We start from the raw sequence: 288,358 nt of genomic DNA, 5'->3' as shown, positions 1-288,358 counted from the left end.
TTGTTTTGTGTTATACTACTGCTTCTAGTCATGTTTCATAAAAATCTGTTAAGCCGTTACGATATTTATCACAGCTAAGAGATAGTTAGGTACTAAACGTTTACTACGTACGTATCTACCTTGATACTGGATAGTAAGTTCAGCGATAAGTCCGGAGTTCGATGCCCGATACAGACCACTCGGCGATACGAGTGACACTGAAAACTGAACGCCATTTCAAGAAGTTTCACTTTGACTGATTATTGAAGTTAATATTAATTTATCATAACTGAAATCTACGAATAGTACTTTTAGGTTAGTTTTTTTCATATTCATGCAAATAATTACTATAAAATCTACTATGTGGTATGATTTGTGTACCTTGCAAAAACAACTAATTTTTATTATCTGTCTAAGCATTTCTCTGAAGATTGATGTCCATTTTGAGGACATAGAAGTTAATTTTAGCTACGTCTAACTATTTTTCCACAGGAAATCTAATTTACGGCAAAACAATCGATTTTTGAACGACGTTTATAAATATTATTACTGGCCAGCCATTTCATAATCATTTCATTCCAAATTTAAAAATCTGTTTAAGCCAATGAGTCGCGGCAGGTTTGATGTCGAAACCTCGCGACCTCCGTGCTGGGTTTAATGGAAAATCGACATATTTTGTGCGTTTTCCTTGAAGCGTACACTTGATTATTTGTTCAGCTGACCGCGAGCCGCTCACGAATGATTTCCAAAATGAGTATCGCCGATATTGAGTGTAGAGCCAGCAGAAGCAGGCAGTATTTATTTATATTTTTGTTTAATAATAATAATTAAAGCCTTTATTCAATAACTGAATTTAAGCATGCATTCCATAACGTCTAATACAAATTTTAAATATTTAAAACAAAGATAATTAATACTTATTAATACAATTAATTCATACTTATTAAATAATTAATTAATCATGCATCAACATTACAATAATTATATTTTTGTTTATTTACTTACAAATGTTTTATGTTGGTATCAAAAACATTGTGAATTATAAGAAATAAGTTTTTAATTCCTCTTCATAGTTAAAATACTATAATATAAGTGGTGTTGTACTCGGCTTATTTGACTTTATTTCAAGCGGGTGGCCTACTAGCTTCTAGATACTATTTTTAATGTTCAATGAAGACCCGACATTAAAAATATAAGTATGCATCATTGATTATCTCGACCGGGATTGGATCACGAGACTTCCAGTACTTTAGTACGCCGACTTTAGTCGGCGTTTCATATCGGCAGCTACGCCACCACTCAGCGGCTCCATAACAAAGATTAAAGTACTTAACTTGTTACTTGTTTTGCAGTCGATACTTTGTAAGGTTGACAAGATAGCTGATGGGTGAGACCTCATATTAGCGTGACCAAAAACAAACCAAGCGTTGACGAACCTACCAACTTTGCGATTGAATAACGTTGATAACTCTATAGCTGCTATAACTTACAATTTTCTACAGTCCCGACGGTCGATATGTCAGTATGTGACAGCGAATTCATTTTATTTGTATGTGGATATGCTAAAAAGGTGAAATAAGTTATTGATTTGAACGTTATTTATGGTAACTTAAAGCTGCCGTCATGTCCGTTATCTTATTTATTTGCTCGGCCCGGCCACGATACCGCCGCCGTCTAGACGTAACCTGCTTAAATTTTAAATAAGTAAAATGAAATTTAAGCGTAGGTATGTAATTTACATGACGTGGCATGTGCAATTTGCATGGTATAGAGCTCTACCATTTTCTAGCATATTACTTTATCGGTGACTTTGAATTACCTTACCATAATAGAGTCTGAACCGGTTAATCAACAGTCTATTAGTCCATGAACTGATAGCTTTCAGAATGTTTCATCCACAGTCCTTGGGTCAATTATCTGTTTGATGAACCTTTAGATCTCCACTCTCTTTCAATAAGCGGCGTTAGTTAACCCTAGTAATGCCCTTAAGCGCAGGTAAGTATTGGGTGCGCAGGCGCAGGCCCCGGGAGATAAGCCGCGGCGGTGCCCATCCGGGATGCCCTTATCTGGAGACCTGATAACGACGTGAGGTTCTCATTATGTTATGTATAACAGGAAGATAATTAAATTATGCTTTTATGTACATGGATAAATAACACCTTAGCTTTAATAGGTAGAACGTATACTATGGTAGAAAGACCAGCGGTACTTTCAGTAGAATACATATTTCAGAATATTCCTATAAAATTGTTAGGATATATTATTATTATATTATTGTTACTAACGTCTTTCCAAATCTTATTGTGTGAAATCTTGCATTGATATCATTTTTTTCATTGAAAGGTTGTCTGGTAGACATTGCTATAAGCAAGAAGGCCGCCTCTTTGTGCTGTTTTATTTTTAAGGTTTGGTTTTGTCATTTATGTTTTTTGTCCAAATGAAATGTATTGTATTGTGTTGTGTATTGTATTTCGTACTACCTACAACTGTGGGTGATCTTCACCCGCTTATCAGCCAACATGTGGCGGTCGTGATTAGCACAGTCAATATTGATCTAGCCTCACTCATTAATAGACAACAAACACTTAATGGCTCGGCCCTGGCGAGACCACTGTTGTGGAATATTTAAATAGATTGGTGTCCCCGGCAAAAACTTACTAGAGAGTAAGTTTACCAATCTTTAGGGACCTTATTTTTTTCTTAGTGAATGTGTTATGTGCGTGATAACGATAAGAACCCGTAACTTTGTACCTAATAATATTTTTGTTACTCTTTAACGCAAGAACATTAAAATAAAAGTTAGCATTAGTACCTACTTAGGTTCAGCTTTCTCATAGGTACTTAGACTTTTTATCACGGGATTCCCATCCATTCATATTCCATCTATTTATGAAGCACAGGGTACCTATTTAAGAAGACTTTAATAATTCAAAGGTTACATTAAGCATACAGTAAATATCTATTTGCGTTTGGTAATATAATTTGCTAGGGTTATACTCACGAAGTCCATTAGACGGACTCGGCGCGGGTTCAGTTTCTGAACTGATGCTGATGGTTTTTTTAATTTCCGCGAGCAGCAAGCGGCGGCACTTCTCATTTCCTGGAGAGGTCTGTGTTATCTCTTGTTATGTATACATGAGTAGGTGTACGTATACATAAAGGGATTTATCCATGGACTACCCAAAGTCAGGTTACTGAAACGTCTGCTAATATGCAATTTAATTATTTATTGGAATTACGTCATCAGGGACTAAATATTTTAAGTACAGTACCTGCAAAGGCCGAAGGAAGCACATGATCGAGAACGGTGGTCAGTTCATAAGGAGGCCTTTGCCCAGCAGTGGGACACTACACGGGCTGCATAAAAAAACCTGCATATAATGCATATTAAGCTAAAAATTTAACGTTCTATAATATAATATAAAGGTTTTATTACATGCTAGTAGAGTAGTTTCATATAAATGGAAAGACGAGGGGAAGCCCCGGGGCAGCGGCCCTTCCGCCGAGATCAAAGCCTCTCTGCCGGCCGATAGCCCGTATGTACTTACTCGCATCGAGCAACAAGCCTGAAAATGCACTTTTTACATGTAAGTTGTAGGTAAGTAGTTATTACAATGCAACGTCTTATGATTTTTGACATAAAATAAGGCAAACTTGATGCCAAATCTACCAGTTTTGATAACTACTTACATATTTGTGCAAATATGATTATTTGTCATACGATTTAAAAGAATAGCTTCCTGTTTTGCATTAAACTTATCCGTAGTGAAAACTTAAGGACTTTGTACCTATCTAAATTTAAAATTTACATTGTTAATGTCTCAGTTCTACACAATATGGGACATGTGCATAATAATACTTAGTAGAAATACACAATAGACAGACAATGTAAAACACTTGGAAAGTTCAAATAATGTTTCGTCACTTCTGTTACATTTTATTAGAATAGTTTCGGCTGAGTAAACACATGCAACAATATAGAGACAGACATTTTTAGAGAGCGTTGCATATTCTTTATTGGCTTACAAACTGCTTGTATAAAAACAAGAATTGCAGCTTGCTAACTTTTAAAACACACTCTCGCGAACATAATAGAATGCTGTTTGCTTTTCGTGAAAACGGAATAATCCTGAAAGGATTTGTTTTGTCTGTAAAATTCACAGATGTCGGGGAAAACCACCCAGTCATGTACTCGTACAGTGGACGCCACTGAATTTTTTTAGCACAAACACTTCAAATGTAACTCTTACGGCCCTCGAATTAAGAAGATACAGTATAACTGGATTTCTTTTGAGTTTCAGACTGTATGTGCACAAATGAATATGGTTTAAAAAAAAAAACATTATGATAATTAAGTCTCATAGGAAGTTTGGGCTGCAAGAAAGAAATCTTCTTTTCTTCTCGAGTGACCTATCCTATAGGTACTACACAGTATCCTTGTATACGTCCGGCGCACCCTACGCACTTCAGCTGACGACTGACTCTGACTGTCTCATCTAATCCTTTCCTTTTCGACGTTTAATACCACAAACAGAAAACTTCACCAGGCTAAGAAAAGAAACATCGGTATCAGGGCCGAGTTCACATTGCTCTATGAATTTCAAAGTAAACTTGTACGGTCGCCCATCATTTGAAAACCATTTTCACATACCTGCAACATCTTGAACGTATTTGTGTAACCTATGCCCTAGAACAAATGTCGCAGTGCATTCCTAGTTAAAGTTGCGTGTAGGTCCTACAGTCGGGTTTTCTTCGAAACGCCTTGGAAATGTGTGTGTCACGTAAACAAACTAGGCGATTCGTGGATTGCCGAGGTAAGGCCGGGTTCACACCGACACGTTAACTCGGACACAGTTCCACGAAACGCGGATTATGGCTTCAAGATGGCGAATGAGGCGGTTTATGTGAACCGCATTTATGTACTGGGTTTTACGTATACCTACTTGCGTATCATAATGCATAAAATATGCAGAGTGAATTTTTTTTTATGACGTTGGCAGATTAATATACCAGACATACTGTGACTTTCATACATTTCGTATTAAGTACTTTCATGCACCCAAAATTTGTTTAGTAAAGAAAAAACAACCTAACCCAAACTTAACAACATTCAACACTAAAAGTCGTATAACTCTTGAACAGCTAAGGCGATTTTGATAAAATATTAAGATTAAACATTAGCTATCTTTAAACCAAAAATAAATAAATTGGAATCAGTTCTGCCGTTTGGAATCACATAGATACACAGACAGACTCTACACAGGCAGATACACGTACACGTTAAACTTATAATAACCCTCTTTTTTGTTGGTGGTTAAATATAGCAAGTGTAGCATAGTAAACCTGTAACCGAACAGCAGAGCAATAATCGCTGGGTTCCCCCACGACCGTACACTGAGGGCCAAATTCTGTAAATTTATCGTTTTTCAGTTAAATGCCAAGAAATTCTTCTCCAAATATTTGACTAGAACATGTACTTACACAAATAAATAATATGTAATACATACATACATCCATCCTGACGTCCCTCAGCAGGGACAAAGGGCCTTGAGTAGATTTCTCCATCTGGCTCGATCTTGGGCAGCGGCTGCGAGATCCTCCCACTTCATTCCCACAGCTTTTGCCTCATTCTCCACATATGTAATACGTTACGTTACTCTCCAGAATATGTAATACGTTATTAAAAAACCGATGTAAAGACCCATCACCATGAATATGTCTTATTTTTTTATAAGCGATTTTATACAATGACCTATCTTAAATAAAAATAAATTTTGATTGTGTTTTAGCAGAAACAGCCCCGTGACCAATAGCTAGCCAGGGTCAATATTTGTGTAGCGACACACAAGGGACGTTTTTTGAGAATTCCGCACAGAGATGCACGTGTTTGTGAGTCCTATCTCCGCTGTACGTAACTAGATGAGAGCTACACGGGATAAAAAAGAAAGCAGTTTGTAAACTCTTTGCGAATGTATGTGTAAGTATATGTGAGATGTGAGAAAGGGTACAATTAGGCCAGTTGCCGCTACACGGGTTCGTTATCGACGTAAATAAACGTCACTGTAGCGCGATTCATTGTAAATACGGCGCTGTGATTGGTGGAACCGTGTTACATGAGAAGATAAAATCTAGAGGAAAAGTCTTAGAACACAATTTTTAATTTTGTATCTTTGTTTGGACTAGTGATTCTGTTGTTGATAGACTTATGGTTTACAACAAATGACATAAAATTTGTTCTACGTTGCTTATTACGTTGCTACGTTATTTGCTTCTCCATAAGCAATTTGTTTCATAACTTTTGATTATGGCTAGTGGGGAACATCAGTTTAGTAGTTTCGAACCATCATTTTACTCTTTTTCGGCATACTCTACAATTTTTGGAACACTCTGTATAACTATTATGCCTTAATATCAGAAAACTTTCAGTGAAAAAATATATAAATGAGTATGGTGGTGTACCTACTATAATAATAATTTTATTTTACCATCAACGTTCTATTAAGCACACAATGTAGCGACGGGGCACTAATCCACTTATTAATTAAGGAGGTGATGCTAATTACAGCTCAAAGGTTCTTCGCAGGTTCTCTTGTAGCTAGGAGCTACTTCAGTCCGCATGCCCTAGACTCTAGACTCTACGGGCTAGTATAGACTCTTCTCGAAGGCTTTGAAGTCGATGGACGAGTCTTTATTGCCTTGATCCGGATTTTAAAAGACTATGATCAGATGGAAATTTCAAAGTACTATGCTATCTTAAATTTAAGGTAACTTTAAACTGTTTTGAAACAAATTTGGTTTGCAATGTTATTTTCGTAATTGAAAGGTTGGTTGGTAGGTAACTGGCAACATTCTGTCGAAACGAAAAATTCTCAAGAATCTCAAAATAATTACGACCTCGCTCTTAATTCCCGAGTTTAATCATCCAACCCCACCACAACTTGAAAAGTCCTAATTTAAAATTCACAAAAAAAACTACTTCGCAAATGTAGGTACCTCTGAAGCTGAAACATGCTTAGACCGAGACTGTCCTGTATCAAAGACGAGAGGGGGAGCAAACATGGCGGCGGCGGCGCCTTTGATCTCGCTTTGATGTCGCCGCCTGACGCTGCACGGCGCAGGCCGTGTCGTGTATGCTCACGTAAAGAGGTTACCGTGTATACCTGCGGGTGACGTCACTACATGGTTATAGGTGATGCGAGACTCAAAGGGTTGCTAGAATTGACGGGTACTTGGTGTTCCTGAAGACATTGAGTCTGTGTCTGGGAGGGTCGATAATATGTTTAAGTTTATTTATAACGAAGGCCTCCAAAGCCTTAAAAACCTCTTAGTATGTTCTAAATGTTTCCAACATGGCATTGCCGATGCCACTATTTTGTAACAAAGGGATTAAAATCTAAATATGTAGTATGTAGAGTTGAAATTTGCTGCAAAAACTAAATAATTAATGTCCCTTATGAATATGATGAACTGGTTACCAGAATCAATTACCGTCGCAGCCAGATCGAAGATCCCCAGAACTTATTTAAAGCAATTATTTTGTTCGTTGTGTTTGAGGTTATGTTGCACCGTAGCCGCGTAGCAAAGTTGCTACGAGCGTCGTAGCAACGCCGATGTAGCAATATGTTACATAGCAACGTACAATTCGGTTCAAATAAGCTAAGCTTGCTAAGTTGATAGCTCTAATTTGGCAGCGAACCCACTTTTGTACCTTGTCAAAGTAACTAACCAATATCATTCTTTCAAAGATTGCCAGTTGGTTAGTTTGTCAAAGCACAAATTACATGAATAGTGGTGCTGCACACTATAGTCAATGAAAGGATTCGGTAGGTAGTATTCTTAGGGGCCACTTGCACCAACATATCTAATCTAGATTTAGTGTTAAATCTCGATTTAGTGTCAAATTTTATATGGACTGACGTTTCTTAAATCGAGATTAGACACTAAGTCTAGATTTAATATTTTTCTGCAAGTGGCCCTAAGATTGTTTTTATTTGTTGATTATTATGTAAATAACTAATTAATGCAGTAAAAAAATATTAAAAGCGAATAATTAAAATTAAATACAAAAAGCGATATCGATTAAATGACCTTGTTTCGGTGCAATTACTGTCAAAAATTCATCCATACACGAATTTCACATTACCAACAACAATACAAATCAATTAACCCGAAAACAATAGTTGCAATTGAGACAGAACAATAACGTGGATATTTAATGAAAGGCAAGTGTTCAGCGGACGCTGAAAACTGAAAACAACTGGAGGTAAAAGGTAAATAGGCCTTTATTACTCGGTGATTATTTGGAAATTTATTAAAGGGCACACAGCGCTGGGGCGGATCGAGATTTCATATTTTATTTTTAATATTAAGCCCTCGGGCGCTGCGTGCTGCAGACTTGTGTTACGATAGACACGGCACCAAATAATAATGAAAAAACCAAACTTGAAGTGTTCTGTTTCTATATTGTTTGGAATTTGATAGGTTATTTATTGTTTTACTATTATAGGCAGAGAAAAGCAGGGGACTTAATAATGAATATTCTAACCACCTTGTTCATAGGACGTTTCAGCTATTGAACTGTTATAGGACTTTTTGCTATTGAACTGTTTTATCCCTCTCTGTCATAAAATAGTTTATTCTTTGACAGATATCGGAAAACTTTGACAAAACAGTGCAATAGCTTAAACTTCCTACAACTTTTCTATGAAAATGGCAACTCTACGAGATACATAAGCTGATACCCCCGAGTACGCTCTCGTCTCGGCCTCGAGAGTCCGATATTGAGCCTCCACCACCGCCGCCGCCGCCGCGACACGCCACTTCATCAGCTTTCATCCTCCACCGACTTATCTGCCAGTCCCACTGTCCCTGTTGCCTAGGGAAGAAAGAAATGAGCACGTAGGAGACGAGTTTTGCATCGTGTTCGTGTCTATTGAATCCGCTACACGAGTTCGTTATCGACGTCGGTAAACTCGCGTTCCACCAATCACAACGCTGTCTTTATGGCAAATTGCATTATAGTAAAGTTATCAACTTCGATTAAGATCCCGTGTAGCGGCAGCTGGTAGTGCATTAAATACACATGAAGGGGAAATACACACTTCTCCTTCACGTGGTATCGCCAGCATGGGACACCCATAGAAGTAGATTTTATTCATGGCAAGCTCTAGATTATTGTTTAATTTTTCATATCGTAGCCTTTAACTTAATGTAGCTTAAAAAAACGAAGTGTGACAAACTGAAGAGTTAAATATTAATTTCCTGATTATCAAACCCATGTGAAGTACAATTCTAAAACCATACTCAATGTCACATCAGCGGGTCTCCCCTAAAAAGCTCTTCAGATCGACCCACTAGACCCGAGTCCGCGTTGTTCTATGCACTAGCCATATGACATGACTTCACATGACAGTGACAGTACCACTACAATAATTGTGGTACACTTGTGAAGAGAGTGAGTGTAAGGGCTCTACAGATTTCCGCAAAAGGGTTCTAGGGACTAGTTCCTAGTGCAATGGGCTAGGTATAGGTACTAGACCTCTTTACTTGCAAGCAAGAACCATTTTAAAAGCTTACTCCTGTAAGTAACTCAAAAGTTATGTTTCCACGATTGTAACTAAAAGACCTCAGCATTTTTTATTTGTAGTCTAAACGTTTTTATTAATAGTCATTTACCCGTCGTCCACTGCTGGGTATACATGTTCTGCTGAAATGTTTGTTCTTACCTACTTATTGAAATCATAAAAAAACTATAGGTACAAAACTTTATCCACCAGCGATACGACCTTATTTCACCATTTCCCGCATGTTTTATTTATGTAGACCTTCTTACATATAAGTGTTGCCCTGTATAACGTGTGCGCGGTGTGCGTCTGTATACATGTGTGTTTGTGTGACGTCACAGTCGGCCATGTTGTAGTATTTTTGCAGTAGTGCTCGAGCTGTCAATTACGCGCGCCCTCAAGACGTCACCGCGACGGGTTGAGTTTGGGCACCCCCTGGCTGTCGTAGGGTTGCATACTTGTAATCTGTAAAAAGTAAGTATTTTCTTATGAAATTACCAGATGTTTTTACCTCAGATGAGTAAAAACTAGTAAGTACTTAATGTAAAATATACAGCTATAGAATCTATGTTTTTTGTGTATTAAAAATTAAAAGGTTCTCCTTTACAACGTCTGCTACTCTGCTACCTAAATCTAACCTAACCCATGAATTTTCACAATTACTTATTGTCTTTTCAAAGATACAGTACTATGAAACAGGTACAGGCACCTTATACCTAAGTATAAGTATCTGTCAGTCAATACCCCAAAACCATATCAAAATCCTCAAACACAATCCCTTGCCTATCGTGCTATAACCCGGCGAACAGCAGGACGCTGCCGCCAGATGGCCAAGTGTTTGCGCGGATCTGTTTGCGCTCAACTCTGAGTTTTCATCTATTGCCCCCCGATCACGCACCTGCCACGTCACTAGGGGTCACTCTTTACATCCACGAGTAAAAATCGCTGTATTAAACGTGCCGATTGCGTGACAGTGAGTCTAGTCGATATGGAAAGTGCCCCCCTGGTACTCTGTGGTACTGCGTCGGACGGCGTTTGTTGTTTCAAGTTGCAATGGACATTTGGGCTAATTAATGTTGGTTGTACCGTATGCTTTTGAGTAAACTTTAGCGTTTGTTTTGGTGAATATTTTTTTGCGACTAAGGTGTTTTCTTTAAAAAAAACTCGTGATCGTAATAGGTATTTAGCAAACAAATGGAATGAAATTCTAAATAAACTGAAAAAGTTTTATTTAAGAATGTTTCACGGTTTTCTCCTTCGACATCTTACACGAGCCAACAGTTACTTTGTAGTATCATAATGTGACCAGGTAATTATATACTATTAATTCCCTCCATATTATATTCAATTGCTTGCTCCACCCCTAACCACATACATACCCCTACACACATAGCAGCTAGACCTATCCAGGTCAAACACTGCCTTGCATGCTTACCGACACCAAGTTATATTGTAAAAGGCCGGCTGTATACACTGTGTGTGGTGTAATCAAAGCATCAACTTGCAATTATTCGATGAAGACACACTGTAGCCAAATATATAAATACTAGCGCGGAGTCGTGTTCCTCAATGATCACTTTTACTTGGTATTTATATAAATATGTAGCGTAGCAAGGATATTATTAGATACCTGCAAAATTATATCAATAATAGTACGTAAATAATAATATGTACCTAAAATGTATTATCTTGTGAAGGAATGTTGGTGGTGGCAATCATGCGAGATACCCAATAAAATTAAAGGTAAGTAAAGTTTAAAAAAAAATGTATTTAACACATAGTTATCCTGCATTTCAATCAATTGCAGTTCCACTTTCACGCTAAGTATCGTTTTCTATTGTACTTTAATCTGTCCCAAGCTGCATAGTAGCCAACCTTATTAAATACTCACTGTGTCTCAGGTAACGCTTAAATATGTATTAATAGCTCCGAAAGGAATAGACCATGTATCGCAATTACCCACTTTGTAGGAGTTACCCCGCGATGTTATCAGACAGGCAGGTCGCGTGCTGAAGTAACAACTACTGGTACTTACCTCCTGGCTAGCTTTGTTGCCCTGGTACCTTGCTGTGTAGCTGCTTGATTTAACTTATGCCTTATTAGCACAAATAAGTTTAAACCAGGTTATATAACACGGTATTTGTCAGATGCGTAATGTTTTTTTAATTTGTCTTAAATAGATGCGTGTAAAGTTTACGGACGGTTTATCCTCCGTTTAAAATTAACTTTCAGGTCCACGTAACCTGCAGGTAAGTCTAGGTATACGCGGGGGCGAGGGGTTAAGTCACTGGGAATCGTTACTGAAACATCTCAAATCACTAAAAACTATGAAAATCATGGAAAATGAAGTAAAATATCGTGATTGGTATCAAGATTGTAATCAATATAATATGGATTGGATACGTTTATTTGTGTGATTTATAAGTGAGTAATCTTTCTAACCCTAACATTTGACGTAGCAAATTCACAGTCGCAATACTAAATTAAAGCATAGTAAACAGTGGTGCATGCCCTGTGCTCAAGTGGTCCCGGCGGACGGTCGCGTGCGCGGGCCCGGGTTCGACTCCCGGGAGGACCGCCTGTTTGCTCGGGGGCGCTTTTCTCCGACAAATTGAATATTTTATTAATACCGCTGTGTGTTTTTGATGTAGTTGTTGTTTTTAATTGTCTCGGTCTATTTTGGGGTTATAATGAAGTTTTTTTATTGCCTAGGTCATGCCGATTAGAATGTGGTTGCGTGGTTTAGATTAATTATAATTACATATTTTTTTAAGAAAGTAGGTAATGAATTATTATGTTGGTTTTATCTTAGGTTTTGATAAAGGTATCAATATCTCAGATAGTAGTATAAATTCAGTAGCTGTCTTACCAGTTTACCTGAAAAAAAAACTGAACAAATAAAATTATTGTTTAGCCTATTATATATTTAGGTTAAAACACGTTTCAGCTCACTCTACAATCTACCATCGCATAGTTTTTTGTCTCCTACTTCGACATAGGTTCATGCCGTAGCCATACGGATCATAGCCAACCTGTTTCAACTACCCTCAGCAGTACTTCCATCAACAATGCTTAGTTTTAATAAATTTTAATATTAAATTGTTTAGCACGCGAGGCTGTCAGAGGGTTGAATCACATATGGCCGACATTACTAGTTTTATTAACTCACTGGCTGTCACTCAATGTGCAGCGATTAGCGATGTGGCCTACAGCTATAGCTTTATCTACAGGGTGTGTAGCTTTAGCTACAGGGTGCGCCGAGATTGGGTTCTAGTTCTACGCCTACTTGTAAATAAATATGTAAGTTTGAATTGCTCCGGTAGAGTCCTGCGCCTTTGAAGGCAAGAAAAAGGTATTATTGTTATAGATTTTTATGTTGGCATAAATGCATTTATTTCATAATATAATATAGGTGTATGTTTTGTTACACCAATTTACTGCACCACCCGGTAAATTCCTGTCTTTCATTTAAAAACTAGGCACTTTTTGAGTGTGACCGAAGTGATAATTTGACAGTGCTAGATTGTCAAAAATATATAAGCGCAAGAGTAGCACAGCCAAAAACAATTATTCCAACCCCTAAATAAAACGATCTACAAAATAACAAGCACCCTGTATCGCCGTCAATAAGCCGCGGTACCGCAGGCGTTTAGCTGCTGACAAGCATTGTGCTCCCCCTGTACACAATATCTCGGGAGCGCATTATTTTCGGTCCAGCCGTGCTGCGCGGGAGTCGCTGTGAAACATAGTATAATTGAGTTACTTTACCGTGAAATTCCTTTAAGGGAAATGTTTTCGTTTAGTTTTTCGCTTCATGTAATTACTATGGAATGGTTTTGGTTCGAGTGAAGGGTGAGGTTATGATATCCGTATTTGGTTATTTATTTGTAAATTTGGTAATGTAGGGAATTTACAGCAAATTAAAATAGTAGAGGCTGATGCTCTGTCTACTGTAGTGTTTATTGCAGATAATAATTATGGCGATTGAATATTCATCATCATCATCAGCCTTCTGTCGTCAACTGTTAGGTATTAGGCCATCTTTTTTGTATGCCAATTGTTCCGCTCCTGTGCTGCTCTGGTCCACTGCTTCCCTGCAACCTTGCAGATGTCATCGGGCCATCTAGCAGGTGGTCTGCCAACAGCTCTTCGTCCGTCTCCATGCCACCATTCTGTGAACATTCATAATCATAACAGACATAAAATAAGCATTTCTAAAAAAAACTGACGTACTCAGAGACGCCATTTAACAAAATGTTCACAAAAAAATTACCCGGCCATCTTTATTTGTATTGACATTTATGTATTTTAAATTTCTTAACCATTAATTTTAATGAATGTCTCTTACGTTGAAACTGAGTTCTATGATAAAGGCTAAAATATACACCATTTATTTCTTCCAATCAAACTCTACAAATTCATAGACATCACACTAGTGCTACTAAGCTCTGATTCAATTACAACGCTAAATCTAAATCAATACGAGAGTAAATAAAAAACAAAAGAACGTATAAACGCACAACTGCACAAGTGCAGGCGAGAGAGCAATAATCGCACGACAATAGAACAGTTTAGAGATATAAATACAAATCGTGTTGTTTTCGGTAAGACCCCTGCTGATGAGGGGGGCGACCGACTCGACATGTGTTTTGATGTTTAGGATTGTAAACAATAAAAAAAAAAATGTAAGTGTTTGAATTTATTTTTTGATGCTGAGTTACAAAAAGTGGTAGTTACTTATAGTGATCTGAAAGATAGAACTAAGAGATTCATTCTGAACAACTTTTGGGCATCGACTTTTGAAAATTCGCAAATTGCTGAATTTCTGTGTTTTTGCTTCTTTACAGTAACTTTTTTGATCACGTGACTATGGGTTTTTTTCCTGAAATTCCAATAGTTGTAAAGTACCTATGAGTGGTGTTGACTCCACGAGTCACCAATTTTCATAACACTTTTACACCCTGTATATTTCGATTCAGGCTTTCGTTATGATGCACTTGGTCTTGGTTTAGTTCAAAGATGTTTCAAAATCTTATATATTACTAATAATGTCTCTGCAGAATAGACCATCATTTTATTCAACATAATATTTATTATATTTTTTTATATATTTGTTACAGAGTGGAAGTGAGTCGGACCCGCCCGGCCCCTGCTATATAGCCGCCCCGGCCGCGGGCACGAGTGTCGTGATTTCTATTGTGCGCCGTTTGATCCGACGCATGTGGGCAGCGCCGCGCCGGGGATTATACTGCGCATGCCAATCAATTGTTTGTAGCCTTTTATTTTGAAGCGAAAACGCTGAAATTATTGCGTTTGATGATAGAGTATTGTTTTTTAATAGTTAAATGTTTAATTGATCTAAGAATAAGATAAACTTACACACAAATGGCTTGTCTACGTGGGTAACTTAGGTAGCTGAAATTTTACATTTAAATATTCTAAAATATTTCCTTAGATAAATTATTCTATAAGTACTTAATTCCTATATACTTAATGCCTTTAATTTAAAAGGAACGAAAAATATTTAGAAATCTAAATTATAGGGCTGCAAAAATATGCTAGGCTAAACAGGCTCAAAAACTGAATTTCGAGTAACTGTAATACGACACTTATATTATATTACGACACTACTGAACTTCTAATATAAACTTAACTCCAACAAGTTTTAACAAAACGTTTTGTTGGCGAATTTTTGGTAGAGTTATTATTTTGTTTTAATTTAATATAACCTTTTTTGATGGAGTAGTATGCTGACATGAATAAAATTACCCACATAACTACTAAAATGTGCCGTATCTTGCAAGTCCCTGCAGCCCGCTACAGTCCCCGGGACAAATCTGCGATCACACGCACGGACGCCCCGGCCGGCTCCGAACTGCTAATGAGCGATAATCCACCCCTGCACTCCTACACCATCAACCCCCACAAACAACAACCTACTTTAACAACCAACATTTAGAGGTCAAAACTATGAATACCGCATTTTTTGGACCCAATGCGAATGCATCTCACACCAAAGTGAACGCAACAGAATTTGACATAGAACTCAAATTGTTTAGGGTCCAGTCGTAGTTGTGATTTTGCACAAGAGCTGTGAGCTTTACTGCCCTAGTAATAAGGGTGTGGGATGAGTGCTGGGGTGTATCTGATTTATATTTTGTGATTCAGTGATTTGCGTTGTGTAAACAAGGCGGATGTGTTGCGATTTTAGATATTGCTAATGAAATGTTGTGATGCTCGTGCGAACTGGTGCGAGCAAGCTTTGTAAGGGAAATATAGTAGGTACGTAAAATGAAACTATTTTTGGGACTATTAAAAGGCCTAAACTTGTATAAGTACTCTTTAAAATGTACTTACTCTTTAAAGATAAAAAAGTGCGTTGTTATTAGCACAATAAAACTCTTATAAAAGGGCAAAAGTTTCAAAACGCATCATATTATTATAAAAATCTAAATTCTATTGAATAAACTAACATTAAAATCACGTATAAAACAACATTTGCCCGGCACAAAGAGCTCGGCGTCTTGTAATCCTGAAATATGAAAATGTATCTTTTTCACAAAGTAAGTGAATTTAATATTTGAAAGTTAATTTCGCGCTGCAGCTCAGTGGAGAGAACCTTCCAGAAAGTTAATAACTTCTATTGAGACGCTGTGTACCGACAGACAAAGTGATTAAAATTTATAACAAGATTTTCTCATAAAGTGGAAATTTTATGCACGGATGGAGCCTCCCCGACTGATGTAAATATATCAATTATACCTGATATACTCCCGGCACCCTGGTATGTCAGCTACTGACTTATCTGACTGGCTAATCCTTTCTCCACTGAGACAAAAGCTTGTCCGAGCCCTAATAGTTGTTAGCAACAAGGTTTGTTTAAAACTGGCCAATCTATTGTAGCACAAGAAAAAGGTTTGGTTTGGTTAAGGCTCCATGATCCGTCGGTGTTCTGTAAGGAGCCTTCCACTACTTTATTTCCTTATCTAAAGTCCTAAATGAATGAAATAATAATAAGTCGTATGGATCAATAAGTCACAGCCAAAAAATTACAATGAATAATAATGGCTGCCCCAATAAACTTTCTTTCATATTGACACATTTTTCTATGGTAAAATTATCGTTGCAACTCTACTACCCCTGGTCATCAAGATCCAGGGGTCACGCCGGGTACGCCAAAGCTAGTTAATATGACCTCTAGTTTTTGTCAATCAGGTGCACAGTTAATTCCCACGAGTAGCAACGTTTAACTAGTTTCCCCATAATGTCTCATTACCGTGGCCGGGTTTCCAACGAGGCCACCAAAACAACATTTTATTTGGCGAGAGTCACCACTCACCACATGGTCGTCAGCAAACACGCAATGTATGACCAGTGTTGTGAATACTGGCGGGCACACGATACATTGCCGGGTCAGTACTAAATGTTGGCGCAAGCGTCTAGCTCGTGCTATACAGATAGAATTATCAGCAAACTGTTATGGAGCAAGAAATATAAAAGCAGTTCTAATGTGAAGCGAATTATAGCGTGTTGTTACTTTATTTAGGGCCTGCTTCGCAATTTCTAAATAATGGCTACCTGTAGGATAAAAAATATGCTGTCACTTTCTGTAATGATGTTTCTGTATGTTTTAGACAGTGACAGCATGATTTTTTATCCTACAAGTAGGTACCCATTATTCAGGCATTGTGAAACAAACCCTTGTATGGAGACTTTAGGCTACCAACACTATAAACAAATGTTTTAGACATACCTTTATTGATCTTGCGGGTGATATATTCTAACCATAAGTTCAGCATTATACTTACGTGCCTTAGTACCTTAGTTTATTTAATTTAATGGTTGTAACGGACATCTGTTGCTGTCGTAAATTTAATCAAGGTTAGTTATTTTATCACAAATTATTATTAAACGTGTCTTGTAATCATAACCAAACTTTAAACTTAGTTACTAAATACTTACTAAAATAACCTCGGCCTCTCCAATACGAGACTCTTGGACTTAGAGAGATTTACCTGTAACTTCACTTTTATATATTATGTATGTTAATATTTAATACTTTACACATTATCAGATCATTCATAAATAGTTGCATCACAACATCCCGCCTAGAACAAGGAGCGCCATTAGCTGCGATTGTTTAGCGGAAGACAGCGACACCCGCCCGCACCTGCGCACACACGCTCTCAATGAATAATTAAATTTCACTTACGTACTGATGCGTGACACCCGTGTGCTTTTAGGGTCTACCTGAGATCGGCGTCTCGCGATGGCCGGCTGAGGATAAGTTAATTGTTTGATAATTTATATCTCACTGATGTGTATTTTGAGTAGACATAGCACTGGCACGTTGCATTGTGCCCTCTGTACTCTTTGGTCACACCTTTATACTCTATGGTCAAACTCTATGGTTTGGTTTTTACTAATAAAATGGCGGCTAACAAGAAAATACGTATTTGTATTTATGATTATCATAGCTAACCCGCAAATACTTCACTTACGCTGAAGGAAAACATCGTGAGGAATCCTCCACATTTAGATTCTAGATGTGTACCCTAAGTGCGCTGTACTCATTTAAAAACGGCGATACGGCTCGCGACCTATCACGCGGGTACAAATGTACAGCAAAAGGCGGGTGATTCGCTTGCGAGTCACCTCAGACTACCCCTTTGGAGATAGCAGTCGTGATACTCGTGAGCATATGTATGTTTAATACTAGAAGCATGGCTCACAGAGACTTACAGAGTCTTAAATTTTAAGCTTCAACTACGGGGACTAGGAAATTTCTTCACAGTTTCTCTGGTTTTTTACAGAAGGGGTACTTTTATATATTTATATAAAAAAGTAAGATTTATATTGTCAAATAGTCGTTTAACCTGTAACAATGGCCTACTTTACAACAGTTGCATTCAAAGTTTAAACGTTAAGTACAACATTAATTGGCTTGTCAGACAAACGCACGCATATGCCAGACATTTGTCCACCCACGACTGTTATCACAAGGGATGTTAACTGTTAAATTTACACCATAAAATTTGAACCAGAAGCGAAAAGGTGTATAACTTTTTGAAACGTAAGCTTGAAAAATCACTTACGTCATTTTGCAGTTGCCCTGCATAGCTTTGGAGCTGGATGCGAAATGTCATCTCGATAGTACAGTGGGGTAGACCGTTATTCCCTTTTGGTGTTGAAGAAGGGAGATAGATTTAGTTAGGGGTGTTGTAGTCCCGATTTTAATCTTTATTTGGGGGAATTATAATGTCCGATTCATTAATTGTGACAGATTCGTCGCGGGGGCCCAATGTTGGGATTTATGAGCGAAGGGCATTTATCGCCTATGAATTTATTGTTACGTGCTTATTCTTTGTTTGTGTCACGAATTGTTTCTTTAATCTTTGCTCTTATTAGGGTAATCAGAACTATGATTTATACGCGAAAAAAATATATACAGGAAACGTGCAGGCAAGTTTTTTAGTATAGCCTTTTTCGCAAATTTCCAAATTCTGATTTCAGTTTCGGGCTTAGATATACCATGCTGCACATGTAGTTTTCGGCTTAGTATACCAATTTTGCAACACCCTGTATAGTAAAAAGTTCAAATTTAATATATACCATAAAAGATATAAACACCAAACCCACACAGCATCTCAAATCCCCTTCTATTTACTCCCAAAATCATATACCGTTATCTGAAAATTTTACACAGACGCAACAACCGCCCGCCCCGCCCCGCCTAATTATTTATGTATCACCCCCACTAAAACGGGTTAATTTCCGTAATAAAACAGACCCGGACGAAATTAAAAGCTATCTAACCCTCCGCCGGCGCCGCACACTCGCTGGTTATAATTGCGCGACGTAACTGGTAAATACTACAATTTTAATGATATTTTTTTCAGCGTCTCCATTTTGTTTTATTTTTTGTTTGCGCCCTTTCAGGGTTGTCTTTCTGGATGTTTTTAAACCCTTCTTGGTATGCTTGCCAATTTGTTAGATGTAATGTATAGTACCGAGGTAATTATTAATTATGTTTTTGAAATGTTTATGAAGGACTATGTATATTGCCAACCTATTTCCCCAAAAATCTCAATAATTATGTAAAAATCCATGATGAGTAATCATGAAGCATCTATTTCAAGCATGCTGGAGAAAAACACTTTATATTTATAACAAAAAATATATATAATTTTTGGAAATCACAAAAAACTATTCCCGACACATACAACAAGAGAAATCACAAATTAGGGAGGGGAACTTCGCAATCAACGCGTCGATGATGTGAAGTGTTTCAATCTGGCGACACAAAGCGACACGTCCACAACACTAGCCACGCCACGTGTGGTGGCGTTGTCGCCACAGTATTACAAATACAAAACCGCGAAATTAGTCCTTTTTTAGCATCGTTGTCGTTGGTTAGTATAATGATATCAGTGGTATAATGATAAACTATCAGTGAATAAAATAAATGACTAACTGTATGTAAATGATAAAGTCCTGAAAATACATAATAATATATGTACACACACTCACCATCACAACCCAACATATCATGGGGCTTGGGTCTCCTTCCAATAAAGGAATGGTTTAGGCCTTAGGCCTGGTCCACCACGCTGGCTTGGTGCGAGTTGGTGGACAATAAAAACACAACTTACTGTAAAATATTTTTTTTAAATGGTACAGAGTTTATTGAAAAGTGGTTTTCCAGTGATGATTTTACATTGAACATGAATAAACGTTTTTTGTGATTTGGTTTCTGGACACCGTCTTACATTATGCTCCCTGAACCTCCTCCAGGTTGACTGGCAAAAAAATATTTTAGCATTGAGTCCACCTGGTTGTAGAATAATTACTAAAGTACATTGCGCATTGTGCAGTAAAGTAAAAATAAATGTAGAGAGTATACGTACTCCGTAGTGTAACAGGGTGAACAGGTAACTACTATACTACCCACAAAACCCAACTTGAATCAAAGTCATCAAATATCTCTCTATCCAAGATTAAAAATTTTACTCACATGTCTAAGCCATAGGGTGAGTGTCCCTACAATGGTCCGTGCGTATAATATGCGAGCGTATTGCACGATCATGCGCTGGTGTTTGCGCCACGCGGCCCACACGCGTATCTTCAAGTGCCAACCACCTACGTTGCCATTTCAGAACGAAACCCCGCACAAATCTACCCGCCCCTATTAAGGTAGAAATAGAGGCCAGTGTTGTAAATCCTAAATTAAAGGCCTCGTTCAAATAGTAATTTCAAATTTAGAATGATAATGAGGGTGAATACGAAAGTTTTGTGAAATCGTTTGTTCATTTCGATCTGGTCGCGTATTATTGGATACGGCTTTATTAATTAGTGTCAAAGGGCTATTGTTGTGGTTTATTAATGAAGTAGGGTTAATCAATAGTAATTTGTATGGTTTATTGCGGTATGAGCACAAGAAGGTTAAGTCTAAGGGGTAAATTGTTGTTAACCTTTGATATTTTTGTAAGTGTAACGAATTTCTTTACAGAGTGCTACGTGATCCTTGCAATAACTCTTTATAAAGTTACTTAAGAAAGCACTCTTATTATCTACCTACATGACTAAGGAGCACAATAACAGATGTTAAATCGTGGGGAGGCATGGTTGTAGTAAGTAATTACCTATATGAATCCTCAAATTCATAGACGGTATTGTAAATTTACAACAATGTTAAAATTGACTTTGATACACACCAGTTTAGACTCTCTACGTCAGTAAAAAAAAATTGAAATTCGTATATCACACGTTAATTTTAAATCTATTTTAAAGCGTCAGCTCTATGAATTCTGGGGATAGTATTTTGGAACTGAAGATATACATCAAACTTACAACACCCCAAATTTGGGGGTTACCAAATAAACGCACATTGAAGAGTGAGGTCGAAGTGCGTAAGCCGCGACTGTAGGCGGCAGATAGCGGCGGCGTGCCGTCGCGACGGCGAACAGGATTACCGGACTCGGCCCCGCAGATACGCTATCACGGCATTCAGATGTGTCGTGGAGACGCCGCTTCACTTTTGAAGGAAGATTTACAAGGAAAATAGTTTTTGATGCAATTATTAACCACCCGGGCTGCCTATCGCGAACTTATTTTGACAACGGACGAATAGGGAATTATGCACGTATTTTTTTTATTCTTATTCGAAAGTTTTACATCTCTTTATTGTAGTAAAAAAAAAATTGAACGCCAAAAAAAGTAATTTAAGGTAGGTATTTTAAAGAAAATTAAAAATTTATAACCGACTCTTCCACTATAAACACCCAAAACTTTGTGTGAAGAGGTGGGACGTCATCAACTTCGTTTCACGGCTCAGAATAATGACTCTCGCTAGTCGCACCGACACTCAGTTCTATGGGCATAGATTATTCTGAGATTGACACATCGTCACATCCGCTCGAAGAAAATCCGTCACGTTTCAAATGCGTTTCAAAGATTTATAGTTACCGAAGTTTTTTTGTATTTTTCAACAATTATTTATACGATCAAAATTTTATCATAATCAAAAATATGATTGTTGGAGGCATAATTCTGAATAACTAAAACACACACAGTGGGTGCATTGCTGCACCCACTTTTCGCTAGAGTAACATAACACTCTGGCGAAATGTGGGTGCAGCAATGCACCTCTGCCTACCCCGCAAGTGAGTACATTAGTACAAGGCGTGAGTGCGTGTTTTTTGTTTTTTTTTGTTATGTTAGTCCCAATGTAATAGGGGGCGGGCCTATTGCCATTTTACGGGCACATCCAAGACCCGAGAACAAATATCTGTGTTTAAACAAATATTTGCCTCAGCCAGGAATCGAACCCGGGACCTTCGGCTCAGTAGTCAGGGTCACTAACCACTACGCCATTTGAATAACTAAGTTTAATAAAAATGATATTTGAATCACGTGCATATTCCCTACTTCGATAGCGCCCCAGTTAGGTACTTTGATGCTTTAATTATAAAGGCGGAAGGACAAAAACAACCGGCTTCAGTCTAACTTACGATTCGTTTTAATTCAGACAGAAACTACTGTAATAATTTGAATGTACTTAATTGTAAACTTCTCAAACGTTGAGGACGATTGTCCAACTTCAAAAACCCATAGAATTAAAAGACCATACATTCTATATTATACATATTATGTACCATCTAATTCTATGCACTATTCCCACTTCCATGAAAAAAACATAAAATACCTGGTGAATACTCTCTGTAGTCCGAGTTTTATTTAATCTGGCAACACACGCTTCGCTACGGTTCTACTCTCAGCAAACGATTTCCACATTTTATTTGCTTTTCTTAATATTAATTAGGTTTAATTGCTGGTTTTGGTTTCAGTTAGCGAGCTTCGGTCTGTGTTGGTTCTAATAATAGAATAGTTTTTTCAGTAGATTGTAGCTGATATTGTAATAGTTTTAATTGAATCATTTTGTATTCCTGAATTTTATTGTTCATACCGTTATACATAGTTATTAAATGTGCGCTTTGTGAACATAATACAATCTTACAAAAATGTTGTAGTTTTACCTGCAATCCTTTTATACCCTAAAAAGCTTTTCAGTAGGTACTTAATGTACTTATGTAAAATGAATTATCAGTACAAAACGTTGGAACCTTCCCGGGCACAATAATTAAAGCAAGCAGAACAAAGCACGAGGGTTACTCTATAGATACTGACGAAAAACAAACGAGCTGTCGTGCTATCAGACACATCCTCCGAAAAATATAAATAAATAAATATCACACAAGGCCATCCAAATTCAAATTCAAATTCATACCATTTATTCACACTAATTCACAAACGTACACAATACAAAACAAAACATAAAAATTAAATTTGTACTGGACTAACTACTTAAATACATAACATGAACACAGTTAATAAATTGTAACATTATTAAAATAGAAAAACATATAATTATTTTTCACAATTGTGTGGGTAGATATATAATAAATTACATCCGACCCCAAACCAGGCAGAACCTGTGATATGGGTGTCGGACAGCTGATATGTCTACACAAATATATAGATAGATACATATTTAATATATAAACGACAACCAGACACAAGGCAAACACAAATGCTCAAATCACACAGATGTTTGCCTGGGATTCGAACCCGCGGGCCCAAGCTTGAAGCAGCTTCAGTATTGCCTTAGCTATGATACCGTCTTATTTTTTACTTAGTTTTTCGTGGTATAAAATTTGCCCTGGGCGAGATTCGAACCCGGCCGCGGCCCCCAGTTTCGGAAGCAGCTTCACTATCACCTTAGCTATGGTGCCGTCTTAGATTTTACTTAGTTTTTCGTGATATAGAGTGACCCCCGGTCGTGCAGGAGCAGCGTCCGGCGCAACCCCATCTAGCTCCTTATTTGAAACACAAATATTTGAGCGCCATGAAACTTTCCACCGTCTCCCGCCCGTTATTGATATTTTATTATTTTGTCTTCCACTCTCTGAAAACTCCCAACTTCCCTTGTTAGCGGGCCTCACTCTAAAGCGATTATATTTCAAATTATTTTAATTAAAACACTGCTCAAACTCCTATATAGAGTACAGAACTCGTTCCAAAACTTTTACGGGTGAAATTTTAAATTCAAACACTATGTAACAATTTTCGAGTCTGTACATAATTACATAATACCTAATATTGGAATTTCGTCGGGTTGTCAGCTGTGCCATATTACTTAGGTATTTAATTCAGTATGCTCAATAAAATTATGTGAAAGAACTTCTTACCTTAAACTTATGTTTGGATACCTACCTTTAATTTTGATTTACTTCACTCACCTGCAACTATATACTTTTAAAGCAGCAAGTATGTTCAGTATACCTACTTACTCATTTTATAATTATCGTTGTTTTCCTTCATAGCAACATCGTTTGCGAAGTCGATTAAAAACTAAAAGCACTCAGCAAGGAGTATCTGTTTAAAACGTTTAAAAACATCACGAGTGCCAGAAGAAAAATATAGTCAATATTGACAGCGTTTCTTATAACCAAAGAGGTATAATTTTATGAAGTTTATAAATAGAGTTTTTATTGAATAATGTTCCAAAATCACACTCTAACACAGCAGAACTTACGTTGCCATTTATACGTGTCCTTTTAAGCCTGATATAATTCCTCTTGAGTGGTAAAAAAAAATGCAATATTTATCCATCCCTCGTTCATTGTTAGAATATTGCACAAACAGACACAGAACTTTTGCTTTTGACCACAAAAGGCGTAGCTGTCAGATTTCCCTCCTTAAATGACACTCGATGTTGCCAGCCTGTGACAGAACTATTCGAGTGGCGGGAAACAACTTGAAGCAATAGCAACCCTCTTTTCGTATTAATTTGATAAGTTAGGAAGTATTTATAATGATTTGAGTTTGTACTCTTTTACATATTAGGTAATTATTGAACGTCGGTAAATAAAGTATTTAACTTTATTGGTATTTAACTACTTTACTTCATAGCTAGAGATATATAGGTACACACACATTATTAAATTTGAGAAATAGAAGCAAATACAGAAGTATAACTAAAGGACGACACAACAGTTGTTCCAGAGCCGTCGTACATTATATTATGTTTGATACATTACTCACGTTAGCACGACAAGGTAATGATAACGCGGCTCTAATCCCCATATAAATCAGAGCCACGGAAAATTTATGACGCCACATCGCACATGCGTACATTACGTGACCTAACCTGAAAAGCGTTATGAATGTTTCAGTGGAAATTTGAAAAACCTTCCGCAAATGGAGTGTCTGTCCCTTCCCAACCTGTACACTGTAAAGGATCGTTACTCTAGTTTCACAGAATGTTTAAATAAAATACAGCGAGAAAATTTTGCGTAATCACCAAGGGGGTCACTCTCTGAATTGACGAACGAACAAAACTGCAGCGCCAATCATGACTATCTCGTTGTATAAGGTGCGTGCCGATTGCGTGATAATTCTCGTTTGTTCATTGTTTGCAACTACGGGGTAACCAAGGCTCTATATTATATTTAACTTAAATTGTTCTTTCTCAATCCTTACTTCTTCCTATTCTAGATTATGCCGACTCTTGTTACACCGATCTTACCGAGGAGCAACTTAACAAACTTGAGCGCCTCCAAAATGTCTGTATAAGGTTCATATTTGGTTTACGCAAATATGACCATGTTTCTGAATTTCGCACCAAGCTCAAGTGGCTCCCTATTCGCCTCCGCCGGAATACCCACATCCTTTCACTATTGCATTCAATACTGTTTAACCCAGCATACCCTGCGTACCTTAAACAGCGCTTTAACTTTCGGTACGAATCTCATACTCGGACACTTCGCTCATCACATAATCTTCGCCTCAATATCCCTCCCCATTCAACAAAATTTTACGGTGATTCCTTTACCATACAAGCCATCACCTTATGGAATGATCTCCCACTACACATACGTAAAGCGCCGTCATTGGCTTCTTTTAAAAGAATGGTAAAGGATCATTTTCTTAGTGTATAGGTAATTTTTTTTTTTCCGTTGTCTTATTATCGGAGCTCAGACAAGAATTAATATAATCCTATAAAATCTGATAATTATATTTATGTAGGTATATGTAGTTTATTATATGATATATATGATTGTTATGGGTATATAAGTATAATTTCACGTAAGTATATTGTTTAGTTTGTAGGTATTTATAGTTAATTAATAAATTCTTTAGTACACTTGACCCTATCTGAACATAAATATTCTTCCACCTAAAGGTTGTCTTGAAAAAATCGCTTTTAGTGATAAGACCGCCTTTTTTGTACCTATGTGTTTATATTTAAGCTTTGTATAATCTATTCTTGTGTACAAATAAAGAATATTCTATTCTATTCTATTCTAAACTTAGGTACCTACAAAGACTATATATATAACCTATGAACCGGTTGGCGATGATTTTTCTCTAATTTCTTATTCATTTAACGTCAAATGTTTGAAACGAACCTCTTGTATTTCCAAGCTTGAGTTAATGCGGTCTTCAGCATAGGTAAGGTAAAATAATATTGTATGTTGATATAAATTACTTAAATTAATAACTTACAGAAGTTATATTTTTCTTAATAAAATTAAAAATACGGTGTGTGCTGTAATAAATTAGCGCTAAATATGTGCCACTTGTGTGTCAGTGCGAGCCATAAATTGTTAATTAAAATCATAATTTATATACACACACTTCATAAATTTCAGGTTCACCATTGTGAATTTATTGAGTTAATAATATAAAATAATCGTGCGTGTATGAGTAGTGAGAGCTAGGTATATTATATCTAGCAGTGGTGGAAGATGGTTATAAAATTTATCAACAAATTTAACTAAAATACAGGCATTAAATTATTAATGACATTACACCAAAAAGACAAAGCACCTGTAAAAAAACAAATGGATGCAACTTACAAAAGGTTCCAATTTCAAATCCTATTGTACCGCCAACACGTGGCGGTGTTGTCATATCACAAAAACTTTTTTCATTTTAATATTTGGAATTCTTACCGGCCAGACATATGTTATTATTATTCCTTTCTTCATTCATGTTCGTTCTATTCTGACAAAGAGCCGTCCACGGAACCATGGCCAGTATTATACTGTATTATACACTTTGTGTCAAAAGAATAAGGAGATTCTTGTATGAAATATGTTACGCACTTATTCAATGCGTATTTCGGATGTAAAACAAACTGACATCGAATGTAAATACTATTGTTGAGATAAGAATAACATTCCTAATGGTCGTTTAATATGCTTTTTGATAAATTGAATGTATGTAGGTAGCTACTGTTGCCTAGACAAACACTTCCGTGCTCGTCAAATGATTCCGGGCAATGGTGGCGTGACAGCATGATCGTTAATTGTGGAGCAGATAGTGAAGTATACCTATAAGGGTAGGAAGGTAAGTACACCAAAATGTATAGCTAATTACATTTAGTACTTACCATTTTCTGGGTCTAAATTAAACACGACCTCAATAATTAAATTTGTCTATAGACAGCCTTTGACTTTTTTGACATATTATTATTTTAAATCAATGCGTTGTCCCATTCCAAAAAAATACCCATAACAACCGCGTTTTAGGATTATTCTAACTGCTAACGTTTGTTGCGAATGGAATGGCTGACATGTGAAAGCCTTCCATCGACCGTGTTCCCGCCATTCATCCATAGACACGGCATGTTCACTTCCGGTTGCCCCCTCATTGTGCAATTGGACAAGGCAGATCCGCCGCCCTAGGGCCAGGCGCACAAAGGCACAATTAAAAAATCGAATTCGAAATTCAAAAGCGCATCGTTGAGGTTTATTGGCTTATCGCTTGATTGATTGTGCGAATGTTGCTGATGCCATTTTTTTTTTGAAATGTTGCCAGTAGCAATTTATTGGTCGATAATTTATTTTGATTTGGGCGTGTCGAATTCGCAAGCCTTCTTTGTCGGTACAGGATGTTGCAGTAAGTTTTCGGATATCTGTTAACAGGTATGTCTTTTATTTGTGTATTGGTTAAATATGAATAAGTGGCTTTCGTGCTTGGAATGCAAGGATGATGTTTGGTGCACTTGTATTTGCGATACGGTTATTACGTGGCTCAATTGTCAGATCTAGTGTAACAACATAGGTAGGTACTTAAACTTCCTCTTTTTTTTTGTCTTCATATTCTGGGGCTTTTATGCTTGTATATAAAAATATATATATGTAACTTACATATATCTATACATTACACTCACAGACTATTGAACTAATGATTTAGGTACAAATACATAAGTGTTTATTTGTTATACTCTATCATCAGATTCTGAGATTGTAGTTGTAGAGTGTAATATATGCATAAAATATTGTATATCTACATATTTTCTTATTTGTAGATATACTTAGGTACCGTCACGTGTACAACTCAATAAAATACACTCTCGGGCAATGAAAAAGTTCCATTGAGAATATCACCAATCTATTTCTAAACGAAAAAAACCAACTTACTGGATTCTGCAATATTTAAGTACATTTAACGGCGCATCAGAATATTAACAACAAACATATTTTTTTTCCTTCAGATTAAACCTTTTTTAATGTTTAAAAAATTGGGGCGATTAGGTGTCTGTATTTTTAAAGTGAAACTCTTTCTTTGCAGCACGTGAGTGTGTAATTATATTAGATTATTCCTACGTTTATTTCTTTATTAAGTCAATGTTGCTGTCGGTGTCAAATAAAGTTTATTTTTCTTCTTCTTCTTATTTATAAAATGACCAACAAAACGCTGTTGAGAAACGATTGCGACCCCGATACTGACACGACACGGGTTTTACCGTCAAAACTAAATATGTATTTATTGTATCAACCAGTGACAAATGCGTATTAGCATAGCCACATGCGAGTCAAAACAGTTTCCACACTCAAAATAATAAGTAAGTATATTTAGGGCGTCTTGCACAACAAAGTTAAATAAAATTAAATAGTTTGTCTCTTGCTCTGACAGTATAATGTCAGAGCAAGAGGTCATAGATTTAATTTTATTTAACTTTGTTGTGCAAGACGCCCTTAATATAATAATATTTTATAAGTATATTTTTTCTATTATTAAAAACTATTAACCAATCAAAATTGTACCTTAAATGTCTTGGATAATATTTTATAATTGGATTTTAGTGTTAAAAAGCAATGCAGTAGTAGGTAGTAGTTCCTTCTAAATTTTGCGTTTCTAGATTACATTAACTAACTTTACTACACAGGTACGAACAAGATGGAGTGGAGACAATCAGACAAATAACACCCCACTTTTTCTGCTGCGCCCTTATTTTTGGACGACCGAATGGCGTAGTGGTTAGTGACCCTGACTACTGAGCCGATGGTCCCGGGTTCGATTCCCGGCTGGGGCAGATATTTGTTTAAACACAGATATTTGTTCTCAGGTCTTGGATGTGCCCGTAAAATGGCAATAGGCCCGCCCCCTATTACATTGGGACTAACATAACGCTCTGGCGAAAAGTGGGTGCAGCAATGCACCTCTGCCTACCCCGCAAGTGAGTACATTAGTACAAGGCGTGAGTGTGTGTGTGTGTGTGTGTGCTCTTATTTTTTTGAATTAGTTTGAATAGAAGATTTTGTGACCTTGTTCATTGGTACAGTGGTTATCATTCAGTTGAACTTAAAACGCTGAAACAGTAACCAAATGCGGACAGTTTTTTGCTTTGTTTTTGTTTCTGACGCACCATCTGGTTCGTGTATTGTTAGTCTATGGTTTGTTGTGACATAACTCCCGTGATATGTCACTGTCTCAGACACCGTGGTCAAACGGACAGACACACGGACAAACGGGACACTATATCTATAGCTCATTATGAATACGTGAAGAGGTTTTGTAATGTTTTTGTAAGGAAAACAATAGGCTGTAGCTATGTTTTCATGGGTGAATGAAAATGCGTAGGTACCTAAATATAGTACAATAATATGCTAAAATTGTAGGTACTGATGCTAGAAATTAATTACAGAAGTAGGTATGTGCTATTATTCATATACATACATTTTTATTATTTTCCTTCGGATTACTATTAAGATTATTATTATTATTATTCGGATTAAGTACATTTTGACAAGGGACCAGAATTTCAGGATTTTGACCAGCAAACTTCGGAATATTCAACATTTCTACATCACCAATTAGCGATCTTCCAACAGTCCACTGGCTGCGCGCGACAGTCGCTCGTACAAGTTCCGAGTAAAAGGGGACACTGTTTGATTAACACTAATTAGCAGAACCGGCCCCGTCTTCAAGAAAGTCGACGCGATTGCTCGCGGAGAAATCAAAACTTTCTGATCTCTAATTGCATGGAAATGTGTCTTTTTACGCGACGTGAATTGCACTTTTTGTTTCAGGTCTCATTAAATTTTACAAATTCTTGACTAAAAGTGTCTAAATCTAGGGGGAAAAACACTAATGCTAGGTACAAAAAGGCACCTATCAGTGTCAAACACAGCTCCCCTCACATTTCTCACACATCCCCGGCAATTAGTAAAACCATCAACCGTTTAGTCCCTCACAATAGTTTCCTACCGGTGAATAAATCTATCACAGGACTCGACCGATTTCACGGACAATTCGACACAAAAGCGCAAAGTCAAACGCGCCATCAGAGAGCCCATTCACTCGCTAAACGCGCCTAACAACATTATACACGTGTAATATATATTTCATTATTACTTTCCACCTTTTATGGGATGTTTAAGGGAGCTACTAGACTCGTCCGCCACTATTACATCGCGACTTTACCCAAATCAAATAACTAGCTATTGTAGTAGCTCGTCTATAAATTCTGTAAGTGCTTTCTTAGCGGATACCGAGATACTAATTTTATTATTTAATTAATCATTTATTATTTTAAACACAGAACGCTCTAAACTTTAACACAGGAATTTTAATAGTTTAATCTCGCATGTAATGGGAGGTTTTATGACAGCTCATTAAAAATGAACTAAAATAAATCAGAAATGGTGCTAGTAAAAACTTCATACAAGAGCAGTGAATTTTTTTAAATGAGCATTACGGCTTAGTCTAGTCTCACCCTAATTTTATAGCGTGGCAACCCCGGATATATTTTTTTGGGAGGCAAAGGAGCGTCTGATACAATGCCCACTGTCTTCTGAATGGGGGGCGTTGTATTGTTGAACAATATTTTTTGTTGAACTTTGCGGATAGTTTTATATTGTCATTGATAAGGATGCAGCGGCGGATGATAAAATGTTATTCTTCTACCTTTCTTGCAATATTAAAGAGATATTTTCATAAATTATAACAGACACAATTTTTATATCACCATAAGCCCTGATATTCAAGTTAAACCAATAAAATAAAGGTGTAAATGCTCGGCATTCGCATATATGATCGACTTTAACGGTAAGTTTTGATAATTATTGTTTAATATCCAGTAGGTATCTACTACAAAAAACAGTCATGACTGCAATTATTAAATTAAAATATGCATTTAGATATGCACTACTTAGATTACTAGAAAATCTGTAGCATCTTGACTCTAAATTTAATGAGTAATTTCGTTTACACAGTTACTACTCTAATTCTTATTCTAACACAGCATCACGAGTTGACGCATAATAAATGATAACAACAGAAATAGGTATCTTGTCACTTGATGTGAGTGAGTGACGAAATATCTCCGAAGGAAATTATTGTCAAGATAAAAACAAATGAGACAGCTTACTTGTCATTAAGTACTTAAGACGATAAGACACGTGATAAGGAATTTCTTATAAGTATTTTTTCTTTTAGTGAAAAACATGTACCTACTAGATCATACTCTACAGAACTTTGTACCTATGGCGAACTTGTTCTGCCAACGATAAAAATGTATTGAATTTGTCACTTATTACTTCGTAAAAGTTATTCGTTATAACTAAGTGATACTGTACCCTTATTAGGTTTTTACAGGCAAACGTTTAACACATAATTATGTATAGTTAAGACGATACTGGCAACAAAGAAGACCGAGCGATAGTAAGATAATTTGCATAAGTAGCTGAACAATCTTGTACCTTATCAAAGAAATATTTTTTTTTATCAATTTATAATTAATTAAAAGCTACTTTTATGAATCTGCATGTACACTTGACCATAAATATCTCCGAAGGAAAAGCCAACTTTCAAGAGGTCTTACCAAAGAAAATGTTGGAAATGAGACCTGCAGTAAAGCTGCGTGAAAGGAAATATGATAGAGTGTGGAGTGAATAATAAGGATATGACAGAAGATACATGGTAAAATGGCGTGACATGACGCACAAAGCCGACCCTCAATAAGGAAAAGGCTAGGGAGAAGAAGAAGACTAAAAATAAAACTTAGATATCCTAACTTATGGGCATTTTCAGCATTCCATACTTGTATCAAGTTTCGCAATTACATGTGTATCGCTAAACAAACACGCGTTAGCTATCGGGATCTCCGAAGTATCAATTGAAAACTCAAATAAAACCGAAGTTCGTGCTTCGTTCTGACTACCTCTGACCAGTCGGCGAGCGGGGCTACTGGATTAACAAGTGGACTTATTTGAATAACATTTAGGGTTAAAAAGTGTCGCAATAAATATTTACCTACGTAATGGTAAGAAAGAAGGCCTTTAGAGGAATTATGCACTTATTTCGTAATGTGCCGTAGATTTAAAACGTTCTAAATAGATATTATTAGTCTAAAATTTAACGATGAAGAGAACAGTGTGTGCAGTGCAAAATGCTATTCCACAAAGTGTGAGTAGTGTAGGGTCAAAACTACATACTACTGCCTCCTAAATGTAAAACCATTATTTAATAATTATGAACAGACAAAACGTTATTATTTAGACTTTTTTTAATGATAAATTAGGCAAAAATAAATATTGGCCTTACCATTTAGGTAATATCATTACGGTAACACATTTAATATCATAAATAAATCTGTAGATTAAATTTTCTAAAAAATTGTGGCTTAAAGTCTTTCAGATCCTATGCACATATTTCTATGGACTCTCATCCGCTATTAATAAACACTTGCCGTTAAGCTTCGTTTGTTGGCCATAGGTCTTTAAACGAGGCACACCGTAGCTCCATGCCGGTCGCACATTACACCCAGCTCGATAATGCCAACCTCCGTGCTTAGATCTCGTTCATCTCATTAGCACCACAGCAGCCACATCCTCACTCACGGGCAATGAATAAGTTCCAGTGACAGTAGCACCAAATTCAGTATGCCTAAAAAAAGCCTAATGACGCTGCCGCTGTCTGCAATATTGAAATATATTTAACAGTGCATCTAACACAATATTAACAACCAAAAACGTTTTATTTTGTTAAAATTAAATGATTGAAAAATCGGGGACATTTAGTATCGGCATTTTCTAAGTGGAACTGTTTCATTGAGAACCAATCTTAAGGAACCCGCGAAAAATATGTAAGGCCCGGTTAAAATAAGTAGATGAAAGCAGGCAATCGTAATCAGCAGTTCTGTAATCAAAGCAATTAATAACCGTAATTACAACATAGGTTCCAGTTAAATCTATACCAAACATTACTCAACCTACATTATGTAATAAGAAAACAGACTAATCTAACTCCGGTGAGCCAACAAGTTCCGTTCAAATAAGCACCCAGATTATTATGTACAATGAAAATATACACAGATTATCATTTTCAGCGTCAATATACACAACTGCCAAGTGTCGGTTCGGTGCTACGAAAGTGGTTTAAATATAAATATTATGTTTATATATTGATAGAGCGGCGCTCCTCAAACAGTTGGCTGTGCCAAATATTAACTCTGGTTATCTGTGGGGCCTCCTGGCTTCTAGTGTCAAGTTCTTGGGGCTAGGTCAAGGTTATGTGGTTAGGTATTGCTGAGTTCGACCTTTGTGCTAATAAGTATTTTGAATACAGGGTTACTTTTATGCCAACCCTAGATATTATGATGTGTATGAAGACTGATAGACAACGATGCACCTTCAAATAGTAGTTAATTTGTAGGTAACTGTGTATTTGTATACCTAACTTACAAAAGCTTTGTATTGTTAGGTTTTTAAAACGACGCAGTATACATTTTTTTTTAATTCAATGTTCCGAGTTTCTTTACTTTATTTCAAACAACACGAATACAAACCTTTTGTATGACACTGTACATTTTAATTTGATACAAGTACCTATGAATAGATATTAAGTAACATAAATAAATTTACCTACCTACTTTGAAAATAAATATGTGGGTAACTACTGATTGTGGTTCTACATAATATTTGTAGTAGGTACTCTACCAAATATGTGTATTGCGTAGTGACAACAAGTCTGATAAACAAATTATAATAACTGTGTCTACACGCGTAGCGTTTATAGTCAACTCACAGCCTAAATACCCCATTCTTTTTCTTCTTATCGTGTCGGTGAGACAAAATTGAGTATTCCAGATTTTTTACCTTAATTGAATCATTGGCCAGTCATATAACGTCAGTCGTTGTCTCTTTGTCCCGGGTGTGAATCTCTTTCAGCTTGCAATAAGTACTATTATTGCAAGTATTGCAACTACTACTACTACAACTTATACTAGCTTAATACTATTGTTGCAACACCATGTGTTGTGTTATTATATCCGAGCTTTATCATCACTCAGAGATCTGAAGTTACCTACATATACCATCTTCTCTACCTAATAAAATACTTTCGTAGGTAGGTAGGAATATGGATATCATTTTGAATACATATTATATTATTATACCTACCTAGGCAGTAGATAATTTTCATCTTAAACGTAGGTATACATACACGTGTTAACTAAAAATATCTTATCATCACTTTTATACAAACTGAAATCCTATAGGACTCGCAATGTTTGTCCAAGTAGGTATACAAATAAAAACTTGCTATTGACGCAAGCTTAAAAATAAAAATACTATTTTCACGATAAAAACACCTTACGCTTGAAAGAACCTGCTTTAACCAAATATTGTTTTTTCCGTCACCTGTTTTAGCTTAAAATATTCAAAAAGGTAAATGGAAAAGACCACTACAGAACAGGTCCTAAGCAACAAGGCCTTGCGCGTGCGCAGTTGCGCGCGACGTCTCGCTCGGTAAACAAAATGGCCGCGATAACGACGCCATCTTGAACCGCCGGATCGAGGTTAGCGAGCCAGACTGTAAACTCAAATTATGACTTTATGGATCTTTGTTTAAGTAGGTTAAGTCATTATATAGGTATTTACGACACGGCAAACACTGATTATGCATGTTAGGAGGGTAGATACGTCGTCTTTAGCAACATGTATACTTACCTACTTAGGTAGCTATAATTTGTTACAAATTATAGACGAGAGATCTATTTTATTCCAGAGTAGGAATAACTGATTGGATACCTGCACGTTGATGGCACCATTACTCAAATGCATAGGAAGAAACTGGGATTGAAAAGCTAAACACGATTAACAGTAGTCAGCATTGCACATTGCACAACCTGGAAAACCCCTGCAACTAGGTCAGCACAAAGCCCAACTCACACCGAGCCGTCCTTATCACAGAGTAGAAAAACACGTTGATCTCGACAAAGAGAGTCGGTTAGAGTAAATTTGCTCGATCAACAATCAGCGAACAAAAAGAAAGGGCACCGACCGACACGGAGCCAGGCGCTTACACGACAAATATGGCTGTGACGTGCACTCGGAAATTTGCGTCTTTTTTCAGTTTTGGCAGCCCTCCGTGGGCTAGTGGGGAAATCAATTGAGGCTGTGTCCAATGGTTTCTCTGTTCTCTATATTACATAGAAGTGAATAATATTCATTCATTCATGTAAATGTATGACAGTAGATGGGAGCTTTTTTACATGTGCCCAATCTTCTGACTCTTAGATTAGTATGTCATATTGGCATGTTTATAGGACCTATTATATGTAGTGATCCACAGAAAGATAATTATGTATACATGTCGGCGCGCCCTGGCCTGGGTAATCTGCGACCAACAAATCAGGTGTGACCACGGTGACAAACCCTTATTCAGTCTTGGTGTTGGTTTATAACATTAATTTTCAATAATAAAAAAACAGTCTTCAAAAAACGATACCATTTATAGTACGGAAAAATGGCACTAAATCCAAATGTTTGTGCTATAAATGGAGCCCCTCATTCCCCGTCAGACGGTGTCAACACCGCACGCTTTGTACAGGATTACTGTAGATAATAATAAATGTTTGAGAGCATATATTGACACTTTTGCCGCCTAATCAAACTTAAATTTAACCTCCTGTATACACGACGCTATGTGCACATGCCTTTATTGAATAAACTTGCTAGTTTAACTTAACCAAATTAATTGAGGAAGCTAAATAAATATGTATGTGGCAGAATAAATACAAACAATTTCAATTTTAATGGTGGTGGATTGCTTATCAAATTCGAAATACTTCGCAACCTATTTGTAGTTTTTCAACGGATGTTTTAGCTGTGTGTTATTGGAAAGTTTTTGAGTGCCGTCTATCAGTTTGTAATAACATGTTTCGCATCTTAAAAAATAATTTAGTATTTATTTTATAATTACGGTTTTTTCCTCGAAAAATTACATCCTACGGTTCTCACAAGTAGGCAAAAACTCTTAAACAATACTTAATAAAATATTTTGAACTCCTGAGTTAGTACGACTAGATTAATTAAAGTTATGTAGAATGTACATCTGTAATCTACAAGTAGTACATACTTAGATATTATACTATGTACATAGTACCTCTTAGATAGTCATTAAATAAATTATAATGGTAATAAATCATGCCAACTTGTTTGTCATTTCAAAATTATGCTAATAATATAAATTATGTACTAAGTATGTATCATATCATAACAGCTGCTGAACTACCAACAGTTTACAATACCTATACATAATTTAATGCATAATTATTTTTTATTCTAAAGGACAGAACGAGGTTTTATTACAAACTGCAAGTGTGTAAGTAAATTATTATTTTATTGAAGTAGGTAATAAAATATAAATATATGTCACAAATATTTGCGCGCATACTCCGTAAGATATAGCCATGTGTGTGTCAACAGATCTTGTGCTTTATAACAATGTCTTAGTGTTTAAATTATTGGTAAAGTTTGCTATTTATGTAAATACTTTAAAACTATTAATTACGCTAAGTAGAGAGTTATGTATTTTTAAATTAAATTACCTTTTAGACGTGTTTTTGAAAAGCGTGACTCATAATTAAGGGTATTGGCCTAGTGACCTCAGACAATTCAACAAAATGTAAAAGTATTCAAAAGCTCAACCAAATACAAGTAAAACAATAATTTAACATAATATTGTTTATCAGTACACTACTACTACTGTAGTCAGTATACTATTACAGTAGTAGTTTTATAAAAACATCGGATGAGCTGATAAGTATACCATAATTATATTACATCACAATCTTATGCCAGAGCTGTATTGTATCTATAGGTGCAACAATAAGACGTACTTAATTTGGATATGGTTTAACCATACTTATCTGTAACGACATCAACGCTGAAAAGGGTTAACATAATTCCTGTGTATTTATCAACAAATAGCAAATATACATTAGTTGATAGTAGGCCTGTTTGTTCTGCAAAGTTTTATTCAATAGACAACCTGTAAACCTTAATCGTATGGCGGAACCCTTCACTCTGTACCACGGTACTCCAAAACATTCCTTTACATGAAATGAAAGCGAGATATAAAATGGTGAACAGTATAAAGCTGTCTCGTTCCCTCATCGCTTGGAGGGTACGCCTGAAATTTCATAGTACAGGGGGACAGTTTTCAAATATTAGTGTTTGCCAAAGAAATCCAGTGTATAGACACTTCGTGTGGCCGACTGTTTGTTTGTTTGTCACAACCCCAATGATTAAGAGATGTTAATCATATCTGTACACATTTGGCTTTGCTATCGACTGGGGCATGTGCGAAAATAAATATATTTTAAAAGATCGTATTAGGTTTGCGGTGTCATTTTGTGTTTACTTTCTGATGATGATCATCATCATCAACAGCCCGTGATAGTCAGACAGACATAACCTCTGGTAGGTCATGTAATAACCTCCACGTATTGCATACGTGTAAAGATATACCTATTGGAGGTACCTATACAGCAGATATGCTTACAGAAACCTGACTGTAAATATATTATAGTGCTCTGTTCTATTCTACTTCTTTTAGATACTTACATAAACGCACTATTAATTTCATAGGTAAGTAACTGGTATTCATTAGAAGATATTCGAATAAATTAACCTATTTTTAAATTAGAAAAGAGTTTTCCTCAACCACAGAGTTTGCATACCATCCTACTAAAGAGACTGAAGGCTCGCGACCTGGCTGGCAAGACAGCATTCAAAAATCGAATTCCGGGTAAGCTCGGCCGCGTTCACGTCGTCGCTCCCAATTAATCTGTTTAGCGGTAAGTTAAAAATCGTTTAAACGCTACCTGAACGCAGCGAGCAAGCAATTGAATTATTAATGCAGCCTCCACAAGCGGCGCGGGTACATATTTACTCGCCGCGTAAATAGATGCGCACACACCCAACACGCGTTTTCTACACAGTACTCTGTGGAAATTGAGATAAATCATAATTAGCTGAATATTTGTACGTATCGATTACAATATATTATGATTAATAAAATTATTATTGGCTGTTTGTACCGGTGAGTAAAGACTACCTTGTGATTTGAATGACTACGAGTCTTGTGATTTTTAGAACGTTTATAAAATTCGATAGATACTAATACAAAAATTATTTGTATAAAATGTTCTCTACATTATTCTGTGGTTTACTTCCAATTAATCTATAAATAAATAAAAAACTGGTTAAACAATACAGAATGCTACGAAACCGCTACACTGTTGTTGCTACGAATGCTACGGTGGCTACGAGCTACGACTATTCGTAGCACTTTCGCAAAATTGATTTGTTTCACTATAATATTAGTTATTTGATATTTTTTTTTGAGGTTAAAATTGAACTAAGTTTAAATAAAACATTTAGGCAATTATTAGTTTATAAATTCTAATTAAATGGTGTACATTATGATATACGGTATGATTGTCTTTTCGCAATAAGTATTAACTAGGTATGTATAAATTTCGATTCCAATAAAATTTATTTAAGCAAATACAGTAAATGCAGTATAAGTTTCATCTGCAAACAGCACATATACTGCCCCGCGTGCCTGTACACAAAAGCCCGTAGTTTTCCCGCTTGCGCGCGCCAACTGTGTGTGTGTGCGTGGCTGTGTGTGTGTGTGCGTGAGCTGGCCTTTTCAGGGAGGGGCGGAGGAGGGCCTTCGGAACCTGAGACGTACAGTCCTATTGTGCAATTTACTATACGTATTTATACACGTGTCGGCTCCAAGCTTGGCAAGTGACGAAACCAAACCAGTTTTCTTGGGGAAGATTTTTGACAGGCCTATTTCGATTGTTTGCGTTTCGCGTTAAGTTTGTTTTTTTTTATTTTCGGCAAACTTATATTACTACACTTTTAAATAAATTGAAAAAAACATTATGTTAAGAATATCAAAGTACCTAAACGAAACATCCACTTTGATTCAATTTGCCAGACCTAATAAACAGCATCGCGAAAGAGACAACATTGTGTTTAAAGAGAAAGCTATATTTGGGGGTGAGTTTCCTTCTGCCGGCATCAAAACGTCTTAACTGCCACATTTCTGCGCACTGGAAAGTCAACCGTTCAGCAGTACACATGAAGGTGTAAAATTAGAGCGAGATACCCTATGTGTGGATAGAGCTTGTTGTAATAAGGCAGAAGAGTACGGACAACAAATATTGATTTGGACCGGCGGTACACGACTCAGGCTGGGAGGGGTTTGGGGGGATGGAGTATAATTTGAACTAATTCGTTCGTTGTTGACACAAGCCTGCGATCGAATGTGTAGACTGATGAACTTCGCTGAGGATGGACAAGTTCGCGACAACAGGTTGCTTGCTTTTTTGAGGTTACGGTTGTTCAAATGAAGGATGTTCAAACTGTTAAAGGTAACTTGGGTTTACGATATTTCGTGGTTTTCGTTTCGTTTATTATTTATTTATTTGAACACTTTATTGCATACACATAGAAACATACAAAATAGGTACAGATCATTACAGTTGACAGTCTATGTACACAAAGGCGGACTTATAGAATTTCCATCACAGGAAGCTAACTAACATTTTAGGTATTATGTTTCCAAGGTGGAACATAACACAAACACACACACTCCTTTTACTCCCTTGTAAGGTAGGCGCGTAATTTTTTTTTTCTATGGTTGTACGCAATAAACCTATTGCCTTCCTTCGCGTACACCAAGACCCGAGATGTTGAAGCAAATAGAGACCCGGCCGGAGATCGAATGCAAGACATTCAGGACCACTGTCAGAGAATAAATAAATATTTTAAGAATTACATTTACATCTTTTCACTGATTAAAGGCCACCCTATAAAGATGGTCACCACAGAGAGAAAATACTTACTTGGATTTTAGGTATGGTCTTCGTATGCGTTGAAATAACTAACTAAAATATCATGATAATAAGATAAATAAATTTACAGTGCGCAGATGAATGGTTGTGTCGGTAGGGGACGTCCTAGGCGAAAGTATGTGAACCAAATAGGCGACATAGGTACTTACTTTAAAAAAAACACATTATTAGGAGTTTCCAAAACCTACGTATGAAAAGACTTTTGAATGTAGAGGAAGCGAAAGTAGTATGTTAGGATCAGGATCGTGGGACGTGGAGGTCCATAGTCTCTGCCTGTGCCTACCCTTCTGGGAGGCAGGAGTGAGTATATGTATGTATGTAAGAAGATAAAGATACTATGGGAGGATACATACAACCAACAGTAGCGGGTATCGTGTGTTCATGCACACATCGGCGTTAACATTATTCATTGTATATTTCAATAGGTTACATAGCTGATATTACTTATAAGGAGTGTAAAGAGGAAAAGGGAGAGATACACAAATAATATATAGTTACTTACTTAATAGAAAAAAAAAACTAATATTCATAATGTGTAACTTTGTCAATTTCAAAATAATTAGATCACTACTCCACTGAGCTAGCTTATTATAAATAATAATGCATCATAATATTAAACAAGTTTAATTGGCTGAATAACAATATTACGATGATGAAATTCGCAACCAGTCCAAAGTAGTTATCTTTTTTATGATTTAACGTTTATACACACAGATCCATCATAACAACCAATGATTCCGTGATTCTCATCGCGCCTCGCAAGTATCTAAGCTGCACACACACAAACCACACACACACACACACACACACAAACACATAACACTCAGTGTACAAACAGGCACATCCGCCGCCTTATCTGCCTGAGCAAACGCCGCGTATCTGAAATATTTCTACAGACGACGCGCGGCTGTACGTTCCGAGAAAACGATAGCTCGTAGACTTTACTAAAGTGTAGAAGGGTAAACGCTTTGAACGTTTTTAGGCGTTTCAAAAACGACTTTATTTGGTATTTGGCTATACATTTTTGGACATTTCTGATTATCGTGTCCATCAAACAATTCCTTCCATTTGTAAAGTTTTTACCCGACTGCCGAAGGAGGAGGGTAATGTTTTACAAATTACTTAACTAGTTCATCACTGCCTGTAGTTAATCTTTCTCTAGAAAAACCTTTTTGGCGAAAAGATTTTAGATTTTTTTCATTATAGGTAATATTTTTAGTAATATTATAAGTTCCTCCTCGATAAGTTTCCTGACTCTATGGTCGTACGAGACAAGGCCTGGAGAACGCGAGCTTCAAGGATAGTGGAATAAAATAAAAAATACCCGTATCTGTGACTTGAGTACGACCTTTCTTTATCATTTTATGCTACAAATCGTGAGAATTCTGAGGAAAAAATATTATAAATGGAAGAAACGTACGTGAAAAATCATAACTACCTCGTTATTCGTTAGATACATGCATGATTAGTAAAAAAAGGATGGACGTAGTACAGACTTACCTATAACATCTTTGAAAATTATAAGGGCTAGAGGTTACGTAAAATACGTTTTTTTTAGTTTTCATGTAATCTGTAAGTTTAATACGACAGGTAGGTAGAATATAGAGCTATATACAAAACATATATTGTGAAGATTGACCCTTCAAATTCTGACTAACTAAATATTTGTTAATTTGTTTCTTTAATTTCTATCCTTATATTTTCTTACATACACACTTACTTCTCAACACGTCTTAGATACGATATCGCCGAGTAAATAAGCGGTATCAGTCAGAAGGCAGTCGCGGTGACCGTGGGGTGACCTGCGTTGTAGGTCACAGGCAGAGTAAATAAATAACGCTAAATAAAATTATATATTAAGTTTTATATATTTTTCAAGTGCTAATTTTAGTGGACTAGATTGGGTGCGTTAGTTTTTGTTTCTATTTTATGTTGCAAGAATGTATAATTCTCTCTGTCATGAATCCTATTCCAAGAGGTTATATATAAACTTTACATATAAGTACTTAAAATGTAAAATATATATAAATTTCGCCGTCCATTCCAAACTGTATGCGGTTAAAGTGATTTCAATTATTTACCTACTCCAAATGAAGTACTTATTAGTCATGTATGAATTGCATGCATGCATGAATTTCACTTCAGAGTAACAAAGTTGCCCCTAAACTAAACACCGGCGTTTTACGATTCAAGATGGCGCGGGTCACGTGACCGCGATGCGTTTATAATTACTATCATTCGTGTTTTACGTTGTTTGCGCACTTCCAGTGTTTGCCGGTGCCTTTATTTACGGCCGACGGGGCCGCGGCCACAGGGTATAAAGATACAGATACTTCGGCCCGTAGTGGAGATCGGAGATATACGGCTCTGTTTTTAAATCTCAGATTCTAAATTGACAAATTCTGAACGGTTCATCAACAGTCGATTGTTCCGCGATTAAGTGACGTATCGCTCTATTGGCGGGACAACTGACTGAGGCGCGAGCATAGGATTCGATACTATTTTCGAATCTACACGAAGGGTCGCTTTTACCAAACGCTAAACGTATTTAAATCAAATTTTAAATACATTTTGTACTAACTGACAGACGTATGACAGGCTACTAAATACGTTTAGCGTTTGGTGAAATTCCACCTAACATGGAAAAAACAAATGCCACTTTTGGAACTAACAAATTTGCCTTACATTTTGACAGTGACATTTGACGATACGCAACCAATACGCAACGTAAACGGAGGTTTCGAATCCTGTGCTCGGGCAACTGTTGAGGAACCGTTCAACCGTTCAGGTCTAAAACCTATCATGTGAGTTAAAAAATGTAGAGTGAAAAGCGGGTGGCTTGCTTCCTCTAACTACCCTTTACAGGGAATTACAGTTGTGAGCAGATGTATGTATGTATGTAATAGAATGTATGTACCTAAATAAACAAAATAAAACTACGACATTACTATGCCGTTGCTGCTCTGTACCGCCATATTATCAATCATGATTAATGAAGTTTTAGTTGCTTTGTTTTTGCTGAACGATTTTCTATTGAATTACATACCCACCTAGGTATACCGTGGATATACCAAACCCATTCCTTTGTGGCTTGATTGTTGCAGGAATTACGATAGTTTTGGAAGGATAGGCGAAGCTGGATGGAGCATGCACCGTCATCAATAGAGGTAAAGCTCAGTTTAGTAGGATGGTAGGGATGGTCGTACCTAATGTTCTGTTCCAAAATATAATCTTTGAGCTAAGGCATTGAGTTGAATCATCGTCATCATCATAACCCATCACGTCCGCACTGCTGGGGCACGGGTCTCCTTCCAAAGAATGAAGGCTCTAGTTGAATTAAATATCTGTAAAAAAACTACATTTCTTATTATACAACGCAAGTTTGTTTTGGTAAAAGTCGGGAATCGCGATTTAAGTAAATAAATAAGGAGATTGCAAGATGGGGGCACATTGGGGCTCCATCGGTGGGGCATCAGGATGGTCACTCTATATCACGAAAAACTAAGTTTCGGAGCGTTGCTGCGCGAGCCCCGACTCTATCTCGTTGTATTAAACGTGCAGATTTTACAGCAGCTCTCGTTCGCTCGTTTTTCGTCAGTATAGAGTGACCCTCGTGGGGGCCATCGGGGCACAATGTGGGGCGCGATTGTCGAGTTCTCGCTCGTGTTTGTTTGCCCGCTGGATGTACGGAACCAGTGAATTTAGGGGCCCGTTTTGTTTTGCTAAATCGCACTTTCGTTCCGTTACAACTAGGCAGTGTTGTTGAACTTTTGCGTTACCTTTTGATAAAAGGGCTTAGATTCACAAGGATATTATGAATTGTTAAAAAATATAAACTAGGTGGTTAAATTTTGTTTTTTATTCTTTTAAAAAATGAAGGAATATTTTCTGCGAGTAATTTTCTATCTACATTATTATAAGTACATTCCCTTCCCAGGTGGCATCACAAACTTCTACCCTGCATACCTACACGGTACATTTATTTTCTTCTTCTACATAAAATAACAATAACAAGGAAGTATACATTCGTAATAATACACTAAATCCATTTCCCTTCGCGATTTCCTGCAGAAATCGTAATCTGCAAAACCCTCTTTGAAAAAAACATTATTACATATTTATACCGACCCGCCCCTTGAAGCAATAATAAGTATTTTTTATTTATAGGGCTGGTATGGCCCGCGGTGTTAATATAGAGGTTTGTAGGAGATGATCCGGGTCTAGTTTAGCGCCCGGGGCCCGACAGATTTCATGGATCGACTCGCTTATTTGACGTTTATTAACTTACGCGCGAGTGGCCACGCTCCGATGTTTATTCGTCTGTTGTTCGCAAGATTCCAAATTTGAATTTCAATCGATTCGTTTTTGTTTTGGAATGTTGATTTGAAAGGATATTTTATTTCTTGGAGGAACTGCAATGTAAAAAACAACAGAAAATTGCGTTCCATTACTGGCAGTCAGATGGATTATTGACAGAGCTCCGAATACGGTTAGATAGCATTATAATATACATGGTGTTGCAAAAAGGGTATACTAAGCCGAAACCTACATGTGCAGCATGTTATATCTAAGCCCGAAACTAAAATCAGAATTTGAAAATTCGCGAAAAAAAATATTCATTTTCCATAGAAACTTTGTTAGTCACTTGACTTCTACTATGGAAAAAAAAATTTTTTCGCGAATTTCCAAATTCTGGTTTTAGTTTCGGGCTTAGATATATAACATGCTGCACATGTAGGTTTCGGCTTAGTATACCAATTTTGCAACACCCTGTATATCCGATCCGTCATTTTCATATTTAACTTTATCTGCGGGCTTTATATTCTACATTTTCATGTTACGCTCTTCTCACTTTTGTTTTAATTTATGTATGTATAGGTACCTACATATTATGAAACGGTCAATAAATTTATTACCAGCCTCATAAATTAAAAATATTAAAATAGATAATAATATGTTCATAGGCATGTATATCTAAACTAAAACCATCCGTAAGTAGGTAGGAAATTTCCAAAACGACCCCAACCTAAGGAGTGCAAGAAACTAATCTTCTTACAGAAGTTTGTAGTTGGCAAGTAGCGAGCTGTTTGCACTAAGGCTTCGGCGTTTTACATAAATTAAAGATTGGACCGGCTTATAACGGAACTTGGAACCCGCCAACTTGTACGTAATTAAATTATCGCCTATATACTTGCTTGTTCGTGTAGGAATCCTATACGGCTATGTATGTAGATATGTAATTAATGTTGTCACGCAGTTTACGTTATAGCTATATGTTTCTATATGGAGTCCAAAATGTGTCTTCCATTTTGTAATATTTTCTTTCATGGTGAAAAATAAGCAGTAAGTCGGTATTCTTTTCTATTCTTAGACGAAGACCTAAGACTTGATTATTTGCAAGTAGTGTGATGTTGTCGGAGAAACCTATTATGTACTTCACCATCATCATCATCGTCAGATCCTGGGATCCCTAATCCCTGCATAGGGCTCGAAGTGTAGGTTTCCACTCGGACCGGTACCGTGCCACGCCTTCGACTTATCATGAAAGTATTACTTACTTACATATTATTCCAGCATCGAAACTAAACATGAGGAAATAAAATTGAAATAGCTCCATAGGTAGAGCTGAAACGCCGTGCGTGCATGCAATCCCGCCATCCCGCCATCCCGCCGTCCCGCCACCCCGTGCGATGTCGTCCTAAGCAAATACAGCGCGCATCTGCCATCGCCTATATTGTAATTTTGATAGACGAGGACCGAAACTTTCACGTTTTTAGATTAAAAAGTTAAAACTTATACGGGTTGGAGATGAGTGCGGAATATTATGTGAAAGTTTTTGGGGCTACATAATATATATGTTTTATTTATGTACGAGCAGGTATACCTTCACAGAAAAACACAAGTGATTTAACTAAGAACCAACCTGTATTATGTAGATTAGGTACTCAAGCTAATTAAAGCTAAAAACCTCGAAAAAGCTCCACCAATACAAAGTTATTTTGTCCCGGAATTTCCACGGGAAAGCTTTAAGGCGTAGAGCAAAAGATAGTTCCATATAAAAGCTATGTTTGATGGTACACAATGCTATACATAACCAAAGCGAAATCTAAATACGTATGTAAACAAAAGTTAGGTAATTTATGAAAATGCTTAGTATTTATATAAACTGTAAAAGAACTTTCTTTCAAGTTTTTTATACTTGGTAAAAAATCCCGAATTAAAATGAAACGATTGTCACTTCATTAAACTTCTTATTGGTTCTCAATCGGACTTCTTTCTCTAATCAAGTTAACATTTTCAGTTCACTGGTCACCGATTAACATTCCCTCTTTTGTTAATGAAATTTTCATGAAAATTCTTGGATAGACTTTTAAGTGGCAGACTTAATTAAGAACTTAACTACCTACCAAAACATATTAATTTTAATGCAAGATAGTACTTGTATATATACCTATAATATCTATTAACCGTTGATATAACATTGCGTATCCTCATCTCCTCATATTATGATATGAGCTATACAATTTATGTCTTTTAACCATATCCTTAGAAACTCCGGTGGTTAATATTATCTAGTTTCATTATATACTTACCCTTAGTTCGTACGCCGGTACATCCGGTATCTCCTCTCGCCAATAGGGATTATCTTTCTTGGAACCAGCGCTACGGCGGGAAACTCGAGACAAAATGGCCGCTTATCCATAAAGCGGGCCTCTAATAGCGTAATGTTGGCGGTGGAGGCATTTTCGCTTTCCTTGGCTTTTTGTTCACCATATTATTACACCTAATTGTAAGATAGTTCTAAATAAATCAGGAAAAATTGATAATTCATAGAGTATACAGTGTAGAAACTCTACCCGTAAGGTATTGTGGAACCAATTGGCTGGATACCCACCTAGTGCAACAGACTGACAAATTAGAATAACGCTGAAATAAAATAAAATAAAATAATGCAAATTTTGCAAAGACTCTTACTACCAGTGGATATTTTAAGTGTTCAAAACATGTAGCGCCACCTATTATCAAGTAGCCGAACTCAAATTGTAGAGTTAACCCTCAAGAACACGGAGAGTTTGTAATGCCTCTTCGTATAGTAAGTTAAACTAGAGTAAGTAATAATGTTGGCCTTAAATTAAGATAACAATATATAAAAAAGAAATTATAAATACCCATCAGTCCATTTATGACAGATATACTTTATAATATTTTTATCATGAATACGTTTCTCTACTCTAGGAACGGGTAAATATCATAAGTAAGTATTGAAGTAAATCCCTTGAAGCTGTAAAAAACCATTTCTAAATTTATAGGTAAGTAGGTATTATAAAATTTTCATGTTATATGCAATATCTACTTAGGTTTTAACTAATTAAATACCTAAATACTTGTTAAGTCTGCACCGATCCAATAATTAACAAGTCATGCTGCATTATTTCTTGCACTTGTAAATATTGGTTACACAAATAAATCTGCTTGTAGGTAACATTAACATAATATTAGTAGAGTAACCTACCTAACTAGTTAACTTTTATTATTCAGATATAGATAGAGGTGCTCTGTCACCTACCTAAGGGACTGTTAATGTTCAAGTGCAAAGTTATTGAGTAATAAGAAGCTATCAACTCAATCAATTTACAAGCACTCATTACTTTTGCTCGCTTCCACAAGACAAACTTCTCAATCGAACTCAAAGTCCGACTGCAAACAGTATCATTATTATTTGTATTTAAACAACAAATTTGTAGCTTTAAATGCAAGCGGGACAGCGAGCACACACTCTGGCTGTGTACAAAGACAATATGTAGGTACTCGGATCTTAAGCAACACGACAAAATGAATCTCCGCTCGCGTCTGATACGGTCCAAATCAAACAGAGTCAGCGCCATTTTGTTTTGACAAGCGGCTATTTTGGAGGGAAAGTGGCGATGGAAATTCGACTCAAAGCCGATGCAGGTCGACTCGAATAGGAACAAAAGGCCGATGGAGTGGAAACATTGGAAATTAAGGGTGGACGAGACACGAGTCTGTTTGCCGCCGAGCGACGCGGTTCCCAGGACGAAGTTACAAATATTTGACGTGTCAATTTCGTGGATGTTGACGGAGCGGCGGTTAATACCGGCCAACCTGTCGGCTTCGCTACACTCCGATGTAATTAAATGGCTGAAATAGTCCATCATTATTTTATTAAGACGTCACTCAACGGGGTTGCTTCGCTATTCAGTTATTAATGCTTGCCTGGAGCGTTATGGCTCTGAATTGGCAAAGATCTGCTCTTTCATTTTGCACAGCAGTGTGGGTAGGTATCTATATTATGTAGAAATTAAAAAGATATTGGTTCTCCTAAAAGCTACGTAGGTAGGTATGTCTAAGTTAACCAACATAGGTAAGTAGTTGTATAGAGTAGCGGAAGACCTTGGGTAAAAAATCTAAAAAATGTGGTTGATTAAGCCGATGAGGCCGATTGGGCTGCTAACGGATAAGATGATTTTTTTAGATTCCTACATCGCTCAGTGTAAGTGCGACATCTTGAACATTTTCGACACCACTTCGAAATTTTCCTCGAGTTTCCAACAAAAATAAACAAGCGAAACTCTATTATCTAAACGAAACAATTCCAGAGCATATTTCTACGCACCGGTGGCGGCTATTTATTCTGAAGTGGCAACACCGGAGAGTCTCTAAACAGAAAAACACTCGAGCGACTGTTTTCATTGACAACAATGCAGCACTCTTGCAAGTGTTAAGAGTATCGAGGAGTGGGCCCTCATTTTTCGCGATGTACTATCAATGCTTGGGCTCTCAAGCTACTATTTTCATTGTATGCTTTTAATTTTGAGTGCGCGAACTACCTCGCCCCTCGGGACCCGCTGTTTGCGAGGGTAATATTTGCTTCCGCTGTATAATTCAGGCGGCCGCCATATTTGCCAAAGAGCAATCATTTTAACATCGTCAGGTATCGCATTAGAGTTGAGTGGGCCGCTTTTTTATTAGGGTTCCATAGCTGCCTGGCCACAAAACGGAACTCTTTTGTGGTTTTAGCTTTGTCTGTCTGTCCGTAGCATAACTACTAAACTAGTGTAATTATTGGGGCCGATACCTATATCTATATGTAGATATAATAGCTACCTAGTAAAGTAGTAATCCGTTTAATTTCAAAATTAAGAATAGAAAAAGCATTTAATATATGTTATGGTTTTGTATGGTAGGTACCTAGGTGGTGTATTCAAAAATCAAACATAATGCCCTATAGTTGTATCTACGGAACCCATAGTGCGAGTAGTTGAAGTACGACTCGCACTTGGTTGGTTTTTAATTTTAAATCTCGAATTAGGTATTTACTTTCAGTTTATAGTTAAGTAGTTGAGATGTGAAGGTACTTTTACCTTGATATAATATTAATTGAAAAAATATTATCATTATTGAACATTGAATACCTAACTAGGTAGGTATATTGAAATAAAAATTATTTACAATAATAATTTACGAGGACATATTTCATAGGAATAGTTATTAAATTTGACCAGTAGATCGTTTAGATTTTTTTTTCATGATCAGCATTTATAATTTGTTTGATAATAAGTATCTTTGTTTGAAGCTCTATTTTGTAAGGGTAAATTCAAACAGCATCCGTTTACGTTTAACATTTTAATACCGGTTACGCCATCTGTTGGTGAATAGGTAAACTTTTAACTTTATTTCCGTGACATCTGTTGGCAAGTAGTGAAAGCTGTAACTCCTATGAACTGCAAACAGTTTCGCTAGAGGGCGCTGTTTATTTTTTTAAGATAAATCTTTTGGCATTGAGATCATGACAGCCCCTTTAGATTTACTTTACCACTTTTGAAACACCTGTATACCGAGTTATAATGTGAAAAAGTTGAACCTAAAAATACAAAATATTTGAATCATAATCGAGTACTCACCACAGACGTTAGTGTTAATGTATTTTTTTTAATGGCAACATTGAAAAAAAAAGTTACGACTGTGTCTATGATTTGGTAATCAAAGAAATGACAGCTTGTAACGTAAATTTTATTTGAATTGATCATTCGTGATTTCGGTTTTGTGTTTTCCCTTTATACTAATTTGAAAGTATTGCATAGTTATAGTGGAAAAGATTAAATTCACAGTCTCTATTTTATTGCTGAGTGTTAATTTACGTGTTTGCTGCATATATTTACTATTCTACTGGTCAAGGTACAATACACCGAGCAGCTTTCATTTCAGTGATGTAACAACGACTCATATTTTATGTATTCCAACTGAATTTTAATAATCTTTCAGGTTTATATCTTGATCTCGTTAGAGGGTACTTGAGAGGATATGAATACCTCACTCAACTAACTTTCTATGGCTTATTAGGCCAGGCTTCAACAAAACGGACATTCATCATCAATTTAACATGGTTCACGAAGAGAATGGCAAGGAAACCATTGACACAGTGCAGGTGGCACTCCGTATCAGGCCTCTTATGCCGCAGGAGACGTCCCGTGGGTGTGAGGAGTGCATAACCACCATTAATGGACAGCCGCAGGTCCAGATCAAGGATCTGGCATTCACTTACAACTATGTGTTTGCGCAACACATCACACAGCAGGAGTTCTATGATACAGCCGTGAAGGGACTCATCAATAAATTATTTCAAGGTTTGTAATGTTTTCTGAGCTGTGGTGGATGTGGGTCATCGTACTCATATTATTATTATATAGGCGAAAGTTAGTGAGTATGTGTGTGTGTATGATTGTTACTTCTTCACATCAAAACTGCTGAACCGATTTTGTTGAAATTTGGTATGGAGTTAGCTGACACCCTGGATTAACACATAGTCTACTTTTTACTGTGAAAGTCCCATAAGAAAACTTTCTAATGTGAAGCAAAGCTCGCGCAAACAGCTAATCTCAAATAAAGCTATAACTTATGACTGTGCCCACACAATTGTCTATGTCAGTATTCATGAATTGCTGCATCATCATCTATTGTTAAATAATTTTTTTTTTTTTTTATATGATTTTGCAAACATGCGATCAGTACGTGTACTATGAGCAGTTGTGTTCAGAGACTTTGGCTTGGTAAGGTAGCCCTCCCACTGTCAGGCACCCTTTATTATTTGCTTCCCCTTTTTATAGGTTATCCCATGTGTGCAGCCTCTTCAGGCGTCTGGTCTTAGGTGGATCGCTAAGCATTTGGGCAAGCTTGTTTTGATGATGGGTAATCCTGTCCTTGTATCTTTTTGTTTTCTTATTGATTTCCTCCTTAACTGTGTCAAGACCTAGGTATTCATGGATATCTTCCATTCTTGTGAACCATGGGGCGCTTACTATAGCTTTGAGCACACTATTTTGGAACCTTTGTAGTATTTCTGTGTTAGATGTTTTGGCTGTTCCCCACAGTTCAATGCCGTATGTCCATATTGGTTTCAAAACACTTTTATAGATTAAGGTCTTGTTTTCCACAGATAGTCGAGATCTTCTGCCCAGGAGCCACTCCAGAGATTTGTATTTATGGTTTAGTTGGTCACGTTTCTGTTGGATGTGAGTCTTCCAAGTCTGTTTACGGTCTAGGTGGAAGCCAAGGTATTTCACTACATTACAGTGTGGCAGTAATTCTCCACCGAGATTTACAGCAGGGCAGTCTTGTTTTCGCAGAGTGAAAGTAATATGACTTGATTTCAATGCACTAGCTTTGATTCGCCATTCATTCATCCAAGTGTGGACTTTGTCTAGATGTGTCTGTAGTGTTTTCGAAGCCTCTACCCGGTCCTCGTTGGAGGTTAAAACCGCGGTATCATCTGCGAAGGTGGCTGTCATGACACTTTCTGATTCTGGGACATCAGCTGTATATAAAAGATAGAGTGATGGTCCTAGTATTGAGCCCTGCGGTACTCCAGCTTTGATATCATAGAAGCACGAGTAAGCATCATTCAGCTTCACATAAAAGATGCGATCTTCAAGATAGGATTTTAGAATTGAATATAAATTGTGAGGTAATATTCTCTTCATCTTATATAGGAGCCCACTATGCCAAACTTTGTCGAATGCCTGCTGTACATCAAGAAACACCCCGGAGCAGTACTTCTTGTTTTCAAGAGCATTTCTTATGTGTTCACACACTCTATGAACTTGCTCAATAGTAGCATGGTTTCTACGGAAGCCAAATTGATGTTCTGGTATGCTAGAATTATCACTGATACACTCATTGAGTCGTGTAGATATGACTTTCTCCAGCAATTTCGATAGGACTGGGAGTAGGCTAATCGGTCTGTAAGATGAAGTCAAATGCGGTGGCTTTCCTGGTTTTAGAACCATAACTATTTGGGAGACTTTCCAGATGTTGGGGTAGTAGCCTGTTTTAAGTACTGCGTTAAATAATGCTGTCATATACATAATGGCTTTCTTTGGCAGGTTTCGCAATATTTCAGCAGTTATCAGGTCGAATCCGGGTGCTTTTTTCATTTCCAGATCATGTATCACACGTCGGGTCTCTGCAGGTGTGCAACATCGGAGTGGAAGACTAAGTTGTAGGTCGCTTTCTAGGAATTTATGTACTTCGTTATCTACAGTGTCTGTTCCTAGGTCATTAGGTGTAAAGACATCTCTTAGAAACTGTCCATAAGCTTCTGCCTTTTCTTCGTCTGTTTTCGCCCATTTTCCATCTTGTGTTTTGAGTGGATGTTGTGCTTGCTGTGGTTTATCACGCGATTTGACAGCTTTCCACAGAGAATACTCTTTTTTTGCTGGATCAGTAGGTGTTAGGTTTTGTAGGAACAGGTTCAAAGTTTCATTTTCTGCATCTATAAGAACTTTTTTAAGCTCAGCTGCTGCTTTATTGAAAGCTCTTTTATCGTCAGGATGCCGGCTACAGTGCCACACTCTTCTCAATCGACGTTTCTCCAATACTTTTTGTTTTACATGTATGGGCAGATTATTAATTGTTTCCATGGGTTTGGAGTCAATTGGTGTGCTGGCTCTGGCAGCATTTTGTATGCACTTTGTTAATGATATAGTGGCATTTTCAATATCATCATCAGTCTTTAGTGGTATTTTAAGATCCAGATTTTTACTTAGATGTTGTTTAAAATAATCCCAATCAGTGCGATTATTATAAAGATAGGGATTTCTGGGTCTACTGATTATAGTTGTGCTCATGGTAAGTATAACTGGTGAGTGATCTGAGGTAGTATCATGGCAGTCATCAATATCCAAGAAGTAGGACTGAACCCCTTTATATATAAAGAAATCCAATAAGTCTGGTAATCTATTTACATCTGTAGGCCAGTAAGTTGGTCTGCCTGTTGTTATAGTTTGTAGACGGTTGTTCGTTAGACAATGTTTAAGTCTCCGCCCTCTGGTTGTAGTCAGCCTGGAACCCCAAAGTATATTTTTGGCATTCCAGTCGCCACCAGCTATAAATCTATTTCCCAGGGTTTTAAAATATTCATGAAAGTCGGAATCATCAGTTTCAGTGGTCCATCTCTTCTTTGGGGGGCAATAAACAGACGATAATGTAATTTCACCCTGTTTGTCATGTACCATGATGGATGTGGCTTGTATTTTTGGATTTTGATACTGTGGTAGTAGCTGATGCTTGATATTATCCCTTATAATTATTGCTGTACCAGCATGTGCAGTATTGTCTGGATGAGGTGTTTTATAGGTGATATATCCATTTAAGATCAGTGTTGTTTGTTCTGTAAGATGTGATTCAGAAATCAATAAAATATCAAGATTTTGCATCTTTAATAGTACCTCCACATCATATTTCTTATCAAGTAGACCATTGGTGTTCCATGTGGCAATACGGAGAGCCATCATTTGACTAATTTAGTGACAAGTGTTGTTAAGAGACCCATGAGGGTACTCATTTGATCTAGTAGTCGATCTAGCTTTTCAGCATGTTTTGATAGGATAGTTTCCAGGTTTATGGCGTTCCCCTGAGTTGTGGCTTGAGCATATGTCTTGTTAGCAGTTGGGTTTTTATATATATAGCTGTCATGCATTGGTGGCTCCGAAGTTGTTGTTTCTTCTGCCTTTTTAACTTCATGTGTTTTTGTTGTTTGCCTGGTACCAAACTTCCTTTTTTGGATTTCTTTGAAGACTTTACATCCCTTATAGTTGGCCACATGATCTCCTAGACATAATGCACACTTAGGTGGATCTGTCTTATCTTTTTTTGGACAGTCAGCTGTGTCATGACTCTCCGCACACTTCACGCATCTGTATGGTCGCATACAGTAATTCTTTGTATGTCCATACTGCTGGCATCTCTTACATTGAGGTACTGTTTTTTTCTGTTTTGGATCTTCAATTTTTACAGAAGTGTGATATATATATTTCAGTTTTTTAATAGCATCTATGTTTGGGCCCGGAGCTAAATTTACAAACCAAGTTGATAGCGGAGTCTTTTCTGGGCCATATCTAGCATTGATAATCTCTCCATATACTTTATTTCCAGTACTCTCTACTGCCTCTATAATAGCATCAGTAGGTGTTGAGTGATGTAGATTCTTAATCACAATTCTATATGGCCGTTCATTTTTTTGAATAAATGTATGGCCAATCATTTTTTTCTCTCGAACCAATGATAATAGTTTCTTGTAGGACTCAGTACTATCAGCAGTAACACGTAATTGATTTTTGGTAACTATTTTGAAGCTGTACTGAGACTGGTCCAAACATTCATCAATAACCTCTTTGAGTTTTGCAATGTTCACTATGCCATACAGCAAAATAGGAGGTGGTTTAGTTGTTTTTTCCATTGGATTTGTTTCCACATTCTTATCAACCTGGAGCGGTGAGTATCTATTTTGTGTTGGTAAATCCTTTTCAGGAGATAGGGCACTAAACTTTCTCTTCTTATTTTTATGCTGGCGAAGGATTGGTACAGTCTGCCAGTCATTTTCTTCATCAGTAGCTTGATTATAAGGATCAAGATTGATTTTTGAAGATATTCCTGGAGTGTTTTGTACAGTTTTCGGAAATTGTTTTGATGTTAAATCATTTTTTTTGGCAACATCTTTTGATGGTTTATGTATTTCACCAGTAGCATTTCCAATACCAGAAGCCTGGGCAGCCACTTCTGGTACAGGTTTATCCACCGGGGTATTAATATTTCAATAAAATATTTAAATTTTACTCATTTTAAAAATATTTTTTAGAATTTTTTATTTGAGGGTAGAAAATGATTAAGTTATCACTCGTAAACTTAATTGCACTAATTTTCGTATTAATTTAGTGTTTCACGCGTGAATAACAATATCACATGTTGCACTTGTGTTTATTTTCACTTTCACAGTATTTTCTTGATATATTATCACTTTTTAAGGTATTTAAACTGAATTTATTATGAGAGCAGGTTTGCCTCTATTGACAGTTCACAGACCATATGTTAAATAATTAATAATATTACAGGGTACAATGTCACAATACTGGCGTACGGGCAGACAGGCTCGGGGAAGACCTACACCATGGGCACCAACTACTCAGGGTCGGAGGGAGATTGCTCCAGTCTTGGTAAGGGAATAAATGATATTAGATTTAAAATAAATTGTCTTCAGTGTGTGCTCTAGAGCTAAACTAGGTTTTGTCACCATGGTGAATGGCAATCCCTTCCTTATTAGTTCATCATCATTGCCATCAACAGCCAGTAATAATCCTCTAATGGACAAAGGCCTCTCCCAAGGAGCATCAAAACACTCGGTTCTCAGCCTTCAGCATCCAGCCACTACCATAAGGTTTTCAGTCCAGCAGGCAGGATGGAGTCCCACCCTGAATTTGCTTGTTTGTGATCTACACTGAAGAACTCATCTACCCCAATGGTTATTGGTTATTAGTTGCCATAAGTATACCTATAAAGAACAGTTTATAATCACATAACTAGATGGCACTGGTTATTCTTCTCCTTTTTTGTAATCTCATTTCATAATAAAGATATAATTCTGTTCCCTCTTACATGGATTAGCCTGAGTCCCACAGTACTATCTACATTGGCTGATAATGATCTTAGAAAATCAAATATTATTATAATTTTTTGTCTTGTTTAGACATACAGTTAGTACTATACAAATAGACTTACAATAAAAAATATTAGGAATGGTGTCTGTTTCAAAGTTTAACAGCCAATTATCAATTTCATAGAGGTATTCATTAGGGCCAATCAACCAATTAACTAACACAATAAACTAATAACTGGCACAAGAGAGTCTTAAATAACTAACTAATCTCTATTCCATCAAACTGAATGATTACCCTGAAAAATAAAAGCGTAATTTTAAAAAAAACATAATTTTAATAAAAATCATCATTGGCTACATTATCTGTTGTAGATGGTAGATGCAGCACTCATAGGTTTATGGGTTGCCGCATCGCAGTTGATTGCTGTACAACCCTATAGCAGCACAGCATTTCTTTCTTCAACTCAATGTCTTTACTGCTTAAGACTAAACATATTATATTCCTATCCACAGGAGTGATACCGCTAGCAGTGGCCGACATATTCGACTTCATCGAGGCGCACGAAGACAAGTTCACATTCAAAGTGACGGTTTCCTTCATGGAGTTGTACCAAGAGCAGTGCTACGACCTGCTGTCGGGCAAGGAGCGCACGCACAGCGTGATCGAGATCCGCGAGGACGTCAACAAGGGGGTGGTGCTGCCGGGTAAGCTGGTGGAATAAGATTCTGATTTGTTTGAGACCAGAGGGAATGTTATTTAGGAAATTATGGGCACCTTCAAATATGCGGTTATGTACCGCGCGGAGGTAATGTGTTTGCACCGCTGCATTGTAAATGCAGATAAAAACGCGCAACCGCGCGGATGTAGTTACCGAGAGGTTCAGAATTCAAATGACCTATTAGTGTATGAGTCTTCAACACACCTACCAAGCGTAGACATCATGGCATTAACCCTCCAGAGCCTCTTGGAGGTCCTTTATTGGAAGGAGACTCGTGCCTTAGCAGTAGGGATGTGATGGGTCGTGATGTGATGATGTGTGTGTTTGCGTTAGGTAGGTATTCTTACACATAGTATAATTCTATTTTCTACCCCCCAGGTATATCCGAGCTCCCGGTCGGCTCCACCACGGAAACGATGAAGGTTCTGGAACAAGGGTCGTCGCGGCGGGTCACTGGTAGTACGGCCATGAACCAGGCGTCCAGCCGCAGCCACGCCGTCTTCACCATCGTCATCGCCAAGGAGAGCCGCGCAGACAAGTAATAGCACTTATTATGCTAGGGCCACACTACCGTGATATGCCAAGCCCCAGAAAACAATACCTCTGAAAGCCTACTCTACGTCAGGAACCGTTGCATGCTTTTCAAGTTAAACAATGTGCGTACGAATCACTTGCTATTATTTTGTCCCATGACTACGAATTTGAATACCTAGTAAATTTTTTTCATGAATTTCAAAAATCCATAGAACAAATCTCGTTTAGAACTGGTTCACCCACTTTCGGCTTTCCATAAAACTGCAATTCCTGTATAATTCATACACGTAACTTAATACCAATTTACCGAACAGGAACCTAGCGACAACCTCCAAGTTCCACCTGGTAGACCTGGCCGGGTCAGAGCGCATCAAGAAGACGAAGGCTTCAGGCGAGCGACTCAAAGAAGGCGTGAAGATCAACCAGGGTCTACTGGCATTAGGCAACGTCATATCCGCCCTGGGGGATGGCACTAACAGGAGCTTTATAAGCTACCGGGACAGCAAGCTCACGCGCCTGCTGCAAGGTAAGCATTTTTTATTTTATTTTATTTAAGAAACCAACAGCGTTTTACATTGTTTATTTCTACACACACATTAAAATAACTTAAATACTAACACATATATGTACAAAAATGGCGGTCATTATGTTATGTGTAATTTTGCGCGGATCGATCAGATAGTGTAATGTGATGATCAAGGTATCAGAGAGTAGGACAGGATTTTAAACGCATAAAACTCCTGAAGACTGCCCGTATATTGACTACAAATGCACATGCTCATACGAATAGTTGCGCACGGGACACCGAGTTTCTTATTCTACAGAACCTTTATCTGCTATTAATATGTATGATTATTTCAATTTTATTCACCGCGGCTTCACTACTACCACACTGACCCGGGTGCGTATTGCGACGTATAAAAACGAAATGTATAATTTCACATTAATAACGTTCACAACCTATAATGAACGTTACGTATAACAACAAAATCTGTATTTTCATAAGGTATAAGATTCAATTGGTATAACGTACATTTTATATAAAATCAAAATATATAATACTTACGAAGACTAATATCAATTCGTATAACATACATTACGTATATCGATTAAAATATATACTATCGTTTAGTATAAAGTTCATAATCTGTGTTTAATTACCCAACACCGTCAAACCCCCTAGCGCCAAAACCTAAAGATAGGTGCGACGACGAGCAAAGCGAGGAGGAGCGTGTTAGGTGCACATGTTCGTCGAAACCAAAGCGGAGTGCAGCGAAGCGGTGCGAAGCGGAGCGGAGCGGAGCGGAGCGGAGCGTCTCCCCACATAGCGCAATAATAATAATAATGTCAAAACCCCTAGTACCAAAACCTAAAGATAGGTGCGACGACGAGCAAAGCGAGGAGGAGCGTGTTAGGTGCACATGTTCGTCGAAACCAAAGCGGAGCGCAGCGAAGCGGAGCGGAGCGTCTCCCCACATAGCCCCAATAATAATAATTATGTCAATACCCCTAGTACCAAAACCTAAAGATAGGTGCGACGACGAGCAAAGCGAGGAGGAGCGTGTTAGGTGCACATGTTCGTCGAAACCAAAGCGGAGCGCAGCGAAGCGGAGCGGAGCGTCTCCCCACATAGCACCAATAATAATAATAATGTCAAAACCCCTAGTACCAAAACCTAAAGATAGGTGCGACGACGAGCAAAGCGAGGAGGAGCGTGTTAGGTGCACATGTTCGGCGAAACTAAGGCGGAGCACAGCGAAGCGGAGCGGAGCGTTCCCCACACATAACGTCAATAATAATGAAAATACGATACGACAATCTTTTATACTTTTTGTGCATTATACATTATGATACTGTTAACAATGCACTGAATGCTACCCTCCTCCAGGAAGATCTATCTAGGCTGGACTCTTATTGCGCTAAAAACAAATTAGACCTTAATGTGTCGAAGTGCTTCATTGTTTCTTTTAGTAGGAAAAAGACATCGCACATAACCGATTACCTAATCCGTGATCAGTGCCTAGCAAGGATGTTTTCCTCTCGCGACCTACGTGTCGTCTTTGATAGTAAGATAATTTTTGATCAGCACATAGATAGCATCGTGGGCAAAGCATCGAGGGCACTTGGCTTTGTTATGCGGTCGTCCAAACCTTTCAAATGTATGAAAACAGTGAAATTGTTGTACTGTGCTTATGTGCGTAGCCATCTTGAGTATGCCAGCCAGATCTGGAATCCTCGATATAATGTTTATATCAACAGAATAGAGAGGATCCAGAAAAAATTTACTCGCTACCTAGGCTTTAAGTTCAAGGTGCCCTATTCTGACTACGAACACCGGTGCGAACGCTTCCATCTCTTGCCCCTCGTACTCAGACGAACTGTGGCTGACGCTATCTTCTTAGTGAAAGTAGTAAGAGGTGACATAGACTGTCCCCAGTTATTACAGCTGGTAAATCTTAGAGTTCCCGAAGTAATGACGCGGAAAAAGGCGGTGCTGAATGTACCCCAATGCAGTACCAACTACGAGCAGAACTCATTTCGCGCGCGCACAGCTGATGCGAGAGGTCACTGAACCGTTGTTGATAATGTCGCTACCGAATCTGTTGAAGTGTTCGAGCTGCAATATTGTTATATGTGAAGTGCTTGCATTTGTGCAAAATAAAATAGATGTCATGGATGAAGAAAGTCTTTTGCGTGTGTGTTCTAGTGCTTTCTCGGTTGATGAGATAGGCAAAGCGAAGACGTTGCTGTTCGAGTCAGTGTCTAAGCGGAAGACCATCCGGAAAAGAACGGGAAAAAACCTGCGTGACCTGGACGACATCTTCACCCTGATAAAAGAGACAAAGCCTGAAGAATTACCGGTATTTGTGGCACGAGATCTACATAGATTGCCACCGGTGACCTTTGACCATGTAGACGTCACAAGATTGCTGAAGGATATCGTGCTCATTCAGAAAGAACTTAGGGAAATCCAGGAGGTGTATGCCTCGGACTCCCAATATGCGACCGTTGAACAGTTTGAAGCCCTAAAATTTGAATTGGAAACATTAAAAAAGTCTATGTCTCCCAATAATAAACCTTACGTTAATGTACGCAGAGGAGCTTATTGTCTGCAGGATAGTTATGATGACTACAATAGCGGCCCGATGGGTTTGTTGCTGTCTCCTACCCTCAGAAATGATGACGAATTGAAGAAAACGCCTATAGCATCTCCCTCTAACACCACCGTCGCCCCGGATAAACAAGTATCGCCCTCTTTGTCGTACGCAAAAGTTGCAATGAATCATAATCTTACTTCAACTGCCAAAACGTCGTGCGCCAAGACCGATCGTATATTATCAACACCCCGATGCGCACCCGCCCAAGTTGAGATAACAGATGCTATCCGACCAAATAAAGAAGGTGACACTGGAGAGTGGACGCAGGTGATAAGACGTAAACAAACAAAGCAAACGCGTTTTATTGGTAGAAAGGGTAAAGCGCCCGTTAATGAGAACTCTAAGTTCAAGGCAGCAGAGGCTAAAATGCCACTATACATCTATAATGTTTCGACAGAGACGACAGAAAAACATATCGCGGAATACATACTTAATAAAACGAATGTAAAAGTATGGCCGGTGAAAGTTCCATCTAAAGAACCAAAAAGTTCTGATTCGTATAAAATATTTATACCAAAACACAAATTAGAACAGTTTGAGAATGATGACTTGTGGCCTTATGGTATATACTTCCGGCGATATATTGTATTTAGACAAGGAACTGAAGTCCCGGATAATTCTTTAACAAAAAATGCATAGTACAACTTCAAATAAATGCAATCTCGTCAGCTTCAACTGTAAGTCTGTTGTGAGAGCTACGGACTATGTGAAGGAATTATGTAAAATGAACGACATAATTGCACTACAGGAGACATGGCTTATGCCGCACGACCTCGAGTATCTCAGTTCCATCGAGCCAGAGTTCGCGGCGACGGGATCCTCCGCGGTGGACACGGCGGCGGGCGTCGTGCGCGGCCGGCCCTACGGAGGGGTGGCGCTGCTGTGGCGAAAAGGTGCCTTTGATAACGTGTGTATCGTTAAATGCAAAAATACGCGAATAGTGGCAATAAATTGCAAAGTGAATGGCCTTTCTGTGCTTGTGTTTTCTGTGTATATGCCAACCGACTCAATAAAAAACCTACCGGAATTCACTGAGTGCTTAGCAGAAATTAGTGCTATTATTGACGACCTGAAGGTAGAAAATGTAGTTATTTTAGGTGACTTTAATTCCCACCCTGGTGAGTTGTTCTGTAATGAGCTTTTGAATTTTTGTTCAGAACAGAAATGGATTTGTGCGGATTTTGAATATCTGGGCTTAGACTCGGGCACATATACTTTTATTAGTGACGCCCATGGCTGTACTCGTTGGCTAGACCACTGCGTCACTAGCACTGTAGCGTACAAATCTATTTCTAGTGTTGAGGTGAAATATGATGTTTCTTGGTCGGATCATTTCCCTTTGCAAATTACTTGTGATTTCTCAATACTATCACCACGTAGTAATGTAAACAATATGTTGCATAACTCTGTACTGTGGGGCGAGCGGGATAAGTCACAAATTGATGAGTATCATAGTATCTGTCATTCAGAATTAAGATCAATTGATTTTCCACCTGAGATGAGCATGTGTTGTGGTAAAATGTGTAAAAATACGGACCATATGAAAATCATTGATCGAATGTACAATAATATTGTTACTGTTATGCAGAAAGCTGCACTTCACTGTAGTAAGATTAGGAGCTGTAGTCGTAAGAAGTATGTCATTGGCTGGAACAAACATGTATCGGAGGCGCACAGGGAGGCTCGGCTGGCCTTTCAGACCTGGCAGCTGTATGGCCAACCTTCCACTGGGTACATACATGACTACATGAAAAACACCAAAAAGGTCTTTAAGAACAAGTTGAAGTGGTGTCAAGACAATGAGAATCAGATTAAGATGGATATCATTGCAACGAGTCATGATAATAAAGATTTTAGTAAATTTTGGAAACAGACTGACAGACTGAGTCCCAGGATGAGCCTTCCTGTAACTGTAGATGGTGTTTCTGATGGTACAGATATTGCTAACCTTTTCAAAAGTAATTTTATTGTTTCTCCTGTACAATCTGTAAATAACTTGACTCAACTTGGCGATCACCCCCGTGATGTGTCTGCTGATACACCTCATATACAGTATACTGTGAAGGATGTGACATCTGCAATCCATTGTATGAAACGAGGTAAATCTCCAGGACATGACGGGCTGAGCGTCGAACATTTGAAATATGCAGGTGTACACCTGCCCAGAGTACTCACGCTTTTGTTTAATTTTATAATTGGACACTCTTATCTGCCTAGGGATCTCATGAAAACTATTGTTGTGCCAGTGGTGAAGAACAGAACAGGTGACTTGAGTGACAGTAATAACTACAGGCCAATTTCGCTAGCCACTGTAATAGCCAAAGTGTTGGACAGTTTGCTTAATAAACACTTGGACAAATGCTTGCGTCTGCACAGCGGGCAGTTCGGTTTCCGCGCAGGGCTGTCGACTGAGAGCGCCATTATGTGTCTTAAGCAAACTGTTCAATACTACACTAGTAGAAAGACACCGGTCTATGCGTGCTTTTTAGACCTTTCAAAGGCTTTCGATAGGGTGTCCTATAATATTCTTTGGGATAAGCTTGCGAAAGAAATGCCACTGGAGTTGGTTTCAGTTTTTCGCTACTGGTATGACAATCAAGTTAACACAGTTAGATGGTCTAATTCCAGCAGTGGCGAGTATAGGTTGGGCTGTGGGGTAAGACAGGGGGGTTTGTCTTCCCCTAAATTGTTTAACCTGTACATGAATGATCTGATAGGTGAGCTCAGCAGCACCAAAGTTGGATGCTCAATAGATGGCGTTATGATCAATAACATAAGCTATGCAGATGACATGGTGCTGCTGAGCCCTACGATCAACGGTCTCACGAGGCTTCTGGCAGTCTGCGAGTCGTATGCGGAAACACACGGACTTAGGTACAATACTAAAAAAAGTGAACTGTTAGTCTTTCAGGCTCCAAATATAAAAAAGAGACTGGTTCCTTCAGTCTACTTAGGAGGAGTAGAGTTAAACAGAGTCACCGAGTTCAAGTACCTGGGTCACGTGGTCACGGAGACGCTCGTAGACGACCTGGACATGGAGCGGGAGCGCAGGGCGCTGGCGGTCAGGTGCAACATGCTGGCTCGCCGGTTTGCACGCTGTACTCGACAAGTCAAGCTGACCTTATTCCGAGCGTACTGTCAGTCCTTCTACACGTGCAGCCTGTGGGTCAGCTACACGCGCCGGGCCTACAGCGCGCTGCGCGTCCAGTACAATAACGCACTGAGGATCGTGTTGGGGCTGCCGAGATTCTGCTCCGCATCAGGTATGTTCGCTGAAGCCAGAGTGGATGACTTCTTTGCCGTCATGCGTAAGCGAGCAGCTTCCTTGCTATCGCGTACGCGGAGCAGCTCGAATGCTATCCTCAGTGTGTTGGCGGATAGGATGGATAGTCCAATTGTGAGGCATTGCGTAGGTGTACACATTAACCAAAATAAGAAATGAATATATTAATTTATTAATTCTATTTATTAATTCAATTTATTAATTCGATTTATTAATTCAATTTATTAATTCAATTTATTATTTCACTTTATTCAATCCAATTAAATTTACATTTAAATTGACATTTAAGTATATTTATTTATTATTTCGGATCTAATTTAATTTAATTTTTGCATGTACCTACCTATGATATTTATATTTTGACTAACAATTTTCGACATGTTTTACTAATTCACTATGGATGTTATATCTGAAAATAAATGTTTAATAATAATAATAATAAAAATTTTTCGTGCGAGCCAGCACCGTGGTCAATCGGCTGTGCGAGTCTGATGAAGTTGACCTATTCTGTACAAGCATAGAGGCTATTAGGATAGTTTTTGTGCGAAATTTCGTTGCATCGTTGGCATAGCGGCGAAGGTGGCGGGTGATTTCACTTGCCATGATATTTGGGCATTACTCAATAATTTATGTCTTTATTTACAATTGTATGTGTTAAGTTAAAATGTAAACTATTATAACCAGTTTAACTAGTAGGTATAGGCAGTGTACGTGTGTTTTAGTGTTTAGTGTTTAATGTTACAGACTTTTGTTATGTATCCTTTTGTGTATCTGTGGAAACTATTAATTGGCTTTTTGCTGTCTTTTATTTTTGTCTAATTGTACTGATTTAGCTGTAAGTTTTCCTAATAAAGTAAAATAAAATAAAATAAAATAATTATATCCGTTGTAGAATATATGTTATAAACGTTATGCATTTTAATCGTTATATCAATTGAAATTATACTTTTTGAACGTTATTCTTAACGAAATTATGTATTTAGTAATTATGCCTTTCGTTTGTTATGCACAGTGATCGTTATACTTAATAAATTTATATCATATGGGCGTATACCTTGTGAATGTTATACCATTCGTTTTTATACCTCGTATTACTTACCCCACTGACCCTCTCCACCTCAACAGACAGTCTCGGCGGCAACTCGCTAACCCTGATGGTGGCGTGCGTGTCGCCCGCCGACTACAACCTGGACGAGACCGTGTCCACGCTGCGCTACGCGGACCGCGCGCGCCGCATCCGCAACAAGCCCGTCATCAACCAGGACGCGCGCGCCGCCGAGATACTGAGGTAGGTCATGAAACAAAAGTAAAAAATATTAATAAAGACGGAATATTGAACGTGCCATTGCTGCAATAGACGAATAGGGCCATTACGCGTATCAATGGCGTCGCGCTGGTGTTAATCAAGAAGCAATAGGGGCGGAAATACTAAAATAAGTTGATAGTAGAGTGTGGTTGAAATACTGAGGTGATTTTGTTTATTGACTACAGCATCGGCAATTGGCAGAATACATAGGAGGACTGTATGGCAAGGTGGTTAAGCAACAAGTTATTTGGCAGTGTATTTTAAATGTTTGTAAAATAGTGTGGAAGAGTGAAAGCTAGCCCCTACAACACAGGGAATCCTAGTGTAGGGACTAGAGATAAGATGCATTTGTGTGAACTTTTACTTAGCACCAAATAAACAATTTGTATTTGTATTTGTATTTAATTTACAAAAACTTCTTTATCAATAAAGTCCAGTGTAAGCAATAATACAATTTTTAATATTTCAGACTGAACAATCTAGTCAACGAGCTCAGACTGCAGCTTTTGGGCAAACTGCCGACCCCCAGCGAACAGAACAACGAACATCTACAAGAAGAACTAGAGAAAGAGAAGGCGAAATACTCTGAACTACTCAAGAAACACAAACAAGTCACCGACTACTTGGGCATGATGCTTATTGAGAACACCAATTTGTGCGAAAAAGCTCTCTTAGCCGAGGCAGCCAAGGACAAAATCGAACGTAAACTCAACGAGCTGACAGAACAATGTAATCAAACAATCGAGAATCTGAACACGAGTGAGAAAGTGGAAGACAATGAAATGCAGAGGACATGCGTAGTGGACTATCTCAAGGACATCAAGACTAGGTTAGAGGATCTGCAGTCGGTGAATCTGAAGACCAATGAAGAGCTGATAGACCATGAGATCAAGCTGTCGTTTGTGAGTGGGGATAGTGAGGAGAAGGCTGACGATGATGTCGCTATGAATGAGGATCAGGCGGTGCTTGAAGAGGAGAAGAGGGCTATGGGACAGGTAATTTTTTCAGCGAATACTTGATATTGTAATTTAATTTTGTTACTAATTATAATTCTGGTGATTTACATTTAGAGGTACAAAGACTCATACATAACTTGTACAACTACATACATGTTATTAAAAGTTCGCCTTATTGAGTTTCGCCTCAAATGAAAATAGAAATCTCCACCGTTAGACGTGAAAGAATCACTATTCTTGTATACTTCTTCTTATGTAACAGCAGCCATTTTCATACCGTTTTTATGTGGTCGCTTTATAGTATAAACTACAAGTCCCATTTCCTCAACAGGTGGCGCTAAACCAAGAGCTCCAAGAGCTCAACCGCGCTATGGCGATCAAGGCCTCCGTAGTCCAAGCTATAATGGCCAACAACAAGGAGATGCTTCAGAGCCACGCGGCGCTACGAGAGGACGAGGAGAGGATGCAGCGGCTGGAGAGGGAGCGGGACGACCTGATACAGCAGCTCAGTAATACTAAGGTGAGAGAGGGATGGATGTATTTGTGTACTTAGGTAGTAGGGCTGGAGAGCGACCGCGCAGTATAGTGGCGACTTCCTGTGTCTGAGGCCAAGACCCGATTTGAGTAAAGTACCTACATATATTATGTTATACACAATCAACATACGTCACAGCAATCAGTATAGAATCGCGCATATTTTGAAACACGCCTAAGGAATTACTTGCCTACATAGAATAAACACGTGTTACTATAAAACATACAAAAACAAGCCGCAAAAACAAGTAGGTATGTAACTTATGATAACGTAAATTAGATTTTTTGATGATAAATCTTCTTTTAGTAGTTACTTTGATAACACAATCTATCAACCTCGCAATAATTTTATAATTTGAAATAACTACAATTACAATCCTTACAATTCCCAGAACAAGGACCAAATCCACGAGGAGCGTCGCTCCAAGGTGTCGAAGCTGGAGCAAGAGATCTCCGAGCTGAAGAAGAAGTGCCAGCAGCAGGCCTCCATCATCCGGACCAAGGAGAAGAATGAGGCCAAGATTGCCAGTCTTAATGCCGAGCTGCAGTCTATGAAGAGCACTAAGGTACAGTTCCGTTCGTGTGGGTTGACCGAAAACTAAAAAAATAATACATAACTTAAAAGATGCAGATAGAAATCTCTACCTCTTTAAAACTATGACTAATATAAAAGAAGGCAGTATTGCTTATAGCAGGCCCTACCAGACCACTTTAAGGTTATTGCAAGTTTAGATGCAGTTCAATTAACCTTTCCTATGCCGAACAGCCGCGCACACATGTAACTGCCGTCTGCCGGCGCTTTTTGACCGTTCAGAGCGCCCGCGCGGGAAATACATTTATATGAATATTTGGGTATTATTGTTTGGTACTCAATAATTTATTGATTGTAATTTATTGTCAGATAGCTAATGAACGTGTTACAATGAATTTTATTGGTTATAATTGTTTTATTTGATTTCTGTAGGTCATTGATTACAGATTTTTACTTGAAACTGCACCCATCACAGAAAAATACGTCTTTTTCAATATAATTTTAGTTTCAATCCAGGATTTTTTATATTTATTACTTGAAGAGATTATACAGCTATCAACTGATATCAATAAAATATAAACTCTAGAGGAAATAGATTCATAATTTATATTTTGAAAACTGATTATAATTTGCTTTATTTCAAAAGACTCCATTTTCTGTACATGTGCATGTGTGCGTGACAAGAGCTTGCTCCAGTGCGCCGTGAGACAGATCTGTCCCAAATCAAGGGTGTTCACTTTTTATGAAATAAAACATGAATGATAATTATTTTTATAATGTTTCGTATTTTAGCATACTGAATTATAAAAACTTAAACGTAAGTTACTTACTGAATCATATTTACTTATTTGTTAACCTACTTTCAACAAATATCATACTATAAATACATACATATATAAATACATATATTTATTTATATAAATAGGACAGGTAATCACCTTCTCAGACTCATTTATACACCGATAGCATTCTAAAGAGCCTAAACTTCACGTTCAGTAGAGAAAAGATCCTAAAAAATAAAACACGCTGTATATCAACCCAACGCACTTCGTGTGCATACACGAGCGGCGGCCATTTTGTTTGCGTATGTGTGTGTGTGAATTTTGGATGCACCTTGATAAATATTGATATTCCCTAATATTTTGGCTATTTATTGAAAAAACCGATATAAATATGTATTATCAATAAAATTATCTTTATAAATGAAATAAATTATTTATTGATGTTTTTACATAACAGACTAGAAAACAGTTTACAAAGATACGCACCCTTCAGGCAATAATCCGGTACAATTTTAGATCGATAAAAACACGATTATTTGTAATTTTTTATAATATTGATTTATCACTATACCTTCAAAATCGAATAAATAACAAGAAAACATAGTATTTACTTTCCTTGTGACGTTTTTTCGATACGAAATCACTATTTTATTACCAACAGTCGCGAGTACAAGGACTGTTCAAGGTACCAAAATTTGAATTTCGCGCTACTAGTAAACAAGTGAAGTTTTTGACTCAATGAATGTTGTCGATGGTTGTTTCATTCATATAGAATAAATAACAGGTGATTTCATACTCTATTTCGTGGTATTTAATAACTAAAATCACAAAAATCGCGATGAAGTGCTCTTGGGACAGATCTGTCACTAGGCAGACAAGGGGGGTTGGGACAGATCTGGCACACGGCATTCTAGAGGTTAAAGGGCCAACCGCTGGCCACCATTTTTTTTTTGTGTCGTGAATTGTAACATTTTCCTTCTTTCATCAGATTATCCTGTACATTACAAACATTTATTTTCTCCATGAAATTTGTACAAACCGTGCATGTTAACGTGCCAAATCAAAAAGCAACCTTATGCTTAGTTTCACCAGCTCTGTTAGATCATTGACACCCCTTTTACATTGTAGTAGTTCTTGACTTTTGACGCATCTGTCAAGAATTAAATAATGTAAAAGGGGTGTTAATGATCTAACAAAGTATCCTGAAACTAGGCCATAATCCCACAATTCACAGGTGAAAATAATCCGTCAAATGCGCGAAGAGAGCGAGAAGTTCCGCAAGTGGAAGCAGGACAACGAGCGCGCCATGCTGCGCCTGCGCACGGAGGAGCGCAAGCGCGCCACCGCCATGGCCAAGATGGAGTCGCTGCACGCCAAGCAGCAGAACGTGCTCAAGCGCAAGATGGAGGAGGCCGTGGCCGTTAATAAGAGACTCAAGGTATAACTTTCGGTCCCCTTTGAATGCGACAAGTGTTGTCCGTCTATTTTTCTCAACTATAAAAATACTTCAGTTCTCCACATTACCTTGCCGATGCCGCATGGCAGTGATTCTACACCTGTCATTGGCGGAAAATCGCTGAAACGCGTGTAAACACGATATCCCTACCGGTTAAATGTTCAAGGCCATCGCGTCCTTACTTACATCCTTAGGAAGCTTTTCACCTTACTAATATTTACCTTCTCCCCCAACAGGAAGCTTTGGACAAGCAGCGGCACACTCAAGTCAAACGCAACGCGAAGGGCAACCTCAAGGTCAGCGTGGTGCAGCAGTACGTGGAGCAGGAGCTGGAGGTGCACCTCAGCGTGGTGGAGGCCGAGCGCTCGCTGGAGGAGCTCATGGAGTACCGGTGAGATATATGCTGCTCTATGTGTATACGCGTAGAGTCTAAAGTGTTAAAGCGCGGCATTATCGAACATGAGTAAAGGTGGGATATATTTTATGCTCTATAAATGTGGCATTAGACTCTAAAGTCTCACGATACGTGGAGCAAGAGTTGGAGGTTCATCTCAGCGTGGTGGAGGCCGAGCGCTCATTGGAGGAGCTTATGGAGTACCGGTGAGATATACAGGGTGTTCTAAGGTTATCTTGGACATAAGGTTATATTCAGACACGATAGATACCGACTTCTTCAGATTATCATGATAGGCAAGTTTATTTAGACACGATATATACCGACTTCTTCAGATTATCATGGTGGGCAAGGTTGAGGGTAAAATAAGTGCTAGTGGAAGGAGAAGGAAGTCGTGGCTCCGAAACATTAGCAAATGGACAGCAACGCCAGTGTAGAAGACCTATTTCACTTGGCAAGAGAAGGAAAAGAGTATGCGGAGCTGACTGCCAACTTCCAATAGTGGGGAGGCACTTGAAGAAGAAGAAGAAGGGCAACCTCAAGGTCAGCGTGGTGCAGCAGTACGTGGAGCAGGAGCTGGAGGTGCACCTCAGCGTGGTGGAGGTCGAGCGCTCGCTGGAGGAGCTCATGGAGTACCGGTGAGATATACAGGGTGTTGCAAAATGGGTATCGGTGAGATATACAGGGTGTTCTAAGGTTATCTTTGACATTTTTTTATTTAGACACGATAGATACCGATTTCTTCAGATTATCATGATGGGCAAGGTTGAGGGTAAAAAGAGTGCTGGAAGGACATTAGGGGATGGACAGGTACTGCCAGTGTTCACTTGGCAAGAGAAGGAAAAGAGTATGCGGAGCTGACTGCCAACCTCCAATAGTGGAGAGTCACTTGAAGAAGAAGAAGAAGGGCAATCTCAAGGTCAGCGTGGTGCAGCAGTACGTGGAGCAGGAGCTGGAGGTGCACCTCAGCGTGGTGGAGGCCGAGCGCTCGCTCGAGGAGCTCATGGAGTACCGGTGAGATATATGACGCTTTGGTCACCGTACATATAAGCGTAATGTAAAGGCATCGCCTCTCTTTCCGCTTTGGTCACCGTACATACTCGTATAAGCGTAATGTAAAGGCATCGCCTCTCTTTCTTCTGTCAAACAGTAGATCGCGAGCTCGCAAACTCATTGGGGGAGCTTATGGAGTATGGAGTAATGCTGACACATAAATATGATGCTCTGTAGACTCAAAAACTTGACTGTCTGATGATTAGCAGATAAGAAAATGAGATGAGGTATTTTTTGGATCTTATAAGTACTAGCGGCTTGTTATGGTTCCCTAAGAACTACAACAAAATGTAAATCAAAGCCTGGAAGGTGCACCTTGTTACTTAACCAACCTTTTTTCCTACCAAACTTAATTCCTCTCCATGTAAAAGACATTCGTTTCATAGGCCAAAGGCGCTGCATTGGCTGAGTGGATACTTTTTGACTTGAGTTTGTAATACATATTATTAAATTACTTACCCATAGTTTACGTCTCTTTCTTTGTTTAAAATTATATCAATATTGCTGTCTGAGTCAAATAAAGTTTTATATTTCTTTCTCTATTGACCATTCTGTTCGTTGACTCACCCAGAGCGTGGATAACCGAGCAACTGGAGCGCCTGCGCAACAGCACCGACGAAGAGGCCAACCGCAAGAAGATGCAGGAGCTCGAGGACGACCTGGCGCTGCGCAAGGCGCAGATCTCCGACCTGCAGCAGAAGATCATCACCGCTGATCAGGGTATGGACACATACTGTGCTACCACAAAAAACTTTAAACAATTTTTAACTAGTGTTTAAAACGAAATTTGACAGATTTTGTAGGCATTTGACAGCGCTAAACATCTATTAAATACTCTCGTAAGTTTTTGTGGTAAGGCCCTTACTGTTTTACTATTTAAAAAACGTGTTTACACATTATTCTGCGAGGAAAGATATGGGTAACGTTTTCGAGTTTGACAGTTTTAGAGATGTCGCAAAGTGAAATTCTATTAAGTTGTACCAGAAATAAAACTTTACTCATATTATATTAAGGATATTTATGAAATACAAGTACTAAATCAAGTAGTAATGATGGCGTGCGATAAATCATATAATAATTAATTTGTGTAAATCGTTTTATTTACATGCTGATCATATTTAAAATTATGGTAAGTGTGTCCTTATGGCGTTTATTATATTCCATAGCAATCAAATTTAAATTGTATGTTAAAAAAAAACTATCCTCTTCCAGAAAACAAAAGCCGCACGCAATGGGACAACATCCAATCGATGCTGGAAGCTAAAGTCGCATTGAAGTGTATGTTCGAGCTATTGGTGGACGCCAAGCGGGAACTGGCCAATCAGAGCGAGAAGGGCTACCAGGCCAAGTACGAAGAGATCAAGGAGGCCCACGATAGGCTAGCGCTCGACTTTGAAAACTGCAAGTCGGAATTCGAACGCCAGTTGACTACGGTGAAGGTGCAGAGTGAACAGAAGGTATGTTTTTAAGGGGATGTTAAGACCTGAAGCCATTTACGAGACAACATTAATGACAATGGGTGCCGCGATACAGCATGCAGTGTTTATGATTAATGGCAGTGGATTTCCTCATAGCTCATATCAGTATAGGTTTAGGGTCTTGTAGCATTATGGCAGAATCCCTTATATGAATACAGATTCGTTATATGTGTCTGATCGTCCATGGATGCCTATCCTGGCAAAGCCATCGTATACCGTTTCGGTATACGGTCAGCATAATAAAAGTTAAAACCCAGAAGATTTCTCCCATGTAGCTCCTTCTCCCACTACGCGACTCTCAAGCAATCCTTGGTCAGCATATATTTGATGCGCAAAGACGCATCGAAGACCCGTTTTTATAGGCGATCAAGGGTTGCGTCGCAGTCGCGTCAGGTAGTGGAAGAAGGGGCTAACAGACAAATATATAACTAAAATTTCTTCCCCTCCCCAGTTGACGGCGCTAGTGGCGCTGCAACGCGGCATGATCCGCAGCGGCGACCGCGCCGAGGCGTGCAAGCACCTGCAGAACGTCATCCAGTACCAGCAGGAGAGATTAGAGCAGGTCGAGGAGGAAAACGTACGTATATCTACTGACATAAAGACTATACAGCGGCCAGTGGCTACATTAGCGTGTATAGCCGGTGGCATAGTGGCTCATTGGCATCTTTACGAACCGTCGCCACAGAGTCAATACATTGCAGTAGTTTCTGATGCAACCAATGCTTGCCCAAGTTGTTCGTAATCATCACTTTGGGAGCGAGTGCGATAGAAAACCTTTATTAGTAGTTAGCGTCTTACGCCCCGTGCTAGACCTTCTGTCTTTACTATTACCATCAGATTTTAAATAAAGTTCTGTCTGCCCTTTTATAATTTTATGTTATTCTGTTCCACAGAAAAAGCTAGCCCAAGAGCTGGAAGAAGTGAAGTCCTCATCCAAGACCAACAAGAAGCGCGGCAAGAAGACCACCGCGACGGAGGCCGTGAAGAGGATGGAGTACATCGAGCCCACCGACGAAGAGGAGGATGACTTCGAGGACTCAGATAATGATCCCGATTGGAGGGCCACGCCCGTGTTCAAGAGGATACAGGTGAGAGGGGACTGTTTTTACTGCTCATCGAACTGCAATGGGAAGAAAAGTTTAGGTTATAAGTCTTAAGCTTAAGCTGCGTACAGACCGGCCAAACGAACGCCAGCGAACGGGTTTCGTTGACCTTCGTTGCTGCAATCTGCCCTGTATTATGTATGAGAAATATCCATCGTTGGGCGTTCGTTGGGCCGATCTGTACGCAGCTTTATGTGAGTAGGTCCAAAATAGATGCAGTTAAAACAGTTTTCATCGTGATCAACATCAGCCCGTAATACTTAGTATTAGGTTAGGTTGTAATATTTTAACACTTCTCCAAAGTTCTCGAGTTGAGTGAAGCACACATTCCAATCTCCTTCACCGATGACTTCAGACAGGACTCCTTAGAAGATACTTACAGCAGTGAACTGTTGACTGATATTATTGAGCGATAAGACCCTATCATTTGTTTCTATACTAAGCTTAGTGTAGGTTATACAATAGAATAGAATATCACTTTATTGGACACCACATTAATCAGACATACAAAATCATACTTTTAGACTTGAACCAATGTACAATAGGCGGCCTTATCGCTGAAAGCGATCTCTTACAGGCAACCTTACAATAATAGAATTATAACTATGTAATCTAAGTATTTATCTCCCCCCAGGCGCAGCGCTCCCGGCTCACAATGGACTTCTCCATGGCAGAGCAGTCCAAGAAGCCAACAAAGCGCGGCAGCGACGGCTCCCCGTACTGCGTGTGTCGAGGCTCGTGCTCCACCAACATATGCGGCTGTGTGAAGAGCGATAGGGGGTGTGGGGGCAGCTGCAAGTGTCAGCAAGAGCTGTGCAAGAATAGGAGGCTGTCTAGTGACACGGATGATAAGGAGAATCAGGTCAGTTGGTGTCTAGAGATACGGATGATAAGGATAATCAGGTGTGTAATTGAGTTTTTAGAGTGAATAAAGGGAATCTCTACTGACGGTAGGATGCTGATGATAAGGATAATCAGGTCAGTTGGTGTAATTGGGGTTTTAGAGTGTACGAAGGGAGTCTCGACTGACGGCAGGATACGGATGATAGGGAAAATCGGGCCAGTTGGTGTCTGGAGATATGGATGATAAGGAGACTCATGTGGGTTGCTCACAAAGGGAGGCAGCGACGGCTCCCCGTACTGCGTGTGCCGCGGCTCGTGCTCCACCAACATATGCGGCTGTGTGAAGAGCGATAGGGGGTGCGGGGGCAGCTGCAAGTGTCAGCAAGAGCTCTGCAAGAATAGGAGGTTGTCTAGTGACACGGATGATAAGGAGAATCAGGTGGGTTGGGGTGATTGGGTTTCTAGACTCGACTGACGTAGGTATCATTGTGTACTTTTGTATACGTCCGGCGCACCATTAGCAGTCAGCGGTGAGTGGCTAAGCATTCCACCAACATATGCGGCTGTGTGAAGAGCGATAGGGGGTGCGGGGGGAGTTGCAAGTGTCTGCAAGAGCTCTGCAAGAATAGGAGGTTGTCTAGTGACACGGATGATAAGGAGAATCAGGTTAGTTGTTTGTAGTGTTATAGTAAATCCACCAACCCGCACTAGGCCAGCGTGGTGGACGAGGCCTAAACCTTTCCTTCATTGGAAGGAGACCCGTGCCCCAGCAGTGGGGACGTGATGGGTCGTGATGATGAGTGTTATAGTTGGTATATATAACATGGTCCCAACTAAACTATACCATGTATATTATACACGATATTGAGACGAAATATACCTCGCAATACACTATGTATTTTATATAACATATCCCAGTGTTTACTCCCCTACAGAACGCCAAGATAGCTGATTTTATTCTGAATACTCTAATAAACTGAGTTCTGTCTTGTTCAAAAAAATACTTAGCTTTGTTTTGTACTTACTTGTAATTAAGTAGCTACTTTAATCACATATTAATCTGTGTTGTCTCTTCTCATGCATTGTTACATAAAACAGTTTGTATCACACAAAACCGTGTTGTTTGCATAACTGGTGCCAAATAAGTGAAAGTGAAAACATTCACTGAAACACTTCCGCATTATGCACTTTTGCAAATAACTGCTTACAAAATAATATTACTTATCACATTATAATGGGTATATTTTATTCTGCAGCCTTCCAGCGGCGAGTCTGTCATGAACGCGACGCCGTCGTATTTCGACAAACGGTAAGTTTATTCACTATAATAATGAAATTATTTTTTGGTATCTACAGGATGTTGCAAAAAGGGTATAATACTAAACCGAAAGGGGTTTGACTCAGGGGTCATTCTGAACTACTTTTGTTCTACGAGTTAGTATACCCTTTTGCAACACCCTGTATATACATTTGTCCGACTGTCCGTGTCACATCAAAAGTTCGCCGCCTGTCAATACTTCCCACTCCACTCGACCTTACATTCTGCATGCGGAGTGCAAGTAAACTGTTAGAGCAGTGTCGAGTAAACGTAAATTTGTATGATGCGAGAGAGTCGCCCCCTAGCGGTACACGCGCTGCACTCCGCGCCGTACATTGCGTTGATTTTCACTGCTCTAACGATTAATAAAAACCTACGCTAACCCATACTACTTGCCCTCTGCATGAAAATGAAACTCATAATTATTAATTATGTACAAAAAAATTCAAATTTAACTCAGTTCAAAAAGAGTATTTACTTGCGAGCGTTACTGAGTGTTACTGAGCGCTTTTTCATTTATTTCAAGGGACACGGAGAAGTATAAGTTTTATAAAAATCTCTCCGGTATTTGGCACATTTTTAAGAAGAGGGATACGATCTAATTTAGTCACAGGTTAGGTAAACTTATAGGTATAAAGCACAACTTCCTTTGGTAAGCGGACCTGCGATGTATCTTGTATTGTTATCCATATAACATTGGGTCTAACGAAAGTTCTCATACTCCCTTTAGTTAAAAAAAAGTCGTTGGGTCTAAGTTTATTTTCTAATGTATGGTGTACCTAGGTAACTCTATATTTTACATATTATGTTATTTTGTTTTAACCTATAAATTCAGCTAAATATGGCTTTACCTCCGCAGGTTATCGCCTGATAAAAGTTTTTTCTCTATAATTTACGGGGAGAATTTATAAGGTAAACTGTAGAAGAGCACAATTTTTGTAGTCATTTAAAGAACGAACAAGGTCCACTAAAAAAGTGCAAGTTATATTTTGGATTGGTTTACCTATTTGTTTGGCATCAAGAATGTTATTCATTCAAGTTTTAGTCTTGTGCGAAGGTCGTCTGTGAATCTTTCATTCTATTTTTCAGTGGACCTGAAAAACTCGTTTTAATGTTTCCGGATGGTGTATTTCCGCTTAACAATGGAAGTTGGGCTTTATTCATTTTCATGAACAGTACGTTTCATTAAAAGTTTTAGTTTAGTTCTCATAATAGATTACAGTAACTTGTAGTATTTATAGTGGTTATAGTAATCAAATCATATTGTTATTTATAAGGTACAATAATAACGTTAGATATACATCAATAGATAGTAATTAGTATTAATAACTTTACAATAAAGAAAACTATAATATGTGCTATGGCTATGGCATTATAAACTCCCAAAATTGCAACTTTTTCACGGTAGGGCTCGACCAATTTTCATCAAATAAGAACTTATCTCATCAAACTAAGAAATTAGAAAGTATTTTAAAATGGAATTGCAATAGATTTTAAGCTACTATACAGGCAGTATACCGTATACCACGAGTTGTGGCTAATTTATGAGGCGATATTCTAATCTATTCTATTGACAATACGAGACGACATTTTCGGAGAGTGTTTTAATTGACCCTAACTACTTTATCACTCAACTTTTCAGACCTGGGTTGTAAATTTGTAATATTTTGTATTTTATTTTCCAGTGGCCAACTTGATTCCACATATGTTAAGAAGAAGAAACACTATTTCTTCCCCCAGGAATAAGAAAGCACCCGAACGATAAAGGTAATTGAAACATATTCGTACTAGACTTCACGAATTGAATATTACATATAATTATAAAGATACATTAGTTCGCATTTTGCAGCTAGAGACTGGGACGCCCCACGCTATGTTTGCCCTAAGTTTCGCGGTTATTTCCTATGCCAAGCTCATATTTCATATTATTTAATGGTCCGGCTAAAGGGTCCGGCTGACAAGACACCGAAATGAAAACAATGTATTTTTTACTCGATGCTTATGTTTATGTCTAGCTTAACTTAATCCAAATGTACATGACTTACTTGGTTTGTGCCATAATTTACCTACTATGTATGTATGTATTATTAAAACGTATTAAAATATAAATATTATTTTTTACAGACTGAATGAAGGAACCAAGGGACCACTGACAAGACACCGAAATGAACAAATTATATTTTAATCATACTCCTATTTAGGTTATATTTTACGTTCGCAAAACCTTATTTACGTTTGCCTCTATCGAATATATCCTATATGTATTAGTTATCGTTAGTTTTTTCTTTGTCGTATATAGGTACTAAATTAAGTTTTTTATTCATTGACGGTTTTATTAGATTATGTTTTTATGCACTTTGACTTGTATGCAACGGGTGCGTGGGCCTGCTCGTTATAATTATGTGATACTGTTTAAATTGTTGAGTAGATCTCTGATTAAATTAGTATTTATTTTTATCCTTTTTTTGATTTCCTCCTATAGATACGCCATATACTTTTTCATTAATTGGGGTAAGTAAATTAGATATAATAAAATACCTATGTGATACAGGTACAGTAAATTAATGTAAAGTGTTTAAGTTCTCATCTTTATTGTGATTGGTACCTGACAAAGAATTTAACACACATGTCGAGAGACAATCAATGAGATTTGCTTTATAAATTACTGAATACTTCACGTATCCGCCGATTGTTCAAACTGCAGTTTTGAAAATAATCGACATTTACGTGGAATCTCGAACAGATTTCCAATGAAGCCACATGAGGTGTCTCGTACACTGTGGACGGCAACGAAACTTGACTAAAGTACCTACGTACACTATGAACCACGGAACTTGACTAATGCCATAAAGACTGGAGGCGCGAAATGTGTCAAAACCGCCCAACGACATAAGTGCGTGCGATGCTGCCAACTATTGTGACAAGACCACGCTGCGAATCTTCTCTTATCATTCATTCAATGAAAATAAGTATGTAGGTGCTTTTACGTACTGTTATGTTGATTACTATATTTTCCATCAAATCGAAAATAGGCTGACATCATACAAACCTGCTCATAATTAGTAAGATAGGTATAATTATTTGACTATTATACTTAGTAAACTTATTTACATTTTAGAGGACCATGAAAGTGATTCGACCTTGCTATTCATCTGCATGTCATAGGTATGTCTCAGTCTGTCCAAAAATGTAAATATATTTCGAAAACCGGATCTACACAAAATGTCACCACACCGGTTTTTATTTCTAGTGTGGACTCCGGATAAGATAAGCCAATTAATTTCATGTTGTGACTTGTGATGATTAATCAACGTTAAATATAAATTTCTCATTTATTTCTAAAACCTTTTTCTATGCCTAGATAACAAATTATTTGAGTGGGTAGGTAATAGTAGGTATCTACATTCTAACTTGCTTGGTAACCCTGTCACCACGTTGACAAACACTAATAGATCCAACTCTAATGTTCGTCACTGACATTCTCAGAAAATTAACATTTAAAAAAATTAATAAACATCCACTACTGGACATTGGCATTGGCCTCTTCCATGGAGCGCCACTCAACATTATTTCCTAAACCTTCCACATCCCACCACTTCCGGCTAGCTGAAGTTTCATCTTCGTACCTATAAGTAACCTATGCATATTAAAAATTAAACAACAACCTTGAGTGACACACCTACTTCAGACAATCCTCACGTAGTAAGTATTCGAAAGAAGATCCTGTACGCCTGCCAGCCAGCCACCTTGACCGAGTGCCAAACACTGTTTTACAATACCCCGCATCTGTAGAGGAACTTATGATTCAGAGGAAAGTCCCCGTATTCAGCTTGAGGAATCGATGCTGTTGCAATCGCATAGCCTTCGACGTTTAAGTTGACATGTAGGTACATTATGTTATGTATAGGTAGGTAAGTATTTATTATTTTTATAGGTGACGCTATGTAATATTACGAGTAGATAGGTGCTATCTATGTATCGTCTATTTGCGTACCTACCTACTTAGTCTGCATAATTGGTAAACATGCGACGATCATCTGATGAGTCGCGTAGCGGACAGACTGGAGGTTTACTTTAGCTTCATAAAAAACAAACCAACGAGAGCTCTCAGGTAATCTTTAAGTTTGATTCCACAAGATAGAGTTGTGTTCAGAGCAGCAGCTCTCCGTAACTTCGTGTTTCGTAAGCTAGAGTAATCCCTAGCTAGTGAAGTAGCGTTGCATCAAAATATGAGTCAAATGAAAGTCCTGCTTGCGTCACGCACGTATACTTACTTACGTTTTCAATTTCAATTATTGACTGTGTGTTATATTGTGCAACAGAGCTGTTGGTCGAATTTGCCGTTACAAACAAATATATGTACACTGACTTCTTACACTATAGTGTAAAGTACCTACCTAAATCATACTAGAATTCTATTAATACCGGTTAAAACACAATGTTACATTCACTATCTCTTGTAGTTGTAACAATTTAATCTAACAATGAGAGTCATTGAACAATAAAGTGACAACTTTCATCCTCCGTGTGCTCTCGTTTCGTTCAGATTTCGCGCTAGCCTCCTCACTTCCACAATCTCACCACCTGAGATCATCCTAGCCTAGACTATACTCGTAAGCTTTCACTTGCTGTGATTGGCAAATCTTCTCAAACGCCACGACTAATTGCTAAACGCCCATTGTGGACTGACAGCATATTTTTTCTCCTAACATAACATTGCAAATTGGAAGTTAATTATTTTTCCCAGTATCTGTTACCAATCAAAACAATTGACTTCAGACTGATGTTTCACTTGTGTTTCTTTTATTGCCTTGTTGATGTTTGTAGTTGCGATTTGTTATCCGACCTACCTAATCTACCTACTGTACCTACTTACTTATCCAATTGAGGCATGTTAATAAACAAAATTGGTTGACGAAAATTACTCGTATCTGTACCAAAAAACACAATGTAGAGAAAGTTCGTCACCGAAATTTCAAGGATCAAAAAAGCCCAAAACGACATCCGCGAGCGAAACCATCCCGCATTCTCGCAGCACGTTCTCGGAAGAGCGGCGAGTGTCGGCAACCGGCACCTGCGTGCGCGCCGCTCAATGACTGCTTTCAATGTTTACGGGAGAAATCTCGGCCGGCCGCGAGTACTACTGCCAGTCTCGCGCCCCGCTCCGCCGCGCCGCCACGCGCCCGCCGCGCCGACCGACATCCCACATAAACAACTGACTATCATCACATTCTCGGAACACGGACCACTATTTCTTGAAAACTACAGTATTCCCCGCACATCCCCAACGTGCCAGTGACAGTGTTTGTGTGACAACAGCGGTTTTTTGCTAGAAAGTGCGCGTCTACCTGGAAGGGTGTTTCTTCTGCTCGCTGGTACGTCTTTACAAGTTTGAGGCTGTATAATAGCCGCTTTATTTAGTGGAATGCGGCGTGTTTTGTTGATGGGTTGCGCGGGCGCATCTCTTGGTGTTAGAAAGGCAGCCTCTCACTCGGGTCGCGGGCTGCAGCGTGGAGGCCGTTAGATGTACTGTGTGCTGTAATGTGTATACGATCGCTCTACTACTTTTTTCATCTTAGTTTCTAAACAACTTTTTAGCCCAGTTAACGATCTGTTGAACGTACCTATATAGTAAGCATATATACTAGTTAGGTCTAATAGACTCCCATAACATTATAACTACATCTAAAGGTGTTAATCTGCTAATGACATGTATTAGTTTTCCGCTTGTACGCGTCTTCCATACAAAAGAGTTCAACGCGTCACGCACGCACGGAAGCGCTGCCTATACGTAATCTCTGTTACCGGTAGATTATCCTACTGCATACGTTTTTTCATCAATAAACAATACTTAGGTATTACATTAGGATATAAAAAAATACCGGTCTTATGGTTGGGCACTACTCTCAAAGTTCCTAAAATAGTCTATTCCTACTTAAATTAGTCAACTAACTGCAGATAGGTACCCTTCCTCCTATAGCTACAGTACAGCAATAGCCAACACAGGTTAAATGTTACATACCATATGCTACCAAACTCCTATGCCTCCTGTCTATGTATAGACGGTATGTCGAGAGGGCCAGGGGACCATTCAAAATATCTACCACTAACAGTTATTGTATCTTTGGAACATTGATATAACCATGGTAAGATTGGGTATAACCAGCTCCCAGCCACTTCAACTACAAAGAACATAGGTACTTACTTATGTAGGTTATTCACTCAAAACAATTTTATTCACACAGCCCAAACATTGTTCTGCAAAGTTTCATATTATGGTACCGGAACAATGCTCGTAGGTACTAAGTATTCGAATGAATTTTGTTTAAAAATCAATGCACGTTTGGTAGTTCGATAGCGGTTGCATATTATTACATACTGGGGAGTCTATATACCACGATGTCTATACCTATAGGTACACCAGGTAAATGTTAATATGAAATGTATGTTATTGACAGATTTTTCCATATACCGGCAATAGGAATAAACTTGTGGGGCAAATCCCTATGGGGCTCTACAAAATATACCGACATAATAATATATTTTTGAAACTTAATTTTCGAGCTCGCAATGATTACTCACATTCTCACAGTATTAATTTGGATTACCCATTTAAGTATAACTTCTTACAATACATTATTTTTTAAAACCAGTATAAATTACCAGCAGGCAGCCTTAAAAACGTAATTAAGTATAATTTAATTGCGTGAAAGTGTCATACTGTGACGTCATTTATCGTCTTCAATGCATATAAAAAGCACAAATGAACTGACGCTGTATTATATCCATGGTTATGTAGAGCTATGCTCTTGCTCATTGTTACATAGCATGGTAAGTGATAGCCATAGCATACCTTTCGTAAAACCACAGTATACTTAGTGAAAAAACTATTACTTTTAACTAGACATGGTACACTTATTGACAGTTTCAGTAAAAAGTGAGGTCTATTGTGTCGTTATTTTGGTAGTGGAACTTTATAATTGCTCTCGAGTGTACCTATCACAATGTTGTCAGTAGCTGCAGTGTGGTCGTGACATGCGCCGTGCGAAAGACAACACTGGGTTTAGTGAACCGGTAGCCTGTGGTGACAACTAGGGCTGCGAAAAATTATTAAAAAAAAAAAAAAAACTTACAGTTATTAACTGTACGTCTAGAATGGGTTTTGCAATTAACGACGAAAACTACAAATATTTATGATTCCTTATGTCATCATAATGCAGCAGTAATTATGTGCGTGCAAATTTTGACTACCCCAATAATACCTAAGTATATTTTAACAACTAAATTTAAATTCGCTGAACGCCTATTTTACTTATCAAAACAATAATAAACGTCAATTAAGACTTTTAGGTCAAATAAAACAAATTTTTGATGAGCTATTAGTATTTTTTCCAGCTTAATTAAGTATTTTTTATTAGACTTTCGCCGTCGTCATAGTGCGAAAGAAATTTTGGTAATAAATTGTGAAATCACTAATTAACACTTTCTTTGTAAACATCAAAATCATCGTGAAATGACAACATTATAATCTTCCAATTATTAAAAGCTAGCGGTATAAATATGGAATGAAACTCATATTAATATACATCAATTAAAAACTGCAAAAAATAGAACTTTATTTGTTAGTAGGTATATAGGTTTATTGTCACATTCAACATTGTGTCAACCCATGATTGCTGCTAACCCTGAATTATGTACATATGAGTGTCGCGACTGCTATCTGTATGCCGCGCACACGGCACGCCAGTGCCCTGTGGCACTACTAACTAACCATACTAAATACTATTTCAATTAGGTATTATTGGCTGTTCCAATTTACATTATTTAAATAACTATAAGCCTAGTCACAGTCAGATGCCTTCGGGCAGCTTGAAAACATCTGACAGTCGGGTTTCCCACCTACCCGACAACTTTCTCAGCACAAGCTTGCTTTTGTTGGGTCCACCAAACCGCACTGCCAGCGTGGTGGACTAGGTCTTAAAAACCCTTCCTTCATTGGAAAGACGAATGTCAACTAAAAACTACTCCCCATTCGGAAAGAAAACGGCTCTTATATGTTTGTATACTATATCGACTGTTGATGCACGATTGAAGTTGATGAAGGCCGTACAAGTAGTGACGATATTCAAGTAACCCACTCACATTTTCAGCAACATTTCAGCAGCTTTACTCACATTACGTCAACTCATTTGACCTAGAAAACCTGACTGTAAAGAGTGGGGCTATTCTAGTGTGCAAAAAATTACGAATAAGATTTGTGAAGCCACCGGTACGTTTAAAGCCGTGGTTAGCGCAGCAGGGTTTCAAAACTTTGTTTTACGTAAACTAGAGTGGCCTCACTGCACTACAAAAGGCATTAGACATGGTTTTCAGCCACAAAAGGAGAAGATGTCCAGTGACCCACTAGCACGGCACATAATGTGCGTTTAGCCCGACTTTATTTACACTTTTGCTCGTAATGCGCTGTTTGACACGCTCCGGCCGCGGCTAATGCTGTGTTTTGCTGATTTAAACAGACTTGCTCTTGTGTTGAACGAGTGGAAGATTTATTAGAAATGTAAGAACGTTCAGTGCAAAATTTTAACGGTTATTTGAGATAAAACTTTAACTATGAGGTGTGCTTAAATAATAAACTATATCGAATGTACCTGATCGATTAATCTGTCATCATTGGTAGCTATTATAAAGGCAGAAATTCTAATTTTAACGCTGTGAAATCATAAGTTTTGCTAGCAAATATTACATTTACGGGAACACTCATAGAGTCGAATTTTAATTAAAGAAATTATGGTTTTGATAGCTCTAAAATTTTAATTTATGCCTTCAGAATGGACATAATTGCTGATAAACGGCTACGGATGATTTCTGCGGAGGGTGGATACTTGTGTCTTTTGTTGACTGTACGTGATGTGTAGGATTCACATTTCGCAGCCTGATTTCTTTTTATAGCAGCAGTGTCTCAGACAAAGTTTTGACTGGAGAAAGTTGTTAAAGAAATTGTAGAATTAACTATGAACTAGACTTGTTGCTACAGTTTCACATAGACTGGTAGATATAGTTGACTGTTATGAACCATTTCTTCTTAGTCTGTCGGTGACAAATACTTAACCTGACCTAGGGTTCATAACCGTAGTTAAGGGATTAGCAATGTCTCCGTATTCTTATCAGCGGTTAATAGGTTCCATACAATACAAATAATTTTACTTATAGAACTGGATCCGAAACTCCAGTTCCAAAGACGGCCGAAGCGGTTTAATTATTAGTAATTAAGTATGTAGTTTCTATATGTACTGATCTTGTTATGTTACTGTGTCGAATCTATTTATCAAATCTGCTTGTCGTTTCTATTTACTTAAATTCTTCAAAAATTATAAATTGGGAATTTACCGCGGGAACAATAGCAAAAGATCCACAACACAATATTTGTTTAGTTTTTGTAATAACTAAATTTTACTATAAAGCTTTAACAAAAATATAATATGCACATGTAGCTTTTGTAAAGCTCGAGGAAGCTTTCGTTCCCCTCAACTTAACTTTGTACTGCTGACCTTGGCGGGACATGACTCACAGGGTAGCCTAAATACAGTGGGTATAATTTTATATTCATGTATGCGTTCACCGTTAACTTGTAAAATGTTTGATTCAAAACACAATCTCCGATAGAAATTATAGTGTTAGTGTTTTCTTTCTCTGAAAATAGAGTCATGGCTAAAATTTATTTGAAATACCTATATACCTAATTTATCTCCCCGATAGAGTGCGATCTCAGTCTCACCCATCGCCAGTTCTCATTTGGACCACTCATAACCGTCACCTGTGTATTCCACCTCTCGAGGCCTACTCATTTACGAAATAAGAAGTTCGGAGAGCTTTCATGTAGTCAATGCGTTACAACGAGATAGGGTTAGAGCAGCAGCGCACAAAACTTCGTACATAATATTAATGTATAGGTTAATTAGGTATGAAATTATTAAGTGACTTATTACATTCTTTTTTTTCTACACCTTATTAGCTATTTTTTCCGGCACATCCTGCGAGTTGACTGGCAGAAAATTCTTTTAACATAAAGTCCACCCTTTGTACTTTTATTTGTGATATTTGTACAATAAAGAGTTAAAAAAATAAATAAATATAGGTATCTTCAAGCAAGAGTGACCCTGGTCACTGAACTCTGAGACGCGGCGCGCGGGTCGGCCAGGTCAAGAGGACCCACTACTCACTACTTTTTACAACAACTAGGTAGTTACTATTTTAACCACAAAAACCTTCAGTAGGTAGGTACTTACTTCAATTATTGTTTTAAAAATATCTCAATAAGAAGTTAGCTAAACTTAGAGTAGTACATCAGTTTAAAATAACTAAATCGAATGTTTAGTAGATACATACGATGGGTGTATTCAAGCTAAGTTTCTTAGACAGAGGTTACTCATATAGCTTCATATATTCACACATACAAGGAAACAGTTAAATTTGAAATCTGAGTAGCGCCAAGTAGGTTGCTGACCGTTTCATTGGTCGTGAAACAATTTTAAGGAAGGAAGTGCGTGGGGCTCGGCTAGTCCTTATAAAACATTAGGTAGAGAGGTGTTATTTGTCCAGTAATATTGTAAATGAAATAAAAATTATACTAAACTTATTTGCTAAAAACATAAATCAATATTTTTCGCTATAGCCAGTATAGTTTCACTAACTACAGCTTATGCTATATTTTACAAAGTATAGACGTTCTTCCAGTTATCCTGACAGTTTTTTTAAATATTTATCTTATTCCACGCCGAGCTACAGTTAGGAAACCTTTCAAAACGAACACAATTTTCCACTCCATTTTTAAACTACAAAACCAGCCAGAGCCATTAGCCGGTCACACCAAAAAGTATGTGTTCAAAGAATTCAAAAAAGGAATCGCCATGCCTCAGCGCCTTGCCACGTGACCTCGTGGGGCCATTAGTTGCGCCGACCGCTAGCCCCATGAGAACCCATCAAACTTACCAATTGGGCAGATTTAGTAAACACTGTTGTATTATTGAGAACAGCCAGAACATACTAATTTGATACGTTTGTCTTCTGATTGATAAGCAGAAAGACATCTCTTTTATCAACAACTGATCATTGAAATTTAAAGAGCGTCTGAAATGTATTATTTTAAACAATATTTTATAGTAAATTATGATAACTGCTTTGATATTTACAAATGAAGAACGTATTTCAAAGATTATTTCAATAATTTAGTAAATCTTTAACAAGAAAAAGGCGGGTGAAACTTTTGGTAATAAACAATCCCAAATGGTTAAAAATAACAATTCCACACAAATAATGTATTATTATCAGCTACTCAATTTGGCAACCAATTACAAAGAATATGTATAGTTCATTCACCCAGGATAATTATAGTTTTTAAATGTGTATTACCCACACCAATTACGTTACAATGTTTCAAGATCGGTACCTTTTTCTCACAAAAACACTTTTTAACTTCAAAAAATTATACCAACTCACGCACGCGTTATAACGAATTAACCATTGGTGTTTTTGTTATACTTAATTATGCCTTGTAGTTTGCAACTTGTATTCAAATTACGACAAATAACTTATCTAAATACTATTTGTTACATCCCTAAAACTCTATACCTAATATACACATACCTATATACTATATAGGTACAAATTAACCAAATACAGCATTTAAAATTTTAATGTTTAGAACGTATAGGTTCATTTGTTTTTATGTTATACTCTTGTTTTTAAGAAAAAAAAACTATTCACATCGAACAAAAGTTTTTAGTGAATTAGAAATTAAGGCCAAAGAAAGCTACAACGTGGGACAAAATAATATGCAAGAAGATTTTTTAAACAACCTTCTAAACATGAAGACAAAAGGTGAAATTTTGCATTCTTTGCATGCAAACTACATTCGATTTCGTACCACGATCGTCAAGCCAAAATACTAAGAAACTTTTATAATACCATTAACTAATTAAGGTATTAAGAAAAAAAGTGAATATACGTATTTATTTATTTATTTATGCTTTTATTGCACAATTTACAAAAGTAGATGTACAATCAGGTGGTATCAGTATTTTTAAAGTGTCGGTGACAACCAAGAGCTTAGCCAGTCTGTCTAGTTCTCAGTACCTGACGTATTCATACTACCCCGACAAACTTCTACTGTAAACTTATGTGTGTATTTGACAGTCCCACGCTGAGCTGCAGAGAGGAGCTTATGTAGACCTTAAATATTGCTGCCTTGTTTTGACAGTATAGAGACAGAAAGAGACAGACACAGATTGAATGCCGACATTAGCTTAAAGTTCCTTTCTGCAACTCAGTACCAGAATCATAATGCTCGCGAATCGATGCATGCTTGTTATTATAACACGACAGTACGCCACCCGATGGATTCATGTGAAGAATAGTTGCTTGAAGAAGGGGGTCGATTTCTTAACGTTCCCACAAACTAGTGGGGCACACGATACGGGCCCTATTGTTGGCAATGTTCACACCGAGTAAGGCCCTCTTGCAAAATGCAACGTTCGTATTCTTTTGTGACTAATCAAATCTAGTTGTTCCTGAGTTTATATTCAATAATATGTACTTATACAGGTTGTTGCAAAAATGATATACTAAGCCGAAACCTACATGTGCAGCATAGTAGGTATATCTAAGCCCGAAATTGAAATCACAATTTCAGAATTCGCGAAAAAAAAAACATTCTCCATAGTAAAAAAGTCACGTGACCAACAATGTTTCTATGGAAAATGATATTTTTTTTCCACATGCAGGTTTCGGCTTAGTATACCCTTTTTACAACACCCTGTATATTGTCGTTCCATGGGTGAAATACATAGTTAATAGTTCATAAATGATTGTTATTATTAATTTTTACCATAACCATTTCAGACAAAGTGTACTTCAGAATTAGCTCTACAAAATAACATTCGAAGAAAGTCCTCTATTTAATGTAGTAATATGCTAAAGTGAAAGTAACAGCCCATTTTTCTGTTCCTTTGACCTTGATTTTAATAAATACGAGCAATAAAACTGACTAGTATGAAATACCCAATATATAGGTACTAAATGTAGTTCCCACGGCTAACGTTATTTTAGTAAAGTTAATGCTTTTTCACGCTTAATCGGTCTTAATAGTTTCGTAACTCTCCTTTAGCAAGAAATAATCATTGTTCACTCTTTATCTTTATCTGTACATGTATGGAGGCACAACCTTAGTAGTAGTGTACGTGTGTGTGTGTGTTTTGCGATGATGATCTTGACTCTTTGTAGTTTGAGATTCGCAGAATATTTTTAACGTCTTACTAAAAAAATGCCTTTGTAAGCACAGTACAGTGTCTGTTTGTAAAATCCTAGTTAAAAAATGTATGTTAATATTGGTCTTAGAATTTTAGACCATATTTTATACTGTTTTATATTTAAATTTATATTTAAAGTCCACCTTTCGTACACTTATATTTCATATTTGTGCAATAAAGTATCAAATAAATAAATCTGTGTTAGCGAAACTCTACGTACTTATAGGTTAGGTAAATGATTGTGTAGGTCTGTACCATGAAAAGGTTGTTGGCAGCAGCAACCAATTCTCAATTCGTTGAGCAAATCAAAGAAGCCTTATATGTGAAACCGGCTTGGAAACTGAACACCTTACTGAGATTACATATAGGTATACCTACTATAATATATATTTGTGTACCTATCTAATAACCACTTGATGAAAACTGTCATCAGACTTGGAGACTCAACTTCAACATTGATAGATGAGTCTATTCTATATTATACCTATTTATGAGTTTTTTTATAGCTCAAGCTATGAATGAACGGCGAATGGTGTAGTGGTCAGAGACCCTGACTTCTATGCAGAAGGTCCCGGGTTCGATCCTCGGCTTGGGAAAATACTTGTTTAAAAATAGATATTTGTACCCGTGTCTTGGATGTTAATATACCTCTATACTCTATAGTCTATAGTATATACATTTGAATCTGTGTAGATATATCAGCTGTCCGATATCCATAATAAATGGCTCTGCATAGCTTGAGATCGGATGGCCTTGTGTGAGATGTCCCCACATGTTATATCATTATTATTAATGCAATTGTTACCGCAGCTATGCCCTAGTTTTTTTACAATCTCTGTACTTATACTTAGTATATATATAGATTATGTTAATGGATCAATAAACGGCTAGAAAGTGATTGAGTATACCTACCTAAGATAAATGTTTCGGTCAGAGACTGAACCCATTGTTTACTATTGAGCGTTGGCCTTGTGCGAAAGTAACAACTGATTGCAATACTATGTTCTACACTGTATAGGATGTCACATTGTATTGTATCTATGTCGAACACTGTGGTCTATTCTACTAACATAGCCAAGCTAAATAAAATAAAAAGTGTCTTGGAAAAACATTATAGGTCAGAGTAGAGTAATTTACTTGTATTGAAATATATCGTTGTAGTACTTTATTGATTTAACAAAACACAAATAACAATTATAAGCAGTCAATAGGCGGCTTTATCCCTAAAAGCGATCTTTTGCTGCCAACCTTTGGGTGGAAGAATGACTGAGAAAAGTTTACAAATATTGTAGTTAACATAAAAATACGGTATCGTTTTTATTAAATAACCATTAGATATAAAGTTTAAATATTTTGAACGTTTTTCATGATAAGGCATATTTTTGAATCGGTCTCAAGTACGGATGAACAGACAATGGCATACCTCGCACATTCTTATAATACTCATTATGCAAGTGGCACACGGGAAAGTATTTGCCCGACATATTGTATTATTGTTTCGTGTAATTAGTGACATTGTTTATCAATTAATATGTATACTCGTATGCACTTGTATAAATATACTGACAGGATACATTATAATTTTAGGAAACGAGGTCCATCGCAAAGTATGACTGCAATCATAAGTATATATTAACATTAAAATACAAACTTCTACAATTAAACCCTATACCTGATTTCATAAAGGTACCTACTGCAATAATACTTTGTTGCTTTACTTGAATTTAAACCACAATTAGAGCAGTTTGAAGACCGCAGTAACTAAGCAATTGATACTTAATATTCCATTACATTTGATACTTAAAATTTTGGTATCTACCACAAAAATCTAGGTTTGAATATTATACGTCTATAATTTCTGTTTCGGTTAATTTTATTTAGGTACACGGTGTTAGTAACTAACATTTTGAAGAGCACCATAACCCAAATCTCTGTCATCGGCATCCCTCTTCTTACGATTCGCAACCTTTTCTTCTTAAACCTCCTTCGTCGTTCCAGCCAGCATCCTTTTTATAAGTACCCAATGTTTCTTAGTCTAAAACCTCATAGTTAATAAAGTCTTTCCAGCCAGCATCCTTTTTATACGAAAACTTTTTCTTCTACCTCCTTCTTCATTCCAGCCAGCACATTTTTTATCCCTAAACTTTTTATTCTAAACCCTTCATCTTTCCAGCCAGTCATGCGGTGATGTTATGCGGGTTTACAACCTCAAAATATTTTTATTCTAAACCATTGATTTCGAAAAAAGTATATTTTTCCGAAAGAAATTGTAATACCCGCGCGCTGGCTCAAATTCAAACAAATTATGACAGATATCGGTATGAGATTTTAGGGCCAGTGCGAGGGTTCCATTTTCTTTCTGATTGGCCCAACCCAACCGGTTGGGCCTGTCCTTTCGCTAGTAATATATATAATAAGTTAATATTCTAAATCCTTGTTCTTTCCATCCAGTCATGTGGTGACATCATGCGGCTTTATAACCTCAAAATATTGTTATTCCAACCGTTGTTCCTTCCAGGCAGTGATGCGGTGACGCGATGCGGGCCCCGCCGGCGTGGTGCGCGGCGCTGCTGCTGGCCTGCGCCTCCGCGGCCGCCTACACCGTGGACTGCAACCACGAGTACACGGACTGCGAGAATGAACTCAGTGAGTACATTAGTATTACGTTAGGAATTTAGTGGGTTCAATCAGATGAAGCGCAATTGAGCCATGTACCTAATGTACAGTCAGCTTCATATTAATATATGCAGCTGCCAGACTATAATCGAACAAAATAATCGAATATTCATTCATTCGATCGGTTTGTTAGTTTGACAAAGTAGACGCGTATAGTTTATTTCCTTTGTCATTGTAATCCCTTGCGTAGTAGGGTATAAATTACTGCATCCACTTTTTATAAAGATATTTTATCGGATAACACACATAGAAGCGAAAACAGAGTTTTATGTATTTCGATTATGTAGCTTACAAACTTATATAAGTAATTTTAGCATTCTATTACTTCTATAAATACATACAAACTATCTCTACACCTCAAGAGATTAAGTACCTCGTTACCACAGTGTGATAAAATAGAAATAGTTTAAGCGTCAGTAAACTCACTCGCTAACACTTTATAATACATAAATTAAAACAAATCAGCTCATTTAAAATACAGAAGATTTGAATACCTAACTACAAAGGTGCGTTCATATTGCCAAAAAGCTATGTAGGTATAGGTAGTAATGATGTATTTTGACCCAACACTACTTACTCTAGACATTTACGACAAGAACAATTGTTATGCAGAAACCATTGGCATAACAATTTTAGATTTCTTTCTAACCTCAAAATAGCTAGGTAGACCTTGCAGTACAGCATCATCACTGCAAACCACGGTGCTGTGCTATTTACTGTCATAACGCGCATTTCCTCATTACTACCTACGCTAATGTCGTATCGTATTATAAAATACCTCAGAGTTCATTCACCTCATCTGTAATAAGCTAATAAGCTAATAACATAATCATACACTCATTTGATTGTTATCAATGGACTCTGACAAATAATGGACGTTGGACATTCATGCGTTGTATGACCGTAAAAGCCCAGTAAAAAAACTCACTCACTCACTGTTTAAATTGACGAACGAACAAACAAAAATTGTCATGCAATCGGCACGCTTAATACAACGAGATAGACCGTGGTTAGCGCATCTGTACCATGTGCCTGTGTAGTGAATAAACGTTTTTCTTTTCTTTACGTGCTATTATAGTCCATACACTTATTAATTTGAATATGAATTAATTAATGAGTGCCAGATTCTAGCTACTATGTCTCAAACGCGGGAATTCTGAAGTAGAAACGGATTCATCCAGTCTCGCCGCCGCCGAATAGACGGAATAGATAAAATTACCAATATAATTATGCGTTTCGAAGCTCTTGTTATGAAGGCTACGGTCTGCCGGTCACTGTCGAACAGACGATTATACAATCTGTTACGAAGCTATTAGGTGCCAATGAACTGTAGTGCATTGATATACTTCGATAAAGACAGGTGTCTTACCAGGAAACGATACTTAGTGGGCTCAAGTGCGCTGTTATATTGTGTTCTAAAATAAACGCAACCCCTATTTCACCCTTTTTGTCAAGATTGTTCAGATATTTTTTCCTACTCGCTTAACTATTTATGATCGTACTGAAGTGTAACAATTTATTTAACATTTCATATTTTTTTTGTTTCCTATTTATTTTCTGATCAATTTTGTTGCCTTGGTAAATCATCCATACAAAAGAATTCAACGAGTGCACAAAACTTTTAATTTCCTATATACCAATTCTACTTTTAAAGTTCCGAATATAATAGATTTCTAAGTAGGTATTTATCATATACATATTTTAATAATATAATATTTTTACATCTGTAAAATTTAATTCACATAGGTAATATAATTAAAAATTATAAAAACATAATAAGGGGCCTAATCTATACTCAAACTGTTTAATTATTTTGAAATGATTCATAAAAAATTCTAAAAACTCAGGTAGAATATTTTTTGCTAAAGCGAATAGTATACACTTATATCCTCATTTGACCTAGTTTCTTAGACTAGGGTTTAACAAAAAACTATAATTGTTATGTTACGACCAACAACGGTCGTTTCATTGATTAGTTGAAGTCATTTAAATTATTTACTATGCCTGTTGTTATAATTGTTAATTTTTATAAGTCTTATAATATAACACTTAGTTTTCAATGATGAAATGAAGGATTTAAAGTCTATTTATACTTTGAGTTAAGAAAATCATTTCTACCTACTTGTTTGAAATGATCGAACTGACGACGTCATAGTTGAAAATAAACATATTTATTTCAAACGCAGCCATATCCTTAAACAGACTGTTGCCGCAACATTCAAAAAAGTAAAAACAAAGATGGCGGAACCTCCAAATACCTAGTCCAGTCGTGACTTCATCCTCGGCTCTTGACGCCTTTTTCGGAAGGGATTCAACGCATTCTTTATGTTTTGTTGTTTTGTTTTAAAGCCTGTTCAGAAGATCTTTTTCGTCTAGTCATTAAGGACCGTTTTATGGAAGTTGCGCCTTTGCTGCTGGGGTCCTGTGGTTCCGCGAAGCATCCAATCAACCGTCTTCGTAATCTGTGACAGTTGCTTGAAATTAGAACATAAGTCATAAGAAAAAGGATGTCTGCGGTAGCGTGAGACGGGATAAACAAAGTCTTATGTGAATTGTTATTTTTTTAACTATGGATTGTATTTTATAAAAGAAGGAACTATTTAGGTAATAGCAGCTTATATTGTTATAAATCATGTATATATAGGTAAGTTATGAAGAAGAGAACAACATAAGAAATCCCAAAAGGTTATTGGAATTGAACAGAATTGCGCGCAAAATTTATAACTTTGTGAATGTAGTGTTCTGTTGAGGACTGTCGATGTTGGTACAATAGTTAGTATTTCTCGACTTCAAATGGAAGAATTACAGAAATGGAGGTTGTTCTAAATTTCGAAACTATTCATTCATCACGATTGTACGTGGATGGCAGTAAATGTACTTTAGTGATTCACGCTAACAGATTTTATTGAGTAATGTCTTGTATATTTGGTGTGACAGTAAACGTAGGTACTAACATTTAGCAGTTTCTAGTAGGTTATTAAAGACACCATGAGATTTACGTATACTTAGAAGATACCTATGTAGCTTTGGTGAATCATACTATTTTACTGTAACCTTAAATATAGTATGATTATTCATTTTCAATTACTTTTTTACTAAATATGAGTTACTGGAAGAACTTACATTTAACTTATATCACCTAGAAACCCAAGTTAATACAAATCGTGATGGTTAGGCGTATTCGTGGTTTTGCCGTTGACTTTTACAATATTTTGTTGGCCCTCATCTTTATAGCGGTGACAGTAAAGTCTAACCCCCTTATTCATAGAAAAGTTACAAGACGTTTTAACTAATAAACTGTTTTGTCCCTCTCTGTCAAAGAACAAATTGTTCTTTGTCGGAGAGGGACAAAACAGTTTAGTAGTTAAAACATTATGTAACTTCTCTATGAATAAGGGGGTAATTTTGTACTTACATTATTACTTAAGTTCAACTGATGTTTTAATAAAGTAAAACTGCTATATTAGAACCTTGATAACTGTAACAAAGGAAGTTGATTGTCTAAAAGTTTAAAGTTTCCTACCATCGGGGAATAATCCATGCAGATTTTAAAACCATAATAAAAAACGTAAACAGTACTATTTATGCAACGAGTCGTGATATATATTTTATTAAATATTTCACTAGCATCTAGCAGTTTTAATGTTGAGTTTTTGCCTAAAATTTTCAACCCGTGCAATTTTCAATAAACATAGGCAAATAATTCCATAACTACAGGTATAATGTGCATAAACAGCTGCCCCTTATCTCATCTCCCTGCACAATATAAACACACAACACTTATGAATCGGGCCCCATTGTCAAATCAGCCTTGTACTTGTTCAATCAAGAATATAATCTCGTGGTTTGCACAGGGTCTGCAGCTGACTACTGACTATTGTCCGTTAGAAGAGGCACACACACAAACACAAACTGTAGAGTACATAGTTAATACATGTAGGTATTATGGAATAATTTTAGATTTAATGATATTTTTTATATACGTTTAACCATCGCTTTATTAGATTTATTCATTTGAATGTAAAAGGAAGCATTTGCAGTTTACTTTACCCAAAAAATGCACGATACTAAAAAATATTCAAAATGACTTCACCATAAGAAAGATAAGTTATCTCTGATATGTATATAATAGTCCCAGAGGAAACAGTATAAAGGCGATTGCAACGCTTGCACGGAATAGCTACCTAGTTTACAAATAAAAAACCGTACACAACCCATGCTCATGATTCATTCAACTACATAACATGTTGCATCTATTCCAAGGCGACTAATCAGCCTCTTACTCAATCCTAAATCTGCATCTACCCACATAATATATCACGTGAACTATAATGCTACGACCTAATCGAGTCAAGGTCTGCCTAGTTGAACCTTATGGTGAACGTGAGGGTTACTCTACACTGACAAAAATCGAACGACTGAGAGCTGTACTGTCGTGTAATTGGTCTTCTTCTTCTTCTTCTTCTTGTCGTGTCGATGGCAACTGTCACACTTCCTCGGCCCAGTGGGCCGCCACGTCGATACCCCTCTGGTTGGCCTTGAGGAGGTCTTCCCGGGTGCAGGTGTTGGGACATCCAGGGAATACCATCAGGTGCTCCATGGTCTGTGGAGACGCACTACATGCGCAGATGTTGGAGGCAGGGCCGCGGTAACCCCACCTGCACATGTTTTCTCCGCATCGGCCCATGTTTGTCCTAGCTGAGTCGGTTGAGTGACTTCCATGTCGCCCAGGGTAGTTCGTGTCCGGGAGGCAGGGACTGTGCAGGCAGGGGTGTAATTGGTACGTTAACGAGATAGTTAGAAACTTAGTTTTTCGTCTTATAGAGTGACCCCCGGCTTAGAGTCACGGGTTCACGCATCATGGCGAAAGTTGGCGGCATTGATTCAGTACTTACGTGTACATGTATGTACCTATTTATAGTGTGCGTTCGTGTGTGGCCTACGTATAAAATAATTAGGGACTTGATTATGATAGAGTTTCGATTAGATCTAGCATTTTTGGAAAAAAGTCACGGGCTTAGATATAACATGCACATGTAGGTTTCGGCTTAGTATACCCTTTTTGCAACACCCTGTATAAGTAAAGCTCGAAAGTTTAATAACTTTTCTGACAAATGCTGCTTTAGGTAAGATTAAATGCAATCACATCCTATAACTGATAACATTCTTCTTCCGTCGGGATTAATAATAATGTCATCTCCAATGGAAATAACGGAAGTTCAGTTCTCGGAAGCGATGACGTCACAGACCGGCTGATGCGGTCACAGCTGTTGTGCATGCGGATGTGAACCTCTGCCTCAGTGTGCAACGGATGAGGAAATTTTAAGGTTGCCTGATGCGTACCTAATGGATCATGGATCAGGATGAAACTAAAAGTATCTGCTGTACCATGCTAAACACGTTAAAAAGGAAAGTGTCCCTAGTTAGTACTTTTTTTTTTCAGAAATCGTCCCACAATGAAAGTTTTTTAGGTACTTATATCTGACAAGGTATCGTTACAATCTGATAAAATTCTACCCGTATTTACTGTTCGGAGTTAAACAGCCACCCACGGTGATAATTTCATCTCATTTCCGATCTTCATTTCCAGTTAAGTGATAGAAACGAGGCGATATCAGCCCACTTACAGGTCAAGTACACTTTACAATTTCCGCTCGGTAATGTAAAAAAGTATAAGATCGGTACTCCCTATTCTAGAATGTCACGTGTCCTAGAAAATTCAACGTGGCAAGTCGTCACGTACTTAACTACTCCTTTGCGAGGTACAGTCTTCTCAACTTAAGCTGAGTCGCCGATCGCCACTCTACCTACACTATCGGTGTGCACTTACACAAATGCAAATCTTGTGTGTATTTATTTGTTTTACTAACTGTTTTTGGGCGATCACAAACACTAATGCAATCCTCAGCTTATGTTGAGAGGACTGTAGATGTGTGTCATTTTTTATTTAAACGCTTTGCACCCTGCTCAGATAATTATTATTATCCCTATAGTAGTCTAGTTTATTGATCCATAGTTTTATTATACATAATTATATATAAAAGTACCTACATTGAGTTACTTTAGAAAACCCTTGATCTTCTTCTTAGCGAACGAAGGTAAGTAGGTAACATATCTTCGCGTCTGTCAGTAGAACGGAAACTCGACATGTCAGATCCGTAACTGAACCGGTAAGTATAAATAAATCGATATTTTGCTACAGCCTTGGTCTTTATTAAACTTGTTATAGGAGCAATTAAACTCATGTGATCAGTTTTTTTTCTCAAACGATGGTACCTATGCCATAGTAATGATAATTAGAACGAACATGTGATGGCATCGACTGCCAATGAAGTAGAATACAGCTATATTCGATCAGAAGGTTATCGGCTGCTGCAAACTTAACTTGGTCGTGGGTCTTTACATTATGTCATCGTATATAAGGTCTCTGGGGCTCTAGAGGTTAAGCTTAATTTTTTTTTATTTATTTATTTATTTAGTAACTTAAAACCTATCATTGCAGCTACTCCAATGCGATAGGCAAGCAAAACAGTTTTTACTTAAAATTAAACCCTATATCTTATTATTTATAACATAACACAGCACGTATGAACAATTAAATTCAACCAGAGAACATTAAAAAACTTTCACCTAATTCTGAGTAATATTATGGTTTTGAAAAAATAAGGTATGAAAGTACTATTCATTGAACCCACATTATTTAAGCTGTATATGTGAAGGTACGTCTACACGTATTACACCATCCAAAGTACCACACATATCGGATAGATTAAATTGTAGAAACCGGTCGACCCGGCTATGGTACGTGTCCTTAGCTTAACCCACTTAGACCATGTGCCATGTGAGATGTGAGATATCGGGCAGCCACTAAACTTTGTAAATAAATTGAGTGACATGAAAATTATTTTATTCAAACTCTCAGCGACATTCAAACATTATAGACGATTGTGGAAAAACACACCTTTGGAAACAGGAAAAAGGTACTTTTCAATACACAATAAGGCAATAAATATTATTTATTTCTGTAGCAATCATGAGACAGAAACATTATCATCATTGTCGTCATCACCTGATGTGTATGATGTACTTACAAATTAATTTCATTAATAGTATGAAACAAGAAAATGTTGTCATGGTGATTATCTGCACACACAGATGTAGGGTTCAGTTTCAAAAATGGTACAAAATCAGAAGTGTAGCATAGTGCTGAGCGAGCCTCCTCTACACAAAGTCCTATTGTATTAAGAACGCGTCACGGCTTGCTGCGTACAATAGAATCTCTAGATGACGAAACTTTTTACTCAACTGTATAATTGGACACGTGCTAATACTAGAAGACTCAAAACTGAACCTTAATCCGAGACAATAGCACTGCCTATTGTTGCAATTGCTTGTATTTGTTTCTTTGTAATCCACTGAATTATTAGAACCTGTAAAACGATTTATTTTTATTGATTTGCGATTGTCGATGTTGACCGACACAGCACAACAGTTATATCGATTCCGTTAGCTCATCGAAATGTTCAATACTTAGTTTTTATACGAAGAATCGATCGACCGCGAAATCATGATAAGAAATGACTCTGTAATTTAGTTGTGTCCCGTTTTTTGCACTATGTTTAGAGCGACATACATTGTGTTTAGTGTCAGATTCAGACATGTAACTACAAATTACGATACGTCTACTCATTTGTAATAAATCACAATTGAAATGTAAATTACTACTTATGTATTTTCATCTGTTACAGATAAGCAACAAACCGTTGAAGACTACGAATCTTCAACATCGCAGACAGAATCAGCAACAGTTACAACAGAGTCAACGCCCAAACTACCAGACCGAACCACACCAAAGATTATCCCATCAACCACTCACGCTCCAGAACTAGACCCGTTCTTAGAATCAGAAGTAGAGAAATCCACTAAAGACCCGCACAAACTAACAATAGACGAACTACAAACGTTTGCTAGTCTCTTACACAATCAAACAACTTCGTTCCCTAAAGGCAAAGCATTGGACTTAAGTGATATAAGCTTAGATAGTGATGAAGAAGAGAAAGTGGATAAGGATGATAAGAAATTGCAAGAGAAGCTGTTTCCCAAGATGGAAGCGCCGTTTGGTAACCTGATGGCGACAGACAAGTCTGATGAGCTGGACGGGACCTGCAAGGAGATGGGAAACGTTTATAAGGTATGCAATCACATCATAATATTACTAATGTAACTCTATGCTGATGTTACTATACGACCTTAAAACTCCACGACTAAAGGTGGAAATTAAGTATCAAACATGTCATATTAGTGTTTTAGCATTGTATGTATGTATTCCTCATTCACATGAAAAAGATATGTGCAACTTACGGGTTCAAGATTACGAAGCAAAATGACTTGAAATTTAGGCCGTATCGTAACGTTCACGGCGAGCCATATACTGTAACCTCATACGGGCGAGAGAAACAGCTCGCTGTACTGACCTGTGAAAATTCTGCGTAACGTAACGTTACAGGTCAACTAACTTATAAGACCGCCTTTTGTCCCCTAATTAAGTTACAACGTGTTATTTTTATTATTAATTTTTGGTATAGAAATAAAAAGTATCTATCTATCTCTTTCTTTCTCTCTAGATTGGAGACAAGCTCGACCGCGGCTGCGAGGAGTCGTGCGAGTGCGCTCCCGGAGGCAGCTTCGACTGCTCCCCGCGCTGCAAGCACCCGTACGTGCGGCGCGGCCGGCGACTCGGCGACCCGCTGTGCTTCGAGTCACCGGTTGACGACTGCTGCTCGATTATTGCTTGTGCTACAGGGAATAATGGTGAGTACCTACAGCAGTAGGTTTACCTAAAGCAGTAAAACAGACGAGTATCCTGTCGATTACTGCTGCTCTATCATTGCTTGTGCTACTGGGAATAATGGTGAGTACCTACCAATACAAGTACGACGTACCTAGGTAGATGTTATGAAAGCAGTAAAACATTGTCTGGCGGCTGTCAAGTATCCTGTCGATGACTACTACTCTATCTTTGCATTGTGCTACTGGGAATAATGTTGAGTACCAAGGAACATAAGCACGTTTATAATGAGAAGGTGAGTAGCAATACTTGCGTAGGAGGTGCGGGGTGAGACGTGGGGTGGGTGGTATGTATTGAAACCGCGTCACGATATTGGTGCACGTTATGATGCTCGGTGGCTAAATTGGTCTGATGCCTAAAACCGTGCGCATGTGACCGTAAAATGAGAACCAAGAAAAAATAAGAACGAGTAGTTGAAATTATATTTAGTATTCCTGTAGACATCTAAACATAATAGCAATATAAGCAATCAATTGGATTTGGTTCATAACATGTTCATAATAATTAAGTAGTGAACTAAAAATTTCAGATGGATCTCAAAAAGGTCCCACAGACGGATGTCATCACGGGAACGAGAGCTACGTCGTCGGCCAGAAGTGGAACATTGGCTGTGAGCAGACCTGCTCTTGTGATGCGAAAAACGTTGTTACTTGCAAACCCAGGTACTTATGCTTCAAAACTACATTACTTTCACTACTTTCAAAGTTTTTGCAGAATTTTTGTTTTATCCAAGAATAAGTTGTACGGATAAAATATGAAATAATTTACTAAAGCTAAAATTTCTCAGTCAAGAAAGTGACTCTCAAGCTCTCCTAGGTCCAGCAATAGACCACTACTCACTGTTCATACCACCAGTACATAAAACGATTTTACTTTTTCTATATTATCAAATTACACTCATGAGAGTCACGAGTAATAAAAAGGTACCAGTGTTATCCATATAAAACTTAAATCGATGAAAAGGAAAGTCAATGCTTGGTGGAACTTTTTCATCGCTTCTAGAGGTAACTCCGCGCTATGACGCTAAGATGTATTGTTTTGTACTACTATGGCAAAATACCGTCAAACAGAGCGTCAGCGCTAGCAGTACACTCATAGCGCGGCGTCAAGTTCGCGGTCTGACGCGCGCTAGTGCCGCGCTGTGTTTGACGAAGCTTTTATTGTTTTTCCTTCACTGACCAAATATTTCCAATTCTTCCCAGATGCGCCCCTCTGAAGACTTCAGACAAGTGCATCGCGGTAGCGGACCCGCGTGACGCGTGCTGCCAGCTGCAGGTGTGCGACGTGTCCGAGGACGCGCACGAGGAGCCCGAGAACGTCACCAGCTCCACCACCAGCACCACTGAACAGGTATTACATACACTCACGGGCAATTAAAACAAGTTATTAATTCAGTAAGTTTTAGGATTTCAATGGCATGTACACTATGTACAGACTCACGACAGAGTAACATACAAAGACCTCTGTTTAATCTCACAGCCGTCGATTGCAGAGAAACTTACAAATAATGTTTCTTAATTCGCATCCTCCAGTATTTCTCATTTATTCATCATAGTTCTCCTATTTAGGCACTATTTAACTATACTTAAGTAGTTTTTAGTTATCTATCTAAAACGGTTCTACCTTTTTTGGCATAAGATTTATTTGGCTAATCTCGTATTGCATAGTAACGTTTGGTCAAAGTCTCGTTACGCCGAAAATCGTATGGCATAAATCTCGTTTAGTAAAAAGTTATTTCGCATAACATTGTTTAGCCTAATAATGGTATGGCCAAATCTTGAATAGTCTAATAATGCTATGGCATAGGTTTATACAAAGTAATAATATTCGTTTGGCTTTAACTTTGACGGCGTCTCCCTACATAGCGCAAACTGGTGCCTTGTATTATTTCCGCTGTTTGGAAAACGCTCCGCTCCGCTTCGCTGCGCTCCGCTTTTGTTTTGATGAACATGTGCACCTAACACGCTCCTCCTCGCTTTGCTCGTCGTCGCACCTATTTTTAGGTTTCGATCTCATGGGATTTGTAATAATTATATTGGTCGTTAACTTTCGATTTTTTGATCATACAATATGGTGATTTTCGGGATGTAGGAGAAAAATACCACAATTTGTACATTTACTACATACTTAATATATTATTTATTAAGACAACATTAGGAGAAACAAGATTATACATAGATATAGACGAACATAAATTTGAGCAAACGAAACTTAGGTGTTTAAAGATTGTGCCTAAAGAGTTTTAGACGAAACGAGCCTTATGCCACATAAGTCTTGGCAAAGTGATGGTTCGGCCAAAAAAGTTTAGACCATACGAGTTATGCGAAATGAGTTTTGGTCAATAAAGATTATGCCAGATGAGCGGAACCCATCTAAAACTCTATGTAATGGCTATTGAAATTTTCAAATATTTTAATTATTCAATTAATAAATATACAATTATTTAACTTAACTGTATTTCTTCAGTCACAGTTCCAACCGCTCGCACCGACGCCGCTCCCTGAAGACAATGAGTACCACTATGAGAAAGAAGAAGAACTAATCAGAAATAATGATGACCGACTACCAGCCAATGACAAAGAAGCAGACAGAAGAACAGAACTATACACGAACAAGCCCCCAATGGCACAAAGACCCCTGGTTTTAATGGAGCCAATAGGTTCCGTCACTGTGCTTCAAAACCAAACAGTCCAAGTTAACCTCATCCACCCTAATAACACCAAAGACCCTATACATTTACTACTGAGCAGCGATGGCGGTAAAAGTTACAAAGACATAGAACTCAAATATTCCAATTTAATCCTAAATCTTGATGGAGGAAAGGACTACGTTTTGAAAACTAAGGAAACGGGGACTAAGTTTAATTTTACGGTGACTGCTTCGGACACTGGTGTTGACATGAGTGAGTTGCAACAGTCGAAACAAAACGACTCTATTACCGGATGCCTTCATGAGGGCATTATGTATGCAATTGGTAAGTAAAAACGGTTTGTTTATCAATATTGTATAATCATAGCCACTTCTTAAATATATAGCCTTTGTGGCATTAACTAAGCTACAAAGCTACTATGCATGGCCATAAGTCATATTTAGTAGATAAAAGAACACGTTTACTACTAAAATTAAACATAATAACAAAACAGTAAAGTCCTACCCTATTATCCAAATTAAAAAATTACAACATTCCACCCCCAGGCGAAGAATACCACATCGGCTGCACAGAGCTCTGCGAGTGTGTCGGCCACAACCGCAGCGAGTGCGCGGCGCTGGCGTGCCCCAGCCACGTGGGGCTGGAGCTGGTGTCGCGCGGCTGCGTGCAGTGGGCGCCCGGCCCCGCGCCGCGCCCGCCCAACTGCTGCCCTCGCGCCGCCCGCTGTCTTAGTGACGGGAGCTGCAAACTAGCGGGGCATACGTAAGTGTATTAAAAATCTATTATAACGAAGCAAAGCTAAGCCAGCGTGACTCGTGCAAATTAGGTGGCCATACGTAAGTGTGGTACGGATCTATGAGCAATGAAAAAATTCCAGTTACAATAGAAACAAATTACCTACTCCTAAACAGAGAATAGTAGCTTAAGGGCGCTATCAGTAATACTGAAGCACATTTAAGAGCGCATCAAAATATTTTCCATTACAGTTTCTAAATAAAATTGGGGTCATTTGGTGTCGACATCTTGTTAACTGGAACGTTTTCATTGCTCGTGAGTGTATTACAAAGACGCAAAGATGCTCGTGCTGGCGTGCCCCAGCCACGTGGGACTGGAGCTGGTGTCGCGCGGCTGCGTGCAGTGGGCGCCCGGCCCCGCGCCGCGCCCGCCCAACTGCTGCCCTGGCGCCGCCCGGTGTCTTAGTGACGGGAGCTGCAAACTAGCGGGGCATACGTAAGTGTAGTAAGGATCTATTATAACAGAGCAATGAAAAAGCTCTAGTGGCAATATAATAGCACCAAATTACTCCTAAACGGAAATAAGTAGCTTAATGACGCTATCCGAAAGATTGATGTACATTTAACAGCCCATTAAAATACTGTAGTTTCTTAGTTAATAGTAAAAAAATGGCATCATTTGGAGTCGCCATTCTATAAGTGGACCTTTTTCATTGCTCGTGAGTGTATTACAAAGACGCAAAGATGGTCGTGCTGGCGTGCCCCAGCCACGTGGGGCTGGAGCTGGTGTCTCGCGGCTGCGTGCAGTGGGCGCCCGGCCCCGCGCCGCGCCCGCCCAACTGCTGCCCTCGCGCCGCCCGGTGTCTTAGTGACGGGAGCTGCAAACTAGCGGGGCATACGTAAGTGTAGTTTGGATGTGGTGTAATGATGCAGGTTACGTCAGAATGGTTTTGCATTTTCTTTGCAATGCAAAGTTTTCATTTAAATTTTACTTATTCTTCTCAAAAATATAGTACCTACCTAGTCTAAAAATATTTGATACCTTCTAAAAAGGACAGTGATTGTAGACATGAACATACATTTTGTAGTTTTTATATGACTATAACTCAACGTCGTCATATTTTGAGATGTGGAACTGTTATTCTGAAGGTGCGAGATAAAACTTCGCACTCAGAATGACCAGCTACCCCACCACCACCGACACATTAGCAATTAACAATCCTAGCAGCGTTGCTCGCCTTTCAAACATCTGTCGGATCCATACAAGTTACGACAGATTTGACAAGCGAGCGAGCGGTGGTAACCTCACAGTGTCTACACCACTTTTCTAACCATCAACACCATCTCCCCCAGCATCCCGAACTGGAGCGAGGTCCCGATCACCCTCACCGGGTGCGAGCAGCGCTGCTTCTGCGAGAACGGCGAGCTGGACTGCCAGGACGTGTGCTCCCCCCTCCCGCCGCTGCCCCCGCAGACGCTGCGGTGCCCCCCCATGTTCAGGCCTGCCCCCGTGAATGTGTCAGACGAGGATTGTTGCAAGAAGTGGGGATGCGTGTCTAATGGTGAGTCTTTGCGTTGGAGGAATAAAAATGGAAAGGTTTTTGTACAGTTACAGAATTTCATGTGCTATCACGTAGGTACAAATGGCGGTCATATCGCTTAAAGCGAGCTTAAGCTTTATCATGATCATAAAACTATTCTTTATATACTGATGACTGTTGGGGACTCCCTATGATAAATAGTTTTGGTATTAAGTAAATTGGATGTGCCATAATAGTAGTTAAGTATTCATTTCATCATTGCATGTCAGTTTTCACAATTCATCATTGCTTACAGCTAACTCATCAAATGAAGCTCCAAGTCTTGATCGGACAGAAGAAAGAGATGAACGCTTTCGCATAACTCTAATGCCTCTTGCAAATTCATACAAACCTGATACTTTAACATCAACAACCGAACGTGATAAAGCTGTGAAACATCATCCTCACTCAAATTTGTCTGTTAAACCGCTGCTAAAACAATTATCTGAAAAGCTTAAAAATAAATTATATTCTTCTAAAGATTTCAAGAACAAATCCAAATCACCTGTAAACCATCTAGAACCAAAAGCTTATACAACGACAACAGATCAGCCACAGCATTCGGAAAGTATTTCAAATGAGAGATTCAGCAAAACTCAAGGTGTGTCGTCGGTAGAACATGAAAGTCTGAATGAAGATATAGCTCGATTGGATAAAGTTTACCATCACGATTCTGCTTCTAGTATCATTGAACCCGATGCCTCCCTATCCCATATAATACATCCTGAAATATTACCTGCTAAAAAACCAACTATGCAAGAAACCATGGATCTTATACGCCCGAATCCAGCAAATATGAGATTAGAACCTCCAATATCAGACGCTTTGCAGCCACAACATATAGACCCAGCTCTAACATATAGGTATCCAATCGGAGCCGATGCAATACTTCCCGATATTCCACTTCGTAAAGTGTACAGACCCGATGTTGTCTACCGTGAGGTCATGGCATCTACTACAATTAATTCTGACTACATACAATCAAATGCAATGCATAGTATAACGCCCCAAGAGAAGTACATGCATGTGGTTAGACCAAACATTAACCCCCCAAATCAGCTACAATCTGCCAGAAATTTTAACCGGATTAAATATTTTCGAACGCCTCAGGAACAAGGAAGAATGGATTCTATGGCATACAAACCACTTACTACTAGTACGACCGAATCTCAAAAGTATTTTGAGCCTAACAATCGGACTCACTTAAATTTGAATTCTTACAAACAACCAAAGCTGTATCATGCAGCTAAAAAGTTTTACAGTGGTAGGCATGTTACTAATTTACGTGAGCAATCTATGGCACTGAAAAAATATCCCAATCCTTACCTGAATATTTTAAAGGTTCCTGAATTAAAGGTGGAAGTAAGACGGTCATTTCAAGATCCAGAAGAGAACTTGAAAGCAGTTTATATGCAACAGATGATTGATTTTAACCAGCTAATGGGTCAGATGGGGTCCAAAGTGAGTAGGCAACTCGGGAGATCTATTGAGGACAATCGGCAATACATACAAAATACCACACGCAAAGGTTTGTGGTGGACCATATTTGGGGAATATCTCTTAAATGTACTTCTGTTTTTGTCTGATGTAGATGTTGTTGTAGAAACTTGAAGCTCGTAGTATTAGTATTAAATACCTTGCAAGTTGAAATGATGACTAACAAGCCAAGATGATTATTACTATTCATTATTAACATCATTACTAATTAATTTATTTGTTCAATTTGTTGTCTTCTAGTCTACCATACAAAAGTATTACGTATTAATCTAACCTCTTCCATTCAACAGTTCCAGGAGCGCCACCGGTCTTGACCACCACAGGACCTCACATGCCTCAACTGCCAGTGTTCCTGCCAACTATACCTCCTGAAGAACCTGAATACCCTCAGGAAGACCTGGCGGATTACGACCAGAACAACGTGCACCGCCCAGTGCTGCCAGACCATGTCCCCAACCCACATCTGCCTCCACCTATCCCCCCGCACACGCTGCCTCCGCCGCCGAAGTATGGGGATGATAACAAGAAGCTATCGGTCATTTCGCTGGAGTCTGATTCGCCGACGAGCATCAAGATGCTGTTTGGACTTCCGCCGGTGCTTGTCGGGTTGAGGGGAAGTGTGGATCTGCGGTATACTGATAAACCGTAAGTATTATTTATTACAATAATATAGAATGTTGCAAAAAGGGATACTAAGCCGAAAGACTGCGACTCAGGGGGTCATGGCCTGTATACTTTCCCTGATTTGTGATTTTACTCGTAAATTTTCCTTCCTTGCCTTCAAACTTATAGGCAGGATAAATTCGTTCAAAATTGGTAAACAAGCTCCCTAAAACATCGGTTTTATCTACGGTGCCATCCATCTTTGCCCAAATATGTGACTAACAACACCATTCCTCCCTTTTTCAGTGACGAGGACGTATCCCGCTGGTACTCCCAAGTCTTCGCGCCTACTGACGAGATCCTCAGCACATCTCGCCTGGAGTTCCAGCTGAACGGCCTGAAGCCATCCACTACCTACCGCGTGCGCGGCAAGCTGTATCTGCACAACCTGCCCGTGGAGCCCGAGAGTGCCGTGTATAGTGTCACTACTAGAGATGCTCCGAGGGTGAGGGATTTTTATATATTTATATACGTTAATAATAATAAATTCTTTATTGAACCGAAGAAAAGGTATAAGTTAGTAAAACTGAGAACCCGTGCTCCTCCACTAGGATTCCCTGTATTGGGAAAGTCAGTACAGGGATTTAGAAGCCTTACGTAGATATTGAAAATCACAGATGAAGAGGTAGCGAAAGTAATTTGAAAAAATATAATAAGATGAGTTTAGTATGGAATGAAAACTTTGCCATATAAAAGAATTCAACGGGTGCACTACAATTAAAGTTTTACATATCAAATCAAATCAAATCAAACTCTTTATTCGTGTACACAGGTAAATGGAGATCTTATACAATTGGTAGTAGGTACATTCCATGTACTGCTTATTAAGCATACGAACAGGAGGCAGGCGATTAGCAGACAATTTTTTGGTGCAAGCGATAAACCATAATTAAGTTTTGTTTTTTGTATTTTGTAAACCAGTAGATTACTTTACTATATAGTAGGTGACTATATTATAGTAGTATGTACTATGTTTCTCGTAAATAGTGTGTTTTACTAAGTAAGCGCTTATCACTTTTTTTTTTTTCTTCTTGTTCTGTATTCCATCAGTGGTCTCTTTTAAATGGCTTATTGATTCTATAATCATAATACTTTACTGTGTAATGAATAGCTGTTAGTGACCCGACAATTATAAAATAAAATAAAATAACATTTAGTGATATAGCACACTAGTTAATACATGCAAACTAATAGTAACAGGCAAATGTACAAAAGAAGGTATCCAATTAACAATATTATCAATCAATAATTAAATTTAAATTAAATAGGTATTAAATAATAGCTAAGGTGAGTAAATAAATAGATTGTAAGTAATTAGAAAAAGTCAATGTCATAAAGTAAATAATTTGTAACCGAGTAGTCCATTGTCAATCTCATTCGTTACCTATATTGTTGTATCTCCAAAAAAATCTGTTATCGTATAATAGCATTTATCAGTCAATAATTTAAATAATTTTCTTTTAAATAATTTTAGGTCTAAATCTCTAATACTGTTCGGTATTTTGTTATAGATAAGTGGTGACATGCAGAAAACACTTTTATTCATTAAAGCAGTCTTTGAGCTTTGGACACATATCCTATTCCTATGGATCGAACGGATTCTACTGGAGTGATGTACCTCTGCTGCTTTGATGAAGAGATTAGGATTTGTTTTTACAAATAACGCGACTTCGTAGATATAAAGACTTGTTAGAGTTAATATTTCATTTTTTTTAAAGTACGGCTTACAGCTGTCTGTCGTTTTAAGACCACACATTGATCTGATAATTCTTTTTTGCGCTTTAAATATTGTATCTTTTTTAGTGCAGTTGCCCCAAAAAATTATCCCATAACGAAGTGTGGATGCCACATATGCATGATAGGCTATTATAAGTGTATCCATATTAACAATACCTCTCAGTCTGAAAAGCATATATGAGTGTTTACTGAGCTTTGAACAAAGATAAATTCCACATTATAACACCCGCTCAGTCAACAGCCTTCTCGCGCAAATAATACCGACTACCTGTCTAAAGTCATCGGTTCAGTGTGCTTTGTGCTACGTCAACTACCCTTGCGGGATGTGGTTTTTTGGTAGTAGTGAAATTCAAGTCTTTTTTTTATTATTCATTGTAATAAAAAGTGATAGCGTCAGTAGAGTCAAGTCCCTTAGGGTCGGCGCCCATTATCGGCATCGGCAGGCATCAAGATTGTTGATGAAAAATAGCATTATACATTAACATCGTGTAATAAAGTAGAAATTTCCATGATTCATGCTGAAGCGGTATTTTTGTTAGTCCGTCCATATTATCATAGAAAAATCAACTTTATTTCCATGAAGTTAATGTATTATGATGTAAAAAGTAATGTATTCCTGATGCCTGCCGATGCCGAAAGCAGGCGTTGACCCTTAGTTCCTATGTAAACTATGTATGTTTTAGGAAATCCTCTTCCTTTTAAACGAAGGCATATAGGTAAAGTTTATTTTAATTCTCAGGTGGAAGAGAAGCGTAGACCAGTGGACTGCAAGCTGACAGTGGTGGAGGTCAATGACACCGCGGCGCACGTCATCTGGAGGCACTTCTCTGAAGACGAACTGTTGCTGATCGATGGTATTCAAGTCAGGTAAGTCACTATATTCTTTTTCGTGCTGATCAATACTTTTTAGCGATTTTCCATGCTGAATAAGGTATATTCCTTATCGGTTTTCAATGGTCTACACCAATTCAATTAAACTAGAATTTAATTATACTTCCCAAAGTAGACTATTAGGAACATTAATTCTAGTAATTTTCTTTATCTATTGTCACCCTCTAATAACAGAATAAAGTGTTCCAATAAAACTGGACTAACCATTTTCTAATCCACTCAATTATCAATTGGCTTTTTCCAGATACCGTCCAGTGGGCACACCCATCTATCTGATGACGGAGCTGCTGCACCACAGCCGCTCCACCGCGGAGCTGGCGGACCTGCGCCCCGGCAGCCGCTACGAGGCGTCGCTGGTGCTGGTGCCGCCACCCCGGGCCGTCGTGGAGCTGTTCGACCCGACTAGTGTGGAGTTTGTCACGCAGCCTTATATTGGTAAGGAATTTAGGGTAGATAGTTAGAGAAAGCTGACCATGAGTATGTCGGTTTTATTCATAATCTCTCGAATAAAAAAGCGTAAAGCGTGTATGGAGCGCGTTGTATCCAAGGTGGCGGTATTTTGGTCTGCAAGATGGCGCTGAATAAATTCAACATGGCGGTCACTCTACCCAAGATGGCGCTTGCTTTACGTATAAGCATCATGGCGCTTGGTATAGTGTGTTCTCTACGGTGGACCTGAGTTCCGGCAACCGCTACGAGGCCTCGCTGGTGCTGGTGCCACCGCCCCGGGCTGTCGTTAAGCTGTTTGATCCGACTAGTGTGGAGTTTGTCACGCAGCCTTATATTGGTAAGGGATGCAACGGGAGTTTCACTTCGTTAATGAACATGATGACTGGTAGAGGCCATATGCGTGCCAGGACTTACTAGTAAGAGCAAACAGTGCTTTCCAATTTCCAATAATAATTGTTATCCCTCACCAATGGACCATAGAATCCACTATCATTATGGACCTACCTTCTTATGGTCAAAGTAGATCCTATAAACTCTTAACTACATACATATTACAGTTATCCAAACCAAAAATTATTTCCCTATCCATAAACATATTCTCACTCTTCCACAGACCCCTACAACTGGTCCGTCACCATCGAAGCAGCCTCCGTCGGGTCCACCTCAGCATCTATCACCTGGCGCGGGGTGCCCTCCCCCCCGGAGCGGTGGGTGCGCGTGTACCGCGGCGCGCACGCGTGCGGCGGCGGGCGCGGGCGCGAGCACGACGCGTTCCAGCTGGCGGCGAGGGACACGCGGACCGAGCTGCTGCTGGCTGGCATGGAGCCTGATACTAGGTATGTAGACATAGATACTGTAGTAGTGATAGCTGTTAAAGATGGTGGTGTAATTCATAATGGCGGTTGCTATATTTGCGAGATGGCGCTGGCTGTATTCAAGATGGCGTGTGGTACATCCGCAAGATGGCGCTTGCTGTATTCAAGATGGCGGCCGTATCTACAAGATGGCCGCTGTATTTGCAAGATGGCGGCCGCTATTTCATCAAGATAGCGGTCATTGCAATAAATATGGCGCTGGCTGTATTTAGGATAGTATAAGATGGCGCTGGCTATACATATAAGCAAGACGGCGCTTCGTACAGTATCTAGTGTGCGGAGCGGTGGGTGCGCGTGTACCGCGGCGCGCACGCGTGCGGCGGCGGGCGCGGGCGCGAACACGACGCGTTCCAGCTGGCGGCGAGGGACACGCGGACTGAGCTGCTGCTGGCTGGCATGGAGCCTTTTTAAATGGCGGCTGCTATATCTGCAAGATGGCGCTGGCTGTATTCAAAATGGCGGTTGCTATATCTGCAAGATGGCGCTTGCTATATTCAAGATGGTGGGTCGTATATCCCCAAGATGGCGCTTCCTATATTCAAGATGGCGGTCGTATCTGCAAGATGGCCGTCGTTGTATTCAAAATGGCGGGTAGTATATCCGCAAGATGGCGGTTACTGTATTCAAAATGGCGGTCCCTGTAATAAATATGGCGCTGGTTGTATTTATGATAGTATACGAGGTCGTTGGCTATAAGCAATATGGCTAGCTTGGTACAGTATCTAGAGCCTGTAGAGCGCTGGGTGCGCGTGTACCGCGGCGCGCACGCGTGCGGCGGCGGGCGCGGGCGCGAACACGACGCGTTCCAGCTGGCGGCGAGGGACACGCGGACTGAGCTGCTGCTGGCTGGCATGGAGCCCGACACCAGGTGAGCCGTGTATAGTAGTAGTAGTAACTGTCTAAGATGGTAGTGTAATTCAAAATGGCGGATGCGGCGGATGCTGTAACCGCAATATGGCGCTTTCTGTGTTCAAGATGGCGGTTGCTATTATCCGCATGATGGAATTTTCTGTATTTACTACGATATCCGATTGAGGAGGTACTTATACATATATAATAGAAACTGAAGATACTTATTTACGAATGTATTTCTGTTTTCAGATGCCGAGTGTGGCTGGAGTTATTCCTGACTAACGGGAAGGTGAAGACCAGTAATGTGCTGGAGATCATGACGAAGCCAGCTGATTCAGACTCTCCTGTGGATAGTGAGTTTTCATTTTATAAATTCACAAATTCCATTAACTATGCCACTGTGGGGAAATGCCTTAATATTATTGCATCACAGGTCTCTTGTTGGGGCAACCCGGCATAAGCCTGTCAAGGGCTGAATGACCCTCTAGCCTTCTCCGCCTTAGTCTGCTTATGTAGTCTAAAATCTATTTACTTACATTTTACATACTCACGTGAATCATACGTAGTCATCACGTGATCTCAGATTCTTACAGTGTTTTTTTCTTATAAGCGCTGCTACAGACCTTATTTAATGCCCTTCTTCAAGTTCTAACTCATCCCCTCTCATCCGCAGACGAGATAGAGCAGGCATCATCGCTGGGCGCGCGCGGGGGGCCTACCACCACGCGGGGCGACTACTACGGCTCGCTGGTGGTGGTGGGCGTGGTGGCGGCGCTGGGGGCAGTGACCTCGCTGCTGCTGCTGCTGATTGTTGTCAGGAGGCACCGGCCGCGGTCTGTGCCTATTACTAGTGAGTATTTTGAGTTTTTTTGACATTATATATATAGGATAAGAAAGAAGGGGCACAAAAGGAGCCTCATAGAGTGATTAATCACCTATGTTCCTTATAGGAATTCGCTGATGCTAATCTGACTGATCAATTCTTTCACCACGGTGAAAACCCTTCTAACAGTTCAGTCGGCTACCAACACACGGCCAATCTTCACAAACATAGCGCCGCAACCTAATTTTCTGAATATAAAGCATATTTTCTTTCAGGCGTGCCATCGGCCCCTCGGGACTCGTCGTTACCTCCGTACGACAACCCCGCGTACAAACTAGAGCTGCAACAGGAGACTATGGGTAAGGATTTCTATTTATTTTCCTATTTTTATAGCCCCTACTGACCGATCTCTTCAGATATGTAAGTTTAACGCATGTCTTCTATCAGTATGTGGTCACGGATTGAATGCAGTGACTGCGATCTACTTCAACCTTTCGTTCTTAGGGTGGGTTGCATCAACATCCCGGTTATCGTAATAGTTAAGGTTAAACTTAGCAATGACAGAGTCGTTACAGTTAAAATTTTACTGTAACGTGTTACACCATCAAATACCAAATCTAGCTGTCGGACTGAAGCCGTCACAGAGTACATTGTAGCCGTCATTCTCTGTCAAAGCACTCAAAGTCAACATGTCATAGGAACTAAGTCTGTTGTTCCTCCAAATATTGACCAAAAGATTATCATCAATAAAACCCGCGACAAAGTAGAATCTAATAAGCCTTTATTAAGAGCGGTGGTAGCTCAGTCGGGTAAGCGCCCGCTTCTCACGCGAGAGATGCGGGTCCGATCCCGGCGCTGACATGTACCAATGAGTTCTTTTAACATAAGTACAATGTATACCATCGCTCTTACGGTGAAGAAAACATCGTGAGGAAACCTGCTTATCTAGATTTAGCACATCTAGATATGTGAACCCACCAACCCGCAGTGTACCAGCGTAGTGGAGAAATGGTCCAAGCTTTGGAAGGCAGTTTAGACCTTGGGGATATGCACAAAGGTTCCATTCGAGAGAGCCAGGTGCAGGTACTTACACCCCCAGAGAATAGAATAGACGCATTTTTCCTGAAATAAAAATGACATATTATGTATCTAGCCTATCTGAAACCTAGTTAAACATTGTGAGAGATATGGCGTTTCGACTTTCTCCGTGTTCGGCATCATAAGGGTCACAGTGACAGTTAAACAAAGTCCATTTTTCTCTCCACCTTTAATTTGCAAGGTGCGGGTGCCTATATAAATAGAGTGAGTCGCCCGCGCGCCTCAGTTGTAATATCACCATGCAGAAATGACTAGGTTTCAGATAGGCTAGATACATAATATGTCATTTTTATTTCAGGAAAAATGCGTCTATTATGTAGTCTGAGCCTATCTGAAACCTAGTTAAACATTGTGAGATGTGTTTATTATCGCATGGTGGAGAGAAAACCAACTGTGACCCATAAGCTACTGATGAGTATATCAGTAGATAAATATTTGAATCTATAAATTTATAATGCATAGATTTCTAGGTAATAGATATACTAAAAAGAAAGGTATAAGTATACATAAGACTTAAGTACTTCCTTATTATTCCTCACTTGTCAGAAAGTTATGGAAGGTATGTACCTATACATATAGGTAGGTATTTATTCATATGGATACACACAGTGCCTCTTCGAAAGCAATACTTATAAGTAATTATTGATCAAAATATTGTTATTGTCAAGGCAATATTTTTAACATACACTAGCCAATGGATGGAACCAGTGAAATACTTTGCAACAATATTTAAAAGCTGTAAAATGTAGAATATCGATCCAGGCCGCTGGGGCTCAGGCCAGCACATGCTGACTAGGGTATGTAATTCTGGACTGACCTCAGAAATGCAGCAGCCGACCCTGGAGCCTCGAGGACCTGCTCAGTCAGCCCTGTACGACGACACGGCCTGCAACACCTGGCGCGGCATCTAGTCCTTGGAACGAGGAGTGGTGCTTGAAGGGAAGATAATTTTACTAAATATCTCAGCCTCATCAGCTACTGGAAAAGATTGGATGAAGGCTGTGACACTGGCGGATAACTAAGTATTCAGTTTTTCAAAACATGATGCAGGTCACTATATTCATATTCTAGATTGACAAGTAACACACAGTCTAATTTTGTATTCTAACTAACTCGGCGGTTAACGAGTTCCTGTGCAGTCCTACTAGGAAGGAAAGTTATTTTATAAGCCTTTGCACTGATTTTGTCGGCTACTATCATTCTGTATCATCATGTGTGAATATTATGAGCTCTGGCAGCATTCCTTGGTAGATGACATCAATTAATAAAGATTGATTAACACAACAATAACAATTATAATAGTTGATAAACGAAACCCGGCTAAATGATCAGTCATGCCACCAGGATAAGTAAAATGTTCAGTACTTCATATGAAAAACATTAACAAGGTCACCTTTAGGTATGTTCGTCAACACTAAAGGCAGGTCTCGGCCAAAACCTTAAGGCTTCGCCTTGTTGCAACTTCAAAGGTACGTAGGTAGGTACCTACTTACATTGTTGTAGGTTCGATTTTGAAACCATTAAGTCAACCTAGATAAAACAAAATAAAATAGCTCGATTAAATAAAGATGGTACGTAAAGATGTTCGTTGTACCTGATCAGACCTGATGCAACGACAGCCAACATAGACTCTCTAATCTGTGGAAGCAACAATCATGGTGGCAGGAACATGGACAGTTGGACGAGCCACCTCGAGCCTGACTTATAAATCAGAACTGACAGTTCGCCAACAGCCGATAGCTTGCGGCTATCTATAGGTAAACTTAGGTAGTTAGCTATACCCAAGAAAAAGTCCTTGGACATCGATATGACAGTGGAACGGCGAATAACTGCGACATTCTTTAAAACAAAAAGGCTTGTTGTTGTCCAGCTAAGGAAGGTTACCTACTTCAGCGACCTGGTATTGCATTCTGAAAGAACTGCGAAGAGTTAATATTATGACTAATAATTATTACTTATTTAGAAAGTTTTCAGCAAACTCTAATAAATCAAGCAGCTACCACGTCACCGCTCCCGGTTATAACTCTGTACTAGCTTAGTAGATATATATACCAGTTCTAGCCTTCAGCTAGAGGCCAGAGAGCTCCTAAATGAGATGCGAGTACGAGCATGACACATGTAATTTTTTACTTGGTAACTAGTTACGTAACTAACTGAAAGATCCATAAAACAGTTGAGGATTACTCAAAATGGAATTGTGAAAACGGCACGTCTGCACCTTAACCAGTCAGTCTAAGTAGTTTCAGCAGATACAGTGTTGAAAAATAGTTATGAAACGTTTGCGCCAGAATCGAATTAAAAATACATTTTCATTAGAGAAGCCGTTTAGGCATGAATAGGTACTTTCACACTTTGGATTGTGCTCCAAATGATGACCTTCGAAATTCATAGAAATTTAATGACGACTGCCATTGTTTATTATCTAGCCCCGTACATTGAGTAGGGCTGCGGCTATACGTGATGTGATACACAGTACACAGTAGGTATATGCATGTTCCCAGAATAGTGGAAGTTATAATTTTACCAAAAGGTAGTCGTCTCGTGCAAGAGCACCGTTACTATCCATCGATTTATTCGATACACAACTAGTAGACAGCTGCTTCGTAGGAGGTTCACGCATTTTTCAACAAAGAGCTCGGATACACACTCACAATCCACTGGGACATAAGGAAGACAGCTAATATGGTGCCACTCAGAAACCACGATGACACTCCGATCATGATCACCCGACAGTAGGATCATAATAAATTCGGTAACTTGTGAAGCGGTATGGTATAGCAACAGCGACTTTCACGAAATCAGGAATTAATTCACTTTGCTCATAGCCGAGAAAAGAAAAGACTCAAAGCTGGAATCTGCCGATGTGTCATGACACTTAAGATAGTGTCTGGGGGGTCACTTTATATGACGAAAAACGAACTTTCAGTGCACTGCGGCGCGAGCCGCTCTATCTGTTTGTATGTATTAAACGTGCCGATTGCACGACAGCTCTCGTTCGTTCGTTTCTCATCAGTATAGAGTAACGCTCCTGTACTTACCGTGCGTCACCATTCCCATGAGCAGTCCAATGATCTTTAGGCAGTTTAGAACAAAAGCTGCATTAGACAGTTTCTTCAGCAGAGACATCGAAATAAAAAATTTATTGCACAACTATCCCCAGGAGCAGTCTACAGGTCACTTTGGGCAGTTCAGAAGAAAGCTGCTTTAATAGAATACCCTACCTCAGCGGAGGCATCAAATTGAGGTGCTATAACACTTTTAGAAGCGGTGCACGTTACCCGATTTGTTGTCATCCATGCCGATGCGGCTACGGCGACTGCAGGTGGTTACTCAGGCTTCGTTGGTGTGCCCTTGTATGGCTAACATGACCAACCTTGGCAGTAAACGTTCGTCTGCATATGCCAAAATCACTGATGAATAGCGCACGTTCCTATATACCTTCTAAATAAGTCACTCATAATGATGGCTGATGATGATGATGACCGTGCTAGCAATAGTGCAGGCGGTTCCGCTGAGCATGAAATCTCTTCCCAGACAGGGGGCGTTTGGATCTGGCAACCAGAACAGGAGTGCCAGGTGTGCGCAGCGATGCAGGTGGGACAACACAGCCGCCAGGGCAGGAGTACATGGCTGGGTCTATGCAGCGATGCAGGTAGCACAAACCGGTGGCCAGGGCCAGGACCGGGTGTACGCTGCGATGCAGGTGGCACAAGACGGTGGCCTGGGCCTGGACCGGGTGTACAGCCGCCAGGGCAGGAGTGCATGGCTGGGTCTATGCAGCGATGCAGGTACCACAAACCAGTGGCCAGGGCCAGGACCGGGTGTACGCTGCGATGCAGGTGGCACGAGACGGCGGCCAGCGCAGGAGCACAGGGCCGGGTGTATGCTGCGATGCAGGTGGCACGAACCGGTGGCCAGGGCACGAGCGCAGGGCCGGGTGTACGCTGCGATGCAGGTGCCACGAGACGGCGGCGGCGGCCAGCGCGGGAGCACAGGGCCGGGTGCAGGTTACACGAAACTTCAATTTCACCGAATCGGCCTGCCTACCCTCAGCGGGTAGGTACCGGCGGATCACATTACTCGCCGCACATGCCACAATGTCCCAACATACTGAAACTCGGAGCCACGTGCTTCCTGTAAAAAATCCTATGACGGTCCTGGAAAGCTCCTGTTTGTAAAGCCTTACATAAGCTATAATCAAGTGCATTATTGTAATAGCAAAGTTTTTATCAACTGTTTTCTAAAAATATTAGAAATTGAGGGTAGAAAAATATATTTTTATTATTTTGTTCCTGTATAAAATTAACAGTATTTGCTTTACTTAAAGCGGTCATTAATGTAAGTATCTAGCTCAAGCGCCACTAGTAGGACCGGAATATGTGATCAATCATCACCACGACTATTGAATCGGACCCTACTGCGAGGGATAAAAACCCCAAGCGCCGGAGCATTATGACCAGTGGCTGAGCTTTTAAAAGCAGTAAATAATAGCATTTTACTCACGGCTTATCAACTCAAACCTTCGTTGCGAAATCCTCAGCAATGGCCGGCAGGCCCCGCGCCGCCTGGTCCGCATCACGCTACAGCTCCCGGCAGCGAGGACTCCGCAAATTCAATATTATATTTTTCCCCGTCGGAGCGAAGCCGACGAGAACCGTGGCTACATTGAGCCATTTTGCCGAAGTGTTCACTTCAAAAATCAAAAACCAACTGAGGCGCGCGGGCGACTCACTCTATTTATATAGGCACCCGCACCTTGCAAATTAAAGGTGGAGAGAAAAATGGACTTTGTTTAACTGTCACTGTGACCCTTATGATGCCGAACACGGAGAAAGTCGAAACGCCATATCTCTCACAATGTTTAACTAGGTTTCAGATAGGCTCAGACTACATAATAGAATAGAAACCTTTATTATTAATTATCTTATTAATTAATTCTTAACAAGTTGAAATAAAAACTAACGATGTAATCTATTAAAATAATTATTTATTGACATCCTTCGATTATGCTCATCATTCCTGTTAACTGCATAGACAGGTTCCTCTTCATCAGATGATGAATCATCATAAAAAACCTAGCTGGTGGTACAGCACAGGGTCTCTATTTTGTTTACATAATATATTATGCAGCTATGCCGTAGCCACAATAATGGGCTGCACTCTTCTTAGTTCTGTCCTTATTTTCATTGATATATTTCTGTATTTGAGTGATTAGCTCCTTACTAACAGAAAAAGTACGCATTACGCTGTGTGAGACTCTAATCCTCTCTAGGCTGAATTATGGAGATACTGTTTACGGCCCTTGTCTTCTTGAGCGAACTCGGCGTCTAATACAGCGGGTGCAAAACGCCTGCTGTCGTTTTTGTTTTGACGTACCACCTCGAGGACACATTACTCCTTTTCTAAATAAAGCATCCATGCTAAACATGGAGGCCCGAAGGTACCTGCATACTTGTAGCCTAGTTTTCGACGTGTTAAAGTTTCAAAAACCTGAATACTTGTTTTCTAAACTTTGTTTCTCCCCTTTTCATGACAGGTATGGTACTAGATCTTTCCGCCCAATTTTGTCTGTCCCTAAACATGTTAGCGCCGCGTTTGAAGGAAGTTTCCGTTATCAAGCAACAAAATGCTGGAATAATATTCCACCACCTATAAGGCTCTTAAAAAATAAAATTAATTTTAAAAATAAAATAAAATTGTTTCTTCTTATTAAGCAAAAGACTTGATAACAAATTTAGTTATCTACAATAACTATTTATTCATTACATATTTTCTATATTTTTGTTACATCCGGCGCAGATCGTCTAACAATAAATACATTCATGCAATATTAATACTATGGTGGGTGCTCTGTCATCCACTGAGTACGACCCTGTGTCTCTTGCTGGTTAGCTGCACACCTTTACAACATTATCAAACTAAAATAGGTAATTTTTCTTCAAAACAATATATTTTAAGTAGTTTTTTTTGCTCACAATTTATGTAATTCGGCACCCTTGGAACAATTAAATGGGAGGTAACTGAAAATCAGCGGTTTGCTCCTGGAGTAAACATCCACGCTGAGTTACTTCACCCTTTTGGTCCGCTTCAACACACAACCTGCTAAGTACAAACCTGTCTTTATCATAGCTACTATTTACCTAGTTATAAGTACAAATGTGTATATCTGTAATTGTGATTTGTTGTGTATGTAAGAAAGTGGATCAAATAAACGCTTTATCTATCTATCTATCTATCTATCTGATTGCAAAATTTCTGAAAACAAGGTTATTCAATTAAAGAGTTACGCAGGTAGCCGGTAGTGGCTGGATAAGGAAGGCCGAGGGCACAGTGTTGTTTCGCTCCTTGGAAGAGCCTATGGCTAGAAGTGGACGCTTATTTGGAGGTGAAGATGATCATTACACCTACAACATAATAATAGGTGCACTTACTTCGTCGTTGGAGGCAGTAAGAAAGGTTCTAGTTTTAAAGCCAACACACGAGCCACATTTTTGAGACCTGGAACCTGCGAATCTATCAGTTCTCTGAAATTACACCTTTCTCTTCATATTTCGTAAGTTCCGTACTTATTCCACCTCAATCTCAATTTCTGAGGAACTTGTTTCAAGCACTATTTCACGTAGAAGCGACATGATAAGAATTATTGAATATTAATATTTGTACGTAATACTGTTACTTTGAGGTTATACAACGGGTTTGACAGCTACCTGACTTTAACTTTAACAGTAACCGGCCAACATGGGGTGGTTATGGTTATCGTTAAAGTTATGACGTCATTTTAACCATAGTTGAATGGTGCAACCAATTTTTCGCTTAACCGATGCTTTGACAGACGATGTGACGTTTGTAATAGTTAAAGTTAAATGGTGCAACGCACCCTAAGTCATTCAAAATTGACCCAGCCATTCTTAACATACTTCATAAAAACAATTAAGTAATTAAATCAAACCGCAACCGAACATTCTTCGCTTTACAATAACGTTTATCGCTAGTAATTCTCATCACTAACTTACCCCATTTCTCCAACAGACCTTTGACAATTAAGTTCCCGTGGCCCCCTGAACGGGCACGGGGTGCGGGAGCGCGCCGTGGACGTGCCCAACGAGCGCGCCGTCGACGTGCCCGGGGCCAACGGGAACTGCCGGGACGCCTGCTTGTAGGACATCCTGTATATGCTGCTGTACCTCGATACTCATCCTCTGTATACTGTATCTCTGTATCTCTATACGGGATGCCTGCTTGTAGGAGATCCTGTATATGCTGTAACTATATGCGGGATGCCTATACCAATACTTTCGCGGCAACATCTATACCAGTTTCAGATTTCGATAATCTGTCATGATTATAAGCAGCAAGGGCTGTTGAAAGTAATCCTATATATTTTTTGTATATATGAGTGAAAAACAGTGATGAAAGGACGTTACAAGTGAAAAAGACTTTAAATATTATGAACTATTCCGTGGTCATAAAATATTTATTATTTACCTAATTATTGCTTAATTTGTTAACTTGTAAGTACTTAATTGTTAGTGATTGAAACATACTGCCATGATGCCGAGTGAGGTTTGTTCAAAGTATTTCAATATAATGTTAATATAATGTTAATATTATGGCGTTATAAAGGTGTTAAGGAATAATTCAATATAAAGGTACTTATGTATAAAATGTAGGTTAGATTTGTATATATTTCGAAATCCTCTTAAAAGTGAATTTAACCTGTAGATGTCTACAAAAATGTATAATTTAATAATTTAGAATGATAAACCTAGCATTAAAGTAAGTCTGTACAACATAATCGCGTTGACCTATTTGTAAATTGATAAAATCTGTTCAATTGTTTTGATGATGCTATGAAAATTAAACACGATTTGATTCGAGTAGAGATTTCGATATTTAAAAAGACTTCTTGTACAGCTACCTAAAAGTACTTATAAATATTCAGGAAACTATGTACTTATAGCAAATGCCAGACTTGTTAACTGCTGTATAATAAATATACAATTGAATTTATAACATTTGGTTTTATTTAAAATATTTTTGTATAAGTAGAGATATTGCTTCAGTTACTGTATACTTTAAAAAGGGAAAGGAGAGATAATTACAAAAACGTCATTTTATTCAAATACAACATCGAATCACATTATATTTTCTATATATTTCTTATTACATATTAAATTTTTGTTTAAGTATATGATTTAATAAATCTAGTAACCGTCAGTGACTGATTATATACCTCTTTAAATAGCCTAGTAGGTACATAAATATATTTTATGTGTATCTACTTGGATATATGAAAACACCTGAGTATGGATTTTATGTATTTAATAGGTAAACTAGATTTTTGTTTACGAAAATATATAATAGAGTGACTGTTTTAGTATATAAATGGTTTGTAACTGGGCCCGAACGAAAGTTTTATTCATAACTTAGGTATATCAATATTTTTATATCTTATGTAAATAATGAATTTCTAATACAATATTTTTATATAATCTAAAAAAGGTCTTCATTACACACGCCAACTTATTTATTTTGTATTTGTGTGTGCTATGAAAAGATAAATAGTAAGTAATTGAATAATTCAAATGAACTTTATTTAGCTGGGATAAACGCAGTCCATTTGAAGTAAAATATCAAAAAACTAAATTAAATCTAAAAAAAAACTTTAAGATTAGATAATGTGCAAAATATTTAAACATTTCTCATAAATTTTGCTCAACTTTTAATATTAAAAGTATAAAATATGTAGGTAATCATTGTTAGATACTGCTGGAGAGTTCTATATTTTGATATGTTATATGTTTTTAACAAGTACTTTAAAGATGAACAATATTTATAGATTTTTAAAAATAATTAATTCAATATTTCAAATTAGAAACTAAAGGTGCCTTGCACTAAATATTTAAACGAAATTAAATCTATTGCTGTCCTGCTCCGTCAGTATAAGCAAGAAATAAATAGATTTAATTTGGTTTAAATGTTTGGTGCAAGGTGACGTTTGAATATAAAATAATAATTAAGTAAATAACACGATAATTATACATATTTTTTGTATAAAAGAAATGGATAAATAAAATACGTAACGAAAATAATTTAAGCCAATTAAGTAGAATATTGGAAGGTACTTATCTTAACGTTCTCAAAATGCAGAATGCCTCAACTCTAAAACCCTTTAAATTTTGTTCTTTGAACGCAGCATTTCCTTATAACATTCCTCTCATCCAGCTTGTACTATATTTTGCCCCTTATTAAAAACGGTGGAATAACAACTTAGTAACTAGGCTAAATATTATCATAGAATAACGAGTATACTACTGTAGGTACTTGTTACTCTATGATATTATGCAACTGTAGTTGATATTCATAAACAACAGTTATGCCAAGAGATGTAGTAATGTCCAACCAACCATGTGCCTACATCTATTGACAGGGTTCTGTTCATTCATGGGAGATGGTGTTTAGCCCTTTGCTTACCGTGAGGTCACTCTTTCGGTGCCTAGCTTACAGGTTAAACCTACTTTGTTAAAAGTTGTTAACACCGTTTTTAATGCACTTAACAATCTTATTCTACTGATAAACGATGGAATTTAATTGTATACTTACATCATAGGTGATTATATAAATCTGACGTATTTTCATCTCGTATACATTTAGATATTCTTCAAAACCAGAAAGTCGATAAATTTATCGCTTTTCAAACAAGGATTTCAAATTTAAATGATCTTGTTTCGCATAAAATTTCGTGTTATGCAGTTTTTGAAAAAGTGGTTAACGTAAATGTAAAGTCCACCCCAAATAACAATCCATTTTTAGTTACCCTTATCCCCATTTTAAAAATCTTTTTCATAAAATCCTCCCGTATTAATCCAACCACTACACCAAATCAACCACTGTAACAAAAACCCGAACCCGAATGCTTCAACCCTAAAACCTCAATCAACCAAACTCCATCGTTTCATCAGCATCCTTCATCTGTTTACTTAATGGTCGCGTTGTCTTCATGAGCCTTCTTGACGACTGCGAGCTTGGAGTGCGGGTCCTGGGGCTGGAGCTGGGCGTAGGGCGGCGCCCTAGTGCCGTGCAGGACTAGAGACCAGCCGCGCAGCCAACCAGAGGCCGGGGTCGCGCTGCCGCCGCTATTGAAACTTGCCTGGGGGTGTAAGCGGGGTTTTAGTTTGGTGGTTTGTGAAAGCTTTTGAAAGGGGTTTCCTAAGGGTATTTTAGGGTAAACAGTAGGCAAGAGTACTCTGGGGTAAAAGCCTATTTCGAAATCAGTTGTGTCGTTTCTGAGCTAATTTAATCTACACCTGTGTAGGTGTAGATAAATAAAGCAAGTCAATCTTTACAATACGCTTGTTCGATAACCTTTGGCTGCCAGCCAGTAGCGTTTGGACGAAGAAGGATAGTAACAAAATTGTTGCTATAGTTGGGAGAGGTGTATGCCTATCCACGGATGTTTTAAGCTGATTGACATGATGATGTCAGATGATGTTAAATACAGACATCATCATGTCTGTATTGTCGTTATGTCCAAGTAGTGGCGCTCACCTCGAGGGTCCAGACGCCCTGCGGGTACTCGCCCCAAGTGTGCGTGGTCATGAAGGGCCACTTGGTGAAGCCGTCCCGGGAGTCGTCATCGTTCGCGCGCCGGCTCAGGATCATTGACCTGTGGAGAGGAGGCGGTATAATTAGTTTTGTGCAGAATGTATTATACTAATATAGGTTCCAAGTAATCTTAAAAACATCACCACCAAAATATTAGCACTAGTGATGGGTCTGATGCAGAAGTATTCGATAAAACCCGACTGAGGGTTTGATGCTGCCTTCACACCAGAATCAAATCGGGATCCATCCTCACCCCAGAAACAGAGAAAGTTTTACCTTTGCTGCGGCAATAAAGAAACTGACCAGTCAAGGCCACGTATGCCTGTATTCCATGTGGCTAATCTATGTAAAAGTAAACCAGGATTCGAGTAGTGGATGCGATCCACGACCTCATAAATCTAGTTGCCATCCATGCGCTGAATACGTAGAAAAATCCCTTGGAACCGTTACAGATATTCGCCTTTGTCTCCTTTCCCACTATCCTACAGAGCGACACAGACCTGGTGCCCATGGGGCTGGTGAGGAAGAGCTCGAGGTCGCCGCGGTGCGAGCAGTTGGCGCTGACCACGGCCTGCACGTGCTCCAGGTAGCGCACCTCCGAGCCCGCGCCCCGCACGCCGCCGTCGAGATGCACAGCTTTATGCTGCCTTCATACCAGAACCTAATCTAGATCCATTCGTAGCCCAGAAACAGGATTGCTAAACCCAAACACTGTGTATACTTCGATCCTATGGGGCTAACTGAAAGAAGACCACGATGAAAGCAGTTGGCGCCAGCATCGACCAGGATCCATTACAAAAGCTGTGCATACTTCGATCGGCTAATCTGGATGAAAGAAGACCAGGATGCAAGAAGTTGGTGCCAGCATAGACTAAATCTTAAATAGTGGTTTTCCAAGAGCCATACCTATATAGATACCTTAGGACCTTAAAGTGCCTTTATCTCCTTTCCACATATCCTACAATAGTGCGACACCCACCATCGACTGAATCTAGTGGCTTGTCAAGAGCCTTTGTCTCCTCTACAAACATCCTTCTACAGTGCAACACTGACCTGGTGCCCATGGGGCTGGTGAGGAAGAGCTCGAGGTCGCCGCGGCGCGAGCAGTTGGCGCTGACCACGGCCTGCACGTGCTCCAGGTAGCGCACCTCCGAGCCCGCGCCCGCGCACGCCGCCGTCGAGATGGATAGCTTGATGCTGCCTTCTGGCGGGATCTCGCTGTGGGTAGGGAAAATAGGGTTACTGAGTGCTGATAAAGGGAAAATAGCTGGATTGAAACCTGATGTGAAACAATGTTTGGTCAAGAGAGTGGTATAACTTTTACACGTAAGACCAAAGGCTCTGCTACCAAAGGCGTACGTAGTAAGAACATAATATATAGTCTCCGTGCACCGTTTGATGAAAGAATGCAGATATCCCTTAAAATGAGTGCCTTATTTTTGTTTATCTTTAGGCCTTACTTAATAATACCCTTACCTTTTCGCATTTACTATGCAGATGTTGCAGTTGGAGTCATAATTTATGCACTTTATCACGTATTATGTCATACCATCTCCGTACCACTGCCGTACGCGACAGTGATATTACTTTAACTATGCTTGACAGCTGTATCACTTAGCTCTGTACTCCCTAAGCCCTCCAACTCACGCATGCGTGTTGACCGCACCCGCCTCGTAGCGGCATCCAGCACGCCATACCCGAGCAGGTGGTTCAATTAACGTCACAGTAATATGTATCACACTTAAATGTCTAAATACTCGTCCAACTCACGTGTGCGTGTTGACCGCGCCCGCCTCGCAGTGGTACCGCGGGGGGACGGACTTCCAGCTGGCGGCCAGCGCCGTCATGGCGCCCACGTCCAGCACGCCGAACCCGAACAGGTGGTTGAACTCCAGCCCCACGCCGTTCATCGTCCAGTGGAAGCGGCCCTGGGGGAGGAAATTATTGATTTTGTGGTGCATTTCTTAAGATAGCTACCCTAAGGGCCGGTGCCCGTTGACGGCATTAGGAGGCATCAGGATTTTAGATGATAAATAGCATTATAGACATTAGCTTAGAAATTTACAAGATTCTGATATTTTTGTTACTACGTTAATTTTATCATAGAAAACTCTACTTTATTTCCATGATGTTAATGTATTAAGCATGTTATTTATGTAATAAATTTATGATGCCTGCCGATACTGTCAATGGGCGCTTACCCATCAGATTCAGCCGGTAATCATAAATACACTCTGACCTTGCTTTTTCTCATGCAGCCGCTACCGGCTAGTTGTTTAAAGTGTGAACGGGCCGAAGGGATCCCTACGCTTGCCTATTCGAGTACTTCGGTACTATATTACCCACTAGGTGAAATTTTATCTGAGAACTTAGCCGAAGTGTAAAATATAGAGTACTAACGTGCAGTTAGGTCACTCCCTGTACCTATTCCGCTAAAGTGCCGCCCACCCTAGCGCAACTACGTCACACACAGTAGCATGTCTGAAATCAGTCACATACATAGACATGGCAAGTACGCATTCTCCTACACGAGCTTATTTATTCTGTGCGTAGGAACGTGTTTGTATTATGCACGTACATAGGTACCTACTGATATTTGATAGCGAGTGACCGGGGTATGACTAAACAAAGGCATACCTAGTACTTACACGATGTATTGATCAACTTTCTGCTTTCTTCTTTCTTTCTGGGACTAACTGCTCTTCATTAACTAAGTTCCTAATTACAAAATAATATTAAAATAAATAAATATGTGGGGACATGTCACACACGGCCATCCGACCCCAAGCTAGGCAGAACCTATGTTATGGGTGTCGGACAGCTGATATACTCGTATCTACACAAATACATAGATAGATAGATACTAAATATAAATATCAACACCCAAGACCCGAATACAAATATCTGTATATCTTTAAACAAATATCTGCCCCAGCCGGGAATCGAACCCGGGACCTTCGGCTCAGTAGTCAGGGTCACTAACCACTACGCCATTCGGTCGTCATTATTATTATTCGTCGGATATTATTATGAAACACAGGCATACCTTAGCATCGTACAGAGAATTCCTCTTAGAAGTCAACACGGTCAAATGCTGGATATCCCTCCATGTCAGACTCGGACTGAAATTTAAAAACATAAATGAACATAGGCAAAAAAACATCAGAATTTATTTACTTATCTAATGTCTGAATTTTGTATTTTTTTTAGATTCATTGCAATATGGTTACTTTAAAGGCAGTACCAATAGTACAATTTTCAGTTCAGTTCGATATATGGTTTATGAAATCCTTTACAATTAACTTCGATCTTCAAACTCACTTGGCATGCAGTGCCAGCGCGAACACGCCCGCAGCCTCGGGCGCGGCGGCGGAGGTGCCGGAGTGGGTGGCGGTGCACTTGCCGTACAGGTCGGTGGTGGCCACGCCGGTGCTGGGGTCGCGAGCGCCGTTGCTGAAGGTGCTGGCCAGGGTGGAGGAACAGGACTCGTCGTAGTGCGCGTTTTGGCCGTCGTTTATTGCGCTGGAATTTTAGGGTAGGCGTGAGTCAAGGGATTAACCGTATTAGTAAGTAGTAGTAGTATTACTTTACTATTGTACATTAAACACTTAAGATAACATTAAGACTTAAAAAAACTACATCAAAATACCATAAGAGCGGTCTTATCGCTAAAAGCGATGTGTATGCAACCTTACGAGCTAAGAGAGACAATTTTGAAGAGATGAGGAAGTTGTGCAAAAAGATGAACTACTAACGTAGTTTTATAACTCCACCAATAAGACGATTTGTTCAGGGGCAATGCGTGTCAATATTTGTGATCTTCAATCAAGTGTGGCATCCAGTGTTTATCAACCTTGCATAAAGTCCATGACCAACAGTCAGTGGCTTGTTACAGCCATGGCCCATGGCATTACATTTCTCATATGCAAGATATCGATCTAGAGGCCAAGGGTGGAGTTACTACGGCACTGCTCTTGAACTGGGTAGCGAGCGACAGGTGGTTCAGGGATGTAGCCCTTAATTGTTTCATGGTTTCTTGTACACTGACTATTCTGTAGTGCCCCTGTAGCTATAACCTATGTATACCTACATATACTTACGTATTAATGTATGTTATCCCTTATTAACGTGTGTACTCATATGAATATAGTCAGTCTATAAACGTCACTCGTGTGTTTCACTCAACTCCCGCATTCCGTACATTACATGGCGACCTTGCCAGCGCGCGTGAAGATAAAATGTAGGCGAAATTGACGAACTGTTTGAAAAGTTAAGATGTGTGAACTTTAATTAGGAATTTTCCAGAACTGTTGAAATTATAAATAATTTAAATGAGTGCAAAGTATTGTTCGGCTGCATAATTGTGACCAAAAAAGGCTGCGTGCGCCCGGCGCTGCTGTGACTAATCGGCCGCATTCCAGATTTCGTATATGGCAATCGAATCACGGAGAAATTAATCATCATGTATTACATCGAGATCATTCCAGAGCACTGCAAGGCAGATTGCCTCTATTTTATTATATTAACGGTCCAGAAAAATCTCAAAAATGGGTGGAAAGCAAACTAAAGAAGAAGAAGTTATAATTGCCCAAAACGCAGCGGCTGGAAGTAATAATGCGCGTGTGGATCAACTGATGTATAATTTCAGTTTTCTACAAACTATTTTATTGGTGCTGTGTATCCTGATATCGTTGGCTGTAGCGATATTTATGTACCGTATGTACATAAAATTCCATAACCGATTGATTGGCCGGAGGCTCAACGAGTTCGCTCTACGGGAGTACGCCAGGGGACCAAAGAAGAGTCCACCAGGCGATACGTCGATGGTATAAGTGAGAAAGTGTTATAATACCTAATGGTAAAAAAAAAGTAATGGTGAAAATTTCAGTGATTACGGAATGTGAAAAGTGAAATAAAATACCAAGCTCGTAGCCTTAGATTAGCGGTCTTATTCATAAAAAGTTACGGGAGACCTATAGGCCTGCTATAAGCAAATGTCAAAAAAACTTTATTCATAAACGATCAATAGCGCTAAAGAACTCTCCAACTGATTCGTAAAACCTTGATATGCTAAAGTTGGCTGGACCCTACTATACACCTTCCGTAAACCTCCTATTGTACAAAAACATGGCGGCCGGTCAACAGCTGTTCTGCTTTATTGACGATTTGACATTTGTCGTGAGTTAATATTTGCTGAAAATAAGTTGCCATGGTAACGTAAAAATTTAATTATTTTTTTGTGGGTTTTGGCTTGGCCACTGCGCCTTTAAGCTAATGTAAACTTTTTTAAGTGCCGCGCCGTGGCTAACATAGATAATAGAGATTGATAAATGAATGAAAGTTTTCACTATTTTTGTTTATGGTTTCGTCAGACCGGCAACTTAATAGGGTAAATGTCAAAATGTTTGGTCTGTGAAATCTATTAGCATCACTATAGTTATTGAAGGTTTAGTAGGATTATGAATAGAGATTTTTATGAAACCTCAAATAGGCTTAAAGTGTTCCGTAGATGTTGAGCTCAGTAAACCTACTTTAAGGTTTTTTTATGAATAAGACCTAACCATATTCATTAAAACGGTTTGACAGTAAACTAAATGCGGTCTTTGTTTTTTTGTATGTGACAAGCCATCTTGTCGTATATATCTAATCTAAGCTCGTAGCACTACTTTTTCATGATCGATGCATTGGACCTCACTGTTTCGGAATCTTCGTGGTGAGGAAAGCTGATGACATTATTGTGGTACTGAAAATATTTCAGGAGAAGGTGGTTGTATATGCTCAGTGTAGGTATGTACGACAAAACGTTAGCTTGCAATCCGACCAAGTAATTAAAAACTGAAGGAAAACCAAATTAGGAATTCTACAGAAAACACAACTTCGGAAATCCGGAAGTAATCATGAATATGAACGATATTAATTTATTTTGTAGGGTACCAAGTTGGACATTACGTCACTGCCTCTCTCGGGCTGATGTTTATGTAAATGTTCAATCATTCATTTGTTTATTCGACTCGCGTTCTCACGTTCTCACAGTTAATTAAGCAAACATTCGATTTAATTAAAACCTGGTTCGTGAAAGATTTTTTGTAAGTTTCATTATGTTGAATTGAATCAAAAATATTATAAGCCTTTATTACACCTTCTTCAAGGTAGAACCACTTTTTACATTTTCTTTCCACTTCTTTATTTATCACTTTATTAGACGGTGTTTGTTTACTTTGACTACATCGATTGATCGTCGATTCTGCTTAATGGAGTCTTTAATGGAGGGAAGGAACGGAAACTAATTACTTAGTTAAACTTTAGCAAAGTTACTTATTAACAGACTGTAGACAAATTTTTGAACTCGAGTGTTGAGTTTGTGTGAGAAACGGATAACTCTAACCCTATAAGTAGAGACTATAGAGCAATGAGCAAAGCAGTTACCGTAAGGTTATTATTCGAAATGCCAAATATTACGGTTTCTTGTTAGCCCCGTGGGGATCTGAGGAGTTGTGATGATGAATGGACATACTACATAAATGTAGGTATTTTTTTCATACAGTACATTTGAGTACATTCTTTTGCTGACGGCACATTATACAGTCAGCTGCTGCATAAGAAGCTATATACACTTTTGAACCTTGTAAAACTCACTAACTCACTATACATATTATTATATTCATTCATTCAAACATTGACGTTTGTTTAGTAGGAATTTTGACAAGGTACAAATGTGTATAGCTACTTATGCAGCTGAATGTACGTCTGAGCACATTTTTTTGCTGACGGTACTTTTACGTCTCTTTCTTTTCTTAGTTGCTGTCTGAGTCAAATAAAGTTTTTCTTTCTATTTTTGTTCATTTTTCTTTTGCCTTCAGTACATACCTGTTGATGGAGACGGTCCACATGGAGGCGGCGTACCCGTCGCAGTTGCAGTCGTCGTCCTCGCCGCCGTCGCCGCTGGCCCACACGTAGATGTTGCCTAAACCGTTGCGACCCTGTGGGACATTACCTATATTTATAACGATTGTCTTGGATGTAAAGGGTGATATACACCCGGCCGTATATGACTAAAGGTTACCGCACATATAAGCGTAACGTAAAGGGATTGCCTCCTTTTTTGTGTCAACCAGTAGAACGCGAGCTCACGAACTGGTTCACAGAAGAAAAAAAAAGGAATCCTTTTACGTTACGCTTAGGTATATAAATGCTGAGACCAAAAAACAGAAAACACAATTAAAACTCTCGGTCCGTAGTAATATGATTGCTCGCAGATTTGCAAGGTGTACAGAAGCCGTAAAGATAACTCTTTTTAAGGCTTATTGTCAATCTTTTTATACCTGTGGTCTGTGGATCAGTCATTTACGGCGGACGGGGAGTGTCCTGCGCGTCCAATATAATAATGCATTTAGGATGTTGCTGGGGCTGCGTTGGCGGTGCAGCGCGTCAGGAATGTTTGCGGAAGCGCGTACCTCCGATTACTATGGCATCATGAGGGCCAGAGCCGCGTCGCTGCTGCACCGCGTGAGATCCACCTCCAACATCATCCTGAGCACGGTTGTAGAAAGAATGGATAACCCTTTTATTAAACATTGGGTGCGGTTATCAATTCTGTATAATTGTAAATTAAACTAAATATTTTTCAAAAAATCTCATTAGATAAGGACTAACATTAGAAATAAGGTAAATTGTATACTAACACGTTGGATGATTTCCCAAATAAACTGTTTATTATAAAACGTTATGGGATCCCCGTAATACCAAGTCGGTTTATTTATTCAGTCTCTACATAAGGGTTTTCTTATCCTAAATTATAACGCAATTCTTTAACCTGATAAATAATATATCAAAGTACATACTACATTTACAGATGCTACATCTTGCAATAAAACTTTCTTGGAATAGAATCTTCAATATGTAAGAAATATAAACTTGACATGACATATTGAACTAGCTTCTTCAGCATATAAAGGCAGTTCCGTTCCATTCCCTTCCCATTCCACGCATGTCCCAGCAACAGGAAATGGCTTTCCGACAATCTCGTATGAAATGCAGACGTTATAGCGAGATATCGTGTGACTTTCTTGCAATTGCTTATTTTATTTATAAAAAAGAATAAGCCCCCTATCGCGATTTTTGTTTTGTCAACGGCTTCCGGATTCAAATTGTAATAATGACAATGTTACTTCGTTTCGACTTCGCGATTAAGTCCCAAGTATTGTAGACATAAATTAATTACGTCAGCATAAGACCAAGTATTTTATTTTATTTAAGTATATGCAGTTAAACATTTATTACTACACACTTGCGATTCCGACGAATTTAGTCATAAATACTTTGATACCTACGATAATTTTCAACATAGGTACAATAAATGTCCGATATTTTTATAAAATGAAGCTTTGACCTTGAACGGCGGAGGTCAAGATGTTTCAGGCCAAACTTTTAGATTGAATAAGTTTGCGGTTTCTTACAACATACATCGACGCGACGAGACGGCGAGAGTATTGATTAACGATCGACAGCTGTAAGATAAATGATTCTTCTGGCCCGTCACAATATTTATCTTTACCTACCGATAAGTGATGTTACAATAGATAGATAGGATATTATTTATTTGTACACAACTACACAATATCAAAAGAAGTTACATAACTTATATACTAACACATAGATACAAAAGTGGCTGTCTTATCGCTTCAAGAGATTTTTATAGGAATCCTTATGATTCAGATCAGTCTATCCCAGGTGCCTGCGTTGAGAAAACTCTTTCTCAAAACTAAGGACCTAAGTTCCTAATAAGGTTTGATAATAAAAAGGTAACCTTGATAGGTAAACCTTTGAAAGATAGTAGGTTAATATTGTATTATCCATGTGTTCATAATTTATCCTATTTATACCTAACGTGACCATACGTCCCGCTTTCGGCGGGACAGTCCCGCTTTCAAGCTGTGCGTCCCGCTGTCCCCGGAGAGGGCAAAAATGTCCCGCTTTCATAAACAGGCCAAACGATAATTTAAATTACCTACATTTTGCATTAATCACTTGAGACAGCTATACAATATCTTCTTACCTCTCACATAGACTTAGGGAATCTCGTCCCACCGAGATCCCGAACTTGCGAGATCCCGGCCAAATTTAAAAAGATTGAAACTCGTTAAATTTCGTAAGAGATCTCGCGAGATAACGAGATCGACAAATGCAGCGTGACGACGTGTATTTCATGGAAAATCAGAAGTCGTCTATCAGAGGATTCTCTCGACATGATGAGTTTTTTGAGAAGCCAATGATGGCGATTCGAAAGGCAGAAATTCTAATTTTAACGCTGTCAAACTATAAATTTTGCTAAAAAGCTAAAAAATATGACAATTACGGAAACACAAACATAGAGTCAAATTTAAAAAAATACAATAAGGTTTTGACAACTCTAAAATTAGAAGTTAGTTATGTCTTCCGAATCAAAATAATTTTCACAAAAATTAACTTGCCTTTCCGTACCTTGATCTGACTTCTCTTTTGAACTTTTTTACGATCTAACAACATTGATTTAACTTGTGAAGTTAAGTTTTGTTTTTATTTACAATAACTAATGTTCCTATTACTCCTAATTGTTGAAAGTAAAGTAATAAATTTACAAAATACTAAATAAAGCTAATGTTTTTTTTACCAATATTGCACAAATTTGAACTGATTAGCCGTAATAGGTGTATTAATTATACTTTATAGACATAAAAAAATATATATTGGAGTTAGAGACATAATAATATTTTCATTATTTTTTTAAATAAAAGTCACTTTATTTTTATAACTAAGCAACATTATGTCAGTTACTAGTACCTACTAAAAATAAGCATTTGCATTATGTTTTAATAGCGATTCTTCCAATCTCGCGAGATCCCGTAATTTGCCAGGTCTCGCGAGATCTCGCTAGGAGGAAATCTCGTACGAGATTTCATTCCCTACATAGACTACATAAAATTGTAATGAAAACCAATACCTAAGTATTTTTAGCAACCGCAGGTGTCCCGCTCTGACAAAAAAAATTAATGGTCACGTTATTTATACCCCATAAGTACTTACTAGACACATCCGTTTCAAATAATACCCAGGACATAAGTAGGTTATTTTCCTTTCACAATTTCCTTTCAACTATATCCAACCGATATAAGACTGTACCTATAAATATAGCTGTAATTATCTCTATTACCTTCAGTGTGTCCAACACCAGAGCGGGATACAGTATACCTACATTGTATGGGGGGTTAATCTCTAAATCCACGAACGGCTGCGCTATCCATGGCTTTATACCGTCCGATTGCGTGACAATTCTCGTTCGTTCGTTCGTCCAGAGAGTGACCCCTCAGATACCTAGCTGTTATACGATATACCTATAGCTAGGTAACTACAACGCCGGTAGCGGTTGTCATCAAAGGGTATGTAGCACGGATTTTATAGTCGAGATGCTCCATTAATTTTTACTTCAATAGCTGCAGTGAACCGAATGTAATGTGGCGTGGCTTAAATGCAGTAAAATAGTGTTTCATTGCAGAAAATTTTCGCGAATTTTGAAATTCTGATTTTAGTTTCGGGCTTAGATATAGCATGCTGCACATGTGAGTTTCGGCTTAGTATACCTTTTTTGCAATATATGATTAATAAATTTAAATATTTATTTATTTAGGTAATACTTTATTGCACTTATATTTACATGTATACATTTACATCTAAAAAATACGCATTTTTTCATCGAAAATCCTTTTCAACAGCTTAACACAAGATCAATTCATATCAGAAGTTTATCGAAGCGTTTGATTGTCTATCAGGAGTCGGGATTAATTGCTTGGATTCGGCCACCGATATTGATATGTACGTATGCAACGTAGGTATTTGAAAGCTATTGTGTATCTTGGGAATACATACATCTTTTTTTCAAAGAGTTGTTACATACAATTACTACGAATTTTGTATATTTTGATGACACTCAGATTTGAACTAATCTAATTAATCTAGGAAACGCGGGCTTCCACCGTGTCGGAAGATATTTTGAACCATACTCTACGCTGGACGGACACGATCTTCATGTGGCCACTTCGACAGTGCCTTGGTTCATCTGCCAACTCTTCGGCTAGTCAGATGTCCTCTGACATCCCCAGTATAGTTTAGTACCTAATGCGATTAACCTATCTACGACCTCATAATTACAACCCTGAACATTGTGTAATAGGGTGGAAAGCTCCGCTGTAACGAAGTAATAAGCCACGTCCACGTGACGGTGAGTACCATCGGGGAAATACAAACCAATGTCCTAGAAATGTAACAAACACAGTTGTACGACGTACTACCATCATGGAATCGTGAAACTGGATTAATTCCCACAAAGCTACCAGAAACTTTTTTTAAAACGCGACGTTCATCGCGATAATTAATGGAATTTCCCGTTAGTGTGGCCCCAGCATTAAGGAGGAGAAAGACAGCCTATGTGCAACTCATCGTGCGAACGTGTGTGTTTGTAGTGAATATGTTATTGTAAAAGATAAATACCGAACTACGGTAAATGTAAGAATTTATGAAAATGGGTCATTTTTTTTTGCTTTTACCATTCTAATGGTAGGTAGGTAGTAGGTACATGCTAGGTTTTACCACTGACAGCTAGTAAAAGTTGGTTTTGGGAATAAAGTACGAATCGCAAAATCTTTCGGGCTTTTACCATTAAGAGTTAGTAAATCTTAAGATTTACCGTTGTTCGACTTTTACAGTAACAAATACATGGGCAGGCTACATACGGTTGTTATGTTTGAGATCGGTGGAGGTTTCCCCGATGGTACATAATTGAGTTCTCGCATGCGATGCACTCAGGAGTCACAAAGTGCAACGTCGGGCTGTAGTTAACCTCTTTACAGCCCTTTTGAAGCGCTTAGGGCAACATTTTACCTCACCAGTGTTAAAACCTCACCAAATAAGCGGATTTGGGAAAGCTGAACATTTGAAACACGAATACTTTTTATGAAATCATCTCTCAAACATCTGATCTTTGGAACCTATAACGATTCTTGGATACGCCAAACATTAAATAGCTCCTTTTAACAAACACTAAAGTATCGCATTTATAAAATTGATTTCGTATTCTCGGTTCTTAAGCGTGGTGGAAAAATGGCGAGTTATTTATGTCTGTGTTGAATCCGGTCCACTATTTACTAACATTGGCACACTCATCGTCCCCCGGGCCTCGTATCCAATTTCCTTATCCAATATCACATTATTAGCCAATCACCTTCATCCCGTTAATCCGGCGATGGCGGCGACACACTGGTTCGATACTGTATTCATGGGTAAACTTCGCAACACGTCGGTTAGGCACCCACACTTCATACTCGACTTTTACTAAATTGGCTAGCTTTACAACCATGTCAGTTTTATGAAAGTTATATAAATTTATGACTGAGAAGCCAAAAACATGACGCTCACGACTGTAATCTCCGAAGGGGTAGTCAAAACCCGCCTTTCGCTTTACATTTTTAGTCACATGATAGATCGCGACATAATGCACAATAAAAAATACAATGCACTTTACATATTTTTTTCACTCTAGTCAATCACCTTTACTTACTTACTTACTTATAGTCCTGTTACTCCCCTGTGGAGCTTAGGGCTACAGACATTCTTCGCCACGCTTCCCTATCTTGAGCCGCCTCCTTCACTTGGGCCCACGATAGACCTGCCCTCTTCATTTCCGCCTCCACGGACCTTCTCCAGCTCTGTACGGGTCTACCTGGTCTCCGTCTTCCACTAGGCTGCCACTCGAAAGCAGCTTGAGCATGGTTACAGTCGTGTCTTCTCATTGTATGGCCGATCCATCTCCAGCGCCTCATTGCGATTTCTTTCCTCAGTGTGGTTTGGTTGCATTTTTTCCATAGGTCCACATTAGAAATCGTGTCCGGCCAGTATATGCGGAGAATCGAACGGAGGCACCTGTTGACGGTAACTTGGAGCTTGTGATGTAGCAGCTTTGTAGTCCTCCAAGTTTCACAGCCATAGAGAAGGACCGACTTTACATTGCTTTCGAATATAGACAGCTTTAGACGAAGGGGCATTATGTGCGGCTTCCAGACTGGGGCAAGCTGGGCGAAAGCCGCTTTTGCTTTCTTGATCCGGTTATCGATGTCCATATCAGCACCGCCTTTGTTCGTCAGGATACATCCAAGGTAGCAGAAGGTGTCTACTAGCTTCAGTTGCGAGTTGCCCAAGGTGACATGTTCTGTACTGCTGGAGCTAACTTTCATGCTTTCTGTTTTTGACGCATTTATCTTAAGGCCATATTTGCCACCTTCTCTTTGGAGATCTTCTATTTTACTCTGCATATCTGACAGCCTTTTGGATAAGAGTACAATGTCGTCCGCGTAGTCCAGGTCTTCTAATTGGCCTTGTCTCCAAGGGATTCCTCTTGAACCAGCAGAGACTTGTCGCATTATGTCGTCCAAGATGATTATGAAGAGAAGAGGAGAGAGAAGGCACCCTTGTTTGACCCCGGTAGAGATAGGAATAGGTGGTCCAATAAGCCCATCATGTATAACGTGGCACGTGCTGCCATTGTAGAGAGATTGTATGATATTGACAATTTTTGTTGGAATGCCTTTTTTCTTCAAACACGTCCACATAGCGGGCCACTGTATGGTGTCAAAGGCCTTTTCAAAATCCACAAAAGTGAGAAACAGTTCCGCATTCCATTCAACACACTCTTCAATAATAATACGCACCGTATTTGTGTGATCTGTGCATGACCTTCCCGCGCGGAAACCGGCTTGCTCCTCTCTTAAGTATTTCTCTATCTCTGTTGACATTCGGTTCAGCAGGATCTTCGCCAGAACCTTCGCAGCTATCGGCAGGAGTGTAATTCCACGCCAGTTGTCACACAGTGAGAGATCTCCCTTTTTTGGAACCTTAACTAATAGCCCTTTCCTCCATTCGCTGGGAATATCTTCTGTCTTCCACACGTTATTTATGAGCGGTGTTATTAGAGTAGCTGCGTAATGTTTATTGGCTTTAAGCATTTCTGGACAGATGTTATCAATTCCAGGTGATTTTCCGGATTTTAGCTGACCTATGGCATTGACGACTTCGTCAAAGGTAGGTGCGGAAGTGTCAATTTGCAGATATTGGTCAGCTATTGCAGCTTCTTCGTTCACTTCAGTATGCTGAAACCGGTTAAGTAGATCACTAAAATGCTCGTGCCATCTTGCCATTTGTTCTTCTGATGTACACAGTAGCTCTCCGTTCTTATTACATAGAGGTTTCTTTTTTGATACGTGGTTCGGGTTACTAAGCTTTCTTGTTATTTCGTAAAGTTCACGAATGTTTCTGTTTTTAGCAGCCTCTTTTGCACGAGTGGCTAAATCTTCTGCGACTATACGTTTATCCCGCCGGGCAAGTTTTTTAATAGTTTTTCTTAGATAAGCATATTGAGAAAGCAGGAGTTCTTTTTGTTGGATGTCGGTGGTCTTAGTTAAGATCGCCTTGGTCTCCTGTCTTTTGATTATGGTGTTCCACAATTCATCAGACATCCATGGCTTCTTATCATTTTGTATGTAGCCCAGGACTTCTTCTCCAGCTTTCACGTACGCTGACTTAATACGTGTCCATGCTTCATCTAATTCTGCGCTCTCAAGATCTTCTAGGGGGCCGAAGTTGTTGTGAACGCAGATATTAAATTGGTGCTTAGTGTCAGGGCTTTCAAGCTTGCGAACGTCATATCGTTTGCTGATATTTTCGCTTTTCTTCTTAGCTGTTGCGATTTTTAGTCGAATTTCAGCAACGACTAGATGGTGGTCACTATCGATGTCTGCACCTCTTTTGTTACGTGTATCCAGAAGCGATGTTCGCCACTTTTTGCTGATAGTTATGTGGTCTATTTGATTTTTAGTGTGTCCATCTGGGGAATTCCAAGTCCATTTATGGCAATCTTTGTGCTGGAAAAGTGTACCTCCAATGACCAGACCATGTTCACCACAAAAATCGCCGAATAGTTCTCCATTCTCATTCATAGTTCCTAAACCATGAGGGCCCATGTAGTGATTTCGGTCGGTATTGTCTGCTCCAACTTTGGCATTAAGATCACCCATTAGGATAACTATATCTTGCTTCTTAGTGTTTCTCATAGTAACCGTGAGTCAATCACCTACCTTAATTAAAATATCACAGGTTCAAAATGTTTTGTTAAAATATAAGTAGGTAAGTATAATTATTTATAATGTTTATAAAATAATTATTTGCACCTTTTTCTCATTAAAGATATAATTTCAGTGTTATATCCATAATTTATACAATGTTCTAACTGTTATACGCCACTATATCCATTTTATCTGAAACGGCCGGTAGGTACCAACGGCAACATTATACACGCCAGCCCTAGCTAGCACTTCCATTAAGCAAATTACCAATTTGCGCAGTATGTGGGTATATCAATTTGAAAAGAAACAAGAGCAAGTAGTTACTTGGCTTTTTATTTTTTACTTACTGATATATATACATTATCACTATTAGCACCGAACATAAAAGAATATTTATTTTTCATAAAACTCTGAAAAAAACCGCAGTGGGATTATAACTGCCAATAAACTGCTTTGCAGTTTGGCGGTGTATTGTCATTAAAAATTTTTGTGTTTTCTTATGAATAAATAAACTTATCCATCTATCTAAAGGCAAAGGGAACTAAAATACGCTGATACATCAGCATCAGTAACGTTTTTTAAGATGAAGATGAAAAAATCAAGAATACCTAAATAAGATTTTACATATCAATGTTTGAACATAAACTACCAGGAGACCAGGGCCGCATGCACAGGATACGAAACCTCCGTTTACGTTGCGTATCGCCAAATGTCACTGTCAAAATGTAAGGCTTTGTTAGTTACAAAAGTGGCATTTGTTTTTTCCATGTGTTTGTGTAGATTCGAAAATAGTATCGAATCCTGTGCTCGCGGCTCAGCTGTGGGCGAACGGGATAGATAGTTTATGAACGTAGGTACATTTGTTTTTATTTCATCATAAGTATTACGCATAACTTGTAAGCTTTTAGGTCGGCAAGAAGAACGCAAACACAAATAGTGGATTATTTCATGAATTAATAAGCAAGCCGAATAAGCGGCTGGCTTCAACAATAACCTGATAAAAATTTCAGCCATCCCGACCCTTTACGGGCTTATCCCGAAATTACCTGGAAAGTCTATTAGCGAAGAGAACTGCGTGCTTTCAATTATTCATGAGCAAATTTTGCATAACACTCACTGGCTGCTACCGGTGAAATGACCTTTGAAATGTCAACTATTAGGAAATGCGCATTTACAGCTGGAATCTGCGATATTTGACTAAAGATAATGGTTTTTAAACCACAACGTAAGAAGAGTATTTTATTACTCTTGAATAGGATATAATTCATTTATTCGCAATTCATCTTTTGTGTTAAAATTATTGTCTTTTCTATTCTATTTTTGAAAATTGTCTTTCAGAAAAAAACGCAACGCTACGAAACGCGGTGCACTAAGCAGAAAGTAAAGAATGTACATTTTAGTTAGGGCGAACCTTCGGCGAACCGGATCTAAGCAAAGACTAGGTTTCATTAGTTACAAAACTACCTCTAATTAACATGTTTCCTTGTACCGAGCAGTAGATGAAGCCTTTGAGAGCCACCTCGTCGAGTGGTTCTAGGTCACACTCTGTGTAACTTGTAACGAAGTTGCTACAGGGGTGAGAAATCAATAGGATTCTGTTAATGTACCTCTACATAATATGTACTTCATAGAATTAATAGCTAAGGGCCACTTGCTCCAAAATATTAAATCTAGATTTAATATTTTGGTGCAAGTCGCCCTAAGTGTCTCCATTTGTCAATATTAAGTACATAATACATGTATAAGTTTGAAAGATATAGAAAGTATGTTTGTGGTCTGTTGTGGTATTTATATTAGACCTTCAGGCCTTCAGTAGGATAAGGCTACCATACCGGGGTAGGTAGGTACTTCCGTTTCGGAACGTTTCAAATACTTAATAGCATTTTTAATTCTAGACACAACTGTGTTCATTGAGATCTCAAATAAGTATGAACGCCAAACGAACGAAACGACTTAAACGAAAGATTTTTAATTGAATGAATTCTTGCCCGGTCTATTCCAATCTTGACTTTCATTTCGTTGAATTAGTTCAGACACAGGCACCATTTAGTCTAAAAAGCTACCTAGCTTGAAGGTTATTATTATAAATTCTTTATTGCACATAAAAACATTGTACAAAGGCGAACTTAATGCTAGTAGCATTCTCTACCAGTTAACCTTTGGTGATGTCGAGAAAGTGGTTGGTAGTGCGATAGGCTGAGAGGAGAGAAGTTATTTACTTTAATCGAGACACAGAGATATACTTACTTATACATAATAGCTATACAAATTATATACATACATATATAAATATATTCCTACATTATATTATAATATACCTAATACATAATAATAATACAAAATATAATATAATATCATCATCATCAAATAAAATATATTAAAAATCAATTTTGTTGATCGTTCTGCACTTGGAGGTAGTGCTGACGAACTTTGGCTTTAAAGATGTCTAGGTTAATTTAATTTATTATTTGATTTGTTACTGATTCAAGCTGTCCTTGCAGACAAATGGATAAAGAGGAATACTTTTGTTTGTAATTTTTGCTCTTGGTGCAAATAAAGTGTATTGTATTGTACTTTGTAACGCTAAACTGTAGGCTGACTAAAATAACATAATAGAGACGCTACTTTGTGAGTATTTGTTGCATTCTACATAAGCAAATAGTGTCTAGGCCTGAGCTGGACAGAGGCCAGGGCACTTGCTGAGGACAGGACGGCGTGACGCACTCTCAGTCCCCATATTGCGCGGCGCCAATGTTCGATGGTTTGCCGCGCGCAGTCGATAGGTACATAGCTTTAGACAGGTAGTGACTGGACAAAAAAGGACTGAAGACAGAGCTTCTTGGCAAGACCAAAGATTACGAGTCAAATTAAGTTTACACAAACCTCGTTAACCCCGCGCACGATGGCCCGCATGGTGGCGTTCCGTGGCCCGTCGACGGTGCGGCCATCGTCGGTGGGGCCCCACGACGCGCTGTAGATGTGGATCTTGTTGGGCTCGTGGCCCATCGAGTTGGCCTCGATCAGGTCCGTCATGTACGGCTGGTCCAGCATGCGGATGCCTGCGAGAGAGTAGAATAGAATATAATATTACTTAGACACGACGTAAATCAGGGGAATCACTCTCGTCGTTCGTTTTTAAGCAGTATACAGGGTGTTGCAAAAAGGGTATACTAAGCCGAAACCTACATGTGCAGCATGTTATATCTAAGCCCGAAACTGAAATCAGAATTTGAAAATTCGCCAAAAAAAAAATTTTTTTCCATTGTAAAAAGTCACGTGACCAACAAAGTTTCTATGGAAAATGTTTTTTTTTTTCGCCAATTTTCAAATTCTGATTTCAGTTTCGGGCTTAGATATAACATGCTGCACATGTAGGTTTCGGCTTAGTATACCCTTTTTGCAACACCCTGTAGAGTAACAATCCCGACATACAAAAATATGGTTATAGTCTAGTTTCTAGAAACAATGCATAATACGTGGCCTTATCACTTAGCGATCTCTTACAGGCAACCCAAAATAAAATTACTTATTCATTTTTTCACATAAATTCATTCACTTATAACACCCCAAACAACAGCCTCTTAAAACTCAACGTCTATAAAATATTTTACGAAAACTGGCTTCTAGTTGGGTACAATTAAACAGTATGTATTTAGAAACGGTATAGGTACTTCAGAAACTGCCAGTTACAATCAACGCGCAGGCCTGCAAAACATTCAATTTCAGATAAACGTTTAAAATAACATCAGGGAATCCCAAAAAGTTGCCCTTTTCATAATTAATTACAACGAAGACGGGTGAAGGCAGCCATTTTAGGATAAGGCCATATTTTTTATATACAGAATCATTATTAATTCGACGTGTTACTTTTCATGCGTTGTAGACGAAGGCATTTGCAGTTGATTGACCTTATACCTTTTTCCGATTATATATTTACAACTTTATTAATATGGGATGTATGAGTTATTCTATGTTGACCTTAGGTCTGCCAGCTCTGCGACCGCTCTACATTTGAAACACAAAACCTCACGTCCCAATCGTAAATAAATGATTATAACACAAGTAGCGAGGATGGTAGGTATCAGAATCCTTTTCAGCTAGGGAAGTTTAATGACGGACGTAAATTGAAGACTTTAGATGCCTTAATGACTATTTTATTACTGGTTTTGTGGGTCATTATTAATGTGTCAGTGTCTGATCAGCAGAATATGACTGAACTATTCTACATACAGAAGTATTTTTATTAACTCATATTCTTGCAAATAAAGCTTTATGATTTGAATTTGATATCACAGTCAACATAAAGTCAACAGGAAGTCGCTGCGAACGAATATCATACCATAGACAAAAAATATTCTAGAATTGATAAGCTTATGGTGGATACACACTCTTTCGTAACGATTTCTCGTAGCAAGTATGTCGAACATTATGTTTCAGATTGAAAGTATAGGTACACAGTACAGGATATTAGCAGTTTATTCACAAGAACTAGATACACGTAAAGCAGATCCATAGCGCAGTTAAATACCTTATTCATATGTCAAATACCATGTTAAACTACAGTTAAACCGTCTTTAAACAGTTAGAGCTTCCACTATGTTATTGTATTTTTTACGTTTACTTATGTCTGGTAAGTAAAGTTGGTTTTCATTTGCAGGCATAAAATATGTATGGGATTTCGAATATCAAAAAACCAATAATATCATGGACAGAGTAAAGTGGTAGTACAGTAAAGCTTCATGGCTCCATACTCGAATAAAAGCTCTCTTATTAATGTCTATCTTCATGATATGAACGCGCGCCGCATAATTAAGTAGAGCACACACAAACTAGGTTATAATTATAATATATTATGAATATGAAGCATGAAAAGTAGTAAACATATAAACTGTAGTATATTGACATGCATGTGGGTAGATTGTATAGGTGGTGGAATCAGTTGGGAATAAACGGTCATCAAGCACACACACGTCTTTTCATTATTCACCGATACTATATTGGCTAACGAGGATAAATTAAGTGTTTTAGTGTTATTATTAACGTTAAAATCAGTGCGTGTACACGTATCACTAAAATAAATCATGTCCGTGGGAAAAATCGGCGAGTTTAATGTATCAGTGGGAAATTGGACCTTATACGTAGAACGCCTAGAAATGTTTTACAAAGTAAATGAGGTTAAAGACGAAATGTGGTTACCTACATTAATTGCAGTCATCGGGGACGAAGCTTACGAATTACTCAGCAATTTGGTGAGCCCTAAGAAGCCGGCAACAATGAGCTATAATGAGGTAGTGAGCATCTTTCAAAACCACCTGCAACCGAAACCCTCAGAGATGGCCGAACGCTATCGGTTCCGACAACGGAGACAGCAATTAGAAGAAATGGTAGCCCAGTATATGACGGAGTTGAAAAAACTGTCAAAATATTGTGAGTTTGGTGCGAATTTAGAAGATAACCTCCGTGACCAATTCGTGTGCGGTTTACGGAGTGACGTTATTAGGCAGAGACTGTTCGCGGAGGAAAAACTGACCTACACAACGGCTATCAAATTGTCAATCAGCCTGGAGGCGGCGGAACGGGATGCGGCGGCAGTGGAGCACGTGGAGCAGCGTAGCGACGGCGGCGGCGGCGGCAGGGCGGCGGCGGGGGCGCCCGTGCTGTCCCTAGCCCCCGCGGGGGCGCGCGCCTCACACGGTCGCGGGCGCACCGCGCCGACCTCGGGATCGGCTACTGGACAACGGCCGGGAACACAGGCGCCATGCACAGCATGCGGGGCAAATACGCACAGCTGGGCTCGCTGCAGATTCAAGAATTTTATCTGCAGCAAATGTAAACAGCGGGGACATCTTCGCCGGCAGTGTCCCAACCCAGGGGCAGGCCCGTATCGCCGCGATGGCAGGGGCATCCACCACGTGGACACGCGCCTAGACCAGGCGGCACCGCCGCGGGACGAGGAGTCGGAGGACAGCTTGTCCGAGCTGGAGGAGGACCTTCACCAACTTAGCTTGAACGGCTACAGACCGGTGAGCATTACTGTATCGGTAGGTAACGTGGACTTAATAATGGAGGTAGATACGGGATCGGCAGTGTCATGTATTAGTAAGGTCACATATGACCAGTACTTTAGTGCATATGAAATCGAAGAATTAGAACTTGTATTAAAATCATACGATGGCACAAAAATTAAACCACTAGGTATAATTAAACCTATAGTTGGTTATGGTCGATTAAATAGGAAATTAGAACTTTTTGTTATTGAGGGTGGTACGACTTCGTTACTCGGCCGACATTGGTTAACAGAATTAGGAATCCAGATACCTGTATTACGTAAAAATAACTCATTACATAAAATGCAACCACTTCCTAAGAACAATGTCAACATAACGAATAATAAAGGTAACGAATTAACATGTTTACTCGACAGGTATAAAGGGCTATTCAGCGGTGGACTGGGAAGGTACAGCAGGGGTAAGGCGCGGCTCCGTGTCCGCGAGGGCAGCGTGCCCGTGTTCTGCCGCGCGCGCCCTCTGCCGTACGCCCTGCGCGAGCGCGTGGAGGCGGAGCTGGACGGCATGTTGCGGGAGGGGATCATTGAGCCTGTGGAGACGGCGGACTGGGCCACGCCGCTCGTGCCGGTACCTAAAGCCGATGGAGGAATACGCATATGTGCGGACTATAAGGTAACCCTAAATCCTGTCTTGCTGATCGATAAATACCCATTACCTAAAGTTGAGGACTTGTTCGTAGGATTAAGTGGGGCTAACTATTTTTCAAAAATCGATCTCTCACAAGCGTACAACCAGATTGAACTCGAGGACCCAGAAAATTTAACAGTCATTAATACGCATAAAGGTTTGTTTAAATATAAACGGCTAGTTTACGGGTTGTCGTCGAGTCCGGGCATTTTTCAACGGATAATGGCGTCATTGTTGAAGGACATCCCAAATGTACAAGTCTTTTTGGATGATATTATTCTAGCTAGTCAGGATATTAAAACACATTTGTTATTAATTGAGGAAGTATTTAAAAAACTACAAGACGCGGGCTTGAAATTAAAAGAAAATAAATGTTTCTTCATGCTAAACGAAGTTAAGTACTTAGGCTATATAATTTCTAAAGATGGTATTAAAGTAGACCCGGAAAAAGTAGACGCGGTGGTCAAAATCGCGAGTCCGACCAATATCTCTCAATTAAGGTCATTTATTGGATTGGTAAATTTCTATGCACGATTTGTGCCAAATATAAGCACGGTTTTGTCACCACTATATAAATTACTTAAAAAGGGAATTCGGTGGAACTGGAACACCGAATGTGAATTATCATTTAACAAGATTAAAGCCATTTTATGCAGTACGGAGGTTCTCGCTCATTACGATCCAACAAAAAAATTAATATTAACCTGTGACGCGAGTCCAGTAGGTATTGGCGGGGTATTGACCCAAGTAGGAGCGGACGGCTGTGAGCGACCGGTCTCATACATATCGCGCACCTTATCACCCGCGGAGCAAAACTATTCGCAAATAGACCGTGAGGCACTGGCAATAGTGTTCTCTTTGCAAAAATTCCACCAATATGTTTACGGCCGGAGATTTGTTTTACGCACGGATCACAAACCGCTCGTGAGTATTTTCGGGCCTAAGAAAGGCATTCCAATGATGGCCGCGAGTAGATTGCAGCGGTGGTCAGTTATAGTGGCGGCGTACAGTTACGATATTGAGTACATAAACACTACAAACAATGGGGCGGATAGTTTATCACGGTTACCGATAGCAGCAAAAGCTAAAGATATATTGAAATATCCGGAGCAGAGTTATTTACATTATGTAAACAATAGTATGCTACTCGACTATCAAGAGATAAAAAAACAAACGAGCCGTGACCCGTTACTTAGTAGAATATTGGGCTATATTCGAGACGGATGGCCCGAGCACAACGAAATTAGGTCATTACAACCTTATTTTAACAGAAAGACTGAGTTATACGAAGAATTAGGGTGTATAATGTGGGGTCACCGTATTGTTATACCTACTAATTGTACTGAAAAAGTGTTGAATGACTTACATGAATGTCATATGGGCATTGTAAAAACAAAGGCGATAGCCCGTAGCTACGTCTGGTGGGCGGGCATTGACGAGGCGGTGGAGGCAATGTGCCGCGTCTGTGCCGTGTGCGCCGCCGAGGCGGACGCGCCGCCGCGCCGGCCGCCGGCGCCCTGGCCGTATCCAAACCAGCCATGGGCCAGGATACATGCAGATTTCCTTGGTCCCATCGACGGAAAATTGTATTTAGTAGTAGTAGATGCTCGAACAAAATGGTTGGAGGTATTTAATATACCGAGTACTAGTGCCCATCACGTAATCAGTAAATTTAGCGAGTTATTTGGACGATGGGGCGTAGCAAAACAATTGGTGACAGACAATGGGCCACCCTTCACAAGCAAAGAAGTTTCAGATTATCTGAACAGAAATGGAGTACAACATTTGTTTTCAGCCCCTTACCATCCCGCCTCAAACGGAGCGGCAGAAAATGCAGTCCGAACCGTTAAAAGAGTAATAAAAAAAGCTAGGCGACAAAATCATAATTTAGAACTAGCTATTCAAACCTTTCTGCTATATTACCGTAATACGCCACACTGTACGACGGGGGAAAGCCCAGCCTCTCTAATGCTTGGTCGCCCTCTGCGAACCAAGTTTGATCTGCTGAGGCCTGACTGCACCGCGAGGGTACAGGCCGCGCAGCAACGCCAAGTCACAGCACGGGGCGGCGCAGCGCGCCAGCTGCCCGACGGAGCGCCCGTGTGGCTGCGCCAGTACCAGGGGACGGACCGCTGGGCACCTGGCTCCGTCACTGAACGAGTAGGCACAACAGACTATACAGTGGTAGATGTTTCGGGACGTAGGCATCATAGGCATATCGATCAGCTAAGACAGCGACATAGGAGTTCCTTAGTTAATCCTTCCACGCCGATTACGGGACAGCCAGGGGACGAGGCCACTCAGGTGGAGGAGTGGGTGTCCCCTCCGACGTCTCCGCAGGTCGATGATCACCTTGTACGCAGGGAAACCGAGGCCTCAACAGCCGAGGCCGCGCCAGCCACAGTGTCAGCGGCGGATGAAAGAGACCGGGGTCCGCCATCTCCTGCTGTGCCTTGCCGAAAAAACCCAGTCAGACAATGCAGGTTACAAAACCCACCAGAATATAAAACATAATTTAGTTATTTTTGTTATTAATTAGTTGTAAAACTAGATTATTATGATTATTTTTACTTTTGTTCGAGTAAGCCATTAAAGGCTAAGTTCTTCTTTCTATTTCGATGTATAAGTTAAGTAATGTACCTACTTGCATATAAGCTTGTTGTTATGCTAGTACTTACCTTAAGTAATTCAAGTTGACAGTAGGTATTGATAACGACATTAAACACATAATACTGTAGTTGTTTAAGTTTAATTACGTTTGGCCATCATTCATGCTCAATAATTATATTAAATAATAAGTTATAACAACAATTACCGTACCAATTATGTAAACTTCAATAAAATTGAAAGCATAAATATACCTACTTGATGTAAGAATTGTAGATAAGTGATTTAAAAAAAAAATGTATACCTAACTATTTTTTTTTGTACATTGTTAAAGAATTACTAAATAAAAAGGGTGTTAAAGCACAGTTAATAAATAAGGGGGGAAAATGATTAAGGGGAAGATATTGTAGTATATTGACATGCATGTGGGTAGATTGTATAGGTGGTGGAATCAGTTGGGAATAAACGGTCATCAAGCACACACACGTCTTTTCATTATTCACCGATACTATATAAACCAGCAACCATGGAAACTTCTCCGAAAGTCCATTATTTATATAAGTACTTACCTATAATATACTACATAAATATGATTACTCAGTACGGTAGATAATGTGTCCCTTGAAAGCAACGTCAATAATCCGTAACCACAAGCTAATGAACCTCACAAGCTACTAATGAACCGAGCTATTCAGTCTATTACGTTATAATATCAGGTAGGTACAGTCAGCACCATTATGAAGTGGCTGTGTTCGTAGCTTTTGAAAACTTTCCATTAAAAATCTATTCAACCATTTTAATAACTGACACATAGTTACATATCAGCTCATACGCATAGATATACCCAAACACTCCGTATGAGTCCCTTGGACATTCTAGTCATGGCCTGCTTTGACCTCCTCCAATTCTCGACACTCTTAGCCACAACCTCCACGTGTCGTAGGCGGAAATGAGACAATATAAACAGAAACGCTGGTTTCCGACAATGTTTACCGTCGCGTGACCTTCGCGCTCCCCTCTACAGACCTCAATTCCCAGAACTTTCATCTGATTCTATAATCTCACTCAAATTCAATAGGTACGGGCGGAGGCGTCATCTATCTAATCACAGATGATTCGATCTCTGAAACCGGATTCATTAAGGCTCTCTCCGCTCCACGAACTCACCAAAATTTCACAGTATTTTCCCAATTAGAGCGTGAAAGACCTATAATGATAAAACACAAAGGAGAGAAATCACAAAGCTTTTAATCACGCTTTGAGCTCCACTTTAAAGAGGCGCCATTTTGTACAGCCTTCAGATTAGAATAATTGTAATTTCGCGCTAACGGAGCGTGCATGGCGCCAAATACGAGATTTGATTTAATTAGTTTCACAGATTTCGGCGTCTACTGTTGTTGACGTCAAATTAGTTTATTAAAATTAAAATATGTGACGATATCACGTATATTGATACTGATGAGCTCGGATAGGTAAGACGAAAGACAGCATTTTTCGGAGTATTTCACCCCAATTTAAGTGGATTTTAATTCATAATGAATGTATCAAAAGACTGCTTGTTACAATATCGAAACACAAAAGATCATTATGATGTTTATAGTCCTAATAAAATCAGAATAGTAGAGGATACTTACTGAAGTTAGACTAAGTACATACGCACATTTACAAGAGTCTGTCAACGTGCTACATCCAAATTGCTTTCTTTGAGAGGGCGTATGACGTCACGGAGCACCAGATACGAATGTTCCGTCACATAAAAGCCCCACAAGTGTATGACGTTAGCGACATGTCGTGTAATCACCAAGTTCTGAACGAGACAAGTTACGAGGCGACTCAACTGTCTTGCTTTTGTGTTACGCCGTAGGGCTGCCGTTTTGTAAAACGTTGATCAGTATTTGATATCGGAATTTATAGTTGCTATTTTTAATATTTATCGTTTCTAAAAGCTTCATTTCGACTTAAAAGCACAACAATAACATGTAATATGTAATGTTCTGTAAATGTGCTTGCAAACTTTACTTTGGTCGCGATACACGCCATATTATTGACAGCATTTTTTACTTGTATTTTGAAATAAGTGTATTTTTAATAACATAATACAAACTTATATAGGTCTCTAACAAAACTATGAACAACCCTAACTTCGTAAGTAAGTAAGTACCTACCGCTAAGCTGTAAGGCATTGTTCAAGTTTTGTGAAGATTCTACCTACGCAAGTTTGCCATATTGGATGGTTTTCCAAGAATCTGTAGATAATATTTTTATCTATGGCATTTACGCAAAGTGTGTTTATTTAATTTCCTCTTATTTGGTATATTATCTATTATATAGTATATCTATATATTCGCAAATTTTGAAATTCTGATTTCAGTTTCGGGCTTAGATATACCATGCTGCACATGTAGATTTCGGCTTAGTATACCCTTTTTGCAACACCGTGTATTTCAATGTGCAAACTGCAGCAAACGGAATTACTTAAATAACACTATTAAACACAGAGAAACAAATTAGTATATCGCACTAAAAGTGGATGTGTAAAATTTTATAGCACACTTTAACGTCCTCCGTCCACTACTAAGAACATATTTTGTGACTCTATTAAGCCTTAACCTGGGCTTCCAATACGTCCCTAGTGGAAACTAAATTGTATTAACCGATACAATAGTATCGTTTGACCTATTTTCGCTCAGTTAAACGTGTCAAAGGAAATAGGAAATTGACATACCTTCGCAGCCTTTTACTGACCTTTAAAAGGAAAAAAACTTTTGTCTTTTTTGCTAACAATGTCGCTGTCACCGTGGGTTCATCAGCAGCTGGTTAAAAAAATATAAAACTGCAGAACATTTTTTAAAAGGAATGCAATCGTTAATAAGCTTTTCTCCCTTGTACTTCATTATTTAATAATAATATTTTAAACAATATAAATATATTATTTATAATTGTTTTGCAATGTTACCGCTGTCGTACTCTTATAATTTTTCATCCTTACGTGAATAATAATGTATATGTAAAGGCGTGCACATACTGTTGTAACGTGACATGCAATGAAAGAATTCTCATAGAGCCGACGAAGCACCGTGCAATGCTACTCGCATGAACATAGCATTTCATCTATGGGAATTATTTCATTGCGTGTAACATTGCATGTTACGTTACAACAGTCTGTACCCGGCTTAATATCTGTATCTAGCTGAAGGCTCCAATCATGCGGCCCGCTGAGCCGAGAGACCGACATCATATCGCACGAAGAGATTCACATTTCCAAATTCAAAAGATCTCTCGATTTATAAAAGATTTTTCTTCTTTTCTGCAAGCTGCCTTTACACAGCTTAGACACAATTATTCTGAAATCTTTATTGAAATAAGTGGCATTCTTCATTCTTTCTTTCTCATAAGTTTAGAGATAGGGCGATTTTACAGTTCATCATCATCATCATCACGACCCATTACGTCCCCACTGCTGGGGCACGGGTCTCCTTCCAATGAAGGAAGGGTTTAGGCCTAGTCCACCACGCTGGCCAAGTGCGGGTTGGTGGATTTTACAGTTAAATAACTATTATTCCCTGTACATTAAGCCGAATTACTTAATGTACAGGGAATAAGAGAAGGTCACCCTGAATAGCTTTGGTTCTAGGATATTTTTAAAATTCGCTAAATTATCTTTCGGCTTATCGCTATCTTTATAATTTCTTTTCGCTTCCGTTATATCGTTAAAGTGTACGCCCAGAGTCGCAAGATAAAACTTGAAGCTCTTGTTTATTACTGAAATGAAAACCAACATCTGCTCTGACACTTCGTTAAGATAATAAACTTCTTTTATTACTGAAGCTTGGCAGCCTTGTGAAGTCCGTATACAGGGCGGAAAAATAATACTTAGTTAAATAATTTCCCTATAGCATCCGACCTATATTTTCCACCTTAATGCCTTGCTGTAAACCATGCTTCAGTGTTGGTCACTAACAAGGTAAAGGATCGTTTACACAGGTGCCACTAAACCTTACTATTTTCCGCCGAGGAGCTAAAATTTACCGTCTAAATATACCTACAGGACAGCCTAGGCGCACGTTGAGCCATGTAAACGCTCTATAAGAATATGAAAATTTTGAAATATTAGGCCCTCTTTAGCGTTGAGCGGAGACCCGGATGTCCGCTTGGAGCTGTTTCCTTGTTCCTAACATGACTTCGTCGTAAGTACTCCGTCACCCAACGCAGCCCGAGCTCCGGTGACACTAAACTACGTATAATCACAGCATTATGAGTCAGAACTCTTTTGCTTACATTTGAAATACACATGTGGCTTTTCAATTATCTATCTATATATTTGAAGTACACACATGGTGGCAGAGCGGCGCAGCACAAGGCTTCAGATGGACGGAGGCCAGGGCGGTTGCTATGGATAGGACGGCGTGGCTCACTCTCGTGAAGGCCCTCTGTACCACCGGGTACCTTAGGACAACAACATCTATATGAAGTGACAGGATGAAGACTCACCGGCCACCTTGGAGTGGTAGGCGACGCCGACGCCGCACACGCCGTTGTCCCGCGCCGCCGCCACCTCGCCCGCGCACCGCGTGCCGTGGCTGGAACAAGCACCACTGTGTCATCACAAGTTTATCACTAATAATATCAAAATAGAATAAATCTGAAACTCATTCGCCATTCAACGCGGTAATGTAGCTAGTGGTGGGGACCTTCCACCCGGACTTCTTTATAGTTTTTAAGTTGGTATTAATTAATTGTACACATTTTTAAGTACTGTACGATGTTTTAAATAAAAAGTTTAGAGACTTGTTTGAACAGATAAATAAACTTTACTTTGAATTTTAAAATCCTAATACAAAAAAAAACGAAAATGGACTTACTCGGCATAATCTACCTATAAAATACAGATAGCACTGGTTTTGAGCTACACAACTACTACAGTTAAATTAATAAACAATCATACATAAACCTTCATATTTACCCAGTATACATATGCACAAATATACTAATAACGGGCCTACACCCTTCTTGCCTGTCACCAATTAGTGTCAAGTTACGGTGGAGGAGAGCCCCTTGAGGCCGATAGGCCCCAAAATAGAAGGAACCAAGTCTTAGCCATCTGCACACATATTTAGTTTTATATAGATACATACATAAATCATCTTCCGACTGCCGATCAACTAAAAAAATATATGAGATTCGAGTACTGTAAATGTGCAAGCTTAAAAAAATAAAAGAAAGCTTTTCTAATAAATAATTGGGTTCATCATCACGACCCATCACGTCCCCACTGCTGGGGCACGGGTCTCCTTCCAATGAAGGAAGGGTTTTAGGCCTAGTCCACCACTCTGGCCTAGTGCGGGTTGGTGGACCGAGTGCGGGTTGGTGGACCCCAATAATTGGGTTACCTAATATTAATTATAATAATTCCAGATAATGATAAATTTATAAAAATTGGCCTAAAAAGAAACGCTTCACCGCCTCTCAGTTGCTATAAAAATAAAAGCTTGTATTTTGAATGTTTTAGACAAAAATAAAGCTTCATTTTAGTGGATGCCGCATGCCCGCAATAAAAATGTTTCAAACATTCCGCGGCCGGCGGCCCGGGGGAAATCCGGGGAACGCGGGCGATTCCACGCCGACAAGTACCATTACAGGTAGATATACCCATTGGGCCTTTGCTCACAGACAATATTGCAGCTAGGGCATAAAGGATTATATATATTGAGCTAAAAGCTAGGTATACGTTACAAATAAACTTTGTAAAAAAACATTGTTGTGTTTTTATAATAAATAAATAAATAAATTATAGAGCTTCCACTATGTTATTTATTTTTGACGTTTCCTTATAAGTAAAGTTGGTTATCCTTTGCAGTCGTCAAATATTTATGGGATTTCGAATGTCTAAAAACCAATAATATAATGGACAGAGTAGGTATAACCAAAAAGATCTTTTTGCAAAGCCGGAATTGATTTATGTAGGAAACTTATACATAATATTCCATTGTTTTCTTAAAGAGCAGCATTCTTATTCGCCTATAGTAGGCGAATATAAATTTAAGTTATATGAAAAAAAGATCAAATAATATAACCTACATTTTACAACTGAAAAGACCCAGCGACCATCTTTCTTCGTCTGTAACTGGTCCCTATCCTCACCTTGACATTTCATGTAAGTTTCACATCCCACACCTGTTGATCTCGTAAAGCCTATACTTCTCTACACGTACTTATCAAGTGCCCTTGGCGTGTCTCAGGAGGCATTCGGGGGTGAAATCCGCAAGAGGGTTACTCTATACTGACGAAAAACGAACGAAAGATAGCAAATGTACAGCGAACAGTGGGTGACTCGCTTGCAAATCACCTCTGACTATCCCTTCAGGGATTACAGTCGTGAGTATATGTATGTACTTATGTGAACGATCGAGAGCTTTCGTGCAACAAGAAAGAAAGAGTTAAATTGTGGCTCGCGTATCAGCGCTCTAAAACTTCGTTTTTCGTCGTATAGAGTGACCCCCCAGGTATTCTCATTCATTCAAATATATAAGCCGCTGTTTACGCTTGGGAAGTTTCAAATAATAGGTGCCTACATCGCAGAATTATGCGCTGTTTAAATAATACTCGTAACAATATAAATGTAAAGTAAGTGTAAAGGTATTACTTTGCTCCTTTCTGCGAACTGCCTCAAATTGATTCTAAGTCTGGTAGTATTTATTGTACATAGGTAGGTATATCATGTACACATGTAATTGCGAGGAGGTACCTGTTGAACCAGTCGTCGGTGTAGCGTGGGTAGGGGAAGGGGTCGTTGCTGCTGAAGTCATACGAAGCCTCCGCATTCTGAAAAAAAATATGTACTGTAATATGTTACTGAAACTTAAAATGAGCTTATATCTCTAGTGCCTAAAACAATCCATTATAATATCGTATCGTGCTTGTAGTTTTTGGGCTACGGCGTAGTACCACCGTAGCACACAGCTTTCGTAGCTCGTAGCTTGTAGCACCGTAGCACTCTAGACTAACAAAACCGAAATTCACAGTGAAGTTACTTTGTGAAGCAGTTCAACCTAAATTGCATCGCTTTAATAGTGCAGATGTTGAATAGAGTGCCAGCGTCAGCGACAGGGCTCTGTACTGGAGATGCCCTTTGTATTGCAAGAGCTTGTGAGGAAACTGTGTACCTATACAGAGTAGAATTGTATCAGTAACATAACGTTTCAATACATAGACCGCTTTTTGAATCAATTTCATAAACGTAAAGTAAAGTATTGCGATATGCCTCCGTTCTTCTACAAAGACAAAGAGACGTTTCTGCAACGGAGAGTTCTTTGTAAAAAAAAACTTTACTCCAGAAAAATATATATTTATCCCATGAATAAAAGCATTTTTATTCTATTAGTCTTTGATATTGTAATAAGAATGAGCAGCCAACAACGCATAGCAAGCTTTCTTTTACATAATTTATTAACCGTATTTTTTTAGCGTAAAAAAACAGTGTTAATTTTATGCTGTTAAAACCTAAACAAATTATCTAAAGAGCTTGCTATTACCGAGTTGCCGGCAAAACTCAATTTACTTTTATATAAACCGCCAGCACGAGCACTAGTATTAGCATTAAAATACATATTTAAATTATCTCTCACGAACGGAGCCTCACGCGGGTTTCAGGAAATAATTATTATTCTCTGGATAAAATAAAAACTCGTACCTACTGGGTTAGCACGTAAATCATAGTGGTTAGCCCAGACTAAGGCGATTATTTTTCAGGTATGTTCACGTAGTATTTCGGTATATTTTGACACTATAATCTTATCGAGTTTGTATACTAGTTTTTCCTTCCAACTTCACTTCGCAAAAGGTTATCCCGTGGGTATTTAAGAATAAAAAGTATATAAGTAGTATATGTGTTAATCCAGGGTGTAAATTTCAGTCGTTTTCCCACTAAAAAGTCACAAACACCCACACTCACAAAACAAACTTTCACGTTTATAATATTAGTAACTTTTGAACCGGCAGAGCCTTACAGAACGAAATTTCAGAACATGATGAAGCACCGATCTGGGTGTTCGTCTTACTCTAGTCGCACCCTCAACCAACACCGCTCATGAATAAGAGATGAGGTCCGGTAGTCGGTGAGAAAACACTCCTTCTCTGGGTTAAGGCCAACGAACAGACGAGCTACTGGGAATTCTGTGGCGTTTACATTTAAATGAATTAGACTGTACTCGAAAGTGTCTGTATTTACACTTGACATTTGAATTAAGCGTTTCTGACTTCGATCAATCAACGTTCAGCTGCGGTAAGCTAGTGAGGTCATAGATGATTGTTTTAACTTTACTGTGATCAGGATCAGACTCTGTGCCAAATGTTTAAGCTGAAAAGTTTCAACGAACAGTGTTATAGGAGGTGCAATCTTTCGGTTAACCAATTTGTGCAGTCGGAAAAGCATTAACATAGACGGTTGAAATTTTTTATTTATCGTAACATTCTTGTAAATTTAATACTTGAGCGTAAATAACATGTGAATCAGTGATTCATCCGTAGACAGTTTTGTTTTCAATAATTTATTTTACTGAAATGTAAAATAATTTTATAAATAAAATAATAATAATAAAAACTTATAATAAAAAAAATTAAAATAAAAAAAAATATTATGTATACAATACATTTATTGGTTAGCTATATATAAATGCCATTAAACCAGATAGGTTTGTCTTGACACTTGAATCGATCTATAAGCTGGACCTAGATACTTTAAAAGTATTTTCTCCTCCGTCACTAACAACTTCCCTCAGTATTCTTCAGTTCGTACATTTCTTCACCTTACTTTTGGTTTCTAAAGGAAATACCCTCTTCGTGAAAGGCGCACAAAGCATTCTGTGAATGTGGAGATATTTTGAACATTTTCCCTTTGATATTCGTCGCCGCGTCGTCACGGGTGGGCTGGCTGGCTGAGCACAACCTTTACAAAAGGACTCGCTTACCTCAGTAACGGTGTTTAATACGCTAATAAGCTATTTTATTTATTTATCGTATGGCTTTACTGGTTAGGTACATAAAATAATATTAAAATAAGAATTTATAGACGTCACTAAAAACTACAATTATTTAAATATGCAGTAGCGCTGCTGGTGAGGTTGGTGAAGTCATCGGCAGGTCCGGCATATTTTGTGATAGGACACTCGAAGACGATGTGGTCTATGGTCTGCTGTGGGTGTCCGCATTCGCAAGCTGCTGACTCGCTCCACCCCCACTTATGCTAAAATGCTTACTTACGTTATCGTGTAAACCACAGACAATACACGTTAAAATTTACAAAAAAAAAAGTTGTCTTGTTTAAAAAAATTGGCTAGGTTTAATTCACTCGTGTCTACGTTATATTTTATTCTTTTAAGGACCAGATTTCTGGGTAGAGTATCAAGACGGTTATAGAGTTGATCAAACTCACACAACACTCATAAGTTGTGGCCTGTTGGAATGTATTTCTGTAGCGACAAAAAAATAGTACAGCTTTAAGATTCCTAGCCTTGTACGCGTATATACTACTGAATAAACCACGTTCGCCTGAAATATTCAGGATTATTTACAGAGACTGCCTCTGAGCCTTTGTAGTGTATGGATGTCTTTGTGCCCAAATAAAGCTGAAAATAATGACGTCGTCCTATTGTTCTAACTCTGAGCAATGTTCGCCAAAGAGGTATTGTACTTGGGTTATTCCAAAAACCTATTGTACTAAGGTATTTTTCCGTTTGATTTCTGCTGTACTTACGGAACTTGGGTTTCATTAATTTGGGAAAAACGATATTAGAGCGGTTATTACACTCTGAAAACAAAATATTGTCTTTGAGCGTTTTTTTAAAGCCTGATAAATTGAACATCCGAAGGTGTGTCTACTTGTGTTGTACTTGTGACTACATTTACATGCCATCGTATATCCGAGATGGAACCGAAACACTGTAATTTATAATTATAATATAAATATACTTACATAATTGTACTTCAAATCCGGGTGCATATAGTCGACACCTGCAAATAATACAAACAATTACACACCAACTAACAAATTGAATTCACTCATAAAAGTTTCAATAGTATCGAAAAAATTGCATTTCCTAGGGAATCTTTTTCGGGGACAGTAATATTTGACCAATAGAGCATGCGGTTATTTGCCTTCCTCTTAGCCACCTCATATTATTTATCCTCATAACAGAATAGTGAACCACTTCAGAATAGGCGACAATTAATCCCTGAAACTTACTCACAGATTTCTCTACGTCACAACAATGTAACCCGATAATCTAGAACGTCGTTGTTCCAAGAATGTTTTTTTTCCACCATGTAGGTGTTACGTGGGTCAGAAGGGATAAGTGCTATATTTCAGATACAATGGACTCGACCGAAATAGATAAGGGGATATATTTATGTCGTGTTTACATGTTGGTCTGAGATATCTTTTAAAGGTCATTCCATGTTTATTATGTGTTTTGAGCCTCTTAATTTGTAGTTAAACTAGTTAAGATCACTATGATGAACAGCCAGTGCAATACGATAAACACTATGCACATTATAGTTTATTTAATTATTATACCATTTGCCTACATATATATTTCTTTTAAATATTGTTGTGATTATATTTAAATCATGCTTTCGGTGACCTTGAGAGAATAATTTGTTTTATATTTTATCTTGGTGAGACAGTTTCTTCGACAATTTGTTTACAAAGTTTAAACTAGCTCATCGAGGCACCTGCTACGAAGCTTGAGAAAAACTTAGATTGACTTTAGGTAACTTTGCTTCGCTTCTGCGAACATTTGCAAGTTTATGTTAAGTAGTTCCCTTCATCTTTTACAAAGAATATTTTTTAACTTTCTTGGAATAAACGCTCGAGAGAAAATACGTTTTGCTGTATTGTATTGGAAACCATATGGAAACTCATATTAGTAAGAGTATAATTTTCATTTTACAGAAAAAAAATTAGCAACCATTTTTATACTTTGTAGACTTATCATAAAACCTTATTTCAAACATTTTGTGTTCTTAAATATGTTTTATTCAGTACAGTATACACACATTGAAACCCAATTTTCAAGAATACGGAGCTATTGAACATTTGAAAGCTACCAATTATTATTACATCAACAAAACGGCCAACCAACTCACCATCATCCATAATAGCCGTAGTAACATTCACCCCAGTATACCCCTGCGCCCAGGCGGCCTCCACGTTCAGGTCCAGCTTGGGCTTCCCGCCGTTCTGCCCCGTGTTCTTGAGGTACCACTGCAGGGGGAAGTAGGGGTCGCGCGGGTCGGTGGCGGCGGCGGCGGCCTGCAGGCTCTCGGGCAGGCGGAGGGGGCGGAACCCGCGCTTCACCCGCTTGAAGCCCGTCTGCTGCACCGCCGTGTGCACCTTGGGGAGAAAGACGGCGTTAGTTGAAGCTGAGGTTAGAGAGGGATAGAGAGAAGAAGAAATAAAATACATTTATTTCGAACACACACAGAAACAACACAATAATAACTTTAAAACCAATAATAAAATGTTTAAAAGGTAATAAAAGTGAGCATGGGTTGCTTCCCAGTGCTGAAAGGGGATGATATGATAATTCCGCTGGCTTTCAGCTAGAATACAGTTAAATAAGAACAGATTAAAATTGTAAATTGTTAATTATGCCTGATTCATATAAATAAAAAATAAATAAATAATATGAAGTGGCGGTGAGTCATTGAGTGGAGACACGAATAGACACGCGTAGAGAACGCCCTCCACTTTAGACAGGTGGTCGCAAGTGGCTGGATGAGGAAAGCCGAGCACGAACTGTTGTGGGGCTCCTTGGGAGAACCTATGTCCAGTGGACGATGACAGGCTGATGATGATCATGAAGCAAATCTACTTTTGCATTTGAATTAGTATCTAAGTGAGTGCCTACTTAAAATTTCGGAAAATATACAGTCACTACAAAAAGCCACTCGAAAATAACAAGTGAATTGGTTCAAAACTAACGAATCAATCATCAACAAATGGAAACTAGGTATAAAAAGAACTTTATAACGAGTTGACTTGTTGCAAACACGGTGTAGAGCTTTACACACAATGTAAAGTACCGTCAGCAACGGTGAATGTTGCACCTTTTTAACCGACTTCAAAAAAAGGAGGAGGTTCTCAATTCGTCGGGATCTTTTTTTTTTACATTGTAGTGTTTGATGCAAAACTAAACCTAGTCAATTTTTTTTTCATGACAAAAAGTGGTTTAGAATTACGATTCATATCACCTCCTGCCGGGATTACGTTGACTTATGGGACACCCTGTATACATTCGGCAAAACTCTAGTCTAGTCTAGTCTAGCCCAAAACCCTAGTCTAGCTGAAGCTAAATGAAAAAGCATGTGCTCGTTGTACCATAGAGCTTGATACAAAGCACTTTTTGTATCAAGCTCTATGGTACAACGAGCGTTTTCATGGTTAGGCCATGGCCGCACCGCGAATATTTTTCCGCGCGGAATTAAATCGCGCGAATTATATTCCGCGATCGAAGTCGCCTGTTGATTTTTTTGCGATTTTTTTTCCGCAATTGCGGATTCTCCTATAGTATTCGATGTGTTACAGAATTGCGAATTAATTCCGCGAGGAAAAATATTCGCGGTGCGGACACAGCCTTACTCAAAAAACGTTATTTTTCTCGGACCTAATTCTAGAAACCTAAGACTTCGTCCGTAGTACTGGGACACGGGTCTTCTTCAAATGAAGGAAGGGTGTTACCCTAAGGGCTAGTCCACCACGCTGGCCTAGTGCGGGTTGGTGGAGAAACAGCACACATATTTATAATTGAGAACATTGGCAAATAAAATCAAAATCTTTGTAAATTTTCACATTCATTTGTTATGCGAACTGTACGACCCGCTTCGTTACGCTATGTACGTCTGGGCTGTGCAGGGATTGTGTTGTGTGCGCTATTGTGATAACCTATATTCAAATGGGTGAAGCGAAAACGAACCTTATTCACTTGCATTACAAGCTTCAACAGAGTTGTGAGGTTTAACTCGTTAACAGTTCACGGTATCCAAATGGATTTGATAACAGGGTTACTGTTAACTGTACTGAAAAGTATATAGTATTCAAAGGGATTAAACATGTTTTGTACATCTGGAATACTGATGATCTTAAAACTTTGTTTAGCAGTACAGAGAAATCATTCAGTGATCTCTAAAGTAACTACTGAAATTTCAGAAGGGTGACACTGAGCAATAAGTTGTATTTAATTTTATATGAATAGGTACTTAGCAATTTTGTAGAAAATCAAAACTCACATTTTAAGTGCACATTTTTTAATTAATGCTATCATTGTGACTCTCACGTTTCTAAATTCATTAGAGATTAAAAATTGACTAGGTACACTTACTTTGATTGTCTTTTTATGTTTACAATCAACGTGTTTACGACTGCAAATTAAAATTTACAATTACAAATGATAAAAGCTTAGAAGCATTTACTGCACGACTTTGATGAATTATGTGGATGAAACTGAAAGCTTACAATTCATGAATAAAAAATGTATTTCGGTATCCAACCTAATATTTCGGTTGGATAATTCTCGCTTAAAAACCTGGAATAAATTCAAATGATAAAACATGGCTACAACTGGTATAGAGATGCTACAGCACTGTTTTATTCATAGATTTATAGGTACCTATTCTTATATTTTTTAAACAGAAAATAATCTTAATTTTTGCTTAATTACATTCAAACCAGCCAGCATTAAAAATGCATGACAGCGACAAATGACGGCCTCAACCAGCCTGAACTTTGATAAATGGAATACGTGCAGTAGCATAAGCCTTATTCCGAGAACCAGCTCACGCCCACCGACCACAGACAAACAGACTGAGTAATCAGAGATCCCGCCGCCAAATGAACGGGCCGCGTGGAAACTACCCTCTTTCAATACTGGCCATTTATGTCATTCGAAACGAGCCTTTTACGACCAGTGACACGAATCTCTATATGACTCTTATTGAACAAATGAGAGAGAACATAGTAGAGTAACAAAAGTGATTGACGAGAAGGTTTACAGGGTAAATAAGTTAATAAAGCTTTCAATATTTATGAGTGTAGTGATATATATTGTATATGATATTTTGAAATATAAGCCAATATTCGATGAATATTTGATAAAACTATTCAATGTATCAATAACATAAAAATGTTTCATAAAAGCTTCACCTTCGCTAGAGAAGTATACCAACATACCTTAGCCTTCAAAACAACAACTTTCATAGAGAGAATAACTCTGAAATACTGAAAAAACTTCTTTTTATACAGCATGTTCTAAAAGTGGTATTTTAAGCCAAAATAATGTTACTCAGTGGGTCAATCTGAGCAACTTTTGTTAACCCAAGTAAACCGTCCGTCAATAGTCCAAAGGGCATGGGCTTCCTGAAAGAATTGAGGGCGTGGAGTGGGGCATTAAGGCTAATAATCTTCGTGCTTTACAGGCAGTGGCTCCATCCTAACTAATATTATAAATGTGAAAGTAACTGTTTCTGTCTGTTACTCTTTCACGGCAAAACTACTGAACGGATTTGAATGAAATTTGGTATACATATGGTCTAGACCCTGAGAAAGAATAGATAATGTTTTTTATCTCAGAATTCTCACGGGAACTCTGGGATAAAAATTAGCCTATAGAACTTTTTAAGGCGAAGCGAAGTTCGCGGGAACAGCTAGTACAATATAAGTAAGAACACCAAGTGCCTACCATACCATTCTATTTTCATTTTATGCAATAAAGATTATTTCTACAGCATCTTCATATTACAAAGTCTGTAACAGGAAATTGTATTTTAAAGTAGGTTTGTTAGCTGAGTTCAGTCTAAGTTTAACAAAAAGTTCCGACGGAACGTTGTTAAGCTATTATACTATCTGAAGTTCTTTGTTGCAGGAAAATTATTTCCGTTAAAAAGTTGCTATTTTCCAGGAGGGTTCTGCTTTTGTAGAATAATACTACGACTATTGTAGTAGATATTGTGCATACAAACAGTCATGAACAATTGAACATTAACCTGTTCTAAACAGTAACCGAATATCTAAAATACAATCGAAAAAACATTACCCTCCTCCTTCGGCGGTCGAATAAAAAAATTAAATAAAAACAAGTGTAAGGAAAAATTTGGCTGATCTCGATAAGATTGGCCTTTTTCGAAATTTAACATTATGATTATTTAAAAAAGCTTGCAATAACTTGGCATGTTTCCCTAGTGGTAGACCGTAATAGAAATAGATACTGTTTTGTTACTAAGTAAGATAAGATACAGATACGATTCTCATGTTCCCTTGTTACTGTGGTAGAAGAGAAGGTATTGTTTTACGAGTTCTGTTTATAGTCTCGAGAAATGTGTCGGTATAGTGGCATGATGCTTTATTCCATTTTGTAAAAGCCTTTTTTGATACCATTTTTTGTTTGATAATATTTAGTACGTAGTATATGATAGTATTTATTACGTACAACGCGGTTTCTGGTGTTTTAATTTTTGATTCTAGGGTCGCTAATAACTATGTACTACTAATTTAAAAAGACGACACGGTTAGCAACCTGTCGCGTGAGATTAATTGTGTAGCAAAAGAGCCTTCGGGGATTACAGAGTAAATCCATATCCAACCTCATATAATTTTGCCAATATTTCTATCTATCTATATGTAAAGTACAGCTTTCACAGACAGGTTTCACGTCTAGGTGACCTAGTAACCTAATATTCGGATAAAGCTAATATGACGAAGCTTATCCATGTAGAACTAATATCACATCCAATAATTACATCCTCCGTTTTACGTAAGTGTTACGTAATGCTTGTTTTTTTATATTATTTAGTTTCTGGAGTCCATTTTACATAATTTAAATACAATCTAAGTTATAATGAAATAAGTGATATGTACATAATATTTTGAGATAGCAATATAACGTATATTTACAAAGAAATCAAAAGATGTATAGAAAGAATTATGTCCATTAACCGCTAAGTAAAAATAGTAACTCAAAGAGGAGCTAAGCCCAGCCATCCCCTGAACATGTATGTATTCACTAATGTAGCATCTTACTAAGCTTTGGAAAGCTTTCTAATCGCAACCACTAAAAGAGCTCCGAGAACTAAGAAAAACCTTAATAAAAATAGCAATAATACATATGGAACTTAACTAGCCTTACCTAAGTACATATGTAGTAATATAAAAAACGAAAAGATGTACTTAAAACTAAAAGTTTAAACATGTTTATGTATACTACATATCCTATAGATAATTATATTGTAAAAATATATAGTAATATCTTCATATATTTATATTTTTAGAATTTTATTATCTCACGTTGCTAGCGTAGCTCACGTTTAAATCTAAGTCTCCTCAATTCATAGTTTACAAGTAGGTACCTATATTATGTTGTAGAATTAATTACACTGCTCCCATGTAATTACATTTATACTTAACAACTTGTTCAAGTAAACTTGTTAAATGTAAAGTTTCTAACTGTTTACTTTAGGGTGATTATCAGGTAACATTCCGTCACATATCTACATACAACTTTATATAAAGGTACATTATTATGATATAAATATGAACAATGTATAAGACGACCGAATGGCGTAGTGGTTAGTGACCCTGACTACTGAGCCGATGGTCCCGGGTTCGATTCCCGGCTGGGGCAGATATTTGTTTAAACACAGATATTTGTTCTCAGGTCTTGGATGAGCCCGTAAAATGGCAATAGGCCCGCCCCCTATTACATTGGGACTAACATAACACTCTGGCGAAAAGTGGGTGCAGCAATGCACCTCTGCCTACCCCGCAAGGGAGTACATTAGTACAAGGCGTGAGTGCGTGATTTTTTTTTTTTTTTAATATGAACAACAACCACAAATATAATTCAAACTAAACACAAGTGCTCACACGAATGTTTACCCTAGGTGGGATCCAATGCAATCAATAACTTTTGTCACGTCTTAAGTGCGCTCCGTGTAGCCCTTCCGATGATGCCATGATAACACTTACGTCTTCTCATATTAATGTCTGGTCGCGCGCTGAAGAGAGGAGGGGTGGATTGATGGATGCGTCCGCAAAGAATTTGCTGCTCGTGCGCTGTGTATTCGTTGCCAACGTATAACTTAACAACGTTAAGCCTAGGCCTTTGGGCAGCTTGAAAACATCTGACAATCTGGCTTGCTTGTGCCAGCATGGTGGACTAGGCCTAAAACTCATCCTTCATTGGAAGGAGACCTGTGCCCCGCAGTGGGGACGTGATGGGTGGTGATGACGTATAACTTACCAGCGGGTGCTGCTTGAGCGCGCGAGTGTGCGGGATGGAGCGCTTTGAGCGCGCGTGCGGGAGCCCGCGGTGCGCCAGGTGCCACTCCGTGTCCGACCCCAGCACCTGAGAAGGGATTAAGAAGTTTAGTCGGTTGTTCATAGGGTCGTGTATGGAGAGTCCGTCTCCGTGGATGACCCCAGCACCTGGGGGATGATTACCAACTTTTTTCTGTAGGCTCTATAGGGCGTGCCACTCCGTTAATGACCATAACCACAGTATTTTGCTCATAGGGTTGTGTATGTATTGAGCGTGCCACTCTGCCTCTGACCCCACCATCTGATAGAAAATACACATCCACATTACATTGTTCATAGGGTCGTCATCACCGCGGATGGAACGATTTCTTGCACGGTCGTCTCGTGCATTATGATAGCCACAGTTGAGCTGGACAGAAACCAGGGCAGTTGCTGAGGACAGGTCTTATGAAGGCTCTCTGTTCCAACGGGGTGCCACAGAACAGAATCAAGAAAAAATATCAAAGAAGTGATTATGAAGTAACATACTATAAAACCTTTAATCGTTTAATATAAAAGTACTCGCCTACATCTACATGAGTAGAAAATTTGAGCCGTCTCAAATTAATGTAACTTAATATTCAAATAATAAAGTCCAACAATTCTGAGCCTCACCCGAGCTGAGGTTTACAACGTTCATAAAATAAAGCAGGCACCCTGTATAGCAGTAAATTTTATACATCTTTTACGCGAATATGTTGTGATAAAAATAAAAGTGAGCCTGAATTTCGTTATTTTACTGACACTTTTAGTGGTGATTTCGCACAAGTAAACCCATTTACTTGTTGCTAGATACGTAAAGTCGAATAAAACTTACTACATAAAAAACAGTAATACATTTATTATGTCCTTGATATTTATTTTGTGTTGATCTTATTAAATTATCTGGTACAAACACAAACCCTAGACCAGCGTACCGTGTGAAAAAACCTTCACAGACGAACAGACGTGCAATTTCACAGTTTTATGTAATGACTAGCTGTTGCCCGCGAGCTTCGCTTCGCCTTAAAATTATTTTGCCGTGGACTACTCCCGAACTACCTACCCAATAACATGCCATGGTGGTATTAAATTAGATGAAAGTTGCGTGCGTGATCAAATCCGCATGCTGTTAAAAACAGCCTAAGTTAATGCCGAATTTCAACCGCTAACTCCGGTTTTTGTGGGAAAATACGGTACCTAAGCTACGTCCCTTCCTAATTTCAAGTGCCTACGCTACGTTTAGCCTGTGCGTGTCAGTCATGGGAATTCCGTATAGAAAATCTCTGCATATTTTCCTAAAACACCTACGTAATAAGTTTCATGGTTTTATCTTCAAAAATGACGCATAAGAACCAAATGACAATGAATTAAACGTATTGAAAAGTACAGTGAACAGTCGTTTATTGGGTTGTTTTCGAGGACCTAAAAAACTTACTGCAAATACATACAAACTATAAGTACATTAGCTAAAATCAAACCATACCGCGATCTATATCCCATCCGACAACGCCATCTAGGAGAGGACATAGCTACTATATAAATTAAACTTCTAAAACTCAACACCCATAAAACGTTCAACCCCTATATTACACCCCCACACTGGGTTTTTTTTATATGCTAATTATTATTTTTTTGTGATTATGTAGTGCCTAAATACAAAATATAAGGTTTTTATCTTCAAAAATGACGAACTTCATACAAAATATGAACACCTATTTCATCCACTCACAGATCGAAGTTTCAAAAACGCTAGAACAAAATGTTTAATTATTGCTCATCAAGTGCTTAAATATAAAGTTTATTTAAAAAAAGATCTACCCCGGCCGGGAATCGAACCCGGGACCTTCGGCGTAGCAGTCAGGGTCACTAACCACTACGCCAGTCAGCCGTAGTATTTTTATCTTTTAAAATTAAGTATTCGCATACAACTTTTTACCCCCCCTTTTAACCCCTTACAACCTCCGTTTCGCAATAAAAAGTAGCCTATGTTCTTTCTCAGGGTCTAGACCATATGTATACCAAATTTCATTCAAATCCGTTCAGTAGTTTTGGCGTGAAAGAGTAACAGACAGACAGACAGACAGACAGTTCCGGATATAACCAACAGATGGCACTAAAAGCGCAATACAGAGAGCTTGTATGGAACCGAGGCGAATTAATATGAAGATCCTACATCGCGGTATTAAAGTTTTTCAGTTGTCTGAAATAAATACAAAACCTAATATGATCAATCTATTCTATAGTAGGAGAGTCAAACAGTGACTTTCGCATTTATAATATTAGTTAGGATTCGTGTTGACTTTGAACGATGTATGACTTAAATATCAACAAAAAAACTAGCTTTAAGTAAAAATGATAATATAAGAACATTCTCATCTTCAAGACTGTTTAAAACTTTTAATTACGAGCCTAACTAATACCCAGCTTAGACGCAATTTCTCTGCTAGACATATATTTTTCTTAAGCTGCTCTCGACGTCGACTGGGCCACTAGCCGTGGTGAGGAGGGCCCTTCATGCAGTTTAGGCTGTGAGCATATTTTACATCGAGGGCCGGCCGAGTGTTATGATTTGTTAACCTTTTTGAAAAAACCTGTTTTATAATATTATTAGCTGCTGCAGAACTATTGACCATATTGTAAACCTGTTATAAACAGACAGAGGTAGGTATTTACTCGTCCTTTTGTATGGAAGAAAACCATGTCAGCAACAAACTAAAAAATCAATTGATACCAATAATACCACTCACGGGCAATGAAAAAGTTCCATTCAGAAAATGAAGAAATTACAAAAACTTAAAAAATGTAAGTTAATGACACCTTCTGCAATATTTAAATGCATTTATCGACGTATTACCAACTAAATTTATTATATATTTACATTAAAAACTAAAACCTTGGTCTTCATATCCAGAATAACCTGTCATGGGAATTGCATGTCTCAGAAATTAGTCGCAACATCTATGCCTCGATGCATGGACTAAAACGGTTGCAGAATTTCTTGCCGTACTCGACCAAAGTTACTGCTAGCTGCTAGTCAACTCCTTGTTGCTCCCTATTATTGACTACGCAGATGTGTGCTACCCTGATCTCACCGAAGAGCTACTTGATAAACTCAACCGTCTGCTCAACTTATGCATTCGCTATATTTTTGGCCTGCGTAAGTATGACCATGTCACCGATTTTCGTAATAAACTCAAGTGGCTCAATATCCGTCATCGAAGGAATGCTCATATTGTTTCCCTAGTATATGGTATAGTTTATAATCCTTGTGCCCCCTTTTACTTAACTGATCGCTTCTCATTCTTTGACTTTACTGACCGTCCTCAACGGTCAAGTCGAAATTTTCTCTTTCGTACCCCAGAGCATAATGCGGCAGGGTATTCGGATTCTTTCACCGTGTCAGCGGTTCGCTTGTGGAACCAGTTACCATTGCATATAAGGCAATCGCAGTCCATAGAAACCTTAGTCTAAGGTTCGTCTGCACTACCTCCAGAAGCAGAACAATCAGCAGCAGATCTAATAAATAGTTTATCTGTTTTTGTTGTAGTATGTAAGTGTGACGATGATATTATTATTTTTTGTTATAGTAACTATATATTTTAATTATGTTTGTAGGTATATATATGTATAAGTATATTTTTTACGTTTATTTTATAATATTATGTATAAGTAAGTATATATTCGAGTGTTAAACAATATAGATATTAAACAAAATTAAACTGTTCTCATTGTCTTTCGCAGTACCTATCACTTTCTCCACAACGCCCAAGGTTAACTGGAAGAGAATGCTTTTAGCATTAAGTTCGCCTATGTACAAATTAATTTATGTGCAATAAAGAATTTAATAATAATAATAAAAACATAAATATTTTGTTCAAAACTCCTATTAAATGTTTTTAAAAAATTACGCCATTTGGTGTCTGCATTTTGTAAGTGGAATTGTTTGTTTGCCCGTGAGTGTATTTTCATTTATAAAATCTACAACATAAGATAAGTACCCTTTTTATCTGGAAAGTCTTCCCTTATAAATCAATAATCGGCAGTTTATTTCTATTTTTAGATCGCAGCCGGTTCCGATATTGGACGACGCCAAAAAATAAGAAGGTCTGTACTTTCAGGCTGAGGGCATGATTTATTAAGATTTATTTGTCATTATCACTCAATTTTAAAAACAGGATAGCTATAGTGGGCACAGAAAATTAAATGGCATACATATTAGATTAGGTAGTAGTAGTAGTAGTTGTATAACTTTATTGTACATAAAACACTTAAATAACATTTAATACTTAAAATCTATAATACAATAAGGGCGGCCTTATCGCTAAAAGCGATCTCTTCCAGGCAACCCTAAGAGCTAAGAGAGACAATTTTTAATATATAAATGAGGAAGTTGTACAAAATATAAACACTAAAGACAAAAGAAATTAAAACCTACTTATTTTATTAATAAATACTTAAATACATACATAAAAAATAATATATTGCATAAAATAGATACACATGATAACTTATTGATAACTACATATTCATCAATCTATGGCATAGAAGAAAGATAGTGTTCTTTAACCTGTCTTTTGAAAGCATTGGCGGATTTTGCACTACGGATTTGTAAGGGCAGTGAGTTCCAAAGGTAGGTAATTCAAATTCGGACGACCGATCGTCGGTATAGTGTAGACTGTAGTGCGAGGTAATTCCCACTTATTAAAAGAGTACCTAAGTAATTACTTTTTTATACTTGCACGTTTCGAGTAAACACGTGTAACTCATATTGCTTATGTTTGCCCACTGACGTTGAATTACATTTTTACCTCAAAAATATTATTTGCCGAGTTAAGAGGTTTTCGCACAAAGATTCCATTTTCAATTAAATTTGGACAAATGGGATTTGTCCGTCAGCGAGCGAGTGTCAGAACGGAGATGGGTTGTTGATACATTATTCTATTATTCTATTCTCGTCCTTATTCATTCCCCGGACGTCTTCAAGGTCGAGGTCAGAATGTTAAGTTGTTATTATTATTATTATGATTTATGACTCACGTATTATGTCGTGACTATGACGGAGGACGCGGAGAGCTTTTGTTGGAAGAAAATAACTGTGATATGAAAAATAATAAACTATGTTTCTCTTGTGAAGATGTTAGATGTTCGAAAATAAATAAAATCAGTTATACAATCATAAAGTTTAGTTTCGACCTCGGTCAGTAGTCTATGTTTGTCCAAATGACTATAGCAAGAATAAATAATACGAAATGTAATCTAGAAACCAAACGGTTAAGGAAAAAACAGATATTTTGGCTTATTAATCCTAGCAACAACGAAGTAATAAGTACATATTATAAGTGAGTTAGAAGAAAATAAATGGATTTTTCCTTTTAGCCTTGAACTCAATACATGTGTTCTTACTTAAGGGATGGGGGATTACCCAGCTCTTAGACCTACTTGGGTTAATAAAAAATTATCGTATTAATCTAATCCCTTTTTCTTTCTGTACAAAGTTTTATTTATTTATCGCCAAATCCAATATGCTAATCTTGAACATGAACGTTTATTCAGATTTTGGATAAATTAATAATTAGGTATTAAATATATCAAAAAGACCTTGAAACGTTTTGATAAATTAATTAAAAGTTTTAAATTAATTAATTAAAATTGGCCAGAAACTGTCAAGTTTTCAGTGAATAAGTCAAAATTCGTGTATCACATTGATTCTCACGACTAATTTATTTTTTACTCACATATGGAGGTGAATGGAAATCAGTCTTATAGTACCAAACGCAAACACATGCATGTTATTGAAAAGCTTTTTTCATAACTATCAAAGTACATACATATAGCGCCGTTGGGGTGCTAGGACAGCCAGACAGTAGGGCTCGATTTGTAACTAACGTTACGTGTGACGTTAGTTTGAGTAAATTTATGGTAACACTATCTTAATTTTACTATTTATGACTTTATTTATCGTATTATACTATTTTTATTCTATCGTTGTTGGACGTGCTACGCATTCATAGCTACGAGCGAGCGTAGCACACGCTACGCCGTAGCCGCGTAGTCATCAGCTACTACGCCGCGCCGCCCACTGTGCGCCTGTCAGAATATTTACTGTCATTCTTCATAAAAAGATAACTTTTTCGTATTTTACCTAATGTAATGGAACTCAGAAGGTTCATGTAATATTCATGTATGTGTAACAGTGATTGTTCATTATTTATAATTCAAGAATATAGTATTAGTAGGAGTAGTTATAAACGTAGAAGTAGTAGGTAGGTACAATATGATTAAGTATATGAATTATTATAAGGTGGAGGGTAAAATTAGTGCTGGAAGGAGAAGGAAGTCGTGGCTCCGAAACATTAGGGGAATCGACAGGAACTGCCAGTGTGGAAGAACTATTTCACTTGGTAAGAGGAGGAAAAGAGTATGCGGAGCTGACTGCCAACCTCCAATAGTGGAGAGGCACTTGAAGTAAAAGAAGAAGAAGAATATGAATTATACGTTATATGGCTGTATGACGGCCATTGTCATAACATAATATTATGAACAGTAGTAAGAAAAAACTTTTAGCGACACTCCTATAGTAATGCGCACCTGCCAAAGGCAATAAAGGCATGTCTGCACCGGTGTGTTGACCCAGTGACATTCACTTTCATACCATTTAATGTAAAGGATGTTGGGCATTTGTCTCTCACGTACTTGTTGTTGGAAAACCTTAGGTTGAAGGAGATACTCTTACAAATATTTATAAATATAAATACATCATAAATATAGTGAAAAAACATTCTTAATTGAAGAAAGATACCTGTAGGTACCTCGCGGGTAATCCTAGTTTAATGAATATATTCATATTTATTTTTTTTCAATTCATTTATTCACACTACTCACAACATACACGAAATAATTAAGCCTAGTACTTAACTATTCTATTCTATTCTATTCTATTCTATTCTCATAGGGGGTGAAGTTCCTGTACGTGGCTCTCTCGAGTGGAACCTTTGTACATATCCCCTTGATTTCAGCTCAGCCAGCCTAGCTCCCGAGTAAACTGGAGTAGCAGGCCTGGGTGTTGTAATAGCTGAGGTAGGCGCTCTGTTGGTCCAAGAATAGATAATCTTGTTTCTGTAGTAGGTGGACAACCTAACAAAATATGTTCAACCGTCTCATCTACTTCTTTACATGTCCTACATAAGGGACTAGTTGAGTTACCTATGGTATATAAGTGTTTATTCACGCAACAATGTCCTGTTATTAATCCTACCATTAATGATATATTACTACGGGACAGGTTGAGTAAGTAGCGTGTAAGTTTATGGTTGTATGATACAATAAACGCTTTAGTTTGTCTGCAATCTACACGATTTATCCACTCCTGATTGTGTTCAGATAGTGTTTTATCGGTGAGACATTGCCTTATTGCCTTTGATGACAAACTAATAAATGGTTCTGGCCCTATTGGTAGGGTATTTGATCCCATTCTTGCTAGTCGGTCAGCCTCGCAATTTCCTATGTTGTCGTTATGACTTTTAATCCATTGTACTGTTACATTATTTGAAATGCTTAGGTTTTCAAGTGTTCTGTGACATTCTAAAATTAATTTAGATTTTGTTACAGTTCTGCCTAAGGCACCTAAAATTGCCATACTGTCTGTGTAGAAGCAGATATTGCAATTTTTTGTGTCTTTTATTTGTGTAGCTCCGTCAAGTAGGCTGGCAGCTTCTGCCTGAAAAACAGTAGCTTTGTTCCCGAAGCTGACAGAGTATTGTAAATTAAGTTCCGGGCAGAAGACACCTCCACCGCTGCCCTTCTTGTTCTTGGCTCCGTCAATGTAGATATTGATGTCGTAATTGTTTTCGTCTGATGTGCCACACTGATCTCGCTGGATAGTGTAGCTTCGGTTGAAGATAAACGTCTTTATAGTAGTGTCGCTGCATTCAGTGGACCCGGGAGCCGACAACTTGGCAATGTCAAGTATGCGACTGTGTCCCTGTGCAGTAGTATTCGTTGACCATAGTCCCATGTTACTTAGCCTTATCGCCGCCGCTTTAGCTTCCTGCTTGATGATAATATCGAGTGGTGGAAGTCCTAGAATTATTTCTAGGGCGGCTGTTGGGGTTGACTTCATACATCCGGTGATTGAAACGCATGCAAGCCTTTGAAACTGTCGTAGTTTGTTTTTCACAGTAATGAGGTTCGATCTTTGCCACCAAACCACTGCTCCATATGTTATTATAGGTCTGACCACCGCTGTGTACAACCATTTACACAGCTTTGGCTTGAGTCCCCATTTGGATCCAACAAGTTTCCTAGTTTGGTATAGGGATATTGTTGCTTTACATAGGGTTTTCTCCACATGTTTAGACCAGCTTAGGCGGTGGTCTAGCCATATGCCGAGATACTTTACCTCATTTGTTAACTTTAAGGTTGTGTAGTACTTAACTAAAGTAAACGTAAAATATTTTTTTTTATTTATTATAATTGTTTTATCAATTTTGTGGGTAGTTGCGTAATAAATAACTGAACTACAGTAACAGGCTTTGTTCACAGTAGTTGTGTATAGTGTGAATGGGCCGACTCAGCGTTGTTGTCACGGAACAGGATTGCCCCCGTGACGCTGTTATTCTGTCGCTAGCCCGAACCGGAAAACTTATTTAGATTTACAATTTGCATGTGCTATTACTATTCTCACCTATATATAAAATAAATGTACTAATACAGTTGTTGAAATAGTGCAGCAGTATTGCGAACAATAAAAGTGCTAAAGTGAGAAATACAGAAAATAACTTGTTCAACAAAATGACGGCTGTAAAATAAAAATAATGTTTAAGTAAAGGTAACTCAAATAGCCTGTACCATTAAGCGCTTCTAAAGACTGCGTAAGTACTAACACTTTCAGTCTAGATCTAGACTATTTTCTTCGACGTCCATTTCCTTTGTCTCCGCTCCTCTGAAGTTGCTCATAAAGCTTAAAGTGCTTTCCTATTTGCATTTTCCACCTGTTGACTCGGAATTAGGTTTGTGGCCGAGGAGGATAACGCGGAATTTATGAAGTAAGCGTTTTTCTAAGTATATATTTGGTAGCAGGTTCTATAATGTAGATACTATGATAGCCTAAGATAGCCTAAAATAAACAGACTACGCATACAACGTCATTATATTATTCAAAATGAAAACTACTTACTTATATAATATTAATTTTGTGATGCGTTCAAATGCTAGTTTAGTACGCAGTTTGCAGTGTTACACGCGCTGACTATCTCAGTATCTCGCCGCTAACAGATTGCCTAGTAGGGGACACGGCCTAAAATCCATCGAATGGGTAGTTAAACAGCTACCTATGTACTATAGACATTTACTGTGCTACCACAAATAACTTTAAACAATGTTTAACAAGTGTTTAAAACCAAATTTGACAGATTTTGTAGGCGTTTGACAGCGGTAAACATCTGTTAAACACTGTCTAAGTTTTTGTGGTAAGGCCCTTAGCGGCCAACCTGATAGAATCCCTCCAGGTGGCTGATTCCGGGCCGCGCCGCCGCCCCATCTCGATGCAGGTTCCGGCGGATTGCAATCCCATTACGATGCTGATTGCGTCTGCCTTCTCATCAGGATCCCATTTCGCTCTCAACCAGTTCATTTGGCGTCTCACGTGTCGCGCTATCCAATACTGTTGTTCAGATTTCACTGCGATTCCTTTATTTTCTGCGTAGTAGTCTAGATAATAGCAAATTGTATTTCAAAAGGTTTTATTCTATGGTGTTCATTCATAATGTTGTTATTAAAGATTGTTTATAAGATATATATATATAGGTACTTATTAAGTTAGCAATACATATTATATTATGTGAAAATGAAAACTGCGTTGTTGTTTCAAGTAATAATAATCAAATCAAACCATTATTAAATTAGGGACTTTGAGTGTATTTTATTATCCAAAATGTGAAGTGGGCGTATAAAAACAGCCTACACATTTGTCTTTTATAAGTACAGCAGATTTCTAATCCAATGCCGCAACGAAAACATTTCTAAGAAGTACATGGCCTTGTCTATTTACATTTAATAGGTACATTTGTATCATAAAATAGCAAAATATCTGATGAATCCTTATCAGTCTGGCTTCCGCCCAGGTCATAGCACGGTAACGGCATTGGTGCAAATCACGGACGACGTTCGCCAGGGTATGGAGAACGGTGGGCTGACTGTGCTATCACTGCTCGACTTCAGCAACGCCTTCAACACAGTGGATTTCGATATCCTATTGGGGGTATTACGTTCTCTTAATGTATCTCCTACGGTAATTGACTGGTTTCATACTTACTTGCATGGCCGCCGGCAGCGAATCCGCATCGAAGAGTCCAACTCTGTCTGGTGTAGCACCACAGCCGGTGTCTCGCAAGGTGGCGTGTTGTCTCCTCTTCTCTTTGCTATATTCATAAATAGTATTTCCGACAATATCTCTTCTTCCTACCACCTTTATGCAGATGATCTACAGATATATAACCAAGCGTCAATTTCAGACCTACCACTTGCAATCCGCAAAACAAATATTGACCTTGACCACATACTATTATGGAGCAAAGATTACGGTCTGAAGGTAAACCCGACCAAAACGCAGGTCATAGTTTTAGGGAGCCCCAGATTTACGTCACTCGTTGACCTAAATACCCTGCCTCCAATAGTTTTTAACGGAGTCCACATACATTGGAGTAAATGTGTGAAGAATCTGGGGGTTTACATGGACAGCGCTATGACTTGGAAGAATCAGCTCGACGAGGTGAGCCGGAAGGTGTTCGCTTCTGCAGGCTCACTCCGGAGATTGCGGAATTTCCTACCCACGGCCACCAAAATTGTTCTTTCTCAATCCTTACTTCTTCCTATTCTAGATTATGCCGACTCTTGTTACACCGATCTTACCGAAGAGCAACTTAACAAACTTGAGCGCCTCCAAAATGTTTGCATACGGTTCATATTTGGCTTACGCAAATATGACCATGTTTCTGAGTTTCGCACCAAGCTCAAGTGGCTCCCCATTCGCCTCCGCCGGAATACCCACATTCTTTCTCTCTTGTATTCAATACTGTTTAACCCATCATACCCGGCTTATCTTAAAGAGCGCTTTCAGTTCCGGTACGAATCACACAACCGCACACTGCGCTCTGCTCACAACTTACGCCTAAATATTCCTCCCCATTCTACAAAATTTTATAGTAATTCGTTTACTATACAGGCGATCACTTTATGGAATGATCTCCCATCAGACATCCGTAAAGCACCATCATTGGCTTCATTTAAAAGAATGTTGAAGGAACACTATCTTAGTATTTAACTGCATATGTTGTCTTGTTTTTGGAGCTCTTATTATATTATTTCAGACTTACGTATATATATCCTATTAAATCTGATTATTATATTTATGTAGGTCTATGTAGTCTATTATAAAATATATATCCTTATTTTAGGTATATAAGTATAATTACATGTAAGTTTATAGATTTAGTTTGTAGAGACTTATAATATAATAAACTAAATCATTATTTTAATTTTTCCTTTACATTTCTTTAGTACACTTGACCCCTCTTTAAACAAAATATCCTTCCACCCTAAGGTTGTCTTGAAAAAATCGCTTTAAGCGATAAGACCGCCATTTTTGTACATATTTGTTAGTATTTAAGTTTTTGTAAGTTTCTTTTATGTGTACAAATAAAGAATATTCTATCTATCTATCTATCTAAAATAGCTTACCGTGGGTGTACAGAATTAAAAAATCTGACAATATCAAGCAAAAATCTACCAAACCATGATGCTTAAGTTCAGCTAAACTCATTTGTAAAACCAGCGTTTAGTCTTATAATATAACTAACTAATTTATCACATCATTATTCTGCATTATCTACAATGGGAGACCCACACCATACGAGAGCCATAGGCAGTAAATGACGTCATCCCCATACAAAGACGTTCAATTTTCCCTAACAATATTCAATTATTCATGTCACGACATTACCATAATGAATTTGTCAAGTGAAATGACCTTTAGTATATGAATCCCACGTATTCCATAATTTGATCACATTCACACCATGGATTAAGAATAGAATAATGTATACGTGGCCTTAATCTGGACTACGCTCATGTTCAAATGTCACTAAAAATCAAGCGATTCATGTCGATGTCAACACCGTCAACTCCTACTTAATTTGTCTACCTGTTTATTTGGAACATGGCCATTCTATTATTAACTTAGTTAAATCATTAATGTACCTATATCTACATACTATGTAGGTAGTACCCCGCTACTTGCGATGGTAATCGAATGTAAAAGTACGGAGATTTTTTAGCCATAGAATTTAACAAATAAATATCAAAGGCAATTCTACTGACTTGATTTGGTAACTACAGAGGGGATTCTGTACTATTCAGGCGGCTGAATAGAACATCATTAGCTAAGAAATGAAAGCAGTCATTATATCTTTATGTATGTACTATAAAGTAGTACCTTCCTTTGTATATAATTGGAATAGTATACACAAAAAGATGCTTATAAATTTTTCGCTAACGATAAATAATTTATTTTAGTAAGTGTGATACTAATGTACTGAAAAAATACTATGGCATTCGGACGTTTTATTTTAGTATGTATTTTTTATTACAGTATTGGACTCGTGGTGGTGTAACGGATAAGGCCTCGGCTCTCATTCATGAGGCCGTAGGTTCGAATCCTGGCATATACGAATGATAACATAACACATAATAAATAACACACACTCACGCCTTGTACTAATGTACTCCCTTGCGGGGTAGGCAGAGATGCATTGCTGCCCCACTTTTCGCCAGAGTGTTCTCTTAGTCCCAATGTAATAGGGGGCGGGCCTATTGCCATTTTACGGGCACATCCCAGACCCGAGAACAAATATCTGTGTTTAAACAAATATCTGCCCCAGCCGGGAATCGAACCCGGGACCTTCGGCTCAGTAGTCAGGGTCACTAACCACTACGCCATTCAGCCGTGGAATGTATTATTTAGTAATAAAGAACAATTATACCACGGCTCACGCGAGTCACCTCTGACAACCTCGGGGATTACAGTCGAGAGCATGATATGTATGTATTCTAGGTATTCATGTAAGGTTTTAGGTAATAACCATATTTCAACAAAGTGTGCTGAAATTCAGCAATTGAGTTTGTAAACCATCGTGATTTATGTTGTCATGATGAGATCAAGTCTGCAACGTAATTATCGTTTCATTAATGACCAGTTTTTTGATCCCTAATTGTTCACCCTATAATAATTGTTTACCTTAACGGCCATTACGAGTTTAAGATATTCCCCAAATTGCTCAAATTGTTACTTACTAAATGGTTATGTTTGTAATAATTCTACTGGCGTGGTTCATAAGTAATCTTCTGATCGTTTCAGTGAAAGATTCAAGATACATTTAGCTGTACAAGTACATCATCGCTAACTTATTTTTTTTTAAGTTTGTGCCTTATTTAATAATAGTTTTTGTACTTTTTAAACATTTCTTTCATCAGAAACGATCCTATTTGACTAAACACGAAGTTTTAATGTTATTCACGGCACAATGCCTAGGTAGTAGATACATGCACCTTTCCACTCGTCTATTGAACCGCCCGCATTGGCAAGCCGCTGCTTCACTGATGTGTTTGCAATCGATTGACATTTCAGAGGTCAGTATCTGGGGACATTCACCTGGGTAGGGTAGGACGGCTAGGACTGATCTATCGGGACTTGAATACTCTTGTTAGCACTAGGTAAGCCCAACTATGAACTGATAAGTTGATAACAAATATAATCTGACTCTTCAGTCAGATTCTTGTCAGATTATATTGGCAGTCAGAAAAGTCAGACTTCTCTGACTGCCATAATTTCACCATGATGACAAACCCTACTCCAGCAAATATTTTCGACAGAGCTACCACCGCTCTTAAATAATAAGAAGACTGGAACGGAACAAAATCTGTTTCCTATTCTTCATTACAAGAAGGTGCTGTGCTGGTACTCACAATTTCTGTTATCGTAGAACGCTGAAGAACTCAATCGGGTAGCAAATTGAATCGTGTAAGTAATACTTAGAAATCTTAGAATCTCTACTCACACTAGCGTAGGGAAAAAGATGGGAAACTGCTTTTCCAACAATATAATGTTTCCTACTACATAAAGGTAAAGGTCACATACATATTTACTGAAACAAAGAGAAAATAAGAAACATTTCCCAGTCTCTTTTGGAACGTTGAGTGAATGAAAGGAAATGGGACAGCTATTGGAAACAGTGGCGCACCAGCAACTGTTGAGCAGCAATATCTCATCTCCTCTGTGTAAAAATATATGCACATGTAGATCTATACCGATCGGACAACATGGGAAATCATTGGGGGAGGCCTATGTTCAGCAGTGGACGTCCTATGGCCAGTGGCGGATTAACCTATAAGCACGACAAGCACGTGCTTGGGGCCCCGGGCCTCCAGGTGCCCCCATCCTCTGCTGCTGTTTCATTTTATACCTACATTTTATTCATCCATAATATTTCCGATGTAATGAGTTTGCTCTGATTAAAGGGCACCACACGCGTAAGTATCACCACAGTTTTGCCTGCGCAGTGGTGCCACTCTTGAAAGGCAAATGTATTGCGTCTGTCTTGCATTCCCAACATTAAAAAATCATAACTTCTCATCAGAGTCGTTTCTTTTTGGAGAACCTAGAAACAATATAGCATACAATTTACAAGTTAAAAGGCCAAAAATGGCTTTTTCCGCCAAAATCTAAAATAAATTCTACGTTCTAGGTACCTATATAAGTGTAAAATCGATTTTGAAGAGAAGTTATGTTTTTTTTTAATGTTGAGTACGCAAGACAGCCTCAATACATTGCCTTTCAAGAGTAGGGGGCAGGCCGGCTTAAACACGGAATACCGTGCGTGTGGTTGGTAAAGGGCATACCACACGCGTACTCGTATGTATCACCACAGTTTTGCCTGCGCAGGCCGGCTTGTACTGTACATGGAATACTGTGCGAATGGGTGGTAAAACTGTATACCGCGCCAACCCCGAAGCGCGGCTTGCGCATTTTTCGACATGTTTGAAATTTTAATAATTTTGCCTTTCATTAGAGTATTCTCTAAATCCTTAAGTAGTTTAACATGTGAATGATTTTTTCAATTTTACAGCATTTTTTTTGTCCACTTCGATCGTGTACGGTTTGATTTTCGGGAATAGCTGGCAACTAGACTTTTTTCTAGTGAAAAAATTTTAGTTGTTTGCAAACATTGAAAATATAAAAGTAAAAGAAATAGTTCCTCATTTTGGGAAACATTGTTTCTAGTTTCCACGCCGATGATTTTAACAAAAATGAGGCCTGCGCGTACTTAACTGTGCCGTGCATATATCATCATTGGCCACAGCATCTATATAGATGATTGTTGCAGCGCTCGTGGGTTATGGGTTACGACGGCCGCACCGTCGTTGATGGCTGTATAGTCCAATAGCAGCACGACATTTTTTGCCACAATGGTTGCAGACGTAACGCGATTCCAACGGAGGAGACATAGCACGGCGAATTCTTTTCTGCTTTAGATTTTCAAGCCGGTCTTCATCATGCTTCGCCATGCCTGCTTGAATATCGCAGCGCCATTCAGGTCTCATTTCGGCCGTGCATATAATATACAGGGTTATTGGTAAGTAGACATTACCTTTCCAGGAGGTGATATATGAAGGCATTTCCATTCGATTGAACCCTATAATGCATTATCCGAAACTTAACCATTTCTAAGATATTTAATACTTAAGTTTTTTAATTTTTTTGCCAAAATTTTATGTTTAAAACCGAAAAAAAAGCCATATTTCAACTTATTTGAAAGCTTACAAGTTGACAATGTTTTTAAGCTGAAGTGCACAAAAATGTCATATAAAATTCTTTTATCATTTAGTTTATATGTTTTTGCGTTTTGATTATTTTTTAAAATATTTAACTATTTTGATGTATTGTGTCTAATTTAAGTCGAATAATGCACATTTGATTATTTTAATTAGTTTATGAAGGTGTTGCTTGCAATTATTTATTTATTTATTTAAGCCTACCTGTACTTAAATAACATTAAATTCCTACTAAAAACATGCAGTTTATAAATTTACTTATACCTAAAACTAAGCCTACAAGTATCAAATTACAACATAGCCAAATTCAATTAATACAATCCATAGTAAAATCTTAATAATTCATGCAATAATAAAATACAGACAATAGAATCAGAATAGGTAATATCTTATTAATTTCATTTTTAAATGCAATTTTCATTAATTTATAATTACAGGTGATCCCATTGTTGGGCAAAGGCCTCCCCCATTTGTCTCCATTTATGCCGATAGTGTGTGTGTCGCGTCCAGAGGACACCGTGACCGTTGAACTGCTCCAGCTCGTCGCGCCAGCGCACGCGGGGCCGCCCGCGCCGGCGCGTGTTCTGCCGCGGACACCACTCCGTCACCTCCCGTGTCCATCGTCCATCGTCCAGTCTCATCACGTGACCAGCCCATTCCCATTTTAATTTTTTGGCGTGTCTTATGACATCCCGTATTTTGGTCATGTTTCTCAGGTCTTTATTCGTGGTCTTTTCTATTAGTCTCAGATGCAACATACTTCTCTCCATTTTTCTTTGTGTGGTTTTCAGTTTGAGAATATCCTTTTTTGTCAAAGCCCAGGTTTGTGCGCCATAGGTTAGTATTGGTAGCAGGCATGCGTCAAAGACTCTACACTTCAATTTTATAGATATTCGTTTATTTTTAAAGATATGTTTTAACTGCCAGTACCTCTTCCATGTGTTGGCGATTCGCCTTTCAATCTCCTCCGATTGGTTGTTTTGAAAAGATAAGTTTCTTCCAAGATATATGAACTCAGTTACAGTTTCCAATGTTTCCCCTTCCAGTTGTAACTGTACTAAGTCTGAAGTGTTTGACATAATCTTTGTTTTCTTTTTGTTTATGTAGAGACCCACTTTGTTGCATTGGATATTGATTTCGGATAGCATACCTTGTAGTTCCTCTTTCGTACTTGCAAATATAGCGATGTCATCCGCGAATCTTATATTGGACATGTACTTTCCATTTATATTGATACCTTTTTTCTGCCAGTTGCATTTTTTAAAGATATGTTCCAGCACTGAATTGAAAAGTTTTGGTGAGATAGAGTCACCCTGCTTTACTCCTTTCTCTATGTTGAATTTTGGCCCAGATTGGTCTAGTTTTATAGTTGCCGAGCTGTGATCGTAAATATGTTTTAGTAGGGCTATGTATTTTGGTTCTATCTTGTCTTTATATAATGCCTCCCACAGATAACAATGTTCTATAGAGTCAAAGGCCTTTGTAAAGTCTATAAAGGCTATGTAGAGTGGCTGAGGATATTCATTGGTTTTTTCGATTAGTTGTTGCATGACGTGTAAGTGGTCGCTCGTGCTAAACCCTTTCCGAAATCCTGCTTGCTCTACCGGCTGCTGCTCGTCTAATGTTGGTGCAATTCTACCCAAAATGATTTTTGCAAAGCATTTGTAGATGTTACTTGTTAATGTAATGGGCCTGTAGTCGTTTATGTTTGCGGTAGAGCCTTTTTTAAAGAGCAATATAATATTCGATGTTAGCCATTGATCTGGTATAGTTTCATTTTCTAATATTTGGTTGAATAGATCTGTAAGTGGCTCTATCAAATTTTCTTTGGCAATTTTTAATAGCTCACTATTTATTCCGTCCGGGCCAGCCGATTTCTCGTTTTGAAGGCTATCTATTGCCTTTTCGACTTCTATTTTCATTATGGTTGGAACACTTTTACTGTGTAGATTTGGTGTAATTTTTGTTTTGTCTTCTTCACAAATTTTGGTAGTGTACAGTTTTGAGTAGAACGCTGTAGCTTCATTTGTTATTTCCCTTCTTTTTGTTATATTTGCAGTATTCCCATTTTTTGAAGTTTTCAGGTGTGGGATCCATTTTTTTTCGGAGTGAAGAAATTTATCCAGCTTTGCTACTGATGTACTGTTTTCGATAAATTTATGAATATAATAATTTTCATGATTTCTTCGGTCTTTTCTTATCATTCTCTTTGTAATTCTGTTTAGGGTCTTTAAACGCTTGTTTTGTTCGCTATTTCTATTCGGTGTAGAGTTCAGCTCACTGCGTTCTTTAATTTTTTCTCTTGTTTCATCGGATATATATGTGTCTCTTGTCTGTTTAAATATAAGGTGTTTCTGGGCTGATGACTTAATTTTTTTCTCTACTAAATCGTATTTACGTTGAATTTCAGCTACTGACTCTATTATTGGTTTAAGTGTCGATATTTCGGCGGTAAACAATTTGTTTTTTTCCTTTATGCAGAATTCAAAGCTTTTTCCATTAGCATGCATATTGTGGCTTGTTTTTCGGGGTTTCTTTAGCTGCAGTTTGCATCTTACTGCTCTGTGATCGGAATAAAACTTAAACTGACTTACGACGTCTACGTCATTGAATCGAGAGATGTGTTCGTTGGTTAAGAAGAAGTCAATTTCGGCTTTGGTTTTCGAATCCGGTGATAACCAGGTCCATTTCCGGTTCGGACGTTTTTTAAAGAATGTATTCAGGATTTTTAAATTATGTTCAATGCAGTAATCTACCAGGAGTTGCCCATTTCTGTTTCTTTTGTTGGTTGGAAATGGTCCAATTATGTCACATTCGAAATCTCTTCTTACTCCGAGTCTTCCATTAAAGTCTCCCATTATGATAAATTTTGAACATTTCAAATCTAAAGTGGCTGTACTTAGTAGTGTATAAAAACTATCCATTTCTTCTTGTTTTGCTTGTTCAGTAGGTGCATAAACCTGTATTATGCTTAGAGTTTCGTTTTCATCGATTTCCATAGTAAGGCATGCTATTCTATCTGAGTAAGCTTTAAACTTAATTATATGGTTTTTCCACTGTCTTTTAATACAGAATCCGATACCATAGAGTCCTTTTTTCTCTCCATAATGATAAAGAATACAATCTGGAAGCTCGGTTATTACTTCGTCCATTCGTCTAACTTCACACAGGCCGACTATATCCCAACTTATATTCTCTAATGCCTCTTGTAGTTCCGATAATCTTTCAATGCTTTGTAGAGTTCTTGTATTTAGTGTTATTATATTTAAACAGTTTTTATTTTTATTTCTTTGTTTTATTATAGGGGAGCTGTAGTCTTTCTCTTTCACGGTGACTAGCCGGCTTGAAAGAGTTTCATTCATTTTTTCGCTATTTTGTATTGTAGGGGGCGGTCTTTGCGCGCATTGTTATTCCAGTTGACGTTTTGGTTCTTGGTCTGCAGAATGAGAGTCAAAAAACTTTGCAATACCTCTATTTTCATCGAAAGTTTTGCTTTTTTTCTTGTTTTGTAGAGCTTACCTTGTTTATCTTTGATCTGAATTGGAGATATTTCTCTATGTCTTTTACTTGGTTGGTAAGATGTTTCTTTCCCGCTTATGTTTGATGGTGTTTCGTTCTGTTTGTTCTCATAAATTATTAATTTATCATAGATAATCCTTGCCTTTTTTCCTTCACTCAGTTCTTTTTGGAGATTTTCTTGGAGAGATTTACGAACTGCCAGAACTTTAGGAGAATAATCTTCTTTAATATAACATCCAGAGTCCTTCAAGTTGTTTTTGTTTTTTAATATTTTAATTTTCAAACCAAGTGTGGTCAATCCAACTATTATAGGCCTCGGTTTCTCTCCTTTCTTCCCCAGACGTCTTAAATGTTCCAAATCAGCATTGCTACATTGAATTTTTATATTGTTGTTAATCATTTTAATGACGATATCTTCGAGCTGATGATACGACTTTTCCATCTCTTCTACCCCGAAAATTACAAGATTTCGGGCTCTTATTTGCTTTTCTAATACATCCAATCGTTTTTCCTGCTCGCTTTGGGTACTTTTAATGCCTTCGACTTCTCTTTGAAAGTTAGAAATTTTTTGATCTACACAATCAATTTTGTTTGAGAGGTTTATCTCTAGGCTTTTCATGTGTGTAGTCAGATTAATAGTTGCTTGCAATGCTTATGCAAAACAACCAAAAAAAATATTGAAATATGGCAAGTTTTTTTATTTTCGGTTTAAACATAAAATTTTGGCAAAAAAATTTAAAAAAACTTAAATATTAAATATCTTATAAATGGTTAAGTTTCGGATAATGCAATATAGGGTTCAATCGACTGGAAATACCTTCATCTATCACCTCCTGGAAGGATCCGGTCTACTTACCAATAACCCTGTATACTCTAAGGTGCCGTGTGATAGTACCTGCGCAGTTGTAACGGTGGTGATACTTGCGCGTGTCGTAGGCCCTTAAGGCAAGCAATTTTTTTTTTAAATGTTTTACCTACATCCTTTTTTATAGAAAAGTTATAGGACGTTTTAGCTATTGAACTGTTTTGTCACTCTTTGTCAAGGAACAAATTGTTCTTAATTAGGGGCCTACACAGGCTTTGTGCTTAGGGCCACCAATGCTCTTAATCCGCCACTGCCTATGGCTGAGATGATGATGATGGTAGATCTATAGTATAGATTCTATACCAACATGAAAATTTCCCTACTGTTATTTACCAACTATTGCCGGAACATAACCTGATAACTTGCGATATTTTTAATTACTAAAGGTGGGTTGCACCATTTAACTTTAACTATTACAAACGTCAAATCCCTTGACGAGAGAGATCAATCTTCAAGGGATTTGACGTTTGTAATAGTTAAAGTTAAATGGTGCAACCCACCTTTAGTAATTAAAAATATCGCAAGTTATCAGGTTATGTTCCGGCAATAGTTGGTAAATAACAGTAGGGAAATTTTCATGTTGGTATAGAATCTATACTATAGATCTACCATCATCATAAATGGTGCAACCCACCCTAAGTTAAACCTACCTACGAGTATATATAAATGGTTATTTAGCTGCCAGTTTTACAAATGAATTTTGTAGGACTTATGCAGTATTATCTACATAATATAATACGTGAATTGTTATTGAGTGCGATATAGATACATAAAGTAATGCCCAAATGAGAATCTGGGCTAGGTAATTAACAAGAATATTAAATAAGCTGGCCAAACGAATACTATATATAATACTGTTTCTGCTTGTGTGCAATAAAGAGTATTTTATCTTTATCTTATCTTTATCGTTCTGAACAGATGTTTCAGAAAATACTTTACTTATTTCATTCTTATGTCCAATGTGTAGTAGTAAAGCGACAAACACAATATAGATTTTTATATATTTACAAACGTAATTTTATTATCTAAACCTACCTAATTATATGAAATTATATTTATTATAATTATTATAGTTTTATTATTATTATTAATGTGAGTAGGCTGTGTGGATAACAAACCTCTGACGCAATCGGAAACATTTAAAGCTGAACGCGAAAACCATATCAATGATATCAATATGGATTTGTATGGTGATAATCTCTGAGAGTTTTGCTAACATATAGTCATAACAAGTTAATACAGTTTGTAGGTGACAGTCGGTATATACAGGGTGTTGCAAAAAGGGTATACTAAGCCGAAACCTACATGTGCAGCATGGTATATCTAAGCCTGAAACTGAAATCAGAATTTGAAAATTCGAGATTTATTTTTTTCTTTTTCCATAGAAACTTTGTTGGTCACGTGACTTTTTAGTTTTTTACTATGGGTTTTTTTTTTTCGCGAATTTCCATTTCTGATTTCAGATTCGGGCTTAGATATACCATGCTGCACATGTAGGTTTCGGCTTAGTATACCAATTTTGCAACACCCTGTATAAATACATAGGTACATCTTATTACCTACACATAATTATGCTATTTTTTATTCGCGAAAACTTTTAATTTTTATTTTATTTTTTATACGGGAAAACTTTTGGAGTCATAGGCGTAAATATTTCGTACAAAAAACTTTCTATTAGGTAACTACTACTCCAAAAACATCTAAACCCAAAGTGAAACAATCGTTACGTTAGATATTTAATCATCGCACGCACATCAACTGTGTATAATCATCTTTCAATATATGAAGATATCTAACCTACTCATGCACTCATACGAGCAAACACATAATAAATAAAATGTAGCGAGACTAAGTAAGTACTTGGCTACGATATAATATATTATGTCAGTGTGTGCGTACTGGACGCGCGTGATAACGAGCTCGCAAACACACGAGGAAATACGGATTAGCGACGTATTTACAATACGTAGGTGGGTAATCCTCGTAACAGCTTATTCCTTGTTTGCAGCTTTTTCCAAGTTACCAAGCTCTAAAAAATGGATATATATAAGCCTGTTAGAGTAGTAATCTTCACGATAACCAAGCTCTACTTTTTCAGACCTAAAAATAAATTAAAAATGATGACCCGAAAATTTTAATCAGCATTTCTGAAATTGCTGAAACCCCAGCGGCCGTCGAAACATTTCACCCGCCGTCAATTAGGCTTAGGCTCATCCCGCCCGCGTCATAACCGCTGATCGCCGTTTGTTGTCTGTTTACGTGGGGTCACGTGGTCTTACCGGGCCGAGGTTGTCGAAGCCATGCCGCTGCGCCAGCTGGCTCACCGCCGCGTGGGGGACGCTCCGCTTGAACCGCACGAGGAAGGAGTTGGTGAAGACCTCTCGGCTAGCGGTCGCGGCCAGCAGCAGTGTGGCGGCTGCCAGGCATCTCGGCCACATCATATCGCGGGGGCCGATGGCGGCTGACTGAGCCGAGCTGCCATTGACGTCACGGGTATCGACCGCCGCCGCGCGCATGCGTCGCTCTCTTCATTCAAGCCTCGCCCGCTGAAGCGCCCAACTATTGGCAGGTCTTGGATCTCAGGCTTCTCTATAGAGTGGACCTCTTCAAAGGATTAAACCTACGTATTAGGATAGCTAGTTTTATTGCTACAGTATAGTATACTTACCTACATACCAACTAAGCAATATATGCCAGTTCTCTAAAAAAGCTCACCACACAAACTCACCACATGTAGCTACATTAATCATAATAACTCAGCTGCGACGTAAATAAAGAAGAAATGAATAATTCATCAAAAAATACATAAGGTAATTTTTTTTCGTTAGATAGGTAAGTATATAAAGGATATTTATTTTTAGTGTGGTCTTGTCATTAAACCCGAGACCACTTGTTTTACGGCAACAGCTGATTTTATTTCAGTTTCGTTCCAATAATTGATTCGTAGGCCGTACGTCGTGTAGCAAACAATTTAATCCAAAGAATTAAGTAAGTATTGGTGAAAATAGTAGGTACTTACTTACCTCAGTTTTACCGAAACGTATACCTAAGTACCTACTTACATAAACAAGCTCTATCGATTAACACGTTCACGGACAATCCGTCGAGAGCCGTAATTAAATGTCCTTGCAATATGACTACGCGCCTGTGGCCGTCCAACTTCTATTGGTTAAAACGGACGATCCGTTAACAGCCGTTTCATTTCCATAGTCTTAACAGGAGATACATGGTTTAATGTCGTATTGTGCTAATTCATTTGTTTCTAGGTGTCATAACAAACAAGTTGTGGGGGGTTCTTTTGCCCACACATAAGTGAACTTTATAGTGACATACCGCCTGTAGCCGTAACCGTTACAAATACAAATAATCTTCCAAAATTTTGGTGTCACGGCGCGAGCGTCGCGGAAATTTTGTGTAAAACGTGTGGTGGGCTGGTAATTTTGTGGCAAATTACGAGGTAAATAAATGATAAATCGATAAAAAAAATATACTGATTTGCATATAGGATACCTTACTATTCGATGTAAATACTATAATTACTTAAATAGAGCATAGAAAAGCGAGTATAAAACTGTAATGAGGAACGAAAATAATTGTGTTTTTGTCGATGTACCTTTTGTATACTCTTAGTACATCACTTTTATTTTTTTAAATGGCATACAGAAATTATAAACCGAGGTTTGAAGAGGATTCGGACCTAGAAAATAACTGCCGGTAACGCCTGTAGCCGTAGATGTCACTATACGCATTGTTCGATATGCATGATGTGGCAAACCGCTTATAGACGATACCGTCTATGGCCGTAACTGTCACATTACGTAAATAAAATATAGTGAAATATGACAATACGTTTCAAGGCGTAACGATAAATGTATGGGATTTTTAGGTGTCATATCAAAATATTTCCCAATCTTCAATTGTCCGTGAACGTGTTAAAGTATTTTTCATAATAACATACATAGGCCGCTACATAGGTTCGTTATCGACGTCGATAAACTCGTTTCATGCGCGTTCCACAAATCACAGCTTCGTATTTCAGTATAGCGAATCGCGATATACTTAGTGACATTTATCTACGTCGATAACGAACCCGTGTTGCGGCAGCAGGGGGAATATATAGGTTAGTACATGAGTAGTATATCTTTTGCTGACTGTAAGTAGGTATCTGGCAAAGGGAACGTCATCGTCATACATATATAGGTTTCTAGCATGTTTCTAGCACAAAAACTAGAAGAAATTTTGCGTAAATATCCTATATAAGTAGGTACATACATCTGTAAGACCTGAGTCTGACTGAGACCGTACAGTGAACTGCAAAAAACAATTGCTCTCAGTAACAATGTCACTCTAAGAGGGGTCAGGTTTCTGTGAAGGCCACTGTACGTTCTCTGTGTCTGTGACATAGAACAACGCGGACTCTCCTAAAGTCTTCAAGCCTTATTCAATGAATTATGATGTTAAATGATGCTAATTTATTCATAAAATGTGTCGTTAACGACACAAATTGTTAAGTAGGTACCTATGTTATTTCACGGGTATTTGTCACGGTGTTCACAGGTGTATATAATTTATAGGATATTTACCTTTGTTCCCATCGAGTCACACATCAAACCTGTCACACTGTATACAGTTGGGAATTCTTCATGAAAAGTGTGCCATCTAGTCACAGTGTTACTCGATGGGAGTGTTACTCGTTGGGAATGATTTATTTCTGAATTCCAAACCAGCCGCTGTAACTGGATGGGAATATAAACTAGAAAATTCCCAACTGTTCTCCCGTTACACGTTAAGATTTGTTCAGTGATGATGCCTAACCAGTGATAGGTACTGTGACTTATACAGTGTGTTGTTTTTCGGACCCGACAAACTTTAAGGGTGGATTCTACGAGTAATTTCATCGAGAAAAAACCCCCATATGTGGGGTCAAATCTCAATATTCTAGAAATGGCGGCCATTTTAAAGTTGCTTTGAACTTTTTTTATGTAACTTTTAAGCAGTTGTGAATATTTTTAATGAATAGAGATGACTTTTTGCGGATAGCATTTCATTTCATGTCCGTAAGGCGTTTAAATCTCGAGATTATTTTCTAAACGAAGAAGAAAATCTAATTTAAGTTACTTAGACCCCCACATATGGGGGATTTTTCTCGATGATATTACTCGTAGAAACCCTTAAAGTTTGTCGGGTCCGAAAAACAACACACTGTATAGGTACCTAAGTATTTATTATTACGATTTTTTTTATTTTAGTTTCTTGAAAAAGTATGAAAATAGAAAAAAATATTCCGAACAATTAAATTAGTTAACAATAAAATTATTAAATCAAAACCGAATTGTAAAATCCAATCATTTTTTTTCTATGAATGATAAATAGATACTGGGTGGGTAGTACAGCAGTAGCCATAAAATAATAGAGAAAATGAAAACTTTCATTTCATAAATTTTGCGTGGAGGAGACTTTATGGCAGTTTGATATTTATCGACTCATATCTGCTCTGCTTCACCATGAAGAAATAATTAGGTACCTACTTCCGAAATACCTACCTCAGATTAATGATGATCTGGCGCATACACCGCGGGCGCGCCTCGGACATAGACGGAAGATGCAGATGATCTCAAAATAATGGCGAAAATTATGGGGACCAACACCGATCTAGTACTTACGTACTTATTTATTTTATTCGGAAAACTTAAACTAGTTAAAACTTAATATTACTAATTTGCATAACAGCCATGTAGTAGTTATAATTATCGCATATGGTGGAATTCAGATCCATTGGACTCTTGTATTGGTTCAAAAGACTTGATGAGGTTTCACTAGCGCCATCTACCTTAATCTCTTATTCCCTCCATCCAAAGGTTGTCTGGCAGAGATCGCTTTTAGTGATAAGACCGCCTTTTGTACCCTAATTAGGTTCATCATCTTTAGCCTATAGCAGTCCACTGCTGGACGTAGGCCTCTCCCAAAGCACGCCACTGGATGTGATGTTTAGCTTTCCGCATCCAAATTAAGTTACAACTTGTACATTTTATTATTCTTTTGGGGTGTACAAATAAAGTGTATTCTATTCTATAATCGGTTTTTGTCTATGGTGGAAAATTCTTCATTGAAAATCCCAAAAAGTGACTGTGACTTGTTGGGAATTTTTATTTTCATAATCCCAACTAGTTACAGTGTTACAGTTGTATGTGACACGTTGGGAATGAAGGAAAAGGGTGTTTCAACGAGTAACAGAGTGTGGACTGATGGGAATTTTGAACATAAAATTCCCAACGAGTAACAGTGTGACTGGTTGAGGTGTGACTGGCTGGGAACAAAGGGATATTTACGCTAATTTTCGTCTAGTAACCTCTGAAACCTAAATAATATGACGATGACGTTCCTTTTGCCAGATCAATATAAGTAGGTATACTATTCTATGCATTAGGTACATTATTATCATCTGAAGAGGCGTTAACTCTAATAAAAATTTGTGGATAACTTCACCATTTTCCACCGTAATGGTCCACGGGTTGGCTTCACACTTCACACATCGAGATGTGCAGGTTTACACACGATGTTGTCTTCACCGTAAGAGTCGTGGTATACTTCATTTTACCCACATAGTTAAATCCCAAAGTATTCTGGCTTTGATACATATCATTGCCACGGTTGGCATATGAACTCGCCGCATCTTGAAACTTGTCAGTGTGGAAGAGCGCGCGGTCACAGAAATCAATCATAGCGACGGCGACAATAAAGACTTACATACCCGAAAGATTCGCGATTTCTCGCAAGCATGATTATTTAATATTTTTTTAAATAGTTAATGTCTGTTGCCTAACCTATGCATGTACTTACTGTGTAAGTAGATTGTAAAAACACGCACTTGAGTAAGGTACAGTGTAGGTATTAACTACCTATAATATAACAAAAAAATATCTAGGAACCCGCAGCCTCATGCTCTGGGAGCAGGCCACAGAGTACATTATATTATTGAACAGGCTCCAGCAGGCTCACTAAAGAGGGTGCGTATTGCGACGTATAAAAACGAAATGTATAATTTCACATTAATAACGTTTACAACATATAATGAACGTTATATAACAACAAAATCTATATTTTCATAAGGTATAAGATTCAATTGGTATATCGTACATTTCATATAATATCAAAATAACTAACACTCACGAGGACTAATATCGATTCGTATAACATACATTACGTATATCAATTTAAAATATATACTATAATTTTGTATAAAGTTCTTCTCATATCGCATAATCTGTGTTTAATTACCCAACGCCGTCAAACCCCCTAGCACCAAAACCTAAAGATAGGTGCGACGACGAGCAAAGCGAGGAGGAGCGTGTTAGGTGCACATGTTCGTCGAAACCAAAGCGGAGCGCAGCGAAGCGGAGCGGAGCGTCTCCCAACATAGCTTCAATAATAATAATGCTGTGAAAATCCCTAGTACCAAAACCTAAAGATAGGTGCGACGACGAGCATAGCGGGGAGGAGCGTGTTAGGTGCACATGTTCGTCGAAACCAAAGCGGAGCGCAGCGAAGCGGAGCGGAGCGGAGCGGAGCGTCTCCCAACATAGCTTCAATAATAATAATGCTGTAAAAACCCCTAGTACCAAAACCTAAAGATAGGTGCGACGACGAGCAAAGCGAGGAGGAGCGTGTTAGGTGCACATGTTCGTTAAAAGCAAAGCGGAGCGCAGCGAAGCGGAGCGGAGCGTCTCCCAACATAGCTCCAATAATAATATATTTTTTTGTTCATTATACATAATGTTATTATATACGGTGAACAATATAATTATGTTATAAACGTTATATATTTTAATCGATATATCAATTGAAATTATACTTTTTGAACGTTATTCTTTACAAAATTATGTATTTAGTAATTATGCCTTTCGTTTGTTATGCACAGTGATCGTTATACTTAATAAATTTATATCATATGGGCGTATACCTTGTGAATGTTATACCATGCGTTTTTATACCTCGTATTACTTACCCCACTAAAGATATGCCTATATTTTTTTCATTCTTGCAAATTTGCAGGTTGTCCAACCTAAGGTGACTTTGTACTTATCTAAGGTCCCTAACCTTAGCTGTTCAGAGTACTGTAACAGTTGTAAAGAAACACAAGAAAGATTATCTAATATATATCTATACATAGTACTTATACTACTTATTTATAACTGAATATAAATAAAAAGCAATGCAAACAATAACAACTGCATAAAATAAATTTTATTATTATATAAATCTTCTATTACTCAACTTAAAAGTAGATCACAAGTTACAACAAAACAGATTCCTAGCTAGAAGAGGCAGCTCCGGTTGCTTCCTTTTCCATTGATATAGACGGAGGATGCTCCAGCACATTGTCTATGATGCCGAAAGCCTTGGCCTCAGTTGGAGACATGAAGCAGTCACGCTCCATTGAGCCCTGCACCTTTTCAATGGGCAAGCCAGTGTGCCTCACATACAGATTGTTGATCTGAGATTTCAACTTGAGGATCTCTTCGGCCTGAATTTGAATATCAGTAGCCTGCCCTCTGACACCTCCTGATGGCTGGTGAATCATTATGCGGGAGTTGGGCAGCGCGTGGCGCATCCCCGGCGCGCCGGCCGCCAGCAGCAGGGACGCCATGCTGCAGGCCTGGCCCACGCACCACGTAGCCACCGGCGGAGTGATGTACTGCATTGTATCGTAAATACCAAGTCCCGAAGTCACATTGCCTCCTGGCGAGTTGATGTACAGGTGTACCGGCTTCTTACTCGATTCTGACTGGAGGAACAGGAGCTGGGCTACCACTAGTGAGCTTATATCATCATTGATAGGGCCCATCAAGCAAATTATTCTCTCTCTCAAAAGTCTAGAGTAAATGTCGTAAGCTCTCTCTCCGCGACCCGTCTGCTCTACAACTATCGGGATCATACCCAGCTGACTCGGGCAGCTTGTACTTATCTTTCTAATTAAATGAGAATTCGATCTACATAAACTAGAGGTACAAACTAACTTTGCGGCTTGACGAATATAGGTTAACGCCATTATTACGTGATATTGACTTCGCTTCTTTTATTCAGCAGTGCGATTTCCGATAAACAATGATAGGTCTGTTTATTTAATGCTTTCTGTTCAAAATATAAAAATAAATTAAATCAGAATTTGAGAATTTTGAGATTTTGTTTTCACTTTATTGTCAAAATCAAAATGGTATTGTCAATGTTGACAATGACATATCGATTGTGACGTTTGCTTTTCAAAAACTTTGCCACAGATTAATTAATTGATTTTTATTCAGGAAGACCTAATCGTTGAACTTCATTCAGTAAGTTCATGTAGCTACTGTCTGAAATAATTATTAATCTGGCAACATTGTAAAAAAAAATATTATAACTGTCATATTTGTCCGGGTTGTCAGCGAAAAATACCTACAATTCCCGCTTTATTTTTCGTTGTAGATGTTGTACGAGACATTTTTTTACAAAACAAAAGCTAAAAGCTCTCATAACATGTAGAAGTGTGTTGTTTTTAGTGTTGGATCCCTTCGTGTTGTGAAAATTGTGACGAGAGTCAGGATGCCGCCGAAAACTAGACTTCGTAAAGATCTAAAGGAAAACAACATAAAGACTAACCATAAAACGAAGTCGAAAACAGATAATACAGCTAAAGTTAAGAGAAAACCTTTGGCAGACAAAACTAACTCTGCTTCAGACGAAAATGTATCATTGGATGTTTCAAAGAATACCAAAATGCCAACGAAGCAAACAACAAAGACTCTGAGTGAAAATCAAACAAGACCTCGACGTGATAGGAAATTGCCAACACGATTTATTGAAACTGGAAACAAACAACACAGTAATCAGAGTTTGGAGAAAACAAATGAAGCTATCTCTCCAACAAAGGCAGATAAAAGTAATGTTACCCGTAAGTCCAATAATAACCTTAAAAAATCTCCTTTTAAATCTCCACAAGAGGTTGGAGACACAAGTATATTGGACAAAAGACCTAAGAGGGTCCATCGGCTGCCATCTCGTTTTGAAGACCACTCTGTTAGTCCTAGTAAATTTATACCTGTAACACCATGTTTTGCTAGCACACCCATAGCCCAGAAGCAAAGTGAACAAGTCACAAAGGTTGATGCAAAGTCTGCAAGTAGTGCACAAAATGGGACAGTTGATAAGAAGGAAAGTCCTATTTCCAGAAGACCTAAAAGCAGAACTGTGACTAAAACAGCATTGGATTCTGATGGCAACAACAATGCCAAACAAGAAAAACTGTTTAGGACAAGACAAGTTAATAACAAGAAGTCAAGCCCTGTAAAAACTCCACAAAAACAAGTGAAGAGATTAATTAATACAAAACAAGAAATTAACAAGAAGAAAAGCCCCTTGAAATCTCCACTAAAGCAAGAAAAGAGACTAATAAATAAAAGTTATTCCTTCAGGATTCTAGAAGAAAAAGTGCAGTCTCCAAAGAAAGCTCAAGACAAATTAGCTGTCTATGAATTCACTTTCGACCCTGCCGAGGAACCCCCTCCACAGAAGAAGAAAAAGAAGAGGGTTGTTAGGAAAAGGGCTCCTCCGAAACCTAAAGTTACAGTTGTTAAAAATAATTATGAAGCTAATATATCAAAAACTTTACAAGGTTTGAAGCAGGCTGTTAGTAAAACACCAGTTGTAACTCAACAAATTGAGAGTACTTCCACAAGCCATGCTGTGGATCAAGTACCTCCACCTAGCACTTACACAGAGACTGAACTTGTTAATGACAATATGGCTACTGACGTTCATGATCAAATCAACTATTCCCCTGTGGCATCACCAGCCTCCACTCGACCACAAGTGAAGATATCTGCTATCAATGAAACTAGGGACCTGTTGTACAATAGAGCCCGAAGCACTATGCATCCAGAAAATGTACCGAAAGACCCATTAAACTTGTTAGAGGAACTAAGTTTCTGTGACGAACCTATAGCAAGTAGCAGCATGAATACATCTGTAAGACACCCTCTGGCTAGCCCATGGAGAGCAGAATTTAACAATTTACCTCTGAAGTGGAGGGACAACACCTACACAAAGCCTAACATGACACCAGCTGTAGAATGCTCAATTATTAACTCATTTAACTCACAAAAGAAACATGTCTACACAAACATAGTACCTGAAACTGCTGAGGAGCTACCAGATATTGTCACAAATGATAACACTACTAACTGGAAACAAACTAGTATTTTGTCTTTTATAAAAGAAGTTGTTGAAAAGAGTGAACAAAAAAAACTAAAAGCTCAGAACAAGGCCACACACAAAAAGACTGCCACACCAAACAAAACTGGATCCTCATCAAATGATAACATCTCTAATGAAAACAATCTGTTTTGCGATAATGTAAACACTTCTGAAAATGTAAATGAAGAAGATCAGGAAGTGACGAAAAAGACACCAAGTAAACGCAAGATTGAAACCCCAGTATCTGAAATACCAGCCAAGAGTCCAAGAGTTGAGTTAAACAACACTGAAAATTTCTTTGGCTTTGATGAAATAGAAGATCAAGAAAATATATCGCCTCAGAAAAGCAAAAATGAAAAAGTTCGCTCACTTAGGAGCAGGTCTCGAGCTGTACTAAAAGAAATAAATACTGTTACTGGTCCGTCAAGGGCTAAAATTCCTCTTGCAGCAAAATCTAAACTTGCTCCAAATTCTGATGTAATGAATAAGCTGTTTGACAATACGATGTCAGCTACTGACGCACCAGAATTGGCAGAAGAAGCAGCTGCTGAGAATGAGAATGTAAAGGAAGTGTCTTCAGTCACCGATCCATCATGGAGAGAGAGCATGGAGCAGAATCCTGAAGAAAACTCAGTCCACTTGTTTGAAGACATTGATGTTGTTCATCATTTAAAGGTATAAAAATATTTTTATATTTAACTTAGTCTAGATAAATAAGGCCCAGTAAAAAAGTTGCCTATAGCACTTGAGTATAACATAGCTTTATATTGGTGAAAGCATATTTGAAATCCATCCAGTAGGTTTGGATCCTTTTCAATACAAACAAACAACAAATCAATCATTTTTTTCTTATAAACTGCAGGTTTTGCCTTTTTATAATGATTACCATTACGGTTTTTCATGCAAACTAATACGAAATACTGATAATACTGATATCAGTAGCCACAATAGTCTTTCATAAAATTTGACCTTTCCCGTTACACAGCCCACTAGAAAGAGCTATGGAAACTGCAAGAAGGTGACATTTATGCAAAAAACTGTGAATGCTGACACACATCTGGACAACTCCAGTGAAGACAATGAGAATGAAGATGAGGATTCAAATGATTTGCCCTTTGAGATGCCAACAGTGAAGACAAAGAAGGCTGCACCTAAGAAGAAGAAAGGGCCGAAATTAACAAAACAAGAGGTAAGTAAATATTAACTTTTAGCACTGTCTTTGCTTGAATTAGTCTTGTATTCATATTTATAAGCTGCTTCCCAATTCAACCATTGATACCTACATATTTGGCTAAAATATGATGGATCTTTTACTTTTATGTTTTTTTAAGTGTCTGTCATCAACTACCTTACCTCACCTTAACTAACCAATTGTACAAATATTGACTATTTGCTAACGCCCACGAGTATCTGTCCTCAAATCGATAAGACACAAAGATGTAACTAACAACTGAAGTGAGGCCATTTTTATTAAATAATGATATTGTATCTTTGGCGGAGACCGGGCGCAGCATGACATGTACGGCCGAAGGTCCTGCTTCGATTCTCGGCCGCCGGCCGTGCTACTTGTTTAAACCCAGATAGTATAACTTGAAAAACTGAACCGATTTTCATGAAACATGGCTAAGAACTCTTACAACATTACCTATGACTCTAAAAAAACCACGAAAATCGGTTCAGCCCTTTGGCAGCTACGCTACCACACACACACACACACACACGGGTGTTAAAATGTAAGACACCTCTACACATCGATCATAAAGAGTTATACAAGGTGTGATGTTTGAACCGAGGCTCTGAACCGACGTTCGTTTCATCGCGTTACCAAACAATTGTTGACGTCACCTTTGCTACTACTGTCGTCACTGACCTAATTTCGGACTGGCATGTATCAAACGAACCATCCTGTGCCGATCATAGAAGAATATGTTTTAAACTTCAAGCGAAACCACCGCAAGTCAAACCGCGCCGTAACCCGCGGAAGACTGACCGAACTAAATACGTTCAAGCACTAACACAAAACTTTCAAACTATAAACTTTAAAGACATGTCGCAATCAACCGCGGCTATAGAAACCGATGTTTTGTCACTAACAACATGTATAACAACATCTTATGAACAAGCATGTCCACTTACGTCTCCGCCTACTCGGCCCAGAACCTCCCACTGGTGGGGACCGGAGCTTGAGAGACTGAGACGTAAGATTAGGAAGCTGTTTAATAGGGCCAAAAACACTAGACACTATGCTGACTGGGAGCTATATAAAGAAGCTCAAAAACATTACAAAAAACGAATAAGAATCCGCCAAGGAGACTCATGGCGTCGATTCTGCGAAAACATTGAATCCAACAACGAAGCAGCTAGAGTCCGAAAAATCTTAGACTGCGGTCAAAATAAAAACCTTGGCTGCCTAAAAAAAGCCGATAAAACCTATACTAACAACGATAAAGAAACGTGCCAAGTACTCCTTGAAACGCATTTCCCAGACTGCCGCCTCGTTGATGATCTGACCTGGGATAATAGCGAGCACTCGAACCCAAGAATTAGTAACCGTTGAAAAAATTGAATGGGCCATAAACAGCTTTCTACCTTTTAAATCAGCTGGTTTGGATGGTATATTCCCCGCGCTCCTAGTGTGGGGACAACAGGTTATCGTGCAAAGCTTAGCGAATATTTTTAAGGCTTGCTTAGCACATAACTACATTCCTAAACAGTGGAGAGAGGTGAAAGCAACCTTTATTCCTAAATCAGGAAAAAGTGACTACACGGATCCAAAGTCCTACAGACCTATTAGTTTAACGTCGTTTCTACTAAAGACCCTAGAAAGACTTTGTGACAGACACATACGAGATAATAATCTCAAACGAAAACCATTACATAACAGCCAACATGCCTATACCGCTGGCAAATCGACCGAAACAGCACTCCATAGCGTAGTGAACAAAATCGAGTGTGCGCTAACAAACAAAGAATCAACACTAGGTGCCTTTATAGACATAGAAGGGGCCTTTGATAAAACAAACTTCGATAGTATCAACATTGCCTTAACCAAATATAATGTTAATCCTACTCTACGGGGTTGGATAAATAATATGTTAAAATTGAGAGCAGTACAACTCAACCTAAACGGGACAACCAGATGCATTGTAGCTAAAGGCTGCCCTCAAGGCGGGGTCCTTTCACCTCTACTGTGGGTAGTTGACGACCTCCTTAGACGACTCAACAGCAGCGGCTTCTATACAGTCGGCTATGCAGATGACCTCACCATCCTCATTAATGGGAAATTCGAGAACCTTCATTGTAGCGTTATGCAGGCCGCAATGAAGATTGTCGAGCAATGGTGCATGGAGTATCGACTAAAAGTCAATCCCAGTAAAACAGAATTAGTCCTATTTACTAACAAGAGAAAACTCAATAACATGAGCTTGCCTACATTATTTGGTACTCAACTAACACTTTCAACCGAAGTGAAATATCTCGGCATAACACTAGATAACAAGTTGAACTGGAATAAACATCTCGATAACAAAATAAAACAGGCCACGATCGCTTTTTGGCAGTGTAAGCGAATGTTAGGAAAAACCTGGGGCCTTAAACCAAAATTAACATTATGGCTGTACAAAGCTGTCATACGACCTACCATAACTTACGGTTCTGTAGTCTGGTGGCCCAGAACAGAACTTAGCTCAGTAAAAAACAAGCTGCAAAAGCTACAAAGGCTTGCATGTGTAGCCATCACAGGATGCATGAAATCAACACCCACGGCCGCACTCGAGGTACTTCTCGACCTTCCACCATTACATCTCGTGGTGAAACAGGAAGCAGCTGCCGCCGCTTTTAGACTAAGAGCAGCTGGCCTGTGGGCAAATAACTCAACAGCGTCACACACATCCATTATGTTGGAAGCCATAAAACATCAACCAATGATGGCAGCGATTGGTGATCGAATACCACTTATCCATATATTTAATAGGCACTACAACATTCAATTGCATGAAGAACCAAGAGATCAGTCCAGTATATATGAACTGAGAATATACACTGATGAATCCAAAAAAACGTCAGGTACGGGTGCTGGTGTCCACTCGGATGACCTAAACATTCATTTTTCACTGGCACTAGGCAAATACAACACAATCTTTCAGGCTGAATGTGTTGCTATTACACGGGCCGCTAACGCAGTCAAATCTAGAAAGGTTACGAATCAACGTATTCGTATCCTATCTGATAGTGCTGCAGTTCTGCTAGCTTTGTCTAGCAAAACTATAACTTCGGGGCTAGTACTAGAGTGTCACTCAGCTCTAGAATCGCTTGCCTCACAAAACAATACCATAACCCTCCAGTGGATAAAAGGGCACAGCGGGTCGCTGGGGAACGACGCTGCTGATGAACTTGCACGAAAGGGATCTGACACTGCACCAATAGGCCCAGAGCCGATAGTACCGATCCCTTTCAACCAAATTCGCTCTTGGTTGCGTTCCCGAACGACAGAATGCCACACCAATCTCTGGAGTAACAGTGCCGAGTGCAAACAAACAAAAGCTTTTGTACCACTAATTAATACTAAACTAACACGCAAATTATTATGCTTGGACAGAGCAAACTTACGTGTCGTGATAAGTACCATAACAGGCCACTGCCGGTTAAATAAACACCTATATCGCATGAAAATCTCCACCACTCCTCTTTGCAGAAGTTGCATGGAGGAAGATGAAACAGCTTCCCATGTCTTGTTACATTGCAAAGGCGTGGAGACACTACGATCAAAAATCCTCGGATCTCCGGGGTCCCTCCGGGAAGTCATGAGCAACCTAGGTCGTCTACTGGCTTTCTGGCGTGAGCTTGGGTGGCTTAATAGCTAGTCACCCCATAGGTATTTCACGCATAATGGCCCACCTTGGAGGCTAAATGCGGAAAATCAGCTCGCCATGATAGATAGATAGATAGAAGGTGTGATGTTCATGTATTTTTTTCTTCATTTTCAGGAGGATGAAGTGGAAGCATGGGCAGCGGCCTTCAACTCCATGTGTGAAGATGTGGATCAGTTTCCACTGCTCCTGGAGTAGATAAGTAATATTAGTTAACCTTAATCATGTATTGGTTTCTTTAATTTAGCGAAGTGAGGATTTTCTTTTATTTTAATTGCGTAGCTTATTTATATGATTACGTTGTTTAAAAATTGGTAGGTATACAAACAGCTTCTGTGTCTAGTTTTCAACTCAGTTTTCTCTGAAAGGAAAACTCCTTGTATGGCTATTCCTTCAGTACCTATCCGAATTATGAAAAATAAACATAAAATACCTACCAATATTACGTAGTTGCAGGCAAAAAGTAAATTGCGAATTATTACTACCCATATTGATAGGATAGGCTATTCTCATTTAATTTAGCACCTACCTACAAATAGTTTTGATACTTTAAATCAATCAACTTTCCATGACACACAGCAAAATAATGCTGTTCCATCCTTACATTATTCAATGGTATATTTTACTATTATTTACGTATGTATTTTTCTAATTATGATACCTAATTATTATTATTGATTTTGGGGCACAATTTAATTTAGTTGCTAAGTATGTGTGTGTGAGGACCACTTTTGTTTTTAACTTAATTATATTTTTATACGGTTTTAGCTCTCTAACTTTCAACACATTTTCGATAGATTAATCAGTAGTTTGGTATCTTAAAATGAAATAACCAAAAGTTAACAACTTAAAAACATCAACGAATGTCTATTGTATAGACTCAATTTTATCACTATTGTTTTGCCATATTCGAAGTACAATTTTACATTATTTACCTAAAGTAATTTTAAGAATGAAGTGTTAGCATAGTAACAATCTTGAAAATATTATGCCATTAGTGTTGTGTCATCTAAAAATTAAAAATTTTAACTTATAGCTGAGGACCACTGTTTTTATTGCCATTATAGCCGTTTAGAATGTGTAAGTGACCTAAATAACAGAACCATAGGTTACTCTGATTTTTTAGTTTTTGGCATGTATCCATTTTACAGTAGATCTGATAAAAATGTCTAAACAATAATTCTATTGAACTCCGTAACTTCTTATTCTTCATGTGTAATTTTAGTTTGCTATGACTGCTTAGCACCAAGTGAAATTTATTTTAAAGATTTTATCATGGAAATTATAAATAAGAATAATTTATATTTTAATAAAAAATCAAAATCTTATCATGGCTTTTTATTTTTTGTTTTAAATACCGTTTACTAGAACTATATGTTCACTATGTCCATTAAGTTCGCTTATCTTATGTCTCGTAACTAAAGTTGTTTTTCCTTTGCAGTTATCAAATATCTGTGGTATTTCGAATGTCAAAAGAACATTAATAAGATGGACAATCACCCGGTATATAGTAGAATAGTTCTAGTAAGGTCCTAGTATACAGGGTGTTGCAAAAAGGGTATACTAAGCCGAAACCTACATGTGCAGCATGTTATATCTAAGCCCGAAACTGAAATCAGAATTTGAAAATTCGCAAAAAAACTAATTCATTTTCCATAGAAATTTTTACTTACATTGACTTTTTAGGGTGCGTATTGCGACGTATAAAAACGAAATGTATAATTTCACATTAATAACGTTCACAACACATAATGAACGTTACGTATAACAACAAAATCTATATTTTCATTAGGTATAAGATTCAATTGGTATAACGTACATTTTATATAAAATCAAAATATATAATACTTACGACGACTAATATCAATTCGTATAACATACATTACGTATATCGATTAAAATATATACTATCATTTAGTATAAAGTTCATAATCTGTGTTTAATTACCCAACACCGTCAAACACCCTAGCACCAAAACCTAAAGATAGGTGCGACGACGAGCAAAGCGAGGAGGAGCGTGTTAGGTGCACATGTTCGTCGAAACCAAAGCGGAGCGCAGCGAAGCGGAGCGGAGCGTCTCCCCACATAGCGCCAATAATAATAATAATGTCAAAACCCCCAGTACCAAAACCTAAAGATAGGTGCGACGACGAGCAAAGCGAGGAGGAGCGTGTTAGGTGCACATGTTCGTCGAAACTAAAGCGGAGCGCAGCGAAGCGGAGCGGAGCGTTCCCCCCACATAACTTTAATAATAATGAAAATACGATACGAATTTTTTTTAAACTTTTTGTGCATTATACATTATGATAATTATATCCGTTGTAGAATATATGTTATAAACGTTATGCATTTTAATCGTTATATCAATTGAAATTATACTTTTTGAACGTTATTCTTTACGAAATTATGTATTTAGTAATTATGCATTTCGTTTGTTATGCACAGTGATCGTTATACTTAATAAATTTATATCATATGGGCGTATACCTTGTGAATGTTATACCATTCGTTTTTATACCTCGTATTACTTACCCGACTTTTTACTATGGTAAAATATATTTTTTTTTCGCGAATTTCCAAATTCTGATTTCAGTTTCGGGCTTATATATAACATGCTGCACATGTAGGTTTCAGCTGAGTATACCAATTTTGCAACACCCTGTAGTTATGCGATTTCCTGAATGGATAGCATAGGATAGGACCATAGAACAGAGGCGTTAGACGAGACTATTCTACTCCCGCACTAGGATTCGATCCAAGGACCTTGGCTTGAGGTAAAGTGTTCTAACCGCTGCAACTGCAACCTCAACTGTGCTTAAATAAATAAATGGTGTGGGTACTTTTATATGAAACTAATGAAGGAGACTTCGGGACGCTCACTGATAAATACTTTATTTAGAGGAGTAGTACGCTCCTTACTACTTATAAAGGCCAACGGCCTGCGTAGACCGAGACGGCATGGTAAGGGATTGCAGGATTATACAGTGCTGAGGTTCTTGTATTTCATGAGCCTGCATCTCAGAATAATAATAGACTCAAATGATTACAGATTAAACAAAAAGAGTAGTCTATGGCCATTACATGTGTCAAAAGTAATAATCTGTGTTCGGGTTAGTGTTGCCAAAATTTAATGATTTTGCGGTAATTAAACAAAAATGACAAGTTTTTGTAGAAGGTTTCTGTTAAAAAATTTACAATGTAAAATACAACATGAGCACTATGATAGCTGTTAAATCCATTCATTTTATTGTTTTCTTCGTTTTCCTAGAAATAAAAAATTTATTTACCAGGCAAAAGGAACGTCATAGGACTCATGCTTTGTACAAACTCATACCAACAATACAAAGTATAGTTAAATACCCATCATGGCCATATTTTGTATCTACTAGTCCGTCCATCCGTCCCCATACCCATAGTATAGGTATTATATTTTCCAAAAGACTTAAAAAATTACAACCTATCTTAATATTTTTATAAATATGGGGTAATTTTAAAAGTTTCACATGGCAACACATGCATTTTTTTTCTTTAATTTTTTTCTATTAGTTTTTGGAATCTTGTCTATCTTGACCACAGAGTACATTAATTATTCTGAGAATCTTGACTATTCTTGACACTTATGACAATTTATTTAAAATAAATTGTTATAGCTATTTTTAATTTTACTTTAAGTAAATGAGGAAAAGATTAGAAAAACATCAATAAAATTAAACCCAATGAAACAGCGCCTGTAATTCGAGATTCGAGTCGCATTGAACTGTCACCGCCAATCCTCAATCCCTCAGTATCGTGAGCCGCGGCAAGGCAACCGAGTCCCCTCGCCCCTCCGTCCGGACCGGCCTCCTGCCCTCCTCACTCCTCCTCAGTTGCTCAGTTGTCTTCGGGCTTTTGCGTCGACCGCTCGCTCGAAAATTGCCGCGTAGTTTACCTGGACGTGACACCCGCGATGTGCCCCTGATAGTGACATTTTAGTGTTGTGCTCTCAAGGACTGGTCCAAAATGTTGGCCGACGGGGAACTGGTAGGAGACGGGTCGTGGAACCTGACCATCTATGTGAGTGACATGAATATGTCACGTACGATGGTCGCGAAGGGCGACATGCACATTGGAGGAGTCATGCTGAAACTCACAGAGAGCTTTGGTGAGTTTATTTTGTAAATCACTAGCCATTTTACATCATAGATGCATAGATGAATCATGGTGTAAGCTTGTACAACCCTGGATTCCGCTGTCATCCTCAATGTGCTCTAAAACAGTGCTATGATGTCATGTTGTTGAGGAAAACAATTGGGAATGCTGGGGCTAATACAGTGTTGTATCATAAATTGAAGTAAATTTTATATGTATTTATATTATCAGACCATTCTATTCTACATAAAAACATAAGTTTACATTAAGTAACTAATCAGTAAGTCTGGGGCCAACCCCTGTAGGTACTTATTATTACAAGAAAGGATGTTTTGTATAATATCTTAAAGAATACTTCATTCACGCTATACTATGTTCTCTCTACCTGACCAAATATAGAGTTGCCTGGTTGATAGGTGATTGGTAGTTCAGTGCAAAATATGTGTGCCGGATTATGTATTTATTAAGATACACCAACAGCATGTATACATATATTAAACAATTTACAAAGGAATTTCTTATGGACCAAGTACATGTACATAAATATCATCGTACACTTGTTTCACTGTACAGCTTTGTTGCAATGCACACTCACACTACATCTGAATTTTAAATCTTTTTATGGTAGTGACCTGAGCACTCTATATTTATTGAAGAGGAGCAGAGTTTTTATTAAATTGAATTGGTGGATTTTATGCTGAATCACACATTGCCATACTAGGCACTGGTGGATAGGCAGCTTAACCAAATTTAAAATGAAAATTTGATGTCATGAGCAACAAATAGTGTTCCAAAATAAATTATATAAATATAATAGAATATAAACAATAAGGAACAAAAAAATACATACAATCCTCCTCAGTATCAGTACTATATGTTGTATAGATGCATGGAAACCTGCAGCTATAGTTGTTGACTGCGCTAATAATATTGGAAGTGTATGATATCCTGTAGTGAGAAAGGAGGTAATAAAATATTACAATAATGATCCAACACCATAACTCTATTCTTTATTAACTAATTATACATGATGATCATTTATTGCTAAGACAATTTTAGAAATAAATTGTGCAGAAGATTCACCTTCACCCAATTCATCATACCTCTTGCCAACCTCCACCAGCTTTTGACCAAAAACCTGCTCTCTAAATTAATAAGTTTTAGTTGAAATAATGCAGAAAACAAATCTTATGTACCGTCTGTAGAGTTGAAATAACTGAGAGAGAAAGAAAGAGAGACGTATGAGTGAGTGAGACAGAGGATGCTAGTACGGGAGTCGGCGGCACGCGTCCTTCGCGGCCGAAGCGCGGGAGCGAGTTTTTGTCCACTCCTGCGCAGGTGAACTACCGATTAAATATGCCTGTTGCTATCAATGATAAATCGGACTAAAATCCGCGATCATTAAATTTTACAGTAGAAACTGAATTATATGTTACTTGGGCACATAAGTTTTTTATACATGTACCTATATTATGTATGAAATGGAAATGCAGCTTAACCTATCTGATTTTGATAAGATAACTATTTTCATAACATCTAAACATCTTGTTGAATACGTTTAATTTGGTTTCGTAATACATGATAACACGAATGTCCTTCACGATAATAGGTACGTTTGTAATTTTGTCACGTGTATGGAAATACCTCGCTAATTACACAGAATTTTATATTGTGCCAACCATGGCCTACCTCCATTTATTTTAAATGCGTAATGATAATGACCGAAGAGGGTACTACTCTTGCGCTTGCGCATAATCTTGCATCGGCCATGTTGCGTCCACTCCGCACTTCCGGCAGCGCCTTCCGCCGCCGCGCACCACTTTGTAGATAACGTTGTATCATCCGCGGTTCTACCTTTTTTGGCATAAGATTTATTTGCCTAATCTCGTATTCCATAGTAACGTTTGGTCAAAGTCTCGTTACGCCGAAAATCGTATGGCATAAATCTCGTTTAGTATAAAGTTATTTCGCATAACATTGTGTAGCCTAATAATGGTATGGCCAAATCTTGAATAGCCTAATAATGCTATGGCATAGGTTTATACAAAGTAATAATATTCGTTTGGCTTTAACTTTGACGGAGCGTCTCCCTACATAGCGCAAACTGGTGCCTTGTATTGTTTCCGCTGTTTGGAAAACGCTCCGCTCCGCTTCGCTGCGCTCCGCTTTGGTTTTGATGAACATGTGCACCTAACACGCTCCTCCTCGCTTTGCTCGTCGTCGCACCTATTTTTAGGTTTCGATCTCATGGGGTTTGTAATAATTATATTGGTCGTTAACTTTCGATTTTTTTATCATACAATATCGTGATTTTCGGGATGTAGGAGAAAAATACCACAATTTGTACATTTACTACATACTTAATATATTATTTATTAAGATAACATTAGGAGAAACAAGATTATACATAGGTATAGACGAACATAAATTTGAGCAAACGAAACTTAGGTGTTTAAAGATTGTGCCTAAAGAGTTTTAGACGAAACGAGCCTTATGCCACATAAGTCTTGGCAAAGTGATGGTTCGGCCAAAAAAGTTTAGACCATACGAGTTATGCGAAATGAGTTTTGGTCAATAAAGATTATGCGAGATGAGCGGAACCCATCATCCGCTCATTGTGCCTTCACAAGGAGTAAGTAACCCGACGCGGAGACAAAGTTAAAAAATCCTTATTCCGAGATCCACGACCACGCGCGGCTCACGCTCATGCTACTCCAACTTTCCCAAAACGGCAATAGCTAGCTGCATTTAACACTCATTTGTGAAAACTTTCTAAAGATTTAACGACCTTTTGTCAAACAAATAAGGAGACGAATCTCCAATGACCAAACGGAATGCCTCTGTTTTACTACGTATCGGGAAAACAATGCCTTTAATTAATCCAGCAATACCAATTTAGGCGCTGTCGGATACGTAATTGGTAAATGCCATGCTAATATAGGAGTTGGTTGTTATCAAGGCATGGTGGTATTCGATGAAGGGGAGGTGGTGCTATCACAGAATGTAGTGCGATAAAGTCCTAGCTCTTTATAATAATGCCCCTGTACGTACATACTCTACATACATGTCCTGGCGAGAGATAACACGCCCGCATTGTGGGTGATCTGGCCACTCGATGAATAAAAGCTTTTGTTGAATACCCAGAAGGGTTTATCAATACGGCCGAGGTTTGAATATTACTTTACATTGATACTACACAATCATATATAAATTCATTGGTCTCTATAGCCGTGTTTAATTGTCAATTCATTCAGTAGTTATGATTGCGATTCTTTCTATTCTGCGGTCAGGGATATTTGATACTACAACAGTACATTCCTTAGATAACATACTATGGGACTGAATCGTTCTTGTGACTTAGACAGTGAATACATTCTTGCGAAAGTATTAAATACCATTATCACCTTTTGAACCAGTCAGCTTATCTTCAAAGACTGGCGATTCGTGGGGAAAGGTCTACGCCGTAGTTTCATTTTCTGCCTCTTGTTGAATTAAAAATCTATCTCCAACGCCTTTGAGCTATTCAGGAGTATCTTGATACGTGGTCTGAGAAGCGATGCATTGCCCAGTAAGGAGCCAGGCGGAGGCTAACGGTCGGGCTCATTCCTCCCCTCCGACCGGCGACTAATTGCTGAGCTAGCACGCGCACACGTATGCCCAATAGCTCTACATGTGTTCTGCGTTAATGGAATCTTTCTCAAATATGTAACGCAAGACTTGGAAGTCAACAGTGAGACGCAGTTTTCGTCTCAGCACGGTCGTTTGGGTACAAATTATCCCTATCAAGCTGTTGTGTTTAGTCCTATCAAGAAATGCAAGATACTTGTCTCCGGTTTTCGTAATAAAGTGTAGTCCTGAGTCTTGATGTTTTGAAATCCTTTGCGGCACGTATTGAATGGATGCTTCAGTCCTTATTCGGTTTGTCCCAAATATCTGGACACCATCTCTTGATTTGTGTGAATTATTTGATCGTCACGTTGGTATGTTTCCCTACCTACATCCAGTCTGTAGTCAGTATGAAATAAGCTAATTAGGAAAGCATATTTAGTCACGACTTTATTATGTTTCCTAGACATCGAAGTGATCATTAGCTAAGCTAAGTAATGTCATTAGCTCTAATGCCATGTATTCTGGTATGGAATTTGATTGAATGCCTGAAGCAGTTTTACATCAGACCAGGTGGTTAGACATTTTGCACGCCTATTGCCCCCAAGCTCTACGAGCTTACAACTTAATGTCCTGCGTTTACGTGTCATATTTTACTAAATATTAAAAACATTATGTTCTCTAAGCATGTTATCATTTGTTAACACCTGGCCTCTGTGTTGTTTTAAGTAGCACGAGTTCCATTGTTTACTATGATTGTTATGCAAAACTGCCACGCGCTTCGTTAGTTTGTGCTCCAACTTTCTGTTGAGTGACACATGGCATGTCCCTTGTTCCATATTTCATTAGCATTATCTACTTGAGACACTATTTTGGAAAGTATTGCTATGTGCTTTTCTTATTTAAACACTTTCATCATCACCGTACTACAATCATTCTGCAATGAAAAATCTCTTTGTTAAACTGAATCACTTCGAAGGAAAAAGCAGTGGACTATTACGGGCTGCTGATGATGATGAAGGTAAAAAGACCAATATCGTCAGTGACGCAAAATCTGAAGAATTGATGTCAGCTTTAAAGAAGATTGCAATTGGCCCTCAGTTAGCGGCCACATGATTCAACCATCTCGACCGGTTTTTGTGTCTACCGAAGAATGACGTCAAGAAGCGATTGTATACTCGAGTCTTTTAAGGCAATAAAGTCGGTTGCCAATGTTACGACACGTTATTATCGCGTTTATACATAACTAAACGCATTTAAACTGAACTCTACATATAAATTAATAATATTTCTTCAATATTAAATTCGGACTTTTAAAATATATTGAATGTTGATCTATATTCAGATGGAATTTTCTAAATAAATACTGTTAATATAGTTCAACTCAAGCGCAACCGCAGCGCGAGGCCCTTTTAGAATCGCCAATATGCTCGTATATCAAGTGCCGTATCGTGAAAATGTAACTCCATTGCGTGTTCCAATTGTGGTTTCTATTTATAATCTCCTGACTTCATTCCCCGAGCCCGTACCTAACACCTATAGCCCTCGCTCCAAGTCGAATGCGCGAACCTTTGTGGTTGATGTGTTGCCAACATCGGTTAATGGTGGCCCGTAAATGAATACATGTTATGTTTACTCGAATGTGCTTTAATTCGTCTTCACTTCTTCACTTTTAGTTCAGCATGTCCTCGAAAGCCATTCTTCGCCACACAAAGCCCTGTCAGTTTATTTTCTATGTTGTTCTTTATTTCCCAATTTCTAATCCCTTTGCGTTGCTACTGTAACATGTTGATTGTTTCTCCAGGCCCTCTCACGAGACCGATAAAGACATCTCTGCTCCAGACAACATAATAAATAACAATAGCCTAATCCATTTGCGAGATCACGTTCCTAATTTAAATGTGCGGTTTGACATCACCAGTTCCACGCAACATGTACAAAAAATGTACGTAGGTCACGATTCCAGTGTCGACGTCACTCGTATTTTTAGGTCACGGTCCTTGTGAAGAGGTGACACTCTGTTTACTATCCCATTATTGTCCATTAGGGTCCATTGCTTTTGTACTCCAGCTCTATCATCTAACGACATGCCTGTAGGCAACTGTTTAATGGAATAGTTTAGGTCAGATCAATTTGGTATGTTATGTTTAAATCATAGCTAAATTGCCGAGGCAATGTCTTGGTTGACTTCGTATCGAAATTGTCAGCGAGATCATCTGTTTTGTTTATAAGTAATGATAGTAATTATGTCCCCAGATATTTAATGTTGACATATTTCTGGCCAGGTTTTAATAAATAGCTTCAAATCAGGTCAAGGACCGGGCGTGGTAGTGCCGCTCCTGTGCTGTTAAGTTTCCGGACAATAATGTACACATGTTTTATTTCATTTCAGAACGGTTTCATGGTCGTAGTCGTTGTAAAATGTTCCATCCTACAATAGTTTACGTATGATCCTGTGCTATCTTTTGCGAAATTGCAAATGATGATTTCATATCCCGTCTCAGTGTTTTCTTTACAAAATTACTTGTTATGGTTAAAGTCAGTTACGTGACCTCATGTAATATTCTGCGAACTTTGTTTCCGTCTGGGTGTGGGTGTGAAAAGGCCTTTAGTTGTATTTAGTGGAGGTACGTTTACTTACATATAGTGCAAATTTTCATAGGTCTTTAAACTGTAATGTTGAGAAATTTCAGTAAATATAAATTAATAAAATGTAACTAAATGGCCAGTCCAAGTAAAAATGGTGTAGGTGGTTTATATATTATCCGTCTGTATAAAATAAAATTGAGTTTAACCCTATATTAATTAGTGCAGCAAATATTGTTATGGCAGCACATTTGATGTATGGTCGTATAAATAACAATCTTTTTTGTCGGTAACACCTACGCCTTACATGGAGATCTCTTTACCACAGAGCCCGTTATACTCATATCAAATATATATATAGAAAGAAAGAAATAATTCCGCAGGTAAAACAAATATATTAACTGAAGGCTGAGCTGTATGAAGGAACTTTAAACTACGGTCAACTTTAAAAATCTTGTTGCCTTGCTTTGTAGTATCGTATTTTGTATCTAACATAGATTTAGAAAATTTTATCAACTTCAACTTTGCTAGTTTCTAGGACATTTACAATATTTAAATTAACGCATCAATCCTTTAAAAGAATAAAAATCACGTGTGGGTGTCGACAACTATTTTGTCAAGTCCGTATCGGCTCGTCCAAGTGTAAAGCTATAAAAATACAGTTCCGTTTACCCAATATGTAGAGGTTGAGACAACACATCCGTAAGGTCAACCGAATATGCGCTCAGCCAAGGTTTACCTTTCGGAGGATCATGTATGTTGATATCGTAGTATGCTTCACTTCATTCATGAAGGCCATTTAAAAACAAATTGTGTATAATATGGTGACTGGTAAAATGTAGAGTGGTGTGTAAGTGAAAAGTTGAAATGAGAAGAAAAATTTGGACCGCTTTCTCGAAACTGGCAAGCATAATTTTAAGAAAACAGCTTCAGTATTTATAGACTTTCAGATAAGATGGTTCAAAATTGCCAGCTGACATTAATGAAAATGGCATCGAATTACAAACGGCACCCAACGCGTTCGTTGCGTAATCTCTTTAGCTATTCCAGACGCCTGCCGAATGCCGGCAGTTATGAATTCCAATTGGTTCGGCTGCGCCCAATTCTAATAGCCGTTCCGTTTAGCTATATTGAGCAAATTGGTGACTATGTTTTACTACGTACACACACATGAATGATATTTTGTTTTATTTAAAAATACTATGCTTTGTAGTATGTTTGTATGTTACTTACACTTGGTTCTACAAACTCGAACAAAGATTTACATTGAAATATACTTTTTTATGCGCAAGAACCTTGGACATTGCAAATACAAAGTATAGCTGAACACAAAAGAGTAGAGATTAATGTTTTTGGAACTAAACAGATTTAAACCTGGCAATAAAAAAAAACTTGTGTTTTGTGGCCTGTTTCTATGGTTTGAACGTCAAACTCGCCCTGTTCCTGTATAAACAAATCGAATTTTGCTTAATTTTGGAGTTTTGTGGATTGTTGAGTTTGTTCACGAGGTGAAAATGAATAAAACCATTCGCAGCGAAGCTAGACAGATGATTTACAGCGTTTACCTACGATGTTTGGCGGAGAATGAGGCTGGAGAAGTATTAGTCAATATATACGATGTTTATGAAAGAACAGCGTTTTATACTGGTGAGTAGGTACTTAATTTCTAACCATTAACATACATTGCTTATATTTCTTGTAAAAAAGTACTATTTTGATGTAATAGAATGCCTTCCAATGTGTATTTGTTATTCTTATAGAGGTTAGAAAATACTAGTGTCAAACGTTACATGACATCAGGGCCTGGATGCTAATGTTGTTAAAACATCAGGTCTAGATACTTTTTTACTAACCCCCGACTCAAAAAGGCTATCGATAAGTTACAGCTGTAGGTGTCTATGTGTGTCGGTCTCTCCGTGTTAGAGTACCTATTGTAAAAATATGTGTAAGAATATGTAAAGAGTCGGTATAATTTCCCCAGACATAATAATTTGCAAGTCACTGCTTTTCTGACCAATTAAATAATTTGTTGCAGGAAAATCGGTAAACACAGTTTTAGAAGAATTGCCGGGGCACATTTGAACTTTTTCCTGAGCAAGAAAAAACTGTAATAAAATATCGATGTGTGATACTATCACTTTTCTCCTATAGTAATTACATAATGGGATAACCAACACGTGTTTCAGTGCAAAAAAACATTATGAAATACACAATGAAATAAAAGTTACAGTTGATTTGATTTAATGAAATTCATTCAAGACTGCCCCCCTCTCCCCTACTAATTTCTTCTCTTAACATAAACCTCCCAAAAAGTGGCATTTTATAATTAGTAAATATTTGAAACATTTCTCGTTTTTATTTTTTTGCTAAAGTATCGTGATACTTTTGTCCGTTTTCTATACTATAATAGTGTGGCCACTTTCTTAGATTGCCACGCCCTCAATGATTCTCTACTCTTTTATGTTCAGCTATAACCTACATTTTGGTAAGCTTATTATTTTATTTTCATATGTTTTCATCCTGTCCGGTTTTGTTACAGAGTATATTTCGTATCGTACACAAAAACCGCCCACACGCCCATGGTATGGCACGCAACACTGAAATTATCAAGAAATGCTCACTTTTATGAAACTTGAAATGTATTTAGTTAACCTGTGTATTTATTATTATACTTATCTTTTTAATTAATTATGGATATACCAACGAATGACTGGGTGAAAATGCTTATATATATATATATATATATATATATATATATATATATATATACAGTATAATTACGTCCTCATTATTAAATCTAACTTAATATTCTCTACTAAATAAATCTCTAAATAATGTAGAGCGACTGAATCGTTTTCGAGATAAGAGAAATCCTCGTATCGAGGTGTTTGCCCCGCTGATGATAGGCGTCTGGTTTAGTTCAGTCCTCGAAAGAACAGAAATAGCTTCGCTTTTCGTCAATGCTGCAGTAGTTTCGACATTTCGTACGGTTATTTAGTTGGCTGCCAACTCCCAAATTGCTTTGGCTGATTTGTGTAACGACAACTTAAATCTTCAAACTATAACTTTGTTGGTCATTCTTCGGTTAGCTTTTTTACGTCAATAATTTCAGTATTGCTAAGTACGCCAGTCTTATAAATGCATTTTTCTAAAAATGCATTTCAGGATACTGTTCTTCATGCTTTTCGTTTAGCTGTACCAGAGGTCATCAGGTTAATAAAGTGAATTACATCAGGAGAACAGGCCACCCACATGCTACTGTCCGAAATCTGACAGAAGACACAAACAAGACAACTCGTAACAATAATATACAAGGCGTATTAAAAATATTTCATCATCACGTTGCTTTTAAGAATTTTTGAAAAATATAGTATGAGATTTAAATAGGGACTACAGCAGTATATGTACATTTTTGACATAATTTAGATTTAGATCTCTAGGAGAATGCTCCTCTACAAAATAGTCTAAACAAACATCCCAGGGGTTACATCGAAAACGAAAGCCGTCAAACCGGTAAAGTTTCCCAGACGTGCTAAATAATGTCTCTGGGAACGGACTTGCACCAACTTAGAATCAAACTGCCAGCCCAATATAACCCTTATAGTAATGTAGGCGTTGCGACAAGTGGTACAGTCAATATTTGTATAAATCAGAAAGTGTCCTCGACCTAGTCAAGATTGCGGGAGCGATCGGAAGGTTTTTAAAAACTAATTATTTAATTAAAACGAGACACGTCTTAGCAGAAGCGCATGCTAAATCGATCTAATATATTCAATGACCAAAATGACTTACGAGCTAAACAAGATAACAATTTGCTTACTCTAACTTACTGCTAACAGACCACCTGGAAAGTGCAAGGCATGCAAGCCTAGGCGCGTACTTGGATTACTCTAAGGGGTTGAGGGTTCATAACTCCTCCATCCCCAAGATCGAAATTACTGGAAGATTCTTGATTCCGGGAATTTCGAAGCTTCGACATTATCCATACTCTATAACTATACATAGAAAAACCAATGGCACATATGATTAACAAGAAATACAGAATAAGGGTTGCTAAGCTAACACTTTTCACTTGCACTGTGGGCATTGAGATATTTTCACTGTTTTCACTAATTTCACTTTGTAGAGTGTTATACATCTGTCGTAGGTTGTCTAAATTGACACCCTTCACGTTCACGGTGCGGGATGTAGTCACGTTGTCTTGTGGAAGCTCTGGTAGATCTATTATTGGTAGCGCCTTGTACTGTAGACTAGTAAAATAGTGTTGTCTATGGTGTAGGTAGAAATTCTCCAGCTGGTAATCACATAATATGTTAGATATAGTTAGTATATAGGTGCCTTGTATCTGTTGATGTGTTATATCATTCTGACATTGAGTGGAGAACATGGATTTTTCTCGTGCATATAAAATCCAGCTGGTAGAGTCAATCCGTTGAACTTTGATTGTCTCTATATCTATAGCGTATGGGGTGCAGGCATTATAATTTATACTAAATTTCATCAGCTGTTCTACACAGGTAGGTGGTGAGTACAAGACAGTGCTATCCTCGGTACACAGGAACTGGTCGTCGGAGGCGAGCTGCTCGCAGGGGTGTTGGACCGGCAGGTATTCCGAACCTTTCACCAATAGGTAGGGGTGTTTGGGAATAATTACTTGGGTTATATTGCGACTGCTATTATATATAGGTAGTGAATATATTTGATAGTAGCTATAGGTATTATTATCTATTAAGGGTACCTCCATTATGAACGTTATCTGACTCTCTTTTACATAGCTTTTAACAATTATTGTCTTTTCCAGATTAACCAAATTTTCAAGAGTTGCTGGGTACATTAAATTTGCATTTTTAGAAATAGATTGTAACAAAGATAATAATTCTGTAGAGTTTACAATACTTTGGTGTAATACTGACAATTTGCTGAAGGCCAACGCAGTTTCAATTTCTTGTATAGTAGTATGAATGGTTCGAAAATTATTTAAGAACATATTAAACATACTTAAAATGTATACTGAGTATATATAACTGGTTTCCTTATTTGCTATAGTTTTTACAAGTTTTTCCATCTTTTTGAAACGTGCGTCTAATGTTAAAGTATTTTCATGTAAGGTTTCAGTACTATTTATGAAACTGTCCATCATTTTGGAGATAACCATAATTTTCTTATCTGTAATAATCTGATTGCCCTTTAACTGAGATATTAGTGACTCGTAACGAATAGCGTCTTGATTATCCAGGTTTCCTGTAATAACTTTAATCAGTGATCCTAAGGGGTTGATAATGCCTCGTTTGAATCTACGCGTGGGCGTTAGCTCTCCGGATTTACTTATAGCCTTTTCTTTAAGGAAATCTACCTGTTTGCGTAAATCGAAAAACTCATATGCATTTGGTTTGTTTATATCTACTAATTTAGAAAACTCATTATACTTATCTATGTTAAAAACTAAATCTTTGTATAAGTCGCTTAAATCTAACACTTTAATAATAATCCACTTATCTTCCTGCTTATAAGCATGGCCTCGTTTAACGGGTAGTACGCCTGGGTTTTTCTCAATTTTGAGCAGATGATGGGCCTGGCTCAACGTGATCAGGGTCAGGGTGACCAGACACCACCTGTGGGCGACGTTTCACATTTTTAATGGGGACTTTGGTATCTCTATGTCCTATCCTTACGGGAATAATATTTCTTTGTACCTGACCTACAACTTCCGCTTTATTATATCTGGGCTTATCTTTACTCTTCCTAATATTGATATCTTTAACATAGATATCTTCACCTGTCGCGAATTCATGTCCGGTCTCACCTCCTTTCTTTTCCTTTACTTTTTCTTTTCCTAACAGAGTCATTTGAGCTATGTGTTTATACAGAAATTTGGTACGCTTCGCATGGTCTTTTAATAGTTGTTGCATGTAGTTTTTCTCAAAGTTTCCCTCAAAGATTTTACTGGAGTCTGTATGTCCGAAAACTACTTCAAACGGTGTCAGTTCTGTGGTGGAGTGTATGGTGTTGTTGTATGCAAGTATGGCGTACGTCATGACAGATGCTGCGTCGGTACATTTTTGATCATATTTAGCTAGGCGATAAATTTCGATAATAGTTGAGTGGAATCTTTCTACTATGCTAGTGGAGTTTGGATTATTGGGGGTTGTTATGTGTAAATCTATTTTATACATCGTCATTAGTTCCTTCATGAGCTCGTTATTAAACTCTTTTCCGGGGTCACAGGTAATTTTCTTAGGTATTCCGTAGTATGAGAAATATTTAATCAGGGCCCGAATAACTTCAGGAGTTGATCGGTTTGTGACTTCTATTGCCTGTGCGAGTTTACTAAAGGCGTCTACGAGGGTAAGATAATATATCCCATCAATTGTAAACAAATCTATGAACACCTCTTGAAAAGGAGCATCCTGTGTTTGTGTAAGTTGTAGAACGGGCTTTATGGGCTTCCTGTCATACTTCATTCTCTGGCATGCATCACATCCATTCAATATTGCAGCAACAGTATCTCTCATATTTAACCAGTAATAATGTCTGCGTATCCTAACTAACGTCTCTTTTATTCCGCGATGACAGGTCTTACCTTCGTGCATTTTCAACACAATGGCCTTTTGTTCTTTCTCATCCTCTATGTATACAACCCTTTCGGTACACTCTAAAAACTCAACGGAACCCTTTTTAAATAAATATATTATTACTTTCGTAAATAACTTCCGGTGTCTTAAGTCCTCAAAATATATAAAATATTTTGTTTTTAGGTTAATATATTCCTTTAAAAAGCGCTTCACTAAATCCTCATTATCTGGTGGCAAAAATACCTCTATTACTTTTTGGTTGTCTCTAGTTGTATGTGTGACTTGTATGTCGTTCTTAAACCAAACGAATACAAGTATTTGATTGGGTTTCGTATCTATAGCCTCTTGTAATATAGGAATACCAAATGATTCTAAGTCTTCAGCAGAGTGAATAGTTTGTGAATGACTCGACAATGAGCGGACCGGATAGTTATCAGGTTCTTCAGAGCCTGTTATCGTTGCAGACGAATCGGAAATAGTGATAGTCGAAGAATCATGTCGTTGGGGTTTATTAGAACAGTCTTCTATGTTTTTAGTCAAGTCGTTTATGTGGTCTTGAAGCCGTTTCTCTTTGTCGTCAATGTTTACTTGCATAGACATTGCGTCGTCATCGGACGTCAAAGCATTCACTTTGATTCGAGATAAGGCGTCGGCGTTGGTGTTCTGTTTGCCATTTTTGTAAATTACTTCGAAGTCATATTCTAATAGACGTAACCGCCATCGGGTAAGTTTACTATTTGGCTCTTTAATGGAATATAGCCACGACAATGGGCGATGGTCAGTGTAAATCAGAAATTTGTGGCCGTATAAGTATGGCCTGAAGTGTTTTACAGCCCATATTATAGCTAGGAGCTCTCTCTCGATAGTACTATAGCGAGACTCGGTGTCGCTGAGTGCTCTACTTGCGTAGGCGATTGGTTGGTCGCTGCCAACAGTGCCTTGCGATAAGACTGCGCCTAATGCCACAGAGGATGCGTCAGTAGTTAGAATATACGGTCTAGATGGATCGGGATATTGGAGTAGGGGTGCGTTAGTTAAAAGTTCCTTGCATTTCTGAAATGAGTCAATGTATTTTTGGTCAATTATAATTCGGTTTTTCTTTTTAAGGCAAGATGTTAAGGGATAAGTTATTTTAGCGAAGTCCTTAATGAATCTTCGATAATATCCAATCAAACCCAAGAAACTTTTAATCTCTGTCGTTGTTTTAGGTAAGGGAAAGTTCAATACAGCTTTAACCTTATCGTCATTGGGCTTAAGGCCGTCTTTTGTAATGGTGTGCCCAAGGTACAAAACCTCTTTTCTAAGAAACTCAGACTTATCAAGCTGTACTTTCAAGTTGGTGGATCTAAGTCGTTCAAAGACTGCCCTTAATTTTTGTATGTGTTCTGCTAGGCTTGCAGAATAGATAATAATATCATCTAGGTATACCAGGCAGTGTATTCCTTGTAAACCTCGAAGGACATTATCGATAGCACGTTGAAATGTTGCTGGGGCTGTCTTTAAGCCGAACGGCATTCTCAAAAATTCATAATGGCCGTTCTGGGTGCTAAATGCCGTCTTTTGTCTATCGCTTTCATTGATTTCGATTTGATGGTAGCCACTGGCTAAATCTAAAGTAGAAAAGTAAGATGATTTACCCAATTTGTCAAATAAGTCGGTTATGTTAGGGAGAGGATATTTGTCGTCTATAGTGATGTCATTTAAGCGCCTGTAATCTATAACCATCCTATATTTAGCTTCACCGGATGCATCCATCTTTTTAGGGACGAGGTGCACTGGTGCACTCCAAGGGGAAAATGATTCCTGAATGACGTTATTTTTCAAAAGATTTTCCACCTGTTTTTTTATTTCTTCTGCTTGTATAGGGGCCTGTCTGTAGGGTTTTACGTATATAGGGTCCTCGTTCTTTGTTCTTATAAAGTGTTTTACTTGATTCGTAAATGAGAGAGGAAGTAAGTCGCTATAAAATATGTCCTTATATTCCATACATAAGTTATGTATCTGCTGACGTTCTTCGGCATTCATATGATCAAGTCGTAATTTGGCTAAGTTTTGTGTCAATATCTCATCTATTTCAATATTTCTTTCATCCATCATACTATTAACCTGACATTCCGTACTACTTTCATACTGTTCTGTTTTAAACGGGTGTGTTATAGTTAATGTCATCTGTTCATCACGAGTATTTTGAATAACCGTGGTAGCATATCCATTTGTACACCTAACTAGCGCGCTAGGCATCCTTACTCCTTCACAAAATTCCGTATAATTTAAAATAGCTTCGCCTGAATATAAATCAGTCGGCAATTTCACTCGTTGTTCAGAGCGGGGGGCCAGTTCTATGACGTGGTCCTCGCGATTGTGTATAATAGGTATAGATGTCGTGTTCGTTCGTAACACGTGATGTTTATAATCAACAATGGCTTGTAACTGCTCTAACAAGTCAGAGCCGATAAGTCCATCGTACCGCGCATCTACATTGTAGATATAGAATTTGTGCTGACCCGAATTATTTAAGCTGGGAAATAGCGGAATATTTATGACTTCGTTATGTTTACTTGATGAGTGTGTACTAATCACTTCGAATGGTTCGTGAACTATTTGGTCATGAAAATACTGATATGCTAAACGTGGGCTTATAAAAGATTTCATACTTCCTGAATCTATCATGAATTTACCGTTGATTTCGGGAAGATAAATATGCGGTAATTTTAAGTTCGGGTCACAATTTAATTCTAATTTTTCCGGGGGATGTTTGAGGCTGTTATGTGAAAATTTTCTATTTGTTCAGGGGTTGCATTTTCCTGTGTCAGTTCCTCGGATGATTCCTGTAATTGACAGTCAGAAAAGTTACCTTCGATATCTGGATGATGTACTTGTTCTGCAGGTACATCGTCTAGGTAGACGTACTGCTCCGGGTTGTAATAATTTGGTTGGTATTGGTCCTCTTCGTAGAGGCACAGTTCATTTAATTTAAAACCCTGGTTAGGTCTCTGAGGTGCGGTTCTCATCGACACATCGTTTGAATAAACATGCTGTGGTGCGGCCGCGGGCTTGTTCCAAGTAGGGACTGTGGGTTTGTACCCAATTTGTTGAGGATTATTATTTCCGAATTTTTGTGCAGTTGTCATACCAAACTGTGGTCTATAGCCGAACTGCGGGGGTTTGTATCCGAACTGCGGGGGTTTGTATCCGAATTGCGTAGGCTTGTAGCCAAATTGTGGCTGTGGTGGCCTATACCCAATTTGTGGATTGCTGTTCCCTAACTGCGGCCTGTAGCCATAGGGTTGATTATTAAATGATTGGACTGCCATACTATTATTAAATCGAGGGGTGTAACCGGTGGGTAATATCGGTCTAAGGCCGGTTGGCTGGAGTTGGCCATAACTGATAAGCTTTGCGTCGAGTTTTTGTGTGGGCGTTGTTACTAGTGTGTTCTGAGACTTTACCATAGAGCTAGGAAGAGTCATTTTATTACGCATAACATACTGATCGTGGAAATTGACCTCCTCCAATACAATTTCCAATGCTTTTTCCAAAGTAGCGGGGGCTTTAAGGCGAACAATGCGCACCATATTTTCGGGGAGATTATACAAAAATACGTTGAGTGACGTATTGGTGTAAATAGCAATTTTACTATTTTTTATGTTCGCGTCTTCGATTCTATTTACCTTTGAAATTAAAATAGAACGCACTGACTGGATCCTGTTGCAAAAATCAAGATAGCTTTCGTTAGGATTAATTTTGAGAGTTTCTAATTCTATGGCAATACACTCTTCGTTTCGCGGGTCTCCAAAATGTTGCACGAGTAATTCCTTAAAATTATCCCAGTGCATAATATCCTGCCTCTCACTTACAAGGGCAGCAGCATCACCTGCTAGTCTACTGGTTATAGCATGCATGATATATGTGTCTTGGGCCTCATTACCTCTAAATCTTTCTATAATATATTCGCTTTTAGCCAAAAACAAATTTAATATGCGTTTATCCCCATTAAAGATGGGTATGATCTTTAGTACTTCGCCCGGAATGAGCGTTATACTCTCCATGCCTACCTGATCAGGCATTTTGAATATTTAATTACACAATTCACTTAGTCTAAGTTTAAATTTTAATCTTATTTATAACACAAGTACCTATTTATAGGTATATATATATATTACAAATTTTAGTAAGTACTAATATTTCTAACTATAGATAACGTTATAATGAGAGAGTTCTTATCTCAAGATAACCCAAGAAATTTTACTTGTAGAGGGAATTTGGACAGGAGGTGAAAAGTTGTACTCACCAGCCGGTCGGTATAATCCTTCCGCCTTGACACATTTGTTTGGTTCGCAGTAGGACACTGTTAACACTATCCGCGGCGCGTTTCCCGGAACGCGCGTAAAACCGGTAAGAGTTCTATAACCGAATTTTCACGGGATAATTCAGTTATCCTACCGAATCGGCTGCGCCAGTCAAGATTGCGGGAGCGATCGGAAGGTTTTTAAAAACTAATTATTTAATTAAAACGAGACACGTCTTAGCAGAAGCGCATGCTAAATCGATCTAATATATTCAATGACCAAAATGACTTACGAGCTAAACAAGATAACAATTTGCTTACTCTAACTTACTGCTAACAGACCACCTGGAAAGTGCAAGGCATGCAAGCCTAGGCGCGTACTTGGATTACTCTAAGGGGTTGAGGGTTCATAACTACCTTGGTCACTCACGATTATACAAATACTCCCAACTTGGTGCTTAAGTCTAGCCTTTACTTTGATTTGCAGTACAATGGTAAAGCACAGCAGATACTTAAGTTGTTGGTGTTATAAGAAGCCTTCACGAATTTCATTGTTCTTCAATCACCATTATTCAGTGTGCGACAGATTACATTTACAGCAGCATATGAAGGAGTGCAGTGATCTCTTTTGTCGACTACGATTACAATGTGACTATTATACGTCTGTACATAACATGATATGTGCTTACTTATTCCTTTCACGACAGTTATCGTCCTCAATGTGATTACGCACGTCAATTGTTACGATGATGATAAATCACAACGGACAAAGACCTTTAATCTTAAAACATTAAGACGAATCTTTACTCGTTCGTGTCCACATGGAAATGTTTTTACCAGCGCTGCGGCACCTTGTAATAAAGGGCTTCACGTCGGCTCCCCGTGTCGTTGACCTGAAATTTTGCTTGCATGCCCCTCGGTTCTTTCTGACTGAGTCAGCAGAAGAATTTAATTAATTTCAAAAGTACCAGGATCGCAGACGTCGTCGGCAGCGGCACATGGCGGTGGCGGCGCCCCCGGTATAAATAGACTATCGTCTAAAAATATCCGGCGTTCGTATCCGCTCCTTGCGCCTGCGCAAGCGGCATCTCGGGATCGGAACATGGGGGCAATTTGTTGCTCTTGATGTTTTCACACCTCCTCGTGGAATGTGGAAGAATTTCTCGGCTCACATCGAGTTTAAGCGCTGTTACATGTTCGTAGTGTAGTTTCGATGCGATTTACGGAATTACGGATGGCTTATGTCTCAGCTTTTTAGAACAGTATTAAACTGCAAATACGTTGAGATTTGAAATTACGTGGTCATTTGAAAATAATATTTCTGCATTCATTCGAAATGAGGCTATAAATGACCGGTAAAAGGTTCTCGATGAAGTGATGGATGACTATGACTTAACAAAAATAAGCACCAACACGCCACCGACCGAGGCACCGGACCGGGCACACCCTTTATGCTCCTCGTATAATAATAAAAATAAATAGTTATAAAACTGATTTTTAGGTTAACGGCCAATAATACGTCTAATGTTATAAGCATTTTATGTATGAACATGTATTTTTTGATTCTATGAAATATGTATCGTTAAAAAAATTAAAATACTCTTGCATAACTATTAGTAGAGACATATATTTATATAGTGTCCTACTTCATAGGAGCTGACCCGCCTAAACGCAATTATTATTTTATTCATGCATTTATTTACTATTGCATCTATACAAACTTACATTATACATATATTATACACAAGTAGTTTAATCATCACTAGACAAGTTTAACTCTCAAAGACATTGAATTAATTACTGTCAACACTATTTGCGTCTTCCTCTTACAAGAACAGTTTTATTTTGAGGAAGCTGTGTTCAAAATTGATTACCAGGATTGAAGAACCATTATGTTTCATGCGGTTGCGGTGTACTACTCAACGATCACTAACCAAGACATGGATATAAGTGTTTTTTTTTATTCAATATGGAACGTTCTGTATTTATTAATGTAAAAAAATATATAAAATTTGTACTCGTGTTAGACAATTTGACACAAGTTGAAGGCCGTATATAAAATGATGAATTTGTAATTATGTTGTCTGCTAGTCTCACTCCACTGACGCCAAACTTTCGAGCTATCCAAGATCCAAGTCCACAAATACATCGCCTATCTGGGTCACGGTCTCGCATAAACCTCGATATACACACGTTATTAAAGAAACGGACCTTTATAAATTATTATATTATTGATACAACTGGTTCAGCTAATCAGAGTACAAACGCGCTCTTCAAGACTTCATCCAGAAACCCGATATCTAAAGTGCGTTTTGAAAATGAAAGGAAAATGTAACACGATATTTAGAGTCAGCGTGCGTAATACCGCTTCGATATCGAATTTGATTCTTGAACCCTGAACACTGATCACATACATTCGAAATTAAATATGCTGTAAGTAGACTATGTGTAGGATCTGTGGTAATCCATTATTACGTGTGATTGAGGTTAACAATTTATTTCGTTAACAGAACATATTGCGTATTCAGTAGAATTCGGAACTATAAATCTGTCTAACCTATTCGACATTCTCGCGCACTCGGATGCCATTTTCCTATTGTGTTGGTTCTCTTTTTTATAGCATTGCCCTTAATTGCGATGCCATACGCTATTTGGTATTCATTTATTACGTCGAATATTGTCTTGACAAATAAAAAGAACAATGTTACCGTTCTGCTCTAGTTGTTACACCCAAATTATATTTTCAAGTTCTCTGTCTTTGTCCTCAAATTTTCTGTAAACAACGAAGTCTTTGGCACTCATGTAACACGGCTTTCTTTCAAAGGCCGTTTTCTAAGCCTTGCAATGACCATAACCAATGTGAAATTGTTAACGCTTGAAGCGTCTTCGCTTCCATTACCATAGTCTTCTGAAATGGGAGTTCAAAGTGCTTTAGAAAATTTCTTTGTCGTGATGAGAGACGGCTCTTCCCGACGTATAACAAGCACTTGTAATTGAATACGCTACGAACATAAACTGCGTTTATGTATAGTTTTCCTTTGACGCTTGGAGAAGCGCTAATTAAATCGGAAAGGCTAGTATCGCATTGCTTGGGAAAAGCTTTCTCTTCGACAGCGCATACAACTTTTCTATGAGAACCGCGTTCTCGGGAATGTCCGACAAGAAATTATAGCCAGGCCAAAGGATTGTTTATGGCCACATGGAAATTATCATAGATCAACTGGTTAGGTGACCAAGTATAATATCTTAATTGCTGACATTATTTAAAACCAACAAGTTTTCCTGACAATGTTTGATTGGCTCCACGCTTTCGCCTCTAATCTTGATCCTGCTAGTGCTCGTAAATTACTAATGTATACTAACGTCAGCGCTCGCGAGGCATATCAAAAAGCTCATGTCAAATACTGTGGCGCCCGCGTTGCACGCCTAATTAATTTGCGCAAGCGCAGTGAATCACAATGGCAGCTGTCACCGCAACCGGTCACCATATTGGATTTTAAGGATGCCGGTGACGTTTCACTTCCACAGTGTGCGTTCATTGTACTCTACATGGGTCGTCTTATGTCACACATGTAACCTTGCAAACACGTCGTCATTGCCGCTAAGGGTAGTGTCAAATCATTCATTTGTATTTAGTTAGCAGCAAAAAAGTCAACCTTCAGCTCGCAACAAACAGTTTTCTTGTTCAAGGGTTAACGACATGATTGGCAAAGGCAGTCCAGCGATGTGCTAAGTGGATGATGAGGGGAACCATCAGATTAATTCGCCCGTAAATTGAGAGGAAGGTTTCAGTGAAGGTCCGTTCTGTTTATCACTCTAAAGTTGAATGAAAGAAACTTGATAGTAGTCAGCAATAACAAGGTACGATTAAAATAAATCCAAGCATCAGAATTTTTTCAATAAGAATGATAATAAAAACCTACTTACGTATACATTCCATATACAAGAATACCTCCTCTGTAAAAATGACTGATAAGATTGTGTTATCGTATGTGGTTAACTTTCTAGCGATGCTGCGTTCAGCGATTATCGTTCCTTCGCCAAACATTTGCTTAGCCGAGATTTTCTCATAGCGTTACGTAACCGTGTGACTAGAAGGCGTTTGTGCGACAATTTGATTCGACTCTAACTATTGTAATACTTAAAAGGCCAATAAGTTTTGGCAGTCTTGTTATTTACTTTCCAGATTACTGATACCTACAAAAAACTCGGAACTGAACTCTATTCATTACAACAATTCAGTCCGAAGAATAATCAAATACACAAAAAACTTCAAACGAAGACTCAAGATCGTGTGCCCTATAATTTAGCTCAGGCCTACTAATTGTTGAAGTAGAAATTCGCGCCTCTATAATTGCTCTGATACTTATAATTGCTGCCCTGGATCCACTATTTATGAGATACAACCGCAGACATGTTAATGGGTAATTTATTAGCATCTACGCCTGTGATACTACTGTTTGTTATTTTATATACTGTCAAATAAAGAATTAATAAGGTTTTTACTCTAATCCAAATGCTCTATTTCTTTTTGTTTTGTCCTGAAACAATCTTTATACCAGCGTCAATAGTATCTTCTTTCTCTTTCAACGCAGCAAGTCTCACACAGATACGTAAGGGTATACCGGATCTGAGTGTACCACAGTGAGCAATATGTCAAGCTTTTACTAGATCTGATTCCATTTGCCGGCCCGGTTCCAGTTCTAACCTAGACATAATTTGTACGCAGCTTTTCAATTTGTTACCATTATTCTGAATCTGATTGAACGTTTGTTCTCCGCTTGTATCATTATCTATACAAACGTTCGTTTCTATAGTCTGTAGTCTATATTGGTACATTCTCTGTTTTTTTTTTATTTGTTCTTAATTTTATTAAGATGACTTATCGACGATTTTGATTTTGTAACATAGTGTAGGCGCTATTCCTACGCTTAAATAATAATTATGATAACACCACTTTCGCCGCGCCCACTGGCCCTGAAGTGGGTGATGGGGAAAGCGATATTGTAATGGACACCTTCCAGATTCTAAACTTCCATGACTTATTGATTCCCAATGATTCTTCTGGGCAAAAGTCTCTTAGATTCCCACCAATATTTTGTCTAGCTTTATGAGTAGGATTATAAGTTGTTTTGTACTAGCGCAACGAATATCAATGCACCCAATCTATAAATATGCTGTAACTTGTACAATACATATACCTACTACCCAATTACATAATTTTAAAAAAACATCGACTTTACCTTCAGAATAGCACAGTAAGAAGAAAAAGCTTACGGCCTATAAAATTTATCGCAGTAGGGAAACTTGTCACTCAAATCTGATAATGTTGTAGAAATCACAGTGAAATAAGTTCTAATATAGCAATCGTGTCGTACGTCCTACAACGTAATAAACGTTTTACGAGCATTGCCTTGTTCATGTCACTTGTGTGAGTTTTAACTATCATCAGCATTCAACATGTTAAGAAATTGTAGTGTGTTTTTCAAGATCAGCTGATAATGTTTATTTGTCTTTTCAATTTTCAGGTAGAGGTGAGACTTTACGTTCTAAAGCTTATCCGAAAGTCGAAGTATCTACTTTATTCGCCGCGTAAGGTATCTGAATGTTAAATTAACCAGTTAGTGTGTTTCGTGACGTCCGTACACTAAAATCACGGTAGTTGATAATATCACCCATAACTTTAACCACTAAACTCTCAATTAAACCTAGTACCATATCACTTGAATCGTTGTTTTCATTAAATAGCAATAAAATGATTAACATAACCTGTCTTGTTCGTCTTCTAATGGGTGTTAACAATTTAAAGCACTATACATATAGTTTTAGTTAGTATTTATAAACCTACTGATGTTGATAATGTAACAAAAACGTTGTATAAATGAAATCCAATCTTAAAGCTAATGGGTAAAGATAAAAGTCCTTAAGTTACCAACAAGCTAAAATGACTAAAATTATCTAAATTCGTGTAATCTGGTAGAGATTCGGTGGAATGAACTACTACTGACACCTAAAACTATCTCAATATTGATTAAAATATTAACGATATGAAGAACCAGTTTTTAAATATTTTGGCGTGTTTTGTATTTTTAATTGGTAAAAATCAGAGTTTCCAATGCTTAATCATAAAACTTTTCTTCATTAGGCCAATTTATTATATTTCATCCATGTGGGGTTTACTTAAATGAACCCATTAAATAACATGAAGAAATCACCGTATCAATTTCTATGATAGTAGCATTAAATCTATAATGTGAAGTCGACATGCAAAGCCCTCGTAATGGCCTACATCCTGTTGTTTCGGTCGGGATTCACACCATTAGCGAGGAGACACTAAAATAATTAGTTTTGTAACGTTGTCACGTGTGCATCTCATCATTATGTCATTGTTTTTCCGGTGCAAGTGCTTTTTAATATAGCTGAGTTTAAAATTGTTGTTGTTGACTGCTCACGCAGCCCTTTGATTTGGCACAGGCGTAATTGCCCGGCTCGTGGGCTTGTCGCCGCAACAAGTCGTCGAAATAGGCCAACCTGATGCCGATTAACCGAGTCAGATCGATTTTGATCTCAAGCAGCCTCTTTATAGAGTTGTTGCCGACCGAGCCCACGGTATCGTGTTGGCGTCGCGCAACCTTCGCCGGCCGCCTCGCTGCCTCGCTGGGACAACGGACACTCAACTTTGCGCTCGATGCCGTAAAACTTCAAATTTATTACCACCATCGCAGGTAAGTAGTGCGATCGCATCTGGTACATGTGTGTTTACAAATTTCAAACGAGCCACATTCAGATAGAATCGGTTTTCACATGGGACCACGCGTGATCTGTCTCCTCGATAAGTTTAATTTATTTATCCCATAAGCCGTTCGATTGTAGTCAGTTTTATTGCTGTCGCTTTTCGATGTGTCGTTTAGTGGTCGACCCGTATCTGGAGATTATCGGTACGGGGTTTGTCTCGCTTGTGTGGGCCACACTATCAAGGCTCCGTTCGATTGTGCCTGAATTCGTATGTCGCCGCCAATGATAGTGTCTGCTGGCCATTGAAATAAATCACCCACGTGCAAAATACCGTATTGCCCACGTCGGATAGAATCTTGAATGAACGTGATTGTTTCCTGAGGCTAAAACAAGGTGCAGTTGATATTCAATTAACTCATTAATTTTAAACAATATCCCCTTCTTCTATGAAACTGGTTATAAATACGGCATGTCAATGCGTTCTACATTTTCTTGTCTTTGATCTCGAATAGTTTGTAGATGTAACACTCCAGTTAAAGCATAAATTGGATGGCGGAATCTAAATGGTATAATTTAGAACAAAACTCCACTGAAGAATTTACTTGGTCGCCGCTTAAATGCTATTCTTAGTTCGATCAAAACATTATTTATTTTAATGACCATCAGCTATCCGCATGGTTGCAACTACTCGCAACGAGGAAATAATAAATACTCAATTAACTCGTAAAAGGAAATACGGTACGGTGCGACAAATAAAAGCTCTGTTCTCTTTATTTATATTTCAAAGAATATAAACATAGGTACTTAAATAAACATCACTCAATCGTTTAGGTATGAATAAAATTTAACCTAACCTATTACGTTGAGAAACAACACGTGATAGCCTGATTAATCAGAACTCGTGCCTTTAAATTAAATAAAACAATTATTAAATGACGCATAGAATAACTTTACAATGCAATTCAATATGTTAACATCTGTAATAGAGGGAAATAATAGTATAACTAAAATTCCAATACAAGCTACAGGCTACAGGTGATATTTAAAATTCCGATATGCATCTAGAATTTAGATAGATAAACTATAATACTTTTAATAAAATGCGAAACTGGCCACCTTATATTGCTAGCATTCAAACGAAACGCATTAGCAAAGATGCCGCTGATTGAAAACGCCCACATCCGATGGATACTTTCAACCATCCATCAAAAGCTCTCAACACTACGGCTAATGTGCAAAGCAAATAGCCAAGCAATTTAAAATTGTTCCGTTTCATATCAATCCCGTTAACCGAAACTGCTTATTCAATTCAGACTAGCGCAAATAAACTAGAAATGCTTTTACGTTATCGAGAAGACGCTATCTCAGACGTCAAAATTTTAGATTACGTAGATTAATCTTTTTGTACTAGTGGAAGACACTGAGATACCAAAATTCTATTCAATGGAGACCTTTGATTCCAGATAGCGGTTCTCCAAGCACTGAACGACCGCCCACCTCAAAGGGCAATACCAATTCACAGGATGTTATCTAAGAATTAGTTGGCTAATGTTGGCCTCTGATTGCTCAAGAGCGATCAGGTGGTGACGTCGCCCCCGCTAGAGTAACTATATCAGTGGGCGGGGACTGCGCCCACGCAGCGACTGCCGGCTTGCCTTTACCAGCTACTCATCAATTATCATACAAAACCAGCTGTACAGATCATATTGTCATTCACAATATTAACGGTGGTTCATGCAAACCTTTAAAAGACCTCGGTTGCAAAGGATTGTTTACGGTAATTGCTTAATGCATTCACAATTCACATGATTGGAATAGGTTGACTGTTGTTTATTGGCTTGTTTACTTCAATGGTTTCGGGCGGCATGAAACTATACGATAGAAATATTACAAAATAATACAAATTGCAGACAGAGTGAAATGTTATATATATATTTAAACACGTAAACTAAATACACCTGTGATATAACCTCGCACATGTTTTGTATGGAGCCGTAGCGTAAATCTATTTATACTGATTCTGAAAAGAACCGGCGCACGCGCATCATCCATTAACCGACAGTAGCGGTTCGCAGTAAACAAGCAACATGGGGCACTCCCAAATCCCCAATGCATGGGATTACGTTTCCTACCAATTAAATCATAAAATAGAGTTTTAAAAGCTTTCGATCATTAAGTTAAGTCGTTTTGACAGTGAGATGGGATAGCCATGATGGGTATCCGAAAGCGGATCTGGGTTTGTGTGTTTTTGGTCGCGGAGATCAAAGGGGGCGCCGCAGGGAGGCGTACTGGGTCCACTGGAGCATTTCATTGATGAGACCACCAAGGCCAACTACTGTCATCGATTGTTTATTGATTGATATTGATTTCACTGTTCCATTTCGTATGAAGTATAAAGGATGTTATGAAAGAATCAGTACAGCCATAAAATAATTGTATCTGGAGATAGTACAGATTGGAAGTCACATTTTCATGATGTGACGGAAAATTTACTTTTAATATAATGTACATTTCATTTATGTTTCGAAAACAACATATTCGTTTCTCGATTTACATTTATTGCCGTCTAAAATTTCCAATTTGCTCACTACATTACTTGCATCTCCCCCTTCTGTTTGCTTTACGAGTCTCTTGTCGAGATTTATTTACTATTACTACAAATAACGGTTGGTTTAATTACTCTTCTGTTTAATGTTTACCCCCAGAGATTGTGTGTTTAAGTAGGCATAAGCTTACATACCTACATGCAAGTGAAATGAACTGAGGTTGGTAAATATTTTCCTACCGCTGTAGGTACCTAAAAGTGCAATAATACGTAATCACTTTTCATTAAAATTCATTAAAACCTAAAAATTATTAGTAACAACCGAACGTGTTTTCTTAAAATACATTCAAATTATTCTTATTTTGTTCAGAAAACAAATTTTGCCGAAAGAGCTCTCTGCCCGTACTGTTCCTTCAAGACCTTGACCCTAATTTCATTCTCCTTTACAGTAGGTCCAAAATGGGTCATCCTTGCGTGACAAAACCACATAAAATGCACTTTACACTTAAACCAATTGCTCTTATAACAAGGGGTCAGCGGAGGCCGGGTTATCTTCCAAATGGAATGCACTGCATAGTTGAAATACTTCTTTCAATAAAGGATAAAGATGCTTGTGATATTGAATCATGACATTCATGACTCAATTGTAGTTTACCCAACATCTTCAATATTTGATTTATCAAAGCAAACTTGAAACAGAGCAAAATTGAGTGGATTCATGTAGACATAAAAATTACAGAGTCCTCATCCATCATAGATGACCGAGATTCGTGATTTATTATAACAGTATAGGTGTTGCTCTGAATATCGGTAGCTGGAACGGATAGATTATCCCTGCCCGGTTATTAGACTCCGTATATTATTGATGTCGTCACTCCTATCATAACTCACATCTTTAACTTCTCCATTGATGCAGAAACCTTTCCCATTATATGGAAAGACGCACAAATTACCCCTATTCCCAAAAAGTCCAACCCCTCCTCATTCTCAGACTACCGTCCCATCTCAATTCTATCTTTCCTTTCTAAGGTGTTTGAGCACCTGGTGCATCATCAATTAAATTCCTTTCTTTCCCAAAACAATATCCTGAATCCCTTCCAATCCGGCTTTCGCTCTGGTCACAGCACCGTTACTGCATTAATTAAGATAAACGACGACATCCGTTGGGGCATGGAAAAAGGTGATCTTACTGTGTTAACACTGCTTGACTTCAGTAACGCCTTCAACACCGTTGACTTTGATATACTGCTAGGAATACTGAGTTCTCTTAACATATCTCCTGAAGCTGTTGGCTGGTTTCATAGTTACTTGCGTGGTCGCCGGCAGAGGATACGCATTGAAGATTCGTTTTCAACTTGGTGCAGCACCAATGCCGGTGTCCCGCAAGGTGGCGTCTTATCTCCTCTTCTCTTCGCCTTATTCATAAACGGCATATCTCAAACTATTTCATGTTCCTACCACTTGTACGCAGATGACCTTCAAATATATTGTCAATCGCCTCCACAGAAGCTACATAACGCCATATCAATGGTGAACTCTGACCTCGACAAAATCTCTGACTGGAGCAGGTGTCATGGGCTTACGGTCAACCCTAAAAAGACTCAAGTGATACTGGTTGGCAGCTCGAGACTGAAATCCAAAATCGACTGGCTTCAACTACCCCCGATTTCTTTTGACGGTGTTAATATCCCTTTTGCCGATAAGGTGAAGAATTTGGGTATTCTCATCGACACCAACCTAACCTGGGTGCCACAGATCTGTGAAGTCAGTCGGAAGATTTTTGCATCCTCAGCCAGTCTGAGAAGACTGCGTAACTTTCTACCTACCGCTACTAAAATCTCGCTTGCACAAACTCTTTTACTTCCCATTCTCGACTACGCCGACGCCTGCTATTCAGATATCACCGAGGAGCAACTGAATAAACTTGAGCGCCTTCAAAATCTCTGCATACGGTTCATATTTGGTTTACGCAAATATGACCACATATCCGAATATCGCAATAAACTCAAGTGGCTCCCAATTCGCCTTCGCCGGAATGTTCATATTCTCTCTTTACTCTACTCTGTGCTGTTCAATCCCTCAACTCCAACGTACCTCAAAGAGCGTTTCATTTTTAAAAACCATCCCGACAACAGACCAATGAGATCTTCACAAATGCGTTTATTAGATTTCCCATCGCATACTACTGAGTTTTACAGTAACTCATTTACTGTGACAGCTATAAGACTGTGGAATGCATTACCTGTAAATATCCGTTTTGCGAAGACAGCTATAGGTTTCAAAAAACAGGTAAAAGAACATTATCTTTCCTCCATCTTGCAATAGTACCTACCTATATTATATGAATCTATATAACTTTGATTACATTATGTATGTATGTATTTAAGTATTTATTATTAAACAAGAATGTTTACTACACTTTGTACACCTTCCTCATTTATTCTTTAAGTCTCTCCTCCACCCAAAGGTTGCCTGGAAGAGATCGCTTTTAGCGATAAGGCCGCCTATTGCGTTATATTGTAAATTGTTATTTGTGTAAATTATTTTTAAGTCAATAAAGTAGTATTCTATTCTATTCTATTCTATTCTATATTACATATCCGATGTACGGCTATTAGGCTATAAATGTCAGTTTGCAAATAATGTTGCACGTTCACTTTATAGAGCAGACTATTATGTGCAACTCAAACCAGTTCCACATTAATTTATCCGCTTATAATAATTTCAGGCCCTCTTATACATCGGTATTCATGTTTCCACTAGTTGATTGAACAGGATTCTCTAGACGGTGTGTGTGTATACGACATTTTAATGATTCGGTCTAAAGTGTTGCTTAATTTATCTTATCTCGGTCCGTTTACACGGCAGGTACACCTGCTCACGAGCGTCCCGCGTGGCATTTCATCGCTGCCCCACTCGTGTCATGTCACACTTTTGATTATGACCGTCAATAATAACCCGTTACGAATGTTATATTTATGGTAGCTCCGCATTGGGTACGGTTAATTCTGAACACTCGATAGATATAACAGGTTCAAAAAAACTTATATATATGAGATTGTAATGGTTATCAAGCGCGTCGATAAAAGTGTTATCCGCGGCCCGCATACGTCACGTTTATTTATGTTCATTGGTGGTACACAATCTGTCAGCACATTAGAGCAGTGGACGCGACCAGACGGCGGCTGAGGCCACAGGAACTACTGTCTGGAGCCAGAAATACATTTACTTGTCCCACATAACACCCCGTCAAGGGAATTAACTGCAACAAGCATATTATGTTGTCTCGGTTGTAAAAATTTAATCTTGTATATATTTGGATACCGAAATAGCTAGAGTTATTCGATAGACAACGACAAGGAATTCCTACAAACCATTGTGAAAGCCGGTCACGACTCGGCTTCTTTATCGACGCTGGCAAAGAATCCATATCCACAAATCGGATCTCAAACACCAGATTTAAAGTCAGAATACATATAGCGATCAGAATCTTGTAAGGAGCTCCGCCATTTACGCGCTGCCGACGCCTCTGCCGTCAACAATCCGCCATGTAAGGTATAACTCGAGCAGCCGAGGAATAGTTAATTGATTCCTGCCTCCGCACAAAGACAGGTTGCCTCGCATCAATAATGTTGTTTGTTGCATAAAGACGGAATATGCAGTGCGTATAATGAAGCCTGATTGGTCATTACTGGAAGGACTCGGAGTGCCAATTAAGACAAATGACTGCGGGAGGGGGTGGCGAATGTTTTGTCTGATTGAATTTATGCTGACGACTTGCCTTGCTATATGCGTTGATTTAATTTAGTTACTAAATCATTTGTGTTCTTTTTCTCACCTATACACTTAATTTACTTTTCCATTTTGGATTGCATCGTTTGGTTCACTTCTACTTTTTGCAGTAGTGTCTCCTTACGAACTTTGTAGGCAATCACACCGCCGACTTCCGTCTTGGAGACTGCCACACCATTCATGTCTAACAAACATTAATAATCCTCCTCTTATTTGAGTATCAGGCTATTAAGCTTCTGCGAATTCCTAACGTCTAAAAATACAGTCATGTCTAAACTTTCGTTGAAGACGTTAGTACCTTACACTCAAATTTACATCCTTCGGACCTGATCTAAACCGCCTCATTCCTTCCAGAATTCAAAAAGGACTGGTCAGACCACGCGCTGTGGTGGCCGCAGCGCAACAAGTGGCTGTCGCGGCCGAAGCACACCCTGGACCAGTACGGGGTGCACGCGGACGCCGTCCTACACTTCACGCCCATGCACAAGCCTCTCCGGGTGCAGCTTCCGGACCTCCGCTATGTGGACTGCAGGATCGACTTCTCGATTAACACGTTCAGCGCCGTGGTGCAGCTTTGCAAGAGTCTTGGTGAGTTTCTGTTGTTTGTGCGGTGTGTTATTAGACTATTGGGCCTTCTGTGCCCGCTATCGCCCATCAGTGACAGCTAAGGGCACAGCTACATAGGATTATTTATGTGGCCCACAATCCCACATTATTTATTTATTTATTTATATATATATTTACATTAACTAGATAAATAGATGTATAGCACTGTAAAATACTTTATGCATCTGTAAAATACCGTGTTAAACGCTCTACAAACCTGGTTAAACCTTCTCGTTATAGTACAGTCGGTATCTAAAGCTGAGCGGTTAGATACACAGCCAGATTAAGGTATTAGTGATTTACATATAAATTTACGAATTGTAACGGCTTAATCCTACTTTAATGCTAAAACTTAGCAGTTATCATGAATCGAAACCCACGGTATTCACACCTACGTTGTCTATGAACACACAAAATAGTTTATATACAAATAGGAATCCCTGTTCTTGAAGTAGCGTTAGCAGCGATAAACTGTGACCCTAAATATTTATGTTTATACCGCAGACAGGCGATAACTTTATTTACAAAGAATTTCTATCGAGCGTATCAATTTCTTCGAACTGTTATGAATAGATAGCCCTCATAATTTAAATCGCCTTCATAATCTTCATTACCAGGAATAAGGCATCCGGAAGAGCTCTCACTATGCATACCTCTGGAGCCGTCGCACTTGAAGCAGAACTACCAGAGCCTCAAAGAGGTGAAGAGACGGGGCAACATGTCCCCGGCCACGAACAACTTCATCGGCATGACGCGCGGGTCGTCCAACAGCCTGGACAAGTCGAACGGGGGCTGCCCCGCCACGCCGCCGCCGCCGCGGTCGCTCTCCGCCACCCCTGTGGCTTCACAGCAGGTAAACAATACCTATGTATAAACATTGCAATACAATAGCAATATTAAAATGTACTTATACTTACCTATAAAATTTGCTCCTTCAAAGGAACCTGGCGACCTGTTTAAGCACAAACTCAACCCTCTAAACACCACCCCATTAAGTAAAAAAACGTAGATTGAAATCGGTTATTTATTGCATAAAATTGGCGGCACATTTGCACAACATATTAACTTTACTGGCTCGATCGTCATAAACTGATTAATTGAAAACAAATAGGTCATCTTGTGTGGTCCGTTCGGTAGTTTACATGCATTCAGTTCAAAGCCGTCCCGACTAATCGCTGATGTAATATTTGCACTGGAAAATTCTTTGCGATAAGAATCGAGTGACTTTACGTGAACTTGTGCTTGATGCACTGATCTTATTAGTAGTTATAAGCAATCTCACATACTTACTCCTATATTATAAAATATTAGAGGAAATTGTATTTTTTTCCACTCAGTATTGAAACTTTGTAATTGTTCTTGCCATTATTTTGACTACTTTATAATTTGCAATGTCTGCGCTCGAGATAAAGTATTGTAAAACAAATTACAACTGTTTACTAAACCCGCTATTACTAACTCAACATAGCACACCAAGAACCATCCTAACATCGTCGCCAAAATTGCAGAACGGCACGCTACGTCGTTACGGCGGGCACATCTACAGCACACAGAGCGACGGGTCCAGCGACGGCGGCTACTGCGGCACCCCTCCCCGCGCCGCCTCCCTTGACGCCCTGGACTCATTAGCTGACCTCTCATTGGCTGACTCCCCTATCGACCCCGGCCCGCAGAGCAGAGAATCCTTGCTGACCCCGAAGTCGCTGATGGAACGAGCGAGGATGAATGTTGGGTACGTTGGTTTAATTTGTGAGATTTATCAGATATCAATAAGGTGTTTTTGAATCGTAGAGTGGTTATGATGTAACCTATTGGACGTTTTCCCATGGGTTATTATCAATCCGATGAAGTCATATTATGTTTCTCCTGAATCTCCTCAAACCTCACCCAGACTGAAACGACTAGACTACGCATATTTCTAACTACACATTAATTAACAACGCACCCCTTCCACAGCTGGCTAGACTCCTCCCTTTCAATAATGGAGCAAGGCATCCGCGAGTGGGACACCCTCCAGCTGCGCTTCAAGCTATACTCCTTCTACGAGCTGTCAGCGCGACCCGCGGACGCCGCGAGACTCAACCAGCTGTACCAGCAGGCGCGTTGGCAGCTGCTGCACCAGGAGCTCATGTGCACCGAGGAGGAGATGATGCTGTTCGCCGCGCTACAGGTGAGTCACTCTACAGCTGTACCAGCAGGCGCGCTGGCAGCTGCTGCACCAGGAGCTCATGTGCACCGAGGAGGAGATGATGCTGTTCGCCGCGCTACAGGTGATTCACTTATACCAATAGGCTGCAAAAGAAAGAGAATAGGGAATAGGGAATCCTTAAGACAAGCAAGCTAACTCAAGAGGATGAGTCGGGTGGTCCTCATATTAATAGGGAGGTAAATAAATACCCGAATTAACAAAAAACGCAAAACTACAGTTAGTGGTTTAAACTTATCATTTGTTGTAAATACTTTACGTATGTAGCTGTGAATTAATTTGACCAGCTGTTGCAAGCTATTTTGCAAAGGTCGCTTGAAGGCTGAAACACAATATTGAACATATGGCGAGAATTCCACTATTATTATTTTAGTAGGTGTAGATGACGTTTTTTGTCCTACTCCTACACGGTATGATTACATACACACACATAGGTACAGAGAGGTATTTTTTTTGGAGGATAGACAATAGAAAATTTATAGTTTCTTTATAGTAATGGCAAAATAAATATATATTCAAATAATATTTCATATATTTTCTAAATAGTTAAACCATAACCATGTAAGCTTGACGAGTTAATACCATCGATCTGACACCAATCCTCTTATACAAATTAACGGAACTTGCAGAAACTATTTCCCTTATTTATCACGTTTCATAGGAAGTTTAAAACTGCGCGCGATGAGTCACGGGTAAACATAGAACAGTGACTCACGGCTGATTCGGCAACCGTATGTTTTATAGACGTACACCAATTAGTTATATCGGTTCTTCGTATTTACGTTGGGCTTTTTATGAGTTTATTTCACCTTATTTTCGATTATTTTGGTTTGGACGTAGATATAGGTATAATTTTTTCGTCAAAGCATTCTTGTGTTTCGGCACATTATGGACGGATGACGCACAGAGTCAGTCATATTCTTCAGTCATGAAACTACCCATATGTAATCCCCCCCTCCCCTCCGACGGCAGTAAACAGTTGACGCCCCGTGAGCACTTCCTCCTCCCTTTACAGATTTCATTCCCTCATTCTTTCTTTCATTTCCATTTCTCTCTCCATTACAAACTTCTAGTGCCATTTATTATGAACCTAGCCTAGCTATGGGCTGAATCTACACACACAAACATAACCCCTTACCCTCCTTCACTTACAGCTCCAAATCGAGCTGCACACCCTGGCGGGCGGCAGCACAGAGTCAGTCGACACTGCGCCGTCACCAACCACCACTCCATGACAAACTTCTATTGTCATTTGTTAACATGAACCTAGCCATGACCACTGACCAGCACAGACCAAATCAAACAAAAATAACCCCTACTCTCCTCCACTTACAGCTCCAAATCGAGCTGCAAACCCTGGCGGGCGGCAGCACAGAGTCAGTCGACAGTGCGCCGTCACCAACACCACTCCATGACAAACTTCTATTGTCATTTGTTAACATGAACCTAGCCATGACCACTGACCAGCACAGACCAAATCAAACAAAAATAACCCCTACTCTCCTCCATTTACAGCTCCAAATCGAGCTGCAAACCCTGGCGGGCGGCAGCACAGAGTCGGTCGACGGCGCGCGCGCCCCCTCCCCCACGGCCGCGGCGGCCGAGGACGAGATCGACGCCGCCCTGTCCGAGCTACAAGCCCAGCTGGAGGGCGGGCCGCCGCCCAGTGGAGATATTACTTCTGTGCCGGAGCTGGCCGGGTACTTGAAGTATTTGAGGTGAGTTGAGTAGTGCGATAGTAGCTGTTGTAGAAGAGTTGATCGATAAATATGCGGGCTAGAAACATACCACCCGAAGCTAGGAAGAATACCTACAATTACGATTGCCCACAACTTAATAATGGTATAAAAGGCTGTGTCCTCGGTTAAAGCGATGTCTTTTTGATGGTTCTTTTATAGATGGACTAAAGATAGAGATTGGGTGCTGCGTACAGTGTAATGATACATAGGCTACATTTACAATCATCACGTACAGATTATCCTTTCTTATACTCGAATAGTAAGTAAGTTATATTTGCTTAGAATAGTAGTAGATAGGCAAGATTCACGCAAGATGTTTTTATAGCATACATATAAAATAAATATTATACCTTTATGATTATATTTATCATTATCATCGCCAACATTATTTACTATGCGTTAGCTTGTGCTTATTTATACACTACTATTTATTATCATAAATTCCTTGCAATTAGAAGCTAACTCTTATCTATTTGAATCGTTTTATAGTCATGTTATAACTATTTTCAGCTTAATTATTCGTATTTATGTACTTATATGATGATTATGTATTCATTATGTTGTTTTTCTTCCATCTTCGGCTCGCGTCGGCACAAAGCAAGTGCAACAACGAATACTGTTCGTTTGCGTAAGACTTTATTGATTATTTCGGCCCTAAATCAAAATTTCCTGTAGCTAAAACAGTAACGGTTGTGAAATGTTCGATTTAACCTTTGTGCAATTCGATCGGAGTAACAGTTTTTATTGTTTGACTGAATTGCACAAATAGAACTGGTGTTTAAACAAACCAACACACAATGTACAGTACTAAATACTTAACTTTATTTATGTATTTATCCAATAAGCTATTTTAATTTATGTTACTCTTATTGTTTGCATTATAATTACATAACAATATTCCTATTATGAGTAACTTTAATATTATGTATATTACCATAACATGTAATTTTATGATATTATATTATGGTTCGTCTGTTAAATATTTATGTACCTAAGTAATTGTTAATGCCACTACCTAAAACCAAACTTAACCCTTTCATTCAACCAACTACCAACGTTCGAGCAGTAAAAGTAAACACGAATTTATATGGCGCTGAGTTACTACAGCGTATGTACCGCTACATGGCGACACTTGCGCTCTACACAAGTAATTTTTGTTTACTTTTCGCTTGCCGTATCACTAATATACCTAACTGACAGCAGCTCTAGATTTCTTATTAAATCGGCGGTTCTAAGGATCTCATACCAATTCCAAAATTGCGTGATACGGCTACACTGCTCGAACGGTGGTGTAACCAAAACCTCTCGTTCTATAGGTACACCAACCCTTAACCAACCCACATCAAATTCCAGGCCAAAGCGCTTCACCCTAAAGGCTTACAAGCGCGGCTGGGTCTCCTGCCGCGACGGCGTCCTCCGCATCCATTCATCGCGCGAGGCGGCGGCGGCGGGCGACGCGCCGTCGGTGGTCGTGGAGCTGCGCTGGGCCGAGGTCACGCCGGACGCGCACCCCGCGCAGAGGAAATACGCGATTAAGTTGGAGGTGCCGTCGGAAGATGCCATGCATGAGATGTGGCTGCGGTGCGAGAATGTGAGTTTTTTAATTCAAGGATTGGTGTGGGGGGGGAGGGTTTAGAGCGCTAATGCGTGCGCAGATAAAGGAGCTTCGTGAAAATGGTGGTGGTTATGGCGTTATTAATGCCCGCAGATACCTAAAATATGAAAATGGCGGATGGAAAATGATTGATCGTCTATCAATACTCCATCCTACTGTAGCTTATAATGCCGCCATTTTCAGCTTGTGTCTTTATCAGCACGCATATTAGCGCTTTAAGCCTATTGGCTATCATACCGCGACGGCGTCCTCCGCATCCATTCATCACGGGAGGCGGCGGCGGCGGGCGACGCGCCGTCAGTTGTCGTGGAGCTGCGCTGGGCCGAGGTCACGCCGGACGCACACCACGCAGAGGAAATACGCGATCAAGTTAGAAGTGCCGTCGGAAGATGCCATGCATGAGATGTGGCTGCGGTGTGAGAATGTAAGTAATTTTGGGCGGTGGAAGGGTTAAGAGCGCTAATACGTGCAAAGATAAAGTAGCTATATGAAAAAGGGAGTGAAAATTTTTGGAACGCTATTTACGCGCGTAATGGCGGATGGATCGTCTGAAAATACTCCCTCCTACTCCAGCATATGAAACAGCCATGTTCATATTGTTTGTTAATCTGTGCGCGCTATACCACCTATAATACTAGCGATATGAAGTGAGTGGTCGAGCTGCGCTGGGCCGAGGTCACGCCGGACGCACACCCCGCGCAGAGGAAATACGCGATCAAGTTGGAGGTGCCGTCGGAGGATGCCATGCATGAGATGTGGCTGCGCTGTGAGAATGTAAGTAGTGAGGGATCGATTTTGGGCTAGTTAATCGGTTTATACGTGCGCAGATAAAGGAGCTATATGAAAATGGCGATGAAAATGTTTAGAGCGCTATATTACGCGCGCAATTAATTCGGGAAGTCTGTAAATACTCCACCATGCGAAACGGCCGCCATTTTTATATTATTTCTTTATCTGCACACGTTATACCACCTTAACTAGCCCTATGAAGTAAGTCGTCGAGCTGCGCTGGGTTGGGCTGGCCGCGAATGGGTTTAGAGCGCTAATACGTGCGCAGATAAAGGAGATATGAAAATCGTAAAGAAAATATTTAGAGCGCTATTTTACGCGCACAATGGCGTCCTCTGTCAAATAGACACTAAAACATTCAGACATAATGCTAATAATTCAGAGTGTTGTTTTCACTATATCTCCACATCCTGATGTCAGCCAATCGTAACAACCACACCAAAACAAAACCATTCTCTTCCAGGAGGACCAGTTCGCTGATTGGGTGGCGGCGTGCCGGCTCGGCTCCCGCGGCCGCTCATTGGCCGATTCCTCCTTCACGACGGAAGCAGCATCAGTCAAGGCGCTGCTAGCGCTGCAGAAGCCCCAAGTGGGCGTGGCCACGGTGCAGAACTTGCCGCATCACATACAGCCGGAGAACTATGTCGCGCCGCGGTTTATCAAGAAACTGAAGGGGAAAGTGAGTAGCTTTTAATATTATGTGGACCTAATAGACCACTGCAGAACATAGACCTCTTCAGAAGCGTATCTACACTCTGTCTTCTACCTTTTCCCAACCATCTGCAGCCGACTGGTTGGAGGTACGTGGGTCTAGTGGTCTTAGAGGGCGTCCCATGTTTCCTGTTCGTGGTCTTCCCTTGAAAACTGCTCTATCGCTCACTCTCTTGTGAGTCACCTCTGAGTCCTCTGACTACCCCTTCGGGGATTACAAGATGAATGTATGTTTGTAACTGTTATATCCCAACAATCACTGGATAATTTGATATATTATAGGAGATACCTATGTATTCAACAGTAGTTATAGTAGTAGTAGTTATATATGTTTTATGAATATTCATGATGATTTCGAATTTTATGCAACACCATATCCAACGATCTAACATCAAACAAAACCAACAAACACTTAACCACCCGATTTCCATTCCAGCTTACCCAGCGGGTGCTCGAAAGCCACGCCAACGTGAAAGACCTACCTCTCCTAGAGGCCAAGCTTCAGTACATTCGCGCGTGGCAAGCTCTACCAGACTATGGACAGTCTCTGTTCGTAGTCCGCTTCATGGGACACAAGAAGGACTCACTCATTAGTGTCACTAACAACAGGCTGATGCGGCTGGATCCTAATACGGGGGATCATATCAAGACGTGGCGTTATAGCACTATGAAGGTAAGTGGTGGGTAAGGCCGAAGATCGGGTTCGATTCCCAGCCGGGCAGACATTTGTTCTCGGGTGTTGCAATAAGCATATCACTATTACATTGCGATTCACTCGGGCGAAGATTGGTGGGGCGTAATAGTTTGTTAGTATGGATGTTTTTTACGGAACTTCTGATTAGGAAGCTGACAACTTAGATTATCACATAGCCTATTTTTTTATCCCGGAATACCCGCGGCTAAACCTTTTAAGGGTAACCTTAAGCTCGCGTGAAAACCTAGTTTTACATTAACTACATTATTTTCTTTCCCCCCAGGCATGGAACGTGAACTGGGAGATCAAGCACATGATGGTCCAGTTCGAAGAGGGCAACATCATATTCTCCGTCCAGTCCGCCGACTGCAAGGTGGTTCACGAGTTCATCGGCGGCTACATATTCCTCTCGATGAGGTCCAAGGACGCCAACCAGACGCTGGATGAAGAACTGTTCCATAAACTCACCGGTGGGTGGACGTAGGTGTCTATGGTCGGTTTTGTCTGTGGTCTGTTTTGTCTATAGTCCTTTTTTTGTTTTTTTTTGTTTCATAAATTTTAATATAAGCGAATGAGTTGGTATGGATACGGAAGCCGGTTTTGGAGAGAATTATTACGTGGAACTGTCTACTATAGTAAATAATTTCAGTTCAAACTGGAATTCGCATGAGTGCCCCAAGCGACGCAAACACTACTAAGTATTCTGAAAATGAACTTGCAACTGAAAAAATATTTTTAAATATAATGTAGAGCTAGCTTACGAAATTCATGAATGTATTATACAAACTATAAATGTTTATTCTGAAAAGAGAGTATACGATTCGAATATACAGATTTTATAAGTTAACTTTGTCTAAAGTTGTCTGATGCTTCTGAAATTTCTATTTTATTTCCTCTGTCTCCCTCTTTCATATTGTACTGTAACTGTTAAGAGTAATTTAAAGTACTCAACAAAGGTGTCTTTCGAAGGCTATACATAAATTTTGAAGATTTTTTTTAAGTGTTTAAAATACTGGTCGTTTTAATATTTAAAAAGGGACAACTATTATAAATTTGTATTTTTATACTTATTCATATAAAACAAAGTATTTGATTAAAAATAGATCTAAAGTAGGTTTTAGTGCTTCCAATGTAGTATTTAATTGTTCATTAATAGGTTTTTCTAATTCATTGACAAATAACTTATTTCTAAAAGTATTTTTTTACATTTTCTAAATATACATTTCAAGAAATAACCTACTATACTGAGACGTATGCCTGCCTACAAGGTTTTGAAATATCTAATTTTATCATTATGAAACCTTCACGCGTATAATTAAGTTTAATTAATTTAATTTAATTATTATGTTTTAAATATTGACTTTGCGCGGGATAAGAGCTTTTAAATAGATAAATGTGTAATATGAATGTCTAGTTTGTTTTTATTACCTTTGCCTACCTTTAAATTAATCATTTTAGTTAAAAATTGAGTTTTGTAAAGTGTTAGGTAATATACTTAGGTACTTACATAAGTAAATATTTTTTTATAGCATGACACATTTACAAGAGATAAAAAATTATTGTGTCTTAAATAATTTTGCATTATAAATTGTATAGCTGTTATAGTTTAATTTAAGGTTATTATATATTAACACAACCAAGCTGACTATTTTCAAATGCCATTGAATTATAATTTGTATACACAAGTGCTTTAGGTCCACTTTGGTGCTGTTGTAATCGCAACACAAAAATAGTTATAAGAATAAAAACAATTCACACCATTATGTGGCCTTAACATTTGGAAAGGTTAATGTATTTTTATATCTACATTGTAAATAACATTAGTCTAATATATCTTAGTGTATTGTACACCAGTGTCGTTATAATAAACATAGGTAATTATACTATTGCTTCATTTACAAATTACATAAATGCAAATATTATTGTTAATGACTAGTCCGTGTAAGATCGCATATAATGCTTAAGTTTCTTTCATAAGGCTTTTTATGGATATAATATAAATGTACTTGACAAAGTTTAACATTAAATATAATTTTGAGGTGGCCTTATTTTACTGTAGGTATATTGTACAAAATGTATGTACAAGTGTTAGTTTGTAAAATTAATGTCAGGTTCAAATAAATGATAACAAATTAAAAATTGAGTTTATATTTTTATACAACAAACCTTACTAATGCTGATGATGATGATGAAACCTAACTACAAACTAAGTAAGTACTTAATGAACTTCATTCATAATTTTATGGTTATAAAGTACTGCCTGAAAACCGATAAGAGTAAGGAGATCACCGACTTGCTTCTCACTTTGATTAGGTATGTGCCTGTGGCGTGGATGTGGATGTTATAGTGCTAGAATCTCCAGTCATCAAGTATCATCCGATACTTCTTTTGCAATAAAGGTAACAAACTTTTTTTCAAGGAATCCAGAAGATGTGATTAAACTTCAGACACCAGGCCATTCTATTGTGACCCTAATTGTACATTTTTTTTTTGCCCAGTCCCGGCACGATTACGATTAGAAATCTTTGGGAGCACGTCTCGTCTGCCGTAAGCAGACGGATAGATTGGCAAAAAATGCTACCCCTCCTAATGATGGCTATGGTGCCAGTGCCAGTAACGGCTGCTGTCGCTGAAACAGGTAAAGGAGATTGCAGGATGACCGGACGTCTTTTGTAATAAAATAACTGAAGTGTGGCACATATCGGATAAGTTGAAAGATGTACTTTACTTAGGTAGAAAACTTCTCAGCCAGCAGAGGAAACCCAAAACTATTCAAGACTTATCTCCACCGACACAAAACGGATGTGTCGGTATGCGAACGCATACCACGGCATTCCGACATACGCGGATGCGCGGAGGCGTACGGCTAGTCTCTAGCACAGGCCACAGACCATAATAGACATACTATATCTCTCTAGCAAATGCCGACGGTTCCGAGGGCATGCCAACGACGCCGACGGCTGTATCAGGATGCGTTCGGCGGTGATGATTTGGAAATATAGATTTTAAAATTGTAAAATGTGTTTCCATCCGATGCCGAGACGACCTGACGGTGGAGATAACGGTGAATTAGGACATTTAGAAGCGTTTTTAAAATCGTTTTCAGTGCTTCACTGTAGTAGTCTAGTATCTCAGAATAATAACGGCAGGCGTGCCTCATGCTTTGCAAGAGCGACGCGAAAAAATAATATTTTTATATGGCAAGACTTGACTGCGTTCATGTTGCGACCAATCATATCATAGACAAATTTTACTTTTTTGAATGAATGGAAATAATAAATTGGAGGGAAGTTCGCTAAATTCAAATTGTTCTATTCATTCATTCGTTCAGCGGTCCTGTCAAAAACTTGTTGATTTGATTTTGATTTCATTGTTGTTATTAGTTTCGTACCAAAATAACTATAATTTTCTTGTTCTTGACTCTCAGTGATCACCATTAGTGAGTCGTCTTGCATTATTAGTAGTGATTTACACAACTATTCTCATAATTTACCCTAAAAATTAAGGAGAAAACGGTGTTTTTGTTCCAGGATTTCACACTTTCAATTCCGCATAAAATTAGGATGGCTACTACTGCATCAGCCTCCACAGCAGCTGTAGACGAAGACTTGGACGAGTGTGGACCCCAACTTATAACTAAGTTAGAGGTAATATTTTATCTATAAATTTATGTATATGATTTAGAAAGTAACCTCAATAATAACAGAATACTATTACAGGGCAATGGAATAACATCTGGAGACATAAAGAAGCTAGAAGAAGCTGGGTATCATACAGTGGAATCGGTAGCATATGCTCCCAAGAAGTGGCTCATAACAATAAAAGGCATATCTGAAGCTAAAGCTGACAAAATTTTGAGTGAAGCTTCCAAACTTGTACCAATGGGCTTCACAACTGCTACTGAATTCCACCAAAAAAGGTAAGGCTTGATTAATTCATCATCATTCAACACAAATCTACTTTAGTATGTGTGAAGAATTGAAGATGTTCCACTTACCAAATGCTTCTACCAAATAGTGCCAGATACCTTTATTGTCCTTGGCATTTCTCATTCAGATACTAATAACTTTAACAGATAACAACGGCAATCCTCTAAACACTTAACAAAATTTACTTTTATTGGTAAATATACCTTTTTTTACATCAGCAATATTAGAGAACATCTTTCATTTCATTAGAAAGACCTGACAATATAAATATGGAACAGAGTGGCATAATGCCTACCATTACCTAAAATCACAGTTTGGTTTGTTCAATTGCATCTCAATAAAAAATATTATTTCACCTTCTGTGTCCCACTTCTGGACAAAGCTTCATGGCTCCTCCATCTATCCCTGTAAAAATATATTGTTTGCCACTAAAAATATAAATCTTTTACCTTGAACAACTATTATTAAATGAAATACCTATTTTTTTAGCAAATCTTTCCTTTGTATACAATTTGTATGATTTCTATGTCCTTTCTTCAGACTTTTTTTAACTTATTACCATTTGTTTTCTAATTTTAGGGCTGAAATAATCCAGCTAACAACAGGTTCTAAAGAGCTGGACCGGCTGTTAGGAGGTGGTATTGAAACAGGGTCCATTACTGAAATATTTGGTGAATTCCGAACTGGGAAAACTCAAATATGCCACACTTTAGCTGTTACATGTCAGGTAATTATTTGTCTTATATTAATAGTATAAAATGTGTAGGTGTCTATTTTATTCTATTCTCTGTGGGGGTGTAGGTACCTGCACCTGGCTATCTCAAGTGGAACCTTTGTGCATATCCCCAAGGTCTAAACTGCCTTCCTAAGCTTGGACCATTTCCCATCACATGGTCCACTGAGGGTTGCTGGGCTGATTAAATGGGGTAAGTAATACGAGGTATAAAAACGAATTGTATAACATTCACAAGGTATACGCCCATATGATATAAATTTATTAAGTATAACGATCACTGTGCATAACAAACGAAAGGCATAATTACTAAATACATAATTTCGTAAAGAATAACGTTCAAAAAGTATAATTTCAATTGATATAACGATTAAAATGCATAACGTTCATAATATATAACGTTTATAACATATATTCTACAACGGATATAATTATCATAATGTATAATGCACAAAAAGTATAAATGATTGTCGTATGGTAATTTCATTATTATTGACGTTATGTGGGGGGAACGCTCCGCTCCGCTTCGCTGCGCTCCGCTTTGGTTTCGACGAACATGTGCACCTAACACGCTCCTCCTCGCTTTGCTCGTCGTCGCACCTATCTTTAGGTTTTGGTACTAGGGGTTTTGACATTATTATTATTATTGGCGCTATGTGGGGAGACGCTCCGCTCCGCTTTGGTTTCGACGAACATGTGCACCTAACACGCTCCTCCTCGCTTTGCTCGTCGTCGCACCTATCTTTAGGTTTTGGTGCTAGGGGGTTTGACGGTGTTGGGTAATTAAACACAGATTATGTTAGTATGTTTTATGAACTTTATACTAAATGATAGGTATATATTTTAAACGATATACGTAATGTATGTTATACGAATTGATATTAGTCCTCGTAAGTATTATATATTTTGATTTTATATAAAATGTACGTTATACCAATTGAATCTTATACCTTATGAAAATATAGATTTTGTTGTTATACGTAACGTTCATTATATGTTGTGTGCGTTATTAATGTGAAATTATACATTTCGTTTTTATACGTCGCAATACGCACCCGATTAAATGGTGTAATTTAATTTTGCAGAGACTCCATTTAAAGCCAGGAAAATATTATATCCATTACACCACAACAGCTCTTTCAAATCAAATTGAAAGTTGTTACTGAAATAGACATGAATCCAAGTATTTAGTTTAATCAAACACTACACTACATAGCGCATAGTTCTAAGCAACATACAAATAAAAATTAAACCTCTTTTCTATGCAAGCACAATAAACCAAACCACCTCCACAGCTGCCAATCGAGCAATCCGGCGGCGAAGGCAAGTGCATGTACATAGACACAGAAGGCACATTCCGCCCCGAGCGCCTTCTAGCCGTGGCCCAGCGCTACGGCATGGAGGGCGCCGCCGTGCTGGACAATGTGGCGTACGCGCGCGCCTACAACACCGACCACCAGACGCAGCTGCTGGTGCAGGCCTGCGCCATGATGGCCGAGTCCAGGTGTGTGAAATTTTCACCTTGTTCCCTTATGCCTCGATTTGTGATGCATGTATTATATTCTCTGTGGGGGTGTAAGTACCTGCGCCTGGCCCTCTCGAGTGGAACCTTTGTGCATATCCCCAAGGTCTAAACTGCCATCCTAAGCTTAGCTAAGCGGGTTGGTGGGTTCACATATCTAGATGTGCTAAATCTAGATAATAATATGCAGATTTCCTCATGATGTTTTCCGTCACCGTATACAGCGCGATGGATGAGCAAAACGATCAGCGCAAGGCCGATTCTATACTTTGTACTTAAATTTAAAGAAAATGTCAGCGCCGGGATTAGAACCTACCGGGATTTGAACTCGCATCTCTGGCGTGAGAAGCGGGCGCTTACCCGACTAAGCCACCGGTCTCTCTCTCTGTGATGCATTCATGGGCAGGTAATAGGCATCTGAACTACCCTGTCTCTCTCAACTAATGATCTACAATCAACGTTCTTATAAGTATTTACTCTCAATTCGCAGGTATTCGCTGATCATAGTGGACAGCGCGACGGCGCTGTACCGCACGGACTACTCGGGCCGCGGGGAGCTCAACTCGCGGCAGCTGCACCTCGGCCGCTTCATGAGGATGCTGCTCAGGCTCGCTGATGAGGTGAGGGTATTTCTACTTTTTAAACACGTCATAAGTTTCTTTGAAGGAGTGGTGGATTCATTTCCTCCACTGCCGGCTAAACTTAGTTTAGCTTAAGTCGCATAGTTTTACATAAATGTCCGTAGTTTGCGGTGGACATGTATGAAAAACTGGTCCAACTATGCGAAGCTAAGCTAAACTTAGTTTAGCTCGCAGTGCACGTTCAGCTAAATAACTGATCGCAACAGAAATAAGAAACATTTTCTTATTCGGCAGATACACAATGTTCAATATACTTAGCTCTTAAAATCTGCAAGCTGACATTTTACTTTTTGAGAAGCCTAAGCATCAAGTATCAGTATATTTGATGATTATTATTTATAATGGAACCTAGTCAATATTAACAGGATAAACCTTTATCTCATTTAATTCCAGTTCGGAGTGGCAGTGATAATAACGAACCAGGTGGTAGCCAACGTGGACAACGTGGGGGTGTTCAACGCCGACACCAAGAAGCCAGTCGGGGGGCACATCATGGCACACGCGTCCACCACTCGCCTCTATCTACGCAAGGGTAGGGGCGACAATCGAGTGTGCAAGATCTACGATAGCCCCTGTCTGCCTGAGACGGAGGCCATGTTTGCTATCAGTACTGAGGGAATCACTGATGCTAAAGAGTAGGAATTGTGACTGACCTGAAAATTTCTTTGAAGATGTGTAAAAAGGTTAATTATAATTGCAGAGGTTCCATAGAGTGATTGATGAAACTTTTGTATTCGAAGTATTGACCGCAGTTGCCTTATAAGAATGTTTGAATAAGTGTAAATAATTTAGGTCTTAAGTTTTCTTATTGTAAAAATAAATGCATTTAACAATAAACTGAGCGGTTTTTGTTAAAATTCATATAGTTAATGCAGGGATACCTCTTTTTGAATGAGTTAGGAGAAAAGTACAAAATAGGAGTAAATAAAAGAAGTTAGTCAATATGAATTGGTTTTATGACTATTGAAATAGCAGCGAATAACATTAATATCGTATTGTATGTATATTCGAAATAACAGAAGCTATAAATATTTCACTAATAATAAAAATATGGATGGACCCCAATGAAATCATGGAATTGTATAAATAATGAATCGATTTGTCTTATATTTGCATCATTTTGTTACACCATTATTAAGTCGGTACGAAAATACATATTTACTTCATACACCAACACAGCATATTGCTATTATAATCACTAATCCGCAATTTCATTTATTAACTAGAAGCTCTTATAATTTATAGTTTAGAAAGGCAAAATTCTAACGAGGTTCATAATATTTTTACATTTTAAAACTTCAGAATTATATGCAAAATTGCGGATTCCATGTAACTTATATAAAATACACAAAAATATTAGATATTCACGACAATAAATAAAAAAAAACATCACCATAACACACAACAACAACACTTCAACATTCGCTTTACAGGGCGTTCCGAAAGACACATTTAGCGAGTTCATCGCATCTACATTACCCATTATTACTAACTCATTTGGTGCTAATTAACACAAATGTGAATAAAACCACGCTTTGCTATCAAATAAGTAGTTACAATATGCGCGGTTGCTAGCTATTTCTAAGACGGATAACGGCTATCACTATATTTGGAAAGTACTTGTATGGTCGTTAAGAAATTGTAAAATGAAGAACAGTCTACGGAAGGACGTTGAAGGCAGACGACAGTGTCTGACATGTTTTGAGCCAATGATTGGCACAAGGCACAAATGAGCATTTTATGTAGGTATATTGTTATCTATAATAACGTTAATCTCGGATGTTAACTTAACTTTTCCAAATATTGAACCGAATCAGTAGTCACGCTATCAACCGCTACATTAATTAACACTAAATCACACTACAAATTACAATAGATTGAAAGCAGGCTACTCACGATTATTGTAATATTCATAAGATAATTCTCATGCTTTACAAAGTATTTAGTCAATTCATGAAAAACAATCTGTATAATGACACAATAGCTAGCATCTAATCATTATGTTTAAATCCTAGTGTAGTCATTTGACTGATCATGATCATTACCCAGGGGCCGATAGAGTGGAACCTAGCAGTCATGTTGTATTTTTCTCTATCCAACACATCATGTTTATAAGATTTCGTCACAAGGCCCTGTTGGTGTTGATATGAATTTTACAGCTATTAAATAGTTAAGTACCTACAAATTGTACCAATTATACCTATTAATATTGCTTATTATTTCATGAAAGCAAGTTATAATTGCTCAAACATAACACCATCAAAAACAGGCACTTTACAAGGATCTTAATGCATTTCTAATCTATTCTATAAAATGAAGATTAGTATATCTTCTAATCTAATTCATTGAATAAAAATGATTCTAAATATTACATTCCGTTCAAGGTAACCTTTTAGAAAAAATAATTTGAATGAATTATAGGTATTTTAAATAATTTGATTTTAGATCGCAGAAAAGATTTGTCGAACAGAGTGTAATATTTGCACTTTTTGTAAAAATAAAACCTTATAGTATAAAAATATCATCCCCTAAATATATCTACCAAAAGAAGTACTTTCAACAAATAAATATTATTCAATTTAGAAGTGGAAGATTTTATGTTCAATAAAAAAAAACAACAGAATAGTTTCATCATTTGTGGCATGCCATATAACTGAAAACTAGGGTTTTTCTAAGATTAAAGTAATGAGGCGTTTGTTAAAAAAAAAAAAAAGTTCCTTTTTGGAGAAATAGATGGCGTTGTCTGGGGTTGTACCAACTTTCAAACCCTCAGAACACACTCAGATCACAATATGTTATTCTGTGAGGCTAACGAAATGTGAAAGTGACATAGGTAGGTAGAATTGTAGTATTATTTTCTCTATGATGTCGATGTCACTGTTGCTTCAGCGTTCAGTGCGATTGTGCGTACAGCTTATGTTAGATAGGTAGGTACCTACATAATATACTTATCATGTTATGTAACAATGGTTAATTTACATTACCGCGAATGATTTAACTTACTTACGTGAATGAAAATCACTTGGTATGAAATGATCCGAACACAACCATGAATGTTTTCGCAGTTTCCAATCAATTTTTCGCACATTTATCCGAGTCGCCTTAATCCATTGTTGCGCCTGGCTTTCATCATTTGGAAATTTATGATGTCCTTTATTTTTACAAGCTGCGACGGCACACATTCTCATCTTGTCTTGTAAGTATTTCTTTGGGATCTTATTTAGGATCATACAATAAATAAAAATAGAAAATCAGTTCTCGCACGCAGCACCCGTTCAAACGGCGCGCATAGAGAAAAGAACACTACGTGACGACGCGGGTAGAACTATTCACAGAATACTTAGCACTATCCCAAGCCACATGCAGTCTGAGCCTCGGAAGGATGGCTCGCGCTACCACCCGACATTTAATCACAACTAGTGAGTTCTTATTCTGAGTTTAGTACTCTTTGCTCTCTATGTAATTTTTGACAGTTGGTACACTGCGTTTTCACGCCATCTATCGGCTTACCCAAAAGCTCAACTGACAGCTGTCAAGGAAAACGGCTCATTAGAGTTTCTAGAATAAAAAAAGATTTTAAACAAATTGAGGAAATATGTTATGAATATCCAACAAGAGTGGAGAATTAAACTCCGGTCAAACAGTTGTGTTATAAATATAAACTAAGATAAAATAAATTAGTTGTAGGTATTTTGTAATTATTTTATTGTCTAGACTAGACTTAGCTAGACGCCATAGACTTGATAAATTCAGTGTCAGTTAAATTAATTTAAAAAGCCTTCTCAAAATATATTACTTCATTCGGACAAAATCATAAGCCTTTTTCCACTAAATAGCTTCGCATTCCAACACTGCATATCTTCACTGACTTTAATTTTGACCTCACTTCGAAGCTACTTCGCTCTTCATTTCAATCTTACCTCACTACAACAAACATTGTGATTCTGTCACTTGTGTGTGGGCAGGTCTTCATCGCTGGCTACGGACGGCGTGCTAGTGGGCGAGACGACTGTCGGGGTTGCCCCAACTGGGGCACTATGACCTGCATGTGGGGCACTATGACCAGCATGTGGGGCATTATGACTCATAAGCGGGATACTTGGCCCCGACATGTGCAGGCTATGGCTGGACGCAGTGGAGCTGTGAGCGGGTCCGAAGGCCGTGTTTCCTCCGGCTGCTTTCAGCCGTGCCTGCTCTCTGACTACTAGTTCGCGCAGCGCGTCCTGGTGAAGAAGAGTTAGTTTTAAGTAAAAAGCGGCGGCAGATGGCGCCACTGGTAGTGCCGAAAAAACGGGGCACGTTGATGAGTCTATGGGTCTAGACTAGACAGACGGACCGCATTTCAACTGCAATCCAACTGCAAATTGCAGTTCAGGTCTGTGCAGTTTGAATGCAGTTGACATGACTGCAATAGGACTATACGACCAAACGGCTCACACGACTGCCTACCTGAACTGCAGTTTAAATGCGGTCCGTCTGTCTAGCTAGACCCTATATTGGAAACTAGACATGCAAACATCTTAGTTACCATATTTATTGCATTAGAACGCTTTCATGTCGGTTCGCGAATATTATTAATTTTATGGGAAATAATAATAATATTAAAATACTTAGGATAGGCTTTTGAGCTGCGGCCCGCCCGACATAATGTTAACCCACGAAGATCAGTGTGAGTAAACTTCAGAATACTTACCCCCCATCCTAGCTTGGTAGCCAGAGTCGTGCATCCATCATCGCAGTTGCCCAACAACGCCACATCTCTATACGAGTCCTCATCCAGTTGTAGGCCGCCGCTGTGCAGGCCAAGTAGACGGAAGATGGGCGAGCGGGTGCCCGCCTTCTCGCGGTTGATGAGCAGCCGGGGACACCAGTCCGGGACCCTGCGGGTGGGAAGGGAAGGTATATGGATAACGTTTAGAGATCGGGTCACGGATGTTTACAGGTCGGTTTAAGAAGTCATATAGAACGCACTTTTGTTTTGTACATTAATCTGCCTGTTTTATTAAGCAAAGATAAGTTATGGAGGTGTGTATCGTTCGTTAGATTAGCATACGAAATGTAATTATGTATATGAAAATGATAAATACCTTGTAAAATGAAATAATTCTTAAACAAAGTCAAAATAAACTATCCTCATTCGTAAAATACTAAGTTCGAGCTGCGAAGTAAATACGATTTGTATGGCATTGTACGCTTGATGGCGATATTGCAATGAAGCAGCACAACTCACATGTCGATGAGCGAGGCGAAGGGCTGCACCTCGAGCGAGGAGCCCATGATGATGAGCATGTCGCAGCGCTCGAAGTCCACCTGCAGGCACTCCTGGGGAGATGACAGAGGTTTTATTTCGGGAATTAAGATTGTTGAAACTATGATTGATTACAAACAATATTTATAACAAAATACTTATTTATAATAAATACTTAAATATTATTCATCTAGAGGCTTCCAGCATATAGGCTGTTTTTTATAAGCATGCGAATTTGATCACGCACGCGGGATTGCTCCGCACGCATGCGTACAAGTATTCAATGTAACGTGTGGAAGGAATATGCAAGCGAGACGCGAGAAAAAGGCGTCCTATCCCGCATGCGTGTTGAAATCCGCATAAACAGCCTTACTTTCTGACTTCTGGAGAAGGAAAAATCCATGGTCATGTCCTATTTATAAACGAATTTCATAATCATCTTATAATTATTAACGTAGGCTTCTCACAATAAGCACGTCAACCACAACACCCTCATTTCCTACCATCGCTTGTTGCTTTTCCATACTGAGAAAATATATGTGAATTTAGTTCTTATCTATAAGACATTAAGTGGTACCTGGAACCGCGCGGGCAGACTCTCCCCGAAGAACACGATGTCGGGCTTCACCAGCCCGCCGCAGCCGCACCGCGGCACCTGGTCCGCGAACACCAGCTCTGGAAATAACAAACATAATACTTTAATTTACCTTCTTTTATGAAATAATAACTAATGACCTTGGCTAGGGCTTTTACTTCGCCTTAAAAGGAATAATTTAAAACCTGTTCATTAGATCCCAGACTCCACATTGAATTCAAGTACTCACAAATTTCATATTTACAGTCTGGGGCTAAGATATATCTGACCCCTCTCAGGTAGCATTTTTCTGAGAGGGGCCAAGTTTGTTAGTAACTTTGTAATGCTATTTATAAAGTTAATACTTAACAAACTTACTTTTATCACAGCTAGGAAGACACAAACAGAATAAATGCTTGACTATTTGGCTTAAAAATATTTCTAGGTGTATATCAGGGATAAAAAAAAAACCTATACAATCAATAATAAATTTCATGTTTACCTTTCATCCACTCCATACTATACTCCTTCCTGCAGTCGAGGCAGTGCGAGGTGTAGAAGGTGCCGTGCGCCTCCACCAGCCGGTCCTCGGGCAGGCCGGCGCCGCGCTCCAGCGTGTCGATGTTCTGCGTGTAGTGGCGCAGGAGGAGCCCTGGAATTGTGGAGGGTGTTGTGGCATATGTGTGTAGATGTTTTTGCATAAAAAGGAAACCGAAAATTGCTCCAAAGTAAACTATGAATTACATTACTACAGATTCATCTTTAGTTTGTGTATCACACAGCTTGACTAACGAAAAAAAGTCACCTTAACTAATGTTCCAATGGTGGAAGCTTTCCATTGACTAAATTAACACCCTAGAGGTAATAACTTAAGAACATTGTTTGCAGACTGTTATGTTAAGAATTTTAAACGTGATAGATATCTACTCACACAGAGTTCATGGGTATTTTTTGAGAAAATTTAAGTTGTTTCTTAACTAAAAGAATTTACAGAAATACAATTTCAAACTTACCTTTCTCGTGCAGCAGTCTTATAAAGTAATGTGACACGGTGGGTATAAAGTTGCCGGGCCACAGTTCCTTGGCTAATGTGAAGAAAGGCTTAGGATTTTGTCTGAAGAAGTTGATTTCAAATATTGCTTGTGGCTCGGGAAGATTGTACTTGGCCAGGTTGTGGTACAGGCCAGTGTCCGGACTACGGAAGTCTGGGATGCCAGCGGCTGAAATAATAAATTTAACAAATTAAAACAAATCCTTAAAACAAAACTTAAATATATAAAAATATAGTTTACATATTATAAAATACAAATTTATTCATGAAAAACTAATGATATGACCTTGAGATAACTTGTAAACAACACCAAACACAGCGAAATTTAATAGAATAACAAATTAGCTGCAATATAATTGGGTAGCATGACTTTCGGGCCGTAAATTTCCACGGAATATTACTCACAGGTCGATATGCCCGCTCCGGCGAGTGTTATTATGTTTTTGCAGCGAGTGCCTTGGATCCATCGCACGATTCCGTCCACAGAGACTTCGTCGAGCACCTGGTCCGCCGTGACAGCGTTGTCGGAGTGGTCGTGCAGGCCCAGCTTCCTCGCCAGGTACTCGCGGACATTGTCCACGTCCAGGTCGGGAACTCTGGCACCCAAACAAGCCAAGGCAGCCGGGAGCGGGAACAGCGGATCATCATCACCTAAACAAACAAAACATGACCAGGAAGCCGTCTCACAACGCGCATTTTAATTGGCAAGGTATCAAAGTCCGCGGCGACTCACCATCGCTACTTCCAGCTCCGCTCGGTGAATTTGAAGACATTATTTGTAAATTCCGACTCAAAACCTTTGTCCGCCACGGTTTATTTTTTGACACTGACAGAAAAAGTAACTTGCTGTAGTTAACCAAGCGCATTTCTACTAAATACTGCGTAATAGGTAAAGTCAGCACAACAACAACAAATTAATCATACGGTTATGTAATACAAATGAAACTGAAAGTGGTATGTATAATATAATTATTATAAGTTATAGATTCGATAAAACAGTATTGGTGTTGCATAAGTAGATCTGAGCAATGTTTGCATTTCATTCCTTTTTGAAGAAATAAGTACTTTACTTACCATTATTTATGAACTCAAAACACTCCTTTATCAAAATTTACTGTAAATTTTAGAGGGGTTGGTAGGTGGCTTCAGCCTTATCTGACTTATTTCGTGTGTAAATTTAGTTATAAAGTATGAAGGGAAAGCCAATCATTGTTTATTTTTTCTACCATATTGTAGATTTTAGCTATGAAATGGTAACACTGATTAAAATGTCATTTTTGTTTGTCTAGCAATCAGAATAATGAAGAAAGAACTCAGAATAATAACTCGTCAACGTACACCCTCGATGTTTTATGTCCACTGCTGGATAGGCATTTTCCAAGCTCCCATAACATAGTTAATCAAAATTATAAATAGTTTTTGTCTTGCTCTGACACTAAAATGTCTGAGCAAGAGGTCATAGATAAAACGTAGTGTTCTTTTCTCTATTTAATTTGTTGTGCAAGACACCCTAAGTTCTTGCTCAGTTTTATGGTGGTTTTATGGGAGCTCTGTAATCCAACGACTAGCATGATTGCGGATCTGGGAGCCAGCGAGCCAGCGACGTAGCCCGTAGCGCAGAGAAAAAAAACTATGGCTGGGATAAGTACCTGCTGAATAGGTTCCTTCCTACCTACTTGGTTCCTACCAAGTTCCTACCTATTAACGTGCTATTAACCAAGTCTAGCCATATTATTATCTTGAAAACTATAGCTGGGATACCTGCTGAATAGGTTCCTACCTATTAATGTGCTATTAACCTAGTCTAGCGATATTATTATCTTGCTAGACCATGCTAGAATGACAGACTATGGTATTTCCGGGACTGTCTAGTGTAAATCATAATGATTTCATTAACTAATACTTACCTAACTACTTATCTTACTAATTCATCATCATACCTATCGGTATCCATCATGTTTTAGGATATGAGTCACTGAGTGAAAATACTTATTAACTACTTACCTATCTTTTAATATTACTAACGTTACTAATCCTTCTATCCATCAATAAAAACCCACAAGTCTCATAAAAATATATAATTTAATAACATAATCCTTATAAACACTAATATCTCATCCACTACTACTCAAATCGCGGCGAGGATGGACGTGGGGTCCTCGACTCCAGCCTTGACCTTCCTGAGGAACAGCACCGCCTCGCGCCCGTCGATCAGCCGGTGGTCGTACGACAGCGCCAGGTACATCATCGGACGGATCTCCACCTGAGGGCAGAAGGGACATTATTGAATAAGTAGGTCATCATCGTCATCATCATCAGCCTATAGCAGTCCACTGCTGGAAGTAGGTACTTATATATATACTTAGGGTGTTTAGTATTTAAAACACACGCTACGTGCGGATTCAGTCACGTACGCGGGACGGCGCCATTTTCCCGCGTCTCGCGTGCATATTCGTAATTCGTATTCTGTCATACGTATGACCGATGACTGCATGCGTGAGGAATCCCGCACGCTGTTAAAAACAGCCTTAGTAGGCACGGTAGTTACTTATATCAGTTATATCATTATTGAGTCTCTGACCCGGGAACCGATTTCATGATAAGGCAGAAGCGAAGATGGCCTGGATCACAACACCACAGCACTGGATACCATCAAACGCTATTTTATTTAAGTATTTTCTTTCAAGGTACCTAGATGGAGAAAGTCACTGATCTTAAGGTCAGAGGCCGGGCTGCCTGCCACCCGGTTCCAATGTTGGCCCAGCCACGGATAGCATATAAATAAATGCGTGTTACCTTCCCGGTTACGGCGACGGGTCGCTGCACGATGGCGTGCATGCCGAGGATGGCGGACTGCGGCGGGTTGATGATGGGCATCGACAGCAGCGAGCCGAACACGCCGCCGTTGCTCACCGTGAACGTGCCGCCCTGCATGTCCGCCACTGAGAGGTTACCTGTAGGTTATGGGCCAAGCTTAGGGAGGTAGTTTAGACCAGGTCTATTTTATGTTCACTTTACTTACACCCCGCTGATGATATAATAGAATTTAATAGTTATGTATGAGATATAGGTATGGAACATCAGAGTTACAGAGAGGCAGTAATCTACGCCTGTGCAGTTATTGCAATCTTATAAGAAGTCCTTGCACGGGCTGCAAGACGCGAACGTCAAGACTTGAAAAAAGTTTACCATTGCACTCGCTCTTGAAGCCACGCGCGAGTGAGCGCGATGTAAAACTTTTTACACATCTTGGCGTGCGCGTTTGCTCTCTTGGAGTCTTATTATAAATAAGGACCACTATATTATAGAAGTAATGATCTAACTGACCAGTCCGTGCCTTCTCGGCGACGCTGGCGATGGCTCGCTCTATCTCGGAGTAGTCCATGGACTCCGCGTTCCTAATGACAGGCACCACCAGCCCGCGCGGCGTCGCCACCGCCACCGATATGTCCACGTAGTCTCTGGTGCAAAGGTGCAAAGAAGCTCAGTCAGATTAGGTATTGGCATTATACAATTTATACATCATCGGATGACATGCAGTCATCAGCTGTTTATAAGTCTCATTACTCTCAACCTAGGAGTGCTGGGTCTTACAGTAACCTGTCTAAGGCCCTCGATCCAGCTATAAGGGCATATCCCAAATGGCGTTACCCTGTATGTAGGTGGTTTCCACCTGGTCAACTGATCTACGATTTTCCCGGATATTAATCCCTTATATAGAGCCAGGTAAATAAAATAATTCGGGCTGATTCCTTTCATACCTAACTACTCAGCGAAAAAACATCTTTCGCATTTATAAAATAATACTAAGATTGATGTATAGATTCTTCACGGTCTCACCTGTAAACAATCTGCTCATCAACGATGACGGCATTCACTACGGGCTGGTCCATCAGCGCGGTGGCTGAGGCCTTCAGGAACGGGCTCATGAGGGAGAGCTTCACGCCGTGCTTCTTCGTGAACGCCTCCAGGTTCGCCTTGCGGAACGCCATCAGTTTACTGCCGAGGGGTTGTTTTGTGTTATCACATTATAGTGAATGGGAAATGTATGGGAGGTGTTATTTAAAATTACTATTGCCATGTGCCTAAATTTACATTCGAAGTTTACGTAATAAAATTGCCAATTAACATGATTAAAGCTTCGACCATTATTACAACCCATGGTTGAAGGATTAAAGATACACAGGGTGCTCTAATAGGTACAAGACGACATAAGGTAGTACAGTGTTTTGTACATGGTTACTCAAATCGCTTATGGACGGATGGACTCCACTCCCTTGGACCGACTTGGTACGAGTCGTTTTAACAGTCGAGTTTACTCTAGCCTCGGCCTTCTTCATACATTACCGGCAGCCCAACCTTGTCGGTTCCAGGGAGTGGATTGGATAGCGTCCACTCAAGTCCATCTAGCAGCAGTGGCCATCTTTTTGCAGATAATAATCATGATGACATATACCTGAGATCGCACTCGTTGAACGTCGTCAGCATGGCGGCGGTGTTCTGCGCCTCCTTGAGCCGCTGCGCGATGCGCCGGCGCATCTTGTTCATGGGCACCGCGTGCTCCGTGCGTGTACCCGATATCGTCTTTGTGGGGTCCGCTAACCTTTGCGGTGCAGCCTGGGAGGGGACGAATAAGGTAAATATCCAGAGCTCGTGTGCAAGGTAAAATTAGGTTTGGTATAAGTACTTAGGTACTTTGGTATATTTATTTACTGAAGAACCTCTAGGCATATCTAGCTATCTAAACTTGGTCTGGTCTAGGACTAGGATAAACTGACGACCTCAGACAGATAGATTAGAATTGATGAAGGCGGTTAAGCTTAAGCGCTATGGCGCTCCTTGGAATTGCTAACTGCTAATGACGATGATATACTTACCGTATGTAAAACTACTCACAGTGGCAGGTTTAGTTGGCTTACTCTTCACCACAGTAGCTTCAACCGGCCCGCTAGGCCTGGGAGCGGTGGGAGCGGGGGCGGCAGTGGGGGCAGAGGGGGCGGAGGGGGCGGCGGGCGGCGAGGCGGGCGCGGGGGGTGCGTCAGCCTTAGCTGGCGCCGGCGCTACTCCTGTCACGTTCACCTGATGAGGGAAACTTTACACGGTTGGTAAAGCATCATCCATCGAAGCGGTAAGGTGGACCTGGACTTGGTACAATTACTTAATACAATATTTACAAAATTCATTGCGTCGCGCGATCGGATCTCGTTGTATTGTCTGATGTGGACCTAATATTTATGCAATCTTCATGTTGGATACATGCAAGGGAAAAATGGGTGACACTACCTTTCTTTCACTTTGGTAATCGCCATAGCCAATGTTACCCTAAAATCACTACACACATACATACATATGTTCATATGTTCACGCCTGTCTCCGAGACGGGTAGGCAGATTCGAGACTATCACTCCAAACACAGTAAAAAGATCTTACCGTAAACAACGGCTGCTGCGATTTGACCGCTTCTCCATCCTTGACCAGGATCTTCTGGACCGTGCCGTCTCCGGGAGACATCACCGGGATGGCCGTCTTGTCGGTCTCTATCTCGAGCACCACCTCGTCTACAGCCACCGGGTCACCTTCCTTCTTTATTAGCCTGGGAAGTCAAGGCGGATTTAGACAGGGCCAGTGATTGACGCCGCAATCGACAAGTCAGCGCTGACACGGAAAAACCCCGTGTAAATTGATTTCAAGTAACTAGTAAACCCTACTTGCGGAGTGCTAGAAAGGAGATTCCGGAAGTCACTGTAGGTATCTTATAACTGAAGGTTATAGTTGTGTGAAAGGATTAGGGAGATCGTTCGATATTCGTATCTCGATATTCTCGCATGTTTATGGGGTCATAGACCTTATAGAGTTTTAGGACGTGCAAAGGGTTAGTCCTATTGTTAAATCTTAACCTAGTAACTAGTTAAATAGTGTCTCCAGGTAACTTTTAGGTAGGTTGGCTATATATTTACTCACTTAACATCTCCAGAAGTTATAGAATCAGGAAAATTTGGCGCTTTCACCTCTTCGATACCGTGTGCTCTCAAACTCGTATGAATTCTTCGACATTTCCACGACGTTTCTTTGGGTAATCTTACTGAAGGTAAATCTTGGTGCCTATGAATTATGAATTTAAATAATATTCAACAAAGGTCAATGCAGTCCTGTTTTACCTACAGTTTGTATGAAAAAATCTTCTAAATCATCTTGTTGTGCTTTATTGGGTAGAGTAGGTACCTTTTTTCACACAGCAATAAGTTTTGTGCACACGCACACAACGGTCACCGACGTCGTGACTACTATACTGCGCTTGGCCAGTGTGCCGGCATGTACTTATCTTATACCCGCAAATCGTCACTTAACTCCCATACAATTTTAGAGCTTTTTTTATGAGTTCCACCGTCGGTCTAGTGTCCATCAATGTGTTAAATGTTATGGTCAGTGCGCGGTAGTGACACCCAACCGCAACAGCATAAGTATAAAGAAACGGGGGTAGGCATATTAAGTAGTCTAGATATCTATATGTATATGTACTAAACATGACTGTGTAAGTAGGTATTAAGACACAACTTTACTAACATTATGCATTGCATTTGTTTCGCTTGCAGCTCGACTGTAGAAATTAATTTGGCACCAGCCCATGTTTTAGTGCTTCGTGATACCTAAAAAGTATATAAAATTTTGTTAATAATAGAATTATAATTATTGTCATCATTTTATTGTTGATACCCAACTCTCTAGATATATCTAAGGTTATGTACCTCTTATGGCCTACGCAGACCGGGACAGCATGGCAAGTGATTTTAATTTTTACTAATGGTCATTCGACCGTAATGTTACAGAAATACGACATAAATTTCTATGCTTTAAAATAATGCCGTGGCGTTGAAAAATCCCTTTCAATGTTGGACCTATAACCCATTCCATTAGTAAAAATTAAAATCCTTTGTCATGCCGTCCCGGTGTGCGTAGGCCATAAGAGGTACATAACCTCTTATACGTATAATCCGATGAGTGTAAAACAATACGCAAAGAAGGGAATCTCACCAAGCGAATCAACTTTCCCCTAAACATACTAACACATTAGGATAAACCTTAATATTCATAACTTCCACTTATTATAAAATTCGCAAAAACAGCAGCTGATAACAATGACATGACAGAAAAATGTCATTCAAGAAGTTTCCTTTCTTTATCATTTTCAGCCAGTAATTACGAACTTCTTGATTCAATCTAACATGAAAACTTTTTTTTACCTAGCCTTTGTCAAAAAAGTTTTTTGCTACTCAACACTAGATGGCAGAATAGATTGGGTTCATTTCTGTGAACATAGATGTCGCTTTGTCGATTAGTAATACTATTCGATAATAGATGGCGCCAGCCGTTTTTAAACCTTGTGTGATCCTGACCCCTTCGCATGAATTTTCATCGTGGACGTGAAGTAGAGTTCATCGAGTAATTTTGTATGAAAATATGAACAGCACCCCTGGCGGTCAGTAGCAGAACTAAAATTTCCCTACAAAATTCATCGAGTAATTTCACGTCACGTTCACGATAAAAATTCATGCTAAGGGGTCTGATATAACGCTATTATACTACTCACAACTAGATAGAATTAGTTGTCCCATATTTGAAACCATAATTTTTACACTGTTTTTTCATTAAAATTCCGATAGAGACGACTGCAGTGATTTTTTAATGTGACTTTATATCTTCGAAAAAAACTACCGGTTGTGAATAAAAGTTTTCCCTTCAGCCATGCACCTAAATAGCCCAGAGAGTGTCTCACACTACGCCGGATGAATGAGAAGGGCCGAGGAAAGAGTGATGTGGCGTTCCTTGGGAGAGGTCCCTGCTCAGTAGTGGGCCATTATGGGCTGATGATGATGATGATGACCATGGTTATGATATAATTATGTTAAGTTACTAAAGTTTCATTTCTGAGTAATGACTTGATAGATTCTAATTCTCTCATGTTTTTCCATGGAAGTAATAAGTACTTACGTACAAGTAAGTACTTCGCGTTTTTCTGGTATCATTTGTCAATCATCATTAACTTCCTTGCCTTTTTCTTAGAGTTCGTTTGTGTTTTCATCTCTTACAAGATTCCTCTGTCGTGCTTGTCATCAGACAACTTATGTACCCTACTGTAGCGGCGCTGTAGCGAGTTTAGTTCCTGCAGGTCTAGTATAAGTTTGATAGTTTGTCGAAAACTATAAAAGTTTACGTTTTCTCACATACGAAGTGGCGCCTCTAATGGAAACTATCATGAAACTTTTGACAGATAATGTATGCAGATGACAGGAGAAAACGTAAACTTTTTTCGTTTTCATAAATAGCAAAACCCGTACTTGTTCCATGGAACAGACTTTATAGGTCATGACGTAACTAACATAGGAATATAGGGATTTTTGATAATAAACAATTAAATATATTATTTTAAAAAGTTTTATTAAGGACATAGGTTCTTCTAACTACATCTTATTTATCCTAATAAGAATATGTAAACTAAATTAGAATGAAACTAATATGGACTAATTTTGAACCTAGATAAGTACTGGGAATAATTTATTAATTAAAAGGCACTTTGTTAAATTCATAATGTCATAGTACATATTTATAGATTTACGTAATTTCATGGTGTTAACTGCTTATATATTATTATTTTTACAATATTAATTTACATAGGTAGGTACACGGACTATTAAGGAGGGTGTTTAGTTGTCCTCTTGCTTCTTAGAGTTCTCGCCATTTTCTTTCTGGGAGCCAGCTTCGTTCTCTGAAATAAAGTTTTAAATGTTTAATGAAAGTGAAAAATTTACATTTGAATGGGTGTTTTTTTCACAAGTGTCGTGTTCTTATATCTTTTGTACATAGTTTATAGTATTTAAGTTATGTAAGTTTCTTTTATGTGTGTGTGTACAAATAAAGAATATTCTATCTATCTATATTTTGTTACTAAACTGCGTTAGCATTCCATCCGGGAGATTAAGTTATTTGGTTACTTCTAGTTAGTCAAAGTTTAAAGCTAAATACTCAATAGCTACCTATAGGTTACATTATAATAGCTATACGACAACTGAGATGTCTTTGAGACGGTACATTAGTGGGGGCACTCGGCCTGACCGCATCGCAGCAAACTCCTTGGATATAGGGCTGCCAAATATGTATACATTTAAAGCCAATAATTCACGGAAAATTATAGTGAGCCGAAATGGGGTAACGAACGCGACTTAGGTTAATCTAAACTAATTTCGTTTTACGATGTTCGAAAAATTGCTAGTGACTGAAAGAGCATATAATTTTTTTTCACAGATTATACATTCCAACTATAAAGTCCTGAAAACGGAAGTGGATATTAACTAATTGTTAAAGATCGCATTTAATCGATCTGTTATATTTATTAAAGGACAAATCCAATAAAAAGCCGTAATCAATCGGTATTTAATTTTTAAAATGCTTTTACATATAAAAGTAAGTTAACACGTTCACGGACAATCCGTCGAGGGCCGTAATTAAGTATCCTTGTAATATGACTACGCGCCTGTGGCCGTCCAACTTCTATTGATTGAAACGGACGAACCGTCAACAGCCGTTTCATTTCCGTATTCTTAACAGGAGATGCATGATTTAGTGTCGTATTGTGCTAATTCATTTGTTTCTAGGTGTCATAACAAAGAACTTATCGGGGTTTATTTTGCACACACATAAGTGAACTTTATAGTGACATACCGCCTGTCGCCGTAACCGTTACAAATAAAAATAACCTTCCAGAAGTTTAGTGTCACGGCGCGCGCGTCGCGGAAATGTTGTGTAGAACAGGTGTTAGTCTGGTAATTTTTGTGGCAAATTACGAGGTAAATTAATAATAAATCGATAAATATTATACTGTTTTGCATATAGGATACCTACCTATTCGATTCAAATACTATAATTACTTAAATGGAACAAAGAAAAGCGAAGATATAACTGTAATGAGGAACTAGAAAATTTTAGCTTTTGTCGATGAACCCCTTTGTTTAATCTTACTATATCAGCTTTATTTATTGTAAATAGCATGCTAAAAGTGGAACTTTGTATCTGAAAAACGTCCAAACCTATTTGAAAATGAAACAGTCCTTGAAAAAAACTGGCGGCTGCCGCCTGTAGCCGTAGATGTCATTATACGCATTGTTGGATATGCATGATGTGGCGGACCGCTTGTAGACGATACCGTCTATGGCCGTAACTGTCACATTACGTAAATAAAATATGTTGAGATACGGCAATACGTTTCAAGGCGGAACGATAAAATGTATGGGATTTTTAGGTGTCATATCAAAATATTTTCCAACCATCAATTGTCCGTGAACGTGTTAATAACTGACAATGATAAAAATTTAAAAAGTCTTAGCAAAATCGCACTCTTTTTTGTCAGGACTTTATAGTTTGACTGTAAAAGTGAAATAACAACAGAGAATCAGAGTATTTTGGTGTTTGTGATTTTACTTTTACACGTAACACAAAAACTGTTAAAAAATAAGTAAGTATATGCATTGATGTTATTTAAGAACGATGAACTTACATTATGTTTTCCGTAGCATTGCTCTACAACATTGGTTCAAATAAAATTTTCGATTATTTAACTTCACGATGATATATAGTTGACAACCCTACACCAAGGGGCATCCCCCAACGCATTTTCCAAGACTCAAGTAGCCCGCATCTTTGATTAGAAATCTATGAGGCCCGCAGACGGTAGTCAGATATTATATACGTGTCTATATTTATGTACAAACGGTCAAGTTGCCGCTCATTTATCAATATTGAAGGGAGAAGTTTCATTAATAAAATTAGTCTAAGATGGAGTGTAATGGGTGAACGACTAAAGGAGCATTCTGGGTGCCTTCCGTCTATAGTTCATTTCTATAGTATCCGATTTTCGGCACATCTTTAACCTAATAGTCAAAATACATTTTTGTTTAAAAAACAAATATTAATTTACCCATCCCTTACGAAACTCTACTGTGTACTTTCGTTTTTATTTTATTTGGTGAGTGAGTAGGTATATAAATAAATTTACTAGCCATTTGGTAAATTGGTGGTATCTAGGTAGGCTAGAGGAAGTTGCGAATATCTTAGGTTATTAATACTTCGGCACAGTATAGGCCCTTGTAAGCACTGGCTTGTGGAAGGGGTAAAACAATAGAGAAGTAACTGTTTTTTTTTATAATAGTGGAGTAATTTACAAATTTATACAAGCTTTAATTCAATGACTTTGTTTTTTAATACAAATGTGCTTGGTAAAAAGTATTGAATGAATAAAAATAGTTAAACGTTAGACACAATTTCACTAAAATACAATGTACCTCTAAGCATAGATAAAAAAACGGTTTTCTACGTACGGTGGCCTGCGCCTAAAAGTATACAGGCGGAGTTTTTAAAATAGTGATCTCAAGCTCACATGCTGCTCAAGCACATCCACATAAACACCACTGCTACACACATACTAATACTATATCACTACATACACTAATACTATATCTAATATATATATATATATATATATATATATATATATGTATATATATATAGGTTTACTAATAATAATAATAATAATAATATGTGGGGACATCTCACACACGGCCATCCGACCCCAAGCTAGGTAGAACCTGTGTTATGGGTGTCGGACAGCTGATATATCTACACAAATACATAGATAGATAGATACTAAATATAAATATCAACACCCAAGACCCGAGAACAAATATCTGTGTTTAAACAAATATCTGCCCCAGCCGGGAATCGAACCCGGGACCTTCGGCTCAGTAGTTAGGGTCACTAACCACTACGCCATTCGGTCGTCAATAAGGTAATTGTACCTATATAAAATATTTATTAACAAACAGTTATTAAGGTGTTACTCTATTAAAAGAATTAGATTATGTTAAATTGTAAGGTAAGGTTTAAGTACATCTTTAAAGTGTAAAACTTCGTCTGTGGCAATAAAGATTATTTTCTTTCTTTCTTTCTTTCTTTCACATCACACACAAAACTTCCCCGGATTTATAACAAATGTAGCTGGTCCCTTCATCATCAGGGATCGCTATTTTAAAAACTCCGCCTGTATACTATTAGGCGCAGGCCACCGTACATTAGGTCATTCTCATTTTAAACTATGCCTTAGCATTGTACCTACACCTATACAGTATGAGAGATGTAGAGTTACGTCGTATTTCTATTTGAGTTATTAATAAATGTCCTGTGAGAGGGTGAATATCTCCCCTTTCACCAACTTAGACCTAACCTATAGACGTCTAGCCGTGAAGTGGGACAGAATTGTTACTAGGTACGGTCAGGTGCAAAGAAACCTGACCCCCCTCTCATACTAACAATGCTTCTGAGGGGGGTCAGGTTTATCTGCACCTTACTGTACCATAGAATAACAAGTACAAGTGCTAGTCTCGTTATTCTATGCTAGGTACCTAGGTTCACTAGTACATGCTCTAAGCTATAAGTAGGTACCTGAAGCGGTTCCCACATTAGCACGCATCACGCTGCGTGTTGCGTGAATGCGTGTCCGAACGTTGCTAGCAAGTCGCTTCGTTTGCGTAGAGTCAAACAGAAAACATATATTATATCTACGGGCTTTCATGCTACACATGCACGCAACATGCAGCGTATGAAAACCATCTAAAAGAAGATAGATCTTTTATTATACTAGCTGTTCCCGCGCGCTTCGCTTCGCCGGGATTCCGGGATAAAAAGTAGCCTATGTTCTTTCCCAGGGTTTAGACCGTATGTATACCAAATTTCATTCAAATCCGTTCAGTAGTTTTGGCGTGAAAGAGTAACAGACAGACAGACAGACAGACAGACACAGTTACTTTCGCATTTATAATATTATATAGTTAGGATTAGGATTCGTAACGCCAGATCGAAATAAGTAAGTATGTAAGTAATAAATTATGAATTTGTATTCATCCAAGTTCTGTGTAGATGACGGTATCAATAATAGATTTTAATGCATCATAGAGTTTTGGGATACATGACTAGATTGAAAAGAAATGAGATTAGTAGGACAACGGATTGGCAAATTTTCAGTTACTCCCCCTTCGTGCAAGGGTGAGTATTGTTGGATCAAGTTGTGCCGTCTCAGGTAATAAGTAAGCTACGGTCTCAGCTTAAACGCTTCAACTTGGAACAAAACTACAGAACTAGTGAAGGGCAGGGTAGTAGGTTTCACTGTCGATAGTTACCATAACATCAAGGTAAAAACCTTGAATAGTACGGATAAGCGTTACTACTTAGCAACAAAAGTTTAAGAATCTTCATCTTTATCGCTTTTAGTGGCCAGGTTTATCGCATAGAGTATTATGTCCACGATTGGCAGGCTATGCTGGTTACCAACATGACAGTGAAGTAGTGAACACAAGAAGTGAAGATAGCATCGCGATAAGGGAGCCCACGACCGACTTTTTGTGGTGCGACACGACTGTTTTTTTTCTATACATATACATACTATTTCCGATCGACTTTTTGCAGGATGTTTGCATTTCACTATTGCAAACAGTAGGTACTTATGTTCTAAACTCACGACCAATAAATAAGTTCCACCTGCCATCGACATAAAATTATGTCGCTAGAACTTTTTCATTACTCGTGAGTGTATTTACCTCTACAAAAAGTCGGTCACCGAACGTGTGGACACCCTAATCTGCATCATCGATAGACTGACCACCGGGTTGTCCCCTCTCTAGTGCACTGGACAGAGCTAGTTGGATACTTTCTTGGACCGTAAGTCCGGTGTTAGCAAGTTTCGTTGCGCGATTTATCGAATATCTACAATAGTTGGAGCAACTTTGTCCTTCGCTACACAATTGGTATTATTGTACCTATTTGTTTCTCAATAAACAACTGGCTACTTGGAGGTCTGCTCCCTTTACCTTTAGCATCAAGTCAGGAACATACGAATTTTAGTTGAAAATAGTGATGTTATCTGTAATGTACACTCACGAGACAACTGAGTTCGCGTTGTTCTATGTCACACGAACGAGCAATTAAAAAGTTCATCCTACAAAGTTGACCACAAATGAATCTTTTTTGACAGTTATTAGAATTTTATCAAAATATTTACGTTTATAGTTGATAGCGTTCTGAATGCGCTATCAAATGTACTTTACTGCAGACGGCATCATTAAGCTAGATTTTTCCGTTTATGAGTAATTAGGTGCTATTGTTACTGGAACTTTTTCATAGCTCGTGACTCCCGTGAGTGGAATTAACTAAATAAATGCTAAGTCCTCCTCCTCCCTTCTCCTAATATGAAATTTATGTGCCCTCCCGGGTCCATAATGATCGCTTGTTTATTATTTTAACACTGAATTTGAATTTGAATTAACAAAAATCTAAATAAAAGTCAAAACGGGAGTGGACCAACGAACAGACGGATTCTGCTTAAATCACCGGGAAGTTTACACCGACAGCACTTTGGAATAGTTGCTGTTAAGTTAAGGAGCAGTTCTAATTGTAAGCACTGTCTGTCTGAAAGCCGATTGTCGGTCGTAACTTGTCAATAATTACTCAATTGATTTGTTGCTGTTGCTACTTAACTTGTAAGTTTCAGTTGTAAGTTTGATCACGCTAGGTACTACAGTGGACCTAGGTATAATCTCGTGTATATTCAAATACATATACTATAATGTTGTTTTGCATAAAAATTAATTAAGTAATTATCCATTGCTGGTTGCAGATAATATCTATCAATAGTAGTATAAAACTGTGACTAGTGAAACAAAAACATTCTAAATTATCATCTTCTAATAAATTCCGATATTCTTGAGATTATTATCTCAAGCCTCGAGGTTGCCAAAATTTACCCGCCAAATTTATTACGTAGAGGAGAAGTCTTCGCTACTTCCGGTGTCGTCACAATGGCTGGTTCCGTTTCCGGTGAACACTTGCTCGTTGAATATATTAAGAACTTCCTTCAACCTCTTCATTCTAAAGGTACGACTTGGAATTATGTATGATTAGTTAACCTCCTAACAGTTGTGAGAATTTGTAGATTAATTATAATAGGTATAATGTTTATTGTATTGTAGGTACAAAACAACTCAACAAACGTACTCAACTCGTGGAAAATACTGTTGCTTTATCTCTAACGCGCTGGCCTTTTTTGTTTGCAGCCATCTTTTTAAACTATCCTCCTGTCAATACTTATTCTGAGCATCTTTTATTTTTTTTCAAACAAAGAATTGAAAGAACAGTCGTAACGAACGCCTCGAGCCGCATTCGACGCCGAGGTCGTCGGAAAAGTTCTTCAAACTCATTAAATCTTCAATAATTCACCGTCATTTACATAAGGAAGAGATAAAAACAAGACGCGGGGGTAAGGCGGCCATTTTTATTCTTTTATTTTATTTGAAAATCGAAGGGGAGCGTTTCCGGGGGTCGCTAGTGCCGGTACCACCGTATCGGGACTCGCGAATTTATTTATTGCAATTCAGCTTTCGTTTCATTGCATGATTTGACAACTTGGGGTTAGGCTCACCCTAGTGAGGAAAGTATTAATTTGATTCATCGGATTTAATATATTACTTTCTGATGTGTGGAGATGCGATGTTTACATGATAATAGGTAAGGTTTTATATGTAGAGTTGTTAAATTCAATGGTACCTGCCATAGATCATGTCTGCTTATCATTATAATGATGAGATTACATTTTAAAAATAGCAAAATGAAGTACGTAATTATTGTTCTCTACATAGAGATCTTAGAACGGCTGTTCTTATTATCACAAAACTTAGTTAAAAATACTTTATAATGTTTATAATAAAACTTAAACCCATATCAATCCAACCGTTTCGTTGCTAAAAAACAGACCGACAAACACCACAACACCTTTCTTCGAAGGTGGTTGGTAAAAGGGGTGGTCACGTGGTCCGACCACTCTGTCAACGTTGTGGTTATAATTACTTTAGACAGACAAAGAGTTACGTGAATAGGGTAGAGTCGACGATAGGAATATTTTTCCTTACTTACAAAATTTCGATACCTACAACGCGATAAATCTTGTGTAAGATGTTTGCTTTTTATAATATCCGCATGATAATAAGATAGAACACCAAAGGTTAAATGGTAGAAAATGCTATTAGTATTAAGTTAGCCTATGTACACGTAAATTTGTTGTGTTATAAAGAATTTATTATAATAGAATCGAGCTTTATTTAGAAGACTTCATACCTGTTACTAACCCTTAATTATTAAAAACCTCTACTCTTCTCCATTCCCTATTCCTATAAGACATCTCTTTCTCCAGCTCTGTTCCGTGGAGACAGAACCTCATTTACATTACACGACCAGTGCATTGGACAGTCTTTTCAATCAACCCCTAGATGACCCTACTACCGAATTTCATTGCGGGTGCCGGGCTTCGTATTCCAGAAGGTAACCCCCAAATTCATAGAATTGACGTTGTGATATACGAATGTCAGCTTTTTGACTGAGGTATAGTAAGACATTACTCGTGTGTATAGAAGTCATTTGTTAAACGTTTTTTAAATTTAAAATATAGCATAGGGGTTAGTATATCATAATAATTCTTTCGTATGGGTTATGAGCGGATTTGGATTTTTTTAATATACCTACAATTTTTGCTAGAACCGAATAACAAAATAATATTGTGTAGCGGACACTAAGTGGTAATGCTAAGCGTAACTAAGTATACCAACTTTGGACTGGTATTCCAATGCTGTACCGATTTAAAAACAAATCTCAAGTTTACAGTCTAACCTCTGTTTTTGTACCTAAGTATTTAAAATTTGATATCAATACAATTTTAAATATACATATTTAGCGTTTGGTAAAAGTCACCCAAAATTTAAGCCGAGTGTCGGTAATGCAATTCATTACTTTACACGATAGTTCTCCTGAGCCAGTTTCCCTACAAAATGACCGTCTGTGACCGTGTCCACTTGATTGAATAAGGACAGAAAGGTTTAACTACTTAATGTCCGAGATATTCTATGAGCCAGCCTTTCCTAGGAACGGACTAATTGGATGGAGTGAGTATTGCATTGATGGCGCAGTGGTTGACTACCAGAAGGGCTAGCACGGGGTGCTATTAAGACGTGACAAAAGTTCTCCGTCGCGCTCGCTCTTGTGGCTGCGCGATGCAAAACTTCTGTTACGTCTGAAATGCGCCCCGTGCTAGCCCTTCAGGAGGTACCGGCTTCGATTCGTGCGTATATGGGATGGGATGTTCGATTTCTGACGATTGAATAAATTGTGATAGCAAACTTACTCGCAAACTCGCGATCAAATCAACTCTCAAGAGAAATTTGCATCGGTCCATCTTTCTGTGTTGGAGCTTAAGGTTTAAGGTACTTTATTTCTCATAAGAACATTATAAAAAACATTCACTCAAAATGAGAGCTTCGAACCACAGACAGACACACAGCCTACAAACTTACCTAGACGGCCTAGACCTAGCCTTGCCAATTATTGGCTAAGCGGTTAAAAAATATGCAATAATGCAACTAAAGTTACCGGCCTAACCACTTCTTAATTCAAATTAGGTTGCTACGCACACTTTCAATGAAAAAGTTCCATCTGCCATTGACATTTGATATGTCACTGGAACTTTTTCATTGCTAGTGTGTGTATTTATATACCTTAACTCTTGAGTGTTTAGTTGCGACCACTGGGCGGGAGGGGGCGCTGCGGCGGCGTGACGTCACATCCGCCGGAAACTACCGCTCCTGTAAACACACACACATATATATGTACATACATACAAAGTGGAAATAAATACACGTGTATAGTATATTCAATGTAGCTAGTCCTCATGAAATACAGATTACTTTTCAAAATAATTTAGTTCATAATTCATTTATTTTAAATTTAATTAATTATGTACTTAATTGTTTCTTTTTTTAAATTAGTCATACATAAAAGTCTCACACAATTTTAAAGAAAAATCTAGTAATTTACGTTTTTTGGACTAAGTAAGAGTGGATTTTAAGTTTTATTATTCTTATGTTTTGAAATTATTATTTAAATAAATTTACTTAACTGAATATTATAATTATTGCAGAATTCAATCCTTAATGGCAAAAATTACTAACAAAAAAACCGGCCAAGTGCGAGTCGGGCTCGCGCACAAAGGGTTCCGTAGCAGCAAATATAATATTACAGTTAAATCAACCTATCTCAAAAACTATAAGAGATACTTTGATCAAACCAAAAATCGTTGAAAGAGTTAATTAGCATGCATCACCTCTATTTTTTTTAGAATTTTATACCCCGTAGTTATAAAAATAGAGGGGGGGGGGACATACTTTTTACGACTTTGAGAGCTGATATCTCAAAAACCGTTCACTTTAAGAAAAATGTTTTTTAGAAAACTTTATATCATTTTAAAAGACCTTTCCATTGATACCCCACACGGGTATGTACATCGAAAAAAAAAATTTCATCCCTCAGTTACATGTATGGGGGGCCCCACCCCCAATTCTTTTTTTTACTATTTAGTGTCATATTTTTGTAGCGGTTCATACAACATATATTCCCATCAAATTTCATCACTGTAATACTTATAGTTTCCGAGTAAATCGGCTGTGACAGACGGACAGACGGACAGACGGACAGACGGACATGACGAAACTATAAGGGTTCCGTTTTTGCCATTTTGGCTACGGAACCCTAAAAAGGCAGACTCCGAACCGATTTAAACAAAATAAATTTTAATCTTTTGTTTAGGACAAGCTATATTGAATAGACTGTATTCGTAACGAGATTGATACATCGATTTGGAGATAGGAAATTAGTATTAGATCTTAAGTGGAGGGAAGATCTTAGATTTATATTCGGTCGAGGACGACGCCTATTGGTTTTTACTACTGTAGGTTACCTAGGTTTGTATAAAGGGTACCTAGCTGCTTGGTTTTTGGAGTAGATAAAGGAAAATTACCTAACTATTTAAACTTAACAATTGGAATTAGACTTCTAAACTTAAAAGTCTGGAGAAAAAGAAACGAGTTCAAAATATTATTTTAAACTAAAAACTAAACTAAAAAAAAAGGTAAACTTTTTTTCAAAATGATTCAGCCAGGGAACCCCTAAGATGCCCGAGACAAACCCACAACAATAACAAACCCCGTAAATATCAATCTAAAAATAAATGCAACGGAATAATTTAATAACAAGTAAGTAAATTAATAATACATTTTCCGATACATAACTGGTCGTGTCTGAGGCAGTCGCATCCCTGCTGGGGGCACGCTTGGGGGCACGGGGGGCACGCTTGTAACACATACAACAACTGACCTATTATGAGCTATGTGTACCTAGTTAACTACTTTATTATTAGAAAAAAAAATGGTTTCCAAAAAATTACTATAAGTATAAGAAAGAGTGATATTTGGCGGTCTAAAATTGGCCTAAAAGTGGTTCATGCTTTAGGTACGTTTTGGATCCAGTTTTTTTTTTGTATTTTGTCAGGTTATCCAAGAATATAATACAGAAATAAATGGATAGTAATAAATACATATAAATGTATATGTATTTATTACCCATAACATAAGTCTGAAAAGAAAATGTCATATAATTTAGAAATAACAAAGGATCCAATTACACCAACGTTGGGATTTAAATTTTACTGTAGTTTATTCCGTTTTTAAATGTATTTGGAACTTATTTAACAAAACAAGAGATAGATATCGAACCAAAATTTCCTACTCACAGACTACCAAGATCCGACCCAGAATTAATCAAATATAAGATTTTTTCTTAATCTTAGCATGAATTTTGTGAATCCTTTGTGAGTTTTCGCTATTTCTTCTCCATAGTTACAGAGCCTTTGTGTAGTTGTGACTATCAAAAAATAATTATAAAATTTTACGTCAAATTAATAAACAACATTTGATTAATTTGATCCTACGGACTAGCTTCACTCCTACTCGCAACCTCAATAGAAACATATACGATACAGAGCTAGAATATGTTTCTTAAGGAGGTATTAAGTTAAGGCGATGCTTATCCTCAATTTTACTTACAGTCGTCGAAATATAATAGGCTAGTTTGGACAGCTACACAAATTTGCTATTTACTCTTGATTTACTTGATGAAAGATAAATAATCTGGCTTATTATGTATTACAGCTTTAACGGTCTAACTAAAATAACTTAAAATAAAAATAACTTTTAAATCACGACAAGTTACATATTTTTTTGATTTTTCATGATTTAGGTTTGACACCAGCTGTCATCCCATATATTTAGGAGCTGTCCAAACGGGCCTATTATATTTCGACGACTGCAGTCTAGCCGTTAAATGTGGTACAAGTCCGTGCGACCGTTTTTACAACGGAAACCGAAATCGGAAGAAACGGTATCAAGGGAGCACTCTAGCTTACGAAAAACGAAGTTTCGGAACGCTACTGCGGTAATCTTAGATTCACAATGTACGATTAAGATGAAGTGTCACACACAAAAAGGAAGCAAAAATCTGTCCGCATTTTGTTTACGAGTACTGTCAAACCGTTTTAAGTTCAACCTAATATCAACCATAGTACCAATGAATAAAGTCACAAAGTCGTAAAAGCGAACTCATTCAAAATAAAAGCTCAGTGGTAGAAGTGGGATGTTATATGTCGAGACGTTTATTTGCACTGAAACTCCATCTTGATCGTAATTTTTTTACATCGATTTATTATTCGTTCGTTTTTTGTCAAGCTAGAGGGAGCATCGATACCGCACACAGCTTAAGATCTATTACTAAAAATATCTACACAGACTAATATGGTGCACATTTGAATAGAAATAAAATGATTGTTATATGTTTTCAAAAATCCACGGGAATCCATTTAAGGGCATTACTTCGGCTAAATAGCGCCGCCAAATGGAAAACAATCATTACCTCTTTAGCCCCACCCCAGTAACGCCGTTAAGGCGAAGTTCGTGAGCAACAGCTAATAAATGACATAATTTTAGTACGAAAGAGGCAGTTGGGTACCTGCTTATGGTAAGAAATCGATTTTCATCAACTTTTTGAATTAAATGTTAGATTTCAGGCCACTTTATTGGATTAAAAACGGATAAGTAACTATATTAAAAAGTTTTTACAATAAATATATAAATGACATAATTTTAGTACTAAGAAGGCAGTTTATTAAAAACTACTTATTTAGATAAGACTAGTATTATGTAAGTCTGCAACTATAAATTTCATATCAAAATCTGTCCAAAATTGCAAACATTTCTTTTCTTATCTTTAGATTAAGTACATAAATCATTTTCACAATGTAGATGACATGTACAGTACATACATATTGTAAGGTAATTGAATGTATTACCGGCCACCGCCGTGTCTGCTACTGAAAGGATCTGTATCAGTTTTTGCTCCGATGAGCAGAGTCCAGTTGAGATGTTGTCCATATTGTATCGCTACCGTGTTGTTTACCGAAGCCGTGAGGGGGTTATGTTATACCTGTTGTGTTCTGGAAAATACTGTGATTATAATGTTATCTTAAAGCTACTAAAAAAACTTCTTCTTGTAGAGGACATGATATTTGAAATGATGTACAATAAAACCTTGAAGTGATTTTTGTCAACTAATAATAGGTATTATGGCCATGGAGCTATTCCAAAAGTTTTATCGTTTTCAAAAATAAGTCACGGTTTACTGATTTAAAATAAAAAAATTGCTAAATATTTAATTTTTTACGTGTTTTCTGAAACTGTCTAAGAAAAACGCAGGTCTCAAATGAAGAATATTAATAGTGTTAAGAACTTTATTATATTAATTTAATAATATTTACAAAAAGGTTTTTTTGTGTGTATTTCTTGCCGTTCTAAATCATCCATTTAGATACGTGAATTCGGAATGTATCGGTTCAACATCAACACATCTGACCCTGACCACTCCGCCCTAATTCATAACTGCTAAGATCTCGTATAGAAAACCGACAAACTTATTACAATCTCCCCCAAATTCCGATCCACAGACGTCTATCAATTTCTAATAACTTAACCGATCGTACACAAATAGGCTCATACATTTTGCTTATGAGGGTAGAACTCACATACATATACCTTGTTGGATAGGGCTGAAGCGTTGCTAACTGTTTGAATTATTATCGTAGTAAAGTTATGTAAATGCGATGGTCGATGACATGTTCATGTTTATAAATGGAGATTTGTTATTTTTATTGAGTACAAATCGCAAAGTTTATTGATTTATTTACATACAGCTAGGTAGGTATATATTTTATGCCTTTGATTTAGATACATAGTTAGAGTTCATCACATTTTACAAAATCAAGAAAGGCTATTGACATTGTCAGGGAATATATAGTTTTTTTATATATAAGATACAAACATAAATTTTAAGAACTGTAAATTTTATATTTTTTAACTTTCCCATATTTTCTAGTTTAAAGTAGCACATCTGTAGTAAACCCACTAAGTAGCTACATTTTTCTTGGATATCATTCAGCAACTCTTGATATTTCAACACATTTTAATTTTGAAACGTAAATTTGATGTGATGCTTAAAAAATATGATTTTAGAATTTGCAAAAAGTACCTCTGACTTTTTAACAGTAACTATTCCAGAAATATCACAAAAAAACATGCAAAGCAACTGTACATTAGTATATATTTTTTCTGAAATCAATACAATTGCCGCGGGGTGTACCGAAAATTCATACACAAAAGTGCGAAACCGTCCCCCAAGCAAGCTTTCATACACCCCCTTGCTCCGGCCTTAAGACGCGCGCTACATCAAACGAATCTCCCTTCTGCATCCATTTGGACCCTTTGCCGAGGAGAAAAAAAAGTCAAGATTGAAATTTAGACGCTTGGTATGAGGGCGCTGGTGATCGTAAGATATGGAGTGGGTAAAGGTGGTCTTATAATTTTGATTTTAGGTTTAATGACGGAAATCTGTTATGCCTTAAATTATGTCATGTATGTAACTCTGTATTTCTCCAATAAAAAGTATACCAAGTATGCTATGCATTTATTTATTGCATACTATTAGGTAGTGTAGTGTGTACCTAAGTATATATTTTTTGAAATCATGTATAATGAATAAATTTTTAACATGCAGTAAATAACTTAAAATCTCAGGGCTTTATTTATTAATAAGTAACTTGAAGTAAAACATATATTTTTTATGCAATTGATTTATCCAGGAAAACTCCTCAAATCTTGAACTTGAAACACAAAAACAAACACAAGCAAACATCCAAACACCACGTGACTGCCGTTTTTTGTTCCGTGTTTCTCTTGTCAGGGTTCAATCTTTGGTTCTAGACGTGCAATTAGGTGCACTGTGGGCGCTGTGGGCTGAATCAAAGAAATGCTTCTAATGAATGTATTGATATTCAGCCTGGCACTGTGAGTGTGTGAGTGAGTGAATTTTTTAATGCGTTCTGTCGATGTGTGCGTGCGGGGAGAAGCCAAGAGACGCTTTCTTTGGCCCCTACTGCTTCTTATAGTGCGTTGGAAATGTTTTGATCGTTTTGCAGTAGGTAAATATAGGTTAGGTTAGAAAGTTATTCAAATAGCTCTTTTGTTTCAGGTAATTTTTTACAGGAACTTTTAGAAAACCCGTAAAATTTGTTTATAATTAATACTTGGCAAAAAGAGTGGCCATATTGGAGAAATATTTAATTTGTTGGTATAAAATTAGGTAAGTAATTTTTTTAAAATTGATAAATAGTTGTGGATTTTTGATCGAATCAAAATTTAATGCCAGCAATTGATTTCAAAATTGATGATGTATAAAAGTTAAAATGGAGTAGGTACTTAGTACCTTTGGGTTCAATCTGTTTTTATGCTTTCCAAGTATTCATTGAAATAAAATAATTTATCCTTCAGACTGCGCTACTAAATTTCGAAGTAAGGGTTCAGTAATTTTTTATTTAATAACTGATATTTAATGAAAAATTTATTTATTTCTTGAAAAATATTAAACTATTTATGTTTCTAGAGAAATATAGTTAACTAAGTACTAAACATTTCAAACTAATATAGGATTTAGTAATTATGTATTAAATCGATATATTTTTTCCCCTAAATAACCAACTTTACGTATTTAACTTCAACATAAATCTTAAAAAAATATATCAAAACCCGTCAAGCATTCTGCAAATAGGCCCCCCGATCGTCTCCGATAGTCTTGCTTCACTCACACACACACACGCGCGCACATACATACACACACACACACACACACACACACACACACAGGGCCGCGACGAGGGGGCGCGGGCCCTTGCGAAACTCCTCCTTAAAACATTTCTTCTTTGTTATGTAAAAAAATAATAATACGAGAAAGGGGGCCCTTAAATCGATACTCGAACGTCGCTTTATGTGCAATATTGGGATTTGGAAATGGCAATTTTTAACAACTTCTTGTTTTTTGTGAATTCCTATATGATATGTAGCGGTTTTGTTTTATGCATGAGTATCCCACTTATCTTACGAATAATATAAATGTGTGTGTGCGAAACTTTTGTATGTGAGTGTGTATGTTTGTTACTTCTTCACGTCAAAACGGCTGAACAGATTTTAATGAAATTTGGTATGGAGTTAGCTGACACTCCGGATTAACACATAGGCTATATTTTTTCTGGCGGAATTCCCACGGGAAAACTTTTTAAGGTGAAGCAAAGCTCGCGGGAACAGCAAGTGTGTTGTAAAAGAAAAAAATTAACGCGAAAATAATAAGAAAAATATGTGTGTTTTGCTTAGAACCAACTTAGCGGCTTCCCCTGCGATGCCAATGATTATGTAAGAATAATGTATTTTTGAGTGTGTGAATGCACTATGGAAACCTTTTACTTCATAGTTCACGTAGGTATGTAAAATAAAATAAATAATCTGAAAAGTTAAATAAGTCTTTGTACTAAATTCGTATCAATCCTTAGTGTGTGAAAGTAAATTTAACGGACATTACTCAACATTTGCAAGTAACTATTGCATCCATGAATAACTAATGAGTGCTAAGTATAATGGCACAGGAACCTTCAAGATCACGGTACTTAGTAATTATACAAAAAGTATAATAGTTATGGTAATAATATATTAAAAAAGTTTCATTAAAGTCGTTAAATTTAGCGTTCTTGTAATAGAAGTAAACCGAATTCAGAGTGTTGAAGAAATTGAAAAGTTTGTGAAGAACGGTACACAACTGGGGATCCATATGGTAGTCTCTGATCTACCCCTATACTATATACTTAGGACATAAATGGGAATTTATCTATGTATAGTGTACATAAATATTTACTAAAGAAACAAAAGAAATACCATTGGACGCGTTTTTGAATAGCAGTAGTTATTAAATAACGTTTTTGAATAACATTACCTTACCTTAATTAAAGTATGTGAACGGACCAATTACAATATAAGTACTTTTGAATTCTGTCGCTAACTGTAGGTAAGTATGGAGTTTATCTTATTTTTTAATTTCAAAGCTTAACACGTTTGATAGACAGATTAATTATTTTTTTAGTCCAAAAAGGTAAGACAATCGTAAAGGCTGACCTAAAGATTTCTCACTTACATTTTCCTCGCGGCTCCAAAAAGAAAACTAATTAACATAACTTTTTAAATCGAACATCACAGTTTATCCCGAGTATCCCGACTCACAGACCAAGGAGGACTGTTCAGAATCCCAGCTACTGGCCGTTGCTGACCTAAATACGCGTTTTAAAAATACAAAAAGAAACCGGTTATCAAAATCGTACTTTGTCTTTTCACCATAAAAGCTCACAAAAGATGAATCCAAAAGCGCGGATGCTGCGGGTTTTTAGAAAATCATAATAAAAAAACTGGTTTTAATTGTGAATGGACTTTTGTGTGAGATCAGTTATTTTTGATTTATTCGATTTTTAGTATTCGAACGTTTTCGATTCGGGCCGGAGAAATAAAAAAGATGATGTTCAACAGGTACTGTTGTGGCGAAAAGGATTTTGAAGCGTGTTAAAGTCGTAATATATCTAAATAAAAATTACGTTTATCGAGATGGCTTTTAGGCTGATGGACCTGTAGGTACTTATTATTCAAATATCGAAACCATAACGAATTCTATAGTAATATATTCCAAAGAAACTAAAAATATTATATTTTGTTACCCCCGACGAAAAAGAGGAGTGTTATTACTTTATCGTGTCTAGTTAATTTTACTTCGAGTGTTCTTAGCTATATTTTATAACAATCAGCTATGCCGTTCAAAAGTTATAGTTACTACTTTTAGTGTAGAAAGTCGTGGATTTTTTTACGTTGGTTAGTTTATTTTATTTGAGCACGCGACTGTACCATACTTGGTCTATTTAGTTTGCCGGTATCACTGGGCAGCTTGTTTGCATGTGTTCTTACTGATGTGTCCGATAGCCGAATCATACCGATAGTTTTCATAGTTTGAGGACTAAAAAAAAGAATATAGGTTTATTGACAAAAGCTTTCCATGTTTTGTTTTTAATGAAAAAAGACGCAGTGTGTTCTGCGGCGAATGTTTTGAAAGTAACTTTTACGAAACATGGTTTGTATAAATAACATGTTATTTATTGGGTCTAGATAAAGCTCTACTGCTATCTATACAAATAGGGATCAAAATAGTGTCTTTATGTCTTTGATTGATTTTGATTGTGATATTTTTTTTGGCAACATTGTTTATTCTCTTGCTATACTTCTTACCTACCTACTTTCCAAAAGATTTGCTACGGGCAATTTTTTTGTAGTTTACAGAATTGGTTGATTGGCAATTTGGACATAATTTTGTTTCTTACAAAATTTAATAGGTATTTATGTATATACTTGCAAAAGTTGTGAAGCATATACAAAAAAGTTATGTCAGCTTTTCGGAAATCTTAAAAAAGCCTCGTTTAGGTAATATATAGCTGTTAAAAAGTGAAACTAGGTACGTTGGTAGATAATTATGTAAATTGTTACAGTTTATATATTTTTCTGCATACGCAAATTCTAGTATTGAATGGAGTCTTAAAAGCAACATCCTCGCCGAACTTGACGTGTTTTTTTAAAAAAAACGTATTTAGTAAGAAAAATGGCATCACTACTCTTTTTTTAACTTTATGAATTTGCATGTAAAGTTATTAAATTATTTTTCAAGTTTTAGTTATAAAGTTATTGCTATTTGCAAGTTGTATGTATGATAGTAGATACTTTTGAAGTCTACTGTATTTCTTTATGGATAATATTTGAATTCGACTTGAAACCAAATGTTTAAACTATTTTTAAGTAAGTGAATTATGGAAAGAACCAATGATAAAGGAAGTATCAGTTTTCAATACAAATGTAGAACGATCGCCCCTCGCGCGACCGGTCCACGGGCAGCTGGCCGGCTGCGGTCCATTGTCATTTAAATATCGATTTTTTAAAGAATTATCTCAAATTTTAAAAACTAAATCAACATTCACCCTTTAGAGGAATTCAAGTTGCAAGTATCACCCTGTCTTCGAAAATGCGATGGTAAACGAAAGTTACATTGAATTGTTTTTTTATGCTTGTTGCTATTTTCATCTAGTTTTATTAATTTTGTTATGTACCTACAAGAATACACAAATAAATATGTTTTATTTAATATGAAGAATAAAACTACATGATCAAAAGCTGTTTCTAAATCACTTCGAACGAATATAACTTTACTGTCCCTTTTCTTTACAATACTTTTCGTAAGCTACTCGACAACAGATGTCGCTTTTTGCAACAGCAGCGCCTCTATCGGAGACATGAAACAACATATTTTTTCAGGGCGCCATCTATTAGTGAGTAGAAAGTACTAAACTAGTAGCACTACTCACAACTAGATGTCACTACTGGTATTTTGAACCCTGAAAAGAGAGAGAGAGTATAAGATCGCTGAAATTATTGAGCTTTTTATTTTGGCTTGATTTTTTTAAATACTTATATCTTTCTGGGTACGTGTTTCGATAGCAAGCAACGCCGGTCTTGCCAATGAAAACTATTTTTTAGTTAATTTTATATTACGTTCACATTCAATTTAATTAGTTTACGTTTAGGTTATGTACGTAGGTACTTATTTATTATTACTTGCTTGTTTATTAATTAAGTTTTCTTGTATCGTAATAATAAAATATATAATGTCCTACACTAGATTGAATAAATGTTTTGATTTGGATTGTGATAATATTTGGTTTTTATTTTAGGATTTAAGGTAACGGGTCCATATATCGCGGTATTCAAAATGGCGTCCTTATTTCGAGTTATATTTATTTTCATGATTATTACTCATTTTAATAGGTTTGGATACTCTAAAATTACATTTAATCGTTCATTATCTTTAACTGAAACTACTTGATGTAGTAAATATGTTTAAAATTGCCTAAAATTACTAAAAACTCATGTAATGTGCCGTGAGGGCGACGCCGCCATGTTTTTCATACAAACGCGACCCGGCTTACGTAAGGCCAGCCATATTTAATAATTGTGTTTTTTAATATTTATACGACGTTCAACTTTGTAAATAGTTTATATTTAGTTTATTATATTCTTATACTTACATTAAAGGGGCCGTCCATTAATCACGTGAGGTCGTTTTTCTCATTTTTTGACCCCCCCCTCCCCCCTGGTGATATTTGGTGAGGTTTGGGACCAACCCCCCCTCCCCCCCCTGGATCACGTGTATTTTTTTGGAAGTCTATGTAAAGGCAATTTTTGACT

At 38.2% G+C, this 288,358-nt stretch overlaps 10 protein-coding genes and 1 long non-coding RNA gene across 21 annotated transcripts; 6 read left to right on the top strand and 5 right to left on the bottom strand.

The window, feature by feature from the left end:
- Nucleotides 1-50,561: 50,561 nt before the first annotated feature.
- Nucleotides 50,562-78,409, top strand: LOC105390831 (chromosome-associated kinesin KIF4). Of its 7 annotated transcripts, none has more exons than XR_007267750.1 (22): nt 50,562-50,751; nt 50,839-51,200; nt 55,962-56,063; nt 57,017-57,208; nt 57,601-57,760; nt 58,071-58,282; nt 65,323-65,485; nt 65,973-66,498; nt 66,791-66,979; nt 67,386-67,559; nt 69,542-69,745; nt 70,000-70,154; nt 71,782-71,930; nt 72,423-72,667; nt 73,140-73,265; nt 73,582-73,776; nt 74,426-74,492; nt 74,913-75,073; nt 75,891-75,943; nt 76,812-76,864; nt 77,638-77,719; nt 78,077-78,409. XR_007267750.1 is itself a non-coding variant. In XM_048630153.1 (21 exons), the coding sequence occupies exons 2-20, from the start codon at nt 50,957-50,959 to the stop codon at nt 77,696-77,698; spliced, it is 3,378 nt and encodes a 1,125-aa protein (XP_048486110.1). In that variant the 5' UTR covers nt 50,562-50,751; nt 50,839-50,956; the 3' UTR covers nt 77,699-77,719; nt 78,077-78,409. The 7 variants fall into 7 exon arrangements, 4 of the variants coding, with proteins under 4 accessions (XP_048486110.1, XP_048486108.1, XP_048486109.1 ...); XR_007267749.1 differs by lacking the exon at nt 74,913-75,073 and adding an exon at nt 77,042-77,127 and having other exon boundaries at nt 74,426-74,653; XR_007267751.1 differs by lacking the exon at nt 74,913-75,073 and having other exon boundaries at nt 74,426-74,653.
- Nucleotides 78,410-81,085: 2,676 nt separating this feature from the next.
- On the top strand, nt 81,086-121,797 carry LOC105390843 (putative epidermal cell surface receptor). The gene is made up of 18 exons (XM_048630419.1): nt 81,086-81,327; nt 91,775-91,902; nt 99,681-100,123; nt 100,557-100,743; nt 101,310-101,442; nt 101,983-102,130; nt 103,247-103,754; nt 103,976-104,192; nt 105,518-105,726; nt 107,532-107,886; nt 108,151-108,349; nt 110,381-110,508; nt 110,777-110,967; nt 111,596-111,818; nt 112,959-113,062; nt 113,383-113,559; nt 113,808-113,891; nt 121,660-121,797. Exons 2-18 carry the CDS (start codon nt 91,794-91,796, stop codon nt 121,665-121,667), a joined length of 3,423 nt encoding a protein of 1,140 aa, XP_048486376.1. The 5' UTR covers nt 81,086-81,327; nt 91,775-91,793; the 3' UTR covers nt 121,668-121,797.
- A 2,272-nt stretch (nt 121,798-124,069) lies between these two features.
- Nucleotides 124,070-189,809, bottom strand: LOC105390833 (neuroendocrine convertase 2). 2 transcript variants are annotated; one of them, XM_048630416.1, is made up of 15 exons: nt 189,558-189,759; nt 166,972-167,076; nt 160,826-161,072; nt 159,654-159,691; nt 156,429-156,505; nt 154,175-154,263; nt 143,265-143,440; nt 132,103-132,215; nt 128,557-128,757; nt 128,282-128,357; nt 127,006-127,163; nt 126,354-126,453; nt 125,736-125,800; nt 125,179-125,296; nt 124,070-124,780 (listed from the first exon to the last, which is right to left on the bottom strand). In XM_048630416.1, exons 1-15 carry the CDS (start codon nt 189,717-189,719, stop codon nt 124,607-124,609), a joined length of 1,899 nt encoding a protein of 632 aa, XP_048486373.1. In that variant the 5' UTR covers nt 189,720-189,759; the 3' UTR covers nt 124,070-124,606. The 2 variants fall into 2 exon arrangements, with proteins under 2 accessions (XP_048486373.1, XP_037963372.2); XM_038107444.2 differs by lacking the exon at nt 125,736-125,800 and having other exon boundaries at nt 126,289-126,453; nt 189,558-189,809.
- LOC119690846 lies at nt 145,777-146,946 on the top strand. The gene is made up of 2 exons (XM_048630418.1): nt 145,777-146,404; nt 146,806-146,946. Exons 1-2 carry the CDS (start codon nt 145,778-145,780, stop codon nt 146,809-146,811), a joined length of 633 nt encoding a protein of 210 aa, XP_048486375.1. The 5' UTR covers nt 145,777; the 3' UTR covers nt 146,812-146,946.
- Nucleotides 189,810-195,507: 5,698 nt separating the features above from the next.
- Nucleotides 195,508-196,500, bottom strand: LOC105390834 (ATP-dependent Clp protease proteolytic subunit). The gene has a single exon (XM_011562198.3). It carries the CDS (start codon nt 196,325-196,327, stop codon nt 195,590-195,592), a length of 738 nt encoding a protein of 245 aa, XP_011560500.1. The 5' UTR covers nt 196,328-196,500; the 3' UTR covers nt 195,508-195,589.
- Nucleotides 196,501-196,680: 180 nt separating this feature from the next.
- On the top strand, nt 196,681-204,703 carry LOC105390835 (protein dalmatian). Its single transcript, XM_011562200.3, has 3 exons — nt 196,681-199,182; nt 199,493-199,696; nt 203,493-204,703. Exons 1-3 carry the CDS (start codon nt 196,858-196,860, stop codon nt 203,571-203,573), a joined length of 2,610 nt encoding a protein of 869 aa, XP_011560502.3. The 5' UTR covers nt 196,681-196,857; the 3' UTR covers nt 203,574-204,703.
- Nucleotides 204,704-207,238: 2,535 nt separating this feature from the next.
- Nucleotides 207,239-248,126, top strand: LOC105390836 (unc-112-related protein). 4 transcript variants are annotated; one of them, XM_048630058.1, is made up of 12 exons: nt 207,239-207,516; nt 230,084-230,089; nt 237,982-238,215; nt 238,851-239,086; nt 239,742-239,965; nt 240,190-240,331; nt 240,432-240,503; nt 241,955-242,157; nt 243,532-243,769; nt 245,046-245,261; nt 245,730-245,966; nt 246,271-248,126. In XM_048630058.1, exons 1-12 carry the CDS (start codon nt 207,375-207,377, stop codon nt 246,469-246,471), a joined length of 2,151 nt encoding a protein of 716 aa, XP_048486015.1. In that variant the 5' UTR covers nt 207,239-207,374; the 3' UTR covers nt 246,472-248,126. The 4 variants fall into 4 exon arrangements, with proteins under 4 accessions (XP_048486015.1, XP_048486016.1, XP_037963369.1 ...); XM_048630059.1 differs by lacking the exon at nt 230,084-230,089; XM_038107441.2 differs by lacking the exon at nt 240,432-240,503 and having other exon boundaries at nt 240,190-240,403.
- A 1,167-nt stretch (nt 248,127-249,293) lies between these two features.
- LOC105392937 (DNA repair protein RAD51 homolog 1) lies at nt 249,294-253,642 on the top strand. Its single transcript, XM_038107448.2, has 7 exons — nt 249,294-249,426; nt 249,518-249,634; nt 249,707-249,906; nt 250,496-250,643; nt 251,945-252,153; nt 252,662-252,791; nt 253,206-253,642. Exons 2-7 carry the CDS (start codon nt 249,551-249,553, stop codon nt 253,449-253,451), a joined length of 1,017 nt encoding a protein of 338 aa, XP_037963376.1. The 5' UTR covers nt 249,294-249,426; nt 249,518-249,550; the 3' UTR covers nt 253,452-253,642.
- A 2,727-nt stretch (nt 253,643-256,369) lies between these two features.
- LOC105392938 (NAD-dependent protein deacetylase sirtuin-2) lies at nt 256,370-260,581 on the bottom strand. Its single transcript, XM_038107445.2, has 8 exons — nt 260,419-260,581; nt 260,091-260,336; nt 259,648-259,854; nt 259,137-259,286; nt 258,638-258,735; nt 258,043-258,134; nt 257,506-257,692; nt 256,370-257,035 (listed from the first exon to the last, which is right to left on the bottom strand). Exons 1-8 carry the CDS (start codon nt 260,549-260,551, stop codon nt 256,760-256,762), a joined length of 1,389 nt encoding a protein of 462 aa, XP_037963373.2. The 5' UTR covers nt 260,552-260,581; the 3' UTR covers nt 256,370-256,759.
- Nucleotides 260,582-261,748: 1,167 nt separating this feature from the next.
- On the bottom strand, nt 261,749-266,857 carry LOC105392945 (dihydrolipoyllysine-residue succinyltransferase component of 2-oxoglutarate dehydrogenase complex, mitochondrial). Its single transcript, XM_038107204.2, has 10 exons — nt 266,718-266,857; nt 266,250-266,332; nt 265,647-265,787; nt 265,116-265,278; nt 264,582-264,764; nt 264,142-264,302; nt 263,526-263,684; nt 263,013-263,146; nt 262,482-262,639; nt 261,749-261,948 (listed from the first exon to the last, which is right to left on the bottom strand). Exons 1-10 carry the CDS (start codon nt 266,742-266,744, stop codon nt 261,814-261,816), a joined length of 1,344 nt encoding a protein of 447 aa, XP_037963132.2. The 5' UTR covers nt 266,745-266,857; the 3' UTR covers nt 261,749-261,813.
- A 1,243-nt stretch (nt 266,858-268,100) lies between these two features.
- LOC105392940 lies at nt 268,101-285,701 on the bottom strand. Its single transcript, XR_960995.3, has 3 exons — nt 285,222-285,701; nt 277,325-277,411; nt 268,101-268,449 (listed from the first exon to the last, which is right to left on the bottom strand). It is a non-coding gene; the product is annotated as an uncharacterized LOC105392940 (long non-coding RNA).
- Nucleotides 285,702-288,358: the final 2,657 nt, after the last annotated feature.

This window comes from Plutella xylostella, chromosome 25 (genome assembly GCF_932276165.1).
Source record: "Plutella xylostella chromosome 25, ilPluXylo3.1, whole genome shotgun sequence".
NCBI classification, from domain to species: Eukaryota; Metazoa; Arthropoda; class Insecta; order Lepidoptera; family Plutellidae; genus Plutella; species Plutella xylostella.
The sequence above is the reverse complement of the archived record's forward strand: the minus strand, read 5'-3'. Positions and strand labels throughout refer to the sequence as shown.

Coding starts and splice junctions, on each gene's coding strand:
- LOC105390834 (XM_011562198.3), bottom strand. CDS start 196,327: ATGGCGTTAACCTATATTCGTCAAGCCGCAAAGTTAGTTTGTACCTCT.
- LOC105392945 (XM_038107204.2), bottom strand. CDS start 266,744: ATGTTTAGGGGAAAGTTGATTCGCTTG. Junction 265,788..266,249: donor AAACAAATGCAATGCATAAT/GTTAGTAAAGTT, acceptor CATAATTCATAG/GCACCAAGATTTACCTTCAG. Junction 261,949..262,481: donor CCGTCGCCGTAACCGGGAAG/GTAACACGCATT, acceptor TTCTGCCCTCAG/GTGGAGATCCGTCCGATGAT.
- LOC105392938 (XM_038107445.2), bottom strand. CDS start 260,551: ATGCGCTTGGTTAACTACAGCAAGTTACTTTTTCTGTCAGTGTCAAAA. Junction 259,855..260,090: donor CGGAGCGGGCATATCGACCT/GTGAGTAATATT, acceptor TTATTATTTCAG/CCGCTGGCATCCCAGACTTC. Junction 258,736..259,136: donor TAGTATGGAGTGGATGAAAG/GTAAACATGAAA, acceptor TGTTATTTCCAG/AGCTGGTGTTCGCGGACCAG.
- LOC105390831 (XM_048630151.1), top strand. CDS start 50,957: ATGGTTCACGAAGAGAATGGCAAGGAAACCATTGACACAGTGCAGGTG. Junction 51,201..55,961: donor CATCAATAAATTATTTCAAG/GTTTGTAATGTT, acceptor ATAATATTACAG/GGTACAATGTCACAATACTG. Junction 56,064..57,016: donor GGGAGATTGCTCCAGTCTTG/GTAAGGGAATAA, acceptor TCCTATCCACAG/GAGTGATACCGCTAGCAGTG.
- LOC105390833 (XM_038107444.2), bottom strand. CDS start 189,794: ATGCGCGCGGCGGCGGTCGATACCCGTGACGTCAATGGCAGCTCGGCT. Junction 161,073..166,971: donor CGCTCAAGCAGCACCCGCTG/GTAAGTTATACG, acceptor TTTCTCCCCAAG/GTGCACACGGCGGTGCAGCA. Junction 128,358..128,556: donor GCGCTGGCACTGCATGCCAA/GTGAGTTTGAAG, acceptor TTTAAATTTCAG/TCCGAGTCTGACATGGAGGG.
- LOC105390836 (XM_048630058.1), top strand. CDS start 207,375: ATGTTGGCCGACGGGGAACTGGTAGGAGACGGGTCGTGGAACCTGACC. Junction 238,216..238,850: donor GCAGCTTTGCAAGAGTCTTG/GTGAGTTTCTGT, acceptor CTTCATTACCAG/GAATAAGGCATCCGGAAGAG. Junction 239,087..239,741: donor CCCCTGTGGCTTCACAGCAG/GTAAACAATACC, acceptor CCAAAATTGCAG/AACGGCACGCTACGTCGTTA.
- LOC105390843 (XM_048630419.1), top strand. CDS start 91,794: ATGCGGGCCCCGCCGGCGTGGTGCGCGGCGCTGCTGCTGGCCTGCGCC. Junction 100,744..101,309: donor TTGTGCTACAGGGAATAATG/GTGAGTACCTAC, acceptor TAAAAATTTCAG/ATGGATCTCAAAAAGGTCCC. Junction 113,063..113,382: donor TTCAGACTCTCCTGTGGATA/GTGAGTTTTCAT, acceptor TCTCATCCGCAG/ACGAGATAGAGCAGGCATCA.
- LOC119690846 (XM_048630418.1), top strand. CDS start 145,778: ATGACGGAGTTGAAAAAACTGTCAAAATATTGTGAGTTTGGTGCGAAT.
- LOC105390835 (XM_011562200.3), top strand. CDS start 196,858: ATGCCGCCGAAAACTAGACTTCGTAAAGATCTAAAGGAAAACAACATA. Junction 199,183..199,492: donor ATGTTGTTCATCATTTAAAG/GTATAAAAATAT, acceptor CCCGTTACACAG/CCCACTAGAAAGAGCTATGG. Junction 199,697..203,492: donor CGAAATTAACAAAACAAGAG/GTAAGTAAATAT, acceptor CTTCATTTTCAG/GAGGATGAAGTGGAAGCATG.
- LOC105392937 (XM_038107448.2), top strand. CDS start 249,551: ATGGCTACTACTGCATCAGCCTCCACAGCAGCTGTAGACGAAGACTTG. Junction 250,644..251,944: donor CTTTAGCTGTTACATGTCAG/GTAATTATTTGT, acceptor CCACCTCCACAG/CTGCCAATCGAGCAATCCGG. Junction 252,154..252,661: donor GCCATGATGGCCGAGTCCAG/GTGTGTGAAATT, acceptor CTCAATTCGCAG/GTATTCGCTGATCATAGTGG.